The sequence below is a fragment of the Dermacentor albipictus genome, chromosome 6, assembly GCF_038994185.2.
Source record: "Dermacentor albipictus isolate Rhodes 1998 colony chromosome 6, USDA_Dalb.pri_finalv2, whole genome shotgun sequence".
NCBI lineage: Eukaryota > Metazoa > Arthropoda > Arachnida > Ixodida > Ixodidae > Dermacentor > Dermacentor albipictus.
The window spans coordinates 62,027,787-62,256,713 of record NC_091826.1 but is presented as its reverse complement, the minus strand read 5'-3'; the positions used below and the strand labels follow the sequence as shown (position 1 = coordinate 62,256,713).

Below are 228,927 nucleotides of genomic sequence, written 5' to 3'. Positions count from 1 at the left end.
CTTAAATACATTTAGGTACAAACTAAACACATCGCTTCCACGCTAAGACGGTGTGTGTTCAAATAATGAACATATAAAGCACTCTCTGTGCTCTGAAATTGAAACCATTCTATATATTTATAATGTTCAGCAATGTTAATAATGTCAGGACAAATGTTGTGCAGTGACATAATCTGATGTTACATTTGCTGATTGCCCCATAAGTAGTCCACGACATTTCCACTACTACAGAGGTCTGACGTAAAACATATCCGACACTTCTAGTTAATTAATTATTAGCGAACTCATGCTTCTTTTATTAACTCTTTCATACGCAGGTGAAATTGCAGGCGCGATGAAAGGTAACTGTGAGTGCGAGGGCAATCCCTGTTGAATCCACAATGTTCCAGTTTGTGCAACAAAATATCGTTCTTTACGGAATCATGCTTTCAGGAAATCTAAAGAAATATCTAGTGTGTAAAGATTTTCTTGATATTAGAAAGTATGCTTTATTTAGTACACAGAAAAGTGCCTCTTCCGTCGACTTTCCTTTCTCAAACCCTTACTGGCTGTTACTAACGATGGGCCTTGACGCAATAATGAAAGCTACTTTAACGGGTATATATGACTTGCTCTGCAACTTTTTGATAAAATTCCCCACCGTGGTTGCTTAGTGGCTATTGTGTTGGGCTGCTAAGCACGAGGTCGCGGAAACAAATCCCAGTCACGGCGGCCGCATTTCGATGTGGGCGAAATGCGAAAACACCCGTGTACTTAGATTTACGTGCGCGTTAGAAAACCCCAGGTGGTCCAAATTATTCCGGTATCCCCCATTACGGCGTGCCTCATAATCAAATCATGACTTTGGCACCCAAGGCCCCATAATCTAATATTTTTCTTTTAGATAAACGAGCACTGAAACTGGCTTATAATTAGTAAGATTGCCGTAAGTTTCTCCTTTTTGGATTACTTCGGCTCGGGCAATCTTCATGTTCTATAGAAAAAGGCCTGACTGAAGTATGAGGTAACATATGCTCGCCAAAGCACACCCATGCCATTAGCAACAGCTTTTGCCGACCTGCTTTTCAAGGAGTTAATAACAGCATCAATAGAATAGTCAGATGAAGCATATTAGGCTAAGTCTTTAACTTTCACGCTCGTATTCTGACTGTAGAGGTGTGGTAGGTGGGGCTGCGCAGGCAGTTGCAAAATGATTATTACACATGTCCGTCAGCGGAACTCCTGAGTAGCACAGGCTGTATAAAAACAAGCTGGACACTTTAGTCGGGTTACTGTTCGCTAATTCGCCAAAACTCTTCCAGACCTCACTGGTGTTGTGTACAGAAGTTTCAAACTTTCGGGCAAAAAAGTCACTCCCGTTTTTTTTGCGTTTACTCTATATCTTGTAGCTTCACAATCTTTTAACGTTCCATCAGTATCCATGCAACCGAGTGCGTGCAGATGTGTAGGAAACACGTATATTTGATCTTTGGCTTCGATTTTGTCGGAAATGAGCAGTTCTGTAAAATCTGCTTGAGTGCACCTCAGGTATAACAGCACGTTTGCGGTCGTAACTGCTAAAACAGACCAATGCCATAGGATAGCCGCGCAAATTGCACGACATGCTTAAAGGTAGACCGAAGATGAACTTCACTAGAGCAGAGATTGAGCCCATAGTTGATTGTCCACGACCATCTAATAAGAGCGCACAAAACGAGGGACGAACATTGAAGAGGCCCACACGGCGCGCGGACTTCCAGGTGGTCTTTATTTCTCAGAGGGTGCACATTTATAGCCGACGCAACAGAACGAAAAAAAACAAACAGAAAGCAGTTTACACCCGTGCGCAGAAATGCCTTTTTTTCTTGTCAAGACTAAATATAGCAGCAATGCTCACACGTTACTCGTCAAGTCTGTCAATCAAATGTGCTTCGATAATTTCTCTAATTGTCATTCGTTCTTTTGCTTCTTTCTTTTTTTTTTTCAAGGAAGCACGGCACTTCTCAAACACCGGAGTCGCACTGTCACCGCGTCCAATGACGAGCCAGCTTGCGCCTTGCTTGTATACTTCTCTACGTTGCACGTGTGTTCCAAGATAATCTGCAATTCAAACATCGCCCGGTTTGATTAGCATATACACTTTTCCGCGGGATGACTCCACGACTCACTATATTGGGCGCGGTGCGGTGTTTTTCTCGCCGGTGTTTGAGAAATGCTGTGTTTGTGTGAAAAAAAGAAGAAGCAACGGAATGAATGACAGTTAGAGAAATTATCGAAGCAGATTTGATTGACAGACTTGGCAAGCAGCGAGTGAGCACCCCTTCTATATTTCAAGGTGTTTGTGCGGTGTTCGTAAATAGTGTTTCTGTTTCTTTTCTGTGTCGTCTATAAACGTACGCCGTTTCACAAATAAAGACCACTTGGAAGTCAGCGCGCCCTGTATTACGTTTCAATGTTCGTTTCTCGTTTCACGCGCAAAAAAGAAAACGAAAACAAGAAAACAAACTGCCGTCTGTCTGGCGCCGTTTAACTCACCGACGACAACCATGATTGCAGTGATGGCATATACAACGCCACCACTCCCCCTGGTTGGGTGGCGGGAGATATGAATTGCGATAAAGGTATGTGGGCCCTTCAGGCCCAATTTTCTCGTAAACCAAGTCTTTTCTTGGTTGCGCGGTTTCCGGAATGATGCTTGAAACAGTCCACGTCGACTTCGTATTTGCCTTCAGTGTCCCTTTAGGAGTTCGCTTTAGCTCCGAACCAGCTCCGATTGCGCCTAATCGAATACGCGTAAACCGCAGGAGATGCGCTCAGACAACCGCTGGACAGATCTCTATGAAATGTGTTGCATTTAAGTACACATGTCAATTCTAGGAAACGAAATCTTTATATAAGCCTTCATGCGTAATTTTTACAAGATTTGGCAAGTTAATAGAAAGAAATACATGAGGGCACAAAGTTTAGGAATCCCTAACGTTATGCGTAGTGCTGCGTAAATCCCCTCCATGCATGGTTGGATGGAGGGGCTTTAGTGCTGCCGAGTGCTGATTAGAGAGAGCATCTAAAGAGGACAAATTTGACTGCATGCGGATTTACAGCTTGCGTGAAACTGCTACAAATGCTTACGATGGTTTCACGCAAGTCCTACTCACAAATTAGCGGTGTATAGTAGGAGTTGGGCGAATGTACGAAGTTTCTGTTACTAATCGAAACACTGTACGTTTTCTATTCGTACTCGTAATGGAACTATTCGGTATTCTTTCGAATGTTTGAAAGTAAGCAAATATTTTCGCAACAACCGCATGCTAGAGTGGGGGTTACTGCTCTTCGTCTGCAAAGAAAGTATCCCAAATCATCACAAGGAAGATAGTGACAAGAGTGTTCCAAGCAATGCAGGAGCAAAATGGTTAAGGCGTGCTTTGTTTTCGGTTTCGCGGCGGAAGCCAACATGACAACCTGTGATCTTTGCTTACAGTCGGCCGTTTTAGTGTTTCTGGCAGTCTGTTCATGTAGCTGTATTATCTTTTACGCTAGAACCGGTGATGTTTTCTTTGCAATGGGCCCTTTTACGCGTGTCCAGGTCACGCAAGTCGTTAAGCAAGTTTTTTTTTTTTTTTTCACAGACTCTCAGTTTTTTCAGGCAATTATATTATCTAGCATTGTTTGTAAAGCTTGTTTTACAAGTCATTCATTATTGCAGAGCTTAATTGTTTGCGACCAGCCTCTGGATTTGTTGACAGGCTAAACGCACAACTCTTTAACAATTAGTGACTGTTTGATACTTATCTTTTGTTGCTGATAACTAGCTGCCGTTTTTTCACTATTCCGTACAAGCATGGTAGCCATATATACCGAAATAATTATTCCAGCTGTGAATTAATGCATCGGCGTCCTAAATTCGTCATACATCAAGTTTGTCCGCTGCAGATGCCTTAGCAGGTGCAGTTAAGAGAATTACGACAGCCTTATTTTATTACCGAGTCACAAAGTTAAAAACTCCGTTATTCTCTTTTTCTGTTAAATTTTCAACAATTTTTATAAAAGAATTGTGTCCTAACTTTAAAGTCTACTTGACACAGTCGCTGGATTTCAATCTTCACTTTCAAATGCAACAAATCAATAAAGACTTCGCCTACGGATTTAAATAGAAGCTCCCGAGCTTACAGCCAACGGCAAATGTTTCTGGACCACTGAAGTGCCCAGGTAATATATGCACGCTTAAACATATCCTCTGGGAGTGTGGCTCGCTCAGCCCTGGCATTTCCCGCAATCGGTTTTCAGAAATGATTAATTGCAAGATCACATCCCTCAAGTCCTGGCTGGCCAGTACGCCCGTGATAGGGCTAGGATGCTTGACCTTCTGGTTCCACCATGGAACTAGCCAGGCAGGTGGCAACACCTTGTACAGGACCCGAATAAAGCTTTTCCTCCTCCTCCTTCCTCCTCCTCCTCGCGAAGAATTTCGTTGCGACATCGCCACCGCACCTCGAATTTCGGTGGAGCAACGTGGGTGTCTTGCGCCGAAGTATGCGCTGCTCCGTTTCGATTTCAAAGTACCTTCACTGGCTTAGACAGGACTCCGCAACCCCTTCCCCCTCTTTTCTTTTTTTTTCCGTATACCGTACTCTGAAAGCTTTTTGGGGTCGGGAGCAGTCGAAAGACGAAAAGTACGTAGTACCTACCTGAAATTCAAAGAAAGCTCCGCAAAACTCGTGATCAAGACCCCAAGAGAAGCAAGCGCCGATTCGCTATATCCGAGCTCAATACCGCTATACTTTTCATTATATCCGATGCATGTCCCTGCTAAAGCCCCTCCAAGTGGAGCAACATTAGTTGCGGCGTACTGCACCGGCTCTACCGACGCCGGCATCTGGCTGCGCGTTCCGGCGGTCTTTTATGCCGGCGTCACACGGCCACTTTTGACCGCGATCGAATTTCTCGAACGCGATTGACTCCCTTCCGCGAAGGGTTACTTTGTTACAATTAGTTATTGTACAGGGTCCCTAAAAAAATAGAGGGGGGGGGGGGGGACCTGTACCGTGACTCCACAACGTAGAGAGCGTGGGGAGAGGCATCGAGAGAGAATAAAGGCAGGACGCTTTTAACAATTCGCGTGGTGAACTGTGTCGTCGCGTCCAAGGAGGTTATAAAAAGAAACTCCGGAGTGGCAGCCCTCGCAGGTTCTTACCAGCAGTGGTGAAGCCAGCGACTGCCCCTACTTCACCCTTGATTGCGTGCTGAACTGCACGGAGAACAGTTCAACTGCTCTTTATCTGTTCGTATAAATTTTAGACAATTGGAAAATAATAGAATGTTTTTGCGAGCTAAAACATCATCATAGGCTGAGGAGTGACACCCTGATCCCCCCTACAAGTTGCCAAGACTTTCAAGCTTCACTCTAAAACCAGCGACACAGACAGGCACATCGAGAAGCAGCTGCACGGCAAAAGTGGCTCTCTGAAAGTCATTGGAAGTGTGGAGAAAACATTTACTGTTCTCCACCAAATACCAGCGTTAATCGATTCCCCTGGTAGGATGGAGGTGACCGGCTTCACCTTTAGGACATAATCTCCTCTCCAGAAGTTTTTTTTCTTTCTTTAAACCTCCTTGGTTGCGTCTCGTTATTTGCAAAGCAGTGAAGTTGTAGTGCCGTCCGTAGTTGCATAGGCGTCGTTCAGGAAGTTCAGTAGCAACGTGAAGACTGCCGTAAGTTCTTTGTTGTCGTCACTTCCCACACGTGGGACAAGTATTAAGCCACACTCGAACACAGGAGGCACCCCAAAAGCCCGAAAGAAAGAGGCAGGAGCTTAAAATGGATAAAAGATACTTTATTACTTTTTTTTTATTTCTTGCACGAAAAAGGGAGGGAAGCGTGGTTACAAAACTTCGGCACATTCGCACCACAGAGCTACCTGCTCTGTTTTTTTTTTCGTAAAAAATACTTGTGATGCTTTTAAAAACTCGCCGGCTGCGCAACTCAAGCCTCGTATTGGTGGACCCACATTGCTATGAATAGGACGCGCGCGTCGCACGATGAGAAATACGATGAGACAAAAAGAAAAAAAAATGCAGTTTGTTCGTGTGGAGTTTTTTATCCACTCGCCAAGGTTTCTTTCGGCTTTACGATAACGTCTCGTGCGAACAAAAAACAATAATAACGATTGAAAAAAAAAAAAACATGCACAGTACGGACTGAAGCTTACGATGAAAACGCAGTTGACATGCAAGAGAAGCGACGTCGCATGCCGCCAATTCGCTGCCTTGATTGTGGTGTGACAATGAGTTCAGTGAGAAAAGCTGCGTATAAAAACTCTGTTTTATAAAAAAAATGCAAGCCACGTCGCGCGTTACGAGTAAAGATACAGTAACTTTCACACACACACACGCGCGCACGCACACACAGATATAGGCTAAGTGAAAAATACTGTTCTCGGCGTGAGATTGCACACACACGCACACACACGTAATATATATATATAACTTTTTTTAATTATTATTTCTCGTCTGGAGCACCACGGGATCGTCGCGAAGTTCCAGAGTGTGCAAGCGTCGAACGACCGGAGCTACACATCTGAAGTGCGCTGTACAACAACTTGTCGCTAAATTTAGGTCCCTTCGGCCCGTGTGCGCCCCACAAAACGAATTTCTGAAAAGTCTGCGTTGCGAAAAACGCTGAGCAAGTCGTCATCGCGGAGTGGGGCAGGCGAAGGCTCACGAGGCCTTCTTAGGCTTAGCGCCCTCGGTAGGCCTAAACACTTAGAACCACGTTAAAATGTTCATTACTTTTTTTTTGGTCTTCTTTCTTGTAGGCTATTCTTTGCGACAAGTTTGTGCTATCCGTCAGTGCTGTTTAATGTTATCTGGCTGCTTCGACCTTTGAACTCTATACAAGCAGCACAGCCTCCGGCGTTCACGGATTCTGAAACTGCACGACCATACCCGTGGTGTTTTGGTTGATGCGCAATGTTATAAGGCACAAAAGAAGGGTCTTGATGGTTTTTGATGGCAGCTTTGTGTTCCTGTGAGCAAGTATACAATGATATACAAAGTGCTGTTGCAGGGCCGCTACCGTATAGTAGTACACTCGTCCACACGCGCACAGTGTTGCTAAACATAAATTGTTAACGGTGGTACGATACGAACCGCGCTGTAGTGTATGGGGCTACCTTTTTCACCCTTAGAATGACGCTTGACCGAACGAAAACTCTATTAAAGCTCCTCTACCATTGCTCACGGAGCTGTGATGACACGTTAGCGTCGACCGACGAGCTCCGACTTCCACAATACGCGTACGTTAAAGCACAGCAAGAATCCGTGAAAAGGCTTTTAAGTTCTTATAAGGCCGTCTGTGCAACACACTTTGGCCAAGCAGCGTACAAGACTTGACAAGCCCTTCTTGCCCCATGTTTTGTGCTGCAACGCCATGTCACAAAGAACAACCGCGCGTAGTTTTTTATTGAGCAAGATCCAACAAGCCCACTCATCAACACGGGTGGCCTTTCACTGCAAAACTAAGGATCTGCCTAATGCCTTAGCTCGAATGCTCGTTCGTACACATTGTTTTTTTTTGTGTGTGTTTCTCACGATATTGTTCTCGCCATCATCAAGGAGGTGGGCAGGTGGGGAGGGGGATGCGGAGGTCGGACTGCCAAAGGAGAGAAAAAAAAAAGCACGAGACTGGCGGGGGGTAAGGGGTTGTTGGGCTAAGTGCGCGACGGGTCAGAGGTCATCGAAGCTCGGTGGGTGGGCCTCGCCCCGTTGCCGGAGGGTCGACGAGGGGGGGGGGGGGTTGTGTGGGTCCACCGCCATCGGGGCTCTTCCCCCCCGGCTGCTCTTCCGCTGGCCTCCGCAAAATTTGTTCCGGCCCCGCCTCAATCCGCTGCCGCTGGCTCAACCGCGGAGACGGGAGCCACCACGGAGCGGCCGCAGCGCCGCCTCACGGGTCGTGGGCGAAGTCGTTCTTGGGGTAGACCTGCGTTCGGGTGACGCGCACGTCTCCGGCCACCTTGCCGATCGACTGGAACACCGGGTCCAGCAGGGTTCGCACGAGGCCGCCCCACACCTGCGCACAGCGGAGGACAAAAACGAGGTCATCATCATCAGCCTGGTTACGCCCACTGCAAGGCAAAGGCCTCTCCCATACTTCTCCAACTACCCCGGTCGCGTACTAATTGTGGCCGTGTTGTCCGTGCGAACTTCTTAATCTCATCCGCCCACCTAACTTTCTTCCGCCCCCTGCTACGCTTCCCTTCCCTTGGTATCCAGTCCGTAACCCTTCATGACCATCGGTTATATTCCCTCCTCAAACCGAGGTCATGAGGTTATAAAGGAACACGTGCCGGTGCTCTCCTGCCATTCCTTCGACGGTCAACGAGATCCTCTGCGGTACTAGGCCTCAGCTGATTACGACGACGGATCTTTGTCGGAAGAAAATATAATGGCACGTTGGCCGAAGTATTGCTCTTGTATGCATGCACAAGGCCAATAATGCGCTGTTGCGGTTCTTGAACATGACTGGACGGCGCGACCATCTGTTACTACTTAAGAGTGAGCATTGCTCTGCGGGCATGGACATGGATTCTCTCTCTATTGACTACTATGTTTCGTTTCCCTTTCCCTAAGTGACTGGTAGCCAATCCGTCACGACCTTTAAACCTTCTCCCCGTCTATTCCATATCTCTCAGCGACGACGTCAAGCTTCCCGGCGGAAAACCATATGGTCCCAACCAATGCACCTGAGTCATCTCCGACAAGACGGACTTGCAGAAGCACGCTTCTGACGCGTCACGTCCACACACAACACACTCAGGGACCGAGCGTCGTGAGGTTCATAAACTCTAAAACTGCCGTTTACCCTTAGAACTTATAATAGCCGCGGTTTCAGATTGTCTGGAGAGGGAGAGGCGCTACGGGAGGTCGTATACCGAGGACAGCTGCACAGCAGGTGTTCAACTGTTTCCTAAGCAACCGCAGGAGTTGTACGTCGCGCGTGCACTAAAAAGAAACGCGCGAGGAGGAGATAGAGCGCGTACCCTGTGCACGATGTGCAGCAGCACGTCGAACACGCGCAGCGAGGGCGACACCAGCCACACTTGCAGCAGCGACAGCAGCGAGAAGAGCAGGCCCCAGGTGAGGCCGCAGGGCAGCGCCAGCAGGGCGGCCAGCAGCCGGTAGCACCACAGGCGCGTGCTGGAGAACACCAGGTAGGTGAGCTTCCAGGCGCCGTCGAAGCCGTGGCTGGCGTCGGGCTCGGCCAGCACGTCCTCGAACACCAGCTGCGGGGCACGCGCGAAACAGAAAGGGCTCGGGTTAGGCGCTACGGGGGGGTCGGTATACAGACCAGTGCACATTTTTTTTTTTTTAATGTACACTGCGTGGACGAATTAAGATATTTGTGTTGGTGCACAGAGAAACGACAGCAGTGCAGAGAGGAGACAGAGCTAGCCGGCAAATGCCAATAGGGAGGGGGGCACAACGACTGCTGGCTCTAGAAGTTGTTACACTAGAAGCATAGCGCAGGAAAGACAATCGACAAAGACTAGACAGGACAAGCGCAATTGGCGCTTGTCCCGTCTAGTTTTCGTCGATCGTCCTTCCCGCGCTATGCTTCTAGTGTAACTATGTATTACCAACAAGCCCAAGCCTATAACTCTTCTAGAAGTAGAGAAAGAAAAGATAGTGACTGGAGAACGACAGGGAAATAAGGAGGGAAGGGAGTAATATGAGTGAAGAAGAGAGAGAATTAAAGAAAAATGTTGGGCATAAACAAAGAAGTAGTCAATGGGTAAATTCACATACTCGAAAGCAACACAAAAACAAAAGATGTAGCAAACACTCGTCAGACGACACTTAACGTCGGGCAGACTGTGCATAAAATTAAAGGATATTAGCGATCAGAACGTTTAGACTTTAATTGGGAGTCTAAATGCATCGCCTTCGAACGTTATGGAAGGACAAGCCACGGTGACCGAAAAACATGAAAGCACGGGCAGGGCAAGTGCCCATTTGGTGGTAGCTTCGAGCGAAATTATCAATCGACATATGTATGCATTTATTTTAATCCGTTTAAACAAAATACGAACAAAAGAGCGGTAATTTCAGAGCATCGTACGCCACGAGCGGAAATTGTGAATAAGAGACCAGCGTTACATCCGTGAACATCTTGAAGGGGCACAGCGCAAAATGACGAAGACAGAAGGCAGGAACAAACGCTGTCCTGTGTGTCCTGCGCTGTCCTGTGTGTCCCTGCCTTCTGTCTTCGTCATTCTGCGCTGCCCCTTCAAGATGTTCAAACAGTAACCAACTCGCCCAAATGTCGATCTTTCTACACATCCGTGAAACGTTTGCTCAATGCTTCTGCGTATGGAGAGCACGCCCAGCTAACAACGACGCGCGTAATTTCAGTCGATAAGGAGATGTAGCGGGATGGCTGTACTATAACAGCCAGGTGCGATGAAGCGTGGTTGAATAGGGAACACATTGACGGTACCCTCCGAATCATTACCGTTTGAAACATTTAGACGTGTCACGCCTTATACAAGACATTGCATAATGGAGGGAACCATGCGCTTTATGAACGTTTGGGGGGCATACTCAACCGCGATCTCCCCGGTCACTGCCTTCAATTTATGTTCATTTATTTCTGCGCGAAGTGGACGGGAAACCGAGCCATGCTAGAACCGAGAACCGAAACAAGCGGCGTCGTAAGGTACGGTGGACACAATAAATGCTCGCCCGAGAGACACTATAGGCAGATTGAACGCTTGTCGCCGCATCTGTCCGCAAGACGTCTTGGTGCGCTTCAGTTTCTCAGGAACTTTTGCCTATAGCAATCAGTTGCCGAAGGCACAATCGCGCTACAGAGCCAGAAGACCCCCACGCGATATCAACTGATAGCGTGGAAAGGACGACCGACGAAGGCCACCGACGCCGCACAGAGGGAGCCAGTGGAGTTATATCGCTACGCCAGTGTGACTGTGCGACGGCTGAATTGTTTTTGTTTTTTTCTTTGTCCAAGAGGCCGCCAGGTACTTTGATCGGAGACTTATCGCACGGTGCAATAAGGTTCTTCATCGTAGCACAGTGAAAGGGACAGCTATCTCTACGAGAGACACCGAGCAAGATGACGAACGCACTCTCTCTCTCTCTCTCTCTCTCTCTCTCTCTCTCCGACGAGTGAAGCGCTCGTCACACCGACACGGGTGCCCGGCGTTGCCCCCATCACATCGCGCGCGTCTCGGATGTAACACTTTTCGAAAGATTGCGACGGCGTACGCACCGGGCAGAATGTATGCCTTACATTGGCGTAACCGCGTGGGCCCGGTCATCAGCCTTCCTCGGTTTAAAACGCGGCAAAAGAGAGATCCCCCCACCCCGTCCCGTACAATCATCTCGGTCGCACTGGGGGCACGTCATGACACCCTCGGGCGAGTTCTCCAGAGAATTATATAGCCCCGCAGCGCGAAGACCGCCTCTCTCTCTCTCTCTCTCTCTCTCTCTCGGGAAGGCGTCGAAAGGCGGTGGCGGACTACGACGACGACGCGGAAACGATCCCCCCCCCCCTTCCGAACAGAAAAGGGCCCGACCAACTAGACCCAGCCACCCGACCGACCGCCGTATAAGCTGCAGCGTCGGCGCGAGCGATCCCAAATAAAGCGGATAGACACGCTCCTTTGCGCGCCGTCAGCGGCTCGCTCGAATTCAGCCCGAGCAGTGGGAGGCGGCGGGCCTTTTCTTCGCACGCGAGCGTCACAAGTGATGGGCCATACGGTCGCGCAGAAGGAGGTTTGAAGAGCGCGGACAAAGGCGAGCCTTTTCTTGCACGACTCTCGTGTATCGCTTAACAAGAACGAACGGAATCCAGGGCTCCCCCCTCCTCTCCTCCCCGCCCCCCCCTGCTTACTTCTCTCGAGCTTCAAACCCCCACCACCCCCACCATCACCACAAGCACGCTCAAAGGCACCCGCCGCGCGCTGTGGCAGCGAGAGATGCGGCGGCCAGCCGAGTTTGGGGTCGAAGGAAGAGGCGGAGGCCCTCGGGGAATGCGGCGTCGGGCCCCTAAAAAACTCGCGGCCGGAAGCTCATAGCCGAGGGCTTCTCTCTCAACGCGGCCCACACAGCAGCGGCGTCGCCGCCGTAGCGCGCTACGCGTCGTCTCCTTCCGCCGTGGCCGTCCGTATACGCCGTCACTGCTCCCCACCCCCCCCTTTTGGGCGACCCCGCGTGGTTGTGGAAGGAAGGGGGAGAGAGGACGGTGTCTGCTGAACGTCAAGTGACGAAGACGACGATGACGGGAGAGAAGAGAGTCAGGCATGCGCGTGACGGGGAGGCCCTCCGGCCCACGTGAGGGGCGTAGTGGCCGGCGTTGTTTGGTGCTTGGCCCCCTGCGCGGAACTTGCGCGCGTGCGTACCCGTGGCTACGCGCCGCATTTTCTTCTCCGTTTGGCACGGAAAGATCGCGTCGAGAGAGCTCGATGCTGGAAACGATCGCGAGGATGCTTTCACCGCTTTGCCGGGACGGTATACCGCCACGAGTCCACATCCGGAAGGTTTCGCGAGGACTCCAGCGGTGCCTCCGTGTAGAGATGCGCGTAAGCCGTCGAAGGGAGAACAAACACGAACAGACGAGCATGACAAATTACAGAATTATAAAACCGCCAAACGTAACGTCAAACTCCATTTCCTTACAGTTTCCACTCTTGTCGCAGCAAGAAAGCGGCGATGACGATGTCGTAGTAGTTCTGCGGAAACCCGCAAGGTGGAGAGAAATAATGAATAAAGGAAAAATCAGACATCCACCCGTTCGTAGCAATTGCTACAAAGGAAACCCATACGGGTTCCTCGAAAGAAAAGCCTCGCAGTTGAAGAAAAATTCGTCCTGGTCCGGGACTCGAACCCGGGACCACCGCCTTTCCGGGGCAGCCGCTCTACCATCTGAGCTAACCAGGCGGCTAGCAGATGGCAGGGCGAAGTCATTCGCGATGTCACAGATTTCGCGAAGTAAAAAAAAAAAGTGATTCAAGCATTTTGCGTGTCAGAACTGTGATCTGAATATGAGGCGCGTCGTAGTAGGGGGCTTCGGGATAATTTTGACCGCCCGTGGTTCTTTAACGTCCATCCAATGTATGCTGCACGTCAAACACTGGAGTAGTGAAAGTGGATTCGAGAACGGCAGCTCTGCCGGCGAAGTTTTATGGAGCGGTCAACAACCATAGCGGCAACAGAAGCATTCTCGCTTTTCACGACTCCTTTCCTTGAGAAAATAAAATGTAATACAGAAATTAAGCCGTGGTCAATTACGCGACTGCCGACTATTTCGCCACCAGCTAAATGCAATCCAGTCTACAATAACTGCCACGACAGCTCTTCAGTGCAGCCGTACGCGACCATTGCGTCTTCCGCTGTCACGTAACCCGTCCACGTTGGTACGTTGCCGGTCTGCATAGCTCTTCACATGGTGTGTGTACTGAGTCACATTGACCGCCATGACAGGGAGGTTTACAGATTTTGCGCACCCAAGACATGTACCCCTTTTTGCAACCCTTCGTAAACCCGGCTGTTCGCGTCCCTAAACTCTGGGCGCGCAAACTCCTTAATGTCGCACGAGATGGCCCGTCGTTTAAAAAAAACGATGCTTTGTCTCGATCTGGTGGTGTCCAACCCTCCTCCAGCAGCACCGTACAGAAGTTGTGAGAAGGACGACACGTCATCCGTGACGCGTGAACATTTGTCTTTAACTGCGAATCGCTTCCTGTGTAGTCTTCAGCTCGATAGGGACAACCGTTCGTGTTGGAACGCAGATCGAGCACACTTTCGGCGTGCTCGAAAAGCATTCCGCGGTTCATGCTCCCCGGCTCCTGCAGACAGCTAAAGGAAGGAAGGAAGGGAGAGAAACCGATCGGGAATGCTTCGGTGACGGGAAACAGCGCAGGAGCACGATTCGGCGCGGTCAGTATACCGCCGAGAAGTCAGCAGGCCGCGGCCCGCGGAGGCGCGCAGACAGACCTTGGCCGCGAACGAATGCCAGACACCATGCATCGGCACCGGGCTCACGTCAGCGCCCGCCGTCAGGCGTACACATACACACACGGGGGTCCAAGGGCCCCGAGTAAGTAAATACACGGGGCCTTGCACTCTCCGTGGGCTCCCCGAGCGCATATATGTTATCTTTACGTGCCATTGTCCTTTCTGGCACCGCGCGCTTGCGGGAGATTGTGCGCGACCCACGACGGAGTCCTTCTTAGCGACCCTGCGGCGGAGCGACCTTGTCCGTTTGTGTACGGCGCGTTGCGGGCGTGTATAGCACCGTCGGCGACTGGTCTGCTCTCTGCAAAAGCGTGATAACTGCCAGGATTGGGCGTTTCCGGCCGAGCACGCTGGAAGGCAATCGTGTAAACATGCCAGGCTATGGTGGATCGCGAACAGAGCGCTCTCGGGAGGCAATACGCCAGGCTCAGACTATGAAAAACAAGAGTGCTCTGGGGGGGCATCTGCCATCTTCTCATCTTGTCGTGGCTTCGGTGTATACGAGGGACCGTTTTATTTAGCATGTATGGGTGACGAGCCCCACAATTTCTATCCTATAACAGTTCACAGTGGCATTTTACTCTGTCTATTCCTCCTATACAACATATATAGTCATGTTGCAGCGGCCGTAGCTAGCTGGTGCATCCAACTATAAGAAGCAGGCTCGACTCTCTCTTCGGCTGAGAACTGTTTCACTAGCGCGTTCGAGCATCTCACTCCGCGTATCACTTGGGTCATGTACACTTTGGCGGTGGAAGGAAGTCGTAAAAAAAATCGGAACGTGGTACAGTGAGCGCGGAGCTCGGTCTGCCGTCCCCCCTTGTATACGAGTCGCACATACCAGGCGTCGGCCCGTTCCAGAAACAGCTTGACGTAGAATTGCTCACACCGATATGCCTAGCAGACCGACTCGAGGCGTTTGCAGCTGCATCGAACCTATACGGGGAAACTAATCAATTAATCTGAACGCAGTGAGAAAAAAGAAAGCCAGAACGCTCCACACGTGTCTCTCGCGTGTTCTGTCTCGTAGACGAGTCCAAGTCTTTATTATCGATGTGTCCACCGATAAGACGGTAGCTACGCCGATGGGATGTTCGGAGGGAGTGAGGGAGGGGGTCAGTGGTAATTTTGACAACGTCGGGCTCTTTAACGTACACGTTAATGCAAGCGTTCTTTTTTTAACCCCATGTTACACATTTCCCGATAGCGAACAACGTCGTATAACCATCGAGTAAAATACAGGCAGCACGTTCGTGCGGCCCCTATACTGAAAACTGATACGTCTACGCCTGAGAAAAAAAGAAAAAAGAAAAAGCAGGCGACCGCAGAATATGGAGCGAACACAGTGCGAGCCTCAGAATGCGTGGCTCGCACCTTTAAAGTACAATAAATAAAATATCGTAAAAGAGAGTGCATGTTTATACGTGGTCGGTTGGTGCTCCCGCGGGTTGGGGTAAGCTCTTAAATTTTGGCTCGCCAGCGGGGCGGTGGCGGCTGGCGTAAACAAATGCACACGCGGGCCCACGCCGAAAACTGCGTAGACCTTTGCGAGGGCGTTTAGAAAAGAAAGAAGAACGAATGAAGGACGGGCGGATTTAAAAATATCTTTTTTTTACCGCGGCAAGGGTGACTCGCAAAGGCAAACACACCCCGTCCGCCTGGTCCAGCGAGGGTCCTGGCGTGTAAGACGAACGATGTAGGGGAACAACACCCAGAAGCCACTGAGTGGGTTTTCAACGCGGGATTCACTCGAGCGAAAAAATAAACGCCATGACGCAGCAAGTTTTTCGCGAAAGCACGCAGTACAAACGCATCATACTTTCTGCAACGGCGCTGGCATACATTTGTTTAGCTATTTTCTCCACAGTGTATATAAATGTGGTCAAATGCTAAAAAAATCAAATTCTGGGTTGTCACGTGCCAAAACCACGACTGATTATGAGATGAGGTTGTTGGAGAGACTCCAGGTTAATTTTGACCATCGGCGCTTCTTCGTGAGCGTCTTAGAGAGCGCTAGCTATGTAGACATTACCGATAAAATTTCTCAACTCTGGAAGCGTAATGTATTTCGTAAAAGGCGAAGCACTTTCTTTTTTTTTAGAAATGTGTGGTCAATAAGCTTTTAACCGTCAACATAGGCAAATTCCAGCCCATATTTAACTACGCAAGCTCCAGATGCGTCTCTCCAATATGCGACGTCACAGTCATACAACTGATACTTGGAAATACGGGAATGTTCCACTTACTGTATTCGATCTTTGTTTCGGCGGAGCCTTTCCCCTCTTTTCTACGAGATCCCTTAGCGAATTCGCAGAAGTATTTATCGGAAATGAACTGCTGGTATGCGTGATAACGTTAGAAGGAACCTTACGCTAACCGTAGGGTGAAAAGAAATACGCTACAAACCATACATCACCTCCGAGATGTAGTCGGAGGCAAAGTGCGCGCGCACCGACCGATATCGGACGCCATGGATCACGGAGGCCTCGGAACACCTATAAGCCAAACGTGGCACAGGTCTTTCTTTTAGTCACATGCGTGTCGCATGACCTCGCGTCTGGCTAGCGTCGTCACGAGACGCGTTTTCCCGCAGCGGTCACGTGGTCACGTGCGTGTTAGGTAAGGTTGCACCGCCGGTTCGGCAGACAATCGCGTTACTCGAACCCGCTTTTGTCCCTGCCGCGACGCGGTCACCTATTGTTGGCAGCCGAACCCTCGACCTTGGCTCCACCGGAAGCTGCTCTGGTTGTAGCTCTCAGCGTGTAGTTAATGCTCGCGCGTTCAACCACGTGGTGTGTACGACTCCGCAATGCATAAAGAGGACGACCGAGAAGAATGCAATTGTTCCGTGTAGGAGCTCACGCCAACTGCGCGGACGTCACGTGATATACCATATTCGAAACGGGTTTGGACTGCATCAGAGGCGTAAGCAGTGGCACCCTAGAGTTACTGTATATGCTACCACATATACAGTAACTCTATGGTACCCCAGAGTATCACCCCCCCTATCCCCCCCCCCAACCCCCCCACTTATCCAACACTCCAGAGTTGCTTGGCTATGCTAGTGGCCTGCATGGTTATTTGGTTGTTTGCAAATTGGTCGTGACGTTCAGCGAAGCACACACAGTTAGGAAGATTCATTTGAAAGAGAACTGACCAATGATAATCAATTTCAACTCAACGAAAAGTCACTGAATACAAGAAAAAATCAGCAGAGATACAATATTTCCATGATAGCTCTTTGTAAGAGTTATGTTCACAGTACACGCTTTCTTTCTTTCTTTCTTTCTTTCTTTCTTTCTTTCTTTCTTTCTTTCTTTCTTTCTTTCTTTCTTTGTGCGGGGCAGTTTCAACGTGTTTTCCTATCGTTAGCAATATCAGTTTTTCAGCAATTGACATGAACTTTGTTTGAATTACACGTGATTTCCACAAGACCAACACGGAAGAGATACGCAATTACTCGGTTACCCGACCGCATACGGAACTTTTCCACTGGGGTAGTGCAATCCAAAATGAAGTTACCAAACAGTACTAATCAAGGTAATATACAAACTCTTCACCGATGGCTACAGAAAAAAAAAGAGTTACTTTGTATTTATTTCTTTCCGCGTATACTCCACGACTTATGTTCACCAGCTCACGCGGAGCGTATGTGTGGCTGCTGAAGTTTGCCCGAGTTGGGCGCCACCTAAGCGCAGTTCTGGAGCTGTTTATATGCTTCGCTATACGTGCTCGGCGTTCTTTTCTCCGTGCCTTATCTCATTTGTGTGCAGACGAAAGAGGACAGGATTACCCGAGCGCGCCCCGCAACCCATGCGCACGTATGTTAATGGCCGCCGAACGTATAGTTTCGTAATCGTGACTGATTACCCTTATTAGACGGACGCCGATGCGGTGGCGGCTCCTTCGTGCCTGTTCTAGAGGGCTTCGGACTATATAACGCCCTAAGACCCAAACCCCGGATACATGCGTCACCGCGTGAAAACACAGTGGTTGAAAACGCTCTCACGAGGGCCCCGGCCTCGCGATGAGCAACGACCGGTTGCTTATACTCGCGTAGGAGCTGGCCTGCGTATACGTCAAGCGTACGAATGAGGAAACGCTTCCGTCGCCAAATTGAGGCATCGTGCCTATAGTCTTACAGCGTGGGCCGTCGGAACTGAACTGCACCGCAACAAACAACGCCGAAAAGTAAAAACGAAATAACGAAGGACTTAATAGCAAGATTCTCTCTCTCTCTCACGCTCTCTGCATCAATACGCGGACTGTCGAAGGTCTGTAGACGTTTTTCCCGGTGTCTATAGCCGGCACGTAGGCTCGGCGACCTTGCAAAATTTTAAAAAAAGAAGCTCTTTTTGTTATCTCTTTCTCAACGGAAACCTTTTTTCTGATTCGGCCACGGGTGAGTAAAATTCTTCTCGCACAAATGAAAGACTTTTGCGACAACCGCGACGTGGATATATGGATAGCGCTTCACGTTTCACGGCAACGCCTATCGCCTCGTAGATATGAATGATGTTGTATATGGTTGACGATGCCGGATCGATTATCAGCATGGGTTGTACAACACAGAACTTGCCAAGTTAGGACACCTTTTCGCGAAGCCAGTCTCCTTCTGTTGTGCGTAGCACGTTAGGGCGACATCTGCTATATTGCTCAGGGAGATCAAAGGCAAAAAAAAAGAAAAAAAAGAAGAAGAAGGCGGGGGGAGGTGATGGCGGGGGGGGGGGGAGGCGAAATAACTTCATAACTTCGTTACCAACTCCGTAACGGAACTTCACTCGCAAGTTAGTCACAAACTCTCTAAATAAATCTAGCACTTCTCGCTGAATTGCGTAAAGCAGAAGGAACAGAGGCCATTCATTTTCGTCCCGCCGAGTCTACGTAATCTGTTTATAACACCGCTTCTTTTTCGCATTCCGTCCACGGTCACGAGCGTCGACGCATTTTTGCATAAACGCGTAATAGATGCTCGCGCTGCAACGTCTGCGACACTGAGCGCCCCCTCGTGCAAGCGGCGGGGGGGCTGGAAGGGGTGGGGGGGAGGACACACGGCGCGGTCCAGACGCGACGACCCGACCCACCCTTCCGGTCCTGCCCTTCCTCGTTCCACTTTGCCTGTTTTACGTCTTCACGTTTGGCCCAGAAGAAGAAGTAGGCAGACAAACCGGAAGAAGCGTGGCGTCGGGGTCTTTTTTCTTTCTCGACGCAAAAGCGCGCACGCGACGACCTGCCGCCCTTGCACCCCCCGTGACGTCGCCTCGCACAGAGACCGTTCCGTCTTTTGACTTCTCCTGCTTCGTAGCCACAAGCCGAGACGAAGCCGATCACGAGAAATAGAAGCGACCAGCGCTCGCTACTGCTACCAATCCCGGCGTGCGTGCGTGCCTATAATTCAGCGCGGCAGCGACCGTGAGCCCCATCTCCCTTCCCCACCCCCTCTTTCTCTCTCTACTTCGGACAACTCGTTGCGTCCAGACATTTTCTCCTTCTTCTTCATAGCGGGTGCTCGCGACGGGCCATCAGTGCATCTGCATGCGAAATTGAGGGAGGTGGAAGGGAAGTCCGAGAATCGGTGGGCCAACACGAGAGGAGAGAGGGAAAAGACCGGCTGTCTATGCGCGGCTTGAGAAGCCGTAAAAGAAGCCAATGTCGGGCCTGCGGCCCGGGCCTGAGGAAACAAAAGACAGACGCAATGAGAGGTGCACAGCAGAGCGGGGCCGGGGCGCTTTCGAGGGATGGACATTTTCGCGTCGGGGATCGGCAGCTCGCCCGGGCACGCATGGCTGACTGCTGCCTCCTCTCTTCCTCCGCTGAGCTTCGAGTGAGCGAAGCGGTGCCGCTTTTCGTCGCTGCTCTGTGTCTCTGCGTGTTTGTGTGTGTATATATATGCTCCTCACTTGGTCCCATGGAAACAAAGTTGCGGCTACGCGCGAACAAAAAAACAAAAGGAAAATGGAGAGAAAATTGGGCAGGTAGGATGAGAAAACAAGAAACAAGCCAGAGAGGGAGACGTAGAATGGAGAGGAGGAAAGCGGAGGGTTGATTGGTCTCCCAGAGGCAATGGCAACAAAGCCTGACACAACGAGCAAGCAAACAGATGCATGCGAAAAGAAGGAGCGCGTCCGAGTCGGTGGTCACGCGAACCGAACCAGAAGAGGAGGGGGAGATTGTTGTTGAAGGGCAGAGAGTCCAGGGGGCGGTAGGAGGGGGGGGGGGGGGGTGAGGATGATGGTCTGCGAACCGCGAAGTTCGATGACCGCTGCCAGGCTTAACACACCGCCCCCCACCACCCCCTGGTTCGCCCCCCTCCCTTTTCCTCTGACGCTACTGCGTCCCCGTCACACAACATGGCGACTGCGCGTCCCTTTGAGAGAAAGGGAAAAAAGAGGCTGTTGAGCTGCTGAAAGTGGATGGAGGAGGGAAGGGCTCTAGTGCGCTAGTCCGGACGAGAGGATGTCGTCATCGTCGTTTAAATATTTTCGTTATTCTTTTGTTCTTGTTTGCTTTTTTGTTCTACTTTATTTCTCTTTTGGCGAAGCGTCCGCTACCCGCAGCGGAAGCAGTTGACGATCGTCATCCCCCACTTCTTCGGCTGAGGCTCGCGCAGTGACCGCTGGTCTAGCGACGCTGTGCTCCGAACAACTGGGCAGACAGCGGAAAGACTTCGCCAATCGTGACTCGAAACTTTCGACATTACTTAATGGCTACGAGAAGAGACTACATCGGTGTCAAGACGCACTTACTAAGGGCACCGGCTCATTATTACTAACGCACGGCGTGCGTCATCACACAAACGCACACAAATACACAGGCCGTGGGCATTAGATCCGTCAATAGAGCCACGTGGAAGCGCCAGCTAGTGACGCAACAGACCCACCTGAGCCAACCTAATGAAAGTGTCCGTCCTTATGATATACGCCTCTTTCTCCGCCCATCTTCTATTCTTTTTGTTCCTCACGAAGAGGGGCGTTAGCATTCATATGCCTTTTGTACCGGATCTCTCCCACCGTTCGGTATTCAATCAAACCGAACACGGAGGAGGGAAACGCGGTTCAGGGCACCTGTCCTTTTGTCTTCGAGCCAGTTGTAGCGCTGTGAAAAACCCGGACGGAAAAAGAAAGAACGAAGGTTCGACCCGCGGACCTCCTGCATATAAGTGGGGCGACGTTGGTTGTTTAGAAACCTTTTCACTGTCGCCACCTGTTGGAAGTGCGTGAAAGCTGTTCGCACTGCCGAATCAGGCAAATGATAAGCAGCACGGAAAGGGACCACTTTCCCTCCCGCTTGAAGCTCGAGAATAGCACACAGCGACGCATTCGACAATAAAATCGGTAAATTTAATACACGCTTACTGCCGTGCAGTTGTTAGGTGCTCTGTCAGTAAAGGTATCGACAAATAAAGTGGGAAGATATGCTGAATATTTCTGGCACGCGCGCTCGTGCGCAAATGAAGCAACGTTTCCGAACCGGGTAGTTCGAAACACCCTGCAAAGTGGGCACTGATCGTAACTTTAGCTACTGCAACGGCGTTAAATGCTCCGTCCCGCCATGTCGTGCAGTGACGGCAGAGCTGTACGGGTCGCTTCAGCCAATCCGGGAACGAAAACCAGAAGAAGGACTCGTTGCTATTTCCGCACGCCAATCCCTTCGTGCGGTGACGCCAGTTGTACGGAAGGATAACGGGTAGATTATCAGCGCGCAGTTAATTAAACAGATGAAACAGGAAAAGTGGAGGAGCCCTTCGGCTTTTGTTCCTCTGAGGCTGGGGAAGATCTATAGCTGCACGGATGTGCTGGTCCACACGTCACGAAAGAGGCATATTCCTCGCAAAGCAGTCAAGAGGCTTTCTTTCTTTCTTTCTTTCTTTCTTTCTTTCTTTCTTTCTTTCTTTCTTTCTTTCTTTCGCGTTGCAATGGAGCGCACGAATTCTGTCGAATTCCCGAAACCGATACGAATCGCTCCCAGCTACGCGCCATAAAGCGATTTCTAGTGCACTACGAGTCCGCGCACTCGGAAAAACACCCGAAAGAAACAGAACGCTGCTCGACGCCTGCGCGGCCAGGGTCAGTGTACACACAACAAACACACCGCAGCACGGTAGCGGCCTGCGAGAGGCACGCGGTGGTCGTTTTGTACGCACAGGACATTAGCTTATATGGCGGCGCCACTGGACGTTGTCCCGCACACACACACGCGCGCACGCTAGGAGGCGCACCTGCAGCATCAGGATCCGCGCCCGGAGAAAGGACGCGAGTCATGGCCTGCTCTCCTGGCGGGCGGCGTCTCGACTAATGGACCCCTTTTTTTTCCTTCCTGCACCTGCGCACACGCGGGTTCTAAATTGCGTCCCGTGCACCCTCCACTTCGGCGTCGGTGGGAGGGGACGGCCAGCGTACTCCACTCCCCCCACCCCCTTTCGGTGGCGTCCGAGTCGCCCCCTTCCGTTGGATGCGAATGCGCTTGCGCACGCACTCCCGCTGCAGAGCGGAGCGACCGACAGACGGACGGACCACAAACGGCTGGACGCTCCGGGTCTCGGCTGAGTGCTGTACCGTAATATCCTCCGTATGACACGTTCACATGTGCGCGGTATGCGTTTTCGTTGTGTGTGTGTGAGAGAGAGAGAGAACTTAAAATCAGGCAGACGTAGAAGTATTCGCCTACATGCTATTCTACAAGGAAGAGGCTTTTTATTGTGACTTTCACTTGAACGTAAAATGAGTGGTCGCAGCAACCGTAAGCCGCAAAAATATCAGATAGGCTATAGCTTTCTTTTAAGTTCTGGCTTATGGAGTTTGCCTCTCATGTATTCGAGCGCTGATGATTTAGGCACATTCCCGAGTTATTTATTTCGTTTTTCCTTTTTCATATTATACGCAGATAAGTTGCTTCCCATTCCACGTCCTTTTTGCGACCCTGCCATTCCATTTCGTGACAAGTTTTCGAAATAGCCGCCTAGGCAGAGTACCGTAGAAAGAAAAACTGCGCAACGACGTCATAGCGTATTTGGACGGGGTAAACAGCGCGTTAGACGAGGACACGTGAAACAGCGACAACACAGGCGCCGACTAACAACCTGCGTTGTCGTTCCTTCACTTGTCCTCGTCTAACGAGCTGTTTACGCCGTCCAAAAATACGCAACACTCCAACTAGCCCAACGTTGATCCCTCATGTCACAGCGCATGCGCAGATCCCGAACTCTGCTGGCCAGTACATCCTTGCACACGACCAATATCGCAGGTTGACCCTACGGGTCCGTTATTTCCAAAAAACTCCGCTCTTCCGTTCCGAGTTCGCACGTTATACGCGGTCACTTACGGCAACTCGGCTACACTGCCAGCTCTCACTCCCCCCGCCGCGAGGGTGGGCTTTCCTGCGACGCGCCGCCATTGTGCGCGTAATTCGCGCCGGGGTCATTGACGCCGAGCACCGACAGACACTGTGTGTCCCCCGACAGCAGTGCCGGCTGGCCACGCGTTTGCGTCCCGTCTCTTGGCTCTGCTGTGCGCGTGCGACTGCTGCACTACGCGTGTTTGTGGCGGTGCTTGCGTCTGTCTCCCGCACTTGCGCGCAGTGCCCACCTATGTGTAATGGCGCCTGCAGCGACTGTGAGAGACGCTGGCGGCTGCGCACGCTTCGCAGCGCAAACACACGTGCGGTTAAGTGAGTCACGCAGCTGCACCCGTGCGCAGTGTGTCGTAGCGGAGAGATCGGACACCGGGAAACTGCGGCGCGTCGAATGTTGAGCGCCCGAACTTTCCCCGCTTCCTGAGAAGTATGTACACGTAACCTAACCGTACACGTAACCTAACCCTCAATGGGGCGGGAGCGTTGAAGAAAAAACACATCGGCCGGTGTTGTGTGATAATTTTTTTTCCCCTCCCGATTCTATTCCTTTCTCGTAATTCACCAAAACAGTTTACCAAGAAACAGTCGTCTGGTTCCGAGTACATCCCATCGAAATTCACGACATGACGGGGAGACAGTAGAAAACTCGAAGGCGTCGTCGTACGACCTATTCAGCCCGTCTACCCCCCCCCCCCCCTCCCTTCTTTTTTTCTTTCTTTCTTTTACGTTTTTGTGTCTTTTATAACTCATCAAGTTTTCCGGCGTAGTAAAAATCACATTTTTCAATCCAGCTTATCTTAATATTAAAATTAAATTGCCGGCTTTAACGTTCCGAAGCTGCACTATGAGTTAAGGACGCCGCATGCAATAGAGCACCACCCGATTAATTTTGACCTCCCCCCCCCCCCCCCTGAGGTTCTTTAACGGGTAGCGAAATCTCGGAGTAAGAGCGTTTATACATGTCGCAGCCATCGAAATGTGGCCGCGGCGGTCGGGACTCGAACCTGCGGCCTTTCAGTCGCACAGCGCCATAGCCACACAACAGCCGCGCCGCGGTATGTGCCTTAAAAAAAAATCGAGAGAAAAAAAAAACGAATTTGCGCGACCCGTTTGTAGGCCGCGTCAGGGCATATATGGAGCAGCACTGTAGGCTTCACCCAAACAAGAGATGATAAATCAGCAGGGCCCGGAGTGACAGCAGGAGCGCAGACCGGTGTCTTTCGATTCGTGCTTCCATATTTAGCACCGACGCCGAAGAGAGTAGAAGGCGGCGCAGGAAAAAAAAAGGAAAAGAACGAAAGCTAGTTTAAAGCCAATTCAAAGCCAAGACCATCCAAAGAGAGATGCGCTCGATTGGTTGGCCCGAGGCCACGCTTCCCTCGGCATACATTATCGGCTCATGACGCTGCTAGTGTCAAAAAAAAAAAAGAAAGAAAGAAAAAGTAAATGAGCGTGCTCGCTAGACGCGGCGTGTCGCCTATACGGTAACGATGCTGCCTACGTTTGAATAGAAAGAAAGAAAGAAAGAGCTCGCAAAACCACGAGAAAGCGTCGAGCCATTGGGTGTAAGCTACGCCTCACAGTTCGTTTTGCTAGGCAGCTTCTAGAGGGCCCGTTTCACTTCATTCCTGCACGCCTTTTGCACACCTCATCGTGCAATCTTACTTTCTTTTCTTTATTATTTACCCAACACACGTGGTACTCCCAACCCGTCTCGACACAGCGTATTGCAGATGCCTAACCTGGCGGCTCCGCACAAAGCTTGCCCAGTCCTATATATATATATATAAATATATACGACGCTGCTAGAGAGATAAAGAGGTAGGGAGGGCAGGCAGAAAGTGAGCCTGCGGGGCGCGAAGCAAACCAGAAGCCAACCAGTTAGTGATGCCCCCCTCCCCCCCCTCCTGTCCGAGACTCCTTCCGTGTATATATATACATATATATACGTACGGTACCAGACGCACGCGCATCGATGTGCGCACGTTCGATTAGCTCCGTTAAGCTGTCTGGTCCCGCCGCCGTGCGGGTTCACCGAGCACCGGTCGTAATTTATCGGCTCGAGACGACCGGGAGTCTTTTCTCGCCGCACGAGAGCGCGCTGCGCGGCGAATCGGTTCTCAACGCGACGCGAGTTCACGTTCGCTTCGAAGTTTAATTCGTGCGCGTCCCTAATGATGTCGCGTGGAAGAGTAAGGAGAAGAAAACGAGAGAGAGAGGGGGGGGGGGGAAGAAGAAGAAGGAGCGTGTTCTATCTGCATCGTGTCCACTGCGGCCGCTCATAATGCGTGGATGAACCCGATCAATGTCTTAGTAAGAGTACGAGATGAGAATTCGCGTAAAAGAGATGGTCCAACATTTTCAAAACAATAAAGGAAAGAGAGCGCGGCCCTAATGATGTCGTGTCGAAGAGTAAGGAAAAGCAAACGAGAGAGAGAGAGAGAGAGAGAAGCGTGTCCGATCTGCATCGTGTCCACTGCGGCCGCTCATAATGCGTGGACGAACCCGATCAATGTCTTAATAAGAGTACGAGATGAGAATTCGCGTAAAAAAAGATGGAACAACGTTTTCAAAACAATAAAGAAAAGAGAGTAAAGATCTAGCACACACTGAAAGACAACTTATGAGCGTCCCTCGGCGTTCTTCTCGCGTGGCCCCGATAGCCGGGGCTAGTCACGAGACCGCGTGATCGGCTTCTATAGCGGTGGCCCCACTGAAAGCGCTGCCCCGAAACTAACTACGGTTTTGTTACACTCGTTGTTGCTGGCCTCCTTCACTGTGTTCGTTCTCGTCTTCCATAGCGTTCCACCGTCAGCAGGAACTGTGGCTTTTCTGCAAAGCACCGCGTCGAGCTCGGAGAGCCCAACGCTCAGGGGCGGTCACTGACACGACGAGCCACGAAGTGTAGCGCCTTCGATCACAACATGGACGGGCGAAAATGGCGTTTGAGTTGTTCTAAGGGAGTCGTTTGAAGCATCATACTTGAGCGTGTAGTAGTCCGACAGCGCAGCATGTTCCGGTTTAGTGCTGAATGTGGAAACGTTTGTGCTTCTAGAGTTCCCCCCCCCCCAAAAAAAAATACATTACGAAATAAATTAACAGCGCACGGTCGAACGACTTTATAACGGAGTGCTTGGGGCCTCCGAAATCATTCGCTATATTGGTCACTTCATTGTCAAGGTCACGTACCGCTCAGTTCTCAATAGAACGGGGACATAATTATTCCTTCGTTATAGAGGTCATTTCGTTGTAGAGACGACGTTCGTTGCAGAGGCGATCGACTGTATTCGGTTGGTCGTCTTGGAGAGCTCTGGCAGGGTTATAAAAAAAAAGTAGCAACGACCAGCTTTCGGAAGCCGTATCGAGGGGAATAAAGCGAGTCTAGTAGCGATTACCCGCAGCTTCATCATCGTCGTTGGAGCTCGCTTACGTTCGCAGTAAACCAACGATCAGTTGCCGTCTCGCGGCACCTTTGAATAGTAAGGCGCCAGACGTGCTCCACAACGACCCATCCGTATACGCGCACCATTAGTTAAAAACGCTAATCTCATGAAACGACTCGCACAACGGTTTCGGGCTGAAGGAGGGGGGGGGGGGGGGGGCTCAGCAGCGCTCTAGCGAGGGGCAGAGAGTGCGGCGATAACGAGGTGGCGGCGCGCAGAGGGGACTTCTGGGAAGCTAACGGCGAAGGAGAAAAAAAAAAAGAAACGAGGCAGAGAGTCTCAAGAGCCAGAAGACGAAGCAGAAGTCGGCACCGAAAAGAGATTACTGACCCATGACAAATTGGAGCCACCGCGCGACCGAACGCACCCGTCTTGGGCGCGGCCTGCCTTCTGCGAAAACGTATACATGGAGTCGCGGTCGGGAATGCGACCGCCGCGCCGACACGCGGTCGCCGAGTGCGAAGGTGCCGGCAGTGGCGCTCACAGCACGGAAGAGGAAAGGAAAGACGGCTGTATCTCGTCGCTATAGCAGGATAGGTAATACTCCCATACACACTGCAGGTAGAGCTGTGAGGGTCTCGTTTCGAGATATTGCGTTTTTACTTGGTTACTTGGATGGTTTTGTCTTCTGCGCCGTCTCCTCTCGCCCGATCAGACGGTTCCTATAATCCATTAGGGAAAAAATGTACGTGCGTGTAGATCAGTCTTGCGCCATCGCATCGCCTCATGCGTTACCTGGGCGAGCTGTGCGATACGGAGACGAAGGCGAAGCTCGTAATTCTCGTGTAATGAAACAGGGTATACCGGCCTCGGGTGACAGCGCAGCGGGATGACCCCGGTGCCTGTTATTGCCGAGATTTCGCGCGTTCCTACTAGCGTGGGGCTTGCGCATGTTTGTGCATGTGTGTGTAGTACGTGTGCGTGTAGGCGCTTAAGGACTTTCGGCGAAAATGGGTGTTCTCTAGAGTGACGCGTACGCCACGCGCCCTCTCACGTGCAAGGATCGGGCTTGTTGGCTCGCTATTACAGAGGGGGGAAGGGGTGGGGTGGGGGGGGTGGGGGGGGGGGACAGCGCTATATGTACCTTACGGGACGGCGAAATGTCTCTGTCGTCCCTCTTGTATCGACACGTCAAGTAGCATCTACTAGTCCTAGTTTTCCTTTGTCCATTTTTTATAACCTTGGGTGCCCGTTATGCGCAAGTTCTGTTCAGAATGGTTGCAGTAAAAGTACGTAACACTTACGCGCCCATAAGAGAGAGAGAGAACCGAATGCCAGTGGCACTTGCGCAATCTTCGACCTGCACGTTAGCATAACTTGCAAATCACTTGCGGAACGCTTACACAAATGACGCCGACTAAGCGTTGAACGGAGATGTGCACAAAAGCTTACTAAGCAAAAGTGTGTACTTTGCCGTGAGCAAAGGTACACGGAGTACAGACTCGCCGAAAAAGAAAAATTGATTTGTTCGTAAATCAGAAGCGCAAACTAAGATTGACGAGTGTAGTGGAAGTTCGTAGTGCCAAGTTGGAACTGCAGTGCTCAACTTCAAGTTACTTTCATGAGCGGAGATCAAAACTGGCTTTAGCGCGGAGTCCCCGGTCCGTGTACGAAGACGTACGAAGAATGCCTATGTTAGCATACGTGGCTAGCAAGACAACACGATCAATTTTCTCACTTTGACGCCTGAATAGATAGATAGATAGATAGATAGATAGATAGATAGATAGATAGATAGATAGATAGATAGATAGATAGATAGATAGATAGATAGATAGATAGATAGATAGATAGATAGATAGATAGATAGATAGATATCCAGCGTTAAGTCACACATTTTCGAAGAATCGTTAGCGGCATTCAGCGATACCGAGAAACGTGCAAGACCCGAGTTGCCTCACTCCGCTTTTCCGACAACGTAAGTTTGGGAGGGGTGCCACCTGGTAGCACCTTTGTCGAACACCTTGAACTGTGACCGTCGGTCTCCGCACCACGCCCACACGCTTCTTCTTTGGCAAACTCGCTTTTTTTATTGTTTCGTTTCCTTTTTATTTAATTTTTGTAGGGTTTACTCGCACGGACGCGGTGACGGCCCTACGTCCTTTCCTCGGAGAAACTGGACGCGTTTCACGCCACGGGAGTCTGCTCTCGCGCGCTTTCCAGCTTGTTTAACAATAACGGCTGGCACCGCCCAGCCGAGAATGCGAAACATGAACTCGGGATGGTAGCAGCAGGAATCAAACAAACAAACAAACAGAGACAGATATCCTATACATTCTTCTCAGACAAACACTGAAATAAAGAAAAACGGCCGGAAAGACAAAAGAGAAGCAGAGTGAACGTGTATAGCGAACCGTCGAGTGAGCGAAATCGATTACAGCGAAAAGGCGCGTTGCCGCGTTCGCAGTCCGGCGCGGACGCGCGTCCCAAGCAATTTACGGCTGACCCGATCGAGCAACGAGCCACCGCAAGCCACGGGCGTCTTCTTGCCTTGAGAAGCGTGGAGACGGGTCTCTTTCTCTCTCTCTCCTCCTTTACTTTTTTCCCCCCGAGGAATGAAGAAACGCCCACTTGTGTAGCTCGCCTACACATGAGCCCAAGCGAGGAGAGATTGGCCTTTGAAGTGTACGGCTGTGTCTCACACCCTCCCCCGTATATGCGGAGAGTCGAGCGAACCAAGCGCACAGCGGGGCCATTAACTTCCCTCCGGGAGTTAGATTAGGACGTAACTAAGTGCCGATAACGAGTTTTGGAAAATGGAACAGTTAAAAACAGACAGAAAAAAGGAACGTCTCTCTGCGGCAAAGGGGATTCGGCGATATCCATCATGCATGCGCGCGAAGTTCGCCAGGGTAAACTTAACCGAGCAGCTCTCTCAACCGGTGTGAAAATATATACTCGCGTCTGTAGCATTTTTCAGCCTACAGGGCGTGGTAACGACGTCCCCGACAGGATAGTCGAAGGTTTCCAAGCGCCCAATGCCATTCATTTTATTCATTTTTTTTTCATTCCTATTTTGGCACCCAATGCCAAAATAGGAGTGAAAATAAAGGTCCGAGTCAATACCAAGAGACAACCAGGCTTTCGTTGAGACAAATCTGTCGTTTCTAGAGAGCGAAATGAACACATGCCGAGAACGATGGGCTATGCGAGAACGATAGCCTGTACACCTTAGTTACGAGTTAGCTGGCTAAACTTCTGAAGTACCCAAGTGCATTGCACATACATACATACATACATACATACATACATACATACATACATACATACACACACACACACACACACACACACACACACACACACATACATAATGGCCCTCTTTGCTCGCAGGCATAATTCAAGCAACACGTGTGTTTAAAATGCCACTTGCAGAGACCTTACATGCTGCCTTCGTAATGAGGGGGGTCGCTATATAGAACTTAGGCATAATTCCGATAACCAGAGCAATCCATCAAGGAGCACAGGAATGGTAGCACAGGGGCGCCTCTAAAATCATTAAAATTCCTGCCAAGCGCGGCCGTCGCCAAGTATAGAACGCGAGACCAGAGACGCTTGAACGCAGGTAAACGCTCCGCTAACGGTCACTGCCCCCGAACCGCAGTGGAGAACTCCACGTGGAGAAGTGGCACTTCCTTCAAATCCATGTCAACATCGTCCATCTCCGCGAAGGCGGCCACAACGACAAGACGCGCAAAAAAAAAGTAAAAGAAAGAAAGAAAGACGCTCCGCGGTTTTACGCTGAACAGCTCAACACGAACCTTCGTGCATATGCAACGCACTGCAGCTACCAACCGCACTTTAGTCTCGGTCACGGGCCATTCGCAACGCCTCCGCCGACCGCGGTGTGACGTCCCTCCATTCAAGTTTGCTGATTAATGCCGGCCTTAATGAACTTCGAACCACCGGGCGTGCATCACCTCGACGTGCAGCCCAATCGCAATGCACACACTAACGCGCGCGCGCGCGCGCTCGATTTTCTTCACGCCCGTAGATACGCCGCTACGTGGCGCTACCATCGCGTGTTGTGCTCGCCTCCCATGCAGCCACCGAAGACGCCAGCTTTCTTCTTATCGCGCTCGCAAGCAGTAAAAGCGGCGGCGTAACGAAATTAAGCGCGGCAGGCGGAATTTTGTTTTGTTTTTGTTTGTTTTCGGATGGGCTCCTATATAAGAAGGCAGCGTAGCGAAGTTGAGAAGCCAGCCCTTGAGCCCGTCGCTTTATTATAGGGGCCGTGCGCTAATTACGGAAGGCTGCTGCGGGAGAGTTCGTTATCACGATGAGGGGCGATCAATTAAGAGAACCGCAGTGCGTTAGAGACGGAGCGCGAGCTTAATGCAGCAGAGCTGATGACGATCATTTTTTTCTCCCCCGATTACACGGATCACATGAAGCCCGGAGGTTTGGAGAGAAGCATGCCGATTATAGCGATTCGTCACTCCTTGCTTACTTTATTTTTTCCTCTTTTACTGTGCGACCTCGCATATTCTGACATGTGTTCAGGAACCATCGGGAAAACGCACCTTCAAGTGAAGCGCTTTGGTGTTAAATGTGCCTTTTTGTGTGACCCTTTATTAGACGCATTCCAGCAGCGTGTAGTATGTGTCTAGACACAGTATAGATTGCCATTTGACTGCGTTAATTATACTCACCCTTCTGGTACAACTGCGCCACAGGCATTCTTTCTTTTACACACGCACGGTATATTCTCTATTTCTTATACATGAACTAAATATCCACCAACAGTTTAAAGTCTAAAATCTATAGTTCCAATATTTTATAAGCTCAAGCCGCAATTTCTCTACATTGGAGGCAGCCTAGAGAACATTCAAGAGACAGACGTCAGACTGTAAAGGCGCCTGGCGACTTCCTATAAGTTGGTGAAATTAAATTTTGTAAGCCTTGAGCAAAAGAACTAAAGAAAAAAAAGCGTCCTAGCAGGAGTATTCGAGTCCCGCGCCAGTGGCGAGCAATTTATATTTGGCGCAACAGCAAGACACGTGGTTTTCAAGCACTTACATAAACGGATAACCAATAGCGCTTCATGCGACGCGGTCGGGCATTTCCGGCAACAGTTGCGAGTGCGTTAAGAACAAGCGCGCGCGTTGTACTGAGCTCGAGTATTTCGCGGTTCGACGGCAAGGACGTCGATCGCGAGATCGCTAACCCGAGGGGCGTGAAATGAAAATCGCGTCCGTCGTAACGCTCACCGACACATACACAAGAGAATGCACGACACATAATCCCAATCTCCACACTGGCCTCTTTTCTGCCGGCAGACTGCTCTGCAAACAAAAAGTACGGTAACGATGGAAGCGTACACTGATGAAAGTCGGCAGTTCCTCCCCATCGATCAGTCTTGCACAACTTGCAGACAAACGCTGCCCGATTTCGCCGTTCGATTAGGACCTCGTAAATCATGCGAGTCTTGTCTTTCCAGTCCGAAACCCCATTCGTCTCGTGCCATTAAACGTGTCTCTGCATCGAGTGAGGCGACGGGGCTTGGGTCAACACGTCCCAACTACTAAAGACAAACACCGGGGGTCCGGGACGCTCGATCGAGCTCGTGCGCATTCCTAGTGCGAGTGGATGCGTGTTCCGGAGGCGAGTCTTCCCATTCGACGGCGACGTAATTGTTTCGGCATAACGAACGACGCAAACGCGGCATCGTCTCGTGGCCCGGCAAATGAGCCGAGACGAGACGAGCCACAAGCGGCGGCCGAGCCACTCTATGGCCGAGCCAGAGAAAGAAGGAAGGAATGGTCCGCGAATCAAGGTTGATGTAAGTGGAACGTAATTATTTCTGACCGGCTGTAATGGGGAACTGCGCGAACGACGATGGCTGTGCGTGTGTTCCCTGCATTGACGAAGAAAGGAAAAGCGCCGCTAAAGAAAGTCGCTGAGAACGAATAAAACAAGTTGAAAAAGAAAAAAAAAAGAGAGCGCGAAAGACGGGTCGCGTAACAGCGGTTGGGAGAAACGGAGGGGGTCACCGCATTCCTCCACCGCCAACATTTTTGTGTCGGTCACACGTGTTCCCCAGCTAGCTCCGTCGGGCAAACTGCGAGACCGTGGGAAAAAATATAGAAGCGCCCCCCCTCCCCCCCCCCCCCCCCGCAGCGAAGTGTAGCACCTCGAAACTTCAAATATATATGACGCATGCCTCTCCCCAGTTCACCCCCCCCCCCCCCCCCCAGAAAAGAACTCCTCCCTCCTTAGCCGCACTCCGCGCCCGACCAATTCGTCTTGCCTTACGAGAGACGCTTCGCTCCACAACGGACTGCGCCCTCGCTTTTCATTTGCTATCGGAAAGCTGTTTCTTGCGGGTGTTTTTATCGTGGCATTGTTACTACTTTAATCCACAACTTTTTTTTTTTTTTTTAGTGTTTCTAACGGGCCAGTTTCGCCCGTTTACTGTCCTTTTCTTTCCCTCTCTTCCTTTCGCTGATGGATACGTCTTCTTAGCAGCGCGATTTGCAGCGTTTCTTCCTCCTTTTTGTACTCTCTTTGCGCGCTCCACTTCCCAATCGCCCTTCGGATCTTTCTCTCTGTCAGCACGGAAAGGCTGCAGCCTGCAATAGTGCACCATCAAATGAAGACGTGAACAGATTCATAGGTAGCGAATTAGCTGAACTGTAAAAAAAAAAAAGGGGGGGGGGGGAGGTTCTGTAAAAGTCTTAACAAATATTTAAAAGCAGACAAAAACCGGAAAGTTCATTTGTTTTCGGTGCTGTTGAGTGCCCGACTTCTGACCCTCCGTTCCTCCCTCGGCACACGTGATAGGTCTGAACTATTGTCAATCCTTTCTGCATTAAGGTGTACATGGTCACTCAAACAAATATTTTTTTTTCAGTTACTCATGTGTATTGTCCACTGTCTTATAGGACCCTGCTCGCTGCAATAATTGTCTGCCAACTCGAGCAGCGCACATCCTTCAGCTTGGCAATGCAGCGCGATGGTGGCACATACATCCTTACGGGGACGTCGATGGTGACGCCAGCATACCCACGAGAGAGCCAGCAACCTTACGCGAGTTGACGCCCGCCCTTTCGCCGGTCATCTTACAAATTATCGGCTCGCGTGCGCCGATCCGTCACGGAGAGGCTGCGGAAAGAGAGGCGCCCTAGCAGCGCCCCGATAAAGCGACCCTGCCAGCGGGAACGCGCCAGATCTCGCGATCATGATGACGCCCGGCAACGGAGCTGGGCTTCTCGTACCTCGGCAAGTGCGAATCACCGCGTCCCCCGCTTCCTCCGCGGGGACCGCAAACAGACGAACGAAAAAAAGTGCAGCGCAGCTGAGATTGGAAGGGGAGAAAAAATAAGGAAAGGCAAATACAGACACGCCCCCCCCTCCCCCCTCCTCCGGGAGTATATGGTTGGGCTCGCGAGGTTGGCGACAAAAGAAGCCGAAGGCATAGGATATATCAGCGGGGCACTGTGGAATGTTAAAGGCTCTATTCCAGGTGCACGCGGTCCTTCGAAGCAGCTTCAAACAGAACTCGAAGTGAGAAGGGGGGAGGGGGGGAGGGAGGTGGGTTCGAGGTGAAGGAGTAGCGTAAGAGAGCGTTGAGGTATGAAAAGAAAACCCGAAACGGGCATGAAGCGAACGAAAGAGAGCGGGAACGCTGTATGGGGCATCAAGGGTGGACCGTGCCAGCCGCTTTCCGCGAATCGAAGAACAGTCCATCACTCCGCTGCCATCTCGCGGGGAGAGTGGCGTAGTGGGGTGGTGTCTCCGCTCGGACGGCGAAAAATGGCGAGTCCGGAGGAGGGGTTGGCTACCCCCGGTGGAAGGCAGCGGCGAGGGAAGGTGGGCCAGCATGGCGCGTTGGTTGCTCGCCCAGGGGGCAAGGTCGCTTCGCAGCTTCCCCTTCCTCCATTAAGTGGAAGCGTGAGGGAAGCAGGCAGCCCTGCTTAGTTAACGACGAGCCTGGACTCCGGACAGGGGCGCGGTGACTACAGATGCCGATGCTCTGAATGACGCCACAGAAGGTTCCCTATTGCCTCTTAATGTGCAGCACAGATACCGTCTCCCTCACCCTTCCCAACGCCTCCTTTTTTTCTATCTTTTCTTTGGTGCATGACGCAAGTGCAGGTTCTTGCGCTCCTTGCTTGAGCTATTTGTCTTTGCTCGTCTTCTCTCTCTCTCTCTCTGCATCACTGCCAAAACACTCTCCGGACACCAAGCCTGCCTAAAAGGAAGCGCGCTAAGATCGACGCTCGTCACGCCATCTGGTGCGACGCGCTTCGCCCCATTCTGCGATGTGCGACTTGCCGCATGCGGCGATTCGGGACACATGGTACGAATGACCGAGCGGCGGCTAGCTCCGCCCAGAACCGGCGCCCCTGCCTGCGTGGAAGTTTGGAATGCTGCATAACTTCGAACAGAAAGTGAAAGCAAACGTATTTGCACAGCTCTCTTGTTTGGAACAAACGATGACAATATAAACACGCCCATGGAAGCACTGTAGACGTGTTTCCACAAGGCCGCGTTAGCAGTAACGGCTCCTTTGACAGCCGCCGATGGCTGTGCCGGCAGGCACAGCTCGCTCGGCCACCGAATCCGACACCGGTGGCGCTTGTGACACGATCGCCGATCGCTTGCAGCTCGTAAAACGAAGCGTCTATGTTAGTCGGCACAACGTGTACGCAGTTATCCTACGCTTATATTGCAGCACATTTGATTTCATTGGCGCCGACAGAAGCGAACGAGCATGCCAGGCGAGCTTGCGATCGCTGGGAGACCGTGTAGGCCTAGCTCGCCGGCCGTCTATCCGAGGCCGAGGGCCCATGCCGATGCGTCCGCAGCTCGTAATTAAGCGCCTAAATTCATCAGCACAATCAATGCTTGAACATTTATGTTTTTCTTAAGTGAAAATACGGTTAGTTTTCTCGGTGCCGTTAGTAGCGATAAGTAAACACGCCACTCAGGCGAGCCGCTTCGTATAGACGATTGCTGGCGCATCTGCGCTGACGGCGTCCGTTTACTATATCGCACGACGTTTCATAACATGCACTCTTTTGAGGCCACTTTATTCTATAAGTTATTTCGTGTCAGAAACAAATTGCTGCTTATTTATGTGCCGACGTCAGCGGCGAAAGAGGCCCTCGTTTCGACCAGGGAGAAAAAAAACAGACATGATCGGAGCGGCGAGGCGCTCGCTCGCCGGCTCCGCCCCGTCGGGTCTATGACGTGACCGTGACGTTCGCGCTACCTGCGCTGTCATTGGCTGCGGTCGCCCGACCGATGCGGCGGTCGCACGAGAATATTCAGCAAGTTGGTCGCATGCGCGGCGTGCGATTCGGCGCCGCGTGCGGGGGATTTGGTTGAGAACCTGTTGAGTGCGGCTGCCGGTGCGAATAGTCGTACGACCGATCGCACGGAAAATCGCACCATGTGTCTCCCGCATTATGCGGGAGACACATGGTGCGGTTTTCCGTGCGATCAGTCGTACGGCGCGTCGTGTGCGACTTGCCGCATGCGGCGATTCGGGACACATGGTACGAATGACCGAGCGGCGGCTAGCTCCGCCCAGAACCGGCGCCCCTGCGTGGAAGTTCGGAATGCTGCATAACTTCGAACAGAAAGTGAAGGCAAACGTATTTGCACAGCTCTCTTGTTTGGAACAAACGATGACAATATAAACACGCCTATGGAAGCACTGTAGACGTGTTTCCACAAGGCCGCGTTAGCAGTAACGGCTCCTTTGACAGCCGCCGACGGCTATATGGAGCCGGCAGGCACAGCTCGCTCGGCCATCGAATCCGACACCGGTGGCGCTTGTGACACGATCGCCGATCGCTTGCAGCTCGTAAAACGAAGCATCTATGTTAGTCGGCACAACGTGTACACAGTTATCCTACGCTTATATTGTAGCACATTTGATTTCATTGGCGCCGACAGAAGCGAACGAGCATGCCAGGCGAGCTTGCGATCGCTGGGAGACCGTGTAGGCCTAGCTCGCCGGCCGTCTATCCGAGGCCGAGGGCCCATGCCGATGCGTCCGCAGCTCGTAATTAAGCGCCTAAATTCATCAGCACAATCAATGCCTGAACATTTATGTTTTTCCTAAGTGAAAATACGGTTAGTTTTCTCGGTGCCGTTAGTAGCGATGAGTAAACACGCCAGTCAGGCGAGCCGCTTCGTATAGACGGTTGCTGGCGCATCTGCGCTGACGGCGTCCGTTTACTATATCGCACGACGTTTTATAACATGCACTCTTTTGAGGCCACTTTATTCTATAAGTTATTTCGTGTCAGAAACAAATTGCAGCTTACTTATGTGCCGCCGTCAGCGGCGAAAGAAGCCTTCGTTTCGACCAGGGAGAAAAAAAAACAGACATGATCGGAGCGGCGAGGCGCTCGCTGCCGGCTCCGCCCCGTCGGGTCTATGACGTGGCCGTGACGTTCGCGCTACCGGCGCTGTCATTGGCTGCGGTCGCCGACCGATGCGGCAGTCGCACGACAATATTCAGCAAGTTGGTCGCATGCGCGGCGTGCGATCCGACGCCGCATGCGGCGGATGCTGTTGGGAAACCGTTGAGTGCGGCAGCCGATGCGAATGGTCGTACGACTGATCGCACGGAAAATCGCACCATGTGTCTCCCGCCTTACGCGGCGGCGAGCTGCGAACACCCGTGTTTTCCTCGGTGCACCTTCGTGCGGGCGCTAGCGAGGTTTCGTTGTGCATTTTTCGGTCACTGGAGCGAGGAACTCTAACAGCGCGTGACGCTTTGATCACTGTGGTTTGAGAGTACTACGCGCGCTCTAAGGTACAACAAAGGCGCAGCCATGCCGAACAGAAGGGTGAAACGATGAGCTATGTTTACACTCGAGGATCGGCCCCACCCCCCTACACCCCCGATCCTGCGCCGTGTGTATCAATGCGGAAGAAAGTAATAAATTCTGGCAATAAAGCGAGGAGGCTGGGGAACTAAACACACACGCACACACACACTGAGTCGAAGGTGACACAGAAGTTCTCTGCATCCTCGATACGTTGCCGGCCGTGTGTGGAGTTTCGAGGAAAAAAAAGAAAAGAAGGGAGCAGCCGCCAGCGAGAGATTAGCCTACTTTTTCAGCAGGCCGCGAACTTGGAAAGCGATCTCGGCATTATCGATGCCAGCGTTCAGTGACACGCTCGGACGCCCATGCCCCAGGAGGTCACTTGCTATCAAAAGTGCCCGCGCTGTCATTTCTTAATGCGCTGGAAGCGTGCCCTAGAAAAGCGTCGCCCAGTGTAAGCCAGTAAGGCTAAGCTACCTGAACTAAACTCGGGTGTGCGATCTATGCACGCGCATATATTTAAATTTCTTTTGTTATTTTTCAGTTGCTTTCCGTCTTGTTTTGCATATAGCCTAGTCTTATAAGGAATTCTCAAAAGACTGACTTTACCGCGTATGCATAAAGGAATTCGGGCAATCGCAAGTAATGAAAGAAGGTGGACAAGGCGGGGCTAGACCGCTGTGGCGTAGCATGGATGTGGAACGAAACCCACAGCGAGGGTCCTAAACATGCATAACTGCAGAGGGGAACGCTGTTGGACAAAGGAGAATAGCAGAACAGCACACGCGGGAAGAAGTAAAAATCGGTGCTTATTCGTGATTATAGCAAAAAAGCTCCGCGTGTGCTGCATATATGCTGCACTGGTAAGATCTCTCTATTTATTTGTTATGACCTTCCAGTAATGCCCAATTTTTCACGCCCTTAAGCTTTTCAGACGCCCCATGTTGGCTTCGCTCGTCGGTGAGCTGTAGTTAAACAAGTCGATCCACGATTTTCAGACTAGTGTCGATCGAGCTTGCTTCCATCAGTGAGTGCGATATCCCTTCGAAGTCCACATGGAATGAAAAATAACTCCATAGTTTATTTGTTTGTTTGTTCTGCACTGGGGTGAGGGGTCTCTCTTCCACCTGACGTAGTAAAGCGACACACGTGGGATGCTTTTCATGCATCAACCAGACGACAGGTGGCTAACGTGACGTCATCGTAAGCTACCCTTCGGCGCCCCCCGCTACAAGCGGCATTTCCGATTGCTGAATGGCTGCCCTTTTGCAACGTGAACTTGCTCGGGAATAGCTGGCAGCCGAAATAGCCCACTCGTCGAAATCGGCGCACTTTGGGGGGCGCAAAGGCCACGCGACGAGCACGTGTTCTGTATCGATATCTGCGAAGACGAACGTACGGCGGACGCAACCAATCTTCGGTACCTGCGGCTACTACAGCCGGCATTTCTGAATGACTCGTCGTTTACTATACGCGAACGTGGCAGCCGAAATAGCTCCCGCTCGTCAAGATGCCATATACGCAAGCCGCTGCCAAACGTCACGTGACGCGCACGTGTTCCACACATCGACGTCGGCGAGATGATTGGACCCCCGAGACAAGGCACGCGCGGCTTTCTCCGCCATCGACGGCAGGCGCGGTGACGAAAAACGAACGCTGACAGGACTCTCGACAACAACGTCAATCGGGGAAGAAAGACAGGTCCTGCCATTCGGCGTTGTCCGTCTATAGCGTTATGCGTATGAAGATATACACCAGCACGCCGCACTAACAATGAGAAGAAAGAAAAAGGCAATGACACACGGTTCGTGCGGTTTCTCATGTTTAAGAGAACAGTCTCAAAACAGCGTTAGTTCGTACTCTCTCTCTCTCGTCACTCGTTGTGCCTGCCACACGTGACCGTGCTTCCGCTCACGTAAACGGCGACTCCCCGACATGCGCGCACAGGCAGCACACTGACGTCTGGAACACTCGACACGAGCGCCGCCGATGGTCGTGACCGACCGCCGGTTTAATCCCGGCAGCCCAGAGGAGGCTATTTTTAGCCCGCGCGTACACAAACGGTCTGGAGAATGCGCACGGCCCGGACTACGGGCCCCGGGAGCATAGCGAAGGGCTTGCACTCGGGCCCGCAATTTGGCGAGGGTGCAACGAGCCGAACCAGTTCGTGTATACACACTGAAGTCGTATACGCGCAACCCGAGGAACGTTTCTTGCACTCCCCTGCGTTACGTCAGAGAGCGAACAATGCGAGCCTGCACTCACCGTATAGAAAGAGGGAGAAAGAGACTCGGCAGATACTCCGTTTGGGCGGCGGGGAGTTTGAATCTTTTTTGTGTGTTTTGCACGCGGGCTCGGGGTTCCGTCAGCTGGTCCTTGTTAACGCGCGGGTTCTTCGACCTCAGGCTGGCACGGCCCGCGCCTCCCGGCGTTGTCTGGACAATCGGAATTTTCCTTGGCCGGCTCACGTATCCGGATGTGTATACGCCGCTGTCAAACGACTCGGGTTATTGGAGAAAGCACTTAGCGAACTGTCCGTGACGTTGTTTAGGGCGCACCGCATATACTTATATATAATGTGGCTAATTTCGTGCATTGCGGCGAACGCTACTGGGTATCAGCGAGCCAGGGGGAACAACCGGCTGTTTCTCAAGATAGCCTTCTATATATATATACTTTTATATGAGAGTGTATGGTCTCAAACATGGAAGGAGGGGTTGTTCATCCTGCTCCGCTAATCCTCCCGTTGATACTCTCATTTCCGCTGGGGCGCCGCGCACGAACAGATTAGCAGGGGACAACGGACAAGGCAGTTCTGGTACCTCACTCTTGTGCTTGGCTGGCGCCACCCTATAACTTATAGTTGCGCCGGGTGGTATTAGCCACACCCGAGTAGAATCAGGGTGCGCTCTGGAAGAGCAGCCAGTGTTCGCCTCGCAAGCTATAAACCACCGTCTCATCCAACGGTGTATTGTGTTTTTTTCTGACGGGCACTTTGGAAATCACGAAATTCCAACGAGAAGGACACACGTCGCGTTCGAGTGTTCAATTACCATCTATAGCTCATCTCGATGTAAAGCCTGTTGGCAGACAAAAATTTAAAGCTCACGTGGTATAGAAGAGTGCGTTTTATAGAAGAGCACGCCACGTTCAGATGCACACCCCATAGAGCAACATAGAGGAGTCGCTGTTTTCGACGCACGGAAGCCGGATCTGACATCCGAACCCCAAAACGACTGGCGTGTCAGTACGTTTGACCCGTCATGTGCGGCCTCCAACCGCCCAGCCTGTATAACCAACCACAGATGAGGACAAAGCTGGAAGCGCCAAAGTAATCACCCGCGAACCAGAAGGGAAGGAACACGCCATGTCAGCCTCAGTTCATCGCAATTACATTATGCGTGTCGAAAGACGCGCAGAGTTAGGTGGTACAGGACAAAACGACTCTATACAGCCGCGCAGACAAAAGAATTCGTAGAGGTTAATTTCGTACAGCACGCCGAAGCAAGCGTCCGCGTCTTAACAGAGAGCGCGCGCCCATTGCGTGCGTGCGAACGGGGCGCGCCCTGGCGGCGTCGTCCGGCACATGCTCCCATTTCGGCCTCCCTACAGCAGCGCGTGCGAATCGGCAGAAAAAGGCCACGGGGCGCTTCATCAAGGCCTGTCATAATTTGGCATTAGAAAGCGCACTACGAGAGCGGGGCACTCGTAGGAGGGGTGTACGCGGCGATGTAGGAATGGAGATCTAGCTCGCCGCCGGCGCTGTGCTCTCCTCTTCCCTGCAGGTGACGTCGCGGGCGGCGCGCGCGAGGCGCCTCTGGCCTCTGGGTGCGCATCGCTACGCATCGCGCCTCGTCGCTGAGTGGCGCTGGCGCGCGCCTGCTGGAACAATGAGCGAGAGCTCGCGCGTACATGGGCCGCATTTTTCGCAGCAGTAATTTGCGCTGGAGCGCGGGTCAACCTTTGGCCGCGAGGATTCGTGAAAGGAATGACATAAGCGTGCTGTCTGACTCTTCACACGCACATATACACAAAAAGCAAAGTGACAGCTCACCGCTACGTGCACACTATTCAACAGCCATCGCCATCGTGATCATCATGTTTTAAGCACTCTGCGGGCCAAATGCAACTCCCGTGTTTGCAAGAGTGGACAACCTGACCTGGTCCATTCGCGGCTTCGAAAAAAAGCAGTTGTAGTAAGTTAACTGGCACGTAAGCCTCCCTCTCCTTCACCCCATTACCCGTTTTAGCGCTCTTTAACTTTTGGAATTGTAAGCCAAAAAAGGGGGGGGGAGGGGGAAATCGACGTATCCAAAGCAACTGGTGCTGACATCGCAAAGTCTCTGGATGGATTTTCAAAACATTCAGCGACTCCGGCTTTCACTAGGATGTGTTGAACTCCCAGGAACTCAAACGTACAAGCGGAATACACAAATGAACGCAGAGAGAGAGAGAGAAATTAACAATGCAGGAATTTTGAGCGCTTAGCACTCATTTTTACCCTGCGTTCGTCTCCGTGTTGGGCAGTTAAGCTTTCCAGAGGCGTCGCATTCATCATCATCATAATCACATCATCATCACCACAATAATAATAACAATAATGTTTTACGTTCATTGCAGGACAAAAGTCTCTCTCCCACCGATCTCCAATCACCATTGTCTTGCATCAGCTGACGCCATCGCACGCCTGCAGAATTTCCTAATTTCATCACACCGCCTAGTTCATTCCTCGACTGAGCTTTCCCTTCCCTTGCGAGTTGTATGAGCGTAAATGCGGTACACGAGCATTACAACGCGCGCATACGGAAAGGCACGCGGTCATTCTTTCACCGCCGTTTTGCTCGGGTGGGCGCGCGATTGCCAAAATTAGCCATGCAGCGTCGCTTCCTTGCGATATACGAGCGGGTGCTGCAGGGTCACGTGCGCTCCATATGTCGAGCAGAGACGAGGCTGGCCCCCTCCTTGTCTGAAGTGACCCCGGGTAACAACGACGTAATGGCCTTCGGTACAGAACTGTCAAGAGGCGGTACATATCGTTCTCGAAAACAAAACAATTGCCGCATATTTTAGTCCGCTGCCGACGTCGGTGGCTCCGCACTCCGGCAGTTAATTCCCGTTTTCCGCGTTATCATTTCTTTCAGTCAGTTTTCTTTGTCCCGTCGCCAGCGACAAGCGTACGCTTATGAGTCATGGCACTTGGCACAAACCGCTAAGCATCTTGAACGGTCGCTGTTAACATTTTAAAGTCGAGGAGCAGACGGGGGCGCACGCGACGTTGGATTTAGCGCAATGCGCGCATCACTCGTGAACTACATGAAGCGTATTTCCGGCGTATTTGCCGCGTCGTGTCGCGTCGCCCGGCGTCAACAGGTACATTTTGCAATGCGCGGCTGCGTATATCCTCGCGCGACATTTCGGAGAGAAGGTATAGAATTCTCGCACACCACGGTGGAAAGTACCGCGTGGTACATGTTCTTACTATCAAAAAGCACGCATCCCACAGACAGGAACAAGATGTAAGCGGTGCTGTGAAGTGGAACACAGTGCATCGCGTTTGTATCGTAAGCGGTGCGCTAATTACCCCGAAGCAACGTCCATATTTTCCTTCTTCTTCTTTACTTTTTTCCAGACAGCGATTAGGCTTGAGGAAACGCGCGCGCTAAAGCACTCAGGCTTCGTACGATAAGGGAAGGAGAGAAAAATGAGAGAGTAAGAAAGCAGCCAGGAAAACTCTTTCACGGCGACCACCAATGTCGAAATCTAGGTAGCCTTCTATTTCTTCTTTATCTTTCTTTCCTCGTCTATTTGCTTATCGCCATCCTCCCCACGCCCGCGCGAAGCAATTGCGTCAACGGACACCACTGCAGTACATACCAAGCTCATATACTATGCCACTTCTCCGCGGGGCCGGAAATCCTCCCCCCGTTCCGTCGTCCGCGAAGACGCCGCAACACGCTGTCGCGCGGGCCAAGCCCTCCCTCCTCCTCACTCTTCTTTCTCTTACCTCTTTATCAGAACGCACACTCACGCACGTGCGCCCAAATTCGGGCTCACGCGGAGCCCACGCCGCTGGAAGCATAAAGAGGCGGCGGCGCTAGGCGGCATCAAGGCACATCGCCGTGGCCGGCCACCCCGCGGCGCGCGTGTCGGAAGTGCCGTCTCCTCCTGGCCGCGACCGAGGAAGAAGCACGGCGAGTCACTGACCCTGAAAGATCGCTTGCTCGCCTCCTTTCCTCCTAATTTCTCTCTCTCTCGAAGTTGCCCACTCCAATAAACCGGGCCGCGCGGTTTGCACGTACACGCGAAACCACGGGAACGTAAAGCTTAATTAACGAATTAAATGTGCGCGCCCATCTGAAGTGTTAGCTGCCACCTTTGAAGAGAAGGCAAAGTCATTTGCACTGCTTTACAGGTTCTTGGTAGATGCGAGTGCGACTTGTTTTTACGAACGCACACTACACGTCAATTCGGCCCTTCGTATTCCAATGGAAGGGAAGTGTAGCAGGAGGCGGCAGAAAGTTAGGTGGGCGGATGAGATTAAGAAGTTTGCAGGGACAACGCGGCCACAATTAGTACATGACCGGGGTAGTTGGAGAAGTATGGGAGAGGCCTTTGCCCTGCAGTGGGCGTAATCAGGCTGATGATGATCATGACAGGTCCTTGGTAGATGTGAGTGCGACTTGCTTTTACGAACGCACACTACACGTCAATTCGGCCCTTCGTATTCCAATGGAAGGGAAGTGTAGCAGGGGGCGGCAGAAAGTTAGGTGGGCGGATGAGATTAAGAAGTTTGCAGGGACAACGCGGCCACAATTAGTACATGACCGGGGTAGTTGGAGAAGTATGGGAGAGGCCTTTGCCCTGCAGTGGGCGTAATCAGGCTGATGATGATCATGACAGGTCCTTGGTAGATGTGAGTGCGACTTGCTTTTACGAACGCACACTACACGTCAATTCGGCCCTTCGTATTCCAATGGAAGGGAAGTGTAGCAGGGGGCGGCAGAAAGTTAGGTGGGCGGATGAGATTAAGAAGTTTGCAGGGACAACGCGGCCACAATTAGTACATGACCGGGGTAGTTGGAGAAGTATGGGAGAGGCCTTTGCCCTGCAGTGGGCGTAATCAGGCTGATGATGATCATGACAGGTCCTTGGTAGATGTGAGTGCGACTTGCTTTTACGAACGCACACTACACGTCAATTCGGCCCTTCGTATTCCAATGGAAGGGAAGTGTAGCAGGGGGCGGCAGAAAGTTAGGTGGGCGGATGAGATTAAGAAGTTTGCAGGGACAACGCGGCCACAATTAGTACATGACCGGGGTAGTTGGAGAAGTATGGGAGAGGCCTTTGCCCTGCAGTGGGCGTAATCAGGCTGATGATGATCATGACAGGTCCTTGGTAGATGTGAGTGCGACTTGCTTTTACGAACGCACACCACACGTCAATTCGGCCCTTCGTAAACAGTTCCAAAAGAGATCTTCAGTCTGTCGTCAACTTTGATTTAGTTACTTTTTTGGGGAGTTTGCTCGTTCGCGTGACTGATTTCATACAGCCGCTGCATGTAAAACGCCGGAGCTACCAGATCAATCACCACTCGACCAGGTCAGCTCCCAGCTAATCGGGAAGTTGAGCAAGTTCCGCTGTACGTGCTTTGGCAGAAGCGTTGGTCGGCCATTTATTAAACGCTGTTGGGCATTTAAAAAGGCAAAAGAACGTAACTGAGAAGCACAAACAGCCTCATTCTCTGCATTCTACGGTTTCTCTCTCTCTTCCAATTCTGACGTCACGTTTCGCTGAATTACTCTCGTGACGGAATGAGATGCGTATGACAACACTGTTCCCGGGGGTGTTTCCGTGTTTACATGTGCACCCTCTCTTCCCAGGAAAAATCGTGCGTAGTACGAGGCGCGTGGAATGCCGCGTGCCGTGAAAGACAGCTGACCTCCGCGCTACAGCGTCGGATCGTGAGAGTGTACACACGCATGAACCCAGGAGGATAGGCATGCCGAAATACGGTGTGTACGATTACAGAAGGAAAAAACAAAAACAATGACACGTGACCACTTTGCGGAGCGGAGGATCCGCCCGCTCCTGGACTCCTGCTGAGCTACGACCTTTTCATAGCGTTTTGAGAAATCACGCGTTGTTCACGTGTGCCCCCCTCCCCCACCCTCCTCGTCATCTATTTTGCTATTTGTGTTTGCAGCGGGGTCTCGTCTCGGCGCACGTTATTGGCGGAACCTTATTTAAGGACGGGTGTCGCAGCCGCAGCTCATATTTCGCTCGAACGGGCTCAGAGTTGAGGGCCAGAGTTATGGCACCGGACCAAAGAGGTTCAAAAGGTTCGGACGGCTTGCGCAACGATGACGGCCGCTGACCTCAACTGCGGTGGTCAACGTTCCCGGCCGAGTGCCTTGCCTTGCGTACTTCTTCTCTGCGACAGCCTCGTAATAACCGCCAGCCTTCCTCGCTCGAAAAGAACCGAGTAGTCGATATACGTTCGCTGTCGTCCAAAGCACGCCTATATGTACTGCAACGACACACACTTCTTTTCGGCAGAAGAGAGTCATTGTGCTTCGGGAATTCTGAAGCGAGGTCCAGGGAACGAAAAAAAAAAATAATAAAATTAGCACTCACAGAAACATACCTGGTGGTCAAGCAATTCCCGTCTGCTGCCTAGAACACCCACGTGGAAGCTTTAGATCTGCGCCCACTAAAGTTATGTGTATGCGCAGTAAGCCTCAAGGAACGCCCACGACGAGTTATGTGTTCTCGGAGTCGTGCCCTTCCGTCTTATGCGCGCTGATGTTTACGCCGCTGCCATCGCTTTCTCGATCCTTTCGAGCTGTCCTACCAGAACGACGAAAGATCGCATAACTTTTTTTTTTCCCCAGCTAATAAGGAATTAATCAAAGATTAATTGCCACGTGCAGCACTTTGGTGTTGAGACACACTGAAGCTTATAGCTCCCTCCAGTGCGGAGGCATACGCTCCGCCTAGGACACTGCGGTGTGGCGTTTTTTACAGCCTCTAGGCAAGCTTGCTGATCATCGCGAGGTCGTAGACCCGTGGGTTCGACTCCCCGAATAAGTACAAGTTCCTCCTCAACAACGAAGTTCGTTTTTTCGAGGGAACGCAGCGCGCGCGGACTACCTTTGTAGTTTTCTGGTGCGATGAGGTGCGATTTTTTTTTTCTTCCGTTAATCCACTCAAGATTGTGCTATAATAAGGGTCAGTGTGCAGGGACACATGAACGATCTTGATCGCGTAATATGCGTACAATCAATGCAGCCCCAAGACCTTCCCATTTCATTCGCATGACCAAAGCCAAAGGACGATCGCAAAGTCTGAAACAAACATAATAAGCGAGCAAGCTTGGCAGATCTCCGCAAAACTTATCTATAATTATCTCTGTTTCCTCTTTCTAATTGGTTCCTATACAACAAAACAAACCGCCTGCTGCGACGATTCCGCACCGTTGCCTCCTAAAACGTCTAAGACACCCAGGGGTGCTATTCTCGAGATTGTCAGAGTGTCAAATTCCACCACGTCCCGCAAGAACCGCAAGAACAGACAATGGCCTGCGGCCCGCAAAAGCATAGCCTTTGAGATCTGTTCGTGTTATCCAGAGAAAATCATCGCTGGGGTGCGCGCTGCCGTTGCTTTCCGCGCCTTCCTCATTGTCGACGGCACCCCATGTGCGCAAGATCCGGAAACGTAATAGCCGAGATGGTCGCCGTCCTCTATAAGCAGTCCCCAGCTCGGGCGACGTCGTTCACCGACGCTTCGACGCTGCACGTGCACGGTAGCACGCGCTCGCTCTCAAGATGCGTGACGCGCGCGTCACGTTTTGGTGGTTATGGCGCGCCCTGCGCGCAATCAACGAACGACAGCCGGCGGGGACCGCAGCGCGTCCCAGACAAACCTGGCGTGTCCGCGAGAACGGTCCGTTGCGTTCGCCCGCGTGGGGGCGTCCCCTTGTGGAGAGGCGTTGAACCGCGAATTCGCTTTGTCCATCTGTCGACGTGCCGTCTGTTTGCGCAGCCGCAACGGCGGCATTTCCACAGAACAGCCGCAGCGGCGCGGCCGGCTTTGGGCTTCGGCTTAGGCTGGGCTCGACCCAGGATCAAGCCGAGCGTGCAGGTGTTCGGCGCCATGACGGCGTCGCGGCGCAATTTTTTTTTTTCGGACTACCAGACAGACGCCCCCGCGTCTGTCTTTGAATAGAACCATTCCATTCTTGGTAGTAGTCTCAACCCTTCTGTTACCATAGCAACGCACTCGTCGACTCGAACAACGCGTCTGCAATGGTTACACAGGTGACGCTTCGTCAGTTTCTTGCGAATGACAGCAATCACGGGGTCACGTCCAGCGCTATACGGATGAGATGGCAGTTCCTGCACGCCATTCTGTCATCGTACTGTCCTACTCCGTCGCATATCCTGCTTGCGAAGGCCTGTGCACACAACGAATATATCGTTTTTATTTTTTAGCCGAAATGCCGAGAAATGCTAATAATATGTGTGCGCAGAAAGTCCAACAAACATGTTCCTGCCTAGCAAAAGTGCTAACGTACGTGTCCTTGATATAGGGTTCATTCAACTTGTCCAAAAGAAGCCAAATCGCAAATCCCGCTTTTTCTCCCACCTCTTCTGTGACCGCTTCCTCCTTACTCTCGCATCTGACGTGCAGGTGGTTCACATTCAACAAATTGCGTGTATGCCCTGCACTGCACGCGAGCCCCGCGGGAAAGCCGACTGTGGTGTTTGACTGTAGGCTTTTGAGTGTGTGTAGCTAGCACCCGGTGAAACCGTGGGAAAGTCGAGCCATGGATACAACATGACGCGATGCGAATACGCGGATTTAACCACAGAGCGCGTCGCAGTTTCCTCAGTCTACTTTCGTTTATTTATTTATTTATTTATTTTATTTTCGGAGTGCTTGAGTGCGCTTGAGTGTGCACGCGTGCTTGCAAGTCGGTGTGCGAGAGAAAAGGGGAGTCGGAGTGATGGCAGTATCCGATGCATTCATTATTATTATTTGCATACGCGCCCGCTTTCATGACAACTTTCACTTCATTTTTTATTTTATGGCTTCGTTTTATTGTTTCTATATGTCTTTGCTGAGATACTCCTCTCCGCTAAAATAGAAAACGCGGGCGCGATTCTTTTCTCACTGTCTCATTTTATGATCAATCATGTATGTGTTGCATTTGTACTTTACCTTCTGTCTTCTAGCGGTAGGTGTGATCGGCCGTCACGTGACTACTATCGCTTAGACAACGAAGGCCTCTAAAGTTCATTGACTAACCAGAAAGCTACAGTACTCTTCGCTTTCATAGAGTGCACGACGCGCACTCTAATGCGAACCACCGAAAGTTCCGGGTGTCATGTGACCTGCTCCCTTGTGACGGCTTTCGCACTATGCTTCTGAAACGGTGTCATAAGGCGCTAGCAGAAGGGAAAAAGATAAAGCAACAATAGCCAAAGCGTCACTCTCTATCCGTACATATACAACTCCCGGTGCCGACGTGTCGACGTGAAATTTAAAACGTCCTGCGCATCAGCGTGAGCAGACGTACACAAAGTTACCAACCGACAACCAGACGGCGGAGTTCTCGACTTTCCCAGACGACAGAGACCAGCAAGATATAAAACGCGTCGCTGACAGGCAGAAGAAGCAGGCGATCTTGCGTACGCAAACATATGGGGGAAAAAAAGAAAAAGAAAGAAAACAGAACTGTGCGCGGCTTTATACCGTATCACGACCTGGCGAGCTGCAGACGGTTCATCCGTCGTCTGCTTCTGACGCGCAAAAAGTTTGCGCAGATTTTTCGGAGACGAAACAAGGCCCGGAGGGAGCGGACTCGTTTTGTTAGCCCAGTTTTTCTAAATGTATTCGTTTTTGGACAGCGGGTGATTTATGACGTCGTCGGATGGGCAGGCCTGTTAGCTTAGACGTGAGAAGCGGTGTTTCGAAGAGCATGGAGGTCCCGGTTCTCACGCTATAACTGCAGCTTTAAGGCTATAAAACAGCGGTCCGGTTTGCGTGATTGTCAGTGTATACTTCGAAGTCGTGGTTACTTCCATCGCGATCTCTTATTACTTTCCTCTTGCTCGCATGGCATAAAGTAAACTTTACGTATCATCACAGACCATCTGAGCAGTTTCGTCATTAGATATAAATTATTAATTCAGTCACGATAAATGATAAGAGCGTTGTTTAGTCTAACGTACTTGACGAACATTTTCGCCAGGCTGTGGTCATTGCAGGCACATAGCACGCACTTTTGGAGGTAATTCAAGATCGCTGGGTGAGGCCTTCGTCTTGCACTGGAGGACATAAATGATGATGACGCTCACGATGATTCGAGTGTGCGGAGATTCGATTGATTGGTGGTTTGCTCCTGCGGAAGCGCAATATACAATTACTGCTGTCGTACTTAGCATTCTCCTTCAGCGTCCTCCCATAAGTTGACGCCAAGAAAAAAAAAAGAAACGTGGATATATACAGTACGCTCGATAGCAACAGAGAATATGTAGTCATGGAAAAAAATGAAATGCGAACAAGGAAACGACGAAGTAGAACGCCTTTGTCAAGTAAGAACTCGCCTCTTCGCCAGATACGGTGTAGGCCTCACTAAACGCACACGCTGAAATCCAACTGAAGTGATTGGCGAAAGAAGAAAGAACGCGTTATAGTTAACCCTAACTTGTCCGTGACTGTAAGGTGCTCACCGGAGCGCACACACCTAAAGAGCTGTAGAGCTGTTCAGCTCGGCCTAACGAAAGAAAAGAAGGAGTGGCGGGGTTGAACTATGAGCGACAGCTGCGAACAGCTAAAAACTGTGACGATGAAGAAACGTGTCGTGAAGACGAGTCGGAAGAGTGGAGCGACGCTGTTGACCGAGCGTGACGGCCACCGAAGCACAGCCAAGCGGCCCCCGTTCAGGCTCGAAGGTGGCGCCGACGGGACGGCAGCGTCCGACCGACTCAACAAGTTACCCGCGTAGCGCGATAAGTAAAAGGAACAAAAATAAATAAAAAGAAGCACGCCACCAAACAAAAGAAAGAAAGAAAGAAAGAAAGAAAGAAAGAAAGAAAGAAAGAAAGAAAGAAAGAAAGAAACAACGAATATGTGGTGCAGATGCTATGACAAAAAAAAAAATGAAAAGGGACAATATGCTTTGAAGCTGCCGGGGACCTTCCCCGCGCTCCCCGACAAAGAGACCCCCGACAAAGAGGTTCAAAGGCGTCAATGGAAGGAGCAGAAAAGGAGGGGTTCACATTTCGCCTCTGCAGACGGCAAGGGAGGTTGCTGCCATCCTGGTGGCCAAAGAAAACATGTAAGATCAGAAGACCAGCGACAAGCCAGATCGACGATCGGGGACTGACGCCTATATGTACCGTTAGTCCAGACGATGGTGATGAACTGTTGCGCGCACCGGAAGGGGTTTTCATATAGGAAAAGCACGGGCACTGTCCGTTTGCGTCTTGCATTTGGCCGATTTGGCCTATTGCACAACTGCATGCCACGGTGTCCAGAATGTGTTGGGCGACCTCGTGTGCGACACAGTTACAAATCGGCTTTCGTTTTTATAAGTCTGAACGATGTCCTTCAGCACCCAGAGAACGTTCGGCAGGTGCCGCATTACGTAGTGGTGCTTTTCATTTTGCATTCCTTTTTTAACTTCATCATCGACTGGCAGGACGCCTGTTGCGATAAGTGATAAGAAAAGAACATATTCAGTGGAAAAGTATCCTTTCATCGGGCGGCTTTAGGACACCGTGTACGTTACCAGGCGTCAAACCCAAAGTGCCGATGAAGCGATAGAAGACAAGGTGAAACACAGGAGCCCGTAAAAAAAAAAAAGTAATAATAATAATTCAAACGTAACTATCGGACGCCAGTTGTTCTCCGGGGCATTCGCTTCCTTTCGATGACAAGTTCAATGCCGCTGGCGGCAACACCGTGACGTCACCGACTGGCAAACCTATCCCCCATCCTTCCAGGTCCCCGCCGCACCGACCGTCGCACCCGAAGCACGTGTTCGACGCGTCACGGTCCGAACTCGGAGTTATCTCGCATCCCCTTTCCTTCCGGTGTCAACTTCAAGCCGTTTTTTTTTTCCTCCCCAACTGGGACGTCCCACGCACCGACTCGTGTGCCTTCAAGCAGTGTATCTCGACAAGCGCAACACAGCCCGACCTTTCACGACACGTCGAGGCTGCTACATGCGCCGCTAAGCTCCCGCGGAACACACACACGCCGACCGAAAAGATTGATAGAGCACACGAGGACCCCCTTCTTCCCCGTCCCTCCTACGACCGCCTACACCTCTGCGCATGTAGTCTATAAAAGCAGGGGGGGTCAACGAGCGTACCCTCTCGTACCGGCGTTTCCTTTTGTACTTCCCGCAGTCCGTTTCACACGTCCCTGCGCCCGAACACGTTCTCGTGCATACGAGATCTACGCCCTCGATAACTCCTCTCCTTTTATTTCTTCTTCTCCTTCCCTTATCTAGCGGCCGTCTCGCATTCGTGCCAACGCCGGCGAATTCAATATGCGCGTCGCGTGCTGGCTTGCTCCTTATATACGACGCGCACAAGCTGAGCAGAGAGCCGAGCCGACGCAAACCGCATTGCGCGAGGGCAGTGAGTAGCCCGTGCACGAGGGTGTCAATGTGCTTTTCGGTCTTATCTTTTCTTTCTTTATCGTTTTATTTTCTTTCTGATACGAGGCGAATATCTCACGCAGGAGCGACTCTCAAGGAGCTTCGATAAGAGCAACATGGAGGTACGAGACGCCGGAGAAAGAGAGAGAGAGAGAGAGAGAGAGAGACGCAAACGCAACGGGCTCGGCCGTGTCCTGTGAATGCAGGCGTAACGAAGTCGTGCCGGCGCGGTGATGGACTGCGGGCGCCAGCTTCGGAGAAAGAGGCCTCCTTTACTTGGAGAGTTTGCCGGCCATCGTGATGTCTGCCGGCTGCCTTGGTTGGGGGCTGTTTAACGTATTACCGCACCGCTCCGGACCGGCCGAGAATAAAGGGATTCTCCCGGTGTGTGTGGCGAAGAAAGAGCCGCGGAACGGCGCTGCCCCACCGAGAACCGCCGGTCACGCTGGTTAATTCGACCGCATTTTAGTTGTGTGCAGTGGGTGTCTTAACGCACCCTATATTGTAACACTGAGAGATAAGTGAGCGAGTTGGGAGTGGTATTCGTAGCAGCTTTATGTAGCGCGAGATGACACACAAACAAAAGGATAAGCATGCAGATTGCGCCGCGGCTTTCGGCGACGAACGCGGCCCCTGTAAACGGTCACGCAGCCGCGGTTGCGTACCTCGCCGAGAAGAGGGCAAGTTTTATTCGAGCGCGGTATTCTCGAGCGACGAGCTTCGGCGATTCTATCAATTTCACGAGATTCCGCGGGAATTGGCGGCGGACGCGTCGAAGTAGACGTCCGAAAGCGCGCCTGGTATACATACTGTGCGAATATCGCGAGCTGTGGCATAAAACGCTAGAAGCACTGTCGGTCGTACGTACGCCAACGCGTCAGGTGCAGAGTCACGCGAAACCTCGCGGAAGCGATCCTGTCCCCAAAACAGCGACAACTCTGCGAGACGGCCGACGACGACCATGACACGCCGAATCGCGGGGAGGTAAGTAAGCAAACAAGGGGAGAACTGACAACGCATGCGCAAATACGACGCAGAAACTCCGTCAGACATCTATGCCGCCTGCAAACCCCAGCCTCCCATTCAGGAAGACCGACGTGGACGTCGGGCCTTCGAGCTTCCCCACAATAGTCAACGCGTCTCTAAAACCCCTTAAACTTCGTATAGTAGTGACACTCTCCTCCTCCGTCTTCACTTCTCGTTTCTTCCTCTTTCACGCTCCCTCTTCGACCGTGGCGCCGCCTACACTGCTCGAGCGTAGCAACGGCGCCAACATGCGCTCCTCGCCGTTCCGTAGACGCTTCTCGAGCAAAAATGGCGCTGATGCACGGCGCGAGGGCCCACGTGATGATATTAGGCCAATAGCGACGCGGCGTCTGCCTCGGCCAGAGCGCGCGAGGAGGAGGCGGCATTCTTCAAAGCGTGGCAGTACTTTACAAAGTTTAAGGGTTTTACGCGTCTCACGTCTGTCGCGCCCTCTCCCGGCGGCCGTCCGTTCAACGCAACGCGTGGCCGATCCACCGCGCGGTTTTGACGTCCGCGCGTTGCCTCACTCCGGAGACTGCTGGCGCGCGTAGCCGCAGCCGCAGCGGCGCGCGACGTCAGTGGCCGCGGATGAACCCCAAGCGCGCTCGACCGGGCCCACGTCGTCGTTCTCCAGAGCGCTGCAGCTGCGGCGCGTGCGTCGTCCCTGCGTATTTCCATCCGCCCACGGCGCTCGACCCAATCGTGACCGGTTTGAGCGAAAAGGGCTGCTATTTTTCCTCCTGCCTCCGCCGACACTACGCACTGTACGTGCGGTGTGGCCACACCAGCACCCCCCCCACCCCCTCCCTGCCATCCTGGCCTGATCTGGACATAGGCAGCTGCAGGCCTGTCGCCGCAGGCGTCATATATAACAACATATACACGCGCTCTTGCGTGATCTTCGAGTCACTTGCATGTGTGTATATATATAGGGGAACTGGGAGGCGGGGCCCACCGAAGAAACAAGCCTGTCTCTTCAGACATTTTCTTTTTGCCTTGCCTCGCTTGCAATCTAATATGTAGTGGACAGGCGCTGCTCGCCGGCCCTCCGTGAGTTTTTTTGGAACGTAAACAAAGCCGTAAAGAAGAGAAGAGGATCGAGGCATCCAGGTCAAATCCTTGTTCGCGCGGGATCGCCGAAAAGCCTCTCCGGGCGGCGGCGGCGAACGAAGTGGAGCGAAATTACGCGAGAAACATGCGTGCATAGCACGCAAGAGCACGGTGCACCCGCTTACCCTGACCTCGACCAACGAGTGAACTAAAAAAAAAGAAATAAAAAAATAAAGACATGTACACGTCTTGGTTTATGGGCAGGTCACCAAGCCCGTGAAATGTGCGCCTTCGTGCACGAACGCTCAAATAATTGAGACGTGTGTACAGGCAGCCGGTTTTGTTGATGGGCAACGACATAAAAGCACATCTGAGGAGCAGACGTACATAAACACTGGCTACTGAACATATATATATATATGGCTATAGCCGTGAGAGACGCATCCACTGTGATCGCTGTTTGCGTTTAACGTCATGTTTGCCACAAAGGTCTCGTAAACATTTATGCAAGGGGCAAGAAAGGAAAGAAAAAAGAACGCAAGAAAAAAACACAAATAAAGAATTCAAGGTCATTCCGCCCCGCGAAGGTGGATGACCGGCGGAGCTGTAAACATCGTCGTAAGAAAACTTGTGTAAAGACTTTATTGCATCACTCACTACTTCTCAACACTACTGCTCACTTATTGTCACTTAGTAAGGACGGTCGCAATGGCTTTGTGTGCGCTATGACATACACTGAGCGGCATGCTCGCAAATGCAAACACACTCATCGATAAATGTCAAATCGATGCACCTAACGCCGCCGGGCCGAGGTCGGTTGGGCAGGATCGGTGTGGCGTCACAAGCGATGCGTCTGCAACACGAAACGCGTAGACCACTCCCTTTTCGGTGCCGGCACATCCACATTGAAATCACCCACAACAGCCACAGGGGTATAGCCATCGCAACCAACCCACGCAAAGTGAGTAGCCATGAACCTTCCGGGGCTATGGGCCATTGCATTTTTTGCTTGCTTTATTTACGGGGGTATGAGCCAATGATGATGATGGACAGTTTTCGACATTCTGTTATTTAAGTTGTATGCGTGATTAGAAAGACTTGACTTTGCTCGACTTTGCTGAGTGCTTGTAGCCTCTGCCTTACGGGGCTATCAGCCATTGCAGTTTTTGCTTGCTAACAAGAGTGCAAGCCACTGATGATGAATGTATTTCTATGCGGACACGAAAATTCTGTGGTACCCTAGCTATATGCAGGTCCGCTGTAAAATAAACGAAAGAAAAAAAGACTGAAAGAAAAAAGGAAGGCGTTTCCTCCAGAGGGAACAGGCGCTAAGTTTACAAGGCTTGTAACTGGGAGGAGCTGCTTGTAATTCGCCAGTCGCCTTCGCTGGTATGCCAAACACCACGATTAACCATCGCCTGACCTTATAAATTCTGACGTAATAAAGCGTTTTTGTGAAAATATGGGCTCAGAAGAATACGCAGCTTGTTCAATTCCGTCACAGACATCTAACGTCGTCGCCAGAATCCAACTCACTGAGCTCTATCTCAAGTTCTGAACCACCTATATACTCTCCTGGCAATAGCGCTCTGTCGAGCACTAACTTCAGAATTTTCGATAAATACGAAATTTCAGAAAACGTGACGGCATTGTCCAGAAATCGTACCAGCATAAGGGATTTCGCCTCGAATTTGCGGATAGGAAGCGAAGTTGCAACTAGACGAGCCGAAGCATACTTATTACCGAAGCAGAGCAAATGAACAAAGGGGACAACTCTTGGAGAGACGATTAGAGAAATGCCCCGCTTTCTTAGTGGTCGTAAACCCGCAATGGCTTTCGAATTGAACTCTCTGATTCGGTGACGACATTGCTCGTAACCTGCATGTCTCGCGATACTTTCAGTCATATACTAAACGGCCGGTAGTTATATGGAACCGTGCGCAAAACCATTACATGACAAGTTGCGCACGGCCAGAAAAGAAGAAGAAAAAAAGAAAACATTAGAATGGCATCGATCCTCCTTCCGTTTCCTGCAACAGTTGAGGAAGTAAAAGAAAAGAAAGCTCTCCTTCCGCGACGATGATTAGACTTAGACTAGAAAAACAAACGTATGCCAACTCTGTATACCAACCCTGTATGCCAACTCTTTTTTTGTAAAAACTATCGCTCAGTGGAATAGACTGTCATGTGAACAGGTGTGCAGTGAGAATCAAGATGTATTCTTTTCATGCTTGTAAGCCCCCTGCTGTAACGCTTTCGGGCTAAGCGGGGATATGTTTGAATAAAGAATAAAGAATAGAGACAAAAGGATAACTTCATAAGTCACGCGACATGACGTAGATAGCAGTCCCGTGACGAAGAGCCGACGAAACACTCACGTTCACGCTGTCGTTGACGTGCTTCTCGTCCCGGTCCAGCAGGTTGAGACCGATGGTGAGGGTCTCGACGCACGACGGCGAACGCTTGTGCGACGCCTTCTTCTCCTTCTTCTCCTTCTTCTCCTTGGCCTTCTTGTCCTTGCCCTTCTTGTCCTTCTTGGAGGAGGCTCCCTCGGCGTCCGACTCGGCGGCCTCCTTGCCGCCGGCGTCCGAGCCGGGCTCGGCCGTGGCCGCGTTCGAGTCCTCGCCCTTGGAGCCCGAGTCGCCTCCCTTGAGCTCGAGCTCGATCTTCTCCTTGGCCTCCTCGGCCGCCTTGACGTCGCCGCCGCCCACGTCCTCGAGCAGCGGAAGCGTCGACTCGTTCAGGTTGGCACGCGAGCCCGACCGGGAGCTCTTGTCTTTGGACTCCATTGACGTGTTAGGTTGGGGCTACTGTCGAGGACACTGGGTCTAGAGGTCAGCGAACTTCCTCGGCGATGTCCGGGTTGTACCGTGTTCCTGGTGACAGTATCACCTGCACATAAGAGAAGGCGGCAGCGGTAAGCATACGGTCCGCATAAACTGCACGGAACTGTTTCATCTAGTAGCAATAGCATCCCTGACAGTAAAGCTATAGTAGTAGTAGCAGCAGTAGTAGTTGTTGCTCTGATTGTACTGGTATCACGCTATTAAAGGGCACTGCAAACAAACAGGGGCGGTACATGAGAAGCGACACATTAGCTCGTTGTGCTCGCGCAAAACATTACCCTTCGCCCTTGTCCAATCCTTTCGTTTCATTTTCATTGATACGATAAATGATACACACGTGCAGTACATGAGTACATAATCAGACGTAGCGAAGTAAGAACCTGTCGGAGGACATGGCAGAGTAGGCAATCCGTCTCGCAGATAAGCTGTTGCACATGATCCTTGTCGCTTTTCGTAGAGCCCGTTTCTGTTTGTGTGACTGATTTCTTGCTGTTTACTTGCTTTTTTTTTGTTCGGTCGTTCGTTTGTACGTTTTAGCAGCGCGGTTCAGTGAAAGAGGTTTTACGCTAGCACTGTTCGTAAGAGCGGATCCTAGTCAACCGTGATGCCATGCGTATTATCAGCGAAGGCGACCGGGAAAATGTCGAAACTACTCTTACGGAAGGTTTACCGGCCTATTTACTCCTAACTATAGCACACACGGCTCCATCGTTAGCAGGCTTGACTCCTTTGACCAGGATCCTCGGACCACTTGCTCTCCGAAAAACAACCCTCCAATCTGCGCCTCTTCGTTGCGCAAAGCATCTTGCAGGGTTCGCTGGGCGTACTTCCTTTGGTTTCATGGTCCGTGTCGTATGTAACATTCTGGGGAGCGTAGCGGCAAAAGCGTCGACGCAATTTCGGCGTCTCCGAACGACGCGCTGTCTTGTGGCGGCTCGCAATGGAGGAGGAACTGGAGGGAGCGTTGGGGGAGGGAGGGAGAGGGGGAGGCAACGGAGCGGCCTTGCGACTCGTGCTCATCGGGCGTACATCCGGCGCCTCTAACCGTGCCGAGTGCCCGACGTGCCGGCAGATATACCGCGTTTGCCCGAGCATTGTCCCTGGAGTGTTTGTAAGCTCTTTAGGCTCTTACTTCCCTTTTTATTTATTAATTTTTTATGGCCGGCAGGTTACTGTTATCACGAAACGCAGTTGGCGTATACTGCAAATCATAGTGACCGCAAAAAAGACGGGGACAGAGGAAAAAAACAGATAAACAGCACGGGCGGTTTATATGTGTTTTCTTCCTCTGTCCCCGTCTCTTTTGCGGTCAATATGATTTGCAGTAAATACCAACTAGGCCAAACTGAAGTTCTTCTGTGGCGTATACTGACTCGCGCAAACTGAGCTTTACATCATCATCATCATCATCATCATCATCATCATCATCATCATCATCATCATCACACGATGTCTTGACCTCCCTGGCGAACGTTCGGGGACTTCCTTCCGAACTTCGTTCCGAAGAACTTCGCTAAGGAATATTGTCGCGACAGTCTTGTATTTAGGGGTATAACACATAGCAACATAAGAGTAATTTATCTCCCACTCCCATGCAAGATACGTTCATATGAGAAAAATAGGTGACGATTCCTATACAATAGGCAGAACAGCAAATCACAGAGTCTACAGTAACAGGATGGGTACACGCCACGAGAAGGGACTCAAGTGCATTGAAGCGCGGCAAAGAATTCGGCCGTTGTGCAGAGATTAGAAGATTCAGACCGAGACCGGCTGAATCGGGACCATAAATGCTGGAGTTCATATTGCGAGGCCTTCGCCGTGCATATGTAAACTGCATCATCATCATCATCATCATCATCATCATCATCATCATCATCATCATCATCGCAGCATCTCTTCGCTTAAGAAAGGTTGGCGGTGCCTCTATCAGACGAGCCGATGCGGTAAGCGCGGCACATCGCTCGTCTCGTCAACACGACGCGACGACAGTCAACGGACTCCGCATGCGCACCCACTTTGCGACCCTCCTCCTCCCCCACGTTTTATAGTGCGGGCGCGCGGGGCCCTCTCATTAGCGGCGAAGAGCGCGCGCTTTCGAACACGTAGGCGCGCGCGCGCCGCCGCTGATTGGCCCGCCATTACTCGAGGCGAGGGCAATTAGGATTAATGAGCGCGCTTTCATGCGACACGCCTCGCGCTATGCGGCACCCGTCCTCCGACGTCTGGCGCTGGTCGCGTGCTGTGAGGACAGAGAGAGAGAGAGGAGATTCTAGATGATGGAAAGGAAGGTTGGGATAAAGTGCAGCGCAGTAACTGTCTCTCAGCAGAGGACACCTCAACCGCGCTGCACAGGGGGGGGGGGGGGGGGTAGGGAATGAAAGTAGGGGGAGAGAAAGAGCACCAGAAGTGAGGACAGCGGCGGCGGTCAACGCATACGTCCCCCAGGGGAGGGGTGGGGGGAGGAAGCCGGATTAGAGCGCGAGCCATATGCGATTACGAATGGATGGTGCGCGTGCACCACATGGGCGGCTGTGTGCGAGCGCCGAGGCTGAGATCACCGCCGAGGGCCAACACGCACTCAACGATAGAAAACGAATTAAAGCAAGCAAGCAAGCAAGGCATATGGGTTCGCGTATAACGACTTCTTTTTTTTTCTGTTTGTATGGGAATGACCCATTACGACTGCTACGTGAGTCAACAAACAAGTGAAAACGAGGTTGATGTTTCCAGAGCTACAAAAAAAAAGAAAGACAAACGCTCGAGAAGCGCAAGTTGCGCGCATCAGTTCCTGGACATTAGTAAGATTGGAAATGTGACAGCGAAAGGCTTGCTGCTCTATACACTGTCCGTTGTTTTGTGTAATTCAGCAGGTGTGGGCGTGCACTGCAATCACGGGGCCGCAGGTGATAACCGCCGTGATTCATAGCGTCGCAGTCCAAAGTTAGTCCAAAGTTGCACACGTATGGTGCAAACACGGCAGTGTGCATGGAACACCATACGCGTGTCGCACAGGATAGAGTACACCGTGTGTACCAGCTAACGTAAGCCAAGCTGTTCAATAAACAAGAAAAAGAAGGATTGAAAAAAAAAAAAGACACGGTGAGAGATAACAAATTAAGACCGTTTTGTGACCGCGTGTTTAGTCGCCAGAGGTCTGACGACTGAATACCGTAATCGTATCTTGCACGTGTTCTTTTTTTTTTTGAGCTTGGCTATAACGTTAGCTGGAACACCCTATATATCTACGTTTACAACAAACAGATGGAGCTGTTCGCCCGCAAACATCATTCTCTATCGCTTCTCTCTCCTCTCGCTTCGCGTATACGGCTTGCTCAGGCATGCAATGGCGGGCCGGTGGCGTGCATCTATCTTATCTTTTTTCAGCAGAGTCGTTCGGCCGCGAACATGTCAACGCTATCTGATAGAAGTCCCCGAGTCGAGAATGAGTGAAGCTCTATGGTACCGGGGTGTTCGACTTTCGACGTTTCTTTTGTTTCGCGAAGGCGCTATCGTGGCTTCTTCCACCGCACACAAGCGATTGCGACAGAAAACGTGATGTCATCACGCTGCACTGCACGTTTAAGGCACCTGCTAAATTACCGGGCAGTACCGCGTTGTAGACGCGAGCTGACGCTGACGCGTACTTGTGGTTTCCGCTTCATAAGAAAGGGGCGCCGTGAAAAAGTAAAGGAGGAGTTGCACTTAAAATTCGCGGCGCCGTCATGACGTCATCAGCGCCGCGTATTGCGCGCGAAATTCAAGGGAGATTCTTTCGATCATTTACGCTAATAAAACGTTCTTTTTTCGCCGAAGGAACTCCAGAGATGGTTCTGAAAGAGCGATGAACAAGTCTAGAGTGATGTAGTGCTTCTCTTGTATTCCAGTCAACGAACATGACGCATTTAATTAACGCTGCCCTATTATCATCTGCAAAACCGTGGGGTAGTGGATCCCGAGGTAGCGACCTGACAGAATATATGCGTTCATGCGATGAGACTTTTGTCAAATCGGTGACGCGTTTCTTTCGCTCTCTCTTCTTTTGTATTGTTGATATTACCGGCACAACAGTCACGGTCAGCGCAACAACCCGTTAGAAACAGAACGTGCATGTTCCCTGCATTGCACGCAACTCCATCGGAGTGTGCAATTCTTATTCCTAGTCTGCAAGGTAATCATGTGGTTCGCGCTCAACTCAACGTATAATTGATGCACGAGCTTGGCTGTTGTCGTTGTCTTCTTATCGTTTAGCGATAACTGAGAAAACTGAAAAGGTACATAGGCGAACATCAGAAGCCGGCCATCCCAACACACAGTAGCCCAACTTGAAGTTATATACGCTATCGCACAAGACAAATCTACACGCGAGCACCGCAAATTAACGCAGTTTTACTTTTCCCATTCCGTGTGTATACAGCCCCGAAAGACGGCGGGCGCCGGCTCCGTTATTAAACAAGACCTAATCGTGCACGACCAGGGATCAGAGTAGTGCGGGAGGGTGACGCACCGCGTGGCGGGACCATCGGGTCCTTGAAAGAAGGAAGTCGTAAAGTTTGGCCCCCCGTACACGCGCGTACGCGGGGCAGCAGTGCGGTGTCTGTTTATGCATACGCATTCCGGCGTGTTCTGCCAAAGCGGCGCCAAGGTCGCCCGAGTTCTCAGCGGTGGCTGCTCGCCCCCAGAGCCCCGGGGAAGGGGGGGAGGGGTGGATATCACGCCGACAAACACAATGAGGGAGGGTGTCGACACACACACACCACTACGGTGTACGCCGACGCAAAAGCCGTCCCGCAGCAATTAAGAAAAAAAAATGGCCAGGCCTAGCTTGGTTAAGCCAAGAATGCGTTGCATATTGCGCGAGTTGGGGCCCAGCTTTTCCTCCGGCTGTCGTGACGTCACGTCACGTGGTTGCGCTAAAGGCCAATGGTGGCTGCCCGGCCGCGCCCAAGGGCTGAACTGAGTGATTGCAATATGCAACGCATAAAAATAGAAGCAACTTAATAACAAACATAGCAAACTTAAAAGAGAATAGACCCACATATGAGACGCCCAGCAATGAACAATGGCTCATACCCTCAATGGTGGCTGCCCGGCCGCGCCCAAGGGCTGAACTGAGTGATTGCAATATGCAACGCATAAAAAAAGAACGGCCCAGGACTGCTTTATACGAGAGAGTGTAAGAACAGGGGAAGGGGCCGTCGGGGCTCGAAATTTGCTTATGCCGAACCTAGCAAACCGCATAGGGGGAGTTAACCACTCGCTTTATGCAACTGTGTGATTGAAATATACATGGGGACAAAATTTTCCATAGGCTTCATATACTTGATAGGAAAAAAAATGAAAAAGAAATGAGGTGAAAGCTGAGGAACAAGGCGAATTTGCCGTCGGTATGAACTGAACCCGCAACCTGAGCATGACGCGTGCGGTACTACCCTGTATGACTGAGCTAGGGCGGTTGCTCTCAATCCACTGTGTATATATATGGTGCTTATATGCGCGCATATGTATAACATAGTCGTGGAAGTATTAGCCAGCGCGAACTCTCACTTTGTTAGTTGGCTTCGTGCGGTTGTTCGCTTTATACGATCTTCAATAATGCTTCGTCCCGATCGCCTATCGACCACTGTCGGAGCACGTTCATTGGCTATGCCAGACCAAGCTGACGTGACAAAAGGACCGATGCCTCCAGTCGGCGTTATTTTCTTTCACGTCGTGGACTTCTAGGTTACATTAAGAATTACATGACTATGATGGCGATCTTAAATGCTGTGGCACGTAATCCTACCCCCTGAGGCGTATACTGGCCAATATTCGGGTGGTTAAAAGATTTAACTTCGCCTGAAAATGTATTCGGAACATGGGTTCATTCGTCTCACTCTGCCACATTCTATTTCAACACATAGAGGGCATCGCGCGAAACTGGCCGCTCGAGGCACTTTGCGTGTATTCGCGGGCTCCTTTCACGGTCGAAAAAACAAATAAAAATACACACACTTTTGCGTAGCACGTATTGAGCAACAGAAAGCTGTATCGGGAGTTTTTCATGTTTCAGTTTCTCATTGACACTTTTCACATAACTGTAATATATAAGAAGTTAATTAATTAGTTAAGACTAATTATGAAATTAGGCGAAATTAAAAAAAAGAACAATATCGATATCTCCAGGCGACGGCAAACAACGTGACCTTGGTTCTGTCCAGCTACGTGGCATCTGCATATATTTAAATCCGGGCGCATGATAGGTAAAATGTACATATGTGAAAGCAAAGGTTCCAAGGTGGAGAAGTTTACCGTTACGTTGCGAGCCATGCTCCGGTTCTGTCCTAAAGCGCGCTTCATTGTAACCAAGGAGGTTTAAAATGCTACTTTTGACGAGCAGTGATATCATCATGACCTCTCACACCATTTGTCAATACGATCAAGTTTCACCGTAAAACCAGTACACACACGTCGAGCAGTACCTAGAGGGTAAAATTTGCCATCTCAAAACCCGCCGCCGAAAGTCAGGGCACGGAACTTCCTATTTATTCTTCGCTATATGTGGTAGCGTTTTTTCGGTTCCCCTGGTAAGATGGCGGTGGTCCGGCTTCGCTTTCAGACCATCTCCACTCCAGAAGTGTTTGTTTTTAAACGGCCCTCGCTTGTGACAGTCAAATGGCAGACCGCGCACCCGGAAGCCGTGTTGCCGTTTTGTTCAACACCTGCACATTGAACACCTGCGTTCAATGTGCGTAGGGCGACAGCCGGCACGTCTGCAGGCTAGGTTAAAAAAGCTGTTCATTTGCCTGGCGTTTAATTCCCAGCACGTGCTCTAAACTTAGGCCTTACGAACTTCCGGAACTGCGGTTTATTGGCTACGAGCGATTCGTCCGTCTGCCTGTACACTCGATAAGTACAAAAATACGGGGCTCCAGCACAGGACTGCTACGACATGTTGAGGCACTTCCGAGATGGAACTTTTCACTCGGTCGGCTACCACAGCTACTTGCATTAGTCGGATTGGTATTAACGCAGTTGTGGTCCCACAGACGAAATATTCAATGTAACATCCCTATAACACGTCGTTGGCTCGACTTTGTGCAACTTTTTTTTTTTTTCAATGAAGCGCTCGACGGTCAGTACTTCCACGACTTTCTGCGTTCGGTCTCCAATCACGAAACTCGAAACTTTAGAGAGAAAGAGAAAGGATTTGATGAGGGGTATAGATGTTTGGCCTAGCTAAATGCCTTACATGCTACTCGGTATGGTTAGGGCGAACGATGAAATAACGATAAATTGAAACGAATTGGAAAGAACGAAAGAAAAGGATGAAACGAAGAAACGATAAAAATATGAGCCAGCAAATTTTAATGAAATCGGAAAGCAACAACACTCATTCATGAAAACAACAGACTTCGGCAACTTTTAACTTCGGGATACTTCATGCAATTAAAGTTTGTTCCCGAACGCTGTCCTCCTTTCCTCTCCTCCTCCCCTTTTCATTACAGCTGGCCGATGTGGTTAGCAGGCCTCCCTATTCCTGTTCCGCCAGACTCTCTCCGCTCTACATCCGCCCGTGTTTTTCTCGACCGTATGACGAATTCCTTTGCGCCGAAGGGATGAAACTGTTTATTTCTTTTCACAGTGTTTGTTTACCCGAGAATGGAGCCGCCCCCGCCTGCCCGGAAGTCGGAAAGCACACGTGTGTCTGTGCAGGCCCTGTTTCTTTTTTTTTTTTACTTTTTCCTTTTGCCAGCATCCTACTGCGTTGACCAAAGTGTCTGCAGATGGCCCGAACAAAAAAGCTGAGCCGGTTTTCCAATATCGTGCGTTAGAACGATTGCGGAGGCTTGCCCACAAAACATTCGTAACACTTAGGAAAGTAAAAGAGGGAGAGAGAAAAAATCTAATTCTTGTGATCTGGAGGAACGGCATGAAGTAGATCAAATTCTGGGGTTATACGTGCGAAAAGCACCATCTGATTAGCAGGCAGGCTATGTGAAATGGATGGTCGTATATCGTCTACAACTATTTAGAAAACCTGCCTTTTTTTTTCTGGATTTCGCACTCCGAAAACGCACGCGATACAGGCATGCGTACTCGTGTTCGTAGTATGTGACCGCAAGATATCATCGACTGCTGGCCTACAGACCAGCCCCTTTCACATTCCCATCACATACTTTGGTCGGTCAAGGAGCGATGGCACCACTTCATGAATAAACATCTCTTGCAAGTCAGCAAGTGAATGAAACTTTACCGCGGCGCGTACGGCATCATCACTGACTTCATTCATTATTAATTAATTCATTCACTCACGTTTTAACGTCCCACAGCAATGCCGTGGCTGTGAAAGCCGCCACAGTGGAGGGCTCTGGATTATCTTTTGACCACACCCGTGCGCCCATATCTAAGCACACAAGCATTTGCGCGTTCCGTCTTCATCCAAATGCGGCCTCTAACGGCCGGGAATCGTGCCCACGACCTCTCGCTGAGCAACAGAACGAAGGCGGTCGGCATTCTCTTCCCCAGAGCTAGCAGGTGACACACCCTCTCCCAAAACACTAACGCTTTCCCTCTTTTTTTTTCCCCAGTGCCGCCACATACAGCGACTCCGTGTCCCAAACAAAACGCGACCGCATTGCACGTGACACGTCGCCAGAGGGAGCGGACAACCGCAGCACCACCACTGGGCCTCGACGTGCCCGACCGAGGCCAGCTGTTGTGCTGTTGCCGCGATGGGAACCCCCCCCCCCCCCCCCCCCTTGCGGTCGGTTCCAGCTGTGTTTGGCGGTGCAAAGCTGCGTCGCAAAACACGCGTGCGCGTGGGTGGAGGAGGTGTCGGTCTCCGGAATGGAATCCCAAGCAGCGGAAGCCGCCGCCCACGAAATTGCTGGACGGGCAAAAGGACTTCGCGCACGAAGGAGGAGGGACACGCCTGATGAGAGTCGCACGCAGCTGGCCCGATGCTGCAGCGCCAGTGGTGCCTCATCCCTTCGCTTCCACTTTCTATAGCTCGTTTCTTTTCTTTTCTTTTTTTACTTTTTTGTTAGCGTTTACTGTTCTTTTGCACGTACGCACGCACCCCAGCTGCGAAACGGCGTGTTCCCCTCCCTGTTGACAAAATGATACGACCTCGGCCCCAGCCGGGGCGGCTCCTCTTTGGGAAGATACTGGGCCGGCGACGCGGCGTGCTAATTGCCCGAAAGGAGAGAAGCGCGAAAAAAAGAAAGTAAAAGTAAAGAAAAGAGAGATAAGTAAGCATGTTGAAGTTTGAAGGGCCCCGTTATACCAGTATTTCTTGCAAAGTGCAGTTTCTCTGCCTCCGAGGCCGTCAGCCACTCCACCCCCCTCCTTCGTTGCAACACTGTCAATGCGGTTCAAAGCCCGCGTTAATTCAATGATCTCGATAAAACACGTTGCTGTGCTAGTTGCCTTTTGCTACGCCACAACTCTGGCAAAAAAAAAAAAGTAGGTTTACTATACGGATGGGGGCCGGATCGATACGCTATCCACGATGTACCACAATGAGAATCCGGTTCAAGTAAACAAGAAACCAATAGGAACAATCGGAATCGGATCTACTGGAAGCCCAACTAACTGATCGGAAGTGATCGTACCTCATCTGGCAGCAAAGAAAATCGTGTTGGGCTGAAGGAAGCACTGTTTGAAGTCGGTGCGAAAAACTTGAATGAGGCCGTAAGCGCTCACTGATATTTTTTTTCCCCTTACAGAACGAGAACGTACGCAATAATAATCATTACAAGTCGCTTCGCGCAAACAATTCGTGCCGCAAATTACTGAAACCACCACGTAAAGAAGGCGCTCGACGGATCACGCGCAAAGAAAATGCCACTTCTTGCATTTCGCTTCCTTACACCACTGGGCCCAAGCTGAAGGGAACTCTTTGTTCACACCGATCTCTCAGAAGGGCGCAATCAGACCCGGCTCGAGCACTTTTCTTCGAGTTCGTCCTGCCCATAATCGCGGGGAGATCTAAGCTCGCGATAGCATACCATACAGCGCATGCGCGTTGCCGTAAATCACACGGCGAGTCGCGATTCCAGTGACGTCGCCGTATACACCCCCCCCCTTCCCCTTCGCTCTCTGAACGTTTAGGCAAGATGGGAGGACGAGCGATGATTCGAGGCATGGAAAACAATTTTAAAAAAAAGGTAGGGGGGGGGGTGGCTGTAGTTGCGCGGACATTCTGTTCGCCGCCCCCGCGGCCTGCTATCAGTATCACGTGACCCGGCAGTGCGGGGCCACACCCTGAGTTGGGGCACGACTCCCCAAACACGAATCGAAAGGGTGGAGAAGCGTCCGCGTGCCGGATTGGATTTCCGAGCGCAAGAAAAAAATAGCGCGCTCTCTCTCTCTCTCACGGCACCATAAGATGCGACCGTGGTACGGAGGAGAATGTTGTGAACCGAGGAATGCGCGCGAAACGTAGTAGTGTCACCGACCTCCGGCGAAACAAAACTTGCCGCTCGCGAAAAAAAAAAAATGCGGTTATTTATTTGGTTGATTGACTCCCTTTGTTGACGCAGATGGCTCTGCGGCCTCAGTGAAGTGCTTATACCAGATATGCGATGAAATAACAAACGCGTTTGCTTAAAAACAGTTTCAAACGGGATAGAAATTTAACAAACAAGAACGCTGTTTTGTGAAAGGGTTTGTTGTTTTGACGACCTTTGTGTGGATGACCTCGCGCAAGCTTAAAGCGTCGACAGGAAACCGGGGCTGGCGCCACTGTCAGCAGGCGGATGGTGGCAGCTGATTCGGTTTATCTGTGCGCCCACTCTCTGCATTGGACAATGTTTTAATAGAGACAGCCGTCGATATGCTTGTGACGCTGTTCGGCTAAACAAGAGAGAACATAACGAAAGGAGGCAGGGATGTTAACATAATGGTGTCTGGTTGGCTACCCTGCACTGGGAGAAAAGGAAAGGGAGTAGAAAGAAGGGGTAGAGGATAAACGGCGAATGTGTGCACGTGCTCGGACAAAACCATGCAGCCAAATCCCACAAAAGTGCCCCCCCCCTTTTTTTTGGTATTGTAGAAGGGTAAGTGTAGAAGTAACATAAAGAGAAAGAAATGGCACTGGGCAAGCCATGTAATGCGCCGGTTAGATAACCGTTGGACCATTAGGGTGACAGAATGGGTACCAAGAGAAGGGAACCGCAGTAGAGGACGACAGAATACTAGGTGGTGCGACGAAATTAGCAAATTTGCGGGTGCTAGTTGGAATGGGCTGGCGCAGGACAAGGGTAATTGGAGATCGCGGGGAGAGGCCTTCGTCCTGTAGTGGACAAAAAATAGGCGGATGATGATGATGATGATGACGACGACGACGATGATTAAGGGCAATTCACTAATATTGCTCACATTATTCTTCTCTTTATTGTCCCTTTAAACACCGTGGCAGTGTTTTTCCCCCTCGGTTTTGCTTCGTCATCATCATCATCATCATCAGCCTGGTTACGCCCACTGCAGGGCAAAGGCCTCTCCCATACTTCTCCCAACTACCCCGCGATCATGTACTAATTGTGGCCATGTTGTCCCTGCGAACTTCTTGATCTCATACACCCGCCTAACTTTCTGCCGCCCTCTGCTACGCTTCCCTTCCCTTGGAATCCACCAGAGCAGGATTGGCCACCCTGGTGCAGTACTTGGCCACAACCTCCTATGTGAAAACAACAATCAAACCCCGGTTTTGCTTCGCATGCCTCAAATAAGAATCGCAACTGCGCAGTTTTCCGGCCGCTCGTGACGTATACACACGCCGCCACGTGACTAACCCGGCATGACCGACAACTACAGACGGCGCCGCCGGTGACAAATGCCAGCCGCGCGCGACAAGGCTCGCGCGGCAATCACACCCCCACCGAGAGCACACGGAACACGCGGGAACGCAAAGCGGGTAACGAACGTGGGGCGCGCGAAATGTTTTCGCTCGGAGCATTCCGGGGATTCCGCACGCGGTCATTAAAGAGACGGATAATAAAAAGCATGACGGGCGCGCGTATCTGTCACTCGTTTTCCGAGGAGGCATGTGTGTGTGCTCGACCTCACGTCGCTGTCGCGCGTGCGAACCACGCGCTGCCCCAGTCGCGCCATCGCTCGAGAACTCCAAAGTTCGGAGTAATGGAGTCCCGGATGTTTTTCTTTTTGCTTTTATCCGGCGCCGCCCACTTTAAGACCGCTCGGCTGAAACCGTGCGGTGCAGTCAAAAACTGCACAGCTGGGATTGGCGTCATAATGTTTCGATGACTCCATGAATATACAGGCTATTGCAGACCACACCAAGGAATAAGCGGCTAGGTTGGTTTTCAAGCGAACAAGAAGAAGAGTGAATATGGAGCGAGATACATGCCTTTGATGATATGACGGAAACGTTAGCCTGGATGAGTGAATCACGTGCTACTCCGAGTGCGGGTGATAATGATGATATGCACAGTTAAAACGTAACCCCCCCACACATACACACGCAATCATACGATAATTTGCAAGGTTTCGGTTAGGCTTGTGGCCGTCAAGAACTTACGGCAACGCATTCGTGGCGCGTAACGCACTGGCGGTGCTTTGCTACGGACCGAAAATGGGGCGCCTTTGAACGCGCGTGTCCCTTTGCAAGTGAATCATATGTCCCCTTTTGAAAATGCGAAGCCTCTCTTGGCACTCGTCTATTGGTTTGCACGACTCTTTGCGATGCATTGCCTTTGGTACTGACGATTGCGGGTTCGGGAGCTTCCCTTTGGAAGTTATCTGTACTTTACTAGCAGGGTTCGAATGTCAAGTGGTAATGAGCCGACAACAAACTACAATAAATGAATCGCAATCAATACTGTAGGCGTTTCTCCGTTCCTCCGAATTTCTCAGGAAACGAGGCCCCCCCAAGACCGCACATGGCCGGCGACGCCGGCATATACTAAAGACGGGAAAGTTAAACTCTGTTCCTAGTTACTGGTATTCATTAAACCAATTTTTTTTGCTACATTCGCTCCACCATGCAGTCTTGGGTGCTCTTCGACCACGGGGACCGTTGTTGCCGCTCGTATTGAAACGCGACGCCTACTGCGTGCGTTCAAGCTTGCACAGCCTATGTACTGCACGGTTCTAACGAAACGAGAGTGTGCGAACTCGGCGTTGTGGGCACACACGTGGGAGGGTGTTCGCCGCATGTTCGGCCGGAACGTCTCGAGGAAGTGATTCACGCAGAGGGGGCATCCGTATCTCGTCAAGCGCGACCGCCTGCAGCGGATTCCTCGTGTTTATCTCTCTCTCTCTCTCTGTATCTGTGTGTGTGTGTGTGTGTGTGTGTGTGTTGAGGCCCCGTTTCCTGCGAGGCGAAGGAATCGTGTTGCAAGCGAGCCCTGTTTGGCAAGCCGCTGCAACAAACCCACAGTTGTCTTATCTGAGCGCGCGGCTTATCCCTTCGCGTTATCAAAAGCGCTCGCCTCTGCCGCGTTCGCGAGAGAGCTGAGAGATATGAACGGGCCACACGAATACCATTCTGTTGTCGCACTCGTATCCTGTTTTACTGACAGTAGCAGCAGCACCAGCAGCAGCAGCCTGTTATTAAAGCTGTCGGTCATACTCTGAACACTTTCATCTACACATAGAGAGGCTGAACGGACTGCTCAGGTACTATCGTGCTCGATATGAGCTACGGCGCGCGAGTGCTTTCCCACGATTTAGCATTGCATAGCTCATTCTGAACGCGATAACGTTCTTATCGCATTAGCTTTCTTCGGCATTCGGCAGCGTCTATAATAGAAACATCACGACGCTGAACAATCCCCCTTTCCAAATAGCCATTGGCTCGTACCGAAGATGCTGCAGGCTTGCAAACAGCGATTCGTAAATGTAGTTTTGAATTGATTGTACGAAGGACATCGGGTTGCGTGACTCGGATCGGCATAATGTAGAGATTCCTCTCGCCCGGTTCTATTCCTTTCGTATTATCTACCGCTCACAACCGGTCGATATTGGTGATGACGCAGGCGCAGCGCCGTTCTGACCGCTGACGAAGCGAGTGAAGGAATAAAATTGAAATGTATAATCGCTACATTATCCCGGTTCATTTTTACGTCACGTCTCCGTGCCGTGTGTGCCGACAGGCTGGAGTTTTCCCTCATGTCCACCGAAGTCTGTGCTCGCCGTTAGCCTTCCCCGCATGGTCGTGAGTGCCATGGTGAAGCTACCTTTACAGTGCTCGAACATCCGTTGTCGCTTTTTTTCTTCCCCCGTCCTTTTTCTTCTTTTTTGTGTATTCTTTTTTTTCTCAAGCAGAATAGATCTTGCCTTCTAGAACAGTTTGCTTTCTTTATAATTCGCGCTCTATGAGTTAGAGTGTGCTTACTCTTATGGCGATTTGGGACCTGCTTGGTTCTCCTCATAAAGCTATCGTCTACTTTAAACTTTTCAAACTTTAAAACAGCAACAAGTTATTAAAAAGCAAAACCGCCAAAGCAGTCGCACTGTAGAACGCGCAAGGTATGAGGATATGCGAGAACCCACTTATGTGTGCGCGCACGCGAATTTAAATCATTAACGAGCTGGCACGTTCTCGGGCCACGACTGCACCCTACGCTGGAGCGAAATGGTCGACTTTAACTAGACAACGTGATACCGCTCGGGGCAGGAATGAGGACGCAAGTATAACCATAACAGAGACGACGAACCTCGCTCCATATATAGAGCACTTCGTTCTCCGAGAGCGTCGTCATTTCGGCATCGCAAAAACAGACATGGCAGAGCGTGTTCAGTGTTGCCAGAGCATCGACTAGCGCGTAACTTGACTACATCTAAGCTAACGCGCTCTCACGTAATGAGAGAGGGCCCTAGGCACAGCTTGCACGTTTGCGACTTCTAGCACCGAAATCGCAGTGGGCGATCCCGGCCCCAAGAAGAGCGACTAGCCGAGACGACGGCTCCCACAGCCCCGTCCTGATAATATAGGCAACGTTCACTCGAAAAGCTTACACCGACGCGTTAGAGACGCATCATGCCATCCCCTCATCGAGCCCGTTCGACCATCGCTGCAAGGAACCGACTAATCGTAGCAACACGTTAGCCATCGTAACTACACAGGTTCCGCCCAGTTAGACGCCTCGATCGATAATAACGCTCACGCAGAGGCCCGTCCAAGCGAGCAGTCACGTATACTAGCGTGTACACGGTGTTCCCCCCACAAAAAGCCAGAAGCGTACGTAAGACGGAATGTTGCTAAGGCCGGAGCCCGCGGGGGGGAATTTCACGGCTGACTGGAGGATACTCCGTGCTCGAGCAACGCGCATAATATCCTAACAATGTGGTAGTCCACGTAACTAGGCTAATGTGTATGTTTACTCCTCGAGGAGATTAAAAATAAATAAATAAAGAAAGCACGCACGAACGACTAAGCTAACGGCAAACCCGGTTACAGCCGTGGGTTGCGTGACCGAAGTGCGCAGGGAAGCCTAGAAAGAGGAGCAGGTTGTTGTTTAGTTACCAAACGATGAGCGAATGGGAAAATAGGCCACCGAAGGCTATCCCAATCCCCAGAAATAAACTTCAGCGACTAAGGAATGTATGCAACAATCAAAACAAACGAAAAGAAATGGGGAAGAAAAGGAAAATAAATAAAGAAAATGTAGTCGGAGCAATAGGTCGTCAATTAACTAAAAGCAAACCCTCAAACTCGAAAAAAAAGGAAGAATAAAACGCTTCAGGAAGTGTGATTAGCCTAATAGCTATCGACCTCTTCACGGCGAAAAAAACATTCAATGGAGAGAAGCCACCTGGCATTGATCGTTCTTTCTGTCTTTCTTTCTTCACATCTGCGCCTTACAGAGCGCTGAAGGATGCTCGCGGCTATTGACTGTCGTTTCCACGAGACAAAAACAACACTAAACTTCACGCACCTTCAAGTTCCCGAGGCGAACCAGGTAGTGCGCGTCGTAAACCGGAACGCGTACCAGAGTGACCCGAGAGCCCCCAGCGCAGTTCGCGGGAACCCCTCGAATCGCTTTAGGACCAAACGCAGATGAGCTAACGTAACAACAACGCGCCGCACGTCGTCTAACTAGGCTAATGTGCGCTGACCTCCGCAACGAAAAGAACGCCACTGTGATGATAAACGTTCGCCCGAGCCCCAGGGCGAACCCGGTTCGGGCCACGTGTCGCGTCACTGAGAGTCACCGTATGCAGAGAGAGAGAGAGAGAGAGAGAGAGAGAGACCCGGACAGCCGACGACCGAGACGAGTTATACAGCGAGAGCCGTAAGGGTGGCTAATCATAACAAGGTCCTGTCCCTAATTGCTCCTCTCCGCTCGGATCGGTGTCACACTCCGCTGGAGAGTACATGTGGCACACCCCTATTCGAGCGGCCCCCTAGAGAGGCACCGCGGAGCTCGAAAAGGGGGGGGATCGCAACCCGCGGCTTCTCGTAAAAGCGAAGCTCGCGCGGAATGTAAACACGAGGGGGGTAGCGGAAAGCCGGTGCCGGCGGAGCCCAAAGCCAGAAACAGAGACCCGAGCAGACAGCCAGGCGGCCCAGCGTGTCGGCTGGCAGAAGAAAAAAAAAGAAAGGAACAAACAAAACTGGAATTGTCTCGACACATGCCGCATCACAGAGCCAGATCCTTCTTCAAAGTCGGGGAGATGGCCGAGCCGAAGAGGCGGGTTGAATGGCACTACAAATTACTACGGCGGCTTCGGGCGTGTTGTCTTTTCCGTGAAGTGAATCTCTCACGGGCAGGGGGGGGAGTTTGTTGACACAAGCGTTCTTATCGAGGTGGGATGCCCGTTACTCTTCGAGCACTATGCGAACGCGCCCAATGTTAATGGCCGCGTGCTGCCTTAACTCCCTCGGCGTTAAATGTCATTCGCGTGCTCGTACGAGGGCATTAAACCTTAAACACAGAACTGGTGCCGAAGGGTTGTGCACTCTTGAAACGCCATAAGCAACGTAGCACCACATGATCAGGGCGACTAAATGAGTTCTAAATACACGAATCAGCCCTTCGTGCTATACAAGTGACCGCATAAAAGCATTTCCGTCAACTTATTTTAAAGGTTACAAAATGTCCTCATGCACGATAAAAAAAAAAAAAAACTTTACGTTTGCAACCGAAAGTTCCAACCGCCTCATTGAAGCTATGTATGTCTCTCAATGCGCATAATTTCTTTGGAGGCCGTACTACAAACCTGGCTTATTATCATACTTCTGTAAATATGGCGCGCAGAGAATGCCATCAAGGCATAAAACACGCCGATTAAAGTGTATTACTCGAGATAGACGCAATCTCAAGATTGACCTAGCGTTTGAGGCAGCTATTCCCTATACCAAAGACTGAGGACCTACTAATAGGCTGGTTTTGTTTTCTTTTTGAGCTTTATCCGGTAAAAATTAACAATATTGTTTATTTTCGATACATACACGTCAACGTGTTTGGCCAACATGTTAAGAAACTGCTTCCGACAAAATTTTTGTGTTTGGTTATTTTATGCTGTGCAAGGATCAACTTCTCCAAGGCCGTTTCAGAGTGCTTTGATAACTGACGTGATTAAGGTTACGTGACTCTACACGTTGCATGATAATTTGTCACCTTTCTTATTTTAGGACACCATGCCAACGACGATCACCTCTTGATTTCAGTATTTCCTTCTGTCTTTTTCTTCCCCTCCCTTTTCTTTATAACCGTTTTTTTTCCTATTCGAAGAGCGCCATCTGCCGTTAAACCGTGACGCGCACTCACGTGACGTAATCTCCGCGGAACGCGGAACTTATCCCTCCGCGCAACAAGCAAAGATGCTCTTTAAAAAGAACGAAAAGAATTCGGCCTGCAATACAAAAGAGAGGGCATTAACAAGAGGAGCGAGGAAACGACTGCACACGACGCAAGCTTGCAACGTCGACCTCCTGAGAAGAGAGCGAAATAAATAAAGACAGTGCGACCAAGAATCAAAGAAAGAAAAAAGCTCGCAGAGGGGGAGCCACATTCTTTCTTTTCATCCAGTTTTCAAGGTCACTTATGCACCCTCAAGTGCGGGGAAGAGCGTCTTTTCTGACGGCTTTAAAACGTATATATGTATATATATACATGCATATAGTAGAGGGATGAAGGCGACGGAAGCAGATAGGGCGGAGCAAGGCGGGAGACGGCGGCTGCTGGGGCCGTTTGCCCGAGGAAGTCGGTCGATCAAAAGATACATTGTTGCCTTATCAGACACGCCGAAGTGGCGCTCAAAGGACGCGCCGCGGCGTCGGGAGCTTGGACGACGAGACGAGACGACACTCCCCTCCCCCTCCCTCCGCCCCTAGGACAAGAAGAGAGGAGGTACCCGGCCGCGGAGCGCTTTCTCTCGCTGCACATAAGCTCGCCCTTTCGCCGATGCTTTGCAGCAATCCGGGACTGCAAAGGCCATGTGGAGTCCACTTGCGCGATACAATACGACGAAGAAGAAAGCGTGAGGAGACATTTCCTCCTTTCTGAGGGTGCAAAGGGACAGGGGGTCCATCAGAGATTAGCCCAGCAAATATGGCTCCCCCAAGTGCTTCCTCCGTGGTTACACCGAAACGAGGAGGGGGCGGAGGAAGGGAATGGCAACCGTGGCTGGCAGATCCGCGAATGCTTGGCTGCTTCTGGGTGCTTGCTTTCCTCCGTCTTTTTGCTTTTTATTTTCGTATGTCGCTGTAGAAGTATACATGTATGCATTGCTCGCGGAAGCGGTAGATCATCCAGGTTTCGTTCAGAGCAAGCGCGAAGCTTTATCAACACCGTAATCTCTGGTTGTACGTGAAAGATGAAGCAGAGATTCGGCGAAGGTGAGAACAAGACGGAGTGGATATGCCAAGTCTCATGCTCTCGGGAAAAGGCGAGAATACATGGAACCAGCCGGCAGTGAGAGGGATAGAAAGCTAGGAGAGGAAACACAGGGATGCTTGACAGACGGTCGCCCTGTTTGCTACACTGTACTGGGGGTAATTTCAACTAAGATGTCATTAACTCGCGTGAGGGAACATACGCGAGTTAATGACATCTTAGTTGAAATCAAGAAAAAGAAATGGGCATGGGCAGGACATGTAATGAGGAGGGAAGATAACCGATGGTCATTAAGGGTTACGGACTGGATCCCAAGGGAAGGGAAGCGTAGCAGGGGGCGGCAGAAAGTTAGGTGGGCGGATGAAATTGAGAAGTTTGCAGGCACGGTATGGCCACAATTAGTACATGACCGGGGTTGTTGGAGAAGTATGGGAGAGGCTTTTGCCCTGCAGTGGGCGTAACCAGGCTGATGATGATGATGACTGGGGGTAAATGGAAACAAAAAAGAGGGAGAGAGCGAGAACTGCACACGCCAGAGGTAGCACAGGAAGAGTGCAAGCGGTCACTCAGTCCGGTGCACTTCGAGAACAGCAAAGTGCGCGAATAACTTTCTGCACCAGCGACGAATGCATGTGGTCGCGATCCGAGTATGTGAAGACTCAGAAAGTGGTCTGGAGTCCAGCCGGTTTAATGAAGGGAAAACATATGGGCACTAAGTTGCATGCGTCTCATTCCTTACGTATAAATTTTAACGACGGATTAACGGTTGATTTCTGACGAACAATATCTCATTGGCGTACTAAATTAAGCACGTAAACCGTAATGTATCACAACATGTACACGTTCCCATAGTCAGCAAACCTCGTAGGAACACAGTACGGATGACCTTTTGCAATGTAGCAAACGCGCAAGAAAAATAACAAGAAACAAAGAAAAGAACAAGGGAGATGAAAAAAAAAAAGGAAAAGCTAGCTCATAACTCACCTTTCTGTAGCGCCACCATTAAATGCCATTCATCGACGTGCTGATCTATCTTCCTTCTTTCTTTCTTTCTTTCTCTTTCTTTCTTTCTTTCTTTTTTGCACAGTTGTGAGCTGGAACGACTTTCCACGCGAAATCGGGGTCTTTGCAATTTCCCCCTCACCTTATCCCAATCACACCTTACGTACACTCCCAAGTGTGAGCTATTTCAGGCAAAAGAGCGAAAGGCACACGTATTTCGCAGCAGCTTCAATCCGTACAAAACGCTGCGCCATAACCATTACGGAAGGCGTCGCTTTACGTCAACGTTCTCCAACTCCCCGAGTCTGGTTCACCGCGTACCGCGTGCGAAAGCTCAAACGAGCCGAACAACAGTGGGTTACTAGGCTGCACGCGACACGCATCTCTGTCTCCCTCTCTCTCACCACTGCATTCCTTATTCACATGCATTCCCACGGTATCGTCTTCTTGGCTCTTTCACGCACCGGGCCAATCTTTTCCTCTCGTCATCTGCTCGTCCAAAGGCCCGCGCGCATCGCTGCTTGCATCGCCGGCTTTCAGGGTTACCGGGTCGACGATCACTCGTCAATCAAAGCCACGTATAAGAAAATAAAGAGAAAAAAACCGTACGCACTGCTTTTCGATATAATTCCCTCTGTCATATATATTGCTACCATTCCTTCCTAGTCTTTGAGTGTATGTATATAAAAAAAAGGAAAACCTGCCTCGCCTCCGTCGAAGCACAACACAGCAGCGTCGTTGGCAGCGCTGCCGAAACGAAAGCCTAGCGAGGCGTGGAGTGAACTCTTCCCCCCCCCCCCCCCCCCATCTCCCTCTGCTTTCCTCAATACGAAATCCCGGCGCGTTCACGAGACCCACCTTCCATCGTGTGTAGCTGCCCCGTGTTTGATGGATCTCCAGTCAAGGAGTCGCTGCAGACACGCTCCGTCGCCTCCCCGACTAATACAAACATTATACAAATACAATTATGCAAACAAAAAATATCGCAAAGCACGTGCGGTCCGTTGCCCTGTATCGCGGAGAAGCGAGCGTAACGCGACCAAGACTGCGCCGCGGTTGGAAAGACCACCGAATGATCGTATCGGATCGCCTATATATGCTGTGTCGCACTGCAATACCGTGTGTAGTGATGAAGACTCGCTGGCCACGGAAACTGGGTTCACCACGCTTAGAAGAAGCTCAACAGCGCCTGTGCTTGACAAGGCTCACGTCGTACGGGCCCCATCAGTTTGGTTCACGGAGACACCCTGTCGGCGAGAATGTGGGACAAATACCTCTTCGCCGTCACGTGACATCGTCGTCCTTCCGATTGTCTTCTTTGCCAATCGGTCTCGTTTACTACTCGATGTTTGCTACACTACGTGCCCGGGAGAACAAGCCCTGATGCCACGCTGCGAGCGTTGCGGGGACGTGCGTCTCTGCGTACAGTATTTGGATAATAGCGCGGCTGCGAGTTTCGTGCAAATGAGGTACGCTCAAACAGCTCCCGCGAAAGACGTCGATGACACTAAACATGCGCTAAAGCCTCCAGGGACAGGCCAGCGGGAGCTCTACGAGGACCTGCAGCTATGAACATGCGTAGCGTCGTAGTCGGTGTATACGTATCGGAGAAACGCGCTGCACCGCATATGCGGCAGCTTTGTTTGGAATGTACAAGTACACAGCCTTCAATAGTTCGCGTTGGAGAGACATGCGATGTGTGTATGTGTGTGTGTGTGTTTTTTTTTTACGATTATGAAACATTTCTTATATGCCTGAAGACCGACTGACCTTCACTCAACTGCTTTTGACAAGGAAAACACCTCCCCTACAGTACTCACCTCAGCGCTTCTTATATACTATACCACTAAGATTAGCACCAGCGGTAACTACATACAGGCCACCTCGCGCCCAGCTTCACTGCACCTATAGCGCGTATAACTCGAATTCTCGGTGCACTCTCACAAACCCACGCGTTAATCAGCATCTTGGCGACGAGCTGCCGGACATTCATAGAAGGTGCTACACGCGCATCCTAGTTCCACATGTAGTTTTCTCGCGTTTAACACCGGGGCGTCACAACACGCGTTTTTTGAACCGTTACAAGAAGCAGGCAAATACAAAGAAAGCTCGTGTCCGTCGTTCTCGCACATGCTCCCGCGCCAGGTTCGTTCACACTACTCTCGCTTGCACAAAGATACACGAGACGAGCTCCACGCTTTGTAAAGGCCTGCTACACGGATTCGCCGAGACAAGACGCCTGTCTCTATGGGGACTATTCGCGGTGTGGTCCGCTCCGACGAGACAACGAAGGCGCGGTACGCAGCAGAGACCTCGGCGTCGAGAGAAAGGCGCTCGTCGCCGAGAAGAAGAACGGGCAACGTCGACGCAGCGAGGCCTGGCGGTGCGCGACAGAGCGAGACGGCCGTTCGCGGCCGCGGGCGCGAGCCGACCCACACAGGCGCGCCGATCTCCGCCAGCGCGCGCCGGTGAGCGACCGCGCGTTGTGCGCGCCCGCAGCGACGGCGCGGCGATGCGCTGGAGCCGAGAAGAGAACAACGACGGCTCAACGGATTTAAGCCGGCGTGAATGAGGAGCGGATCGCGGCGCATTAGCGCGTCCTAGAAAGCGCCGGCGGCGATGAGCGCGCGCTGGGCGCCCGTCCTGCTGAGGCGCAGTCATGCAGGCGCGCTGACCGCGACGGAGCGGGCCCGCAGCGAACCCGATTGTACTGCGGCGCCAACGTTTTCGATGCGTAGCGTTTGTTGTGGGGCATCGTGAGGCTTATAGCGCGTTAAAAAGACAAGGACGAAGGTGAGACGTGAAACACACAGGCGCTAACTTGCAACAATCTTTATTTCGAGCAAGGGACCCATACATATATACAACTTCTTCGCGTACATCATACATGCGCTGTTTACAAAAAACCCTTACACACTATTGCGCAGGTCTTACCACCAAGCCCAAATCACTGCTTTACAGCGCTTGTTGTGGGGACAGACCTTGGCGCATCTTTTTGTTGTTGTTGTTGTTGTTGTTGTTGTTGTGTGCGCTTTGATCCAGACCAACGACACGCGAGGTGCTCTCCATATAGCACTGACGGAGAGAAAGCGAGCGAAGGAAATCGGTTACGGGCCTATACGTAGAAGGTGGTGGCTACGGACGCGCCGCTTGGTATTGTGACCGAGGACAGGATCGGTAACAAGGTGACACAAGACGAGGCGATGCGAGAGCAGCGCGAAGCGGCCGGCGCGTTCCACTAACTACCACCGTTACTGCATCGCTATATAACACGTATGAGCGAGTGTATATCCGTTGATGATGCCGAACTAACTGATGTTAGGATAGAAATTTGGGCACGTTTATTCTGTGCCCGTTTATCTGCGTGTCGACGTTTCTCGCTTTTTTTTTTTTTTCTAGCTGAAGACCTAATCGAGAGAGCGACAGCGGAGTCTCCGACTCCTGCCGAACAGTTGACGTCGTTTCGTGCGTGTTTCACTGCGAGTAAAAAAAAAGGCCAGCTATACTGCCGGTGACTTGGGGCAGTCCGTCAAAGCTCCCTACATCAGCGTACAGTATCGCACGCGACGCAAGCAACACCAAGACACGTAATTGCTTAGGTTGTTTCAACGCGTAATGCGCGGGTTTCCCCTATTCTGTTCGCTATTTTCTCCCTTACACCTCCCCACCCGTTCATGCTTGCTGGCCAATGTTCAGGTGTCAGAGGTCGGCAGGGCAGTTACGGTGCAACCAATAGAATTTCTGTCTCTTTTTTTGCTTCTAACAATAACAACATTACCTTTTCTTTTCTTTTTTTTTCCTTTCTTCTTTTCTTGTGAGGAAGGAAGAAGAAATATTCACGAACAGGCAGAGACGACAGAAGGTGGAGGGAAGAGGAGACTGCGGTTCGACCTGTCCCCGGCCTATACGATCGGATATTGTTTCTTAATGCTGCAATTTATTCTCTGTTGTCTGATCATTTGTTTAGTCGTGTTGTTCTTTTGGCGCGTGAGCGATCTCGTGACATAACTCGCCGCTCAATCTTTTGCACATTTCGGCTATTCGTTCACGAAGGAAAATGAAGTAGACACGATAATACGCAGCTTGCTATTTCGTACATATGTTCCTACGGGTCCAATTTAACCCCAACTAATTTTACCCATCGCAAACAGAATAGAAAAGAAAGGAATGGTTAAACAACATAGCGGTGGAAGAATTTCGTCGAAGAACTGCGACCACATTCGAAGCCAAGTAACCGCTCTTGAACAAAAAAGAAACACACCTACTTTGTTTAGTAACGCGTCAATAGCTATAAAAGCGGCTTGCAATGCCAAATGGTCACCAGCGGTGCTTACGTCGACGGTCGCCGCATCGCTGTCAGCTCGCAGCCTTCGAAAAAAATTCTTTACCAGTGAATAACATAGTAACTAATTATTTGAGGCCCCAATGCCCGGTTAATGGACGATTATTTAGAGGTCGACAGCAGCAACGTTGAGTTGTTTGAAGCGACGAAGTTTCTTGCGTTGTGTTTCTTTTTTTATCTATACTTCGACACCCCCGGCCCTTTTCAAACTTTCTTGCACGTGATAGCCGCCACTTCAAGCGTCCCGAGCCAGATTTCGCGCACGTGAAAACAGCCACTTGAGAAACATTGCAAACCGAGTCGTCTATTTCGAGGAGTAACGGTCTCCCCCGGCCGGGCACGAGAAGAGTGGTGTCGCCTCGCACCCCGTGACCCCATGGAGAGAGGGGGGGGGGATGCGCGCCTGACCTTGTCACGTCAACGTCCCGCGACCCCGCCGTGCATCTTCGCCTCCCTCCGAGCCGTACGCCCACTTCCCCCATTTCACGACCGTTGCCTGTCCCCCCCCCCCTCCCGCCCCTCCCGTCGCTCTCTCTCGGAGAGAGGAGAAAGATAGTCCTGGTTGGCACTTGTGGTGCACGGTCCCTCGTGCCCGAGTCGCAGGCAGAAAGCGAAGGGAGAAAGCCTCAAAAGACCCTCAAAATAAGGCCGGGCCAGGCGCGGTGTCTCCCCCCCCCTCCCTCCTCCCACTCCTCCAGCGAGAGACTCCCGATGCTGACTCGGCTTTTTTCGCGGGGTGGACGACTCCCCTATGCGACTCTCGTTTCACTTTTTCGCGCCCGGCTTGAACCCGCCGAAGAAGCGCCGGCGGGTCAGAGTCGCTACGGCTTCGCTTCTCCGCAAGCCTTTTGCCGAATCCGAGGAGGCTGGCGTTTGAGGTCAGAATCGGAAGATGTCAGATAAGATAAAAACGCGATCGCGTCCCGTGCCGTACTACGGGATCCCGAGTGAGAGAATTACTGATTCTGTAGCAAAGTTTTTTTTTGTCCGAGTGTGATGTGTGCTGGCGCCGCATCAACGGTTCACGAAATGTCGGAAGTACATCTCGGTGCCAGAACAGCCCTGGACATTTTAATACACAACGCTAGAATAAACCGTGCTTAGAAAAGCACGTGAGAGACGTACCTCGAGATTCGGGGTTGCTGGTTGCGGTACTAGTCGAAACTGAACGGTACACCACAACCACAATTACTACTACTGCTACTACTACTACCACTAATAATAAAACAGAAAGAACAAACAAACAGATGGAAGGAAAAGCGCTGTGCCTTTCGATTAAGCTGTAGTCGCTTCATACGCTGGGAACTGCGATCGCAAACACCAATCTTTACTGTTCCCAGAGTTAGCGGAAACTGCAACCGGAAGTCTCTCAAAGCGATTGACGCACGGCGGTTAGCTCTAAGCAGAACGACATCCGTTCGATTTTACATCGCCTCACCACCGAGTCGATGCTCGGTGAAGACGACACCGACGCCGCCACCCCCTTCCCGTTTGCTCGGCCCCGTCAAAAAATAAGGGGGCGATAGAGAGAGATAAACCTGTCACCTGCTCGTCACGGAGCGGCGGATACGAAATACCACTGCGACGCCAAACGATGACTTTCCCATAGACAACGCTAGGGAAAACAAAGAAAAAAAAACGCTGTAAAATCAGCCGCGACGTTCGTCCGGCGCCTCCTTTTGTCTCCATCCCGAAGCAAAGCCGCCGCCGACTGCTGGTTCCAGCAGGTGTCTCGATTCCTCGCAAACGGCCCGTGGGAAAACTGAGAGGAGGAAAAAGGGGGGCGTACGAGACGCAAACAGCGGAGAGAGAGAGAGGGGGGGTTATGGAACTGTCGCTGTAAGGGGGGGTTGGCGGGATGACTGTGACGTCGCCTGAGGTGTCGCGTTTAATCCGTTCTCGCGTCCCGCATGCGGCATCTCACGCGCGCGTACAACACCGAACGACGCGTCTCTGTGTGTTTTATATCGCCCCCCCCCCCCCCCCTATTGTCGAGAGTGACGGCGACTCGACGACGTGGGTTTTCGATACGTCGCGAGCGGTGTCGTCAGCGTCTGGTACTTTCGGGATCTGATGTTCTCGCGCCGCACAAAGGTGCGTGCGCCGACGTGCTTAGAGAATGACGCAAGGGCGCGACGGTGTTAAAAGAGATGTGAACAGGCTCACAACGCCGCGCGACGTGTGAAACTTGTCCGCGCCTGGGCGTAAGAAACGCCTTGCACCAATCATCATCATCATCATCATCATCATCATCATCAGCCTGGTTACGCCCACTGCAGGGCAAAGGCCTCTGCCATACTTCTCCAACTACCCCGGTCCTGTACTAATTGTGGCCATGTTGTTCCTGCAAACTTCCTAATCTCATCCGCCCACCTAACTTTCTGCCGCCCTCTGCTACGCTTTCCTTCCCTTGGAATCCATTCCGTAACTCTTTATGAACATCGGTTGTCTTCCCTCCTCATTACGTGTCCTGCCCATGCCCATTTCTTTTTCTTGATTTCAACTAAGATATCACCGATCATCGCTGACGGATTATTGCACAGTAAAATAAAGAGACTTCATTAATGGAAACTGCAGATGTTTGAAATATACCGTGAGAACGAAAGTACAGGGTGTAGCGGCGGAAACGAGTCATGTGATCAGAGGACGTTACGGCGACCTGTTGCTGAGATTGTAGACGTAAGGCTCGTGGGCAGTCGGGAGCACGAGGAACGGAGCGGCGTGCGATAACATTCTTTTGCGTACCCCCAATTACGTTCGCGCATCAGGCTTCGCGCATCAGGCTTCGAAACTAGTTATTCATGCACCCTAAGGGCACGAGGGCATTACGTGGGAGGGGGAAGGCGGGCGGTAGTTTGCATACATGAAATAAATACAGAAGACCAGCTATACAAAAAGAAAAGAAATTCTAAAAGCAACGTATGCAAAGTTTTAAAAGGACAAAATTTTCTAAATAAAACGGAAAACAGAATCAGCTAGCTAGCTGATCATTCATGTCCACGAAGCTACGTAGCGGGCACTTTGTCAAATTAGTTCACTACGTTAATCAGTATATTGTACAGGAAAATAGCATTTACGCGCAGTAGCAGTTATGTCTTCGATTACCCCAGCCCACTTGAACATGGCTAGCTACCTCGTATCCGAAGCCGTATAGCAGCGTATAACAAAAAAGACAATTACTCTCGTCGTTTGTTGTGTTCAAAGCAAGAAATTCGACGGTTTTCATACGTTTATTTCTGTTCCTTTTTTTCCCCTTTTCTTTTCTCGTGTAGGAGGTGCGCAGACTTTCGAATTTCTTGCAGATCACACACTCGTCTCCATAAAAATAACCTTTGCAACCAACTGTAACATGACTGTAGCGCGAACAGTGGCAACATGGCACACTTCTTGTTCCAAGTCCTTGCCCGTTATAATTTCGTAATTCGCTCGGTCGTAGAGACGATTACAAAGTTGTGCAACGCTACAGCAGCGTTTGCCCCCAAATCCCAGCGCAAACGAGTTCAGCGCTTCATCGTGCCCATTTACGGCACGATAGCTGAATCGCAATGCTGGCAGTTGGAGCGAGTCGGGTGTTCCACGGCGTTTTCATGAATCAGCAGCGCAACTCAGAAAGAGTGCCGGAGCTCACGCACATCTCCGGAATACTGCCTAAGCAGACAGTCAACTTCACCAACCGTATAAATACGAGTTGGGAGAGAGTTGCGCAGCTCCTCGTAAGCAGTGCCGACTTTCCACGCAGACACCCCCGACTGCACGGAACCTCTTAATTTAGACCCGGACGCTGAATAACTCCGCACGCATTCACCGTTCGCATTTATAACCCGCCGTTTAAAGGGCCGTCCGCAGCTGTCCTGGCTTCATGAACTGACAGCACTTAACCTATAAGACGACACGGCGCGTAAACGCCAGCTGTGACGCCCGACGTAGCACACCCGAGACTCCCTGGGAAACTACCAACGAGCACCCTCGGTTAAAGAGCAGCTTCTGTGTAGGAGAAAGGGGGAGGGGGGGGCGAGAACGCGTACTCCCGAAGACGCAGGCGAACTTTGCACGCAAATACATGCAGTGACGGTCGTCGACGTTTCGAGAGAGAGAGAGAGAGAACGTTCGCCGGATACGGAGAGGCACCGGGGGAGGACGACAGGGAAACTACAGGAAAAGCTACAAAAAGTCCAACTTCCGGTCGCTGCTTGGCTGGCTGGACGGAGCCACCTAATTAGACTGCCCTCCACCTCTTCCGAAACTCTCGCTCTCTCGACTTTTTCTCTCGCCCAACAAGCCCCTCGTCCCTGTTCTCTTCGTCTCCTTCCTCTCGAGTCGCTAAAAGCGTGCAGTGAAGTGATAGCCAACGTTAGCCAACTTGAGGGCCGCAAGATCTCGCAGTACTCAAGTTGGTCGGCGCCAGCTTTACGTATACAGTATAATAGCGCTGCAAGCTACTGCGAGACGGAACACAGAGCGCCGACGCAAAAGCGAGTCCAGAGGACGGGTGACGTTCACGTCACGTGGTCCTGCTGTCTCCTGGGCTATTTAACTTTCTCTAAAAGACGAGGCCATAAGATGGTGGGCGGAGAAGAAGGGGAGGGGGAGTGTGGAGTGCGCGCATCTAAAGCCCCCGCGTATCGGGCCCGCGTAGACTTTTGACTCGACTCTTGACTGCACAGCTTCGGGCTCTTGACTGCGCAGCAGTTAAAGCGAGGAAAGACAGAAAGAGAGTGAGAGAGAGAAGTCATCGGGGGATGCCCGTTTCGCCTCGCAGACTCCTGCGCTGCCGGCGTGTCATCAAGCGCACGCCAGAGCAGCAGATCCGCCTCGAGAAAGAAAAGAAGAAAAAAATGGGACTCGCTCGATGGGCGGCTAATGTGCTCCACGTCCTCGGGAACTCGCCGCCTCGTTTTCGAGAGCAATGGAAAAGAGAGAGAGAGCTGGCTAGGAGAGCCTGCGAAGTCGCTTGCTTGAGGGGTTTGAGGCGGCGCTTCCTCCTCGCTCGTGCTGATGCTCGTGAGGAAGAATATCGTCTTGTTGCTTTCGTTTGCCGTATTCTTCTTCGGGCGGAGAGACACAGCGTCGCCAGCCTTGGGTTCAACGTCGTGGTGCTCGAACGGATCCGGCCTCTCTCTCCCCTACGAAGCCGGGAGGGCGGGCGTTCACTACTTTTTTTTTTTCTTTCGGCAATGATGCAGCGACTCGAGCCTTGCGAAGTTGGTCCACCTTCCCCGAAAGGGCATTCCGTGATGTGGCTGACCGGCGACGAACGAGGCAGGGGGTCGCTTGGAAGTCGAGCCATTGTACTGTTCACTATCTGCTGAGAAGCCAGGAGACCTTCTCCGCCCCCCCCCCCCCCAAGCTCACGACAGACCTACTGAACTTCACGAATCTGAATGCCGATTTGAAGAAGGGAGGTCGCTGTTTTGTGTGCGTTTCACTGCGTGGGTCAACGGCGGCGTTACTCGATTTGAACGTCAATGGACCCGAATACACCGGACGGATCGTAAAAAATGGCGCTATGGAAATTATCGGGTGCTAGTTGAAATCGGTTGGCGTAGGACAGGGGTAAATGGAGATCGCTGGGAGATCCAAGAACATGCACCCCACCCACAATCAGGAGAGAAGAGCAGCGCGTGCCCGCATGTTGCACAAACGTTGTTTCAGAGACCCGGATACGTACTACACGGACGCTAGCCCGTATCCCTCGTCGCCACGTTGCGGGCCCAAATACACACTCGCCGTTGTCAATCAGGGGAACCTGGTAGCCTCAGCCTCCATCCGCGCCACATGCAGCGCAGCAGCGGAAGCAGCAGCAATCGCTCTCGCACTTCGCGACGCTGAGAGCAAGGGAAGGTCCGCCCATGTCCTTACTGACTCACAAGCGGCTTGTCGTTTATACCTGAATGGAACACTCCCTATACAAGCCATTCGAATCCTGGGTCGCACACGACAATGGACCCATGGTATCGTCTGGTGCCCCGGGCACGAAGGCCTACGGGGCAACGAAGAGGCGGACTGCGCAGCTCGAGGTCTCACTAGCCGAGCGGCAGACCACACCGTTCTTCAGCCCCCGACAGACCGACGAGCGACCCACGAGTTATTAACGACAGGTCAACAAATACTACAGGACCAACGGCTCGGAAGAACGCAATACGCTCCCCCACACAAAGCTCTCAATAAACTCCAGGCAAGGGACTGGCGCCGCCTGCAAACTAACACATACCCACACTTGTCTCGTCTACACGCAATCTACCCAGACAGTTATACGTCCCGAACATGTCCCTGGTGTAGCAACCACACAGCGACACTCGCGCACATAACACACGAATGCACCGAACGTCCGGGCGACGCAATTTCGCCACGAGTCACAACACACACACTCAGTACGTGGTCTTGGGAGGCGAGACTCTCCGAACTGGACCTGGGAAGCCAACTGGCGACCCTCGACCAGGCCCGGCGAGCCGCGATCGCCAGTGGAGCCCTGTCAGAGGGAACCACCCAGGAATAAACCGCGCAACGGTTTCTGCAATAATAAAGTTTCTCCTCCTCCTCCTCCTGGGAGATGATGATGATGATGATGATCGTTCTTTCCTTAAATTAACTCTTTCGTTCCTTTTTATGCCTTAAATTACGCATAGATTATGCTGTAATTATGTCTCATTTGTTACTAGATGGCGCTGAACGTGGGCCCTCATCTGCATATATTTCAGGCACTGACCAGTAAATAGCACTCATTCGGCTACCGTGGGATACACTTTAGTCCAAGTGCCGCTTCGGGGGCGCGGTAACGGAATACAGCAGCTTTGTCGAAGTTCCACTGATTCGAGTGACGAACCATTCATACAGCAGCGTCCTCCCTGAACATTATTTGAACTGGCTTTGCAGTTTTGCAGTAGCGAGAATCATAGTGGAAGGGTTCAGATTATCCAATTCGACCCAGTGGTACAATCTTAATTCCTGAAATAGATCTCAGTTTACGTCGGTAGAATGAGCGAGTGGGAAAAGATAACCACGAAGGAAGAAGGAAAGTGACAGTGTATGCAATGGGCGTCGCTTCAAGAACGCGTTAGCGCGGGCACACATCTCCCCTCACAAAAGCAAGTGTGTTCCAAGCAGCAGATAGAGATAAAATGGCGTCGTCGTAACGTACATGCAAGACGTCGTCCTATACCTACGGAACTGTTTAGTGCTGTCAAGCCCGCTAGCCGCGTTTTGACTGGATCCGTTTTTGCCGTGACGCTGCAATGACTAGTAAATTACGCACAAATTTTCGCATCTTGCAGTTCGATTACGCAATCCTCTTGCTTAATTAGCTGGTTCCTAAATCTAAAGTGCTGTTCCTCCTTTCTTCTCCCAGCGGCCAATATTCAGCCCGTTCGTCGTGGTGGATCGACGTCACGGTTTATAGAAACAACAGTAATATTCAAATCAATCTTTATTTTCCAGTAAAAGAAACAACTGGATGGTCATTTTGGGCTAAGAGCTACGATAGCAGCATGACGGGGCCCAAAAGGCCTTTCTTGCCAACATCAATTTGGCACAAGATCAAACACTGTAGTATATATATACATATATGTATACATATATGTACATATCTACTACATATATCTTGTACATACACCGCTCGCGACTGCTGTACAAAACACGGCGAACAAAGAAAGACGGGACGAAGCGACCTGCTCGCATCCATCTCGCCGCTCGACTCCATCCTCTACCGGACTCCCGTGGGCCTGCCAAATGGACATGACGTTTGCTCGGATAGCTACCGTGGAAATTAATGTGAGAAAGCTGCGCGGTTCGAGGCAAGGAACAAGCGTAGTCGGGCAACTTCCAGCCAATGGAGCGCGAAACGAGAGACCCCGTCTCCGCCGCCGCGGCGCCGACGGGGGAAGGAGGGGTGGAGAGGGTGGGCCGTGACCGAAGACCCGCAGGCCAGACATCGTTCGGTCATCGAGCACGCGAGGACAGGCCGCGCGCAGCCGTCGAGCCGAAAGCGCGATGCGGGCAATCGTGCGCAGGCAGGTTGCGAGTTACCGCGTTTACTCGCGTAGTACAGGACCGGCACCGGATGTATACCTATTTATTCCACAGTGTATTGAAACGTGCCGAAGGAGAAACCGGCCTGTAATCGACGCCAGCAACCTCTTGCCGTGAACCACACCTCAGTAACGCGTCCGGCGTTTGTAGAAGAAAATACGGAAGTGTTTTCACGAACTTTACAAAACACTAACGCCACTTCATTCCCGATGTCTTTTTTTTTAAAGCTTTTAAAGGCAACGAGTATTTTAATGAGCCGCGAAGTAGTGATCTGTGTTGCTACAGGCGTTTGTATCTTAACTGTACAATATCACCTTGTGGTTGGCGCATACTAGCCTCGCTTGCTATTGCGTCATAAAACTATTCATAACCAGCTAACTAGCATATACATTACGTATCACAGCCATGGTCGGACTGGACATACGCATGTTTTTTTTATTTATTTACTGGACTATCTAACAGCACGGACGACACGGAGAAGACCATATATACATTTTAAGGGAGGGCAGCAATGACGACGTAGAAAGGTGCTGTGACGACGTAAGCGACACCGAGAACTGTAACCGTGAATTATTAGGCGGAACCTAATGAATCGCGCTGAATCTCGAATAAACGCGTGAATAGTAAACGCCATTGGCGTAGCGCATCTAAGACGCATCTGTCTATCTATACCCATCTCTATAGCTACCTCTATTTATATCTATCTTTCAGTAATATGATGCACAAATAAGCCGAACGTGCAACCTTAGGCACGTGTAGTGTGTGAGCCAGTGTTCGCATTATTCGGCACATCACCCTCGACGTCGCCCGCGGTTACACCGCGCGTATTTCCGTTTGTGTAAGAGCCACACCCCGCTAAGACTCCAAAAACGGGACACATGTACGGATCCTATACGAGTAAATGCGGTACACGCTTATCTCGAATCGCTTCTTCTCTCGGTACATTTTTTTTTTCTTCTTCTTTTTATCGCTATAATGGAGATGGATCACCCGTCGCTGCCATTTCTCGCCGTGTTTCTAGTCCCAGCTCGTGGTTGCGGCGAGTAGCTGTAACGTAAATTGGAGGGGGGACAGGGGTCGCGTCTTTTTTAACCGATGGTGCGTAACGTATGTCGGGACACTGTTTGCCGCCTCGTCTGTCTGATGACGGCCGTTTAGTCTGCAATCCCCTGGGTTGTGCGCTCTATACCAGCGCGGGTCTAAGTGGGAGTGTACTGGGCATACGGCTGGCGCCCAGGATGTACGGTCATGCTCCGATCAATGCACCGAAGCACAGCGTTCTCGCGTTCGATCAACCACCGTGCATTCGCAAAGCGGACGTCGTCCGCTGTAGTTTCACTTCGCTCGCACGAAGCACAACAGCCAGCGTCGCCAGCAACGCGAAGAAACGAAAGATGTGGGGGTGAAACGGGTGACAGCGCTGGCAACCTGATGAGCCGAACAAAGATAAATGCGCGCAACATACAGAAGTTAGACATCCTGCCCGAGATTTCTATAAGTCACAAGAAGCAAATGAACACGTCATCGATACTACTTGTGACACGCCCATGTTGCTTACCTCATCGCCCTGACAATCAGTTAAGCGGGGATACGTATACCTGCTATTCGGAAGCGATAACAAAAGACACATGGTAGTAACAACAGAGAGAAGCGTGAGGTCGGGACGCTCTCAACGCATATTCAGAGCTGCGTATTTGCTTGTTACCCTTTCAACACTTTATTTTTCCATTTTATCCCTTAGCACCGCCGCCACACGCTCGAGCGGCCATCCACACTCGTTTATCTCGCCATCCGGCTCACCGGTCCGCGAAGCTTCCGCAACGACGTAATGAAAGACTGCGCCCTCAGGGCTGTCTTGCAGGGGTAAACCAGTTTCACAGCACAAAAGAACACTATACCTCAGTATAAAGAAACAACAGTATTCTCAGAATGGCAAAGACAAGAAAGAAATGGTACACGCACGGCAACGAACTGCGGTGGATTCGAGCGGTGCAGTTCATTTCCCCATCCAGATGAAGGGCTCAGTAGCAAGCCTTTGATGCGGTGGGCACGCTACCAGTTCCGTCAGTTCCGTCCGGGGGAAAACTACATAACAAGAGTCGCAGAAGGAAACCCACTGAAGCAGGTGATGTGTCTCTTCTTTACGCCGGCCCCCCAACCCCCTCCGGCGTTTCTCTGCGCGCTTAATTGCAGCCACGCCAAGGTGTGCGAATCGCGTCCATCCTTTACTCACCTCGCCGCAGGAGCGTTCTCAGCGCCGCCTTGCGGGATTACGCCGTAATTTATACGGGAGCGCACAGGTCTGCGTTGTGTGTATCCGTAGAAGATACCCGAACGTAAAGGATGCGTTCGAGGAGCTCCCACGCGCGTAGTCAGCGCGGCGATTAAAGAAAGCAAACATTGAGCGCGTTACCCCCGCGCATCGGGGCCGTTTAACGCTAATTGCAAACGCCGCTACGCCCTCTGCTGGCGGCGATCGCGGAGCCTTTTTGTCAACGTCGGGACCGACGGCGTACGTAACGTATAAGAAGCGTGACCGGTGAGCGGAAGCGGGTTAGTCCGGTTTGTGCCGACTGTTTGTAAGTGTAACTAACCAGAGGTAACGCGTTCTGGCGATGCGAACCGGCTCCCAGAGTGCGTTTCCACCGATGCGAACGAGAAAAGCGGTCTGGCATGCGCGATGACTTCGCGAGCGACGACGTACGACTTTGCACGCTCAAGATTGGACCCCGGGCAAATCATACGCTCGCATCTTCCGGTTCAGGGCAGGGAGAGAGGGTAGCGTAGGAGGAAGGACGCCATTTACAAATTATATACAATGAAGTCAAGCAGCACACAGTGCATATGTAATCGGTACAAAAAAAAAAGTATAGTTCGCTTGTGCTGACATTTCGACAATTTGTTTGTGACCCAATCAGGGCGAGAAAGACGTCGCCCGCGTTATCGCAGATGGACCAACACCCGAGTGCACAAAGTAAGGTTTTAGACAAGGGACCCTCGTCTATGTACGAGAGAGAGATGGGTAAGCAATCATCGGGGGCAACGGGGGGGAAATGGCTCGCCGATGGGACGTATTTATGCCAGTGATTTTACGCTTATGCTAAAACGGCACTCTGCCCACAGAACGATTACGGGAAGCTCCCTATACGTGCACGACCTATGAGTCAACCTTTCTGCCTCTCTCGCCATCCTGCTGCCGACCATTCGATCGTGTCGTAAAACAAACCTGTCTTTGTTTGCTCATTATACTCTGAGATTCGTATTAACATTTGCCTGGTTACTGAGACACCGATTCACGACACTTCCCAACTACACGTACACCCTAATGGCCCAGGTAGGTGTACGTTAGTGAACGCTTAACCGAAGTATTATTATTATTATTATTATTATTATTATTATTATTAATGCTGCTGCTGTATTCGTCAACATGCTCTGCAAGAAGCTCCGACACACGATATACCAAGTGGATAAGCGTGCACAAAGTGAGTGTTCGACACAGTGTTTATGGGTGTGCACACACTTTGATTGGGCCCAAGGAGTGTGAGCATTAGAATATGCACTCAACTAACGGACGAAGAGTTGTTCCATCAAAATTACTCGTTGTACATTGTTCTAACGGGCGTACAGAGCGGCGTCCCGCAGTGTAATACTACTTTATTTTCCGCCAGCGCGTCTCGCCCACATGGAGTGTGCACGTCCTCTGCCAGAACGAACGACTATAGTATCCATTCTGAAAATTTACTCAATGTTTGTTCTGTCAGGCTCCCTACTACTGGGCCCTCGTGGAACTTTTCATTCGATCTTTTTTTTTTCTTTTCTGTACCTCCAACAAATATGAAGTCCTCCACACACTTTTCTCCCCCGTTCTTTTCATCTGCCGCCTACCAGGGTGAGTAGAACATCTGCTTGCTTTCCTGCTACATACATGCTGTCCTCTCTTGTTTGTTGCCTTCCGCATCCTGCCGCCCCTCCCCCTTCTTCCTATCCGTTCTCGTTCATTACTTTTTTTTTTTTTACCGTAGTAGTGCCGCAAAGAGCGGCTCTCGTCGGCGCCGTGTGTACCCGGTTACGCGCGGGCTAATGGCTAATTCCTTCTACCCGTTTTCCAACGAAAAAGTAAGCACGCGTCTGTGTATAGGCCTCGTGCACTGCAGCTTCAAGCCGTGCATGTAGCGCCCTCTGTCGCGGGTGACGGCGATTATAGGTTGGGGGTGAATGCGAAGTGGACGCGTTGACAACGTAGGGGAGCATGGCGCCTCGTCGCGTGGTTGTGAAAACCGGGTCCAGGAAAGGCAATTCGCCGTATTGCTGCGTTAAGGCTGTCACAAAAGCTACAGGAACACTGCTGGAAAATTGCCGCCGATCAAATTCTACCGTTTTCCTTGGAAATCGTATGAGACTGAAAGAAGACAGAGGTGGATCGCAGCTGTCCGCCGAGCAAGGTAAACACTATCGATTAATGCCAGTATAATGTTGCACATTGGGCTTCTTGGTATATCATGATGGAGGCAAAGTAGTTGCGCGTCAAAAACAGAACAAAAGAACACAGACAACACACAGCAAAGCGCCAAATGTGTGTGTCGTCTGTGTTCTTTTGACCTGTTTCTGATGGGCTGCGCCTTTTGCCTTTATAATGCCAGTCTGTGCGCCTTATGTATTCAGACACGTTATCTTCTTGTTATCTTCTTGCTTTCTAACAGCTCAGAGGGAGAGCTGTGGCAACTGAAAAGGAATGAAACGCGAATATGCAGTGCTCACTTCGTGGGAAACGAGAGAAGCAACATCGCTCAGCACCCAGCGTACATTCTAACAATATTTCCACCTGGCTACAAAACATGTCTCAGTTAAAACAAGTCACATGTATTTAAAATTAGAAGTGTATGTTAATAAAAAATCAAACCTCCTTACGGCAGCCTGGCCCTTGGTGATTTCGGCAATCTCCAATATTTGATCAATGTTTTTTTGACGAATTGTTTGTAGAAATCTTTTTCAGGGATAGGCATCTTTGAGACCATGTTTTCACTTTTCAGAATAAAAGGAGAGGTCGAAGTGACCTTTAGCGCACTGTGTATGCTGCCCTCCTTATCTAGTTTTATTTTAGCAACTCTCGGTCGAAGCTGTCGTCTGCTAGATGTGCCGTCGACGGCACCTGGATCATGTCCCTGCGCTCCTCAAGCTCCTTAATGGCACAATTTACACCTGCAAACTGCGAGAAAAGAGCTGCAGGGTTCACCATCTGCAGAATTAGTTTTCGCGAAGGTCGACTTGCAAAACTGATTGCGTCAATCAGCGGCAAAGTCGCATCACACACACACAAAAAGTAAAAAAACGAACTTCCCGTACGGGAAAAGACTTCCTTGATTGATTTTTTGACATCGACGTTGGGACGCGATGATGGTTTCTTCCATGCACATGGAACATCCGTGCACGTTGTATATTCGTATTCATTTACGAATATTGCCATGGCCGCGGCGTGCTTGCACCAGCCTCCGCAGCCAGCTTTGCATGTACAGCTTGCGTGCAAAATATTTCTGCAATTTTCTGACAACTAAAAAAGAAAAAAATGAAGTGGTTAGCGATATTGAGGCACTTATTTATTTATTTTTTTTGAAGAAAGGATTGGTTCACCTCAAGACGCACATCGTAGTCCACGCTTTTCGAAAATCTGGGCGACACATTTGCCGACGATGTCCGACGGGCCTCTTGCGTTCACCGATTCTTCTCTTACTGCGTAAACGTGCCTGCTATAGTACAACCTCGCACCCATGCGTAAGCAGCTCTTCTTGAAGTAGCCATCGATATTTTCTATCTTTAGAAAGCCGCAAAACAACACACGCCGATCACTCGTCAACGCCATCTCCACCCATAGCGCAGTGCGCGGCGCGGCCGTAAACAGTAGTGCCCCCAACCTGAAATCTCCTAGGATGGCCGCATGTGGCGCTGCATGTACCGGTACAGTGGCGCCGCGTAACCAGAGCTCGAGGCCTATACACTCTTCTTATCTTTCTCCCTACGCCTATCCTTTCCTCCTGCAGAACGACGAGAGAGATGGCGGTGGACGGAAGTCGTACGAGAAAGAGCGCCGGCGGCAGTGCGGTCGAAACGCCCGGTTCCCACACGATGCCGACCGCGATAAACAACGCGTCTCATCTCTACCCCTCCTCTTGCGTTTACACACACACGCACACACACACACACGCACGAATACACGAGCCATTCGCTTGCTCCGCGTAGTCACTGAGCTCTTGGTCGCTGTGGCGTACTTGTGCAGAAACTTTGCCCAAGAACCGCGTGCACGCAGCGTACGCGTTGGTGTGTGTGAGAGAGGGAGAAAGACACAAAGGGAGAGAGAGCTTGTGCGTATGCGTTTTACTGAGAGCACGCGGATGCGGGAAGACTATAATCCGGCGTGTCCGGCTCCTCGCAAGCGGCTGCGAGCGTCTTTTGTGTTGCCGTTGTGTTACGACTCGACGAATGATACAACCACCTGCGGATACATAGCTCGGCAGTGTGAGGGTGGGTGGAGAGGGGAAAGAGAGAGAGAGAGTCGGGCGGTACCCGCATGGACCGTTGCGCCCTCGAGAAAAAGTATACTGCCCCACATTCGCGAGAACTGTTTACTCGTGCCATACACCGCGCTCCTGGGCTCCCCCGACTCCCGAACTGCGTGGATGCATAACGCTGCCAAAAAAAAGGAACGCTTCCTACATTATGAATCGTCTTTGTAACGGTAGTGGAGTGCGCGTGCCTTCTTCGCTCGCGAACGTGGCGTCTCCGCGCCGTCTCACCGCTAGCTATAGTCGCCTTATCGGTATAGCAAGCTATAGCAACCCGACAAAGTCGGATCGGGTCGGTTTGTCGGGCTGAGAACCGCTCTCCGGGTTCAGGTAAAGCTAGCCAGTCGGGTCGAGCGAGCGTCGAAGCGAGTTCGGTCGAGCCGCTTGCAAGGAACGGGTCGACTCGGGACAACACTCTCGGCGACTTACGTGCAAACGCGGTCGATTTCAGGTTAACTCGACCTCTGACTCGAGCCTCTCCGCTCACAGCTATGCTCTGCTAATTTAACTTCAAAGCTAACTTTTAAACTGAAAGCTCGTTGTTTCAAACTAAAATATTAATTTTGGCTGGGCACCGATATCAATATCGTCCATAATATTTGTCAGGACGTTCCAGTTTGAACCTAAAGCCAGCGACACAAAAAGAGATCTGTACTGGGAAGATAGTTTTAAACACGCAAATACATTTGACGTAAGGGAAATAAGCGCACCTAATTGGCTGGCGCCCCTATAAAAATTGTATGACGCTTTAAACGGCGATACTGTGGGCGCTGCCATGTTTGACCGCGTGGTGACGCGTCCATTGCGTGCCTCAGCTGCCTCCGTGTTTACAATGGATGTACCGTACGTGACGCCGGTGCGGCCCTACAAACCTCCCGTTTCGGTGCATATCGTAGACGGTGACTGGGTGGACGACACGCGAAGCTTTGGCTACAGCTTCAAATGACACGTCAGCGTTTCCTGAGCTCATTGCGCTTCGTCCAAACGGCGCGAGTAGCGTATACAGTGCTTGCAATAAAGGCGGGACTAAAAATGTAATCCAAGCTATCGTAACTTATCGCATATAAGCTGAACCAGCATCAGTGTGGTTTATCAGCTTTTCGTTCTTTATTTAGCAAATACGTCTAAAGCAGAGGTTTGTCACGTTTCTGACTCAGTAAAGTTCCTCGGGCGGTCACTATATGGTCGGGTTCTTTTTTTTTTTTTTTCCTGCCTGATCACTCGCGTGTGCACATGTGCTCAGTTGTGATAGATTAGTTCTTGCCGGGCACATAACTTGTAAATGTTGATGTACCGTACGTTGTTTGTAGCAAATACGTATTATCCCTAGTTATTCGCTTACTGCGTGGAACATTGCGAACCGTTCAGCTCAGAACATTGCTGTGCTGTCGGTGGAAGAAAGAAAATCATTGGAGCAGAGTTGACCTACGCGACGTTTTCGGAAACGTGACTACCGAAGGTAGGAGAGAATGAATATACAAGCTTATTCCTTTTTGGAAAACTTCAAATCAATTGGAAAACAATCAAATTATTTGCATCAGGTCCTCGGCAAACTTGACAAAAGTTCTTAAAAGTAGCTGCCGGGCTAATTAGTAATCTGTGCAATACGTGGCGCAGAAGGTGACGACAGTAGAATTCTGACATAATAATAATAATAATAATAATAATAATAATAATAATAATAATAATAATAATAAAGAGCATTACGCTTGTCAGTCTCCTAAATCTGAGAACTTCTCTTGCTTACGTGTTGACACGCTAGAAAAAAATAAAAAAACGTGCGATGCTAGGGCCAGAAGTCAGGGCCACAGATAAAAAAAAAAAGAACGCACAAGGGCGGAGATAACGGTACATCAAGACGGGACCTCCCGGCACGACTCCTCAACCACCGGGGAAGACAAGAACCAGAAGTTGACGAACGAATGCCGATGCGGAGGACAGCCGCGAGCCGCAACTATACCACGAGAGAGAACAAGTGTTGCAAGTTATGCAGATTCGACGGTTCGTGGAATGTGCAAAGAACCACCGACTGTTTTGCTTGCGAACTTCCCGCCGCCCTATATAATGCATATCACAGTTGTGTGATCTGGCCTGCGGCGTCCCAGCCAATTCCGGTGGCTCTGAGCCAAATTTAGAGTTTCAAGGTCCCTGGCTAGTCGAGGGAGAGAGACCTAAATGTGTTCTCATAACTTACTTAGGCGAGTAAACATAGCAAATGTCAATATTTAGTTGTTCCTTCACGGATACGCACGTTGGAGAGAGTTGCGGACCTACGTAAAAACAAACGAGAATGAAATGAGAAAAAAACTTTTGCGGCAGTTCAGAGGGCCATAAAGTGACCCCAGTCAGACCGGAGTGCGTAAACGCGGAGTTGGGGTGGCAAAGGTTAGTAAAAGAATGCTGGAAGATTCGAGGTGCAAAGTTACGGGAGAAATGTAATGAAAGAAACATTACTTTTCTTAGGCATAAATGTTCGGCGGTTTCTTAGCGCTACGAAGCGCAGAGGGGCCTACAACAGACCTCGTATATGATAGTAAAAAGGCTGCGGGATCGAATCCCGCCTACAGTGACCGCATTTTCGACGGGGACGAAATGCGAAAACACGCGTGTGCTTTAGGTGCATGCACGTTAAAGAACCTCAGGTGGCCCCAATTTACGGAGTCCTCCCCCACTACGGCGTGCCTCATAATCAGATCGTGGTTTTAACCCGTAAAACCGCATAATTTAATTTTCTTTATATTGATACATGCATACTGTGTTGTGCATTTCTTGTGAACGATGCACGCTGGCGCCCCGACGAAGACGACGAACGCTCTCTGGCTGTACTGGCAAACGCTGTAGTTATCCTTTGCAAATACTTTCCGGTTCTTATTCCTTCGTTCGCGTAGCAATATGACAGTAAAAAGAACAAGTTAGACGGCACCAGCCACAATCTATTTCCATAGGGAATGCGCATAGAATGCCCCCATTCTCGCATCGGTTCCGGAGCCGAGTTCTGGAAACTGACAACACTTCAGAACCGCGTGTCATTGCAGAGGTCCTCGACGACAGACCCATCTGGTCCTTCCACCGAGGCGCTGTTCCACCCTTCCTCCCACATGGGTCTGTGGCCCAGCTCCGTGAATACACGTTCAGCGCCTCGGACCAAGCCGAGGAGCGCGCGGCCAACCTGTTCTTTAGCAGACGATTTCCAAGCGTAGCAGACGGCCGGACACAACAGATCGGGCCGGTGAAGGTCGGTTCCTCCTCGCGTTTTCACCTCGCCGGTTGCTCACATCGGCACGCGCTTTGTGAAGGTCAATGCTGACCGGCGAGCGGGAGGAAGGACAAAAGGGAGCGAGGTGGTTGTGTGCGCCGGGAGTTCGCGATAACGTATGCACGAAAAAAAAAAAAACGTTCGCAGTAGGGGAGAGAACCGCGGACCCCGCCGGCTATGGCGCCCCGTGTATCCTCCCTGCGTTTGTGCTTTCGGCTTTTCGTGGGCGTAGCGAATTTCGCACGCGTCAAGAATGACCAGTGGCTCAGCTCCCCCTTTTCGAAGGCTCGATTCGGCGAAAGAGAAGTGCCGGATCCACGGCAATGCTACAACGAACTTTTGGAACGCTGTCCTGGCGTGGCGACAGTGAAAGTTGCAAGCTAACTCATTGCAGCTCGAAAACGACACGTGCCAGAATGTCGCCGATTCGGGTACCGGGAAAAAATCAGGTGCCGTGAAAGCCTTTTCTTGTCTGGTCACTGACCGTGACGCCTCCTTCGACGCGTTTAGCACTCCACCTACACTTCTGGAAATCAAGTACCGTGACGCTTTCACATTTCTCTAGTCAACGCTGCCTTCAACTAAGATCACGTGATCGATGGTTTGTTGGAAAATATCGCCACGTCCAGATTTCGTCTAAATTTGTCAGAAGGAAATTCTGGTAGCAGGAATCGGTGCGAAAACGGCCATTCAATTCGACGAGCTTGGTGACGAATGAACGACATGCTTTCCCCATTTGTGCCGAAGCTAACTGACGAAAGAAGTTAAACAATGTTGCAATAAGTAAGACTGAAACAAAATTGTCTGTTCACCCAACTAGGCGGGTACCACCCGCTTTATGTCATAGTTGCCACGTTGATGTCGGAAGCTGTTCACACTAACTTGATGTCACAAAAAGCGAAATGTGTGGATGGGCGTGGCAGGTGCTTTCAGCCTCTAAATAGCTTACATATAGGTCGTTCTGAACGGTAGCTAAGCGCAAGATAATCCTCCCCGAGCCTTTCTTTTTACACTTTAGAACATAAAAATGTGAGAACTGCGTGCACTGACAATCATCCTAACACTTTTCTATCCTTCGAAGCAAGATTGCCTTATTGGTGTGATTCAGGCAAACCTTTTTCTAGCACACTTTTAGAATTTACTTCTGAAAAGATTATCCCAAGAAACCAATTCGACGTAGAAAGTAGACTAAGCGGAAGCTGTTTGCAAGAGAAGCAGACTTTGACGGAGGTAGTTCAGTGTATGATTTCTTTGGCACTGAAATTCTACTTCTACAAGCCGCCCTCACCAAATTTGCTTTTCCAGGAAGGGCGTGTTTAGGACGATGTTTTCTGATAGCGCGCCAACACGTGAATAATTATCAGAGAAAATTTCCGTCTCTTCTGTCGTCTGGAGAACCGTGTTGATGAAATGACGCTTAAACATGCACCATTAAACGACAGCTCGGCGCACGGTTTATATGAATTTGTCACCGACTAAATGTTTCCTTAAGCTTCCCAATATAACGAAGAATATAATTCATTTCCGTTTGCTGCTAACATCGAAAAATTCTGCGAAACACTTCTGGTCTTTGGGGCACGGGCGTAGCGAAATATGTAGCCCTCGTCAGAGGTTCAAAGCGCCCGCTCACCAACTAATCTACAGATACAGACATAGGCGCTAAGAATTTTTCGCCAAAACATTCGACATTTATGCTTGTAAATGGTCCGTACAAGCGAGTCTTGCCTTTCGAGCGCAGTTGTCGCGTTTACCTCCGTCGCATTTCCCGCCCTGCTCTGCTTGTTCGTCTGCTCCGCGCAGCCGGAACAGACGGAGAGCGCGCGCGAAAGCAGACGACGCCTCCCCTCCGGCTCCAGCGTAAACTCCAAATGTAACGGTGCAAAACTTTTCTCATCACTGAAACACACTCACAGCAATGAAGTCGTAGTCGTTACTCACCGGCTGCAATGGGTGATGTAGTTGCGCTCCTGTAACCTTCGTCGACGTCCTCGTGCAGAGCAGGGGACCGCTTACAAGGCAACAACGTGCGCTCGACGTTCACGACTGCGAGTTCGCCCGTTTCCGAAAAGATGGCCCTGCGCCCGGGAGCCATCGGGACCAATCAGCGCGAGCCGGCGCCCCTCGACCAGCCAATGGAAGCGCTCCGCGCGCAGGCGGCTTTTTTCGAGGAGGAGGGCGAGCGGACGGTCTCTCCCATTTTTGAATTCGGCTGGCTCTGCTCTGGCGTGGCCCTCTGTTCCCTCGCCTTGATCAGACGCGTTGATTCACGCTTCGTTTTTAGCTTTCAATCTTCCGAACCACGAAAAGGCATCTCTTTCCTTTCTTGTTCCATACTTCGAGCGTAGCAAAGTAAACCGAAGTCCTAGCTTGACGGTCAGACGCGTTGAATCATGCGTGTTCTTTGTTTGGCTATCAGTTTTCTGGGCGTACCGGGAGATACGTATTCTCGCACAGGGGTTCAAAGCGCTCGGAGAAGCTACGAGGGCTCTGCCCTCCGAATGGCTCCATGAGGGTGACGCGCATGAACGCATCGCCGCTCTTCTGAAAAATTTATTACACTTTGGGAGTAAAAGAGATGTGTATTGTACTTTGAGACCGCAGCCCGAAATGCAGTGGTAAATAGAGTAATTTCCGCCGCCATCATGCAAAGGAAAAAAAATGACACAGAGCGGTTAATCGCAAACATCATCGCTTTCGCTTTGAAGCAAAAATACTAACCACTCACATCGAGGAGAACTTGAGGGGGGGGGGAGCGTGATCAAATAATGCGGACGTGTACAGGTATGTTCCATGCAGAAGACAATTAAGCAGTGAATAAGAATAGTGACACAATCATTTTCACATCACGACGCCCGGAGAATGTATTCGCAACCATTGGGTCCTGTTATGCCACTCGAGAGAACACGTTTTACGTTTTAGCGATGCTAAACGTTTCCCAGGAAAGAGCGATACCACGCATTGTTCCATGATAGTGGCTTCAACTAATCCCGAATCGAAAACTAAGCGTTCACTTATCTACGAACAAGAAAACTACTAAGAAATCGTTCACTTATCTTACGAATCCCAGGATCCGATCTTGGAATCCGGCCACACAAAACACCAAGTATGCATGCAAGATACGTACATGTTACGGAGTTAGGTAATTTGCTGTCGTCTTCGTAACTGACCGAACCCCTGAACCATGCAATATGGGTAACAAATTAAGCGTAATCTGGATGTTACCGACATTTAACTCTGCTTTCTAACCTAGCTACCTCAGTGGCTTATTCTCCTCGCAAGTATATAGCATTTCATCAAGACGACAGTGCGAAAGTCTCAATATTTTTATCGAGCAGAACCGTAATGACAAAAAGAGAAAGCAGCCGATGCAACACACACACAGCTGTCCGCACCTCTAACAGTCAAGCTGGGATTGAGCGCTTCTGACCGCATCACAAAGCGACGTAGACGTTTACATGACAGCCGAGCCGTGATGCTGCACGACAGACCGGCAAATTCTCTACACATCTGCGTGCCGAGAAACGCACGGGACATGCACATGCTATCCCGAGTGCTGACCGTATCTCCTACACTTCACAAAAGCGCCATCTCCGTATAGGCTATCTAGAGGCGGACTTCTTGGCCTGGGCCGGGTGGTACAGTGTAGTGTGGGGAGCCCGTGGATGGGGGAGGGCAGAGAAGCAAAGAGATGGGGCGTCGGCTCGTTTCCGGCAGCCGATAATTCCTAGAAGCGCGGGCTTTCAAGCAGACAGGCGGTAATTATTTCGTCCCGCAAGAGCGAAGTCTTTCTGGACCGGCTGCGGCATCTCTTTTCCGTTTGTACCGCAAGTTCTCGCGTACGATACCGACCCGACGAAGAAGGAGCGAGGGCCGATCAGAGGGCAGTGATGAAATTGAAGAAGGATTTATTGAAGAGAAGGGTAGCTCGCGGTCTGCTTCGTTGTTGTTGCTGTTCTAAAGGGCAGGGGGTAAAAGGGTGGGGGAATTATATGCGTCTTTCTGTCCGTGACCACACAATGCGGTCTTCCATGAGTGTTCTATGCTGTCCCTTGTATTTGTTGCCGACTGCTTTTGGAGCTGTGTAAAGTCAAAATAGACGTTTCAAGTACGATGTGCTGCTGTCACATTTGAAACAGGTGGTTGGTGCCGAGTCGTGTTCATGCGGGCTGTCGCTGAGCGCCACCTGTTTGGACTGTCGTGTGCGGGTACTTACAAAGGCACACGCTGCATCTTCTGCGGTGCTTTCAAGGCGGGGCCACGGGTGCACCGAGATAATTTCTGTCGACGCCCACAGAGCACTGGTTGAAAAAATCTTGAATTAACAACATCGCGAGAAGAGAAAAAAATGTGGATGCCACGCCCTGTGGGAATCGGCTGCAGCGAGGCTTTCATTTGTGTTTGTGAAGAAAGCTGTTCGTATACTGAGCGATCATTTGGGCAAGTAGGGACCACGGACACATTCCTCAGGGAAATGCCTCTCTCAACAAAATTCGTTGCTTTCGATCATGCACGTGGCAGCCTTGACGGCGGAGGAAGGACCACGACGGCTCGAAGGTGACTCTACGACGCAGCAACGCCGGACATCGGCATGACGGCACTACGATCACCACTGCAAAATGGAGCCGATTGAACGACCCGGTCGGCACGACGGCCATGCGGAGATGACGATAGCATGATTGACGACTATGTGATGACATGACGAGCGTGATGCAGTTGCTAGAATGAAGCCGATGGACGACGGCTGTGTGACGGAGCCAATTGTGGAGCTTGAACGACGACTACGATATGAGGACGATACGATGACACCGAACTGCATAGCACGACAGCCAGTGGCGTAGCTAGGTCGTCTGGCACCCGGGGCCCTATGCTCTTCTGTCCCCCCCCCCCCCCCCCCCGGGTGTAGTCGAGGAAGGCGGGGATATCGACAATTTTCGGATGTCTTCAGACGTATATGACACGCCCTCCCCCCCCCCTCCCCGCCTACTGGCCCCGTGCACCCGGGGCCCACGCCCCCCCCCCCCCCCCCCCTGTTGCTACGCCACTGACGACAGCAGACGAAGGACGGAAAGGCACGACGTCTGCGCCGTGCCCTTCCGTCTTCTGCTTGCTGTCGCGCTGCGGGCATGGATTATCGACTAGTCCCGTCTCACCTTTCCCTAGGATGACGGTGCTAAAATGATGACAATGAAATGACGACAACCGCATCGCGACAATGGTACGAGCATGCTGGAATGTCGACGCGACGTGTATGACGACAACTGAATTGTGTAACGTCGACGGCATGACGTCAGTGGTCGAGACGATCGCGACGACACGACGACTGCACGACGGCGGCGCAATCACGACAATGGTATGACGACGACGATGCAATGGTGACGCAAGGTTTGAGTACGGGCTAGTTGGTATTCCATGGTATCAATCGTCACTTACAGCGCATACATAGACGGGGGACAAAAAAGGACGACGTAGACAGCGCTTGTCTACGTCGTCCTTTTTTGTCCCCCGTCTATGTATGCGCTGTAAGTGACGATTGATGATGCAATGGTGACGACGGCCTGAAGACAATGGTGCGACGAAGGGAATCGCGGAGCTGGAATGACAATGACGCATGGCTACAATAGGTACGGCGACGAGGCACGATGACGACATTTCTTTCAGTATGACCCACGTATTCAGCACGACACTGCAGCAGCAGCCGCGGAAATGTCGAAGGAAGGATTTTTTTTCCCACGACGCATTCCGCGCTCGTGGTCTCCGTCAGTTGCTCTGATTTTTATTTCGGCGTCAGGATAGGGTGCAGGTGGGGGGTGTGCAATTTCGAAAGGGGTTTGCAAAGCCCGCTTGTAACGTTTAAAATTATTTCGAAAGTGTTCAGGTAGTTAAGACCCTTTCACCAAACCCCTTTCACTGGCTACACTTCAGTTTTACAGCGCACTGTCCTGGCCGCAACACTTGTTGGAGATATCTCGAAATACTATAGGCACAAAACGATCCGAGCCGGCCCGCTATTTAATAGATTGAAGTTTACACGGCGTTCACAGTGAGGGAGATGAAGGCCGCCACCGAATTCCTGGCGGAAAGAAAAAAAGAAGAAAAAAACGAACACCTCACTAACTGGACACCTCACTAACAGCTGGTTGCCGGATACGGTTACAAATGCGGAGGCGTGGATGACCGGAGAGACTTCAGCAGCATGAAGAACTACCTCAGCCATACCCATCGCTAATCTAGTAGCGTTGGCCATACCAATCCCTAGATCTTACGATCCAACGTACTGACAACTTTAGTTCCATCAGTAACTGTTGGGGGTCCTTCAAGCTAAAATGTGTCTAAAAATGTTTAAACGTGTTGCAGACGGCTTGGAAGTGCCCGAGGACCCTTGGTACGGTAAGTACTAAGTACTGGCCTCAAATACCAGTGCCGTAGCCAGAAATTTTTAAGCACATGGCCGGGGACGGTGAGAGGCCGGTGAGGAGGGTACGGGGCGTGTGGGCACGTGACCATTAATGATACCCCAACATCTGGCTACGACATCTTTGCGAGGTTACTACGTTAACACCAAGGGAACATTCCGTGGATCTTCTTCGCCATTCACAGGAACTCGAAGTCCTTGGTGAACCGTTGACAATGTGAGAGGAGGCATATAGTGCACGAGTCACTTGTCCAACATTCTGTACGCAGAAGCATGCGGAATAAGGACCTAGACATGAGGTATATCCATGTTTCCAGGGTCAGTGCCATTCAGGCTTCAGCAGCTTCAAAAGAATTGAAATCCCATGCAACGCGTCGATCTCCGTAGGCTTGTCTACGGTTCAGAGCATTCGCGTCAATTGCGCTCTCGTCGGCTTGCGCCGATCTCTTTGCAGTGTGAAGAATGCTCGGAAGCATAATTGAAGTTACTCGACTGGCTCGATCCGAAGAATGCTTCACTGAAGTGAAAAACGGACAAACGCATGGAGGAACGTGACGAAAACCGCGCGCGCGATTTTTTCCCGCGCCGTGCCGAACGCACTGTTTGGTTTGGTGGCGCCATCTATTGAGTAAAAGGTGAAAATGTTGCCGAAATCTCTTGATTTAATTTGCTTCTTCTACCGTGACACAGAAGTTTCGATTTGCTTACATCATTTGACGTTAAATTTGATTGTAGTTCTACCTAGTAGATGCTACTCCGAAATTACAATTGAACAACTAATCTAACGTACAGAAGACGTTGTTTTAAACATATTTCATGAGTCTGAAAGAAAGCGTTTTACTGTTAACAAAACACGAGAAAAATGTAAGGCAGACACAAGATGATTGTGTGTGCAGCTAGAAGAAAGTACTATTTACTTTTTATTTTTGTTGCTTAGTAAATATCATTATTGTGTCACTCTCGCAACTTTAGTGCGCTTTGTTCCGTTCTTGTTCTCATCGATGCATTCGTCTCCGCACAATAGACATATCCAGAAACCATTGTACCAATATTGGTGCCACAACCGATCAGTTTCTCTACAACGAAAACGGCAGCGCTGGAACGCGAGCATTCATTCCACCGCGGCCACGGTGTGACAAAACACATGAGCGGAACCGCCCACTTAACCTACCTCCGGTTTCCACTTTGGATGTTTAGATATGACATACAATAATAAATTATTATTATTACGTTTCGTGAAGTTTATAGCTGATGCCACGAAAAACAAGAAAGCATAAATAAAAAAAAAGGAAAGAAAAGACGACGTACGGAGCTGCGGCTCATGGGCGTCAGCGCAGCGGTGATGTTCGCCGTATGAGAGTGCTAGGCGCTGTGCTTTCTTTGTTCCCTCCTTGGATAAAATAATTGTAGTAATTTCTGCACAATGTCTGGATTACCGAGGAGAATCATCAAGGTAAATGGGCTCGGGTCCATCGGCGAGCGAGGACACTCCGCACGCGGACTGAACGTTGCCTCGCCAATGCCGGTGCTGTGGGCCATGGAGTCTTGCCAGTGACGTTGACATTAGGCCTTACTTTGGATAGCCGGCTTTTGGGAACTCGGGCCGCTAAACGTCCGCTCGCGAACAGCGGTGCCGGAAAACCGTGCGAGCAAGAGCCGTACCAAACGATTTCGAGCGCCGTTTTGGCGTCCGGTAGATGCGCAACGACCGTTGCGGGGAAAGCCGAAAGCAAGTCGGGTTTAAGCCGTCATGGGCGGAGTGCAATTACTTGCGATTCGAGCAAGTTCCCCGGCAGGTATGCACGAAAGCACGATTATGATCGCGCCAGTCTCCATGGCCCCTCGAATGGACAAATTCAGCTTGCATAAACGTGGCGTATTGCGTCCTGTGTGCACTTCTGGTGCGACAGTTATGTTTTTGGGTGCTCGTGGTCGAGATCGCGATCCCGTGGTGGTTTGCTCTCTCTGACCGAGCTCCGTTCGCTGCCTCGTTTTCAGGAAACGCAGCGTCTCATGGCCGAACCTGTACCGGGTATTAGTGCAATTCCAGATGAGCAGAACGCGAGGTACTTTCACGTCGTCGTAGCCGGTCCTGAAGGGGTAAGTGCGCCGGTCATCTTTACGAAACCTTGACCTCCGAGCGTCGGGCGTTCCCCCTTGGGCTTCACCGAAAAAAAAAAAAAGAAAGAAAAGGTGGGCGATGGCACTGTTTACAGCTGACCATAGTCGGGTTGTAAACAGAAGCCCTTAAACTGTACCGGACTTATTCTGGGCCTTCTATGGTTGCGTTTCGTAATGGGACGAACTTTCCTTCATTTTTTTTTTCTAGAGCGTTCGGTGCGTTCATCTGCTGTGGGCAGCTAGCTTCAACGGCCATCGTGCCGTTGCACACTCTGGATATTAAAGAATTGGCAGAATGCAATGCTCGGAGAGATCCTGGCTTGAATCAGTATGCAACCTATTGACCTGCCTGTGCCTTCCCCAAATTTTCGCCAAAATTTTTACCATTAATATTTCTCATTACCGGCGCTTCTGATGTAATGATGTGCTTGTATGTGAACTAATACGACACCTAAGGTTGCTGGAATTTATAAATGCAAAGTATGAACCTATACTAGTCGCAGTGCACTCTCACTGTCTAGGTCAGCCACCATAAATCTTGCCACTATCCAACACAACAAGTTAGGTGTTTCGGTCTCCATACAAAGACCTTGTTCACTAAGCAAAAAAGTGAAATGGCCACAGCTGAAACAGCTTGTGTATTCTTGAATATGTGACAAAGTGTCTTTGCATAGATGGGGTGAGGATTGCCATCCATTCTGCTAAAGGTGTTAAGGTTAACACTAATAGGACTGCTGCAAACATGCTTAACAGAACGGTGGCAGTCTTCATTCACCGCATCTATGTGAAGTCACTTCGTCACATGTTGAAGAGTACACAAGTTGTCTCAGCCGTGACCATTTTCCTTTCCTGCTTTGTGAACGAGGTTCCTGTATGGGCACCAAAATGTCAAATTCATCATTATGGCCTTCAGTGACAAGATATATAGTTGCTGTATTATGACTTTACCTGGAAGGACGGTTTTCCATCAGACCCTTGACTACCACAGTCGAACCTGACTATATCGAACCCACATATAATGAATTATTGTGTATAATGAGGAGCAATAAAATCTTTTGAAAATTCTTGCATTAAATTTTAATTTCATATATGAAATTGCCTATATATTAAACTATTTTCTGATCCCCTTGAGATTCGATATATACAGGTTCGACTGTACTGTTGCCGTTTCTAGACCTGCAAAGGTCACCGAGTGGGCAACTTTACATACTGCTGCATTAAAATTTGTAACATAGGGTTACAAGGAAAGCCCGACAGTGCTGTGATGCATTGTGCAAAGAGGGTTGGTTGTGTGATAAGGCGATGTTTTTGGTGGGGGTGGGGTGATGTTACCGCAGTGGTTACCACGTTTCTGTGGTTACATTGCAGGGCTAGAACTGGGCTCGGGAAGCTGCTTCTGCTGTTAGCAATGGTGCCAATGTACAATTTGTAGAGCCGTAGCGTTGTTTTAAACGAACTGGCTGTGTGTGATGTATGTTGATGTGGCAAAGCTTGTGCATTTTTCCAGTTCACCTGTATGTAATACAGTCACATAGCTTACAAGGTAGGCACATATGTTCACTTCCATTAACCATTTTTGTTTCACGACTGGAAATGACAAAAGTGTACCAAATTTTATAGGTATTTCCAGGTGACGACTGCACTCTTGAGCGGTAGAGGAAATGTAAAGATTCCTTAAAGGTCCCATTGCCTGAGCTTTGTCAGTGCACCTATTGGATCACATTTGCTACAATATTGCTGGTTGCAGTATTCACTGTAGAACTGAGATTTGTGGCAGTGACGACGTTAACTTAAGTGAAGTGAACTTTCACTGGAATTGTCTACATCCATGGTCTGAAACGTGTAAGACAACCTCTGCGTGGGTTTGTGAAGCAACTACAGAGGGTACAAGGTAGCTACACACAGGTCACAAGCCACAGGAATCGAAAGAATCTGTAATTAAAGTAAAAATTTATAAAGGTTGCATGGTCTCAGTTTACGGTGCTTTCTATCGCCCTGGCTGTTTTGTCTATTGCTTTCAGTGCTTGCCACTCTGGTTCCCTGCTAATTTGAATTTTCTGTTTGCTTGCAGTCACCGTTTGAAGGAGGAGTGTTTAAATTGGAGCTGTTTCTTCCTGAAGAGTACCCAATGCTTGCCCCCAAAGTGCGCTTCATGACAAAGATCTACCACCCCAACATAGACAAGCTAGGTCGCATATGCCTGGACATCCTCAAAGGTGGGAACTGCTTCCTTAGACGTTTCAGTCTGCATCTGGAAAGTGCTCAAAACTTATGATTACGTGTCTTGGCAAGCTGTGCTATGCAATGCCAGCAGACATGCTACACTTAAGTGACTATAGGATTGCTTTTTTGGGTGTTCTATGCCAAACAACAAACAATACACCTGACTGTGGGCATAAACTCTCTCTCATCAACCCCGTGCAGTCCAGCGAAAGATACCAGTTGAATCAGCATATCAGGACTTAGACACTGGGAGAAGAATCGATTGCGGTGCTGGGCATCATCAAAGATACATGTATCTTAAATATTCTTTGGGTAATTTGTATCTGTATCATGATACGTCTGGCAAGACGTGCATCAGTATCAGTATTTCCGATACATGAAAGAATGTATTGTGTATCTTAAGATAAAAAATACTGGCTATCACAACATCACCTTGTGAAGCTGTAAACGTTAGCTTAACTCTGCTTCTCAAGCTCATACTGCAGCCACTAGCCACCTGAATAAATCTTAAGGCAGCGACATTCTTTCATCTTTCCTCCAGAACCGCGCAGCAAGGGCAGGCGATGAGGTCTGCGCGTCCTTATTGGTGGAGCAGAGTTGTATAGTCGCGCTTGCACCATCTCGACAAAACTAAGCACGCTAACATCTGCGTGCAGCTGACTTTTAGTCTTTAGTCGCATCGGTGCCAGGGCACTTGCACGTAGCCACCGTACTGTGCTACGCACGCCAATACATGTGACATCTTTCGCGAGAATTCTGATGCCGTTATAGTGTCATTATCGAAGTTTCTCTTGCATAGTGTTTTGTTACAAAGTCTGAAGAATGCAAGAGCGGGATTGCCTTGCGTCTAGTGACTCACACATCAGCAGTCTGAAGGATCTCGTGTATGTAAGGTTGACTGTTGCGAACCAAAGTGTGGATGGCGCTGTTTCCAGGAGACTCCTGCATAGGATGGCTATATTGAGTATGGGATTGTTGCTTGCAAGCACCTAAAGCAATTTTTTTATTACTTCTTTTTAAGTTTTTTTTTGTGCGCAAAACAAACAGGGATGAAGAAAAGCAGCAACACAGGGACGAAGCGCTTGTCCTTGTGTTGCTCCTTTTCTTCGTCTCTGTTTTTTTTGCGCACAAAAAGTTTTGAGAAAAGTGAATCTTCCAACTAGGCTGACTCGCAGTTATGTTTTTGGACTGTGTTGCATGTGTAAACAGTAATACGTTTATGGACAAAGTAAAACTCCACAGCAGTATTTCTGCCATCGTGCAGAGGCTTCTTATTGGCGTTCTTGTAATTGGATGGCAACCCGCTACGTGGTTGGCAAGCTGAGCAGCGACTACCATCAATTACAGAAGTGACCAGCAAAAACCACTGACAGCGCAGCATATAGAGAGCTTTCATGTTAAGCAGCTAGAGCAATCCCAATAAATTGTTTCGGAATGAAAATATTATACTTTGAGCAAGAAAGACAAAGCTTTTGATACTAAGAAACATTAAGGCTTTGATACTAAGAAACATTGCATTCTAATGAAACAAGGTTGGTCGGAGTTAAGAAATCTCCAAGCAAACATTTTTGTGCGTGTTCATTTGCTGCTACATTATATGGATCTATGATAAAAACGTTGCAAATGTATTGGAAGTATCTTAAGATACGAATGGAAAGTATTGGGTCGGATACATTCATTGTCTTGTATCTGTATTGCAAATACTTGTAGCCCGAGTATCTTGTACCGTATCATGATACATTTGCAAAGCATCTTTGCCCAGCCCTGATTGATTGTCACTGCCAATCCCCCTCTCTCCAAGAGTAGTTTGGAAAAATTTGTAAGGGGCTTACCAACCTACAATGGATGAGCCCTTCCTTATCCAAGAAGTGCCGCGGTTCTCATGTTTGATTGGCTGACGGCACCAGTAAACTGATGTCACAGTGCACGGAGTTCATGACATAGAACATAACTCTTTGGCCCTGGGTGACTTGTTACTCCAGTTGAGCATTTGTCATTCCAATGATTACCGAGTGAAGCTGCTACTGTGTTGGTTCAAGAGCACTTGAAGGGGCCACTTGTGCTTGCGCAAGATCTGTTGCCTGCACTTCCCGAGACACATGCAAGAAATCCATACTCCGTTGGGAACAACTTCCCGAACATTTTCACGGTGACAAGGAAGGGCGGCACAGTCGGCTCACCGCCTGGGTGCCACATGTCAAAAACGTCAGCACTGCCAGGAACATGAAGCACGTTCACGTCGTCAACAGTGTTTACTTGCGCGGTACATGTTGATTGTGTCAGAACAGTCCTCACAGCAGATGTGTTTTCCTTCGCAAATGTGTCGGTCTTCCGCGAGTTGCAGATGACCGCCAAGTGCCCCACATTCTTGCAGTAGTGACGCTGCGACTTGCTGTGTGTACATTGTGACGCTAAATGACTTTTGTCGCCGCAATGGTAACACGTGCTCTTAGTTGCGGACGCTACCCGGTGAGTAGGCAAACCCGGTAAACTACTTGCATTTGCCCGACACAGTTCATCGGCATCCTTTTTAGCCGCTTCCATCGCCAGGGCAGTTTTCATTGTGTCCTCGAATGTGAGGTCAGAACTCTGGAGTAGCCGCGTCTGAACCACTGCATTGTTTATGCCACATACTATTCGGTCTCTCAGCATGTTGTTGAGTTCGGTTCCGTAATTACAGTGTTCGAACACTTGAGGGCCACACAAAGTCGCTGACTGCTTCTCCTTCGGAACGCCCCCTTGAAGCAAAACCGTTGCACTACGATGGATAGGGTGGGGGCGTAGTGCCTGCCAAGTATGGCCAGTGTCTCATCGAGTGTTTTATCTTGTGGCGTTTCCGGCCTAACATGGTTGCAAAGTAGTGCATAGGTACGAGGTCCGCAGCAGCTCAAAAATATTGACCTTTGCTGGCACGACGTCGTTGGCTTCGAAGAACTCTTGAACATGTGCCACGTAAGCAGGCCTAGCGTCGCCTTCCCCCTCGAACGCTTCAATCCTACCACAGGTAGGCATGGTTGTTCATGCAGTTCGGTGCATCCTCGTCGTCAGATTGTCACATGTAGCTGGAAGAAGTGGAGCCGAGACCCAAGTTTACAGTGAACACAAAAACTGTTTATTGCTTCATCCAAACTCCCCAGCCCTGCTCTCGTCCTCCCCCTTCTGCTCGCAGCAGTAGGTGGTGCTAGCAGCACAACACTAACAATTGTGACAGTTTAGGACTGCGCTGATAACCTGCTGCTGTTTACAACTGTGAACAGTTGCATTGAAATACCTAATAACAAGATCCATGACATCTTGATAATGAAATAGTAGATGGAAATGGCAATCAAAGTGAGCGATTTTATAGTGGGAAAACAGCCAAAGCCACTTATGGTAATCTCCTAGTGAAGGGTGTATGCAAGCCTCACATAATGAAGCAATCAATGAAAATGTTCTGCAAGCATAGGAATTACTGAAGAAAGCTGAAAGCAGCGTGGTGTCACATCTTACTTTTGTACAGAGTTTGCCCCCTGCAAATAATTGCTTTCTTTGCCGTCGGACATCCCTGGATGCCCCACATGTGAAACAGCCCTTTGCACAGTTCCATTGCAATGAATACCTGCTTTTGTGGATCGTGGTATGAAAAAAGGTTTGATTAAGGCAAACAGTAGTTGGCATTCCTTGTGTATGCTTCTTGCTTAAAGGGACACTAAAGCGAAACAATAAATCAGTTTAGACTAATGAAGCATTGCTTGAGAACCCTGCAGGCAGTCATTTCAAAAAAATAGTTTTGTTATTAGATGAGAAAACGAAGGTCCAAGTATCAGTACTTGAATTTCGCGCCGGTACGTCAGCATGACATCAGGGATTCCAAAGTATGTTTTCGCATTTGGGCCTCGTTGGTTGAATAAAGGTTCCCGAAACTTGCCATGTTTAATATTTGGTTCCTTTAGAACACAATGTAGTCAATCTGTACCGCTATATATAATTAGTAGGCCCTAGAAGATGCCATCAAAATCCATGACGTGACAGCCCCCAGGTGCGGGAACCTAAGTAGGCGTCGCCACCCGTATTTCATTCTTGCGCTTTTTCAGGCTTGCCAAACGTCTTATTGTTGTAAGAATGGTGTTTTTGGTGTTGTAGAACGGTAATTTACTGATGCAGAAGGAATCATTTTTCACTTTAGTGTCCCTTTAAACTTATTCTGTACCGATTGTCTCTTGTATACATGATCTAGTTAAAAAGACTCGAAAATGCAATTTTGATTGGTAGGTTGCAGTTTATGTAACAGCACTTCTGATTTTTCCCATCTTACTTGTGGGGTGGCTTAGCATCATTTCTGCATGGGTAAAACAGTGGAAATGCAGAAGCTTTACACACATGTTTGCAGGGCCCCTTTAGTAAATGCAATTTCATTTTGAAGGTGTTGATAGTTATCTGTGTGGGCTATGTGGACTGTATTGGTGTCAAGAACTCGCATTTATTAAATTGAGAGAAAGCATTGGCTTCTCCAGTGCTATCATTCGGTGCAAGAGAGTTCTTTTGCACCTTTCAAGACACCTTTCACTAAACACGAGCTTACTCGTTAGCAGTTTAGGAGGATACATTAATGCAAAACTTTCTTGATTTAGCATAGCGGTTTTGTGCTTTCAATTGAGGTACAGACACAATACCTAGTAGTAACAATGAATGATGGTCAGCTGCTGCGTTTTCATGCGTTCTGTTGATTGGCAGCTGGCAGTGTTAAAAAACCATGGCTGTGAGTGCAATACTTAAGGGCATACAAGGCTTCACACAGATTAACCATAAGGTCACCATAAGGTCATTACAGGTGTATTGTCAAGCGCATCAGAACAGAAATTACGCATACCCACAAAAGGAATCTGCCTATAACGAAGCTTTGTTATTAAACAGTGAATAAATGCTGGGCAACTAATTGCAATGCATACAATTTTATACAGCCTTTATTTTTCATCCTATGCAACATTATCTCACGTAGCATTTGTTTACGCACCACATAGGTCACAACTTTAATGTTGTGCACTCTACACTCAACCCACGTTAAAACGAAGCTGAATTGGATGCAAAAATGCCTTCTTTAGAGTTGCTATTCTTATAAGCATATGTTTGTCGCATGTTGATATCAGCGGAAAGCATTTTAGATTTACCTCGTTATATCAGATAATTTTTTATATCAGTGTGCGTTATATGGGAGTTCAGCTGTATTTGTTTATGTGCTACACCGTTCACAATCTGTGCAAAATGCAAAGACCAATTTAGGCGAATGCACACTGATACATTGGCATGCGAATATCACACAGGGTTGAAGTAAATGTTTGGTGCTTGTGGAAGGTAGAATTGTGAGAGGGGTGAGCTGTAACCACAGAGAAGGAGAACTCATATGCAGTGGTGGAACTGCTGCTACATTGCACCAAAACTGCTACAAACTTCAAAATCTGCTACTTCCTACAAAAGCCTGATTTCGGCAAAACATGCACCATGTCTGCGCCGCGAGGGGTTCCAAAGATATGTATATAGGTTTAGTGGTAGCAATTGTGGAAACAAAACTGCAACTTGCACTTCATGTTCTTGCGTGTGTGATGACGTGTCAGCGCGTCCGGTTACGAATTGGCATCTGTTACGCTTGCCGAGCCTGGGTCAAAAAACAAGCAAATCGAGCTGTCATTTCATTCGTTTTTGGGAGAGAAAAATTCTGGCTTGGAGCAACAAACTTTCGTGTATCTGCTGCTCAATACCTGCTTTCTAGACTTTCGCTGTATAACAGTGTAGTCAAGGATCTTAGGTGTCTCTGTCCAAGCTGTTGTGAGGAACTTGACCTCCCAAAATATGCGTGTAGTCATATTCCAGCTCATCAAGTGCCCTCTTCGATGAGCTAATTGCGTCTCGTTATGATGAATAGTGTGGAAGTTGTGCGTGCAGCACACCTGGATGACTTCTGGCCGAACATTTTCCAGCTGAGGTTGACTGGTTGGCCGGGGAAGTACCTCTTGCTGTGCGCGTTTGTAAAAGCCATTCCGAGCTTGGTACACTGAAAAAAATGCAGAGAGGGGCTTTAATGGAAATGGATGCATGATGCAAGAATAAGCCAGTGGATGTCCCCTAAAATGTACACCACTGGATAATATCATATTCAGAAATGTTTGGGCAAGATCCGAGATTGATTCCCGCTACCTGTCAAAGCACTGAGGCGTTTGCGCAAACCATAGCTTGGATGACTGGGAAAGTAGGCTTCAACACAGTCACGTGCAAAGAAAGCGGCACATGATATTCCTGTAAGCTAAGGACTTGAGCAGAAGAAGAGAGGTTGCGAAAGAAAATTAATTCATTTAATTCATCCAAGCAGATGCTGATTAGCAAGTAACTACTACTGGCAAAGTAAATGAAGGCAAAAAGCTTTTCTCGCATCAAGAGGGACAGAAGCTGTCGGAGGCTTGTGCAAACCAGAAGGCACTTCGAATAAAGAAGAAAAATTTGACCGCACTAACTTGATAAACGCGTCAACAGTTATTGCCCATTTATGTGGTGCTGTTTAAACCTTATCACCGTGCATGTGTAAATAAATTTATTTTTACGTTCTGGCAGCTGTTAGACTGCGTTGTTTTGCTTTTTTTTAGGGCTTCGGATTCAACTGTGAAAGCGTGTGGGGACCTTAATTGTTGTCTTGCCTCGTGTAACAATCCATCATCATCTGCCTATTTTATGTCCACTGCTGGATGAAGGCCTTTCCCTGCAATCTAGATTATCCCTGTCGTATGCTATCCGATTCCAACTTGTGCCTGCAAATTTCCTCATTTCATCACCCCACTTAGTTTGCGGCCATCTTAGGCTGCGCTTTTCTTCCCTTGAGCCAGCCGTATATATGTCCAGTTTTGCTGTGACCTCTGTATTGTTTTATTATGCAACTCGCCATAGTTGCTTAGTGGCTGTGGTGTTGGGCCGCTAATCAAAAGGTCGCAGGATCAAATCCCGGCCACGGCGGCCGCATTTCGATGTGGGCGAAGTGCGAAAACACCCATGTACTTAGATTTTAATGCACATTAAAGGGCCCCTGAAATGGTTCAGACAAATTTTGTAGACGCTTAGGGCAGAGCTAAAGTTAATCATTCGCACCACAATTTGTGTGAAACGTCTCATTAAGAGAGCTATGGACGATTAGAAATTACCCTTCTCTACAGTCCTGCATTTTCTCCTCATCTCGTTCGCTGAGTGATCAGGGCTAAGCTCTGCCTTCACTGGCTCTGCGTCATGATGGCATGTCATGTCGTCGACTTCCGGTTCCCTAGAAGCGTGTGTGCGAAGCCTCTCCAAACTCTCTGCCAGCTGCTTGGCAGTCGACCTCCAGTGAGAGCTATCGAAGCAGCATGTGCTGCGAGCATTCTGTCACTGCACCAAACGTGTCTGGTATTCCGGTAACCACGGGCGAGCTGGGCGTTTCGACGGAGCAGTGGAGGCACAAACTCAAACTGATGAAGGAACTTTAGCGTAGACGTACGTGAGCTGCCTGATCGGTCCCCACGGTCCAGCCACCCGTTGGCGCAGAGCTTAACCAGCCAAACAAAGAGCTAATATTGCTCTAACCAAGTGTAAAACACTTTAAACATTTACAAAAACGACGTGTGAACGATTACACTCCTGTGAAAGATTTACACCAGCAGCAAAGAAAAATACATTTCGTTACTGCTACTGTGTCTGGTTGAGCTCTTTGCCACCAGGTGGCTGCACCGTGCAAACGATTCACATTGGTGCTTCTGCTCATCCTGTGAAACGACACAGACAAACGGCCAGGCCCTGTCCCCTTGCGTTTGCGTTTACCCTGATACTGTGCTCGCGAAAGGCTATTGCGTTAATATCTGGTGTAAAGTGACGGCCGCAAACGCGCAAATCCTGGCGCCGATCGGATACCGGCAGTCCGATGTGCTGCAGCCAGTCTGTTCGCCTGCTGCCTTGCAGAGGGATACGATGTCACAGCTTGACATATTGCCAGTCGCTACGTTTGCAGTCCACAACGCAACAAAGGCGAATCAAAGTGCTCGTGAAAAGACTGAGACCAACTCTGACCGCGTAGCTCTCGTCAAAATCGAGCACGTTGTAACACAAGCAGACAACGCTTGCTGTGTGCTGGAAGTGCTTAAGTGTAGTGAGATATTGTTCTTGTGCGTTCTCTTTCTGTTACGTTCTTCTTATAGAACCAAATTGACTAACATTCCAACTATTACAAACATCATTTGTTTGCCATAAAGGTGGAAAAATTATCGATGACGCTCCCTGGGCAGCCAATGGGACAGCTCGCCCCACTGACGTCATATGGGTGATTTCCGTCATATGGGTAGGGGCGGCTGAAAACTCCGCCGAGCAGTGTGCCGCGATCGGCAGCGATGTACATTATTAAAGCCTTATAATAAATTACACGCCTTATGCGGAGCACTTAGATTCGTCAATTAATGAAGAGGAGGACCTGCTCCTCTAACGACTCAGTACGTTTGTGCAAAATTGTTTCTTTAAAGAACCTCAGGTGGCCTAAATTTCCGGAATCCGCCACTACGGCGTGCCTCGTAATCGGAAAGTGGTTTTGGCCCGAAAAATACCCCCTAATTAATTAACTCTTTTATTACGCAGAATAGAGGGTACTGACTGGCAGTACTTTGTTGGTCAGAAGTCCATGCTGTATATATAAGCCGGACTAGCTGTTTATATACTGACTAACCCACCAGCCTATAAAACGTGTAGGCAGGGTGGTGGGGGCTGGCAAAGAAAGCTTTGCTTTAGAAAGAGTTCAGTGATGTGCTATAGCTACTATTGTGACTGCACATTGGAATGATGCAGGATTGCAAAGCTTTTGAATCTGACTCTACACTAAGCAGCCCGCAGTCAGATGTGAGAAGGCTTTTACATTGAGTTCTTGTAGTGTTAGTTTGCGTTGTTGGCTTTAGCTTTGTCGCCACTGGCAGAATGACCAAATTATCTCTATGGCCAGAGCTGCAGAGCCGTTGTACACGGTCGTCCACTTCCAATTTGAACACGGCTCCGGGCGGCCGGCAAGGCCGGCGCTCCGCGGAGCGCCGCTCGTGGGCGCTGGGGTAACTAACGCGCCGGCGCACTGGCAGCCACAGGCGTGGCCTCAGCTGCCAGCACACACTAGTGCAGGCGCGCTGTAGCAGACGACGTGGCTGCGGCCACGCTTGTGGCTGCCAGTGCGCCGGCGCGTTAGTTACCCCGGCACCCACGAGTGGCGCTCCACAAAGCGCCGGCCTTGCCGGCCGCCCGGAGCCGTGTTCAAATTGGAAGTGGACGACCGTGTACATCTGTTAAGATGCTACTAGATAGCCTAAAGCTTGATCGCCATTTTTGATTGCCATTTTTGATCGCCATTTCACTGCTTTGTGTTTGGAAAATATGTACACTAGTGTACTTGACTGTCCATCCACCAAAACCTAAGCTTAGGGATGAAAAACATGTTTGCACAAAACGGATAGTGCAGAGGATATGGGAACACCGATTCTTGTTGTCTCACCATAATTTGCTGTAAATTGTAAATTTTCAGTTTCAGGACAAATGAATGGTGTCTCACACACACACAAACAACAAACAAAACAAGAATAAGAAAGGGCAGAGCTATGGGTGCCTTTCTTGTAGTGCATCTACCAGTCTTGCATGTGAAAGTGCATAGGGCTCAGAGGGCACCAGCTGCATCTGAGTGTGGATGTCTGTTTTCTAAATGTGGCCACAGAATGCCTAACATGCAAATCTTCCAGTGCACTGTACTGGAAGCTCAGAAGAGCACAGGACAGCCTGCTTTAAAAGGGAACAAAAGGTTAGTACTGTTCTCTCGACCACAGTGAAGACACAAGGGTCAACCGACTGTTTATACATGTGAAGGCCTCAGTTGCGTTTCACACTGGACCCTCCTCCCCCCCCCCTTTTTAGTAAAGTTAAGGGACAGTTGGGGGGGGGGGGGTCATTTTATCCATGTTACTATATTGGGGCGCTTTCTTGAGGAGAATGTAGTGTGTGTCAAGCTTGCATCATACTGATGTAATGGGTGAGCAAACATACTTTTCTGCTTAAAGGTGCACTTCTGGATGATCACCTCGCTGCTCTTTATTTCCCACAGGCAGAAGTCGGGTGCATATCTTGTATTGTCACTTTGAGAAAATATCACTTGCGCACCGTGCATGGTGCACGTCTTGGTTTCTTGGAACTACTTCATCTAGAAGGCAGTTCTGTTGTACAGTTGCTGACCGATAATTCGGCCTGGCAAAAAAGTCTGTATGATTGGGAGCATCACTTTTAGAGACACCTTCAATTTTGCCTGGCTAGCGCAAGAAGCATTGGCACCTATGAGTGATAGAATTCTTCGCACAGTACCAAGCACACTATCTTATCACAGTGTGGAAATGCTGCTCCCCGTGGACTCCTTTGGTGTTAGTCATGTGAAAATGAAAGTATCTTCGAAGGTGTTTGTTCAAGAATACGGCTCAAGTTTTTCAATATGTTGCTTGCGTGCACATTTGTATAAGGCCTTTGGCCTACGCAGTTCGTGTACACCATTACCCAGCAGTGCCTTTTATGCTACTCCTTTTTATGCTTAATAAGTGGCCATCTTCGTCATCAGCGGGATTGGCTGTCCATGTACGGTGTACACTAGAGTTGGATAGAACTGAATCGAACGCATTGCTACAAAGTCGTGACTTGTATCTCGACCATTGTCATCCTGTTGCTGCAGATTAACGAAAGCACACGAAAACAACGAATCTTCATCAGCGACTACTAGTTTGACTAGGCTTCACTTGTTTCAGGGCGGCACCAGCGGCATGGCTGGCGACCATGCCAGCAATGTATCGGAACTAAAATATTTCTACTCGCCTCTGTGGTCAAATCAGCACACGGTCATGCAGTCGGAGTCTGAATTGTGGCCCAATGCATTGAAAGTGTCTGAAATTTTGCTTGCCCTTATATGGGCAAGTGGAGGTGCAACGGAGCTGTCTGAATAATTAGGCTTAACCAAATTATCGGTGGTGACAGTGGTTCACCATGGTGGCAAGATCCTCAACACATGCACATTGTTGTATTTCAGACAAGTGGAGCCCAGCGCTGCAAATTCGCACGGTGCTGCTGTCCATCCAAGCTCTGCTCAGTGCCCCGAACCCTGACGACCCCTTGGCAAATGACGTGGCAGAGCAGTGGAAGGTCAATGAGGCAGAAGCCATCAGAACAGGTTTGTCCTGCGTGCTGAGGGACCACAGCCTGTCTCGACTGTCCCTGTCATGTGGTGTGGTGCTTACACATTGCCAGATGCTGTAGAACCTCGTTTTTACGTTCCTGTTATGCTTGCCTGGGTCTTGCGCTTGTAAGTTTCCATAGGGTCATGCCATAGCCTCCTGTATACTTTCATGCCTGCCCATCGGCGCCGACAGCTCAGGGAACTGGTCGTCGTGCCTAGTTCTGTCGCTCACCACCAGTTCGTGGTGCTACCCCAGAATAGAAATACAGGATGCTCTACCTTGGCTTGTGCTGTAGCATAACTGTATATCACATCATTTTTTTTATCGGTGCCGATTATATAGTTTTAAGGCATCTGCGTGCATTCAACGCTGACGCAGATGCATACAGGCCGCTGCGAATTGCCTCTGCCTCAGGAAAAAGAAAATAACAATAAAAGGAAAACCACAGCTCTCATGTGTACTACTATAAAGCTTAATTTTCCTTCTGCTTATTATTGCATATGTATTGTATGTCAGTGTGGAAAAAACATCGGCTGTAATAACTACACAACAAACATTTTTATTTCCATCGTTTGGATTTAAAGTTTGTGGAGCTTTCATGACAGGGGCTTCTGTGAAAAAACTTTCGCGATGTCGTTCTTGTCCGTTATCTTCAGGGCAAAATCAGTGAATAGAGGGCGGAGGAACTTTGTCAGCATGATCTCAAACAGTTTCTCGTGATGCTCAGGCACTGAACACTTGAATAGTTCACGCTCTCGCAGTACTTGAGGAGCATTCACGACAGTCTCTCTCAGCGGCTGCTTAAAATTTCTTCGCTTAGCGAGCCATACTTCAACATACTTGTGCAAAGAGTTCGTCTGACGAATACTACGAAACTACGAGTTCGTCTGACAAATACAACAGACTGCCTCTGTCTTGAAGTGTAATCAGAGAACCTGATGGTGCCGAGGGCTTGGGCTTTGTTAACAAACTGAGACCTGAGGCATTCTTTGCAAGACACCCACTCATTAACAGCTCTCGACGATTATCCGCCAGCCATAGCTAGTGCTGCACATTCTGGCAAATGAAGCGTTTCTTTGCGCTGGGTGGTGTGGTTGACCATCGCTGCTGTCGCCTCTTTGGGAAATTCTTAAGATGGTTCTGGCCTAGTGCTTACGCACATTTGCCAGCATAGCGATGAGCGTGTGCTGTCTTCCGTGTCCATCACATTGCAGCGTTTTGATTTTGATGCAATGCCTGTCTTTAGAAATGTTCTTATTCCGCACAAAGTTGCTTGCACGTTTGTCTGGTCGTTGCTTTCATCCGACCTCCTCAATCACCCCCCAAAAAAGATTTAATGGTGTCAGACGAGAGCTTTCTAGTGAGGACAAATCAAAAGTGCATCTCTGTCGGCAAGTATCTGATGCATTCAACATTTGAGCAAGTGGTGATAAGCAAGACTTCATACGTTTCTTTAGTCAGAAAATGTTTCGCCGTGGACTGGCACTTCAAATCTTCCGGATGTTGTACAAACTTTGTCTCCAGCCAGTGCAGACGCTCATCATTTTCGTTGTCTAACTGCTTGAAGTCTGGGTTATTTTTGTGGACTTGCTGTGAACAATTACTTATGTCTTTCGGGGCTAACCATCTGTGCACGGTTTCCATAAGGACCACCGTTTCTCCGACAGCCTCAAAACTTGCAACAGAGGTGTGGCCTGCCTGTTCTTCCAATAACTTAAGGGGGGAGGCTACACTTGAAATACAACTTTTTTATTTGTGGACAGATCTCAACGAAATTTTCACACATTGTGTATTTTAATATGCAGATTCTAAAAATATAATTAATTTTGCCATAGGATAAGTAGTTTCTGATATACTCCAAATGCATTGTATAAGCCGAGTCCTTTGTTTGGAGGGAAATTAGCTTCTAAACAGAAAACCCTAACACAGTAATTTGAGTATAAAGACTATCTAGGATGTTCAGGGAGTGCCATAAGGTATTATTCAATGTTGTAGGCTAATCTGAGCAAGAGTTAGAGCTCATCAAAGATGTGAGAAAAAAATGCCAACTTGGCATGTCAAGCATGTGACCCATTTCAAAAACTTTTTGAGAAGAGTGCTGCTTTGAAAAGGTGCATATTGCTTACTGCATACATTTATCTTTCTGGCAAAAAAAAAATTATGTTAATAGCTGAAATAGGACAGAAGCTATTTTACCTCCAAAATTGGAAGTCTGTCGGAATTCTCGTTTTGAGAAATCAAGGAAAAACGTTCTGCAACATCTTTATTGAGAATATACCAATAAAATCTCAAGGAAATTCACTAGGGGCATAATCTGGATACATCCTATCTTTTTGCCGCTTTTTGGCCAGCTTCCTTGCGCTCAAAGAGGCTTCTCGCTTCTTGATGGAGTTAGCACTTCGAAGGTCCGGCGCTCCGGACGTTTTCCAGCGCTCGCTGCGCGCTCGCTACTTTCTTCAGTCGTGAAGGAAACGGTGCCTGCACGATCTGTGCCAACACGCGTGGCGTGGGCGGACGAGGTGTTGACGCTAGACGCGCCAGTTTGCAGCTCGGAACTCGATCCGGTAGAATGTCCAGGCAGACCAGCAACCGGCAACTCCGCGAGTATGACAGGCCTAGCCGCCTTCCGTCGCGCATTGCACAGCCGCTTGACGCGTAGTAGCGTTGAGACGACAATCTTTTCCAGCCATCCGGGCAGCGAAATGAGCATCTTATCAAACGTCGCGAAGCAAGCGGCTGAACAAACGTAGACAGCGGCGCGATGAAACCAGAGATAAACACACGTAGCGAGACGCGAGAGCGGTCGAGCGCGCGCCGACGAGCACCGGACCAATAGGAGCGAGGCGCGCGGGGGTGTGCGCGCTTTGGCCAATCGGCGGCACGGACGCATCCTCCAGAAATGACGCGATAGCGTCGGTTTCCCTTCACCGACGCCATTTTGAACTGGTGCAAAATGCGCACAAAGAAAACAGCTTCAAAACAAGCGCAAGATGGCGGCCATCGGCCACCGCGTTCGCAAATGGTGACGGCGCGAAGTTTGAACATTTTTGACCAAATTTTGCTGATTTCGCGTTCACCTTGGCCCCTTTAAGCGCGATTTTTTATTATTTTCCGATTAAATTTAGCTTCTAGATTTCGCGGAGGGATTCTTGAATGTATAAACGTAGCGAAAATGCACTTTTCCGAAAATCGACTTTTTTGTGATTTTTTGCCGTTTCAAGACCCGCGTCCCCCCTTAAGTGCTTCCGTGACAGGAGGCTAGAGCAGCTGAACCGCTCTTTTGACATTCATTTTCTCAATATCGGTCGGGAAGACGTGCTTCCTCGTGAGAAATCAGACAGGCTTAATGATGCTGACTTGTTGCATCTTGTATAGCTCCTTCACATACTCGAATGTCATGATACCATCTTTGCCAAGGTCATGTTCCAAGAATTGTGACCTCATGCTTTTATTCAAATGACATTGATCGAGAGCCAAGAATAACTTGCGATCTGAGCTTTCAGGAAGCGGTATACAGTGGACCATGTTTGCACCACACAGCATTTGAAATGCTGCCACGTTCATCTCATGATTATCATTGAGGATGTGCACCACAAGAATGCTGACGGATTCAATTTTCTTTAGCATGCGGCGCATAACTGTGTGAAGTTCTGCGCTAGTACAGTTGCTTGTGAAGAAGTACGCCACTGGAATTCTAAATCGAACTGAAAGTCGGTTCAGTATAAAGCACAGCAACTTCCTTTAGTAGTTTAGTAATGCCGACTTCTCCACCTGAAGATCCGAGGTAACGCTGCAGTGCACTTTGGCAGACGTAATATTCCTTTGTTCCTCATATGTTCGTACGCTCGTGTTGATACGTTGGGAATTATAACAGCATGACGTATAGGCAGTTCTGACCAAGTTGGTTTCACTTTGCGATAATTTTTCACTTGTTCTAAGAGTACTGAAGCACCAAAGTCGTTTTCGTCAGCCTTTTCGAATACTTATAGAAATGTGCTGACATTAGTCTTCCTTCAGCTCCTGGAGTTCTTTGTTCTTATCCGCAGACTTTTTTTAGTCTCTGTATCTGCACTTTCAGGTCACGTTCCCTGTGTCTCCACTTCTGATGCTCAATGACTGAGACGGAGGTTCGGTAGGGCACTTGTACTTGCACTGCTTGATGCCATTAATTTTGCATGTTGTGCCAGTCACATATGAGCTGCTTTCGGAAGGAGATTCCTCTTCAGCTGCTTTCGCACTTGGCTCTTCATTATATGAAAGTGCATTGTCGGAACACAGTTCTTCTGATGTCCGCTCAAAATTTGTGCGTTTTCGTACAGTAGCACAAAATAACGCACCACCCTTGCGTTTTTTCAGTGCTGCATTACTCCTACCGGGTTTGCTGCATGGTTGCAAGTACGCTGGGTACTCGTCGAAAACACTGGGAACCACTCCTTTCTTCAGTTTTCTTATATCAAACGCAATGAAGCAACGACTGCAGACTGTGGAGTAGCAGGAGGTGAAATTCGGAGTCCAATTGTCCCTAGATATAACTTTGAGCCACTTCTCTCGAAGTTCTTCATCGCTCGCAATTTCGTGAAATGAGATGCCCGAGACCTTTCTCTTATTGTACGAGGTGCATCCAGGTACACAACAATACGCCATACCACGGGGTATCAAAACGCAAAGCGCCCCATCAAATCACTTAACCCTCTATTGCATGGCGTCCCATATTTGGCACAAACCGGTTACCATATTTTTTCGCGTGTGTGAGATTCCCAGTTGAGGATGTGGTACCGTTAGAGTAATTCTCATAGTTATGCGCACTTATTATAGGCAAGGGCTGCCACCTCGTGAGTGATACGCAAAACAGAGGTGAAGTAGATTTTGGGAAGCGACGTGAAACTCGGAGGGGGCAAACACGAGCAATTCGTATTTTTTTCCTCTAAAAATTTCCACCGCAGAAACATAGAAAAATTATTTCGGCATATTTTTTGGTCTCACCAATTCAAGCCAGTGATTAGTTTTCTCAATTTTGTCTGCAACCACAGCAGATAAACCGAAATCGGTGTGTACCATAATTCGCACAGTATGAACCTGAAAGACAAAATATGGTAACGTGCTGCCATATGTTCAACAGTCCGAAGCTGCAGGTCACACTATCACAAGATGGAATTTTGTCGATCGGTACGGTGAGGGCGAATCGTCTACCAAACTGCCGCCTGAAAAGCGAAAAGGAACTGAAATGTAAAGGATGTGGTGCTTTAGAGGCACTCACAAATGCGATAGATGACGTGGAGTTATCGTGTGTGCGGTGGTACGATAGCCGTGCCGTGATATTTCTGTCGAGCTTTGTTGGGAGAGATCCAGTCAAAAAGACTAAGCGCTGGTTTACCTCCACTAAGGAGTTTCGCGAAATTGATTGCCTCAGCGTAGTAAAGTTCCACAACAGGCACATGGATGGGTCGACCTGCTGGACTCGCTGCTTGGACTTTACCGCATAAATATCTGGTCGAAGAAATGGCACTTTCGAATTTTTACACATATGCTAGACTTATCGGTAGTAGCAGCATGGCTATTGTACAGGAGGGTGCAGGAGCAGCTTGGGAAGAAACAAGTACTACTGCTGGCTCAATTCAAAGCAGAAATTGCAGAATGCTTTACCTCGCATAACAAGTGCCCACCCATCAAGCGACCAGGAAGGCCTTCTAGTCAAGAGGTCGAATTTCAGGTTCAAGTCGAAAAAGCACAGGGACAAAAGGCCGCAATGCCACCCAAAGACGACTGATTTGACCAAGTTGGCCACTGGCCAGAATTTGATGAGAAGAAACAAAGATGTAAGTGGCCATCATGCACAAACAAGTCGTCGATAAGATAGAGGAAGTGCAACATTCATCTGTGCCTGAACGCAGCAAACAACTGTTTCATTTCAGTCCACACATCATGCTAAAAAGACTGCCGTTCCTGAAGCTTTGTTTTCCACCCATGGCAGCTAGAACGCTCGGCCATCTTCAGGGTGTGCCATATTTGGCAAAAAGCTGTATCTTTATTAATACAGTCGTTATAACTCTGAAACTTTTTGTATATGTGTTTGTTCATTCAATCAATAATAAAAGCTGAAAAAATAATTTTTAAAATGACTTTTTCATAATTCATGCAAAAGAGGGTTAAAGTAGCATAACTCACTTGTGACCACGATGTCTTCGCGTCGGCCAGAAGGCTCTCGTTTGTGTAGCGGCTAGACGTCCTCAATGCGGCACCGACAGTGTCACCACAGCCATAGACCTTCAATACTGTGCCGCAGCTCACCGTGTCCATCAAAGGCAGAATACGAAGACAAGTTTTTTCCCACCTGTGGACTGCTGCAGAAAAGTGGTGATCTCTCAGCAAGCCAGCAAACTGTCGGCAAACGAGGCAGATGAGAATTGTCTCAATTTGAACTCTAGTGGAGATGTGGACACTCAATATTTCGTGCCTATGCACGGCAGCTAGCGAACTATTCTCTGGCAGCAGTGCCCTAAGCAGGCGACGTGCGAGGAGGTCAGGCAAGGAGGTTGAATGGCGTTCTCAGAGTGATTGTGTGGGCACAAAAAGTATAGGAAGCTATGGTCATGCATATTAGCTTCCCGTTTGTTACATTTCTTTTCTCATTTACGTCCAGAAACTGCTCCATATTAAAATAACCAATTGTGGAAAAAACTGTTTAAGGATCAGCTGAACAGCCAGGCAGTAGTAATGATATTTACTGAGCGGGTTTTTAATAGTTTGTTGGTTCCTATTCAACTTAAAGTAAGCTTTTGTGTGAAAGTAGCTTTGTGCGTCATCAGGACTGCCGCCACAAGCATTATAAGATGTTACGTTTTCCCAGATCATATATTTTTTTCTATGGTCTCCCTGAATACAGATCAACAGGGTTCTACTGCATACCATACAGTCGAATTTTAATGCACACCTTTTTTCCAAGGAAATGTGGCTGAAATCTGCCTGTGCATTACAGTCAGATACAAAACCAAAACAACATTCATGGCGTTTGCAACAGCCTTCTTTCAAAGCAAGCTTCAGCACAATCATCACCACAAGGTGGCACCAGAAAAATTACCATGCGCAGTTTGCCGGCAATGACACATTGCACTGATTTAAAATATGAGCTGTTTCACAGGCTTGGCTGCCAGCAGCAGATCCGTCTCGTGTTTTTGTCATATGGGAGACTTCTATGTTGTACTGCAAGCTAGCGAAGTGGTTAGACAAGGTGTGGGCTGCCATCTCATAGAAGATCATTACAGAGTTCCTCAGGAAATGCAAGATATCGAACACAATGGACTACATGGAGGATGACATGTTGTACACCAAAGAGGGTGAGAAAGAGCTGTGGCAGTGGACAGAGTGAATAAGTCTGCATTCTGAGAAGATAAATTCTGCAGGTTTCAGCTTTCTTGGATTGTAAAAATTGAGGTGTGCAAATTTGATAGGCGAAAGCCTTAAGTGACTTGTTGCAATGGCTCATACCTTAGAAATATGGCGTCTAGTCGAGTGGTACAAGACACATAGTCAGCAATGGCTCATACCTCCTTAAGGCTGAGGTTACAAACGCTGAGCAAGGTGAAGCAAACAGTGCATTCATTCGTTGAAATCAACCATACAACACACAGAACAGCATACGTTTCAATAAAGCATACTCAGAAATACGCTACGACTGAGGATACTCGTTAAGTGAGAAACGAGGTGTGACATACGAAGTGGCGGGAGCAAGGCATTCAACCACGAGTGCTGCCTTCCCCTGCGGAGAGGATGCAAAGTAAAGTTGAAGAGAAACGTCGTTTGCGCGAGTCTTACCCTGCTGTATGAGCGCACGAAGCCGCAGCTAAGGGTCGAAAACGAGCCGAAGAAGCCGAACTGCAAAAGTGCCAAAGCAGCAGAGCGGCAATGCGAGACAGCAACGTAGAGAGGAGGCTGAAGCTAGAAGACAACGGCTTGTTGCACGTATACTTCACACTGCGACTTGCTATGTCTTGCGAGTAGTCTGATCCCTCCGATTGTGTAACTTAATGCATTACCAAGTGTGCAGCAGGCTCTCGCCTTCAGGCATTACAGAAACGTAACGTGCCGTCAAGCTTTTTTCTTTTGAAATTGGCTGGATGTTAGATTTTGGTGCATATTTTCTTACTTTGAGCTTAAGAACTGGATGTGTTCAGAAGTATGTTAGAATGGGGCAAATGCAGTAGGCCAACCGTGTGCATAAGTTGCCCTGTTCCAACTCTGACTGCCAAAAACAAAACCCAAACTTCTGAACCACAAGTTATGACAAACTTATTTGACATCTCTAAGCCGCAGCCCTCGTTGACGCTTGCTGCAGAAACCGTATGCTGCATTGCTACCTGTGTTGATATGGCTGTAGTTGGGCCGTCGTCGAAACTAACGCCTCACAGACGTCTCATGCTTATGTTATCCAACAGTGTCCACTTCACATTATTCTTTATGCACTGTGATATGCTGGCAGTGTTGGAAGAACTGTGCCAGTTGTGCCAGATGGTGCCAAGAGCGTTCCTTTGTGTCATGCTGCTCCGAAACATCACTTTGTCAGGAAACTGCACCAAGCCTGTGCCAGACGAGGCATAAGAATTAGCGTCAGCATCCATCGAAGCTGCCTCGGTAATAAAACCGAAATCAAAACCTAAAGCAAGCCACCGTTTTCATTGTCATGGAAGTCAATGGAGCGGCCACAATGATTGTGTAGCTGATGCCGTCAGTTCTCCATTCATAGTTTTAGTGCTTTGTTTTGCATGTTTCTCTGGCATATGTTCCAGTGTGCTGCTGCTGTAGTGTCTTTGGGCCATTAGTGCCGCAGTTCCGCATTCCTCGTACTAGCATGGCACAGAGCTTGCTCAGTGAGCATGTCAGATTAAAAAGAAGCCTCGAATGAAGCCTCAAATGAAAGAAACCTCGAATGATCTGCTCACACATTTTTTAGAGCAGTTGTTGGCACTGTTAGTTAAAAAAAAAAGATGTCTTGTATACATACACTCAGCTGCTAACATATAGTTTGCTTATGAGTGAGGACCTTCTTTGCAACTCTGCACAATCGGAAGATCAGAATTCATGGTTGTAATATTAACAGCCTTCACATATTCCACGGCTGAATTATGCAGGAGAGATAGTGCACATCAGAAGAGACCTGTAGACGTTGCGCATCCTAGGGCGCGGTCTTGTTGATGGGCTCTTGGTCCGCACACTTTTTTGCGCTTGGTCTTTCGAAGTGCGCCGATCGCACAATGCTTGTTGCATGCCTTAATTGTAAAAGCTGCTTGATCCATCTGACACATTTCTATAACTCCATAAACAATCCTCCTTCCATGCTATTGACCGTTTAGGGGGTATTATGTAAGGGTTGGGCTAACAAACGAAAGTTGCAAAGAACAGTCATGTGAAACAGAATGATGGGACATTTTCTGCAACAGTTGATGGACACATGATGGCTGCAATGTCACAGGGAAGGCCATTCCGGTGTACTGCTGTATGAAGAAAAAATGAGGCAGTGAAAGTGGTAGTGCGAGCATGTGAGTGTGCAATTTGATACGGATGGGTAGTGCAGTGGGATATGCACGTCGTTGGGATGTGTAGAGTTGCATGATGGAGGAAGCTGTCGAAAAGCTTGTGAAGCAATAGAGGCTGGCGATGCGGTGACATGCAGAAAGATTTAGACCACTTTTACATTTGGGGGTTGATATGCCGTATTTACTTGAATCTTTGTCAACCCCAATTCTAAGCTGACCCTCGAAAGTCCGAAGCCAGAAGAGAAAAAAAGAAAGAAAGAAAGAAAACTTATCTCGAATGTAGGCTTAACAAAAAATTGAGGTTAGCGTTCGTAAATTGGAAGCAGCATTTATTGAATATGAACATGCCGAGCTCATCCTACGTCATCATTGCTGCTAGCCTTGTCATTACCTTCTTTATCGCTGTCATCCTAGTTGCAGCGCACTCAAAACGTGTCTCCCATTGCCCCCTCCAACGACAGACATTTTTCTCGTCGATACCACAGTCCCACCCGGCTTGAACATTTCACGATGCCTCTGTGGCATGCACAACTTTTCGTTTGAAAGCGGCACTATAGCGGCATCACCTGTTTGGTGCCATTATGATAACGCCATGCCGCATGCCGATACGACACAGGTCAAAATGGTGCTGTCACTCGTGTACTTCATTTGGATACTGGCACGACTAGTAGTGGCTGTGATACTGACTTTTTTAGATGATGCCAGCTATGCACCATATTTATCAATTTCAATTAAAAACTGGTGTGTTTTCTAAAATTGTCGAATCTAAGCTGACCCTATAGTTTGGTATATGATTATATGAAAAAAAAAAGAGAGAAGCTATCGGTAAAGCAGTACAACGTGCGGTGGCCGTGGCTTCCGTTCTCCGTAAGGTACTTTGGTGGAGCTGCATGCAATCTCTGAAGCTACAGCGGTGGCACTATCGTTTTTGCACAGTTCTCCATGTGGCTCTGTGTGCGTTATGTTATATGCGCTGTTTGGATGATTTGGGCCAATTTGAACCAATGGCTGCTCAGGCATTGCGATCGGTACTGAAGCGCCCCAAGTCAGCGCGAACGTGCCATGATGCACTGCTGCAACACAAAGTTGCAAAGAGTCTGCTGTTACGGTTTGTCTATGCTTTCTTTACGTTCTTGTGGATAATGGTTTGTGATGGTGTTCTACCTTTCAAACTTAGTGACTTTTTCGGCCTAAGTGACATAAAAAAGAAAAGCAGCTTCGTGGCTCTCGGTGTGCGTATGGCCAATGCTGCAGTTATCAGCTTTGCAAAATGCTGTCATGCCGCAGTAATTGCCACTTCCAACCAACTAGAACAATTCACTCTCGTATGCAGAATCTACTCGTGTCCTGCTGATAGTAAAATATATCAGAATTTTTCAAAGAAATAATGTCGGCAGGTGCATTTGTATTTTTGAAATGGCAGGTGATTGGAACTGTCCAGGTGCTTTTTCGAAGGAGCTACGTTGCCGCATTTTATGCCTTAGATGACGTGTTTAACGGAAACTTGCAGTTAGATATAGGAAGGTATTGGGAACAAAAGTAAAGGTAGTGAAATTCGTATTTTCATACCAAAGTGGTGTCGAATCATAAATGCTGATGCCAACTAGTGTCGTTCATTTTTGCGCATATTAAAGGGCGAGTCCATGTATGTCGAACTACTGATACGATGACCACATCTCGCAGCACTATTGAGTTCGTTATTGTATACAGGTTTGACTGTATACCATTTTCATACAGGCACCTGAAGGCCTTCTTCCCTCTAGTAATTTTGCTCGGAGACTGTCATCACTGCTGCAACTTTCGCTCACAGCTGCTCCTTGTCTTTCTCTTCCCATTTTGTTTCAGCGAGAGAATGGACAAGGCAATACGCAATGGATGTCTGAGTCATAGCAAGAGGAGGTGGCAATGGCTGACGGTGGCAATGCTTTGAGGAAGTGTTTTTTCTTAAAACAGCAACTTGGAGAGGAACTAAGTACACAAACAAGAACCTAAGAAGAAAAGGACACTGTCGCTGAAGTGGCCCAAACATGGCACCGGCGCGGTGCTGCCTAGGGGGCCACGATTGTGTTTTTCCGCCACCTTTTTCATCATCCATCGCTCTTCTAGAGGGGGCTTGGCCAGACTGTGGGTGAAACTGGTGCAAGAGGTGGGGAAGGGCCGTCGTCATCAGTGTGTCTCCATTTCGAGCTCGTCTTCTTATAAAGAATTTTGTCCCGGTTCCTTTATTTTTTTCTTTGATTTTTTTCTTCTCCCTATCTCTCTCTACCCTGATTGAAACCCCGCTTGCTCTCTCCTAACTTGTCTCTCCTTATCTCTTCTTTCTTTTTCTTTGCCTCGAATTGCCGGTGTTTTCGTGAAACTGTGAATACTATCGTACAATCGTGGCCTTGTAAATAATTGTCTCCCCCACTTCTCGTTATTTTCTTAAGTGAATGATGGGGATGTTGATCGTGCTACTAGTGATTGAAATGGTGTTTTACGATTGCCACTGCGACTGCCCCTGCACCCCACCTTGCTTGGAAGGTGATGTTGATGATGATGATGCCTTGCTTGTCTCCTCTTCCACGTCCCTCCCGGCACGTGCTTATTATTTGATTTCTTCCACCTTGTGTTTGTGGTTCAGTTGAGACACGGATGACGACAGGCGCCCAACTCTTCTCTGGATTACAACAACAGTGTGTGCTTGTGCGCGGTTGGGTTTTTTGCCACTTTTTTTTTCTCTGGGGGGAGGGGGGCGTGGGAGGGTGTATGAAGCTATACATGAAATGTGCACTTAGGAAACCATTATTATTAATTTTCCTTTTCAAAGGTCTTGTACAAAGTCTCAAAATAAATTTTTTTTCTTTTTAAAAATTGACACAGAGTCTGCTGTGTTCATTTATTGTTTGCGTGGTTCGTACACCTCCTTCAAAAACCATTAAATTTGGAAAGAGAGATTCGAGGGTTCTTAAATCTCCTTCAAAATAGATGGGCTCCTTGAATTCCTCAGAAATTAGGGTTGCGGCCTACTTTTTAAACATTCAAACTAACGAACTCCGCACAGGGGCTGTGCCATGGACACTGTCTATTGCTAAACAATTATATACATTTTCACTCAGCAATTGCAATGTGGTATGTTCACAGCCGCTTGCAATGTGGTGTGTTTGCAGCCACTAACGACAGGCTTGTTTCAATAACCATTGCCATGACGAAGTTCGACAAAGCCAGATCACGTAACCAAGCCATGCCACCTTTTTGTTGTTTTGCTAGTGGGTTCAAGTCGCAACCATTGTGGCTTCATTTTCAAAGCTTAGATACTAGAAAGGGCTGGTAGAAGGCAAGTTTAAGCCATTTGGGCTTTAAACACGATGAGTATCTTTGGCTAAAGTTGGATGCTACTAACCATCATACCAGAAGGCAATTGATATCATTAGAATGGAAAAGTCAGCTTTGAAAAACCACCTGAAGAGCTTGGAAGTATGTGTCCAACACAGCAGTTGCTTAGCTGCAATTTCTTGCAGCTAAAAAGGATATTTCGCTGTATTTGAGTGCATGTGTACAATTAGGTTTGTTTCCCCCTCCTTGAATTTATCGGCGTCTTTGAATTTTCTTTGAATTTATAGTTGGGTCTCCTGCTGAAACCTGATTGTTTAAGGGGACGCTTAGAAGAATATTACAAATTTTTTAACTACACTTTTGCCACTCTTACCACAAGGGGTTACTTGGTTGCCCAGGAATAATGTAATAACGAGTGATGGGTGGCGACACCCAACTTTAAGTACCCGCACCAAGTTTCTCTAACAAATTTCTACGTCTACTCTGGTCTAGTTAATTTTTTATTGGTAAAGAACACCTACCTAGATTGCATTTTGAAAAAGCTGAATGGCCAGCTTAGTGAGCTTCAAGAATACTTACATTGCCAAAGCAGCTTAAATCTGAGAAAGTACTTTAACATCCATGACATTACATTGGTGTATACCAGCACTGGGGCTTCTCATAGCATTTAATTGGCTCCATTTTCTTCTCGTAATAATCAGCCTTCTTCTTTTGCCAAACCCTATAACCCTACCGAAAGAAACCCGCATTCCCCATAACTTCCCATATTCAGTAACATGTGACACATTGGAAAAATAAACAAGTGTTTATAGGTTTGTATGTGTTTCACATTGGATTATTGGCTATCGGAGTTGCGAGGCGTATGGGTTTTTTTCAATGGGTGATGCTTTAGAATGCCAGTACTATAAAGTGCGTTATTGCTCTTTGATGTTCCTTTAATGCAGGAAATGTCTGTGCTTGTGGCCTTTGGCAACTTTGGTGATAAAATAGTGTGGCAGTATTACCCACATATACCACATGTCGTATAGCAAGGCGTGGCATGCACATACACCTAAATACATACAGAAATTCTCGCTCGCAGATAACTCCGTCGACGCCGGCACCAGAATTTCTGGGAAACGGGGGCCCTTAACGCTGTCGCGTTGAAAAGCACTTATTTCTGCTAGGAACTCTACGAGTGAGTGTGTGCTCTATGGCACCTGTTAGGGATGAGGATCGGGAAACGGAAGAATCGCGAGAGCAGCGGCTCAACCGCCCGTGCAACATTCACGAGGAAGGAACTGGCAAAATGTAGGCATGGTAGATGGTGATTTCTATTTCTCTCTTCTGTTCAACTTCTATGCACAACTTCGGGCGTGACGGAAAAGAGCTGTAAGGAGGTAAGGGGGGCCCGAGGACCTTTTGGGAGGAAAAAGCGTTCGGTGGCTGCTTTGCATGGTTTCTTTGGCGCTGCGCTTCTTGTTAGCGAGAAATCCGCTCTAAACGGGTGTGGGACATTTCCAGCCTGCGGATTTTCACCTCTTACGGATCTCCATATTTACACGTAAGTTGTACGCTTTGTTTATGCTATTCGAGCCCATATCGTGTAGAGTTGATTTTGAGAGAATGTGGATAAGTACCGTTCAAGCTGTTTCGAGAGCTCGCCTGCACTTTGTTATCTGTTGAAATCGACATGTTAATAGCACGATTCAATGCATTGTGGTCTTTGTAGCTGCACTTTATGTGCAAGAGTTTACATGCCAAAGCTTGTCAGGCAAGCGAATTAAGAGAGTGTAGTTGCATTGTGATATGCATGGAGTACTGATGTGTGCATGCTGTTCCTGTAGTGTGTTGTGTGCACAATGCACATACGCTACAGTCATGGAGACGCACATAACATAATTTGAAGAAAGGCGAATTTCACCTCGCTCGCATCACATTTTTACGACGGTTATTTTGAAGCTCGATGACGTTGTACTATGTGTGCATGTAGCGATGCGTATTTGGTGTTTGTAATGAGAGATCACGGATTTATCAAAACCTGTGGTTATGTACAATGCTTAAAGAATTTTGAGAGACAACGAAGTTTCTGGTTCAATATTCTGCACCCATACAATAGTGATACATGTCCCATTTCTTAAACTTGTATATTACATACATATCTTCTTATGTAATATACATGTCTTTATTTCAGACGCCAGAGCAGGACCAAGGCAGAAGCAGTCAAGTGACCTGGCTGCACAGTTCTCTGGTGAATGGGCTTATGCAATTCAAGAAAGGACATTTTCAACTGCCTATACAAGACAGTCATTGGTTGTGTTTCACCTAACCTGCTATTGCAGCAATTCACAACGAAATTTTCCAATTTCTGTTGTGCTTATATCTAAATGTTTCAATAAAACTCGACTAAAAATCAACTGTAGTGACAACTTGTCGACAAAGCGCTTGCATTCTGTAAGACAAACGTATGCATGATTTAAATAATGAATTATACACGATCTCCTTAATGTAAAGCTGTTTTTTATTTCTATTGCAGATACCAGCATCCTGCTTCTTCATATGAGTTGCACTTAACAGGCAGACAATACTTTCTAAATGATTAGTGCAGAAGTTGCTCATTGACGAGATTGTACTGATTATCTCTTTAATAACTTTTGTGCGCACATTGCAGTGACGGAAATGAGCCCTCTAACATGCAAGAACCTATTCAGTTGGCACTAGTTTTGTAACTATAGTGCCAGTTTCAAGATATACGTCAGTGTGCGGCAACATTGCCTTGGTGTCATAGCTATTTTCTTGCTGCATTATGAATACATCCAATGCTTGAGGGAAGTAACTGTGACACCAACTCGCCTTGTTGACTGACTACATACGTCTTAAAATTGGTTCCAAGTGAATAGGTCCTGCATGTTGACGGGCCTTAATTTCACCGTTAAAGCATGTGCCCTAAAGCAATTAATTAAAAAAGCTTGATTTTTTAAATTAAACACTTGCCCTTGTGTCTTATCCAGAATGTATTGTCCGCCAGTATAACCTAGTTGAAGAAGGGCAATATGGTGGTATCTGCAACAGGGCGCCTCAAAAAATTGCCATAGGAAAAAGCACCCGGTAAATGTGACTCAAAAAGAAGAAAAAAGACAAGCCTTAGTATGAATACCGGCAAACGAACGCTGACCCTGGACAATCCACACTCTTGCAGCCGTGGTGAACTCGTCGGCCCCCGTGTGTGGGCCGAACACGGCTACAATTTAACCGGCCGTCGTGACGCCGGCCCGGCGTCGTCTGCCGACCACCTGCCGTTGGTTGTCAAAGGGGCTGGCCATTTACAAAGAACCAAGCCCGGCCCGACCCGAGTGGCCGACATCGGGCCGTCAATTTCTTAAATGGCCATGGGCGTTGGCCCGATCTTCCGCCAAGCTAATTTTAGAGCCCAGTAGGCGTCCGTTCCTGCGGCGAGCGTCGGCAAACGAGCGAAAGATAAACGCAGAGTGCGCGGCGGATGAAAAACGTGGACTGAAGCGAAGGAGGAGGGTGTAGCGGAAGGGTGAGAATAAAAGCGTAGTGCAGCGATGATGGCTACGAGATGGCGCCATAGTAGCGCGCGTTGTCAGGGGGATCTGTGGGCGGCGGCTGCTGTGAATCGCCGGAGTGCAAATTTCGCGAGGAAAGATTTCGATAAAGTCGTGCCTTATGCCGGTGTCCTCGAATTGAGAGTGGGTGGCGGTTAGGTGTATGAATACGGCAGTACTAGGTATGGGTGTTGGTTTGGCCTGCATGATATTGTAACTACGGGATCGCGCTGTTTTGTGGGTTTCCTGGCAGGCGGATTGTTGCAGCTGGCAATGCACTGCTGAAGACTGGCTTTTTTTACGACCAAACTCCTTGAAATTTTATTGCCAGACAACGAGTTCGGAGCGGGCAGGACTACTGGCCATCGCTCGGGAGGGTGGGTGGCTTGGGTGATTGGCTAGTTGTGCCGTGACGGACTCGAGAAGGCGGTCGAGTTTGTCTTAAGGGCGACGACTTGCGCGGTGCAGCTTTGCTTGAAGGTGACAAAGTCTTGTAGTTCGTGGACTTCAGTTTCGAGAATGGTAATTTTATCGGTAAGTCTACGGAGGGTGTCGTCTTGGCAATTATCTGTGCGCAGTGTATCGGGGGTATTGTGTTTATTGGCGGGAGAGGGTGGCGTAGGAGGCAGAGCTAGAATACCTACCTCCATGGGCGGTTGGGTGGAGGTAGTGGTAGCTGGTGGAATTGATGGTGTGAGAGGTTGCAATGATTGGGTGGTGGTGGTGGGGGGGGTTGAAGCGCCAGTTTTAGCTGCTCCTCCCTGAGTGACGTTCTCTAGAAGGAGAGGTTTCTAGGTTGGAAGGCTGAGATGGCGAGGTGTGCGTAGTGTTACGATTGGCGTGTAACACCCCGGGCAAAGAGGATGCTCAAAAGACCACGCCTAATCGAAACGGAGGATGGATCCCCGATTTGCTGTGGTTGTCTCGAGTGGTTGCCGGCCTGGCGGGCGCCCCGCAGTGATTTCGGGCCCCTTTGTGTGTGTGCGACTCAAGGGGAGACCATTTCCGCAAACTGCGCGACCAAGAGGAGAACCCTTTCCGGGAACTGTGCGACTCTAGGGGAGACCCTTTCCGCGAACCAAACAAGACCCGCGGGTTGCCGCCAGCGGAGGCAAGCACGTGAAACGTCATCCAGGAGAGAAGGAGCAGCCGCTAAGCACCGACGGGACTCAGTACATGTCACGTGACGTTGACGTGTGCAAAATCCCGCCTACGATTTCAGTGGGCCTATTGAAGCGGTCCCGCAACATACTTTTTCAATTCATTCATTCATTCTCTTTATCCTTCACCGGTCATGGAATAAACAGTGCTAGTCTCGCACTAGAAGTCGTCTCGCTCCCGCCTAGTCGCCGTGATCTACCGGACGCCTGCCGACAACGCCACGCTTCCTAATAGTAGCGCCGGTCGACGTTCGAGTAACTGGCGTCGCAACAGTGGAGGCTAATCTTGCCCAGCTTACCTGTGGTGGGGATATCGCGGAGTTTGTGGGCGATGGTGGCGGGAGTGCGGGCCATGCTTCGCCCTGGCGGGTGGTGTGCGGCCCTGGGTTGTTGCTGCTGCTCCTGGTGCGGACTTGGGCAGGGCTGGTCCGAGGTATGAGAGTGCTGGTGGGCTCCGGGCCTTGGAGGATGTCGGTGGAGGCTTATACCGCTGCTTGTAGAGCTGGGAGCCTCAAGGGCGTGCATCGTTACGGACGATGCTCACCGATTTGCAGTCGTGGTCCATGGAGGGGTAGACGGCTCCGCAGTTCTGGCAGCGTGTGCCCGTGGAGAACGGGCACACGTCCTAGCAATGGTCGAATTTGCGGCAGCGAGTGCACGCCTCGATCTTCTGCCGGAAAGGGGCACATCGAAGGGCACAGCCCTCGTACTTGATATAGCAGGGGACGCGGTTCCCTTGGAAGGTGAGGACGGATTCGGTATTGCCCAGACGCCTGGCGGATTAATTGAGGCTGGGATTGTAGCTAATGAAGGTGGGGAGGATGGCTTGCTCGGGTGTGTCGGTGGGCAGGCGGATCACGCCGCAAGAGGTGTCCGAGTGGTCAGTAGAGTTACTGTATATGCTCTGTGAATACAGTATAGAGTTACTGTATATGCTACCTTTGGTAGCATATACAGTTTATTGGCCCAGAAAGCAGTTCGAGCGCTTTTTCGCTACCTGAGGTCAACAGACTTGAGTACCCGACTATAGACATCCTTCACTAGGTTCTCTCTCTTCCTCTTTCACTCCCCCTTCCCCTCCCCACGTGTAGGGTAGCAAACTGGACTCAGTCTGGTTAACCTCCCTGTCTTTCCGTCTTCCCTTCTCTCTCTCTCTCTAGTGGTCAGCTACGTGGGAGGCCACCTTGTGGGTGGTTCCGTTGAAGGTGCGGATGATCTTGTAGAGGTCTGCATGGTCCATATTTGGTGTGCTGAATTGAATCCTGGGGTTTTACGTGCTAATTAATACCACGATTTGATTATGAGGCATGCCGTAGTGGGGCTCCCCGGATTAATTTTGACCACTATGGGACTTTAACGTGCCCCCATGCACGGGAAAACGGCGTTTTTGCATTTCGCCCCCATCGAAATGCGACCGCCGCGCCCGGGATTCGATCCCGCGACCTCGTGCTTGGCAGCGCAGCAGCATAGCGTCTAAGCCACCGCGGCGGGTGCTCACCAGGATGATATTGCTGGTGTTGTTGACGGGTAGTTGCTCTTGAGTGGTGCGGTCGCTGATGAGTAGACCGGCCGCCTTGGTCTGGCGTAGGACTCGGGTGTAGATTTTGGTGCAGTCGAGACCAACGTTACTAGATTAGTTTCAGTTGTCAAACTCCGCCGCGGCACCTGACCCCTTTCTGTCGCGCCCGCGGGGTGGCGCGCACGACACTATCGGCCCGAAGGCGGGCGGTGCGCGCAACGTTTGTGCGGGCGGACAGAGACGCCGGTGAGCGCAGCAGCGTGCCACGTTTTGCTCGTGTTTCTGATTTGTATGCCAGGAAAATTCTGCTCGCCTTGTGAGCAAACATGCCTGCAATGGAACAATGAAACGGCAATGAAACAAGAAAAACCACGAGAAAGAGATGAAGTGATAGCTAAGGAGGGTGCCGCGCCCTTCCTAACTATCACTTTGTCTGTTTTCACTCCTGTTTTTTTGTGTTTTATTAAAAACTTGCGAGCATTCTACGACGAAATAGTGTACCAGGCCACCGGCTTTGAACTTCGTGCGCATTTCCCAAGGGCTATAAACTTGTTGCACTAATCATTCCAGGTCATCAAAGATTTTTCGGAACAGCTAAACTTGACAGAACAGAGTGCAATTCAAAAGAACCTGAAGCTTTTTGCATCACAACAAACGACAAAGTCGCTGCGAGTAACTTTGATGTTTGTCGATGATCTGCCGCGTCCAGTTGCGCTCTATGTTTCGACAGCCAGTTAATTATCAAGATTCACTGGAGGTAAGGCACACTGTTCACATTTGTTGTGACTGCATACACGTTGCACTGTTTTCTAGGAAATTCCCTCACTCATGTTTTTTTCAGCAATAGATTGGACTAGTGCGTTCCTTCGATTGTGATGAGTCCCATCCTACTGTTATCAACTTCCCGCAGATTCCGCCTTCTAATCCTGTATACACCTGTTAAAACAGCGCTACGTGTGGAAGGTATGTCAGGCCCTATCTGTGTTCGTCGGCGTCATCGACACATTTAAGCAGATGAGAGAAGCCTGCCAGTAAAAAAAAAAAAAAAGTTTTCGCAATGCCATTGAGGCGGCTTTGATAAGTTGCCTGGAGCCAAGCAGCTCACCAGAATGTGCTTGCAATGAGCACACTTATGCTCGAGGAAACATAAGGGACAATGCTGTTTATTATCTGTGTGGATATGTCATTCATAAAGTCAGAAAGGGCGCACCATGTGAACTATGCATAGCGGACATAAGCTTTGAAATCCCAGCAGTTGGCTGCGACAGTTACTTAATTGAGTGCAGAAGTCTCAAGCAAGGTTCCTTAAAGCACCCGACGCCAAAGATGCTGGGCTTTATGAAGACTGCTAACAAAAGTGTGTCAGCTTCTCTGGATGAGGCAGGCCTTTGCGGAGAGATATTTTGGAAGGTTTTAGATGATCTAGAAGGGTGCTGCCTTTCTCTTCTTGGTTGTGCAGAGCATTTGCTCGCGTTCACGTGCGAAGTACTGAATTTCTTCATTGTTATGCGGATGCATTTTTACTCCAGGGATACAAACTGTCATCTAGAAAGCAGTGACAAGGTAGCTGTAGCAACCAAGAAAGCGCGTCTTTTGTGAATATCGATGCATCATGCTTAGATTCATCAATCCGGCGTTGTACCGGTCCTATCATTTTTTTCATCTGTACATAAAACATGCCACAAATGAAACGCCTCACTGTCCTCTTCATTCACCTATTAGCTGCTTTTTACAGAGTGCACAATGTAAAAATGCTATTCTTTGAATACTTAGCGCCACGAAAAGCAGCAAAAGAAAAGAAAAAACTGGCATTGAGTCGGCGGCGCGCTGCTGCCTTGGGAAGCTTCTGTAGCCAACCGGGCCAACCGTGGCGGCAGCGCCACCTCGCGAGAGGAGACGGCAGAGGGTCACGTTCTCGCGCCGCTCCCAGGCGGAGTTTTACAACTGAAAAGTATCTAGTAGCGATGGTCGAGACCGCCTCGGATCCTAGGAACGATCTTGCAGTCGTTGGCAGGCAGCGGTTTCGTTGCTTTCTTGTATGGTTGCGTCGGTGATGCTGCCGACATAGTAGGTGGCGAGGGCTGTTGATAGTGTCGGGCGGCGTTGGTGTTCAGCTCGCGCGCTGGCGGCGCCAGCTGCGTCTCGCTCCGCTCCTCCGTTCATGCCGGGGAGCTAGGCTTAGCGTGGAGGGTGCCGGGGACGAGCCCGAAAATGGGCTATACCCTTCACAGGGGTCGTCGCAGCTACCGAAAAATGACTGGAAAGGACGGCGACAGCACTCACGAACGTCTGGTGAAAATTTCGAGGCACTGGGAGTCATTGGCCAGGCGCCAGGTGGAGGAAAACGGGAGCCGGGACGAACGCTGCTTTCCCTGCTCCGGCCCGTTGTGCGTCTCCTATTTTTTGTAGTCCTTGTCTTGGGGTCGCTTAGGCGGTGGAATAGTTATCGAAACTTGCTAAAAGCTGAGTACTTGGGTCAATGCAATTTAGTCCCTTACTGATATACGATTAGCCAGACCCAAGTAGGCTTAGCCAAAATCCATGAACAAATCCAATCCAGCTGGTGCGTAGACTTCAGAGACTGTTTTGCGACTTTTAGGGCTTACGCGATCTGTCGCGGTAGGAGTGGTGCTTTTGCTATTGTGTTATTTAGCAATCTAGCCGAACCTATAATCTAGCCCAATTCTACTCGTGTATTACCAACTAGCCCGCTCCCAAGCCTTATGTTTCTCTTTGGAGTACCGTTGACAAAAACATGCATACACAGTGTGTAAATAATATTGAGTTGTGTTGTAGTAAAGGACCCACTTAGTGGTTGCAGAATTGCGCATCACAGACGCCGGGTTGCGCCAGCTGATGACGCAACAATAGCGGCAGTTGCGCGATGGAGGTTTACTGCGGTGCCGAATGCTGCGGCGGTGCAATGGCCGAAAAATTGGCTGTTTTGTCCGAGGTAAGCATTGGCAGCGATAGCGAAGTTTAGCGTTGCGCTTCTCGTATGTTCTGTGCGCGAGTGCGAATTGCTGGTGCGACGCAGCGCCCTAGGCAACTTCTGTTTAAGGAACAGCGCCACGGCAGCTACCAGGCGTCTCACAACGCTGGCCTGATGAGGAGCACGCGAAATATTAGATGACGTTAGCTTGACGCTTACTGCACAGGCTATAGCATACACACAGCAGCCCAACGTTCAGAATTTTACTTCAAGACGATAGGAGGAACTTTTGAGCTGTGAAACGGGAAGTCAATGGTAGACCTTTGTGAGCAACATAACCTCGCTATCGGGAATACAGGGCCTACGTGTGAAGGGCAGATCACGTGGGAAGTGGGAAACCGGCAATCAACCTTTGATTACTGTCTGATGACAGAAGGAATTCATGATAAGTTGAGATGAACGGTCATTCATCAGGAAGGGTATAGCAGCATAGGGAGTGACCATAAACGCATCATTTTGAAAATGGAATATGTAGTTAGGAAAGAGAGCAAGGAGTTCAATATGGCCAGTACAAATTTGAACGCTGAACAAATAACAGATATAATCACTAGAGTCGAGGAAGAACTTGGCAAATGGTCAAATAAAGAGTCGGAATATAGTGAGCTTCTAAGAGTAATAACGACAGAAATACGGAAAGAGAAACAACATGTTTGTTGGAAAGGAAAAAAAAGAAACCGAAAAGCTAGTGCAACAGGGAGATATCAGAAGCGATCGCCGAACGACAGAAAACATCCCGAGAGCACAGGCAGGCAAAGAAGGCGCAGTCAATGCCGCAGGATGAAGTAGCCAGTAAATGGGAAATATGCCGGGAGAAAGTGTCTATGGTTCGAATACTGGTGCAAGCAAAATTAAAAGGTGAAAGTGAACGTTGGTTGTCAGAAAAACGTGAGAAAAACAAGGCTGCACCTAGAATATTTTGGAACCACATAAAATTATTAGGCAGGAAGTCAACAATGCAACAACATATCCTAGACGAAGATGGAAACGGACTGGAAGGAGAATCGGCAATAAATTACAGCCGAATCTTTCCAAGGCAATTACGATGTTGTATTTGAAGAAAAAAAAGCATGAAAGAGACCCAGGTGGAAAAGGAGCTGGTGCTGACAAATTTCAACTGGAAGAAAGCCGAATAGAAAATTCCTAAGCGCACAACCACAGGGCTAGACGAGGTTCCCGTTAGGCTGATTAATGAACTAGGACCAATTAAAAGCAAGGAAACTCTGGTGAAAGCACTGGAAAAAAATTTAAAAGATAGACGAATACCAGACAGTTGGGGACAAAGTAGAATGAATTTAATTTATTAAGGTAAGGGGGAGAAAGATAGAATTCACTTGTATAGACCGTTGGCCATTACATCGGTAATTTACAGGCTAGCAATGCAGGCAATCGAGTTAAAGCTTCAAGCATGGGCAGAGAATAATGGCATTTTGGGAGAACTTCAGAATGGCTTCAGAATAGGTAGGCGTTTAGATAACTTATTTGTTCTTACTCAGGGTATTTAAATATCAAAAGTAGAAAGCAGACCGTTATATGTGGCCTTTTTAGACATTACAGGAGCCTATGACAACGTAGACCGCAAAATTTTGTGGGATATTCTGGAAGCGGAAGGCTCAGGTGACGATTGTCTACAGCTTTTAAAAGAGATTTACCTTGAAAATACTGTTTGCGTTGAATGGGAAGGGATGAGGAGCGAGGAGAAAGTTTATATCAACAAGGGACTGAGGCAGGAGTGCCCTTTATCCCCAGTGCTGTTTATGATGTACATGGTGAGGACGGAGAGGGTGCTAGAAGGAAGTAATATCGGGTTTAATCTCTCATGCAAACAGGCGGGTACAGTAGTAGAGCAGCAGCTTCCAGGTTTATTTTATGCGGGCGACATTGTGTTGCTAGCTAACAAGCAAAGTGATTTGCAACGTCTGGCTAATATCTGTGGACAGGAAGGCAACAATTTAGGTTTGAAATTTAGCGTTAGATAATCAGATGTTATTGTATCTATTGAAAAAGACAGTGGTGACACGGCCAGGAAATACCTCGGTAACAGAAGATAATTACCTTGGTATACGGATAAACGAAGGCAATAGATATATGGAAACACAGGGAAAAACAATAACAGTGAAGGGAATTAGAGAAATGCAGCCGTAATGAAGCACAGATTGCTATGGGGATACAATAGGTACGAGGTGCTCTGAGGTATGTGGAAAGGTGTAATGTTTCCAGGACTTACTTTTGGAAATGCGGTTGTTTGCTTTAAATCAGGGGTACAATCATGACTTGATGGGAACCAAAGGTCAGTGCGTCGCCTCGCATTGGGCGCTCACGGGAAGACTACAAATGAAGCGGTGCAGGGTGATATGGGCTGGACTAGTTTTGAAGTGAGGGAAGCTCGCAGTAAAATTGAGTATGAAGAATGACTGAGGAATATGGCAGAAAGTAAATGGGCTGGGAGAGTTTTGAGGTATCTGTACAGGAAAAACATTGATTCACAGTGGAGGAAAAGAACTAGGAAGCTTACCAGCGAGTATGCGGCCTGTAGGGTGGGCAACACAGTAGCAAAGAATGTCAAGCGGAAAGTCAGAGAAGTTGAAATAATCTCATTGGTGACGGCAATTTAAAGTAAACCTGCCATGAGTAACTACTTAAGAGTAAAAAACCAAATCAGGAAAGAAACAATTTATGATAACTCAAAGGGAAGCTTTCGAAGCGAGATCGGGATGCCTGAGAACCCGCACCTACAAAGCGATCGAGATATAAGAAGGAAGAAGAAGCATGTGCTTGCTGTGGTAAAGCTAGAGAAACTATGAAGCATGTTTTATTAGAATGTGAAAACGTGTACCCAGCAGTCGATTTAGGCACCACTGGCCTCCTTGGAGCCCTTGGGTTCTGCGAGAGCAGTGGAAAAGTAAACATGTCCGCAATAAGGATTAGTAAGAGGCGATTGGAGAATTGGTGGAAGTAGGGAAATGACAAAAAAAAAAACGGAGACGTACAAAAACACAGTTCGCAATAAGAGATCAGAAAATTTGGTTGTGGGAGTTCTTAGTGTGATTTAAAATTTTTTTTTATTGTTTAGCCTAGGTAGGACATTAGGCAGTATAATAAATAGCAAGAGCTTGGTGGCGCAACCCACCGCCCCGTTTCAAAGGGGACGCTCATAACATCCATCCACATCCATCCATCCAATCCAGAGCGATCGCTGCTTCCTCCGCCACATGGGCAAACAGACGAGGTTGACGAGGTTGCCCCCCCCCCCCCCTGTCTACAACCGAGAGAGCGAACTTATCCCCACTGTCATATTTGGCAGCATCGACAAAGAGGGCATCTAGTTTCTGCTGATTGATCTTTTCAAGGACGGACTTGGCCCTTGCGAAGCTTCTACCCTCGTTATGCACTGGGTGGATGTTTCGCCGGACGGGGTCAACCATGATGCGAGATGTGGTTTCCCGGGTCAAGCTGACTTTGGTCACCGGTTCATGACTGGGTTGGATATCCGCGTCTTCTAAAGACTTACAGACTTCTTACAGACTAGCAAAGCATTTTTTTTTCAAAACTCTATTTTATTTAGTTTCTTTACGGAAAGCTTTGTCTTTGAAATTTCAGCGCCGTTACATGGTTGTGACGTCTGGCTCACAAATGTGCAAATATTTTCCTTTTACATAGGTCGTTTTAGTGCAAGAAAGCTCGAAACTTGTTATAGCTCGAGTGAACTTGTTACCCGCCGCGCGTAACCCCTTCTTGGCTATGGAGTTTCGCTGTTCAGCGCGAGGTCGCGGGCTCGACTGCCGGCCACGCCGGCCGCATTGTATATAGAGGCGGAATGCAAAAAAAAAGAAAGAAAGGAAGAAAAGCAGCTTGTGTATATACCACGCTTTGAGCAAATGCTAGATAACCACAGGTGGTCAAAATTATTCCGTACACTGTTAAAGAACGTTTGCACCCTTTAGGGCCCATCTTGAATCCCACATGCGATAGCCATCATCTGCCTCGCTTGCGTTTCCTTTCTCGAAAACTCTGCGCTGGCTACTTTCCTGTCGTGAATGCTATGTATGTCACACGCTGACGATGCGCACATGCCGTTCGTGACCTGGAAGTATACCGGGCACGCGGCGTTAAAGAAAGGAAGTGCGGGCAAGATAGATGACGGTTATCGTTGTGGGACAAGATCATTGCATGCCCCAAAGAGTGCAAGCAATTTTTTACTTGAAGAGTGCAGCCTTCCACTATATACGGCGTCCCTCACGAGTCATAAGCCACTGTGCAGTTTCGTGTCGTTAAACTCCACATTTTCTTTTTAGTCGAACACTATAGCTCCGGAAAATGATTCAGCATAATTATTGTAACGGAAGGCCAAGATATTCACTCAGCCAAAAGTGCATATGGAACGTTGATCTTCCAGAAGCGCTGGGGTCCAAGGCTGACACCCCGATAGCCGGCGATCGAGATGAGCAAGGAACAGGGAAGAGATGAGTCTAGGATCGTTACATGCATATGTATAGGTAATCTTACAACATAAAGAGATAGGCAAAATACTAAAACTTGACTAGTTCGCACAGGCTCCGTGACTGTTGGTCCCATCTGCGTTTGAAAGGGATACGAGTAGAAATAATCGTCATCATCATCATCATTATCATCATCATTTAGGCCGAAGGCGATTAGGTTCGAATGGATTACGATTGTAGGCTGTTTCGCGTTCGACACTGTTTGCTACGTCATTGTCCTTGCTCGACGTGTCCGCACGCTCAGCTTGTATTCGCGCAAATTTAAGTGCGCGCGCGACACAAAGTGCTCGACAAACTGGCACGCATCCCAATTTGCGAGTCCTCAATAAAATACATCCTACGTCGTATACCCTCCTCGCTGTCCATCGTGCTCAGCTAAAGCCACCCTATACCATATCACGTGGACATGTCAGGCCATCACTGCCGTACACCCCCCCCCCCCCCCCCTCCATGCAACACCGCACAGCGGAGCTGCTGGCCAGTGAGAGCCTGGAATATCAACTGAGTCTGATTTACTCTGCGGCAGCTGCAAGCGAAGCCCTGGACTGAGCCCCCCCTCCCATCGCAAGCCAAGAACAGTGGCGTAGCTAGGTCGTCTGGCACCCGGGGCCCTATGCTCTTCTGTCACCCCTCCCCCCTCCCCCCCCCCCGGGTGTAGTCGAGGAAGGTGAGGATATCGACAATTTGCGGGTGTCTTCAGACGTATATGACACCCCTCCTCCCCCCCCCCCCGCCTACTGCCCCCGTGCACCCAGGGCCCACGGCCCCCCCTGTTGCTACGCCACTGGCCAAGAACCTCCTACCACTCAGAGTCTCTCCGCTGCAATTTTACTGCAAATACATAAGTTTTCACCACCACCACCAACGATGACACCCTGTAACCATCTGCCACCTCACCCCCAACACACACACTTTTCACCTCACTCCGACCACGCGACTTGGCTGTATTCCACCCGCGACCCACAAAGGGCCCGCGTGGCCAGCAGTCGGCCGGGTTATTCCCTTTTGGAAGTCAAAATTTTTCTTTTTCTTCCCACCCGCACGATAGTTGAGACAACAAACGCCTCGTGCACTCTCGCGCACCTGCCGCTGCTGACCCGCTTTTAGCCCCCGCGAAACAAAACGGAATAACTGCTGCGGCACCGTGACCCGCCCGCCGGTCGGCGAAGCACTCTTTTGTTGTCTCTCGGCCCCACCGCCAAGACGCGGTGTGTAGGAACACCGCGCGCTGTGTGCAGATCGAGCTCTCTCTCTCTCTCTCTCTGTCTCTCTCTCTCGCGTTTTGAAAGTCTTTCTCGTTTATTGAGCTTTCACATATATCTATATATTTTTTACTTTCTTCGCAGACGTTGCTTGTTAAGCGCCGGCGAAGACCCTTCTCCGCGGCCCACGTTTCAGACTCGGTCGCCAGAGTGTTCTTCGAGCTTGTTGTTGGCCAAAGCCGTTGGTGTTGGCGGGCACGTAGCGCGGAGGTGTAGCGGCGGTTTGTTGCATCGGCGCCAAGCGGTGACGGAACCCTTCTGGAATTGAAAAGAAAAAAAAAGTAAAGAAAAAGGTAGTAAGAAAACGAGCCGGTGCGTCGGCTATGACTCGTGTTAACCGACCAACGATTTTGTCCTAGCCGTATACGTGCTTTGGTTGTTTTATTTTTCCGTGCGGGCGGGCCGGGACCTGTCGTGGGTGCTGGGGTCGGAAAGCGAGTGTTTTTGCATCACGCTTAATTTGAGCGCTTGCAACACGTGCAGTACATGTTTAAAGTGCACTTGTTTCTGTTTCGCCCGCAGGTTTTATCTTTCAGTTAGCTGCAGAGGTGGAACAGGATATCGTCCCGTTTCCCGCTGGCATTATAAGATCATAGTGAAAAAAATAACATATAATTACTTGTTCCACTCTTGAAAAAATGAGACTCCGTAGCGCAATTAATTCATATTAAAGGATAGTCGTATGCCCCCCTCCCCTTCCGTATCGTAATACCAAATGTCATATGGGTTTATAATGAAACATATGCGTTTTCATACAAGATCCCAGTAAAATTATGGATGTAGGGCATATGTCGCATGCGTTTTTTTTTCAGCAGCTTGGTCGACAGCTGTCAACAAATCAATAAAGATGAGACAAAAATGTTTAACAGAATGAAAAAACAACTGCTGTGTCAGTACTCGTTTAAGAAATATGCCCGGTGATATGTCAAAACCTTTCAAATTCGCTCGTTTGCACTTTGCCCGTCGCTGTCGTGCAGGTTTGGAAGGATCTCTATTTACAAAGGGACAACTAAAGAGAAGCACTTACTGAGTTCATACTAATAAATTGTTCTTCCAAAGCTTCATTTTCGTTAATTTCGCGATAGTAAGTTTATTAGCAGACGAAAAAAATGATGGTCAAAGTTCCCTATTTTGAATTTCGCGCCGGAACCTCCACGCAGGTACGTCAGTGTGTCGTCACGCATATCAAAACTACTTTCACATATTTGGGCCGTTGTCGCGCACTACTCTATCAAGAAAATTACACCCTTTGGGGTGCCCTTTTTTCACACCCTTTGGGGTGCATATTTGCCACGCAACAATAATCGCCATCTGTCTTGCTTGCGTTTCCTTCCTTGAAAACGCTGCGCTCGCTACTTTCCTGTCGAGAATGCTCTGTCATGCTGATAACGCGCATGCTGTTCGTGACTTGGAAGCACCGGGTTCGCAGCGTTAAAGAAAGGAAATGCGGACAAGACAGATGACGATTATCGTTGTGGCAAAAGGGTGTAATTTTGCTCAAGAGGGTAAGGAAAGTTTACACCCTTTGAGTCGTATCTTGACACAACGATAAACATCACCTGTCTTGTCCGCATTTTTTAACGCTGCGAGCCCGGTACTTCCCAATAACGAACGGCATGCGCGTTATCAGCATGATATAGCACTGCCGACAAGAAAGTAGCGGGCGCGACGTTTTCAAGAAAGGAATCGCAAGCAAGGCAGATGAGTGTTACTGTTGTGTGACGGATATACACCTCAAAGGGTGTGAACCCTTTAGAGTGCTACACACTCTTAAAACGGTTGCACCCTCTGGGGTGTATATTTGTCCCACAACAATAATCGTCATCTGCCTTGCTTGCGTTTCCTTTCCTGAAAACTCGGCGCTCGCTACTTTCTCGTAGAGAATGCTGCGTCACACTGATAAGGCGCACGCCGTTCGTGACTGGAAAGTGCCGGGCTCGCAGCGTTAAAGAAAGTAAACGCGGGCAACACGGATGACGATTATTGTTGTGGGACAAGATACATCCCAAAGGGTGTAAATTTTTCTAAGAGTGCACTCTTAGAAAAATTTACACCCTTTGGGGCTTATCTTGTCCCACAACAATAATCGTCATCCGTCTTGCCCGCGTTTCCTTTCTCTAACGCGGCGAGCCCGGTACTTCCCAGTCACGAACGGCATGCGCGTTATCAGTGTGACGCAGCATTCTCGACAGGAAAGTAGCGAGCGCCGAGTTTTCAGGAAAGGAAACGCAAGCAAGGCAGATGACGATTATTGTTGTGGGACAAATTTACACCCCAAAGGGTGCAACAGTTTTAAGAGTGTACACTCTTAGAAAAATTTACACCCTTTGGGGCTTATCTTGTCCCACAACAATAATCGTCATCCGTCTTGCCCGCGTTTCCTTTCTCTAACGCGGCGAGCCCGGTACTTCCCAGTCACGAACGGAATGCGCGTTATCAGTGTGACGCAGCATTCTCGACATGAAAGTAGCGAGCGCCGAGTTTTCAGGAAAGGAAAGGCAAGCAAGGCAGATGACGATTATTGTTGTGGGACAAATTTACACCCCAAAGGGTGCAACAGTTTTAAGAGTGTAGCATAATGGGAGTAGAGGTTACTCCCTTAAGGGAATAAACTGTATAACGGTCTTTTTCCCGTTAAATAACGAAAAAACTGTGAACATATCATTTTCATGAAATCCTAGAAATGCAAGCTAACAGAAGACAGAAGAGAGCAGAAAAGATGTTGCGAAAATTGAGACACTTTTTCAGTTTGTATTTTTCTTCACAGGAAATGTTTAACAGTGTACGTAGTGATTGGAGTGGTTACAGGACGCGCGCACTTAGCAAGGTGTTCTCACTTTTCTCCATCTGTTCCACCGCTTTATATTACACGGAGGCCCTTTCCGCGGACGCCCTACCGTGTCACGTGATGCTGGCCGACCTTCGATGTTTCACGCTGAAATCACAAGCGGCCGGCAAGCAAGCGTGAACCGTCCATGGAATGCATTTTGAGTGGAACAAGAACCTCGCAACGCCCGCAACAACGTTTATAAAGGCGTTCCATCGATGTCACTATAGGAACAATAGACCTCTCACAGCGCGCATATGCTGCGGGCTCTAAACCTCCGCCATCTGCTCGACCCGGCGTCCTATACAGCTCCTTCTGGAGCATGTGTGTGATACATAGGTGCGTGTTTGTATACACGCACGTGATGAGAGTGAGAGAGAGAGAGAAAAAAATAACGTCTTTTTGTTCGTCGTTCCGTATTAGGACGAGTTTACGGCGCCGAAGATTTCATTGTCTTTCCGCCTCGCCCGAAGAACGGCGCGACAGACACGCACACATTAGGAGGGGGAAGGCACTACGCGTCTTCCTCTCTCACGGTTCACGGGAGATCCCGGAGTAGACTGCGTATAATGAGTGTAATATACACAGAAGCATCTGCAGCTAAGCGGCCGACTGGAAGAAGGGAAAACAAAAAGAAGAATAACGGGGTATATTTGCCACGGCGGCTTATTCCACGCCGTCTGAGATCTCCACCCCCTGCCGAAGCATATACATGCACGCACGCGCACACACTCGTTACCGCTGTTTGCTACGTGCGAGCGAGGACGCGTGGAGGAGCTTGGAGGAAGTGCTATAGGTGTGCGCACAGCCCGAGACGGCCACCACTACGCGTGCAGAAGCGGCGAGGGAACATCGCCGCGGCGGCAGCGTACGCGCTGGTGGTCGGGCCTTGTAGTACGTGCGACGATTTCAAGCAGCTCCGGCGAGTGTTTGAGGCTAGCTGGGGCTGGCCTGCTGCCGACGCCGCCGCAATCGCTGCCTGTGCTACGACGGCGACGCCCCGTCGCTAGCGGCAGAGTTTAGAAGAGGTCAGCCAGCGGCAAGTGCGTCGTCGTTCGTTCGTTCCGAGCGCGCGGTCGCGCCTTTGTGCGTGTGTGTGCGCGCGCTTGTGTAGACAGACGGTTGTACGACTTCTGCACCCGCGACGACGTCGCCCGTGCGAGGCACACTTATTGGCTATCGTCTGGTCGCCGTCTGCGCAGGACGCGCGTGATCGTCTGGAAGACCTTGGTGAATCATATTGTGATTTGCGGTCGTGTAGTTGTGGTTCGACACATTTCCGTCTGCTTGCAGCGGTCATCTGGACGTTCTTTTCCTGCGACGTGCAATTCGTTGCCCTCTCTTGGATACAGTGGAACTGTCGGCCTTTATGGTCCGAAAAGTGTAGAAATATTAGGAAGTCGACTCAGAAGACGTGTGTGCCTCTGTGGAAGTTCGGAACGTCCGTGCGTGTGCGCGTGTGTAGTGGTTGGTTGTCGAGTCACTATTGAGACAGCTGTGACGCGGATCGTTCATTTGTGACGCGTATGCGCGCTGGACTTCGACGGTAGCTGAACGAATGACGAAAGACGAACACGTAATGGTAGTAGCGAAATGTGTACCTGGTTCCTATAGATCTCGGTTCATCCTGCTCGCCGGAGGTGTTTTGAAAGCTGTGTTCTCAGGATATATGGCGTCCTACTCTTGACTGGAAGCATGCCAGCGTATGCGTATTGCGGAGTGATCGCTCGTCGCCGTGTCTGAAGTGATTAATTCTTCGGCTTCCGGTTCACTGTCAAGCAAGCCCGGTTTGCCAGAGGAACTGAGCTCCGAAACCGGGCCACCTTCACTGCAGTTTCACCGTCCGTATACTTGGTTTATTCGTTGCGAAATAGACCTCTACGCTCCGATACAAGTGCGCGAATATTGTCTGTGACGTGCTGTTCGCTGGCGTCGCCGTCGTTTTTCCCTTATGTAAACCAACGCTGTATGGAATGACTAACGTGTTTACAGACTTTGGTTACGCATCCGCTCGCCCAGGCGACCCGAGAGAATCTCTCGCCTAGTATACGCGTCGCAGTTGGAAGGGCGTGGTGAAGCTTGTCGGCGCATTTTAGCTCGTCTTCACATTCGCAACAGATTCGACTTTTAACGAGTCACTCGCGTCATAGGTGACGGCCAACGTCGAAGGTCAAGAAACTGTACCCCTTTGTCTTTCCTTAAGCGCGATGTCATAGACGCAAGTGTTCGGCAGGCAACAGTAGTCTGACATTTTCGCTTTCCGCGGCTTGGTATTGAACGGTATATATATATCTGTACATATAATTGTATCGGCCGCCTGCGTTGTCGTGTTATCGTGACATCTTCGCAGTGTTTGGTGGCCTTTCGCGCCGATTGTGGGAAAGGTGGATGGTAACAGTACGCGGCTGTTGTTCTAGCTGTGTCGAACCTTTCGTCGCGTTGAAGAAAAACGTCACCCCGAGGTCGAGGGATATATCAACATCAACGACAAGCTGGGCACCAGCACCGCAAACGAATATGAAGACGCTGAAGCAGTGCATCTCGGCTCCCTCGGAAGGTGAGACGTACACGTCATTTCTATCTCGCGACACATTGTGTTTCGTGCTGCCCGCAAAGTGTCTCTCGGGTGAGCGCGCTACGTTCCCGCTCCTTCGATCGAAATCAACGAAGTCGTCGCATACCATTGTTATTTCGAAGGAATGACAGGCTGAAACAGTAAGGGTGCTGCGGAGCATATGCGCCTTGTGACAGCTCGAAGGTCGGTCGATGTAGAGAGAGAAGAATAAAGGACAGGCAGCCGAAGGTTCCGGAAAAGACATCGGAGGCGATCTCTCTGAAACATCAGGCGGAGCGCATCCTTAGGAAATTATTACGTTAATGCGAGTTGCATTTGGTGGATGTGTAATTTGATGATGGGAAATTCATTCTTGGTAGATGTTTCGTGAATTACGTTTACGTTCTGTAATTGTGGGGAGTGTAAGTTGTCTGTTTGGGGGGCACATACCCAGGGACCCAAGTTCTCTACTATAGGTCATACAGCAGCCAGCAGCAAGTTGTCTCATCGATCTAGTAACGTTGAGTTGTCTATTCGTGCACTTGCATACCCAATGGTCCATGATGTCTGTCAGGCAAGATAGATAGATAGATAGATAGATAGATTAGATAGATAGATAGATTGATAGATAGATAGATTAGATAGATAGATAGATAGATAGATAGATAGATAGATAGATAGATAGATAGATAGATAGATAGATAGATAGATAGATAGATAGATAGATAGATAGATAGATAGATAGATAGATGCTAAAGTAGACTAAGCAAGCTAATCGCATTAAATGACGCTAGAGGGAGAACGACAATCACTGTTGTATTCCGAAAAAAAAAGCAGCACACAACACTTATTGGCAATCAGTACCGGTCATCGAAAAATAGATTACGTTATCATGCGCCACCTGTTTCTTGAATCGCGGAATCAGTCTTTCTTTTTTTTTTCTTTAAGGGAGTGGTCTAGCGACAATAAAATACGAAAGACCAGTTGCGGGTGATATCCTACTTGAATAATTTTGCTCTTGGGCATTTTCGCTCGTATTAACGAAATACTTCGACAAAAGCCGCAAAGGCTGTCGAACATTCGCGTAGCGCTTGTGGCGTCTATTCAATGCGAGATGGCCAAGTGAACTAACTGTCGTCGACTGTGGTGCTTGAAAATTGTAGCCTACACATTATAGACAAAAAAAAAACGCGCGGAAACTTATCTGGAAGTTGCATAAGCATGCGTAAGCATTGTGCCACTTGCTCATCTCCACGCTGCTCGGTGTAACTATCGTTGTCATTAAACTTGATCCGACTGTCATAAGCCCTTACCAACATCTTAACGGTCGTCATAAACCTTATCGGACTAGATCTTACCCTTATCTACCCTTATCGCTTGTTATCAACCCTTATCCGTCCGATGAGTCTTATCGCAATTGACCCGATCATTTCGACTCTTGTATGTCCTTATTAACCTTATCGGAGGTGATACGATCCTTAACAACCCTTATCTGTATACTTATAACTCTTATCAGAATTGGTTTATAAGTCCTTATCGCTCTTTAGCATCTTATTCATCCGCGTCGGACGATTATCAACCGTGATGAGACCCATGTAACCCCTCATCACTCCTTATCAAAATCAACTTATTGATTGCTTGTCTATCTGACGTAAGGCGCACGAGCCCTTAGAGACCGGTGTCATTTCGATCGGCGAAGGAACGCCCCAACGTAAGGCGCATCCAGCAACCACTGAAACGCATCGGGGATGTGGCATGTTTTGCATTAAACTTGCGCAAAATCGGAATTTTCCTTATGTCTACAATGCTACAAGTCAGCTCTACGTGTTGTTCTAGAGATGGCTTTTATTCCATCATCACTAAATCTTTGAAGAAAACTTTCATAGAAACTATTCTCCTGTGACATTTGTTTTGTACCGTCGGTACAACACATTCACATGGTTCAAATATATTCGCCTTCTGCAAGCGTGGTTGTTTAATCCAGTGGGTAAGGCCTGATTAGTGCTATACTTGGGCTTCTGAGAGCGGTATAATACAGTATGTTCGAAACTCACCACCGCCAACGTTTTCCCTCTCGAATTCGTTTTGTTTTATGCATTGATTTCTTTATAGCGATTTGTCTTACATGACAGATGGGCGGATTTCCTCGTTTATAGGCATGAAAAAAAATAATAAAAAAAAGGTCCATGACAGGTGTACACCAATCTGAACTACTGATACATCTAAGACAGATAAGCCCTTTGATCGATGCTATTCAGCTGAAAACGTCACAGAGGGTTCATAGAGAAAGAAATTTCTCTATGGAGGGGCTTCGAGACCTTTCAATGTTTACACACACGTATTCAATGATGACCATTTGGTTAAGAAGCAGAATGTTAAGCCGGCTGTTCTTTATTCTATAATTAAGCTCTCTATGACAGCGCAAGTTACAACAGCCTATAAGTATATAGAACCCTGCAGGAAGCGCCAGTTTTACTGCGTATAGTTAGAATGCCTGACGAATGAATTTTACTTCCAGGTTCAAAAGATCGCTGCATACGTGGCCTCGACGCAGGGTGAACATTCCTTATATCTGAACACATCAAGAACACGTATACCTCTAGTTAACAATAAGACGAAATAGTTATTTTTCTTGGGATAACGTGGCTGTAAAAAAAAAAAAATACATGACCTGGAAGTTTTCTGGGCTCATGAGCACACTGCTGCGACAACGAAAATGAAAGTGTCTAAAACGGTCATTCCGGGTACAAGCAAGTTCTCACACTCTTCCGAAATACTGTCGGTGGTTTTAACGATGACTCGCCGCTTGCGCGTTCTCACAGACATCCTGTTCGGGGCTACCACGCAGGTGGCGTTGCTGGGCAACGTACGCCATCGGTTAAAAAATTATGGGGTTTTACGTGGCAAAACCACTTTCTGATTATGAGGCACGCCGTAGTGGAGGTTTGCGGAAATTTCGACCACCTGGGGTTCTTTAACGCGCACCTCAATGTAAGTACACGGGCGTTTTCGCCTCCGTCGAAATGCGTCCGCCGTGGCCGGGATTCGACCCCGCGACCTCGTGCTCGCCAGCCCAACACCATAGCCACTGAGCAACCACGGCGAGTCAGCGGTTAGTTTTCACCGACGCAGCCGTACATACTCCTAACTGGCCTTCTGCATGGATAGCTGAAACGCGACGTGAGGAGCAAAAGTTACGGATTACTGGCTTTTAGCCAGCACCGGTGATCCTACATAGTGGTATCGGCATCGGTGGCACGTACCACCGTGCGGCAAAGGAGCACCCGGTTGCACCACTGGTAGCGGTATAGTGGTGGTATCACCGTGCAGTACCACCGTGTGATGGTATACCGGTGGTAAGGGGAGTGTGTTCTCGCGTTCATCCCTCGCAACAGCGATATAGCGTTTTGAGACGCTGTCGTTGAGACGCTGCGCCTCTGCATGGTCGAAGGCGCATGCGCTGTTGAGACATTGCGGGCCCCTCGTAATAAATTCAATGGTTCATGCACCGAGTTTCATTCATACATTCATATATATATATATATATATATATATATATATATATATATATATATATATATATATATATATATATATATATATATATATATATATATATAGTCATATAATGAGAAGCCAACAAACACTGACACCAAGTACAACATTCGCGTAAATGCAAAGCTATGTTGTACTTGGTGTCAGTGTTTGTTGGCTTCTCATTATATGACTAATAATTATGGGGTCCCTCGGTTAACCCCCTTTCTTCTCGTTTATATATATATATATATATAATCAGATATGTGCACCCGCCGCGCTTAGCTCAGTTATGGCGTTGCGCTTCTGAGCTCGAAGTCGCGGACTTGATCCCTGCCGAAGCGACCGCATATGGATGAGGCCGAAATTTAAAAAAAAATAAAGAATCTAGTGGCCATTTTGTGAAGAAGGATGACCAGCAGAGCTGTGTATGCGGGCCCCTTAATGGCAAACTGCACCTCCGCCGCGGGTCAGCCCGGCATTGCACTATCTTCGGGATCGGCCCACGCGATGACGTTTTATTCTATAGTATGTAGGACCGCGTCAATCAGAGTGCGTACTCGGCAGCACGAACGCAGGGGGCGTCTGACGCGGACGTCGGAGGAGAAGGCTCCGAGTTTTTGCGTCTACACGCGGACACGATCCCGGAGGAACTAAACCTTGACAACTTCGCTCAAAAAAAAAAAAAGAAAGAAATACGTCCGTGCACTTCGATTCAGGCGTGCGGTAAAGAAGCCCAGGTTGTCGAAATTTATCCGGAGTCCCTAACACTACGGCGTGCCTCACAATCAGATCCCTCGGTTATACTGCACTTAAAAACCCGGAATTTAATCAATCACGTAAATGCAAAGTTGAGCCCCGCACAGTGCGTTCGCGTGCGACAATGGCAAGGGGGCAGACCGATGCTCGTGAGAGCGTCGAGAAACGTGCACTAAATGAACACAAAGCCAAACTGTGTGCGCGAGTTCACTACGCTTCCACCAAAGCGATAATTCTTCCACATTTTGCCGCGCGACGAAGTTTCGAAAGCCAGAAAAAAACAAAAAGAAGACCCAAGAACGGGAGATAAGTGGCGCCACCACCCTGAAGCTCCTGCACCAGTTCGCCGTTACGTCATGAACGCCGTGGAAGCTACGCAAGAAGTTCGGTCACGAAAATGTATCACTCCGCGCGTTCCCTCCATGCCATAGAGTTTCACACAATCCGCGCGTTCCGTCCATGCTTCGCTGCGCTCCAACGCTGTTCGCTATCGCGAGCATGCTCGTGAGGCTCCCCGCGACGGGATGCAAATGAAAAAAAAAAAATGGCTGTGGCTTAGCTAAGGTTAAGCCCAGGATGCGAAGCATACTAGCCTTTATTTTAATTTTTGAACTACTGTTTAGGCTGGTGAACTGCTGTTGCTTGGCTATATTTGGTTCGGCTAGACGAAGAAACAACTCATGCAGGCGAGCGCACGAGCTGAGACCCGGCTATGTAGCTACGCGGCCGCAAGCGAGCGCACGAGTTGAGCCTCCGCTTTTGCAGCTGTTATGACGTCATACGGTAGCTACGCGGCCGCGCGCGGCGCAGCAAGGAAGAGCGTGGTTGTGCGGCTAGTATGCTTCGCATAAAAATAATAACGGGAAAAAGCAACATTAATATAACATGATCTAAGACAACGCATTAGGAGCCGTACACTCCAGTGTGCTTCTTTCTAAGGGTTAAGACTTGTTTCATTGAATACTGAGCCCATATAAAAAACAGTTGCGCACAACTGCGGTTAAAAAAAAAAAAAACATCGAACTATACCCAAATGCGAACGCAGCCAATGCAAAGGGTTCCACAGCAGTGCACCTGGTGTCTGAAACGGAGTATATAGTAAACTGCTTTATCGTAACGAGGCGACAACACTGTATTCTAAACGAACCAGACACTCCATTTGGCATGTTCGAATACCTTACAAGCACCAAAACGACCAAACTGCTCAAGGACGCGTACACTAACGCGCTGACGTACGATTAGGCCCGGGCGCGAAATTCAAGATAAGGAAGTTTGACCTCCGTTTTCTCAGTAATCAACTTCTTCCCGCCAACCGAATGGAAATAGGGCTTTGAAAGAATATTTTACCTGTATTGACCGATTTACTGTTCCTTTTTATGCGATCCTTTAGAGGTGCGCAGCGCGACAGATCGAGGCCACCGCCGATCGGATACATACATTACTGCGTGCAATTATGCGCAGGGTAGCGCGTGGTCGCAGTGGGCGGAGTTGCTTCCTACATTACAAACCTATAGCGTGTGCGTCATTCCCTGACACCGCGACAACTCGATCTCTCTCTCTCTCCAGTCGCGATGCTACGGGGCGTTCAGAAGAGACGGCCCATTGTGTAATCCTACCTTCACTCTCTCCGTCGTGTCCGCAGTGTATGTATATATATATATATATATATATATATATATATATATATATATATATATATATATATATGTAGGATCCTATAGTGCGTCATCAAGTCACACGCGTCGCGTACATTTCCTGCTGTTGTGTGGAGGGGTCCATGCACACTCTGTCTCACTAATTCCGTTCAGTGCATGGGAATCCAGCCAGACAGTATAGCGACAGCGGCTGTGATAGATGATGTCACTCCACCCGCTGTGCGTTATACTGACTCTTCCGTGAAGCTCCCATTCGGTCGGCGTCACGCAGAGGGCCGCGATTGGGCGACGTATTCTCGGACGGTCGCTTTTGGCGACATCCACTTTCAGTGTGCCCTTATTTTTCGGCTGGTTCAGAAAAAAAGAAAAACAAAAAAAAACCCGGATGAGCTGATTGGCTGGTTGGGCGCTACGCCACGCATTAAGCGACGGTATCGACGAAAGTGATCGTCCGAGAATACGTCCTCAGGAACGAGCGGTAGAAGCACGCAAACGGAGAGGCACCGAAAACCTACAATTAAGCACTTCCTGAAACCTGCGGGAGTAACAGTTTCCTCACAAAAGAAAAAAAAAACAGTTACTTGATGCTAGTGTCTCATTACAACTATGAATTATTGCTACAAGCTTAAACCTATGTTTCGCGCTTAATCTGTGTACTATTTGCAGGCTTGCCTGTTCCACGTAGGCGCATATTTTATTAGGCCATCTACCATAGCCATTGGATCTAAACGGGAACGGGTCTAAATTTCTGTGTGGCCTTTTCTGTGCGCAGAGGAAATGAAAATTTAGAAAGAAAGAGAGAGAGAGAAAAACTTTAGCGCATTGTCTGCGGGAGTTTCAAGCATGGCTGTTCATCCAGCACGTGAATGATGGGGCAGCGTGCATCATATAAATTAGCATAAACCTCGTCCTCCATGCTTGAAACGGCTTCGTGGCCTTACAACTCGATTTATTTTCAACACATTGCATAGTAAACTCGCAGTTGCGAGTTCATTATGCCTTTACTATATAGTCTCCACGCACGGGCGTGGAGACTATATATTTTTCCTTGATATAAAACTGTGAGAGCTTGGACATTTGGAAAGATAAAGCGCAACAAATGACTTCACGACATTTGATTCCACCAGCACGAAGAGTAGACAATTTCACGCACGATGTATCCATCATTCCTGGGGGTGGAGGGCGGGGCTGAACGCGATCGCAGCACGAGAATGTCCTCTAGTCATTCTTGTAGGAAGCTCTACGGTGTATACCCGTGGCCTCCGAGATTGCTGCGTCAGCGGTGCGATCTCGGCGCCCGCGTTTTTTTTTTTTTTGCACCCCATCTACGACCGTGGGGGTTTCCTTTCACGTTATTGTTTTCACTCTAAAGTTATGGCGGGTGTTCAAAGTTCCCGACATCCATTTTATTGGGATAGCAATTATATTGACACTCCAAGGGAATTTTTGACGTCCGCGCGTCGCCGTGAGGTTTGATATATATATATATATATATATATATATATATATATATATATATATATGTGCTATATGCCATGCTATATGGTAAATGGGATGCGGTATATGCAGGCTATATTGCCATACCGCTTTATCACTGCAGTTCATATAAGGTCTCACATTCTTGACAAAATTATTCCTCAGAATTTTTGAAAACACCAGCCCACAAACGTATATGTCATGAAACAGAACACCGGCAGCGCATGCCTTTCATCTTAAATCTTCTCAGACTTTAATATTAATAGCGCGCAACAATAACTTAACTCAAACTTTAAAATGACGCAGTTTCACTGGCGCGGCTGTGAAATACCTCCGGGATCGGCCCACGAAGAATGTTTTGAAACATAGCCGATACGGAAAAGTGGTGGTAAAGTGTCTAAGAAAGAAGTTGGCCCTAGTCAATAAACATATATGAAATTGTCCGATGGCAGGACTCAAACAGAGGAACCCATAGCACAACAACTCGTTTTTACTTGGCTTACGTACGTTTACTTCAATTCACACTGCCACTACAGATACGCGTCTTACACTTCGTGTAATATTCTAACATGTTGCAATCGCATTCATTGCTTTTGCCCTCATTGCGAAACTGCGATATTTTATTTCCGCGTTTAATTTTCTCGTTTCCCCTGCCTGCTTACTGCGGCTGTTCGTCAGAAGTGGGTGCGGCTGGCACACAGGCTTCAATTGCTCGTCAAAGACGTGCACAATGAGAATTTCGATTGTGACTCAGCGCGCGAAGGGAAACGACTACCATAGGAATGAAGCGAAACAACTCGTCAGAAACGCTCGAGGCAAGTCCCTGTAATCTTGGGTGACGCAGGCGTGTGCGATGGTCTCCGCCAGCGTCGTGAGTTTGCGCTTTCGGGTCATTGTGTTGCCACATGTCACCTGCCGTGATTGCTTCTTGTGAGCACTTGTCACCTTCTCTTCATCTCGGCGCGAACCGCCATCGATGGTGTCACAGTTGCTTCCCCAAGTGTCAGGCTCACGGCTGCCGGAAGAGTCGATCGTCAGTGCTCTGTTCCAATTCGGAGCTGCCAGCCGGCCGACTGCTGCTAACTCGACCCTGCGGAGACCGGAATGTTTGGTCGAGTTATCCGAAAGATCGAATTAACAAACGTCGCCAAGGCAAATAAGTCCAAATAATATTTAAGTAGTCGAGTGTATCTTTCCTTCTTGCTCTTGAAACGTGACTCAACCAGCCTGCGGCGAAGAGCGTCGGCATGCTTAAACGCGGCCGCAGGGTGCGTCTAAAAAGAAAAAAAAAGTTTCATAGCGTTAACCTGCAGCCTCAACCTATCAACTGCACTCGGTGGTTCCATGCACGCAGCGCTCTGTCGGCAACGTCCTATGAGCGTGGCTCTCGCCACTGCATGTAGTATATCCCGGTCTCTCATGTTGCTCACAATGTCGTCGTTGTTCACTGGCCCACTGGCCTCAACGCTGTCGTCGGCTTCGCCAAAATCCACAAAAGCGACGTCGCCCGGGGCACAGCGCAAGTTTTCGTCCCTTCGGGTCGAATTAACCGAAGTGACATGGTTTCGCATTCGAACGAAACGAGTATTTTGCTCCTCGTTAGCGATGCGTGGTTTCTCGCTGGGACTTTCCAGCGCGTTCTAAATAAGCGAAAAGTCGAGTTAAGAAAAGTCGACTGTGCTTAAATAGTGCACATATAACACTTCAAAAAGTTCACACTCCAACTTATGCCGTTTCGAAAGAGCGTTTGACGAGGCTGAAAGTGCGTGAAATTCGCTGCACAGCTAAGCGATTATAAGAACCGAGAGACCCGATTTTGTTAGTTACGGCCCTGTGAAGACAACAGACAGTAAAGTAAAGGTTAGAAAAGGGGTAATAAGCGGTTCTTCTTTAAAACTGGTGCGTGGAAATAATAAGGAAAATAGATATGAAAGTGCACTAAAACACAACTTCCCGCTCAGGTGGGAGTCGAACTTGCATCATCCGCATTACGCGTGCGATGCTCTACCATCGAGCTATATACCACTGCGCGCTGTTTTGGTCAAAGACTGATTTGCTCCATACCGTTGTCTCTTCACTATAACGACGAAAACAAACCGCGAACTGTGTTTCGAATATTGCGAGGCGACATGAAAATGCAGTGTGCATAGCACAAACGTGTCACAACCCCACCACTACATTCCCAACCATGACGTGTTTATACATTCTAACAATTACCCGCCGCGGTTGCTCAGTGGCTATGGCGTTCGGCTGCTGAGCACGTGGTCGCGGGATCGAATCCCGGCCCCGGCGGCCGCACTTCGATGGGGGCGAAATGCGAAAACACCCGTGTACTTAGATTTAGGAGAACCCCAGGTGTTCGAAATTTCCGGAGTCCTCCACTACGGCGTGCCTTATAATCAGAAAATGGTTTTGGCACGTTAAACCCCATCGTTTAATTTTTTAATTATAACAATTAAAGCGGTTCTTACGGTATACAAACGTGAGGAGATGGTTTATACTTTCTCCGTGAACCTGGAAATACTGGTTTTACCATCCAGACATGGTGTTTAAAAGAGAGGAATTACGGCAGAAACCATCTCAGGATGAGTGTCAACGTTAATGCGATTGGCATTGAAGCACTAGTGGATACACGCCGTGCTGTCACCGCCGAAACACCGCTGAAGCGTGCCCTGCAGCCGGACTACGTTTCCCTTAGAGTTACTGTATATATACATATACTACCAAAGGTAGCACCTTTGGTAGCATATACAGCAACTCTAGCTTCCCTCTGTATGTTGCGCCACCTAGTGGCACCGCCGCGAGTTTCATGCTAGTTTGAGTATATATTCGGACAAGATTGTCTCAATATGAATACGACGCGGGTTAAATTGCGCCCAGCACCGCAGAAAGTTAAAAAAAATATATATTTTTTTGTCGTTGCGAAGAGGCAGCGCCTATCCAGTGGCACGTACCACGTGACCCTGTTGTCGTGAAAGACGTTTCCTGACGTCGTGCGGAAGTAAGGCATCCGATCCTACTGAAACGTTCCGTGCGCGATTCAAATAGTAACATCTTGACGAGGGCTTTATTTGGTTCATATTCAGAACTGAGCTTGAACAGGGTGAATAAAACAATGACACGAAGACATAAATACCACAGACAAGCGCTGTGGCATTTGTGCCTTCGTGTGATTGTGCTATTCACGCTGTTAAACCACGATTAAAATAATTCCATATGGTTTCCATATAACTCTTACGAAATATGTCTGGACTCTATATAAATTTTGTGTAATTTCCATGAGGATCGTACAGAAAACCAATGGAATTAGGGGAGCGAATACAAAATATTTCACTATAGATAGGATGGTACAATGACGACCTGATCATGAACGCATCGTCTATATATATATATATATATATATATATATATATATATATATATATATATATATATATATATATATATATATATATATATATATATATATATTGGCACCGACATAAAGTCTAGCGCTAGGCTTGGACCCCTCGGATGGCGGACCCCTCGGATGGTTGCGACGTGCTGGCGCCACGCAACATGCTAGGCAACAATCGTTTGCCAGAAGGAACAGCGCCTTGTCAGCTGCCAGGCGTCTCGCAACGCTGGCGCACTGTGCGCTGGCGTAAGGTCCCTAGATAAAACAAGGGAACTTTTCTATCTAGGGACCTTACGCTGGCGCGATTAGGAGCGCCACCACGACGTCTGCGCGTTGCAGGCGTCGCACGTATCGCGGTGGTGCACGAGACGAGACAGATGGGCGAAGAGAGCGCGAGGAGGAAGGCGGAGGAAGAGGGTATGGCGAAAGCGTGAGAAGAAAAGCATAATGCCGCAGAAGACTTGCTCTGCAGCGACAATGGCTACGAGATGGCGCCAGAGTAGTGCGCGTCGTATCTTCACGGTTGACGACACCGATATACCATATATGGAAACAAAGCGTGGACGCGATTTACAGAACCCGCCGCAGACAGAACTCCGCTCATGCAGCGCTTTTATTTACTAAATAAATAAAAGCGCTGCATGAGCGGAGTTCTGTCTGCGGCGGCTGCTGTAAATCGCGTCCACGCGTCACCCACGCGCTGCCTCTCGCGAACTCTCGTTTAGCGAGGTAGTTGCGCCACTCTTTGCTCCGTTTGCAACGTCCCGCGCGAGACAGATTGTCCGCGCCAGCCGTTATATCGCGAAATGAAAACACGTATGTAGCTGCGCTGAAATGTCGCATCAGGGAGTATCGTGATCGTCGGTGAATTTTCTTAGGTTTCGGCATTGGTTCGAGTCGAAGTCACAGCTGCTGTATTGTGGGATGCATCTGTATACACACGGCAATGCGGTGGAAACAAAGTTTCATAGATTTCCCAAAGGGGCACGGGAGTCGCGAAGCGCGCTGATAAGTTCGGCGACAACTGATTCGCGGGGCAAAAATAAGCCCGCTCGTTCTCTATATCTTGAAAGTGGGATATTTCTTAGCATCCAGGTCTTCGGTGAAATCGTCAAGTGTTAAAAATAAAGTTAAATTCTTGGTTTCACGTACCAGAACCACGATTTGATCTTGAGCCGCGCCTTAGTGGGAGTCACCGGGTTAATTTTTCCACCACCTGGGGTTCTTTAACGTGCACACAATGCACGGTACACGGGAGTTTCTGCGCGGGATTCGATCCCGCGATCTCGGACTCAGTAGCGTAATGTCATAGCCACTATATACGCCACCACCGCGGGTGATTGTGAAATGTCACCGTGCTTACTACTGTGGTACATTTGAATAAAAGTGGCATAGCTGTTCAAACAGTTACCTTCTCTAATTGAATGTGGATTGATTCGTACAACCCTTTACGATGTGTTCTTTTGTACACAAATAACGAGAAAATGTGGCCTCTCAGAAAGAATGAAAAGATATGCAGCAAGCTGATAGTCAGCAACGGGAAATTCAATGAAGAGCTGCACCCTGCTTTTACCTCATGTATGTTTTTCCGAAGACATAGGCCTTCGGAAAAGAAGTCCGCAAGCTGCTTGCATGAACGGTATGAAAGATAATGCGAGCAATGCATCTGTCGCTTGATAGCTAGCTTATATATAGCAGAACTCTTTGAGGAACTATCTGGCATTGTTTGGGGTATCATTGGCCTTAGTGAGATTAGAACAACTGGTGAGGCTTATACAGTGCTTACTAACGGCCACACCCTCTGCTATTATAGAGGACTCCAAGATAAGAAGCAGTATGGAGTATGGTTCCTAATCCGTAAGGACATAGCGGGCAGCATTGACGAATTCCACAGCATTGATGAGAGGGTAGCAGTAGTCGTAATAAAACTTAATAATAGGTATAGAACAAAGGCAGTACAAGCCTACGCTCCAACCTCCAGTGATCATGGTGATGAAATAGACCAGTTTTATGAAGATGTTGAATTGGCGATAAGGAAAGTGCGAACTCCGTATACTGTAGTAATGGGCGACTTCAATGCAAAAGTGGGGTAAAAGTAGGCGGTGAACAAGCAATTGACAACTACGGCGTCGATTGTAGGAACACTAGAGGTGAGATGTAGGTAGAATTCGTTCAAAGGAATAAGTTGCGAATAATGAAGACCTTCTGCAGAAAGCGTATAGTAACAAAAAGCGGACCTGGAAAAACCCTAATGGTGAAACAAAGAATGAAATTGATTTCATACTTTCCGCAGATCCCAGCACAGTGCAGGATATATAAGTGCAATGGATCACATCCATGTCATCAATTCAGGTAGTCGAGAAATCGCACGCCAAAATCATCCTCTCTAAATAGCGTTCATAGGTTACTAAAAAGCATTTGATTCAGTGGAGATACCAGCAGTTATAGAGGCATTGCGTAATCAGTGAGCACAGACCACATAAATACCGTGGGAAATATTTACAAAGATTCCACAGCCACCTTAATTCTACACAAGAAAACTGGGAAGATAGTTATAAAGAAAGGGGTCAGACAAGGAGACACAATCTCTCCAATGCAATTCACTGCGTGCTTGGAAGAAGCATTCAAGCTATTAATCTGGGAAGGCTTAGGAGTAAAGATCGACGGGGAATACCTTAACAACCTTCGGTTTGCCGATGACATTGTTCTATTCAGAAACAATGCAGACGAGTTACAACAAATGATTGAGGACCTTGGCAGGGAGAGTGTAAGCGTGGGGCTGAAGATTAATATTCAGAAGACAAAGATATTGATAAATAACCTGGCAAGGGAACAAGAGTTCAAGATCGCAAGTCAGCCTCTAGAGTCTGTGGAGGAGTACGTTTACCTAGGCCAACTAATCACAGGGAATCCGGACCATGAGAAGGAAATTCACAGAAGAATAAAAATGGGTTGGATCGCACACGGCAGACATCATGAGCTCCTGACTGGGAGCTTACCATTATCATTGAAAAGGAAAGTATACAATCAGTGCATTTTACCGGTGCTGACGTATACGGCGCAGAGACTTGGAGGCGGACAAAAAAACTTGAGAACAAGTTTAACACCGCGCAAAGAGCGATGAAACGAAGAATGCAGGCATAACAAAAAGCGAGCGGTTTGGATCAGAGAGCAAACGGGTATAGACGACATTTTAATAGACATTAATAAAAAAAAAGACGCTGGGCAGGTCATGCAATGCGCAGACTAGATAACCGTTGGGCCATTAGGGTGACAGAATGGGTACCAAGAGAAGGGAAGCGCAGTAGAGGACGGCAGAAGACTAGATGGTGCGACGAAATTAGGAAATTTGCGGGCGCAAGTTGGAATCGGTTGGCGCAGGACAGGGGTAATTGGAGATCGCAGGGAGAGGCCTTCGTCCTGCAGTGGACATGGATAGGCTGATGATGGTGATGATACAACACACAGAACAGCACAAGTTTCAATTCCCTGCTGAGAGGACGCAACGTAAAGTCGAAGAGAAACATCGTTGGCGCGAGTCTGACCCCGCTTTATATGCGAGCGCCCGAAGCCGCAGCTAAGCGTCGAAAACGAGTCGAAGAAGCCAAACCGCGAAAGCAGCAACGCGACGATGCGAGAAGGCGCATTACCATGTGTGCAGCGAGCTTTTGCCTTCACGTGTTACAGTATACAGTGTAACATGCTGTCAATTTTTTTTTTGTGTGTGTCTGTGTCTCTTGATTCAATGTGCTTTACACTGGCAAGTATACGCCCCCGTACCAACTCACCCACTTTTCGACTTTAGAAAGATTTTGAGATGATTTCTTTAGAGGGCGTTAGAGGAATTTGCTTCGCCGCCTATACGTTTCCTCCCTCGAGAGCTCCGCGGGCGCTACTTTCCTGTCGGGAATGCTATGCGCATGCCGCTCGTGACCCGAAAGTACCGAGCGCGTGCAGTATTAAAAGAAGGAAAAACACGCAAGACAAGCCCCAGAGAGTGCGAACTATTTCTGGAGTGTTCCGCAAAAAAAAAAAAAGGACATTGTGGCAAAAGTGGAGGCCGAACTTTCCATGTCTGTATTTCTCTCCTAAATGCATATGACACTGACGGTGCCATTGTATACAACGTCACAGATTTCGCGGTGTTTTGCGTATGTCTGCGCACGGCTCAATTAATTTGCACGCGAGAAATGCAGAAGTCTACAAAACCTTTGTTCTCGAAATCAACGATAATAGACACTTATTCTTTATCAGCAAAATGTGATTATATTCGCTGCTTAATGTCTCTTTGTGCTCAGGGGGGGGGGGGGGAACTCGTGCATACACGAGCTGCTCGAAAATAGAGCAACAAATGAGCCATTCAGTCAATTAACTCGCAATCAATAGTACATACCGCAATTTTTATTTTCTATTTATAAATTCACTTTTCAGAAGCGGCTCACTGCGCCCCCCTTGAATTTAAGTGCTGAATTTATATGTATATTGATCACATCATATGAAAACCCTGTCAATATCCGTGACGTCACAGAGAGCTGGCGCGGGAATTTTAAGGCAGCGTTGCTAATTTTAGCGTCGCTATGGTTCCTAATTGCTTGCCGAACCTCGGGCTTACTCTTATATTGGCCCAGCTGCAATCCAAAGTGCATATAATTGAAGCTTAACTATTTCCTTTTACCTCCACGTTAAAAAAAAGGCGTGACGCTTAACGTTGATTGATATGCCGAATTTCAGAATTTATTTATGGGCAGTGTAAGGTTCGACACAGCTGCACAACAGTAATCCGCACAGTATTTTAGAGAAGTTATTTCGAGAAGGAAGACCACGTGCGGCTTGTTAGGGTGTTCGCCTGCACTGTGTGTGTGACGTACGGCAGGGCCGCCGCACTTCCTGACGTCACATGGAGCGGCGAAAATGAAAAAAAAAAAAAAAACGGGCATGAGCCCAGTTTCTATTAGAACGCCTACGGAAAACGCGTAGCACCAGGACCGATTTCTTGATTAATCTTTACAGAACTCTTTATTATAATGTTCTTATTCTTTCTTTTCTCTTTGCTTTAGTAAGGCGAAGCGTTTGTTATTCTTTTATTTTTTATTTTTGAAAAACCAAACGTTTGCTTTGCTGCGGGACTCGAGCGGTTTGCCGCATGCGATCGGAACGCAAACCACATTCGCTCGATGCGCTCATTCGTCGCGGTGCACCCCGAAAGCTATGAAGGGAAAATGCTTAGCAATGCTTCGTTGCCTGTTGAGCGTGAACAATGCACCCGATGGCAAAAAAAAGAAAAAAAAATTGTCGATTTGGTTGATTGCAATACGTATAGCCTGGCGTTCTTCCTTTCCTGTGCAGAAGCGCTGTACTGGAGAGCATCCCGCCTCTTTGAAATTTTATCTTGAATTTTTTTATTTTTTTAACAGGAGCTCGCGATAAGTGGATGTTTAGTCGGCGGAAACGCTGGAAATTAGGTGAAGGCACTGTTTCGCTAGGACAGCATCAGCATTACGACTGACTGTTCTGAGTGTGTCACGACAACTTACTAGGTCTTACAGTGACATCATTGAGAGTGCTGTCGCTGTTTCATTACATGCGCCGAAGCGCGCATATTTCGCGGGAACGGCGCGTTGCCTCATTTGCCTCGAGTGCAGGCAATATTTCTGAACCGGCCCGCAATTTCGCGTCTTCTTTCTCATTTCTAATGTTCGAATGCTTCAGTACGACTCGAGGGACGCTCGAAACTCGAGCCAGTCCACCCCGTTCGGCACAGTTTCGCGATAGGTTCGACTGCGGTGCACTTTGGCCGGAAGTTATCTCGGTGCCTTTTGTTTCTTCACGAACTTCACGCGCCCGCGAATTTTTGTTGCTTTTAATCCCGCAGATACGCGAGCGCTCCCGACTTGTTGATTGGCCCATTACATCAAAACGCCCGCCACATTCCACGCGAATGCCCTCACTTTTCCCTTTCCACCAGCGCTGTTTACCTCCTCGCCTCCACGAGAGGTACCCCGCCGCTCGCTCTACCTAGCGAGGTGTGGTCGTTTTCCTTGGTGTGCGTCGACAGCCGTCAAACTCCAACTTTATATTTTTTTTTACAGTAACGTAAGTAGCGTCTCTGACACGCTCGCGAACCCAATGCCGCAGAATTGCATCGGCTTTTCAATCCACCGGGAATGCTTGGCATAACGCCGCTATCTCCGCTAAAGCCGCTGGAATCTTTTTGAGCCCCCCCGACTAGTGCATTGCATGGCCGATTGTGAGCTTAGGCCTAGCGCTCCGAGTACCGGCTTTCATTCGGTTCTCTTGATCGAGCCTTCGTTGCCCGTTTCTTAAAGCGAATCTTCGGAGTTCTGCTTCGGTTTAAGCTCGGCCGCACAGTAGGCGGGCTGCTGGCTGCAGCTCTTGGTAGGCGGGCTGCTGGCTGCAGCTCTTGGCTACTTTTTCAACCGCGGACGTAGCTGAAAGTAAACAAAATGCAGTGCTCTCGGCCTTTTCCCGTTTTCTGCTCGATTTTCGCATCGCTTTGCGTTCTAGCCCGCCGCAGTTGCCCGTGTTTGACATAGTGTGGCCGAGTTGCACGGCGTTGCGGTAACCGAGCGAGCCGATCGGCCTGCACTTGTTTCACGTAAGATAACGTGCTTGGCCCCTTCATCCGCGGCACGTTTTGCTGACCTTGTCAACGGGAGCGAGGTATGCCGAAGGAACGTCTTGATTTTCCGAGCGCCGGCGACGGCTCGCTGGAACATTTTTGTCCCGAAATAGCTGCGTTTTGCCGGCGTATACATTTCGAGGCCCGATTGTGGCCTCTCCCGGCGATTTCCATTCGCATCCGGCAAAAGCGGACAGTTTTGACGAGCAGGAAAAAAAAAAGCATTAAAAAAAAATGCGAGGAGGCGCCCGAGAAGTGCCGTTGCACGTTAGTCATGGCGAATTCCGCCTGGTTGTCGGAAGTTGAGTGACTGCTGCTGCTGCACGCTTTTGTCTCGTCCTACGCCACTTGCAGGCCGTCGAAAACGTGGCCGTGCCCGTTCTCTGCTTTCTTTTTTGTTTCGCAGAAAGACCACAGATGGCGGCGATCAGAAAAAAACTAGTGATAGTCGGAGACGGCGCCTGCGGAAAGACCTGTCTTCTGATCGTCTTCAGCAAAGATCAGTTTCCCGAGGTCTATGTGCCCACGGTCTTCGAAAACTACGTCGCTGACATCGAGGTCGACGGAAAACAGGTACGTGACATGTCCTAAAGGTTTGGTCTTTTTTGTTTTTGTTTTGTTTCACATTAGTCTGTAGCGGGCGGTTGCAAGCACAGAACCGCTCATTTGATGTACCAGCATAATTATGATGAAATCGCATAAGTGCCTGTCGCATTGTAATCGTAGCAAGGCGGTGACGGCTGAATTGAGGCGTCGGTTGGATTTCAGTTCGCATTGGTACATGAACTTGTCTTACAGATTGCAACCTCTGTTGCAGCAGTTTTAATTTGTCGCCTTAGAATTTAGAGCGGCCAGATCTATGTTGTACGTGTGTCGCTCCTTGTTCGTATGCGCGCAGTGCGTGGATATTCCTTATTCGGCGCCCATGTTCTAAAACCGGAGACTCTTCTTAATAAAACGGATGTATGGCCTTCCGTGTGTTGTGAAGGACTGCAAAGTGCTTGTTAGTAGTTTAGGTTGGTCAGTGTTGGTCTGCTCATTCGAAGGCACCATTGTTGAAAACTAGTTCAACGGCAGCATCAATTTGACCAGCGCTGGAAGAATCTAATGCAGTGAAACAAAAATAGACTTTGGCTTTCTTGATAAGGGATGATGCTCTGTATAAATGCTTTGTGGTTACGTGGATAACATTAGGTTATCTAGCCAGGCCAGTAATTTTATTGGCTCACTCTTTTGATGAGGGAAAGAGTGCTTCTGCCCTTTTGAACTTCCTGTGGGATGGAGGAAGCATTAGTCATTTGGTTCCTGCTTAAAGTGACATAGGATGTGCACATTGGTAGTCTATAGGCAACAGTGGCAGTTATCATACCACAGTCAATGGCAGCCTAGGAATGCAATGACTAATATATTAGATGATAATATATTATAATATATTAGAGATAATATATTATATTCTCTCATTTCTCTATTACATTCTCTCATTTCTATAATGTGGCAGTGGAGGCAAATTTCTTTGAATATATATGTCTCTCGAGAACCGTGTCTTGAGGTTTGGAGGTGGAGGTAGCAGATGCAGTTGTGACTTTGTGGGTGGAGCATGTCCTCATGTTGTAACCGACTTGGGTGGTCCTTCATTCATCCATCCTATTCCATCACTTTTGTGCATACCTCTTGCGCTCTGTTAGCAAACATTTGCCAGTTCAAACTATCTTTCTTAGACAAATGTATCCCACCTTATTGTTTGGTGCTAGCATATTTGGTCCCTGCTACAAACTATGCCATATTTGGTCCCTGCTACAAACTATGCCACTCTTTTGCTTCTTGACAGCGGCATGACATTACCAACTTTTGCAGTGTAGTAACGAAGTCTGCACTGTATTTTTCGAGTAATAGCAAAACCTGTGTGTGTGTGTGTGTAGATCGTGGTTGGGCTGTTATTTTGGCCTTGCTGCCTTCTCTTTCCGCTGTGGGAGGTATAAGCCACAGATGGGTCTGGGTTTCTGAAGGAAATCCGCACAGTTCAGATAGCCAGCTTGGCATTGTGTGCCTTTTGTGACCGGGTGCTCTTGGATTGCTTTGAGGGTTGCAGTTTGGCAATTACTGGCACTTGCCCTCTCATTCAAGTTTGCATGCACCGAGTCGTGCCTAGAAATAGGCATTCGAGAATGGAAGGCTCTGAACCTGTAGCAGGTTCATAGGCTGTTTGCACATAAATATGAAGCAAAGGCCATGAATGAAGAATGTGTATTGTGCCATTTAGAAAGCTGCACTTCGAGACAAGCCAATGACAGTGCACTTGTGCATGGAATGTGCCAGAGCTATTCGTGAATAGAGTTTATCGGAGCTTTGCTTTTGCGATGCTATATACTGGTGTTAGCTGATGAATAGGATTACTCAGCCTAGTTACTCTGATTAGGGATTACTGTCATTACCAAGTAAGCAGGATTACTCAGACTCGTTGCGGTCGCATTCTATCTCATTGCCTTTGGGGTCGTCTTGTTGTGTCAACAAATGCAACGCATCATTGAAAAAGCACTCCACTTGGCACGCTTATTTCTTTGAGGCAATAAACAAGGTTGCATTTCTCTTGCAAAAAAGTGTGCTGTTACGAATGTTTCATACATGTCATATACACACACAAGGATACATAACTTAACAAGCAGTTCTGCCGGCTCGTATGTGGAGAAATATGGTATTCTCAGACTAGTCACACACATACTCATTGAAGTACACAAGGTAGGCACTATTTCGCAATTAGACATGTTGAGTGTAGGCACAACATGAATACAGAAAGCAACAGAGTGCTACTACCAAATGGTTTTAATGTAACTTGGTTGGCATCAATATGTACATAGGCACAAGATACCACAGGCAGTGGGGAACGATGCAGCAAAAGCCGTGAATCAGGTTATTGCCACATGCATGAAGCTTTTCTTTTTGTTAAACAAAGCCACAGGTTTCTCACCAATAGATGTTTCCAACTTCCTTGTTGGAGTGGGTCCCCAGCACTTTTATCACCTGTGGTCCTTATCACTTGCGGGTCGGCTTTCATGATGCCCACTACGTATTTTCTTAATTATCAATTGGTCAAGTGTCGCTGAAAATGCCTTGTCATTGCCTTGGGAAGTCTTTAAAGAAATGTAAGAGTTCTCCTTGAAAACTGCGGACATCATTGGCCCTCTCCTTTTTCATTCAGGTTGAGCTGGCCTTATGGGACACAGCGGGGCAGGAGGACTATGACCGGTTGCGGCCCCTGTCGTACCCGGACACAGACGTCATCCTCATGTGCTTTAGCATCGACTCCCCGGACTCCCTGGAGAACATCCCAGAAAAGTGGACGCCAGAGGTGCGCCACTTCTGCCCCAATGTGCCCATCATACTTGTGGGGAACAAAAAGGTACGTACCGTCACGCTGCAGTGCCAGTGAAGAATAGAGCGTTGCCAGAGCTGCGAGTTTAGGTTCCTTTCTGTAGCTTCGAGCGACCCGTTAGAAGAGTACCTTTGGATTTACACGGCGGGTGCGTAAGTGTCGTTACTATAGTGCACTGACCGCCTGAGTGCATACATTTGCGCCAAGCAAATGACTCCTTATTGGGCGAATCTGTTCCCAGAAACGTAAGCAATGCTCGAACCACAATGATAGTGGAAAGTGCGGTTGTTGGTCATCGAATATGAATCCCGCCAGGGGATGCATTTGTGCACGATTACTTGCGGAGATCTCCCTCCCCGAGTACGCTGATTGGCTGGGTGAGCAAAACCGCTTGAATCATCTAACACACTGGGAAAACGAGCAAGGTGTGTGTCTCAGTTTTGCTAGCTGCAAAATGTGAATGGCTCATACACATGCGGTCGTTATTGGCAAGAGCATACTGCCACGCTGGTTCAAGAATGTCAAAGGCCTCCCTGTTCGAAATGAAGTAAGTTATTTGGAGTGCCCCTGCCGCATGCCAGTATTTCTTTCTATGGTTTACAGGATTTGCGCCTTCACTTAGTGCAAACAAATGACAAGTGGAACATGTCTCCAAATGATAGGGACACTAAAGAAAAACATTAAGGTATTAATTCAAAATTCAGTTTTCGTTAGTTTCGCTGTTATAGGTTCGTCATGGGAATAGAAAATGAAGATCAATACTGCTTCCATTTTTCAAATATTGCGCTCAAACCCCAGTCTGAGTATGTTGGTGTGACATTGGGAATTTTAAAGTCACCCTTGGAATTTAGGTTGTTGTGCCTAAGAAAAAGGTTCCTGAAACTTATTTCAGTCATTCGGTGTTTTAGAATGCAACACTGCATATATTTAACAATAAAAAATTTATGTGTCTTGAGGAGGCACATTTAAAATTAATGACATCATGGAGTGCTAGTGCTTCCCAGGGAACTTCAGGGCAGGATTGCCACCCGTCTTCTGTTTTTGCACCTTTTCATGTTTATCGATCCTTTTCGTGGTAAGAGTGACATTTCTGGTGGTGCAGATCTGTAATTTACTGGCACAGCTCAAATTATGGTTTTTAGTGTCCCTTTGAATTTGAGCGGCCGATTTGTTGATGTTTGTCAGGAGCCGGTGCAGCTGTTCGAATCGGTTGTCTGTTGCTCCGCGCAGGACCTACGCAACGACCCGCACACGCTGCGGGAGCTTGCCAAGATGAAGCAGAAGCCTGTGGCGCCAGAAGAAGGGCGCACCATGGCGGAGAAGATCAACGCCTATGGCTACCTGGAGTGCTCTGCCAAGACCAAGGACGGTGTGCGCGAGGTGTTCGAGACTGCAACGAGGGCCGCCCTGCAGGTGGGTGCTGCTCTCTACGTAGCTCTTCTCTCCCGTGCATCGTTTCGTGAGCTGTATTTGGGCTTCATTACGGTGCACTTGCCGACGCTCCAGGATTTTTCGTGAAGTTTACGAACTTGGGCTGCTAGGGTTTTGTAAAGATGGCGTCAAGTATTACGAGTAAAAAATTTGGTCCGCAATACGCCCTTGAAAGATAGGGCGGTGCAGGATTGCAATGAAATGTGTGCAAAAAGTAAATTGAGATCGGGGTCCAGCTGGTGATAACCGACCCTGTCAGTGTCAGGAGCCGCACCAGTTTACGTGCAACAAAGTGGCACAAATTTTTTTTGATCCTACCATGTTGTTGCTTACATCAAGAAAGGTGCAGTAGTTGCTTGGCTAGTATGGTTAACAATACAAATAGAGAGGTACGGTGAACAACACACACAAATGAAAGAACGGAACTGTCTTTATGTTAATGACAAGTTAACTAAAGACAAAAAAGAATGTGCAACTGAGCTAGTGGGTGTGCATCATAAAAAGAAAATCTGGTTATTAATAGCTCTGTAGAATAAGGTGAAGTCTGGACATTTGGCTGTCCAAACTAGGTCAAGGCTATGCCGCTAAATTACAGACAGTTCGTAACCTCTGTGTAATGTTTGTAACCTGTGTAATCTGTGTAACCTTTCACACCTCTGGCTGTTTGGTGGGCTTATTGGTGGCTGGATTCGTGAAGCACGCTACCAGCACAGTTACGAAGAGAGGCAACGTAGACACCACGCCTGTGTCTCGTAGTGTCCACGTCTTCTCTTTGTCTCCCTGTAGGCTCGGCGCTTCAGCAGCCTATATCATGCACCTACCACGACTGATTTGTGTCCCATTCGATGTTGCACTGGTTTCGTGCATTGCGAAATTTTCGCCCCTCGTTTACACATTGCATGCCTCGTACCTCTACCTTTTGCAGGTCAAGAGGCCGAAGAAGACAAAGTGCATTCTGCTCTAGAGTGAAAACCTTTTCCCGTTCCCGGTGAGAAGCCAGATGGGGGCTGGAGGAGCTTCTCTCGCTGCAGTGTCTGCGCCGCTTTGTTGTGCGTGCCGCCGCCGCCGCCTCTTCCCCGCTCCATCTGCACTCCGCACTGTGCGTCAGGTGTCTCTGCCTCTTCTGTCCGTTGTCGTCGTCAACAACCCCAAGTCCCATCTTCTCCTCTCCGTGCGTCGCTGCCAGGCCTCCGCGAGCCGAGCTGCGAGGACAGAGATGGCCGGGCCCAGCCTGCTTCTGTGTTGGCCGTGCAAAGTTGCATGACGCGGCTGTGGTTTTCCTTGAATGTTGTTCGAGCTGCTGGCATTTCGAGGGCTTCAAAGAAAGTGCCGGTCACGCTTCGTCGCCTTGTGCAAAATAAGAAGAAACTCTTCGCAAGTTTGTGTCGCATTGAAGGGCATTTTGTGGCCATGGGGGTGGTGCGAGTGCGTTTGGGCTGTTGACAACCTCCCTGTATTTCTAATTTTTTTTTTTCGTAAACCTTCCGCATGCCACATTTGTCGTGCAAGGATGATGCCTAGACAGGAAGGCCTAAGTGCATGGAGAAGCTGTTTTGAGTACTTGTTTTAACTTTTAGCTTGTTTTAGAGCTTAATCCAGCAATTTCAAGCAAGCAGCAGACAAACTTATGTTCCAAGTCTTGCTTGCCACATGTTTGGAGGAGAGCGGCTTGTTCTGAATTTTCGGTGCGAGTTGTTTCTCATGCTTGGATCGGGGAGTGCGGTTTGCGGTGGCCAGCTGCCTGCAACTGCACTGGCGTGAGTGATCAGGCTTTGTACTTCGCGTTTTGCACAAGGTTTCTGACACTGTGTCTATTGCCGCACCTTTAACAGACCACTAACCATGTTCAGTGTTTACCGAGTGTGGTTTAGTTTTGTGTGGCACTAACTAGCACTGTTTGTCAGAGGCCTTTTAGCTGAGCGCCAGGGATTACAAAGGAAAGTTAGTGCTCGTCAAAAGTAGGCAGCCCCCTAGACCAAGTGCCTGGAAAAACTTTTCTGAACCATTCCTCCCCCCCTTTTGTTTGTCAGTTCTGGTCAGATGCCTTGTGAATAAATTCCCCGCCCCCCCCTTCCACCATCGCCTCCCTCTCCTATGGCTGTCTTTGCTAACACTGAGCAAAACGGAGGTGGAAAGCAGAGGGGACTGCGGAATGTTGAAGTAGCTCTTGAGCAGTAGTCGTTGCTTTCTTTATTTAAAAAGTCTGTGCCTGCGACCTAGACTGGAGTTTCTCCTCAAGCTCTGTCTTTGTTATAAAGTGTAAGCTGTGTTTCCTGGAATAGCTTTTCTGTCTGATGTTCATTTCTTTATATTCTGTTTATATTTAAGTCTTGCCTCGCCATCGCGTGCTGGAAAGACTGCTACCCTAGCTTTGTTGTACGATCAGTGTTGAAGCATAAATAGCTTGTTTTAGAGCTTAAATCCAGCAATTGTGCGGACTGTGCCGAGAACTAGCGCTATGCTTTGTCTCTCTCTCTCTCTCTCCTTTTTTCTTTGTTACTTACTGCGAAGCTGGACCTGTAAAGTTACCGCATGTTATCATCTTCCAAAGGATGTTAACTAAGCAGCATCGAAGTGAGTCATGGCTGGCCCTGGAAAATGCATACGAACTTGCCTGCTCTCCTGCTAGTTTGACCTTTAGTCCATTCCCTGCTCCCTGTTTCGTTTGCCTGTCTAATCTCTTATGGAGCAAGTATTGTAAACAGGACCAGACGTTTTTTCACATCTCAGGTGAGCGTTTTGAGAAAAAATTGTAAGGTTTTTATGTAGAAGCCACTTGGAAGCGACTCGGGAAGGAGTTTTGTGTGAACGGAGCACGTAGTCGTAACTGAATTAACCTCGAAAAAGCGCTAAGTTGTGCCGAGTTTATAACGTCGACAAGCACCCGATGTCGAGCGTGCGTCATGTTTCATCTATCCAGCCCCGCAGTGCCGCACCCACCGGTGCATCTTTGCAAACTTGGTTCATGCTTGTATTGATTGATTCTGAACATAGCACTGTTCGTGATACTGTATGTGACTCTGAACGTTGTGCTTTGTGCAAAAAAGAGTGCTTGCTTGCAAGTCTTGACATGATTGCAGTAGCTTTTCCTTTGGCACTTGCTAAGTGTTCCTTCTACATCTGTTCAGAGAAAAAAACAAATTTTTTTAGTACCGTGACTCGGAGGTAAACTGAGATATAGCAGCATGCTGAAAGTCTTGCCGAAATCGAATCCGTGCAAAAAATTGCTTAAGTGCATTGGTTGTTGCTGCACGTCTGTGCGTTAAGCATTGTCATTGTTGCTGCCAAAGACGCTTGGTCATTATGTCTAAATTGTGCACATGGTTATGTATATACAATATTCTCATCGTGATGTATTTTGTACCGGGAGTGCCACCAGTAAAGATTTCATACTATGCTCTGGTCATACAAAGATGTTAGTAGGCAATGCTACGTAATGACAGCTGCGTAAACAGCGCTTGGTCCACTTGATTTGCTTGGTGCAAATGTGGAATATTTGAGGACTAAGCGAGATGTAAAATCAACCTCTCAAAATTTCATTCCATCATCCAAAAGTTGGTGCAAGCAGTTGATGAGCAAGTTTTCATAGATGCACCTAGCCGGAACAAGCCGTCTCAAGCCGGAACAACTACTGCTTCAGTGTTCTTTCAGCATTGTCTTTTGCAGCATCGCCAAACACTTCCTTCGACTAGTTCTGTGCACGGGCACAAACAAACGGCGGGCACATTTTTAAATTGCACTTGCTGAGTGATTGTTGTCTGTACGGTACTATATACATTCTTTTTAATCTATTGCAGAGAAAGAGAGCTTTATTATTATTATTTTTTTTTTGTGTCGGTGTTGTGGCTTGTCTCCGTGGAAGAAGCCGAAAGCGGACATCGCGATGAAGAGCTTCGGAAATGTTGCGGATTTGTACGGCTTTTGTGAGGAAGTGTTGCTGCCGTGAATTACCACTGTTTTGCTACATGGCTTCTGTGGTTTTCTTTTTCTCTTTTTGCTCCTCACGAGGTCATCGCCATTGCTCGCGAGTTAATCATCCTCCAGAGTGTCTTTTATAATTTTTTTTTCTAGGCATTTCTAACCGGAAACGTGGCAAGGTGCGATGACGCCATCTTAACTAAGAGAAGACGTCTCATTCTCTCTTTCCTCTTGTACATATTAAAAAAAAAGAAGAGCTGTGTCTGCGTTTTCTTTTGTTTTTTTTGACGTCGCTGTTTTCACCTCCTGTTTCTGTACCAGTGCCGAGCATTTGTGATGACGGCACATTTTTATACGGGGAAGCAAGACAGCTTAGTGCATTGTTCTGTCGGTTATGTGTATGGTAGGCCTCCTGTAACTATTATTATTATTATTAAAGCATACTTTTGGTGAAAAGTGTTGTTTCCACTCGGAAGTGCTTGGTATTTGCGAACAGTGCAAAAAGAAACTGCCATGTTCTTTCCTTGAGGGGGGGCTTGGCGCGAAGCTGAGAGATAGGGGGTCAGTGGTACATCATGATATGCTATACTTGAGCGATCGCTTTTGCAGGACTTCTACAGTGCACGACGCGCACTGGTTGAGTAGGTGTTATACATGGCCAACATCGTTTCTAGCACTAGCGAAGCTTAAAGGGACACTAAAGCGAAACAATAAATCAGTTTAGACTAATGAAGCATTATTTGAGAACCCTGCAGGCAGTAATTAAAAAAAAAAATAGTTTGATTATTAGATGAGAAAATGAAGGTCCAAGTATCGGTATTTTAATTTTGCGCCGAAACCCCAGCGCCGATTTGTCAGCGTAACGTCGGGGATTCCAAAGTATGTTTTCGCATTTGGGCCGCGTTGGCCAAATAAAGGTTCCCGAAACTTGCCATGTTTAACATTTGGTTCCTTTAGAACACAATGTAGTCAATCTGTAATGCTACATATAATTAGTAGGCCCTAGAAGATGCCATCAAAATCAATGACGTCGCAGCCCCCATGTGTGTGAACTTAAGTAGGCGTCGCCACCCGTATTTCGTTCTTGCGCTTTTTCTGGCTTACCAAACGTCTTGTCATTGTAAGAGTGGTGTTTTTGGTGTTGTAGAACGGTAATTTACTGATGCAGGAGAAATCATTTTTCACTTTAGCGTCCCTTTAATATTTTCGTGCAATGCCAGGATTATGGCCATATACTTTGATGAATTCGGTGCATATGGCCACATGAAATATTGTGAAAGTGAACGCATCCCAAAAGTGATCACCCAAGATTACCACCCGTGACTAAACCATTCAGTGCATACCCTCAACAGGGAACTCTAGAAATGGACGAATTGTTAGGGCCTGCTATTGGCCAGCTGCATGAAAGAATGGAGTACAGATAAACCTCAATATAATGAACACGAATACAACTAATTATCGCATGTAAGGCAGCAAATATAAATTATTCCTCCGTATTATTGGTGTGTAGCAAACATGCTTGTAATGAATATGAGATATCACGAAGGTATTTTCCTGTGGGATACAATTTTGTTAGGAAGTTAAACTACAAAAGCATGCAAAAGGTGTACAGAGCAGTTGGGGGTTTTTGGAGTTCTTAAACTGATACATAAATCATTGGATATAACATTTTATTGCCGATATCACCATGTAATGAATGTATGCTTATAACTAACATAGAAAGGTATTTTTTGGGCTGGATGCAACTTCGCAGGCGCTGCTGAAGTTTGGTGAACCAGGCTAAATAGTAAGTTCTTGGATATGTCGTGAAATTCCTTCTCACTGCTCCGATGTTTGCTTCCATGCACAGTTTGATATTGGCCACACGCAGGATCTCTATAGTTAGATTTAAGCACAAAAATTGGTATGTGTTCTAGTCTCTGCCATTGCTGATTAGGTGGAGGCAACCATATGTACCGTCCGCATAAATTGAAACGCGAAGACGAAATAACTGACCAGAACAACTTCTATGCTTAATTACACAAAAGTCTGACATGTAATTGCCTTTTAGGTAGTTTCTAAGCATGGAACAGTCTCGGATGTGTGCTCTGGGGTCACAGAATTAAGCCACCGTCCCAAAATGTTGCAGATTTGCTTGAAAGGGAAGCATTGGTAGCGATAGCGAAGTATTGAACAACTGCACAAAGTAACATGGTTTAGAACAACATTCGTTCGGGCTAGATAATGCATACTTGAATTGGGAAGGACCAGTGCCAACACAAAGTAAGTTTGCTTACTAACAAAATGAATAAGCACGGTGTTGTACGCATGAGGCAATTGTGAACAGCTCTCTCAACGCTGATGTGATGAAAAACGCCGGCAGTGGGAACCAACGCTTCGTGTTGCCTCTCGCTTCAACGTCTCTAAAACTTGAGATTACGTGAGTTCCAACACTAAGTGTGCAGGAGTACAGCGCACATAGAGCCACCAGCCGTCTCGGCTTACCTAACATTTCCACCTGCCTCGTTGCCTCATCGTTGCGAGCGTTCTCTTGTGCCCACAGCATACGACGTGCAATCGCATTGCACTTCGAGTTTGTGTCTACAGAACATCATAGCGACATTTGTGATGAAGGCAGAAATTTGCCTCGATCACCCGTATCTCAATAAAAGAGGGTGAACCTAAAAACCTAAGGTCGCAGTGAAGTAAGTTTTGGAATTTAGTGTTCGAAATTTTGTGTTGGCACAGTGAAATGTGCTTGACAGTAATGCAATGGTGCAACTGTAGGAAGAAGAATTTTGGTGCAACTGTAGGAAGAAGAATTTCGATGTAGGACTTAAGACATGTTATAAAAGATTGTCAAAAGTTGGCAAGTTTAAAAAAACGCTTTGTAGCACACTTCTTACAGATTCCCAACTCCACAGCAAAAACTAATATTGCAGTGACAAACTACAAGTTGGCAGGTCACACGAAATTTTTAAAAATGCCCACAAGGGCTTTGCAGGCCTACTTGGAATCACTGGTGTATTTCATGGCAGTGTATAATATAAATCAATTTTGTGCACTTTAGATGTATGTACGAGGTGAATTTTACAGAATTGTGATATACTTATTGCCGAGTATTATTGTTGAGTAACTTGGCGCCGACATTTTGACGTTTTGAATTTTCAACAGTATTATGTAAAAAATATGTAGACACAAATAAACAATCTGCTTGCTACATTCACTAGCTGTTAGCTTTAAGTGCCACAAACCTCACGAAATTTGGTGCAGTGGATGCTGAGCAAAACAATTTCTCGGTTTCCATGTATTTATATAGGAGCTCCTGAGGCAAGGCTTCCACTTAAGCACGTGCAGCAAGTCCGAGTACTTTGCTACCTTGAAGTAAAATCTCTCGCCTGTTAGCTTTGCTTGCTCCAAAGGTGCAAGGCGCCAAGGCCGCTGTGGAAGGCAGTAAAAAATTTGGAAGCTCCACTACTAGCTTTTGTATTGCAGAATATTCATCTGTCCCGCTTGGACACATTAAAGCTCGATTCACACAACGGGACGGATTGTCGATTTAATCTGCAGAAAACTGTGAGGTGGCTGAGCTGCAACGAATCGTGCCGCCAGCAGCTGATCCGTGTCGTTTTTGCATGTGGTGCGATTTGGCGGCACTGAGCTTCGTCATGCTCGTCCACGGGCTTAATCGGCAATCTCTCGCACTGTGTGAATCCTGCTTAACACGCACTCATCCCTCCTACTGATCCATGCTGTGGAGGAGTCAAGGATTGCTTTCGATGGGCAGAAGGTCGAGGGGTGCAAAAGCGTTACAAATGCATCGTATGCGCTACCTGTGGTGTGTTGGCTTCTTGTGCCTGTAAAATTGCACTTCTTGAAGGCAAGTGGCCTGTAGGAACACTTGTGGCTGTTAGCAACCATTCCTGTGTGAGTTAAACTCCTTACCTTATCCTCTAACTCATTCCATTCAGTCGTGTGGAGGGTAATCGGAGGTGGACAGTCGGAGGGACGCAGACAAGGAAAACGACACGTAAGGCAGGGCCAATCTGGCGAGCAGTTTTATTGACACACGACACTAGGATCTGCATTTTTACAGAGCGCACAACACCGATTCTATGTACAGAAAGCAAGGGGAAATGATGTTGAACACGCATGTCCAAATAAATATCCTAAACCTCTGCTGCGGCAGCGGCACACGAAAATGCCCGACCTCATTGTTGTCTGCACTGGAGGCCACAGTTGTTATCTATTTGCTAACTGCATCTACGCCTTGAAGCAAACGTCATTAAAATGTTATTGGCCACTGAGTGAACGGCCACGTCAGAGCACGGCCAGCAGAAGCGTGCTTATGGAAGTTGTTCTCGACATCCCATGGTTTTCTGTAATCCTCTAGGCTGGTGGGGAGGCTTGTGCTATGACACCCTCTTGAATATGCTAAGTCGACTTTCCAACAATGCCTCATTGCCTCAGTTAGACTCGCGGTGAATTAAAGAACCCACGCAACGAGTTTCACCAAATCGTCAATCAGCATATCACTTAGTGCATGGCCATACTTTTAAACCTGTGTATACTGTAGGCCACAGCCACAGCCACAGTTTTTAGACTAGCCATGATGCATCATACCATTGTTAAGATAAGTACTGTGTTTGGCACATTTCAGCCACTCGTCACTGAATTTTGCGGGTCAATCTGCAGCAGGCTTTCCAATAACTAATCCCACGGCGAGTTCTGCCTGCCGAGAGGACATCTCTGCCTGGTCTTAGCACGTCACACAAACATAGGCAGGCAACATTGTGCTCTTTTTCTGGCATTTTCAGCCAACGCGGGACGCGATTAGCATTTTGAACAGACAGCCATAACGATGCTGTGTACATTTATTTGTCAGAAATTAAAATAATCTTTCCGGGACAGGCTGCATCTGTAACTTGTTGCTGTGGTCAACCACGTATACAGTACACCTGCTTCTTTTCCACTGTCAGATTTGATTTTGTGAAAATTCAGTGCTTGCTTTTAATTCAGCAGGCCGCTCAATACCGACTGTTAAAACTCGCCGTCGAACAGCTTGGCAAGCTCATTGTTGAAGTGACAACTACACGTGCAGGCTTGTGCATTACGTTATCTCCCGAGTTTAATGCGTGTGAAATGAAACCTCGTGCACTTTTTAGTGTGCACTCATAGTTTGGGCGAGTGTTGCTTACACATTTAAGGCAATCATTTAAGGCAATTCAGCCAAATTAGAAAGCCGACTTAACATTATTGGGGGGAGTCTACTGGGCAGGGCTTTTATTTGGGGGGAACTGCAATAAGTATAGAAGGCAGACCCTTGCAAGCAAACCCAAGTGACTGTGAACGACACCAGCAACAAAAACGTCTCTGGCTGGGACATGTGACAATACCATGACAACATGGGCATGCTAACCGCGGTTATGCTCAAGCAGAAGCTAGTCGCATGTATAGACAAAATTTTGCATTTACTGAACCATATTAAAAATAATGCTTGTGACAGGTATCGCGGATTTGTATTTTAGCACCAACTGTCTTCGAATAATTATTGGAACACATGCCCTGATGTATAACTTAAAAAAAGTAATATAAAAATTGTGGTGTTCTGTTAACAACCAAATTTAACATTGCAGTCGCAACATCACAAGCTAACAGCATGACGTAATGCTGCCTCCTAGTTTCTTTCTCACCTCCATGACAAAACTGCATCATCTGCTGCAGGCAACTTTAAGAAAATATATATGGTACACTTAATTTATAGCTCACTCTTATAAGCAGTCACCATGGTTAACTGAATAACTGCAGCTAGTAAAATTCCTGTGCAGCAGGTCTTTACTGAGCTTCAACTTAACCATGGCTAGCATGCTCATGTAACAGCGGCAGAATCAGTGCTATCACCGGCACTAGGTACTAAGAGGAAGCTTTGACTTAGGCCCTGTTCATATACACAAGGTATGTCTCCATCAGGAAACTGCTGAAACAACCTGAAAAAGATTTGTTCCATGAACAAAATTACTGATCGTCATAGAACTTTTGTGCGGGCCTTCAGAAATTATGAGTGAACATTAATAAATATGTAAAAAATTTTGAAGAAATGACTCGGAAATATTAAAACTTCAATAACTCCACAACGAAAACATGCATGCCAACAAGAGCATTTGAAAATGAGCAGTAATGACACACTAAAGTGCGACTTGCAAGCATCGGTTGTGTTTGTCATGCGACATTTATAGATATCACGTTTACAGAACGCAGGCACAGCTTATGGCTGCATGTAATGCATCAAATTTGCTCACTTTAAATGCTGTCTGCTGTTTACAGAAGTATAGTATTCCTTTGAAGTTGCAGTGTTATGAAAACTGCATCTGAATTTCTTAGTATTAAATTTTTATCAAATTTTGTAAAATTTTCAAGTGTCCTAATGAAGCTCGGTGACCACCAAAAACAAGAACTTGACTTCATCATTCAAACACAACAGTCTTGTTTTAAATTGGCTGAGCAGCTACCAAACGATACTTTATCTGCACTTCGCATTACATATTTGCATAAAAATTTTGGGCGCTGGGGCTGCAAGCTGAAGCTTTGTCTTAAACGATGCAAGACAGTGGCAACCAGGTGTCACATACAAGTGGAGTCATTTGTTGTAATAGACAATCTTTTCACTTGCACTGAGAAACTAAAGAAAAAAATATGCAGTGGCACGTTTAGGGATGACGCCGTGTGGCATCTTCTTGGACGTACAGTGAAATCCCAATAATTCAAAATCTCTTAATTCAAATTGACGGATAATTCGAGCTACTCTGTTAGTTCTGGCAAAGTCCTACATAGTACTTGAATAGAGAAAAATTCCCGCGAATTCAAACTCCCTCCAGAAAAACGGTGCAGAGTTTGTTATTTTGGACAAACCCGAGCCAAAGGCCGAGGTTCGATGCGTCGCTAGCTGCTGTAATCTCGTGTGCCGTAAAAATGGCGAGGAATGACACGCGGGATGCCGAGGCCGGACCCGAGCAAGCAGAGCGACGTGTGCCCTCCTTTCCCACAAAAGGAGCAGAAAGGATCACGTTGCTGCGTGCTCGGTCACGTTGCCTCCAACGTTGGACATCTGGGAGGGCAGCACACATTGAGCCACCATCCTTCTCAGCTCACCCTAACACGTTTTTCCCTTGCACCCACAGAATACGGACTTTACACCGGAACCTAGGTTTCTTCTAGCACATGTCGCTTGCTGATGGAAGAAAGACTTTCAATGCGAGCCCAGTGATGGTTCTGGCTTTGTGCACTGTATCGCAAATCGCACTGTATCGCACTGTATCGCACTTATTCGAACAAATTTCCAATCCCCTTGGAGTAAGAATTAACGAGATTCTACTGTATCACCAAGACCAAGTAAAGAAGGCAATACTCAAGCAGTATGCAGTAAACAATACTGGAACAAACACGGCCTCAGTGTGCAGCTAGCTGCAATTCAACTGTGCAGTCTGCCATGCGCGAGCATGCATTAGCAACTCAGCCTCTCGCTTACAAGAAGTTAACACATGTAACATAAGGGCAACAGAGGCTCACTGCAGTGAAACCTTGCAGCAGAAAGCTGGCGAAGCTCTTTACTAGCTAGCAGAGCGCTTTGGCCTGGAAACGTTTTGTGAAAATGCAGTGTGATTCGAAACAAGTGGCACTGGGGGTCACAAAGTCACTTTTGACACTAGCTAGCTACTGGGCTACTAGCTCACTAGTGAGCTAGTGTCAAGGTGCGATACAGCGGCTTCAGCTGGCAAGTGAGATTGGCCAGTCACAGCAGCGAGCTGGCATGCTATGCAGGGGTAATAAACAACCCCTTCACTGCTCCCCATTGGAAATTTTTGGTTGTACACTGTGCTCCATTTCATACGTAGCAGGCGAAGCCACAAAGGCTAGTGAGACTTTTCTCATTGCTTGCATTTGCGACCTAAAAGTGGAGCATCAGATACGAAATAAAGGCAAAATTACGTCATATAATTTGATGTACCATTAAGTCACATACTTTTGTTACAAGTATGCATAATTAATACACAAAAGGCGTCACATATGTGAACATATTTACCACCGAGCAAGTGAAGTGACACGTTTATGTGACTAGTGGCTATAGTGCACCGCTTGTTCTTGCAATCAAAACGTATGCTATGCTGCACACTTGAAGTATAAAAGTACACAAATAATGTGTGATTTGACATAACCTTAAGTTTACAAGTTGCAGCTGTTATAAATGAGGCAGCACTACTTGTGTAGCTCTTGCAGCCTGCCAAGTATGAAATGGTGCATAGAAGTTGGGACTGCATATAAAACTTATTTTAAGACAGTGCAAAATTTTATGTGCAAGTTATGAGAGGATGCGTTATGAATAGCAGATCAAAAGTAGATATCTTTAATACCTGAACCGAGAAAAAAAAAAACAAGCAAAAACGAGGCCGTTACCGCTTGCCAGAAGTGCACCATGTCCCAGAATGTGTGGCTTCTTGGCATGACCTCCAAAATCAGGTGCTGGGGGTGGCACCCAATTTTGGCCATGCAATGCAGTGCACTGAAATATCTTGGAGGTGGTGTGTTCGGATTTAGATTACATCTGCTAACCACCATGCGCACGTGGCGTCAGCTTAGGCGCTATTCAAAGGCCGCTAACAAGAAAACTAGACAATTAGCAGCCCTGCAGCTTTGCTAAGATTGCTTCAGTAGTGTGTACTACAGTCAACGTCTGATTTTTCGGACTCCGTAGGTAGGGGCCGTGAAAGCATCTGAAAAAATGAATGTGTCCCTTTTACTGCCCTCAAGGGCTCACAACACCACAGGCATGTCCGAAATAGCTCTAAAAGGCTGCTAGTACACTTTTTTAGAGGTACTATCAGTGGTCGTACTGTGATAGGAGACGGCGGGTACATGCGTGTAAAGCAGGGTGCCGGAATGAAATGTTTTTCATTCTGGTTTTAGTTTCATTCCCCTGAAAAACGTTCCATTCTGCTTCTGCTCTAGAATGGAAAAAGAAAGCAAAAGAAAATGATCTGTAACAGTTCATAACGGCTTTGCTTCACATGCAAGAATTTTCGAAGCAAAGTAACGATAAAAACATCACATTAATTTTTTCCGAAGAAGATGAATTCTGCGATCATGCTCAGTGCCTTGACTCAAGGCACTGCAGCATGATCTCAGAAGCAGCATGTCATCCAACGTACTCGCCGCACTGCAAGACCGCGGTTCCGATAAAACGAACCTAAACGAACATAAACGAACAGTAAAACTTCGGTAATAAAGCATTGTACCTGTAGAGAACAAAACGATAAGCTTTTTGGCGTGCAAGCCCTGGGTTTTGCTAGGATGCTGGTTTGCTAGTGCACCAAGCAACAGGCTTAGATTAGTGGAGCGCTCGAACGGCTGTCGTTCGCACTATCCCTGCCTGAGATATGCGCTCGAATTCGCACATAGCCTGAAGTCGGTTGTTTCGGATTGGAGACTTTACCCTCGAACCGAAGACTGATAAAAATATTTCGGTTTCAATCCGAAACAAAATAAATAACGTTTCGGTTACGTTTCCGTTCCGGGCAAACTATCGTTTGTTTCGTTTTAATTTTCGTTATGTTCCGACACAGTAAAGTAAGGAATACATGCCCTGTCCCATCAGAACTGCCCCTTCCCACTCGTGATCTTCTTTGCAATACTTCGCTTATGCTACACCACTTAAAAGTGCTGTATTGAGGCGAAGCTGACTTTCAAGAACCGGCATTATGCAACGCGCCGTGCTCTTTGAGCTCCGAAGCCATCGGAGCGAGGATTAAAAAGTCGGAGTCGGCGCCATTGCTAACAGCCGGCTAATTGTTTCAATAAAAAACACGGCATCGAACAGCAAGAAATTTGGAAGCGAACGTCGATATAGCTAGGCCTAGTGTAACCGAGGTGGTGGCCATAGAGTTGAAACTCTATGGTGGTGGCTACAGATGCCAGCGGTTCTATGTGCGGGAGCGCCGGTTCGAAGCGATGAGATAATCAAATTGGCGGCAGTAGCGGCTTCGATTAATGCCGTTTTGGACCTGTGGTCGCGACAAAATAAGTCAGAAAAATCGGACGACGAAGGTTCTTTCTTTTGCGTCTGAAATTTCAGGCGTTCTTATACATTGACTCTATGGGGCATGTGGCGGTGCCGCGAAGATTTCCGAATTATCGGGCATGGCCAAAAAATCGGTCGTTGACTGTACTCATATGTAACCGATATATTTAGCCAAAATTAAATTTTGTTGCAGCTGGCCTTTACAGCAGGACAAAACCATAGCAAGCCACAATGAACCTTGTGCAATGCAGAGTTTACCAAGGGTCCATAATAGATGCGGAGCAGCGCATATGACCGGTACCAAGAATAAGAAGTAACGTGTGATCAAATAAAATGTTGTTGAAAGTTAGCGATGTGTATGTATCTTTGTTATTCTTGGTCTCTGTCATATTGCACTGCTTCGTGTATATTATGAATCCCCAAAGCAGCTATCTCGCCAACGTGCCCTAGCCAATACCAAAAGTGTGTGTGTGTGTGTGTGTGTGTGTGGTGGCGGTGGTGGAGGGGGGGGGGGGGTTGAGAACTGCCCAACAATACCCACCATTTCAGCGCTTCTCCTATATTCTCTTTGGACTAGAGATAAAGATGGCAGCACACAAGTAATAATGTCAGTGTTTTTCTAGTGTGTTGTGCACACAGTACGATGAACGGTACTGATGAAGCTTATGCTCTAACTGCCTACAATACCCACATGTAGGCCAGAGAACTCTTTCACGTGACACATGGGTTTGCATGCCACAAGGGGCTGTGTTTGTTTCAGCTTGTTTAACCTTCACTGGGCGCTTCTGCTGAGATGCACAGAATGTCCAATAGAAACAATGCCAGAGACTAAAATACTAAAAACAATACGCCTGCACGTTTTGCTTCACTGCAAGACAAGTAAAAAAGCCAATGAGTGATGCTTGGGTTGAGCAGAATGACTAATCAAAGTATCACGATGATGAGTGTAAAGGAAAAGGAAAGTGGACGATGCTAAAAAGCAAGCACGTTCACAGGTATCCGGGGCACAGCAGCAGGTCCCAGTCGACGTTGGTGCGGAACACATCACCTTGCAGCCACTGCTGGTAGTGGAGCTTGAACTCGGGGCTCAGCTCAACCTCCCGCCCGAGCACCGAGAGGAAGCTGTTGTCCACAGGCTGGAAGTCGCCGATGAGGTCCTGTTGTTGCTGCTGTTGCTGCTGGTGGGAGGCAGAAGAGGGCTTGTCATAGCGGCGGGTGTGGAAGTTGTTGATGTTGGCCTGGAGCGAAAACTCCTCGGCTTGGAAGTCCCATGGGCGCGCGTCGAGGTCTGAAATAAGAAACAAGAAAATACTGTATGGTTTAACATCCAAGACACATAGGCTGTTCTTGTTCCATGAAATATGCAGGCTGATGAATTAAAAGGCTTTAACAGCAAATGATACACAGTAAAGCAAGATCAAAGAGGCTAACTGTAATGAAATTTTATTTTGGCTGAATTGGGTGTAATCGAGTAGTGCATATGTTATTATTGAAGCAACCTTGACAAAACTGCAGGGCTGGTAAATGTCTAATTTTCTCGTTAACAGACTTTAAATAGCACCTAACCAGACAACAAATGCACCAGGTGGTTAGCAGATATGATGCAAATATACCAGCACACTGCCTTCAAGATTTACAGTGCACCATAAGCACAGCCCGATCTGAGAGGCCATGTATAGGCACCGTACCAGTTCTCAAACGTTCTGGGTTCTTTGTCAATTCCAGCGAGCCATAACGGCGGTGTTTTCTTCAGATTAGGTATCGAAGACATTTGATTTTGCTAGCTTTCCATAACGCATCCACTCGCACTTAAACATTTGCACAGAGGGTGCTCTACATCAACATTTCCTGGAACAAGGCTTTTTTACAAGATCCAAAATTTCACAGCAGTTGGCCTCCAAAAAGGGGAGAGAGAGGGAGCAGCACGAACCATTTCCATAAGCCCAGTCGTCGTTGAGGCGGTGCCTGACCTTCTGGTAGATGGCAGACATGGTCTTCATGTTGGACTTGCGCCACTGGCGACCCAGGTACTTGGTCTGCATCTTGAGCAGCTTGAGCACGTACAGCTGCAGGGTCGCGTGGCGCACCTTCAGCGCCCGCTTCAGGATGGGCGCCGACTTGAACACCACCAGCATCTGGAAACCAAGCGGGTCAGGGAAGCCGTGTACGGTCCTGCCTGCTCTCAAGTGTCGAATCGAACTTGTAGGAGTGCGCCGTGCTATAAGTGGTGCTTGCTTGTTTTGTTAAAGCACCGTAGCAAAGTTGGCACACGTGCACACATGGTGAATGGGGGCTGCATGCCACTTCAAGGCAGCGTTCCCATGGTTTCCAGCTGAGGTAGCAGCCAGCCACACCCTGATGGTGCCTTACACGTTTTGCTGTTGATAGAGTGTGGATTGTTTGTAGTGTTCACAGTCTGCGTTTGTCTTGCATGGGTCATAGCAAGCCTTTGCCGGAACAGAAATTAAAGCTGTAAATAATGAAACAATGAAACTTGCCAGATGAGATGTCGGTATGTTATACACAACGATAGGGATAATGTGACGGTGACTGATGTGGGGAACCCTTTCGCCAAAGTCGGCTAACCTGGTTGCGAATGCAAGCCTCGCACTCACTCCAGAGCTGCGTCAGCTGGCATGAATGTGAATGAATGCCAGGGGATGTGCGTGACTGTGAGTGTGAAACTGAGCAAGTATGAGTGCTGTGGTAATGGCCATTTAAAGTGCCACGACTTGGCAAACTCACTTATGCATACTGCATATTTATGAGCACATGTGGACAGGAGCATGATCAGACATGAGCTGGAATGCTGGTGAATGCCAGCGAGTGTGTGGGAGTGTGACTGTGGCTACGTGGATATATACCGTATAGACTCATGTAAGGGCTGCACCCGTGTAAGCGCTGCACCCCCAAACTTGGCAGCCCAAAATTTTGAAGGGGGAAAAAAAAGAAAAAGAAGACCTTCAATCGGACAAGCAACTGCGTTTGGTGTCCCAATGCCACATGCATGCATCGGCGAATTTTCACGCACTGTGGACCGCTGTGTGCCTATACTAGATGGCAAGAGCTGCATGTTGAACTCTGATGGAATGGTGCATTTGGGGATCTAAGGTGTGGAGTAGTCGACGGCTGCGCCGGCACCATTTTGACCAGAAGGTTCGGTCCCATGTGAGAGTTGCACCTCATCAAAATTCTGAAAAAAAAAAAGTCTGGCTCTTACATGAGTCTATACGGCACGTGAATAAAAAGAGTTGATAAGTGAGTGTCATCAAATGTTCCCATGGTGTGCCTTCACACACATTCTGTGTGCAAAATAAATTAGGGAGTTACTGTGCCCTTAGCAACTGCTGCGTCTGGAAGGGTACATTGGCATATAATTAATTATGTAATGCTGAAAATTTGTAAAAGAGGTTCCATGGTTTTGCTTCGTGCTCTCCGAATGGAAGCTGCGTTCAGACACGCAATTACTACCATAATGTGAAAAGCAACCTGTAACGAGATTGTCAGCTTCATATCTGCAAAAATTAGTTTAAATTAATGATTAAAATATACACTCTAACCTCATTATAATGAAGTTGAAGGGGAAGCCGAAATTACTTTGTTATACTGACTATTGCCCTTTACTGCAGTATATACCCACTTTTGCGTACAACATTTGACCTGCAAAGAAGACTACGGCTCTGTGACCTGCCGAACCGCTACGCCGTTGCACCTGACACGACAGCCTTTACAATAGCATCCTTATGTTCCAATGTGATGGTCCTTCGCTTCCGCTTTCCACTTGGCTTGCTCATATTGTTGTGAAACTGGCGAAACAGCGACGCGGTCGACGGGAACAGCCAACACTGTGTGATGTTAACGAAGTCTGTTGTGGTCGAGCAGAACTTGGCACATATCACGGTGCCCTGAGCGCGCAGCTAAGGCAGTATTCTCGGGCGACCTAAATGACTTTCGGAGACAGTTTCACTTTGCGCGATGTGGTGAACCCGTCAAAGCGTGCAGCCGACAGAGCCTGGCATAGCACCAGAAGCACTTTCAGCCTGTGAAAGCGAAACTTTCTGACACGCCTCTCTCTCATGGCCTCGCCACTGTCGCGGCTTCGCTGTCAGAGTCTTTCACTTTTTATGTCTGCTGTGTTGGGTGGCTCTACTGCTCTGTGTGCACACCTACTTGGCTTGGCGGGCTCATGCTGGTTTCGCACAATCTAGGAGGTCACACCTAGCAGTGTTAGCCAGTGCGGTGCGCCATAGCGAGACAACGAGAAGCGAAAATGCTGGTTTTTTTTCGCATGCCGTGTGTAATAATCATCATGGATATGCAGCATTTGAAGTGCAGCGCGAAACGAGTACAGAATGGGGAGGAAATTGATCTGCTCTGTGCACCACGGTCGGCACTTTATGTTTCCGAGACGAATTTAGTTTGTTATATCCATTGGCAGAACCATTTTACTTTGTTAAAAGGAGGCATTAAATAACATGGGTCTCTACAGGGATTTCAAGGGGAATTACATTAACTTTGTTAGTATATCCATCATTTTGTTATTCCCCATCTCGTTATAATGAGGTACAAGCGTAACTGCACACAGCAACACAGACAACCATGACTTGGCAACTGACCATGATTCGCGAGTGCTTCCACTTGGTCAACTTGTTGAGCACTCGCAGGAGGTTGATGCAGGAGAACATGTTGCGCCAGCAGTATGGCTGCTGCTCACCGATCTCCTGTGCAAGACCATGACAGGAAACATGTCAAGTACAAACAAGACACAAATGCTGCGGCCACATGAGAAAAGGAAAAATGTGAAACTGATATTGTGTCGGATTCTCCATTTTCAGTTTTGTTATACCACGGGAACACATTAAAATAAACACTAAAGATTGGCCCACCAATTCTTAGCTTTACTCCCTTATATCTGATAATTTCCTATTTCCTTGCCAGCTGCAGGTTTGGCTGCAGTAGTGAGCATTGTCAGCAACACAGTCCCTGTGAGCTGTCCCGCCAAATGTGCGCAAGAGTCTGAAGCCCAAGTTAACCAGCGGCGATAAAGTTTTACAGTAATGCCTCTCACAACAACAGAGATTTTGTTTTCTTCCAAACCTGCAAAGGAAAAGTTTAACAAAATAAATTATCTTGAAGGAAAACTATGCTGCATTAATTTATTTGGGTAGCATTCATTTTTTGTTTTTGTTTTTCTTTAGCTTTATCTTTCGTGGCATCACAAGAAACATCAGTGAGGTTCTACTGTATACAGGCTGAGTTTCCATAACGTAACGGCAGAGTGGGACCTTATGAGCAACTTGTACGAATACCGTATTTACTTGTGCAAGGCCAGCACCTCTTTTCCAGATATATGACAGGGTGTGAGGCCTTGCACGAGGCAAGCTTATGGCTACTCACCGAAGCCTCGAACTGCGGTCAAACTGCGGTGTAGAATAGCGCAACCACTAGCGGCCGACTATGAAAACATTTATTCAGTCATCCTTGTCATTCGCGCTACCATCATAGCATGGCGAACTGGCCCTCGCAAGGCAAGGCGCACATTTTTCGCTCACTTTCAGCTTCTGCCCAGCTGCACATTTGCCATGTTGTTCTGTGAACGTAATCTTCTAGAGTCATAAGGCTGCAAAAGCACGATGCCACTAAATAATGTGCTACAGCACAGTCGATACCATTGAATGAAGTGCACTGGTTCTATGCTCTATGATCTGGTGGGATGCAGTGATTATGATGATGCCATTGTTGGCAGCTCAGTAACCGTGCCATGTAGTGGTGAATTGTGGAAATTAACCAGCATGCACGTGATGCTCAGTGAAACATTTTTTTTCTTCAGCTCTAAAGTGGGCTTGCAGGCATTGCAGGAGAGTGGGCCTTACACGAGTTTAATGCAGTACGTTCAGAAGGACAAGCAATAGTACAATACAAGCACATGAACAGAATGATATTGTGCAAGTCTCAGGACAATGCTGCTATAGTTGGTAACCGTGAATCCAGCAGGTTACCGGTTTTTACTATGCAGCAACGGCATGCATTCTTCTTGCTATAGATGTCACAAACTGATATGTTTATGCAGATTTCAAAGGTTAAGGATGAGTACAAACCAGTGTCTCTGCTGTCAACTCTGGCTGTTCCCCGATTACACATGCTGCAAAGTCGATCACGGATACCCTGTTCAGAGAAAGAAAAGATGGTGGGGAGGAGACCATCAGCGTTTCTGGTGCTACTTGGCAATGCCTTTTGAAATGGCTTGGGTTTTGCATAATCTCATAAAAACAGTTTCGCGCAATAAGAAGGCAATCTGGCAGTACCATCATTCATACATCTCTACCACCATGACAATGACAACCACCAAAACAATGACAGGAAGCTAAAAGTGCAGGTGTTTATAGGTTGACTTCGCCTTCACCTGCGATGTAGAGAATAAATGCAACAAAATTTCCTAGTTATGGCTATTGTGATGACTTGGGTTTTGCATATATTCATGTATGACATCCTATACTATTTCTAAAGACTTCTTAGGTATTTTAAGCCCCTCTGTCACATATATCATTGCTTTGGTATGCAAATATCAATGAGTATTGTAAAATTTCTTTGTGTCATGTCAGAACTCTGAGGAGAAAAACTTTGTGAAGCTTTGTGCTTTTGTGATAAATTTCAGTTCAATATACTCCAGATCTCTGTAGCAAGCTGGTGACGACTGCAGCATGCCAAAATCATGGCCTCGGAGATCATTTCACATGTTGTACAGACAACAGAGCAGTGTGATCTCAGAGGCTGTGCAAAATCACTGCACGTGCAGTACTTGCGGCCTGATGCGTCATAGTACACTACTAGGTCCATGCCAAGCCAGCGTAATCAGCGTGACATGCCCTATGGCTATTTTCACACAAGCAACTGCTTGCAACTTGACATCCTACAGATGTTTCTAGTAAAAAATTCTGTGCGCCGACCCCGATTTCCAGGAAAAATAAAAGCAACATTTCACCAACAGTTTGCTGCTCTTATTGCTACAGGAAAACTTATTCAGCCAATGATATTGTTGGACAAGCCAAGCCAATGTCCAACAGCAACGTGTGAGGTGCTTCAAGCACCAGAAACAAGACAATGAAAGAAATGTTAACCACCACGCGTGCGCAGATTTTGTGTTTTCTTTCACGAGTGATTGGTACACAGCGCATTTGAGAAGAAAAAGGTTAACATTAAAATTTTGCATCCAACAAATCTTTCAAGTTTAGATGTTAACAATAAACAGAAAGGCAAAAAAAAAGAAAAGAAAAAGCCACACCACAGTCGGGAACGCAAGGGCAGCAGCAATGCTATGCGTACGTGTTCTTTGCCGCAATGTAGGAGTTGATGTTCTGGTTGAAGAATTTCAGCACCAGGGGAATGCAGTTGGCAAACATGAGCTGCTGGCCCATGTACTCAAACTGGAGCACATGGTTGATCTTGAGGTGCTTGAACAGGAGCAGCAGGATGGCCGAGATGGCCTTGATGATGATCTCCTTGTGTCGGTTCACATCTATGCCCAGCTTCATCGACTGCAGAACAGTGACGCTGCAAAAGGGGTGGAAAGCAAAAAAAATTCCTGCAGCAACCATCGAAGGTGACAGTCAAAGCCGGCGATGGCTTTCCGGTTAACCTGCTGGCGTTTCTCACGCGGAGAGGATGCAGCCTGACGCTCACACCTCTCTCCTCCTCCTTCGTGCGCGACATCATTACCTGCGCCAACCAATCACATACCTTCCTCTATCTGATCTTCTGCACATGCACTTTCCTTTCAATTCTTTGCTCTCCTCATTCTTATTACTCTCTATCATGTTAGACTGCCGTATGCCAACCAAAAAAGCCCAAGGAAGTAACTAACGAAAGCTATTGCACTATAAATTGAGAGCTCCCTTGCAATACACGTGAGCTGACATAGTAATATGTAAGCACTGTGCTTGTTATGAGCTGCATTTGTCAGCACACTTGGTAACTATTGCCTTGTGGGAATGCCAAGTAGTGGGACCCTTACGGCATTTCTTCGGGCAGCACGTCAGACATGATGTTCACAGATTCTGTCTTGGCCTTGGATGTCGGTGCGGCGGCGAGAAGGATCTTCAGCAGCGCAATCTGGACAGGTAACGAGAGCACAAGGCTGTGAAGAAAATTCTGTGCCATTCGCAAGTCAAGCAGTGCCTTACGCAGTTCAACTTTGTTATAGTGAATGTCGATATAAGACTTCTTGAATATGACGTAAGGAAAAAAAATTGCCTTCTACCTGTATCTATGCAGTGAAATGAAAGAAACTGCAAATTTACATGCAACCTATTCGAAAAATCGATGTGTATAGCTTTTAGCGGTTTATGTTGTCAGTTAATTCAACCTCATTTTGCTGTCTGCTGGCCTTGTAGTTAGTGAAGGTAGTGTAATTGCCTTGGCAAGTCAGTGGCCCCACATTCAATTCACAAACAAATGGCCACATTCTGTGAGTATCATTTTCATTTCTTATCGTCTGTCCTGCCACTTCTAGTGAACCAATCCTAGTGACTGTGGGGTCATGGCTTCCTGTGAAAATAATGTTTACAAAATATGGCCTTCGATTACATTTTCTTCAAAGTGTGCTTTTTGAAGGCATTCAAACGGGTCCTCTGGCAGCATTTCGCGCTACAGTCGGGTTGATTGCAATATCTCCTTTTGTAGAAGTTGCTCTGCCCCCACTGAAGGCTTTGCAGTGCCTACTTGAATAAAACCAGGCATACGTCAAAACTTTAGGGCGGTCATGCATTGCTGAAGTGGTAGTTCTACTAACTATGATGCAATAGCTCAACCTTTATAAGAGATTTATAACAAAATGTGCAGAATTTGCAGCAGCTCTGGTTATAATATAGTAAAACGAAGGTTTTATGTCTGCACAGTTTGAATATGTAATTACTAGAAGGAAATGTCACACAGTGATAAGCCACTGGCTAAGAACATGGGTCGACTGGCATACAATAGTGATTACAGTAGAAGAACTTCATAACAAATTGCTTGGGGCCTCCGGAATCATTCGTTATGCAGGTCACTTCGCTGTTAAAGTTGCACACCACACAGCTCACAATAGAACCGGGACAGAATTATTCCTTCGTTATACAGGTCATTTGTTGTAGAGTTACTCGACTGTAGTGTATGAATGATACTGTCCCTTCTGTTGCATACTATCATGGGCGTACCACAATGAACTGCACTTTATTTTTGTTTTCCGGCAAATGGGAAAGGTGTTACACATCTGTCCGAATGTCCACTTTCTCACTGTAATCACCCACAATGCACTTCTCCCACCGGTGAGGGAGTCTTGCTTGGCGCTCCTGGAACAAATTTTCCGGAGTGCTGCACAGATCAGCACAAGACAGGACGAGCGAGTAAAGAGCACAGGACAGAGCGCTGACTAGTCAGCGCTCTGTCCTGTGCTCTTTACACGCTTGTCCTGCATTGCGCTGTTCCTGTTTTTATTCCAAAAGTGAATCAACCAGCCCCATTGAACACACTGTACACCCACGCCAGGGTAGCATCTTGCAGCCCCTGCATATGTTAGTGAAATGCTGACCATACAGGGGTCTGTCTCTTTATAGCTCTGAAGAGGTGACAGTCGGAAGAGGCCAAAGTCAGGGCAACGCAGAGAACATGATGCACTTGTCCTCCATAGTGGTGCCTTCTACCCGTGTGATGTTGGGTGTCGTCACAGTCGGCAGCTGTCCGGGACCGGTCCCTTTTGCCTATGACACGCGGCCCGCCTTCCAGCCATCCATCCGGTTGTAGACAGATCTTTGGGATGCTGCCTGCCCATCACACACTGCTGCAAGTCGCTGGTGAATCTCTGTAGTGCTCATGCCCTCCTTCCACAAAGACTACAATGTCCAGCAATGCCTCTGCTGGTTGCTCTCCAAGCTGCCCGCTCGGCTGCTGACGCGTGTAGGGAAACATGGGCACTGGTGACTACAAAATGGATGCTGCCAACCTGTGTCACCGTCTGGTGCTGAACCTGAACTCCCCAATACTTGTGACAGGCATGGTGCCAGACAGGTGCAGCCCATGCGGTGCGGGAGATTCACAAGGTCAATTCATTGTGGTACGCCTCTCGTAACAGTATTATTGACATCATGAGCTAATAAGGAACCAATGTTTTGCTATGAACATCATGCATTATATCCTAGCAATACCTACCAATTAGTTGTTTTCTTTGAGCAGAAGGTGATTCATTCGTTCGAGCAGTGGTGGGAAACAGAGCCGAGCAGATGTTTTTTCAATGCTGTGGCATTTTCTGCAGCTCACATTTGTAAGCTGCTGCAATAGTTGATTGTCAGGGCCAATAACACCTTGCACAGACACCGGTTCTCTGGAGGTGCAGGTTCCATCTTGTTTTTATTGCGATAATTGGATGCACACAACCTTTAACTTGCTATAAGATGAGATGCGCATCATACCCCAGTCGTGGGGGGATTTTCAATCGCGATAGACTCCTTTGTGTGCAATCTGTGAAAGGAAACCAATCACAGTCGAGAAATTCCATCCTGACTGAGCTTATCGGAAGTGACCTGTGTGACTGGGGCGCACATCATTTGGGCACACACCATTTTCTTTAATTTGAACCTATAAAAACTGAGTGTACATTATGATTTGGCAGCTTGGTAGAATTGAATAGATATAGTACATGAAGGTGTGATTCTAACAATAAATGCACAACTCTCTTGAGCTTACCATGTACTGCGGCATGCTAGGTAGCATGGCTTGGTACAGAATTTCAGTTGGAGTAGCCGGTATTTCCTGCTCCTTCTAGAAATAAAGCAAAGAAAGCAAAAACAGGAAAAAAAAATATGTTTTGTCAGGAAGTGGACCACTGGTGTCGAGTCAGGTGGCACAACATTGGAATCATATCTTTCCGCTCACCATCGACAGGGGATGCTTTGCGATGTCTTCTTCCTTCTTCATCTGAACCTCGGCCAGTGACGTGTACATGTGCTGTAAGAAATGAAAATTGGTGGCTCATTTCACATGCATGCAAGTACATTCGAAACATCAAGAGATCATACGCTAACTCAATGTACCTATGTTTGCAGCCGAAGGGCTATACTTTCTATACAGGCAGCTGTCGTGGGTTCTCCCAGCTCTAATGACTTGATGTAAATCCAAACAGACCCTTTTATCCATGTTTTGGCAACAGTGTGTTCCCGATCCCAGAAATGTCATGCATTTTTGACAGTCAAGTTAACAAAGGGAAAGTAAGTATTTCGTCCCATAGTATATATTATGGGCCCATGTTCTTGATGTGTTCAGATGGAACAGACATGCCCAATAAATTGAGCTCATGTATGCAGCTTTCTTGTTCTACACAGCAACAAAATTCACTTGTCAGACTGTCCCTTTATACAGCAAAACTGGTGCCAGCTGTAGAATTTTATATATTTATAGGATATTGTAATTTATGTTGCTCCATAGGGCTTAACCAGGACTTTTTCAAGTTATTCGGGAACTCTGTTTATAAAAGAAACATAAAAAGGGTCTATACAGGACAAGATTCAAAGCTCGCTAGCTCACATAACCTCTCAAGTTGCTTCGGGTGTCTGCATGAAGGTTGTCCAAATATTTAATCAAGTCAATTAATAGTGCTACACCGCTAAGCACAGCAGTAAAATATCCTAGTGTAAGCATACTCCTTTTAACCTAACACAGCTAATATGAAAAGTCAGGTTATACAGTTGGTAATGTAAACTATAATCTTAGTAAGAGATCCCAAAAGGCACCAAAGTAATGAGGCCCAAAAGTGATCATAATGGAATGTATGGTCCAGTCTTAAAAGAAAAATTCAAGTGGCAATTTATAACTGCAAAATTTCTTCCATTACGCTGAGAAAAAGCCATTGACATGACGTATTAAGCAGACATCCATGCATAAAAAATAACTTGCGGGCCTTGATCGCACGTCTCAAATGTAGCTAATGGTTGAAAACAAGCTGTCTGTACCTTTGAAGAGTCGAACATAGTGTGTACATCTTATAAGCAATGAGACTGCACTGAAGTGACCTAGAACGGCACGTGGTCATACGATATACACACACTGTTCAATGCCAGTATGAAAGACAATATACGAAGAGCCACCAAAGTTGAAACCCAGTGCCACCATTAACAGTGGAAGCTGTTTTCCTTGCCTGGCTATAAGGCGCAAACAGGGTTAAATCTAAATTAGGTAAATTAAGTTGTTCGATTCAATGTCCCAAAGCTGCACACTGGGCAAAGAGAGAAGCTGTGGTGGAATAATTATGACCACCTTCTTTTTTGTTTTTTTAACTTGCACACGAAGCATTGTGCTTGAGTGCTTTTTGCGTTCTGCCCACATCATAATGCAGCCACCATGGTCGGGAATCTAACCCCCTACCTTGTGCACAGCATGACGACGCCATAGCCACTGAGCCGCTGTGGCAGGTACACAGAAGGTTACCATGGCAACATAGTTACGGCACATGCAGTTACCATAGCAACACAGTTACATTATTCACAGTTATGAGAGGCATCACAGCACCTGTTTGAGCACCCGCAGTCCCTCGTGGATGGGCTCCGGCAAGCCCGCCAGGGAGGTCTGGTCATCGGGCAGTTGGTAGCCAACAAACTTGAGCCGCGTCGCATCCAGAAACTCCTTAATGTCCTTGGGTCGCACCTTGGGCACCCAGGGCAGCCCCAGAGCCGCACTGGCCTGCGAGAGCACTGAGGGGAAGCCACCGGTCTCCTCGCCCTGCTGTGGCTGTTCGTTCGTGGAGGAGCCTGTCGGCTGCTGGGACGGCACTTCCCCTCCTTGGCCTTCTGTGGATCCCGGTGCCGGGGTCGATGGTCGCAGGGCAGCCGCCGCCGCTTCAGGGTCCTCTGGCAAACCAGGGGCTGGGGTGTCCTGCGCGAGAAGTTGGAATTGAACTGAATCAAACCGACTTCATTGCTTGGTTTGCCACAGTACGCCCTAACAGGTGGTGAAAGGACAAGCTGTTCAATAATCAAGACGACAAAAAGCACAGACGATGGGACAAGTGATACAGACAGGACAGTCCTGTCTTTATCACTTGTCCCATCGTCTGCGCTGTTCGTCTTGTTCATCGCTGAAGAGCTTTTCCCCTTAACATTAACAAACTTGCCCAGCTAAGAGGTCTTGTGCTGTACAATGATGGCTTGAGGGGTCCTTTGTCCCCTTTACTAACAATGACAGCAGCTGAAAGACCAAATGCAGGGTCACAGTAAGAGATTGTTTTCAGGAATGTGTCACGCACAGGAGGCAGAAAACCTAGTTCATACAATAAAGGGAGCAGCAAAATCTGCTGCGCTTAAAGAAGTATTGACATAGCATTTTCGGCTTGCCATTCTCTTGCGTAAAGGCGAAGGTTTGAGTCTTTTAAAACGTATAAAAGATACTGGTGAGCGTTAGGACGCCCAGAATGATTTACTACAGCAAGCCCTCTTCCCAATTTGCAGCTGTGCTTCCCTGCATTGCATATTACCAATCACCATTCAAATGAAAATGAAGTGCTCGCTGTCCATGATGGGGCTCGTCTCTTGCGCATGGTTTTGTCCCGAGAGTCACGCCTCTATTTTTCACATCATAATAAAAGCAAACACTGCTTGTACATACTGTTTGCAACGCCGTTTGGATTAGTTGGGCAAACTGGCTTAGAGAAAAGCTAAATTGACAATTATGACCTTGCTTCTACAAAGTGGTTTCGGTTTCACATACGAGGAAGTGCATGCGTCGTTATGTCACAATACGTTGGCTCGCCCTAGCCCCGAGATCACTAGCATCGACTACTGTGTGCCCTGATACTTCAAAATATGATAGGGGTATATAGTTTGTGTACGTACAGCTCTCAGCAATTCATGAGATACTTGGAGTGCATGGCTTCCAGTGCACTATGTGCTGCTGGTGGTTCCTGGGGACACCGAGATGATGCATTGTGGCATACAATTAAAGCGAAATAATTTTTGGCATCTTCTGACCCAACTTGCCCATTCCAGCAGTCAACCCAGCGCTTACCCATGGTGCAGAAAGTGCCGAGCACCATGCGACCAAGTTACTATCACATTTGAATCGCTGAGCACTGTAGATACATTTATACTGGGTGTCCGAAAAGTAACCGTGCAGTGAGAAAATGAACTATGATGACAACTGTGAATGACGTTGCAATTTCACGTGTTATATGACAGCACATGACTTCTGGTTTGTCCGATGTCTGTGAAGCGCACTGCACGAACTGCACTGCACTGCACTGCACAGATAACCCCAGCATCCCTTGACTGAGTGTTTTGACTGTGCCTATCCCAAAACTGGTGCTAGTTTCAAGATCTGTTCCAAGTGCACATGCCTTGCGAAATCACTGGCTTCCATTCCTGTATAGCATATGTTTGCTAAAGTAATTAGTTGAGAAGTTAATTTGTCAGGCATAGGTAATTAGCCTATTACGTGTATTGATTTCTAGTGTAAGCAAAGTACACCTCTCCGAGTATTCCAGCTCACTAAGTATATTTGTGCTAAACGCTGGGGTAATTTTTAAACATGCTGTCAATGTTAAAATAAAACACCCTGCAAATGTGTGTGTCTTCTTGTGAAATTGTCAGTTACAGTGATCATGTAGGTTATCGCACAGCGCCATCGCTCCTTGTCCTCCTCTACTTTCTTGTTTTTTCCCTTCCCCTTTGTCCCTTTTCCCTTTACGCCTGTGCGGAGCGTCACGCAGGGGACGCACTCCTCAGACTGACCTCTCCACTTTTCCTTTCATTAAGCTCTCTCTCTCTCTCTTAGATTTGCAACAGCAGCTCTTACCATGGGTATCAACTGTCGCTCCTCCATATCTCTGAGTTCCTCATCGGCGCCCGAGTCCCCCTCCAGGTCTTGAAAGTCATCCATGCTGCTCTGCTTCACCAGGCTTTGCTGCTGGGAAGGAGGAGTAGGCAACATTCACATGCAGATGTCACCTCGTCACCAAGTGATCCACTCCGAAGACGCTTATGACAGCAGAAGCAACTACGGCCCTTTAGTGGCCTCCTTCTAGTGATAGGCAGTTGATAGTCACAATATAGTTGATACAATGCTTTGCAATGTCAGAACACATCATCACATCATGTTGATAGGGTGAAACATAAACGTGCAACACAGGTTGGTTTTCTTGCCATTTAAATTCTATAATATAGAAGGCACTTCACTAGTGGAGCTATTTCATTACAATTGAGCTTTATTTCCCAAGCTCATCACAACCCGAGCTGAAAACCTTTAAAGGAACACTGAACAGAATCATTAAACAAACGCCAAGCCCTCAAAACCCAAGAAAATATACTGAAAAGCATTGGAGAACTCTAAATGGTTGAGTACAATACTTGTTTCTATGACCCAGTCTCGGCTTTGGTGCTCAGAAAGTGCACGGGTCATGCTGGCACAATACACTCCTGCGATAACTGCGGCTGCAATGGCGTTGCTGAAAGAACTGCACACAGCACCTTTGATTTATTTTTGCTGCGAACAAAATCACTATACTTGGCCTTACTGCTACATGGCAACAACACATCCTGCTCTGTCATGACAATGTAGACGACGCCAGGTTCAGCATTTTGACATCAATTTCATATCAAATTAAACCATATTAGAAGTATTTTGCAACCTTCATAGCTATTAAGCGGAATTATTTTTTTGTGTGAGATGTGCACACTACAGTTTTTACACCATCAAAAGTATGTTTCAGCCCTCCTTTAAAAAAAAAAAGAAAAAATATTCCCATGCACTGTGGGAATTTATCTAAGTGAACTTTCCATGCTGGATGCTTTGGTCGACAATAATTAGCAGTGATGTTGACGGCTAAAGCTTAATTTTTTCAACGTTTAGGCTAACACGAGAGTGGTGACTTGATGTTAAACGTTACCTTGCGGGCATCACTGCTGTTTGTTTGCATAGAACACGGAACACACAGGGAGAGGTGTTTTCTTGAGGCGTTGTTGTGTGCCATACTTTATAACTTGTGAAAAGGTTGAGCGTTGCCACTACCTCACATGGCACATCACATTGTGGCAGAAGTATTAAACTTGAATTGGATTATGGGGCTGTACATGCCAAAACCACAACTGGATTATGAGGCACACCGTGGGGCGTACTCCGGATTAATTTTGACACCATGATGTTCTTTAACATGACCCAAAATATAAGTGCACGTGCGTTTTTTATTTCGCCCCCGTCGAAACGTGGCTGCCGCGGTTGGGATCAAATCCACGACCTCTAGCAATGCCATAGCCTCAAATCTATCGCGGCGGGCACAGAAGTGTTGATTTGACGGTCAACCGCTTCTGTAGCGTCTCCTGGACCCTGCGGTGCGCTTTAATTAATGCGGCTCTATTTCTGCACGCCCTACGTAAGTTGCCTGCTTGACATATTTGCATGGCGTTTATTTTTCTGAAATAGCAGCAACGTACTGTATCGTACCTTGAATTTAAACCTATCCAGTTTCCCCGGAACCGCTGTCGCTGTGTGTAGGGTTTCCTTGCTGTCTCACGTCACATCCCCATTCCCACTTTTCTTGTATGGGAGCTGCCTCTTCTCCTCCCTACTCTCTACAGTTATACCTGCTCACCTCTGGCCTTGCACGTTAGTAGAAAGGGAAGCGCTGCAGTTTTTGCAGTGCTTCTGAGGGGAGTCACGGATAATTACAGTTGTCAAGCGGCTAATGTGGCGATGGCCATGGAGCTCCAGAGGGCACTGCGCACATTCGATGCGGTAGGGCGAAAACGAGTTTCTCTGGTGGCCTTTCCTCTCTGACTGGCGCCTGTCATGTATATACATGCTCTGAACCATCCCCTGACGCCCGACAGGGTGTGCACGGTGGCGGCGGCGGCAGCAGCAACAGCAGCAGCAGCGGGAAAGTCGAAGGAAGAGGCAAAGAAAGCTTTGCTTGAAAAAGAGAAAAAGAGCCACAGTGACTATGGATTAATTTTGACTTCTTGGGGTTTTGTAATGTTGCCTTATATTTAAGTACAAGAGTGTTATTGCATTTCGTCCTCATGGAAATGTGGCTGCCGCGGCTGCAATCTAATCCGTGATCTCAAGCTTGGGCAGCTCAATGCCATAGCCACTGGGCTATCACTGTGGTTGCCAGCGCTCCTACAAAGGGATACACCAGGCGAAAGACAGGTAGTGACAGCAGCAGCATCAGTAGCAGTGGGCCTGGCTGCCATAAGCAGAAGCCCGTGAAGGAATACAAACCCGCTTGAAAGGCCGGCTGGTCTTTCGCTGCTGCTGGGCTTCAATGAGGTCGGCAGCCGAGGTCGGAGGCGAAGAGGCACGCATGGTACGCGCCACTTCCACCGTGTCCTCGGGTGCTGGCGGCAGCTGGTGAGCTGCCCGATACTGGGCCTTCATTGCCCGCAGCTGCGGCGTCCCACCTAGAGAAACCTGTACACACATTGCATTGATGTAGGCCGGCAGCCTCGACTGCGACCCAGATTACACATCTACAGGAGAGAGGCTGACCAGAATGGTTTTCCAGAGCAACAGTAGAACTTTCTTGATCGGGAAGTGAGGGGTAGCACCGCTACAGAACTTTATGATCATCTGGAACAGAGTGATGGCCAGCAGCTCTTCACCCAGAATCGGTTGGGCTGTAAGACGAGGTAAAAGGGCGTGGCACGTATCACGCATGAGGCGTACAAACCCACAACTCGTCACTCCCCAGTAGAACCGTTAAGGGATCGTAGGAAGTAGGAAGGCTGTAAGAAGGCTGTAGGAAGCGTGTGGGGAAGCAGAGTAACATAAGAATGAAACTTGACCGTCACACAGAACAAGACAGACAACCAATCGTACACTTGTAGATGCTTGCCAGATACCTAGTGTTAGCTAAAACGGTGATTGATAATATGAAGTCAATGGAAGCAAAACAAGAGCAAAGTGGTTTTCTTTTTTGAATGAGAATGACAGTGCTTAGTGAGTCGCCAATAAGCATCAGAAAGTTTGTTATCTGTGTGAAGCAATTCATTACATCCTACTAAAAAACATGCAAATGCGCAGATATGAAGTAGAATGACTTTCAAGTTTTATGACTTGAAATTGTGATGAGCAATCATAACGTAAGGGGGCAAAAAAAAAACATTAAAGGCATAAACCAGGTGTCTCTGAATGAATTCTAGTGCATCACACTTACCATCGAATATGGAAAGAGAAATGTACCTTATACTTTGTTTTCCATGTCCACATTTCAATATGGTGTGATAGTACCGGCTGCTTTTGTCACTTCAGTTTGTAGAGTATAGCGAGCATGATAAGTGACGCGCTTATACTGCATGTAACTCTGTGATATACTGACCTTGCCCAAGTTAAATATGAGATGCTTGAGCAGATCAATTGCTGGCATTATTTTGTAAGGCTAGATCTGTTTCTAGCTAGTGCGATCCTACATCCTCCTTCTGTCTCCTTCGATTCCTGCAGGCTGCCCTAGAGCATTTTATTGAAGTTTGTTACACCTGAATTTTACACGACTAATTACTCGTACAAGTTTACTGATCTTCTAAAACACAGTTTCACTGCTTGACGTAAGCTTAAGTTTTCTCTTCTGGTAACGACTGGTTGACAAGCAGGGTTTTATGTGCACCTAAATCTACGTACACAAGCATTTCTGCCTTCTGCCACCATCAAAATCTAGATACTACTGTTGTCAGGAAGCTAACTTACAATGACGTGTTTAGCAGCAACTCGCCCTACTCACGTTTGTGAGCTGTGCAATAAAAAAACCTTCTAGCAAGGTGTGCGGGCAAGACAGAAAGATACCAGAGGCATTGCTTACCCAGTTCATTGGCAAAATTCGCGCGATCTCGTTTCATGTCGTCAGTGTCAGTCTCTGAGGAGACGCGCATCACTTCTACGAATATGTACAGGGCATTCAGGATTGCTCTCAGGTCTGTACTGTCGCCCAATGACACGGCTGGCTTCCTTAGGGCGGACGTGGCAGCGGAGCTGTTCCTGAAGTGATGCCAAATGAAACCAATAGGAAATTATGAAAAGTGAAAGGCACAAGGAAGTTACACTATGTTCCCTAAAATTCCCCAGAAAATAACTCTGGCCTTATTGATGGAATACGTAAGTATAAAGCTTAAGGCGACACTAAAGGCAAAGATTAAGTCAAGCTGAAGCGAAAGATTAGTGCTAGAGAATTTCTAAGGCAGCAATATTATCATGAATAGAGCCTTAGTAATCGAGAAGTTCAGGTAAATGGAGGACACGATTAGAGACTCCCCTGGGTCCTTCAAGTACTTGCCCGATTACGAAAGCGCTCCACCTTTAAATTCTGCCACTAGTACTCAACCAGTTGTTATAAAAACATCATTGTATTACATTATAAGAAAAAAGAAAATGCTGCTTGTCCAGTTCCATTTCATTTTTAGAAAAAGAAACCCTTCATATTACCCTTGACAAAGACATGGCCGGCCGAAAGGTTGCATTTTCGCTCGACTCTACGTCGCCGGTGCTTTCACATTTCAGTAGTTTCGTTATCGTGTAATGCTGCGATGGTTCTGCTGGCTCGCGAAACCTGCACAAATTGCAAGTAGCAGAGACTTCTATGTAATGTTGCGGGATTCCCGAACGGTTCATGCCAGCTCCCTAAAAGCAGCTGCAGCGGCGAATCCACCACTCTGTCCTGGCTTGTTTTTTACATGACCGCGAGTTTACGTTTCGTGCAAAAAAACTGTACCGCCATTTGTCAGGTGTCTTTCTACTTACCAACGGCAGCAAAGGGTGGCCATGACTTATGCAACGTCACCACTCCCCCGGTTAGGTGGTGGGAGATTTGAATTGCGATAAACGTATACGGACCCTCTGATGCAATTTTCTCGTGAACTGAGCCTTCTACTAGCGTGAAACAAGTGTTGCGAGGTTTCTGGAATGGTATTTAAACAGTTCACTCAACTTAGTATTTGACTTTAGTGTCCCTTTAACAGGCTATAGCAGAGCTGTTCCCAGAGTGCAGTCAAACGAGAACAACAGGGAATTACAAAAAGTGAGAGGCACAGTGAACAAGTTACGTCCCATAAAACTCCCCAGAAAGTAAGTAGGACTTATCGATTGAGCACATAAGAGTGTAAGAGCACCATGTAAGAGCACCATAAGAGCACCATGCAATTGTGTGCTTAGGCACACAATTGCATGGTGCTCCCGCAATCTGCCATTAAGATAGCGCCCAGTTTGGCCAACGCTGCTTCCCCTACAGGACACGACACCCACTGTGCAAGGAACAAAGCAAGTCACGCGTTTCGTTTGGCCCACGCCGTTTCACTTGCACCCACTGGTTGCAGGGCAAATTCGGGCACCAATGGATGTGCAGGTAGCGGGGGGACATTCCGCAGACCACTGCCGCAGGTGAATCTGCACTGCAGCATTCAAAGCTACACATGTGCTAGGTAAGGGCACAGACCAGTCCAGCAGAGAGATTTTTGAAGCAATAGCTATTAGCAATAACCAAGACAAATGTGTCAATGTCCCATCTACAGCACTGTTGCAAAAAGAGCTCAAATACCTGAACAAAAGCTTAGCATGGGCATGGGTGCAGTGGTGATAGTTTTACTTACATATGTTTTATGATAGTTTAACACATATATATATATATGTATATATATATATATATATATAAAGGCCGCTGTAAATCTGCCAAGGCGCCAAACATCAATCACTGTCACAACTGTTCCTCTCGGTTTGATGTATGTAAGAACGACACGGTCTGGTGTCTTCCCTACCACGGCCGAACTGCCATTTTTTTGTAAACCCTGATGAAAATCGGTCCACCGATCGAAACTGTTGAAATTAAATACTTGTTCTGGTTACCTTGTAGCACCACTCAAGTTCTATATATATATATATATATATATATATATATTTGTGTAATAGCGAAATAAACTCAATTGATGTCCAGCGCTTGTGCGTGTGTATTAAGTATTTCTGCCTGAGCGTGTATTAAGCTTGCACTGCAAACATGAATGCTAAAACTTACAAGCTCTTTTTGTCACGGTAAAAAGTGTGTGACTTCTGGTTTTCCTTACCAGTGCAAAGGGGCAAGAGACGAATGCTCTGACTTACTCGATTTCCATGTTTAGCAGCTGCAGAAAGACATGGAAGAAGCCATGACGATATAGAAGAAAAACGTTTTGTCGTGCCCTCTGTGGCTGTTCCTCAAGCGTTGTGCACTCCCCAAAGGCCCCTTGCATGACGTAGAGAACGGCACGTACGGCCTGCATCCGTGCGGTACGGCGGCTGACATCAACGCCATCCATCAGCCGCAGTGCAACATCTTGTCGAGTTGTTTCGTCTAGTGTGTACCATTTTGGTTCAAATCCTGGAACAGATGCATATGATGTGATGTTGGGTAACGAAGTTAAAATCAACCTAATTGTTACTGAAATCAAAGGGACACTTCAAAATGAACAGATGTTTCAGTGACGTGTCCACTTGGACACTCGATGGCTAACCAGTCATAAAGAAGTGGCCAACCAGCTAACAAGTGGCCTCACGTTGGCAAAAACAACGGGAGCACAAATCATGGGGTGACTCCATAGTGAGCAGGTTTTAGTCCCTTCCATTAGCTCACTAGTTGGACAACCTGTGGCAGCATGTTGGCCATAAAAAGGGGAATTGAAATCAAAGGGGCGCTTCGAACCGTACAATCTTTCGGTCATGCCACCATGACCGCTGCGGGAGTGTTGCTTGAATGCAGGTCTGTATGACAAGCTGCGGCTACTTTCCGGATACAAATGATTTCACATACCATTACGACAAAAAGGGGCATCCAAGTCTCATCAACCAGTCATACCATTTGACTGGCAAAAGAACCAAACATGTAGGATATTGCATGCTAAGACAAAGAATCCACTCTATGCGCTGTTTCGGCTAGACGAATGAATGAAGGGACTGTCGGGAAGCCGAACTATTCACGGAACGGTACGCCAGCTTATGAGAACATAACCACGGCTGCTGTACATACCATATTCCGTCATAGTATCCTCAAACGCTTTCATGTTGAGAAAAAATTCGGCTTCTTCCGTGTACGTGTAGAGCTCTGAAAGGGAACAGGCCATGGGTGTAAACAGCGATTGACGGGCGCAAAGCAGAGCTCGGACGCGGTCGACTCACCTGCGATCTCATTCTCGTGAGTGTCGGCGTCATCATAAACAAACTCCAGATCGGGCGAATCCCCGGATTGCTGAAAACAGTAGTTGTCTATCTGAATTTGGGATTCAACAATGAAACACGTTAGTTGAGGAAATGGACTTCCGTGCGCATGAGACGATCGATCTTGTCATTCACTGCCCAATGCTGCGCTGCGGTAAACATACCGCTGGAATACCATGGGCCGTGAAACTCGACACATACAATTTTTCATATATCGAACAACTTACGACCACAACGAACACGAGGCAAGCAGCTCGACAAAACATCCCAACCGTACTGTGCAAGTGTCAACTTTAGCGTAGGCCTTCACATGCTTTAAACTGCTAACTGGCCTAACGGGATTAACGCACCGCAATCAAGAAACAGCGCCTTTATATAGAGATACATAAAAAGCAATCAGAAAGCTCACCTCCATTGTGTTTATGAGGTTTCAACTGCATCAACTTAAGACACAACCAAAGCCCAAGCAGCCGCAGAACTGTTCGCTCGATGATGCAGAGAACCGAAAGCGCCGGAAGCGGAACACTCAAAACGAAACGGAGTCGTATCCAGATATCCGTACAAGCAGACAGGAATGTAGCCGTTCAAACTGTCTGTAGTTCAAACCAACGTTCGTTCAAACGTGGTTCAAACCTCCTGGTTCAAACACATGGCCTTCATGATGCCATCGTCTTTCTTTCGCAGGTTTCAAATCATTGAAGACCTTTTTGAAAACGACCGCTTTCGACCACCCGTAGGAAAGCAAAAGCATGGCCTTCGAGATTGAGTTCGATATCGGGGTACACGCCCTATAAAAGTGTTCATTGTAAAATATTATTATAGGTTATATTAAGAGAAAAAGAGGATCACGCGCACACACGCACACACACACATACACAAAAAAATATCGATGAACAGCAGACAGCAGACGACTCCCCAGTTCACTGTCATTTTTCACAGGCAGCAACTGTGTAGCTTTCATAGGTAACTTGTTCTCGAATTTTAACTTACACCAGGGAGAACTTCACGCAACGAACTTCTAAAAGTGGTGTAACTATTCCCCTTTTCTGCAGAATGAGTAAGTTGCCTTTCCTGAAGAGTATATATTTACGAATTTGTTCGATGACTGGAATGTCGGTAGGTGGGTGACACTCCTGCTGCTGCGTTTGAACAGATTGGAAAATGTACTATTTTTTATTTAAGAGCGTGCTGAACAATCGGAATTGTGAAATTGTTTGTAGCTACAAAACACATTTTGCGCATTTCCCCTGCGGAGCGAGCCCGGCGATCGCCAGCTAACCGCTCGAGTTGTCTGTCGCTAAGCCTAAATGCATCGAAATATTATGTGGCGCATTCGAAAATTTCTACTGACGCCCACTGAGCAACACTTACCCTCTTATAAGGTTTAGCAGCACTGATGCCGCTAACATCAGGGGCGTAGCCAGGGAAGGTGGAGGAGGGCACACCGGAAACGTGCCTTCTAGCTCTTTTACGCTCGGGGCTCTCGGAGAGACTATAGGAAATTTCTACAAAAACGGGTGGCCTAACGGCCATCCCACCACCTCGGGGTTCCTGATCCGCCACTACTTCACTTCTACTGGGCCACCTCCTATACGGTCTATCTCCAGCCTACTCCTACGGTCGAACCTGCTAAAGCCCCTCCATACACGTTTTCACCGACCAAGAAAGCGGCGGTGGTGCGTGGATGGAGGTGCTTTAGAACCCACTGGGCCCTCCCGGCCGGGCTGCTCTGATGCTGCTGGGACGACCCTCTACCTATCTCCCTCCTACCCTCTCTTTCTTTTAATCCCATCTCAGCCACCCTGCTGGCGCTGAGCCGTGCTCCCGCATGGGTTGCAGAAGATAGTGCCAGCCTTTCCTCCTTTCCCACAAGAACCACGTCTCTCTCTCTCTCTCTCTCTCGCAGCTTCTATACTGTTACAGGAACGTCTAAGAACGTTGACTGCTACTATGTACTTTAACACCGACCCTGGTGAATGATAAAACTCCCGCGCAAACCCCTGCAAGGTGTTTACTTGGTGGTGGTGGTGGTGGTGGTGAAAACTTTATTTTTTCTTTTGAACATGGCATGTCTTCGCGGGTTTTGGTTCCGACAAGCCTTGCGAATCGCGGACCTCAGTGGACGGATGCTCCTTCAGCAAACAGGGCAAGCGTAGCCCTCGATTGGAATCTCTCAGCTACATCCCCGGATGTCGACATCAGTTCTGATCAGGTGGTCGAATTAATGGGCGCTCTCATGCTACCCTTGGTGATCCCTGACCGGAGTGCCATAGCGCGCACCGATTTCAACGGAAGCGGATCGCCACGACTACGCTGCCTGTCCACCTCCGTGATTTTATTTGGAGGCTTCACTGAGGACTTCATCCTACTCGGGACAGGCGTATTTTGGCGTGTCGTCCATGCGGGGTTACGGGGCCACGGTATAAGGGTCTCTTCCGACGCCCTTGGAGATATCCACCCGACAAGGAGTCTCGCAGAACTGGTTGGGTAGTTCAACCTTACCCAGGACCTCGCGCTCATCGTCGGACGGCTTGGCGGCATGGACCGACGAGCTATGCCAACCGAGCAGCGGTGCATCCAGTTCATTGCACTGCAAAGAGCTACGTACATCACTGATACTATTGAGAATGTCGTAGGGTCTGTAGGAGTTGGAGGCGATCCTACCGCTGTCACCAGTTGTAGGAGTTGGGGGAAATCCCACCGCTGGCGCCTGTTGTAGGAGTTAAGGACGGACTTTGCGATGAAAACACTTGGGAGGTTTATTTTACATTATTTACAGTGCGTGAATGAACAGTCGTACAGTCATTACGGGCCGGCAGCAACTCGGACGCTGCGGCCCGCGGCAAGAAGTTCGAGAGAGGTGAATCCGGGAATGCTCTGCGAATGCTGCTGCTCCCGGTCTCTCTTTTAAGCTCTTCGATGTCTGGAAGACCCGTCGTTTTCGGCCAATGGGAGAGCCCGCGCTCAGGTGACGCCATTTTCGGCCAATGGTAGGCGCCCATGCGGTGGTGTCACACCCGGCGGCTCCCTGCGGTCTCGCCTTGCTGACTTGCAATGCGCTCTTCAAAGGCGGACGGGGGCGACGCTTGTGCCCCAATTGTCCGAGGGCCCCCCCCCCCCCTACTCCCGGCGGCATGGCCTCGCTGGCTTGCAAATGCCCTCTTCAAGAACGGCCGGGCGACACTGCCAGGCCTTCCCGGTACATCACAGCCGTCTGGCTTCGGGACTCACGTTACCTGGAACAGTGCCGGGCTATCCCTTCGCTTTCTGGAAGAGTCAAGCAGTGAATAGCTCCACCCGCTGTGGGGCCCGCCAACTTGTTTGCACGTGTCGTGTCTCAGGTATGTGGCATCCGTGTTTCTGCATTCCTCAATTAGCTGTGGTGCGATTCGATGTGGTCTGGGGAACTCGAAGGGGGCTCAGAAAAAGGTCCCGTATCTAACAGGTCTCAATGATTCTTGAGTCCCCAGCACCAGGGAGATAACAATTACTATACGCGGTCGCTTTGATCGCGAGCCCTGCCGAAAAGCAATTGATTCACGTGGATTCATCCTTTGCGATGGACAATTAGTCCTTTTCCGTGCAGCTTGGATCTGCAGGCCGTTTATGCACACGCTGTCCCGTGTTTCACTGTTGGAGACCGAGTGCGGCCCTTGCGCCATTCGGAAAGATGCTGTGCGTTCAGGAGTCTCGCGTTAAGTGCGCTCACGTTGGAGGTGGGCTGCGAGCATAGTTCGCGTCGAAGTGCCCATTGAAGGCAATCCCAAGCTTCGTTTCCATTCGAGAAGCGCGTAATGTGGCATCAAGGAATTAGTCGCGTCTGTTTCGCGGTGCACTTTGAAGGGTCACGTCGGCGAGACCTGCCAATCAACCCTGTAGGAAGAAGCTCGATCATAAACAACAATTCCGCATGAGCATCTGAGGATCCCATATATAAAGCCAATACATTCCCATATTTTATGCGGGGAAAGTACCATATGATGTACGTTATATGGTGTGTCCCTTAAAATATACGGAAACATATTGGTTTTTGTATGAGAGCCACATATGTTCATATGGGGATCGAATATGAGGCATACCGCATATGACCATATGCGGTTATTGGATGTGGTGCATATGGTTTTTTTTTTTTTAGACAGAGAGGCGCCTCGTGTGAGAGGTGCCCTTATGGTTTTCGGTGGATGGCTGTGAGATACTATGTGGACCTTGTCCTGATAATCATACTACTATGCACACAGCCTCGGGCCCGCGTATACGCAGTGGCGGTCAATGTCACCGAAAGGTCAGCGGCGGTCGTGGCGGCCTGACTTGAGGATATCGACGCGGATACTGTAGAAGACGCAACGTCATCTTTGACGGAAATGACGTCACACCCGCAAGCTTTCTAGGGCATTGAATGAGACTCCGCAAGATGGGCAGACTGTGGACTCGAGCATCGCCTTATATTCGTTAGGTGGGGTAAAGTAAAAAAATAAAAAATAAAGGGAAGAAAAAAAGAAAACTAAAAGAAAGAAAAAAAGCAAAAACGAAATCCACTACTAGGCCAGACCACAGTCAAGGGAGAAAGCAAACACATATCAGTGGCAAGCGTTTGCCTTAGAAATATTTTAAGATTTCGTTCTGGTCTGTGTATGTATGCGTGAATGATACGTTGCGATGTCTTCTCGCTGAAACATTGTGACGGTGTTCCCAGTATTTTTCAGAGAGAGAACTGAAAACTACTAAATAGAAAGTTTTTTACTTTTTCACCTGCTTTATGGTTCCCTCCTTTATTTACGAATACAGGTGATGTGTCTCTTTCGTGAATTTCACTGTTAAAACATTCAGCAGAAGCCATCGCACGATGACTGCCGATGGTGATGTGTTCAGCATTCAATCAATATAGTGACACAACGTATTCCCAGCGTTGAAACTGGTTCTCTATGAGGCGTGTACTACGACGGGACTCCTCTTTCACACTTCTCCAAGAACACTCACTCGAAGCCATGTAGCGCCGCCACCGCGAAGCCTGCGCGTGGCCTGAAATGCATGGCGCACCTCCCGCGCTTCTTTCTTAAAGCCCCTTAAACTTAGTAAAGTAGTGCCACGCTTTGAAGAACGCCGCCTCCTCCTCGCGTGCTCTGGCCGAGGCTCCAATAAACCTCATCACGATTAGGATATATATATATTTTCCACTTTACTGTCAGTACGTGGAGAACCTCTTTTATGATTTTTGAAGTGATAATAATATTCTTGTTTTAGCCCGTTATCATATGTTTCATTTATTTCTTTGACATGAATAGTGCATGATGTTATTGATCTTTATGAATGGATATGGTCCTTTTGAGGAAGTTATAATTTGGATTTAGGTTGTGTAACAAACTCATTTAATCATCAGTAGCAGGGGCGTAGCCAGGGGGGGGGGGGGCTTATGGGGCTTGAGCCCCCCCCGAAATTTTTTCGTGCTGTCATGCGCCGCTGACCAAAACAACTCCCGGCGCCGGAAATCATGCTCGATTTTGTCTAGAATGTCCTGAATTCATGCTCGAAAAAACATTTTAGCGCGAACATAGCGAAATCGGGCTGGATTTCCTGGAAATGCCCATGCATCGGGAGTCACATACCGTAACGCAAGGAGCCCCACCGAGCACAAAATTTCAAGGGCGTTTTGACGGCGAGCGGGCTCGTCTCGGAATCTCGTGGAGGCCGCGGAATCTACCGAGCGCTTGGATTTCCATTCTGAAACTTTGTGGGTATAAAGTTCTCATAACATTTTGATACGAAAGGTGCATTGACATTTCCAAAGTCGTGCTTTAGATTTTCGATTCCGGAATTTTGTGGGTTTAATGCTGTTGTAAACATTTGACGCCAAAGGTGCATTGACCTTTCTAAAGTCGTACATCGGGCCATACAACGAGGCAAGCCAAATCAACATACTATCAGACAAGTTGACAAAGCACGCAGCGAGGTCCGATGAGACAAAGCGTTGTGGTGGTTCATTTGTGCCATCAGGTCACAGAAAAGAATATGATTTTTTTTTCACCTGCGCCAAAGCATCCATGTCAAGACACTAAAGCCACCATTGTAACTAAGTTCTTATTTATTTTTCTACCTAGACTTTTATTTGCGAGGATACATTAAGCCTCTTTCTCATCTTTTTATTTTGTTCTCGCAACCCGCGGGCTGCCAATCCAGCCAGAGCGGCATGCGTTTTTCTCGTGCTGCATCGACAACCGCGCGGCGCACTTAGATGCGCGTTCGTTTTTTTCTGGCCGACTGCCTTTTCACCTGGCAGAGTTTTGGACGCTTTCTGGCTAGCAGACGAGAAAAAGAAACAATGCATAGTCGCTCGCTGCCAGCATTGCGGGGACTCGACGGAATGCAACGCGTTCGCTTGTGTGCGCAAGGGAGAAAAGCGGGGAGGAAGCGCGCCGCCTTCTGTCGCACGCGATACATTTTGGGAGTGGAGGGAGGGGGGGGGGTGCTGTGATCTGTGAATCTGTGGTTGCGCAACCTGTTTATTTGCCTTGTTTGACGCATTATATATAGTGACTTTTTCTTAGGTACGTAGATTTATTGGAGACTTATATATATTATGTGTATACGTATATTTAAACATCTTGTTGCGAGGGTTTCTGTATATGCGCAGTGAACTTTGTTTCCAGTGCCAATTTTTGCCCTGTATCACGCTGTATCTTCACATATGTATATTCCATTGTATCTTCGCATTTCTAATGTACGAAGGCGAGTCAAATGAAAGTGAGACAACCCGCCCCGCGCAATAATGGTTCGGTTCATTATTTTCGAGGCACGCGCGTAGCACATACACATCTCATTTGCAAGTGACATGCAGGGGTGAGGTTAAATGTTCTTTAATGTTCTCATACACTGGGTTGAACAGGGTTACGTGACATAATGGACACTCCAAAAGTTGAACAGCTTGGTGTCGAGAGGTTTTTGACACATGAAGATGTTTCCCCAAAAGAAATTATTCGCCATATGGCTGCCGTATGCGTTGAACATTGCGTTTCATTGGCCACTGTGAAGCATTGTAGCAAACTGTTCAAAGAAGGACATGAAAGTTACAAAGACGATCCATGGCCGGGCCAAAGCCACCGTGCAATCATCCCCAACACAATTGAAAAGGCCGTGGTTGCTCAGTGGCTATGGTGTTGGGCTGCTGAGCACGAGGTCGTGGGATCGAATCCCGGTCACGGCGGCTGCATTTCGATGGAGGCGAAATGCGAAAACACCCGCGTACTTAGATTTAGGTGCACGTCAAAGAACCCCAAATGAGGGTGACGACATTTTGTCTGCAATTGTGACCGAGGATGACTCATGGTGCCGCTACTACTAGCCTGAAACACTACGGCAAAGCATACAGTGGAAGCATTTGAATTCACCACTCCCAAGGAAAACTAAGGCCGTCATTTCTGCCGGAAAAGTGTTGACTTCTTTTTAGATCGTTAGGGGCCATTATTGATCGCATTTTCTAAACCTGGAGATACTCTAAATCGTTTCAGATATTGTGAAAGGTCGGATCGGCTGCGTGTCGCAATCAAGAACAAACGACGTGGAAAATTGAGCATTGGGAACATGTTGCTTCACAACATTGCCCGTTCCTACGTCGCTGATGTGGTTAATATGAAACTGGCAAAGTTCAAGTGGGAAACGTTGCAACATTCCTCATGCAGCCCAGACCTGTTTTCTTGCGTCTTCCACATTTGGTAAAATTTGAAAAAACTGCTCAAGGGAACCAGATTCGTGTCAAAAGATGACGTGTAGTCATTTACAGATTTTTGAGGCAGCAACCCAAGGAGTTTTATGAGACGGGAATTACGCGACTCGTTAGTAGGACAAGTGTCTAAATACTCATGGTGACTACATTTAAATAAAGTACCCCGTTTATCATATATTCGCATTGGCTCACTTTCATTTGACTTGCCCTCGTATATTTTGCAGAACTCCCGCTTTTTTACATGTGCTCTCTGTTGCGACTATAATTTCGGAGCAATTGCTCGCAATACACGAGCGGTGACAGCTGCTCCTGCGCAATACATTCTAACAAAGGACAGCGTCATTGAGATGTACCCGTGGTCGTTGCATATGTACGAAAATGTAAACAAGGTGCTTAAATGATATATATATATATATATATATATATATATATATATATATATATATATATATATATATAAACGAGAAGAAAGGGGGTTAACCGAGGGCCCCGATTTTATTAGTAATATGATAAGAAGCCAACAAACTGGCTTCTTCTGGTTATATATATGTACATATATATATATATATATATATATATATATATATATATATATATATATATATATATATATATATATATATATACATATATATAGATCCCTCGACTGATTCTGTAAGGTGGAGGCCGAGCGGCAAAGTGAGCCCCCCACGAACGAAATTTCTGGCTACGCCACTGATCAGTAGTAATTCTTCCGACAAATAGTTTCGGTTTTAATTTTTTAAATTGAAATTCAAAATAAAGTTGCAGTTTCGCCCGAAAGGCGGTACAGCGATTGCGATGGCATATTAGCAGACAGCCATACGAAGTAAAGATAGTACTTTTATCGGCTGTCTCAATTTGTAAACATTCGCTTGCTAAATAAATTAACAAGCATTGCGTCAGCACACGCAGCAAACTCGAACACATCACACTCAACGACCGCAGGCACTTACTGTCAATACGCTGGGGCGAGGAAACGCGGCAGCAGCAGCGAGCGAAGCTATGTTCGTGCTGTTTATCGCTTCAGCGCAAATTGAGTGCCGAGAACACAAAGCACGCGCATATAGCTACGAACTGCCAACGCATCCAGACTCTGCCCCCAACGCAGACCGCAAGGCAAATATACCTGGTAGCGAAGCTTCCACTGAAGCCCATACAAAATATGGCGGTGCAGCAGTGATTCATGGGGCTTAGCACCATCTGTGTGACGAGGGAACGCTTTGGCGACAGAAAAATTAATGTGACGCCATATCCGTTAAAAACAGAGGTGGCGTCATGTTGTTCTCAAAAGGCGCGGAATTTGCTTTGGTGGCCAGCTGCCAGTAGAGGTGTATATTCAAGTGTCCCGCCATTCGACTTGATGGGCGTGTCGAGCTTTCAGCGCGGAAAGTGAAGCAGCAAAAGGTCAGCCGTACGGGTGTCGAAATCGCACCCCCGCACAGAACATACTTTCTTTGGAGGGCGACGAAAGCTTTGGGTGTAAAGCGCTGGTCCCATCGTCGGTCGCGAAACCCGTCGGCCAGCTAAACAGATAAAGTAAAGAATTATCTTCTGATCGTAACTCGCTACTTTTGACTGAACAGGTTAAGCAATAATGAAACTGTCCGCGTTCAGACAAGCGTCGGCAAGCAAAACAACACAACGTGCGAGGGGGGCGTATTGTAACAGCTGAATTTTACGAACGCGCTTTTCTCTGCACACTTCAAGAGCTGCATCGCGTTGCGACTGATAACGGCGTCATCGCCCCCTCCCCCTCTTTTGATGGGCGCTGAAAAAAGGTATTAATTGATAATGATAAATTAAAATACGGTTGTCTTTTCTTTTCTCGCCACGCGTATATAAAATTGATTAGGACTTTTATTTTCGTTGAATGAATCAAACTCTGTCTCGCTATAATTAAAAACGCTTTTTTCTTTCCCAACGTTTGTTCCCTCCTCACAGAGTTGCGCTTCAGTCGCTGCTCGTATAACGCCCCTAAATGATCTGTGCTCACATAACCACGGCCTACTACTTCAGAGCGATGGAAAGGCACAGGCCGCCATCACAAAGATCAAGACTACAACTGAACAGATACTTGGTATGATTCGGAGGGTATCAAACAGAAACCGAGGCCTTAAAGAAGACGATGCCATGCGCCTGGTACGCGCGTTCGTCGTGTCGCGGGTTACCTACTCCGCCCCGTATCTCCAGCTGACGAAGGCGAATAGGGACACCCTAAACACGATGCTTCGTAAGGCAACGAAACAAGCACTGGGCATGCCCATATACTCGTCCACGCAAAAACTGCTAGACATGGGCGCCCACAACACGGTGGAGGAGCTCATCGAAGCCCACCTCTCTAATCAGAGAATCCGGCTCAGTCACACGGAACACGGACGAGCCGTCCTACGCAAGATAGGATGGCAGATCGAGCCAGTACCCATCAAGACGGCCCTTCCGGAAGACTGGAAAATGATAATTCAGACAAAACCCCTTCCCCGGAACATGACGCCGGGCAAGGACGATGAGAGGCGCACCGCGCGAGCCAAAGCCCTAGCCCGTAAGCTGGAAGAGAACCCCAGGGTCCTCTACGCGGACGCCTCGCTCCGAAAACACAGTGACCGTGCAGCCGTGGTGGTTACTTCAATAGAGAGGCTGATCGTCAGCGCGTCCCTGAAGACAACAGACCCCGCAGTTGCCGAAGAAGCGGCCGTAGCCCTCGCACTCGCACAGCCGAGCGTGGACACCGTAGTCACCGACTCAAAGACAGCCTACAGAAGCTTCCGCAGGGGGGTAATCTCCTCCGCGACCCGAGCCATTCTAGCCAAGCACAAGCCTCCGGGAAGAGCCATAGAGCTCATGTGGGTCCCGGCTCACTCGCAGGTAGCAGGCAACACCATCGCCGACTACCATGCCCGAGAAATGTCAATCCGGGCCGAGCACGAGCCGGAAGAGCTACCGCACCCGGTTACCAGCTTTCGGGACATTACCCGGATGTACCGAGAAGAAAGGTGCAGACTGCCAGAACCGCACCCCAAACTCACCAGGCAACAACAGACGATCCTGCGTCGAGCGCAGGCGGGATCGCTTGCGCATCCCGTACTGATGAACCGCATGTACCCTGCGGAATACGATATGCTCTGTCCTTTTTGCAGAAGAGAAAAGGGCACCCTGCCGCACGTCTTGGCAGAGTGCACAGAACTCAAGACCCCCCCTCCTCCCCTTCCCACCAACACCCCCAATCCCGAACCCCTTGAGCGATGGGAAACCTTGTTATCCAGCCCCGCCCTACTGATTCAGCTCGCACTGACGGACAGGGGCCAGGAGCTGCTGGAAACATATGGGTCCCGTAACTAGGGAACCACCCCGTCTGGTGCCTGCGTGCACCACCGATTTATTTCGGGCCCAGTGAATGTTGCTTCATCATCATCACATAACCACCCTTGCTGATGTCGGTGACAATTTGTTCTTGACCGCCTTTCGCCCGGAGCTTCGCGGCCTATTTGGATCGACCTTGCAGATCGCTTTCAAGATAGGGCCGCACGACCGCGCGCAGCCTCCACATGGAAAGTTGCAGTCGGAGTAGAACGCCCCCCCCCCCCCGCCCCCCCCTCGCTTGGTGCCTCGCAACTTTGGGTGCATCGCGCGCCATGGAAGACGGCTCGCTTCCTCTCCGCTTCCATCCCTCTCGCGCGGGCGAGATTGAGCCGCGGTCGTTGTCTCCTCTACCACGCTTTCACTCGCACATACAGTCTATAGGCGCGTGGCGACGGTGTTATCGCCCTCGGGCTTTATACGGAACCTCACGGCGACGGCGACGGCGTCGCAGACGGCATAAATACGCTTGCAGTTCAGTATAATTGCTATGACAATAAAGGTGTCTGGTTTCCAGGACAAAATTATCTAGCATGAGTATGTCCGGGGGAAACAGAAAACGACCGCATAATAGGTTTGAAGAATATTTGAATAATAAGATTGGTTTGCCCAACAACGCGACGATGGATCAGGCACCGTCTCATGTAGCAAAGGACAGGGATCGAATTAGCCCACTCAGTACACCCTAAAATACTCGGGGGAGTATCCGAGGAGTAAAGGGCCCGAGCTGCTTTTCAAAGCACTGCTTTACCTGCGGATGAAGTGAAATGCATCGTTCACTTCCTAAGAAACGACAAAATGTTCTTTGTACTCCGTCCTGCTGAGACGGGGTGGAATGTCCGTTCCACGTTCTTAAGGCAATAGGGTGTAAAACGAAGCGCGTGCTCCTGCGTTAGCTGCAGGAGGCCAGCCCAGTACATGACGATGTATCCATTGCGCGAAAGAGCAGGCTGCACGTTATATAGAAGGGAGAAGTGCTCACCCCATTGCATCCTACTACTACTTCCATGACGCCTTTATTCAGTGAATATCACGCTGACAGCGAAGACAGGAGGACGTTATAGCAGCCCTTATTCTGGTTCTCTATGCTTTGATTGGCTGACGTGACCCGTAGCTTTTGCTTTACTGCACAGGGTTGATGAGACGCGGTATAGTAAGAACGATCAGCCGAGTTTTCGGAGCTACTTGCTCTCTTTGTATGCGCAGACGTTTACACAGTGCAAGACCTTGATATCATTATCCATCCGATCGAGGTTGACGCATGTGCATGTGGCAGCACCGTTATTGGGTGCGCAAAAGTCGGGCATCTTGGGTTGCTCAGAACCGGGTATTTGAAAGGGAGCTCGGGCCCAACTCCGATGCCACCTATTGAAATACATGTAAAACGCTGAACGCTTTTGTGAGATAGCCACCGGGCAGATTTTAATGAATTTTGTTGCGCCTGAGAAAGAAAGTATAAATGTAGTGACTGTTGAAGTGTAATTTCGATTTAAGGCCTGAATCACTTTAAAGGAATGTTCAAAAATGGGTAGGTTCGAAACATGAGAACGAAGTTGACAAATTTGTAGCTCTGCACCAAGAATAAATACCGCAGCTCTGTAAACTGCATCCGTTGGGGCAAAGCGGACAAATTTGGTACATCGTTTGCAGGAGTCTTGCAAAAGTCTTACTCACATATTAGTGGTTTACTTTAGAGGCATGCATAACAAATTAATTTTGTGTGCTTTAGATGAGCTACGAGATGGAATTTACAGAATTGTGGATATCGTTAGTCATTGCTTAGTTGCAGTTATAAGCTTGACAGTTTCGTTTTCTGAAAATTGGCGACTTTCAACAACTTTTAATTAAACATTGACGGCCTAAATCATTCCATACAAACAGTCACTATATCTTAACGTTTTCTTTTAAATGCAACAAACCTAATCAAATTTGGTGCAGTGTTTGCTGAGAAAAAAAATCGATTTTTCCTTTTGCATGTGTTAAGTTAGAAGAACGCGAGCTAAAGCGTCCTCTTAATCTGTGACCAGTTATCCTTCCATTTCCTTCTTTCGCTGTGACATTTTTTTCTTTCTCAATGTTGTTGTTGCCTCAAAACGTGGCTTAGGGTTTCCGAAAACCTTAAACAAGTGTTTACGGTTTTCGATGTGTCTGTGACGAGAAAGGTTCTACGCTTTGACAGTGCCCTACCTGTGGGCATTCTTTTCTTGCCGGAGTGCAATTTTCGTACTCCACTCAATAAAAGGTCCCGTGACCGTTTAATTTTTTTTTGTTGACACTTTTTAAGCTCTTTCTAGTACAATAGCTTCAAGCATGGGATTTTTTTCTTACCACAACAAATAAGCGAAAAGCACATGTCTGTTGTGGAAGTCAACGCGTCTTAGCTGCTGCCTTTCGTGTATACCTCAATGAAAGGCGGGTTATGGCTGTGGCTTTGTAGGCCTGGCTCTTAGAGGCGGTTATGTGTGTGCCCTTGATTATCCGGCTTAAAGTGGAGGTTGTTCGAAAAAAAAACAAAAGAACAAAATAGGTGGGCTTTGGTTTGAAATTTCAGCTCCTTTTCACTCTGTGCACTGGTTTGGTATCTTGCGGGCACGATTGTCAGAGCGGGATCTGCGCACCGCACTTGCTATTCTTGCAGTGCGCGAATTTTGTGAGGAGCCCTCTAACGAAGAGCCTGAGAAGCTTCCCAGGCAACCTTTAGGAGTCTCACTCATACGTACCCAACGCCTACTCTGCTGCTCCTAGCAATTACTTGACAATCAACTATTTTACACTATTTTACACCATATTGGTTGGTGTACGGACCTCTTCCTTTTAAGTAACCACAAGCCAGTGCTTCACGAGCCTGGATAAGCTCGTTAGAGCTGACGATGTAGCATGAGTCTGGAAAGGGCAAATTTCAAATAATAATTAAAGAAAAGAAATAGTGGCGGACGTTGTCATGAGAGAACGGGGAAGGACAACTTTTCGCTAGAGGGGCTCTTGGACAACGCTGACAGGAGCGCTTTTGCTACAGGTAGATAATTCGTACTCTCTCTCTGTGTCTCTCTAAGATCCCAGGAAGTAGATGTCAAGTATACGACCGTTTTGTTTGTATCCAAGACACTCGACTATTTTGTGATTTAAACAAGCTTCTTGTACGAGATAGCGAAACGGCTCCACCCATCAAAACAGAGCTATTTACATTGAACATATTTGCAGGCTTATTTAGTTTGAACGCATGGGCACAAGCGCTCGGGGCAACGACAGTAGACGTTGCTCAAGTACAAAGGGATAAACCTAAGTAGGCTTCTCCACATTAAGGGTACCGTTGAGGAGAAGCCAGATGTAAAGACACCTTTTCAAAATTCGTGCGCTTAGAAATATGAGGTCGAATTCACAAAGCTTTACATTCATAAGTGTTGTTTGCAGTTTGCTGGCCACCTCTGCTAATATTATGTCCGGCATAATAAAGTTTTTCATCCATCTATCCATCCATCACGATTTGCTGATATTTTATTTACGAAGAATTACAACGCAAAACTTTCTTGTGAGTACGGGCTCCGCTCCGTGGTGCGTTTATTCTGGTTGCTTCCATATGGCTTTCTGCGAAAACTTTGAGAGCGTTTCCGACGAGCCAGAAACATGCATGAGATTGAACACGCATGCGCAAGCGCTACGACCGATAGTAGACGCTGCCTAAAGTATAAAGGAATAACACGAGTGGGCTTCTTCACATTATGTATCGCATATAGGAGAATCCAGAAGCAAAGGCGTGGGCTTCGGACCCAGTGCGCATGCGCTAGTTCGCCCGCGCCGCCGCCACCGGTAGCGGATGCGCACCGAGCGAGCTACGCGTTCTCGTGTTCACGCTTTCTTGCTGAACAATGAGCGACGCAACCGGTGGAGGTGCTTCGTCTTCCGCTGCCGCTAAACGAGCTGCCCAAGCAGAAGCTCAGTGCAGCCGCCGAGAGGTTGCCTGTCGTTCGGAATGAAATTCTTTGCCGCAATATATCGCGTATTCAAAACACCTAAGCAGCTGTGCTCAAAATTTACACGAGATAGTACAGTTATCGTCGATGAATTTATTTCACGTGTAGTGCTATTATGTTTCGTGAATTGTTTATCGTTAAAGCGAAACTGGAGAATTCAAAGTGTGCTGCGTTTATTTGTTGCAGGGTAAGAAACAGAACTTTGCAATGCGCAGGTTCCTTAACGGTGCCTTCTATTTTTACTTTCGCGCTACAGTCTGTCGTCCAGCAAACTAACTGTCTAATTCGGGGAAAACTGCGACAAAGAAACTTCCATCGCTGATAACGCTGGCGCATAAAAAACAAATAAACGGGCTCAGGCACGCCGCCTAGTTTGCGCATAGCTTGGCCTAAAAGTGAGGCAGAGAAAAAAAGATGAGCACAACTGATTAGTGGCCGGAGCGGCAAAGTCGCGACTCGCGGTGCTACGATACGTTTTGAAATGCGGGATTTAAGATGGGTCGGTTCCTGCCGGCCACCCCTGCTTTGGAAAATGAATTGTGCCTGGCACTCGCGGACGAGGCAAGCTTAGCGAGCCACTCGCGCCAGCGGAGTACTAGACTAGAGGTCCCAACCACGGGACCCCAAATTTTGTTTTATTTCATGAAGTTTCTCTCTCTCTCTCTCTCTCTCGGGGCGCTCTGGAACAACGCTACTGTACATACATAGTACATACATAATGCAGGCTTATCCACATAATGGGTACTGTTGAGGAGAAGCCAGATGTAAAGGCATCCAATTCGTGCATGCAACTATGTTCACGTGGTCCATGTTTTGTGGCGTCTCGTGGCCTCGATATGACCTGGCCGGACAGGAAAGCTTTGATAAATGCACTATAGCAACGTCCTGTTTTAGTAAACACTGGAATAAATAATGTTAACAACAGGTATGAAAGTGGAAATTTGGTAGGTGGCGTGTTGAACGGTCGTGCTACTAGCCCTAACGAAAGTCGGCTGCCATTAACATTCTAGATTCTCCTGTTTACTGAAACAAAGTCGTGCAGATCACAAGCTCTGTGAGAACTGGTGAGCTTGCGTTCGGCGTGAGACAAGTGCATGAACAGGTTATATCCGGGACCCGAAG

At 48.4% G+C, this 228,927-nt stretch overlaps 4 protein-coding genes, 1 long non-coding RNA gene and 1 other non-coding gene across 13 annotated transcripts; 3 read left to right on the top strand and 3 right to left on the bottom strand.

The window, feature by feature from the left end:
* Positions 1 to 5,789: 5,789 nt before the first annotated feature.
* On the bottom strand, positions 5,790 to 101,238 carry LOC135896590 (caveolin-1-like). Its single transcript, XM_065425052.2, has 4 exons — positions 101,090 to 101,238; positions 56,714 to 57,227; positions 9,015 to 9,257; positions 5,790 to 8,044 (listed from the first exon to the last, which is right to left on the bottom strand). The coding sequence occupies exons 2-4, from the start codon at positions 57,122 to 57,124 to the stop codon at positions 7,919 to 7,921; spliced, it is 780 nt and encodes a 259-aa protein (XP_065281124.1). The 5' UTR covers positions 57,125 to 57,227; positions 101,090 to 101,238; the 3' UTR covers positions 5,790 to 7,918.
* TRNAS-GGA (transfer RNA serine (anticodon GGA)) lies at positions 12,856 to 12,930 on the bottom strand. The gene has a single exon. It is a non-coding gene; the product is annotated as a tRNA-Ser (tRNA).
* On the top strand, positions 93,390 to 94,407 carry LOC139046876 (uncharacterized). The gene is made up of 2 exons (XR_011506963.1): positions 93,390 to 93,780; positions 94,039 to 94,407. It is a non-coding gene; the product is annotated as an uncharacterized lncRNA (long non-coding RNA).
* A 5,618-nt stretch (positions 101,239 to 106,856) lies between the features above and the next one.
* LOC135896607 (ubiquitin-conjugating enzyme E2 N) lies at positions 106,857 to 133,516 on the top strand. 2 transcript variants are annotated; one of them, XM_065425074.2, is made up of 5 exons: positions 106,857 to 107,016; positions 107,562 to 107,663; positions 109,756 to 109,900; positions 120,982 to 121,122; positions 132,505 to 133,516. In XM_065425074.2, the coding sequence occupies exons 1-5, from the start codon at positions 106,987 to 106,989 to the stop codon at positions 132,540 to 132,542; spliced, it is 456 nt and encodes a 151-aa protein (XP_065281146.1). In that variant the 5' UTR covers positions 106,857 to 106,986; the 3' UTR covers positions 132,543 to 133,516. The 2 variants fall into 2 exon arrangements, with proteins under 2 accessions (XP_065281146.1, XP_065281145.1); XM_065425073.2 differs by lacking the exon at positions 106,857 to 107,016 and adding an exon at positions 107,229 to 107,359.
* A 20,652-nt stretch (positions 133,517 to 154,168) lies between these two features.
* Positions 154,169 to 180,968, top strand: LOC135896604 (ras-like GTP-binding protein Rho1). Of its 3 annotated transcripts, none has more exons than XM_065425064.2 (5): positions 154,169 to 154,335; positions 172,200 to 172,366; positions 174,990 to 175,190; positions 176,394 to 176,576; positions 177,520 to 180,968. In XM_065425064.2, exons 1-5 carry the CDS (start codon positions 154,296 to 154,298, stop codon positions 177,556 to 177,558), a joined length of 630 nt encoding a protein of 209 aa, XP_065281136.1. In that variant the 5' UTR covers positions 154,169 to 154,295; the 3' UTR covers positions 177,559 to 180,968. The 3 variants fall into 3 exon arrangements, with proteins under 3 accessions (XP_065281136.1, XP_065281137.1, XP_065281138.1); XM_065425065.2 differs by lacking the exon at positions 154,169 to 154,335 and adding an exon at positions 171,097 to 171,246; XM_065425066.2 differs by lacking the exon at positions 154,169 to 154,335 and adding an exon at positions 171,606 to 171,834.
* Positions 180,969 to 184,533: 3,565 nt separating this feature from the next.
* Positions 184,534 to 213,394, bottom strand: Strip (striatin interacting protein). Of its 5 annotated transcripts, none has more exons than XM_065425070.2 (17): positions 213,152 to 213,394; positions 212,704 to 212,794; positions 212,555 to 212,629; positions 211,654 to 211,909; positions 209,369 to 209,544; positions 208,063 to 208,190; positions 207,796 to 207,984; positions 205,375 to 205,485; positions 203,098 to 203,460; positions 201,469 to 201,540; positions 201,280 to 201,351; positions 198,575 to 198,672; positions 197,887 to 198,114; positions 196,662 to 196,728; positions 195,180 to 195,284; positions 192,494 to 192,698; positions 184,534 to 191,851 (listed from the first exon to the last, which is right to left on the bottom strand). In XM_065425070.2, the coding sequence occupies exons 1-17, from the start codon at positions 213,155 to 213,157 to the stop codon at positions 191,553 to 191,555; spliced, it is 2,541 nt and encodes an 846-aa protein (XP_065281142.2). In that variant the 5' UTR covers positions 213,158 to 213,394; the 3' UTR covers positions 184,534 to 191,552. The 5 variants fall into 5 exon arrangements, with proteins under 5 accessions (XP_065281142.2, XP_065281144.2, XP_065281139.2 ...); XM_065425072.2 differs by having other exon boundaries at positions 205,375 to 205,482; XM_065425067.2 differs by having other exon boundaries at positions 201,280 to 201,354; positions 213,152 to 213,393.
* Positions 213,395 to 228,927: the final 15,533 nt, after the last annotated feature.

Bases quoted from the DNA above. Each gene is read 5' to 3' on its own strand.
- LOC135896590 (XM_065425052.2), bottom strand. From the start codon at position 57,124: ATGGAGTCCAAAGACAAGAGCTCCCGGTCGGGCTCGCGTGCCAACCTG. The intron at 9,258-56,713 runs GTGAGTGTTTCG...CGTGCCCCGCAG, and splicing joins ACGTCAACGACAGCGTGAAC to CTGGTGTTCGAGGACGTGCT. The intron at 8,045-9,014 runs GTACGCGCTCTA...CGCTGTGCGCAG, and splicing joins TGCTGCACATCGTGCACAGG to GTGTGGGGCGGCCTCGTGCG.
- LOC135896607 (XM_065425073.2), top strand. From the start codon at position 107,261: ATGCGCAACGACCGTTGCGGGGAAAGCCGAAAGCAAGTCGGGTTTAAG. The intron at 109,901-120,981 runs GTGGGAACTGCT...GTTGTATTTCAG, and splicing joins ATGCCTGGACATCCTCAAAG to ACAAGTGGAGCCCAGCGCTG. The intron at 121,123-132,504 runs GTTTGTCCTGCG...ATTTTGTTTCAG, and splicing joins GGCAGAAGCCATCAGAACAG to CGAGAGAATGGACAAGGCAA.
- LOC135896604 (XM_065425064.2), top strand. From the start codon at position 154,296: ATGAAGACGCTGAAGCAGTGCATCTCGGCTCCCTCGGAAG. The intron at 154,336-172,199 runs GTGAGACGTACA...TTTGTTTCGCAG, and splicing joins CATCTCGGCTCCCTCGGAAG to AAAGACCACAGATGGCGGCG. The intron at 172,367-174,989 runs GTACGTGACATG...TTTTTCATTCAG, and splicing joins TCGAGGTCGACGGAAAACAG to GTTGAGCTGGCCTTATGGGA.
- Strip (XM_065425067.2), bottom strand. The intron at 208,191-209,368 runs GTAAGCAATGCC...CTCGTCTTACAG, and splicing joins GAATTTTGCCAATGAACTGG to CCCAACCGATTCTGGGTGAA. The intron at 198,115-198,574 runs GTAAGGGTCCCA...CCCCTTTTGCAG, and splicing joins GTGCTGCCCGAAGAAATGCC to CGTCACTGTTCTGCAGTCGA.